Source organism: Pan troglodytes, chromosome 17 (genome assembly GCF_028858775.2).
Source record: "Pan troglodytes isolate AG18354 chromosome 17, NHGRI_mPanTro3-v2.0_pri, whole genome shotgun sequence".
NCBI lineage: Eukaryota > Metazoa > Chordata > Mammalia > Primates > Hominidae > Pan > Pan troglodytes.
In genome coordinates this window covers 42,004,600-42,277,602 of record NC_072415.2, presented here as the reverse complement: position 1 = coordinate 42,277,602, position 273,003 = coordinate 42,004,600, and the positions used below count along the sequence as shown (strand labels likewise).

The 273,003-nt window shown below is 39.2% G+C and overlaps 1 protein-coding gene and 1 pseudogene across 3 annotated transcripts; both read left to right on the top strand.

Annotated features, from left to right (window-relative positions):
* The first annotated feature begins 31,326 nt into the window (after positions 1–31,326).
* GAREM1 (GRB2 associated regulator of MAPK1 subtype 1) lies at positions 31,327–238,753 on the top strand. Of its 3 annotated transcripts, XM_063795576.1 has the most exons (7): positions 31,767–31,904; positions 109,262–109,402; positions 122,975–123,089; positions 191,904–192,034; positions 214,041–215,213; positions 231,864–232,030; positions 233,481–234,573. In XM_063795576.1, the coding sequence occupies exons 4-7, from the start codon at positions 192,008–192,010 to the stop codon at positions 234,376–234,378; spliced, it is 2,265 nt and encodes a 754-aa protein (XP_063651646.1). In that variant the 5' UTR covers positions 31,767–31,904; positions 109,262–109,402; positions 122,975–123,089; positions 191,904–192,007; the 3' UTR covers positions 234,379–234,573. The 3 variants fall into 3 exon arrangements, with proteins under 3 accessions (XP_016788986.2, XP_009432118.3, XP_063651646.1); XM_016933497.3 differs by lacking the exon at positions 122,975–123,089 and having other exon boundaries at positions 31,327–31,904; positions 233,484–238,753; XM_009433843.4 differs by lacking the exon at positions 122,975–123,089 and having other exon boundaries at positions 31,327–31,904; positions 233,481–238,753.
* On the top strand, positions 89,088–90,434 carry LOC743119 (heterogeneous nuclear ribonucleoprotein A1-like; annotated as a pseudogene).
* Positions 238,754–273,003: the final 34,250 nt, after the last annotated feature.

Below are 273,003 nucleotides of genomic sequence, written 5' to 3'. Positions count from 1 at the left end.
GACATGGCAGAGGGGAGGCAGGACTAGACTGCAGCTCTGACTCAGATGGACAGAGCAGCATGCAGAGGCTCGCATTGTGAATTTTAGCTCCAGAACAGCTGCAGGAATAAATCAGGAATCCTGAAAGGACCCACAGACCCTTTGAAGGAAGTGGACTACTCCTGCAGGATCCAGGAGACACCCCAAATACTGTAAGTACCCAAACTGCAGAAGTGGGAAAGGGAGTTCCTCTGCCCCTGACATACATCCCCACTGGGGAAACTGAAGGTCTAGTTTGAAAGAGAAGATTCCAACCTTACCTGGAGTTGAGTCAATTTAAAGAATCGAGTGAAATACAGGGGCAGAGCAAACAGCGGGAAAGGCCCTGGGAGCTTGCTGGGTCACCAAGCAGACCATTCCTGCCTGGCATCACTGGGATCCTTCAGGAGGGCTGCCAGCAGCTCAGGGAAAACGCCACAGGGAGAAGGAGGTCTCCAGCTGAACTTTGTAACATTTCAACTGGTTGAGAAGCCTCCTGGCCAGAACTCGGGGGAGGGCATGAATCTCATGTGCAGACTTCACAAGCGGGGGGAAGAACTAAAGCACTTTTCTTTTGCAGCTGGAAGGTGGGTAGCCTGGGGCAAGTTCTCAGCCCTGCTTGCCCACTGCCTGGAAACAGACTCAGTGCTGTTGGCGGGGGCACAGTGGAAGTGAGACCACCCCTACAGATTGCATGGGAGCTGGTGGGAGCTGGGTGAGGCCTATGACTGCCACTTTCCTCCTTTTCCCTGACAACCAGCATGACTCAGCAGAGTCAGCCATAATCCTCCTAGGTACACAACTCCACTGACCTGGGAACCTCAATCCCATCCCCCACAGCAGCCACAGCAAGACCCACCCAAGGAGATTCTAAGCTCAGACATGCCTAGCCCCGCCCCCACCTGATGGTCCTTCCCTACCCACTCTGGTAGCTGAAGACAAAGAGCATATAATCTTGGGAGTTCTAGGGCCCCGCCCACCCCCAGTTCCTCTCCATACTATCACAGCTGATGCTCTCTGGAAAGTGCCACCTCCCAGCAGAAGGCCAACCAGCATAAAAATAGAGCATTAAGCCACCAAAGCTAAGAACCCTCACAGAGTCCACCCGAACAGGTGGAGGTATCCACAGCTGAGAGACCCATAGATGGTTCACATCACAGGACTCTGTGCAGACAACCCCCAGTACCAGCCTGGGACCTGGTAGACTTGCTGGGTGGCTAGACCCAGAAGACTGATAACAATCTCTATAGTTTGACTCTCAGGAAGCCACATCCATAGGAAAAAGGGGAGAGTACTACATCAAGGGAACACCCCATGGGACAAAAACCTGAACACACTTCAGCCCTGGATCTTCCCTCTGACAGAGCCTACCCAAATGAGAAGGAACCAGAAAACCAACTCTGGTAATATGACAAAACAAGGCTCTTTAACATCCCCCCAAAATCACACTACCTCACCAGCAATGGATTCAAACCAAGAAGAAATCCCTGATTTACCTGAAAAAGAATTCAGGAGGTTAGTTATTAAGCTAATCAGGGAGGCACCAGAGAAATGCAAAGCCCGATGCAAGGAAATCCAAAAAACAATACAAGAAGCGAAGGGAGAAATATTCAGGAAATAGATAGCATACATTTAAAAAATTCAAAACTTCAGGAAATATTTGACACACTTATTTAAATGCAAAATGCTCTAGAAAGTCTCAGCAATAGAATTGCACAAGGAGAAGAAAGAAATTCAGAGCTCTAAGACAAGGTCTTCAAATTAACCCAACCAACAAAGACAAAGAAAAAAGAATAAGAAAATATGAACAAAGCCTCCAAGAAGTCTGGGATTATGTTAAATGATTGAACCTAAGAATAATCAGTGTTCCTGAGGAAGAAGAGAAATCTAAAAGTTTGGAAAGTATATTTGGGGGAATAATCAAGGAAAACTTCCCTGGCCTTGCTAGAGACCTAGACATCCAAATACAAGAAAAGCACAAAGAATACCTGGGAAATTAATCATAAAAAGATCATTGCCTAGGCACATTGTCATCACGTTGTCTTAAGTTAAGACAATGAAGAAAAGAATCTTTTTTTTTTTTTGAGATGGAGTTTCGCTCTTGTTGCCCAGGCTGGAGTACAATGGCGTGATCTCGGCTCACTGCAACCTCTGCCTCCTGGGTTCAAGCGATTCTCCTGCCTCAGCCTCTTGGGTAGCTGGGATTACAGGCATGTGCCACTATGCCTGGCTAATTTTTTTGTATTTTTAGTAGAGATGGGGTTTCTCCATGTTGGTCAGGCTGGTCTTGAACTCCCGACCTCAGGTGATCTGCCCACCTCGGCCTCCCAAAGTGCTGGGATTACAGGGGTGAGCCACCACACCCAGTGAAGAAAAGAATCTTAAGAGCTGTGAGACAAAAGCACCAGGTAACCTATAAAGAGGGGTGGGGGAAACTATCAGATTAACAGCAGATTTCTTAGCAGAAACCCTATAAGCTAGAAGGGATTGGGGTCCTATCTTCAGCCTCCTCAAACAAAACAATTATCAGCCAAGAGTTTGTATCTAGTGAAACTAAGCATCATATACGAAGGAAAGATACATTCTTTTTCAGACAAACAAATGCTGAGAGTATTTGCCACTACCAAGCCACCACTATACGAACTGCTAAAAGGAGTGCTAAATCTTGAAACAAATCCAGGAAACACATCAAAACAGAACCTCTTTAAAGCATAAATCTCACAGGACGTATAAAACAAAAATACAATTTGAAAAACAAAACAAAACAAAAACCAAGGTATACAGGCAACAAATAGCACAATGAATGGAATGGACCCTCATATCTCAATACTAACATTGAATGTAAATGGCCTAAATGCTCCACTTAAAAGATATAGAACTGCAGAATGCATAAGAATTCACCAACTAACTATCTTCTGCCTTGAAGACTCATGTAACACATGAGGACTCACATAAAGTAAAGGGATGGAAAAAGGCATTTCATGCAAATGGACACCAAAAGTGAGGAGGGGTAGCTATTCCTATATCAAACAAAAAAACTTTAAAGCAACAGCAGGTAAAAAAGACAAAGAGAGACATTATATAATGGTAAAAGGCTTTGTCCAACAGGAAAATATCACAATCCTAAACATATATGCACCTAACACTGCAGCTCCCAAATTTATAAAACAATTATTAATAGACCTAAGAAATGAGATAGACAGCAACACAATAATAGTGGGGACTTCAATACTCCACTGGCAGCACTGGACAGGTTATCAAGACAGAAAGTCAGCAAGAAACAATGGATTTAAACTATACCTTAGAACAAATGGACTTAACAGGTATATACAGAACATTCCATCCAACAACCGCAGAAAACACATTCTATTCAACAGCGCATGGAACTTTCTCCAAGATAGACCATATGATAGGCCATAAAATAAGCCTCAATAAATTTAAGAAAATTGAAATTATATCAAGCACTTTCTCAGACCACAGTGGAATAAAACTGGAAATCAACTCCAAAAGGAACCTTCAAAACCATGCAAATACATGGAAATTAAATAACTTGCTCCTGCATGATCCCTGAGTCAGAAACAAAATGAAGATGGAAATTAAAATTCTTTGGGCTGGGCACAGTGGCTGATGTCTGTAATCCCAGCCCTTTGGGAGGCCAAGGAAGGTGGATCACTTGAGGTCAGGAGTTAGGGACCAGCCTGGCCAACATGGTGAAACCCCATGTCTACTAAAAAATATAAAAATTAGCTGGGCGTGGTTGCAGGTGCCTATAATCCCACTTACTCAAGAGTGTGAGGCAGGAGAATTGCTTGAACCCAGGAGGCAGAGGTTGCAGTGAGCTGAGATCGCACCCATTGCACTCCAGCCTGGGTGACAAGAGCGAAAATCCGTCTCAAAAAAAAAAAAAAAAAAAAATTCTTCAAATTGAATAACAGTAGTGACGCTACCTATCAAAACTTCTGGGATACAGCAAAGGCGGTGCTAAGAGGAAAGTTTATAGCCCTAAATGCCTGCATAAAAAGACTGAAAGAGCACAAACTGACATTCTAAGGTCACACCTCAAGGTATTAGAGAAACAAGGACAAACCAAACCCAAACCCATCAGAAGAAAGGAAATAACCAAGATCAGAACAGAACTAAATGAAACTGAAACAAACAAACAAACAAAAATACAAAAGATAAATGAAACAAAAAGCTGGTTCTTTGAAAAGATAAATAAAATTGATCAACCATTAGCAAGATTAACCAAGAAAAGAAAAGAGAAAATCCAAATAACCTCAATAAGAAACGAAAGAGGAAATAATACAATTGACACCACAGAAATACAAAAGATCATTCAAGGCTATTATGAACACCTTTATGCACCTAAACTTGAAAACCTAGAAGAGATGGATAAATTCCTGGAAAAATACAAACCTCCTAGCTTAAATCAGGAAGAATTAGATACCCTAAACAGACTAATAACAAGCAGCAATATTGAAATAGTAATTTTAAAATTACCAACAAAAAAATGTCCAGGACCGGAGAGATTCATGGCAGAATTCTACCAGACATTCAAAGAACTGGTACCAATGCTATTGACACTATTCCACAAGATAAAGAGAGAATCCTCCCTAATTCATTCTATGAAGCCATCATCACCCTAATACCAAAACCAGGAAAGGACGTAACCAAAAAAGAAAACTACAGACTGGTATCCCTGATGAACATGGATGCCAAAATCCTTAACAAAATACTAACTAACAAATCAAACAACACATCAAAAAGATAATCCACCATGATCAAGTGGGTTTCATACCAGGGATGTGGGGATGGTTTAACATACACAAGTCAATAAATGTGATATACCACATAAACAGAATTAAAAACAAAAATCACATGATCATCTCAATAGCTACAGAAAAAGCATTCAACAAAATCCAGCATCGCTTTATGATTAAAACTCTCAGCAAAATTGGCATACAAGGGACATACCTCAGTGTAATAAAAGCCATATATGACAAACTCACAGCCAACATAATACTGAATGGGGAAAAATTGAAAGCATTCCCTGTGAGAATGGGAACAAGACAAGGATGCCCACTCTCACCACTCCTCTTCAACATAGTACTAGAAGTCCTAGCCAGAGCAATCAGACAAGAGAAAAAAATAAAAGGCATCCAAATCGGTAAAGAGGAAATCAAACTGTCACTGATTGCTGATGATATGATCATTTACCTTGAAAACGCTAAAGACTTCTCCAGAAGGCTCCTGGAACTAGTAAAATAATTCAGCAAAGTTTCCAGATACAAGATTAATGTACAAAAATCAGTAGCTCTTCTATACACCAACAGTGACCAAGTGGCGAATGAAATCAAGAACTCAATCTCTTTAACAATAGCTGCAAAAAAAAAAATACTTAGAAATATACCTAACCAAGGAAGCAAAAGACCTCTACAAGGAAAACTACAAATCACTGCTGAAACGAATCATAGATGACACAAACAAATAGAAACACATCCCATGCTCATGGGTGGGTAGAATCAATATTGTCAAAATGACCATCCTGCCAAAAGCAATCTACAAATTCAATGCAATCCCCATCAAAATACAACCATCATTCTTCACAGAATTAGAAAAAACAATTCTAAAATTCATGTGGAACCAAAAAAGAGCCCACATAGCCAAAGCAAGACTAAGCAAAAAGAACAAATCTGGAAGCATCACACTACCTGATTTCAAATTATATGATAAGCCCACAGTCACAAAAACAGCACGGTACTGGTACAAAAATAGGCACATAGACCAATGGAACAGCATAGAGAACCCAGAAATAAACCCAAATACTTACAGCCAACTGATTTTTAATAAAGCAAACATAGAGTGGGGAAAGGACACCTTTCAACAAATGGTCCTGGGATAATTGGCTAGCCACATGTAGGAGAGTGAAACTGGATCCTCATCTCTCACCTTATACAAAAATCAACTCAAGATGGATTAAGGACTTAAATCTATGACCTGAAACTATAAAAATTCTAGAAGATAACATTGGAAAAACCCTTCAAGACATTGGCATAGGCAAGGATTTCATCACCAATAACCCAGAGCAAATGCAATAAAAACAAAGATAAATAGTTGGGACATAATTAAACAAACTAAAGAGCTTTTGCACAGCATAAGGAACAGTCAGCAGAGTAAACAGACAACCCATAGAGTGGGAGAAAATCTTCATAATCTATACATCTGACAAAGGACTAATATTCAGAATCTACAACGAACTCAAACAAATCAGCAGGAAAAAAACAAACAATCTCATCAAAAAGTGGGCTAAGGACATGAATAGACAATTCTCAAAAGAATATATACAAATGGCCAACAAACATATGAAAAAATGCTGAATGTCACTAATGATCAGGGAAATGCAAATCAAAACCACAATGCCATACCACCTTACTCCTCCAAGAATGGCCATAGTCAAAAAAATAAAAAAATATATAGATGTTGGCGTGAATGCGGTGAACAGGGAACACTTCTACACTGCTATTGGGAATGTAAACTAGTACAGCCACTATGAAAAACAGTGTGGAGATTCCGTAAAGAACTGAAAGTAGAACTACCATTTGATCCAGCAATCCCACCACTGGGTATCTATCCAGAGGAAAAGTCATTATTCATAAAAGGATATTTGCACACGCATGTTTATAGCAGCACAATTCGCAATTGCAAAATCGTGGAACCAACCCAAATGCCCATCAATCAACGAGTGGATAAAGAAACTGTGAGATATATATATCTATATATCTATATATCACATATATAGATATATCATATCTATATATGATACAATACTACTCAACCATGAAAAGGAATGAATTAACGGCATTCGCGGTGACTTGGATGAGATTGGAGGCTATTATTCTAAGTGAAGTAACTCAGGAATGGAAAAACCAAACACCTTATGTTCTCACTGATATGTGAGAGCTAAGCTATAACAACGCAAAGGCATAAGAATGATACAATTGTAACAAAGCTGCACATTCTGCACCTGTATCCCAGAGCATAAAGTATAATAAATAAATTTTAAAAAGAATGATACAACGGACTTTGGGAACTTGGGGGAAATTGGGAGGGGGAAGAGGGATAAAAGATTACAAATAGGGTGCAGTGTATACTGCTCAGGTGATGGGTGTACTAAAATCTCACAGATCACCACTAAAGAACCTACTCATGTAACCAAATACCACCTGTACCCCAATAACTTATAGAAAAATTTAAATAAGAATATGAATATTTATTCATTCATTAATTTTTTTTGTACACATACATAAAGCCAATGATTAATGCCACTCCCAGGTGCTCAGGACATACTAGTCAAAACCTTGAATAAATTGATTCATCACTCTTGCTCTAGCACTTCTATATACGTTCCCAGGCTTTTGCTGATTAGAAAGCTTTTGTAACTCTTTCAAGATATATTCCTTCAACAGGCATTTTACCTCTCCCTCCATGTTCTGTTGGGAACTAACTCCCACTGTGGGCTTAGAAGAAATGAGAAAACACTGAGAAGAATTGGCATCAATTTATGAGTTTCAAGGAGAGCTTGAGGATCAAAGTTCTCAGAGGCAGCCATGATGCTAAAGTGACCACATTCTTTGTTTGGGGGTTGCATTTCTTATCTAATATTGCCCTTACCCTAGGCTTGGTTCTCAACCTGATCTGCCATGAAACTATAGAAAAGAGAGACTGCTTTAAAGATGCCATGGTGGATTTCTGGCTTTCCACATATATTCTTAATTGAAATTTATAAAGCTTTTAACTTCTCTTTTTCTTTATGTATGCCCTCTAGGGTCATTAAAGCCAAGTGACTCCACAATATTGTATAATCCCTATGTTGCCACAGCAACTATGGGCCACATCATTTGCTCTCCTACAGCCTTTGTCTTCTATGGCTCTCCATCCTCTGCTACCACCTGTGATCATATGAATATCATAATGACACCACCATAATGCTATTGATTACCCACATTGCATTTCTCCCTGGAAAAGTGTTTATTCCTGCACTCCTCAGATATATGAGAAACCAATCCCAGAATTCTATTTTAAGGGTCTGTTTTTTTGGGTCAATTATGGAACCAATCACGGTATTGGTCAAAGTCGAAGCAGGAAACAGATGGCAAAAAAGAAATCAGGATAACTCTAGAAAAAATTCATAAGGGAACTATCCACGAAAGTGTGGATGAGATAAAAGAAAACTGCAAGGGATGGTAACCACAGAACCAATACAATCTCTAGGCCCAACAGATATAACCTCTGGGCCCAAAGGGAAGAGAGGAGACACTAGTTCCTGGGACCCAGAAAGAGTCATCTAGCGGGGCTGTCTTGAGGGGAGTAGTGACCTTCAGTTAACTTACACAACCAGCCCAAGAGGACCCTGATGCAGGGGAGTTGGGGAGATAAATCCTCTCTTCCCTCCTTTTGATCTCCCATTGTGGTTTCCCATTCATTCAACCCAATCACAGTTAGTAAGGGAGAAAAGAGTGCATTGGTCTAATAAATACACTCTTCGAGTAATAAAAATGGATTCCAGGGGCAGATAGCAGGAGAAAGAAAGATAGAAGTTGCATTCAGAGAGACAAGTGGAAAATATCAAACACAGATCAAATAGAAATTTGCAGGATGAATGACAGGACCTTAACCCAAGCCATTTCTCAGCCTATAATAACATTCTTCTCTGTAGAACTGAATACCTCCAGAGGAATGATATACAGATAAGGACTCTGGAAATCTCCCAGTAAAAAAATGTCAGCTTACTGCCCAACTACCCTACTGCAAACTCATACATATAAAAGCCTTGTCCATGTAGAGAGAATATCAAATCATTTTTAATGCTTTGATCTCAAACATGAAAGTACAATCATGAAAGCTTACTAAGTGAATGATGGCTGAAACAATCAAACAGAATAAAAACGAATGAAAGAATAAAACAGGGAGCAGAAAAAAAAGTCTAAATATTATCAATTTCCTAAGAGGATTAAGAGGAAAAATTATATTCAGGAAATAATAAATAAATAGCTGTAAGAAGCCACAACAATTTTTTAAAAGTTCAAAATTTTGAGTCTAAATTTAATATTCAGTGGAAGATTTTTAAGGTAATACCAAGGAACTATCCAAGAAAGTAGAACTAAAAGACATATGGGCAAGAGAAAAGGTAAGAAAATTTAAAAAGGAAATCCAGAGAATGCAAGATATCACTGATAGTTCCTCAAGAAAAAAAAATACTGAAGGAAATTATCAAAGAAATAGTATGAGACAGTGTCTCAACACTGAAAATATTGAATCACTAGACTAAAAGGGACCCCCATTTTAGCTTAATGATCATGGAGAAAAATTGTTACCAAGAACATCACCTCAAAATTTCAAAACATTGTTAATGATGAGTAAATGCTTTCATAATGTAAAATGTCAAAAGTTTCTGAAATTAATATAGTATTGTTGAAAGCTAGAAGACATTGGAGCAATGTATTGAAAATTAATTGAGAAGGTCTAACAGGCATTTTCAGACATGAAAATAATCCAATTTATTTCAGGTGCATTGTTCCTTGAGAAGGGATGGACAGAAGATACGCATTTTTAAATGGGGATGGGGAGAACTACTCCAAGAGATAAAACATGAGATTCAAAAGAGAGGGGATTCCAACACTAGAAAGCAATAAAGCGAAGTCCCAGAACAACATCGATATAGCAGACACAGAGAGTACCTGTGTAGGCTGGAGTTGGAGCCTAAAGTTCTCTAGGAGAAACAACTCATGAAAAAATTAATGAAATAGATCATCTGCTGCCTTTGAATTTACAGAACATGGCTATAATTTTTTCTGTACGTCTCATATATATTCTCCTCTTTGCTCTTTTAGTAAAGTATTTTTGTAAGTTTTAGCCTCACCTATCTAATAGAAAACCAGGTACGATTTTAAAACGTTATAAAAATATATTAAAATAGTCATAATAGGCCTGGCACAGTGGCTCATGCATGTAATCCTAGTACTTTGGGAGGCCAAGGCAGGTGGATCACCTGAGGAGTTCGAGACCAGCCTGGCCAGTAAGGTGAAGCCCCGTCTCTACTAAAAATACAAAAATTAGCTGGACATGATGGCGGGAGCCTGTAATCCCAGCTACTTGGGAGGCTGAGGCAGGAGAATCCCTTGAACCCAAGAGGCAGAGGTTGCAGTGAGCTGAGATCACTCCATTGCACTCCAGCCTGGGCATCTCAGTGAGATTCCATCTCAAAAAAAAAAAAAAGTCATAATAGTTTATCAAGTAAAATATAGCAGGATGCACACAGCATGTCATGAATGATCTCATTTTTATAAAATATATAGATGTAGAAATATATGGGAAGCTTCGAGAACATCAAGATTCAGCATCCTAGACTTGGACCAATGACATTCTCTTTATGATAGGCACTTTTAGCATTATCATTATTAATAATTATTTCAATAGCAATAGAGAGGCCTCTGTCAAAATGCACTGAGAGGAAAGGACTTTTGTTGAGGAAAAGACTAAACAAAAGAAGAACATGTGGATGTCTTATGACCATTGTCCTAATAGAATGACTTAGAGGTACAATTTAAATTTTTTTAATCATAGAAAATAGAACAAAATGGCATAATGAACACTTATGTATCCATGACCCAACTTCAACAATTATCAATTTGCAGTCACTCAATCTTGTTTTATTTATATCCAAATCTACTACCTTCCCTTAGCCCCGGATTATTTAAAAGCAAGTCACAGACATCATTTTATTTTTATTTTTAAAACTTTAAAATGATATATCTCTAAGACCTAAGGACTCTCTTAAAACACAACCACAGCACATTAGCATACCTAAAAATTGACAATAATTACTTAATTTCAAAGCTTAATTTCAGTGTTATAATTTTCCCAATCATCTCACAATTTTACCTCAAAATTTTAGTTAAGTCTGGATCAAGTTTAAGTTCACACATAGACATTTTGTGGTTTGTCTTTGAGTTTATTTAGTCTTTAGGTTTCCCTCTCAACTCTTTTTTTTTCCCCTGAAAATTTCCCTAAGTATCTTATTGAAAAAACCAGGTCCCACTGTGTAGATTCACTTATTGCATCATGGTGGTGTCGTTAAACATGTTCTTCTTTCTTCTGTATTTCCTGTAAATTGGTAGATAGATCTAGAGCCTTGATGAGATTCAGGCTCAATTGTCTTGTCTAGACTACTTCACAGATGATATTGGGTATTCCCATCAGGAAGCACATAAGGACTTATTGTCTCCTTTTCATGATGCTAGTAGGCATTTGTGATCATCATGCAGGTCCATTAATTCAGTAGGGGTTGCATAACAGCGATGTCTTTGTTTGTTGACTACTTGGAATCCTTCTATTAAAGAATATTTTACCTCATCAACTATGTGGTTACTCTAAGATACTCTATACAAAATAGGCAAGATAATGCTTGAATTTTTCTCTTTATTTACCAATATTAAAGATATTTAACTGGTTCTTTAGTACTTTCCAATGGTGACCAGTTAGTTTATTCATAAATATATTTAATGAATTTCAATCCAATTTATTTTTATTTTATTTTATTTTTGAGACAGATTCTCACTCTGTTGCCAGGTTGGAGTGCAGTGGCATGATCTCGGCTTACTGCAACCTATGCCTCCCAGGTTCAAGTCATTCTTCTGCCTCAGCCTCCCAAGTAGCTGGGATTACAGGCACCCACCACCATGCCCGGCTATTTTTTTTTTTTTTGTATTTTCAGTAGAGACGGGGTTTCACTATGTTGGCCAGGCTAGTCTCAAACTCCTGACCTCAGATTATTCGCCTGCCTCGGCCTCCCAAAGTGCTGGGATTACAGGCATGAGCCACTATGCTCAGCTTCAATCCAATTTAAATATTGATGCTTGAACTGACCAGTGAGAGCCTACTGGGTGGCTTCTGAGTCTTTGAACACATCTTTGTTACTATTGGATTGCTTCCTGCTTTCGTATATGACAAGATGCTTCAGGCTGTTATTGAAGAATTCTTGTCCCATATCTGAAATCAGCCATTTCTTCAGGATAATGGGTTCCTTCTCAAGGGAAATGATGTTTTGAGACACAATCTAAGTGTTAAGGATGCTGATTGCCACTGTAATCATCATTTTTCTCAGCCTTTTCAGAGGATATAGAAAATATGTATTTTTAAGATCCTATTGATACTTCCTATCAAAATCAAGACTACACGATTTTAATTTAACCTCTTTCATCTTACTTCTGTATTTCCTTTCTCCTGTGCCAAAAATTCAAGTAATTAAAATAAGCCAGCATACTTATTTGATTTATCCTATGATATGCATCAACAAAATAGGAATAGCAATAACAATGTCTCATGAGAACATTTAAAGAATCCCTTGAGGACTTTCAGATATAATTTTTGAGAAACTAAATATCCTGTCTGAGCAGGTACAGGCAAAAACAAATACAGGAGTTATTAGACTGAATGTGCCATAATTTGTATTCAGAATCCAGTGATCCCTAAGATAAGTAGGTTATGTATTCATTGGATATATTGTGGGCCACAGGCCTTAACCACATATTGTTTCTTGCATTAGAAATGCAATTTCTAATCAAGAAATTTTCAAATATTTTGAAGAGTAATACTAATTCATCAATTGAGGACTTACTACACTTTTCCTTTTCCTAATATATATTATTGATAAAACAAATCAGCTACATAATGTTTGCTTCAAAAATATTAACATTGATGCAACATCTTACATTTCCTGGTTGTATAATTCCATGCCCCAAAGTGAAACTATAGGTAGAATGAGCAGTACCAGTTTTCTAGGTGGCAGGAGGAAAAACAGTTGACTGTGCTCCAGAGAGAGATCTAATGCATCTCTTTAGAACTTACCCCAATCTTCAACAGTGACTATGAAGTCAAAGTGAATGATCATCAAGAGAAAAAGTAAGGTAAGTGCCCAGGCAGCATCTGTTTAATGGGAAACCCACAAAATGCAAGGGTCCTCTCTACTGAAAGGATTGTTCTTCAGTAGTGAACAGAGAGGGGGATAATTCAGAATGTACTCATATTTTCATTCCAGGACTTAGAGAACTTTTCTATCATCTTATAAGATGATATCTAGTATATATAACTTAAAATGTTCTTGGCTGTGATGTCCATGCCTATAATTCCAGCACTTTGGAAGGCCAAGGTGGGAGTATGACTTGAGCTCAGGAGTTCAAGACTAGCCTGGGCAACAAAGTGAGACCCTATCTCTATTTTTTTTTAATTAGCTGGGCATTGTGGCATGTGCCTGTGGTCCCAGCTACATAGGAGGTTGAGGTGGGAAGATCACCTGAGCACAGGAGGTCAAGGCTGCAGTGAGTCATGTTTGTACCACTGCACTCCAGGCTAGGTGACAGAGCAAGACGCTGTCTCAAGAACAAATTCTCTTTCTGTCATTTAGGCAACTAGCTTATTTCATTTCTTTCCATACTTTTTCCTACAGAACTGGAGGTTCAGAAGTAATTTGTAAAGGAAATTTGTAAGGAAAAACACTTACAGCCATGAGACTTAAAGTTTGCCTTGCAAATATTTGTCTTCATTAGTCTTCTTAAAGGCCATGTTTCCTTAACTTTGTATCATGTACTTTCCTTCACTCACTAAATTTGGTCTGAGTCTGTATTAAGGGCTACATTATTGTCTTCTGACTTCCAGAGAAACTGCTAAGCACCAAGAAAGAAAGCACTTAGCTGCTTTTAGTCATGATCAACGGTTTGCTCATAAGAGCCTAAAAGGATCAGAAGGGGGCAGGGAAAGGATATAGAAAACCTCTAATAGATCACTACAGCACATCTGAGGTTGTTTATAGAGAAAACACCATGTTTAGACTTCATTACAAGTGCAGTTTGGCTTATAGAGTAGTGACTGACAGGTAATGATCATAATTGATGTTGTTGTAATTCTAGACAGGGTGTAATGGTATGTGTATTTAATGTACAATATGTGTATAAAATTTGTGTCTCATCCTTTTCTAATGCTCCCATAAATTTCTGCACAGGAATAGAAGGAAATGGCATTCATGTTTGCTTTAATCTCTCTCTGGGACATTAACCCGTGCCTGGGGAGCTTCTCCACCCATTTGTCTCTGTATCAGTTTGGAAGTAGCCACAAGACAAATAAGCAGTATTAAATAAAGAGGTATTAGCTAGAGACATTTAAGCCATGTAGACAAACCTAACTTACTCACAGTTTTTGGAGAACATGCATTTCTATGGGTAATAATTAACAATAATGACTACCAGTTATAGGATAGGCATTATCTTATTTAATCCACAAGGACTATACCTTCATCCCTGTTTTACAGGTAAGGAATCTGTAGCCTGGGGAGATTAAGTAGCCTGTCTAAAGTATTCAGCTAGCAAGGAATTAGAACAAACATTTAAGTGCAGATATGTATGACTGCAAAGCCAAATTTATGAATAATATCATCATCATCATCATGTACATTAATGTTCATTATCAGCGTTGAATTTGCCTTAAATTCTTTCATACATTATAAGCATCTAGAATATTGATTTGCAGCCCAAGTACCATAACAGGAATGCCCTGGACAACTGATTTGATGATCATTTAGTATAAACAGGCATCCCTGATTTCTAGGTGTTAGAGTCTAGAAGGAATACTCATTCCTAGGGTTAAACATGTCTCAACTAAAAACAATGTCATACATTTGGAGGTAAATGGTGTGATCCTAAAAAAGTCTTCAGTGACAAATACGTTATATATTTTCTCCATGATGTGCTTTGAGAGGCTGTTGATGGAGGAAGTGAAATATGTACAGATGTCCTTAGAAGCTTAGTTTGGGGCTGGGCACGTTGCTCATGCCTGTAATCCCACACTTTGGGAGGCCAAGGCCAATGGATCGCCTGAGGTCAGGAGTTCAAGACCAGCCTGGCCAACAAGGCAAAACCGTCTCTGCTAAAAATACAAAAATTAGCTGGGCATAGTGGCAGGCACCTGTAATCCCAGCTACTTGGGAGGCTTAGGCAGGAGAATCACTTGAACCTGGGAGGCTGAGGTTATGGAGAGCCGAGATCATTCTACTGCCCTCCAGCCTGGGTGACAGAGAGAGATTCCATTTCAAAAAAAAAAAGAAGGTTTGTTTGGTTTTGGGAAGAGAGGAAGCAGGGGTGGAGAGCATTGCATGGTTAGGTGAAAAGAACACAAAGTTAGTCCCACCTTCTTCATGTACTGGAGGCTTGGCCTAGGATGACTAGTTTAACCTCATTGCCCTTAGTTTTCTAATACATTAAAAGGGATTAATAATACATACTTCATAGGATTACTATGAGAACTGAAGGGAAAACTTCTTTACCTTTTTTTGCAAAAGGTCTAAAACATAGTACACGCTCAACAAGTATTGGCACTTAATTTTTACTTTAAGAAAATCCAGTTCAAAAAAGATTCGTTGAGCCTTTGCAACTGCAAAACAGATTTTTAAAATTATTAAGAAACAATCCCCCATAAGCTAGAATAGGAACAGATTGGTAAACAGATACCTGCATTGTGAAATTAAAAGTGCTACTTAGCAGAATGGACAAAGTGGGAACATTAAGAAGAGAAAGTTTAATTCTTTCTTTGGGATGTCAAAAATCTTTTGCAGAAATGGTAGAGTTTCAACTGTATTTATAAGGAAAGAAATGGTATGGATTCTGAAAGTTTTCAGCTCAGGTAAGGTTAATCGAGATTTGCATGACACTCATCCGTTCATTCCAACATTTCTTGAAAGCTTTCTATGTGCCAGGCACTGTTACAACCTAATAGGGTGAACCCATGGTACTTCCTTCAAAGAGCTTACAGAGTAGTGATTTATACAGAGGGACACTTTGTATTTTTATTCTGAAATTTCCTGTAACTTATTATTTTGGAAAAATTAATAGTATCCTTGGGCATATTGTAAAAAGCAGTCTTTGGGGCCATAACTCAGATTGGTAATAAAGTACAATGGAAATTCTGGCACCATTGCCATTCTTTCACAGTAATTTGTCATAAAGAAAAAAATTACTTTGTAAATTCCCATTTTTTTCCTTCTTCCCTCCACCAAATTAAGATTTAGCTCAAGTCAACCTTTGAGCTTCAATTGTATGCACTAGATACACAAACATGAACAAGATACATCTGCCTTTGAAGAGTTAACAATTTAGGGAGGGTTTGAAACATTTAACATCATAGATTATGGCAGAATTCCTTCCCAAGATTTGCTTTCTATGAAAACCTAAGGGAAAAATAATAGAAAGCGAAGTAGAATTTATTAAATTGTTCTTGTAGTACACCTGCAGAATCATTTCTATCCTAATTTCTGCAGGCACACAAGGAAACCAAATTAAGTCTTGGATTTATTGCTTGTGTTGGGCATCTTGATGTGATACTCTGTAAACTTAAATTTCTGTTTGCTCAAAACTGTTAGACAGAGGCATCTTGTATTTCTCACTAAGAAATTTTATAAAAAGGAGATTAAGGCAATAGATAAATTGGAATGGCTTAAGTAGACCTGGCATTCTTCCACAATAAGTGCTCCTGTTTCTCAGACTAGATTGTATTTTTTGAAAATCCAGCTACACATGGTTTTAGGAGACATTCCTAAAACATAATGGCACAGAAATATGTAAAAAAAAAAAGGGAAATATATATTAGGCAAACATCACCCAAAAGAAGGCTGATGTAGCATATCAACATGCAAGGCAAATATAGATAAAGATGGGTAACAAAAGAATAGAAGGAACAAGACATCAAAAAGATATGACAATCATAAACTTTTATGAACCCAATGACAAACCAAAATGAAAAAAACAAGGCAGTTACAAGTTGAAACTGACAAATCCAAATCATAGTAGGCAATTTTAACAAATCTCTATCAGAAACAAACATGTCAAGCAAACAAAATTTTACAAGTGAGAAGGATAGAGGACATTTCAACAGTAAAATTAATAAGCTTGTACAATGGGTGAGTATAAAAACCTGCAGTGAACAAAGAGAAAATATACACTTTAAAGTATACATAAAACATTTATGCAAATTGATCACAAATGAGTCACAAAAGAAGTCCAGTAAATTTTGAAGAATTATCTACTTAATACATTTCTTGACTACAAAGCAACAGTTAGAAATCAATACAGTTGTCCCTGGAACAACATGGATTTGAATTGTGTGGGTCCACTTATGCTGAGATTTTCTTCTACCTCTCCCACCCCCAAGACAACAAGACCAACCCCCTTTCTTCCTCCTCCTTCTCAGCCTACTCAATGTGAAGATGACGAGGACAAAGGCTTTTATGATGATCCACTTCCACTTAATGAATAGTAAATATACCTTCCTTATGATTTTCTTAATAACATTTTCTTTTCTCTAGCTTACATTATGGTAAGAATATAGTATATAATATACATAACAAAGAAAATATGTATTAATTGATCATTTATGTTATTGGTAAGGATTCTGGTCAAGAGTAGGCTATTCGTAGTTAAGTTTTGGGGGAGTCAAAAATTACATATGAATTTTCAACTACACGGAGGGTCAGTCCCCCTAACCTCCACATTGTTCAAGGGTCAACTATAATTGGAAAAAAATCAAGATGTTTATGTTTTAATACATCCCTCATAACTCATCAAAGAGGGACTCATAATAGAATTTACAAATTATTTTGGTTACATCAAAATATTTTGATATATCAAAACATATAGGATGGAGCCAAAGTGGTTCTTAGAAGGAAATTTGGAGCCTATAGATACATTTATTTTTTAAAAAAAGAATAAAAGGGATTGAAAATAAACTAGTTAAAAATTCAGCTCAGAAGTTAAAAGACAATAGAGTAAACATGAAGAGAGTGAAAGGTAAATAAATTATTGGAAATTAATAAAATAGAAAATAGAGGAAATGTAGATCAACCAAACCAAAAATTGGTTCTCCCCAAACAACTAACATATTCATAACTCATAATTTTTAAGATGACTTTTACAGTAATCTTGTAGACACTTAAAGTTTCATAATGGAATGTCAACTCAATCTTTCTTCATATTGTATATATTGTAGCCCCTGTTGCTGGACCAACCAATAAAAGTTTCCATTTTATACCAAAGGGAAAATGTGAGATGTTTGTACTCGAGTAATTAAAATGGAATACGTGTTGGCTTAAATTAGCATCTACATATGTATGAAGCAATGTTCCCACTGGTGTACGTTACAGATGACTAAAATACATTTGGCTGGGGGTCTCAAACATCAATAATGGATTTCTCAGGGCATAAGAAAATTTTACATTCCTGTACCCACTTTCAAGAAAATAAAACTTACTGCCACAAATTAGATTTTATCTTATGATTTCCCTCCCCCTTCCCTCCCTCCTCTCACAAGCCTAACTCCCTCATTTTGGATTGAAGTTTTCTGCATATCCTTTACTCTTCTGATAACCCCCAGCAACACAGTTCTTCCCCTTGTCTATAGCTCGGTTTTTGCCTCAGGCACCCCACAGCTCTCCACTTCTTTTGTACCACCTTGACTTTCCTTTTCCATTTTCCCCATTTTCAGGTTTTCTCTCTCTCAGCTCTTATCCTGTCTTTTAAACTTCTCTATTGCTTTAGTCAGAAAAGTATAATAGGACATTCTCATCTTTACTTCTCAGGGAGCCTGATGCGAATTCATCCCAGAAGATAGTAACCCTATTTCCCTTGTCATTGTTTCATTTTATACCTTGACCATATAATGTAAAGAAAGCAGAAAGTCCCACTTAGCCAACTGCACTCTTCTAAGTGTTTTTTTAATCCTGAGAAAAGGTGATATAAACTGCTTACTGAGGGGGCTCCCTGAAAAACCAAAGGCACTAAATCTCACATGTACGTCAATGAGACCCAAGAGTGCCTACTTCAAATAAAAGTAAATTAACTACGTCAATGCATATCTTGACATCAAAGAGATTTACTAATTAAAAAAAACCTTGTTAACTCTAGATGGAATTATAGCTAATATGAAAAGGCCAAATGCTTTATTAAATTACTGCCATCTTTCCTCCAGATGTGGGATTTGCCTTTCGACATTGCACAAACCCAGTGACAACACTTTACAAAATTCTGAAAGCACCAAATGCACCAAATGGATTTCATCAGGATTTTTTCATTTTTACATGAAATAAGCTTTAAATAAGTACTCTTGTCATCTGCCTTCCACTTCCTGATTTGGTCTGACCTACTGACGTTTTCTGGGCAGAATAATAGGACATAAATAGGAAATCTTTGACTCCCTCAATATCTTTGAGTAATTGTTATTTATAAGTACAAATAATATCAGAGGATTCTATATTAAAATAAAATTTTAGGAGCAACTTTCTAGATCTTCAAATAATTTTGAAATTAATACCTTCCCTCACTACTGGAAACGTAAAATATTGTAATATTGAACATGCATTCCTCTGGAGAGTTTCATTCCCTCCTTCCAGTAGAGTATCAGTGTATTAAAAGATCAACCCCAAATAAAATGAGAAGCAATTGAAAAATTCATTACCTTTCTTTATAGACAGGTATGAATCATATAACCTAGACTAAATGAAATTGACAAGACCTTGGAAAGACACATGGCACCAATATTTAAATTGTCTAGGAATAGTGATAATTTATACTTCTTGGAATAAAACTTGGTAATAATGTCTTTCCATGATCTACGCAGTGATTTACCACATCAGAGTATAATTTTTTCTTAAGTTCAATAGTAATCTTAAAATTTTATGCTACTACAAATACATTTTTGGGCTTAACATATTTGTGCATAAAACTTCTTTTCTATAGTTAGATTAATTTATTTAAGGCAGTTTTTCCAAAATTAAATTGCTGAATAGGCATTTAAAACCTCATTGAAAATAGCCAAATGCAGATATAAAGATTATACCAATTTACATTTCCACAAGCAAGGTATGAGAAAACCCATTTAATCATATCCTTGACATCCAGCCTGCTCTTGATGTAAAAAAAAAAAAAAAAAAAAAAGAAGCTTTCTGAAGGAGTAATCCACTAATCCACCAGTTTACAAACATTTAGCAGGAATTGGTGTCTTCATTTTCCTCTATTTAGCTACTTTAGAGGGTATAAAGGCTGTGGCATTGTTGCCAAAGAGGACTGGAAGTGCTGAGGAAGAGCAAACAACTTTGTCAGTGCTGCATCATTCAGATAGCTGAGATCGTCCACATATTCCAGTTTATTTAACAAACCTTAGTTGATCAGGTCTTATGTTCTAGGCTCTGTTTTAGACTAAAGGAAGCAAAAAGGATTAAGATACATTGTTATTCTCAAGGAGGTTATAGTTATGACTAAACCATTGTTCTAAATAGCTTATATCAGAAGTTTAAAGCAACCTTCATACGGCCTATTATAATTCTAGGGAAACATCCTCTAAACCATGGGTCCCCAACCCTTGGGCCATGGACTGATAGCAGTCCATGGTCTCTTAGGAACCAGGCTGCACAGCAGGAGGTGAGTGGTAGGCAAACAAGCAAAGCTTCATCTGTATTTACAGCCACTCCCCTTTGCTCACATTACTGCCTGAGCTCTGCCTCCTATCAGATCAGTGGTGGCATTTGATTCTCATAGGAGGCGAACCCTATCATGAACTACATGTGAGGGATCTAGGTTGGGTCCTCCTAATGAAAATCTAATGCCTTATGACCTGTCACTGTCATTACCCCCAGGTGGGACCATCTAGTTGCAGGAAAATATGCTCAGGGATCCCACTGATTCTACATTATGGTGTATAATTATTTCCTTATATATTACAATGTAATAATGATAGAAATAAAGTGCACAATAAATGTAATGTGCTTGAATCATCCCGAAACCATTCTCCACTGACCCGGTCCGTGGAAAAACTGTCTTCCACAAAACCAGTCCCTGGTGCCAAAAAGGTTGGGGACCACTGCTCTAAACTATCTCTGATGTTGCTGTCATTTCTAAATCATTATTTCAACAACTATGTATTAGCAACTCTCATATGCAAGGCATATAACCTGGGAGATGCAAGTGGCACATAAAAATATACACGACATTAGCATGCCTATTGAGAGACAATATTCTTGGGTCTCTAGGGTTTCTGAACATCTTGTGAGCAGGGGCATTGACACCTTTTGTTCTAGCTCATCTTTTTGAGAATGTTTGTATCGTGAACAGCCTTAGAAGACAGAGATAATGTCTCCCTTTGGATCAGAGGGCAGTTTTTGTGCTGTCTAGCAAAACAAATACAAGGGCTACCTCTGGAGGAAAAGATAGGTCAGGTTTGCTTATAAAAGGTTTGGTTTCCTAATCTCTGCTATAACACAAGCCCACTCTATGTGCAGAATCTACTTGGGCCTCTCTGAGTCACCCCATGAGACCTGGGGAAAGAGACTTCGTGTGAACATGAAGTTCATGCTGACTGCTGCACCAAAAGTAATCAATCCTTTCTGTGTGATCTAGGAGTCTCTTATCTTCTGCCAGCTTCCATATAAGTGTGGCAGGCTTACTTATTAGCTTCCAAGTAGGTAAACTCTCAGACTTTCACACTTCTTGATTTATTGTTTAATAAGGAGATTAAGAAATGCACAAAGATAACCATGATAACCACAATACATTACTATTGTGGTAATAGTCACTCAAAATACTATAGAGAAGGATAAAATTGATTCTGACAAAGAGATGGTTTCTTGAAGGCAGTTAAAGATGAGCCTTGGAGAATTTTCAAGGTGTAGGAAAAGAACCTGTGCGGGAAAAGGAAAGCCTAACAATTATAATTCTATTCCTATTTCTCTGACTATTCTTTCTCAATATCTTCTGCTGCGTCCTCCTCTGTGACCCTTAAGTGTTGGTATTCCCCAAGATTCTGTCATTTTCCCTTCTCTCTTTGCAATCTACGTCCTTCCTGGGGATATCGTATCCATTCCTATGACTTAAAATGTGCGTCTTTCCCTAATTTCTTTCCAAGCTCCAGATCTTTATTTCCAATTGTCTACTTCATATATTTTACAGGTGACTCAATCCAATATGTTCAAATCAAACCAATTCTTTCTCTTTCTCTTCCTCCTCCTGTTAATGGAATACTCAGTCCCAGGACCCAAAGCAAGGAATCTACAAGGATTCCTCACTACTTAGGCAGGCAAGTCATCAGAAAAAAGAAAGTCAGTTTAATAGTATCACCCTGATATAAACTACATTGCTAGAGTTCGCTAAATGTTGAGACTGTCAATAAAACCTGCTCTGACCTGGGAACTATCTTGTCCCTTCAAGGTGACTTTGCTTCCAAATAGTGGAAATGAAAATTCACACGTTTCTGGAAAGTAGATTGGCAGTTTATATCAAAAGCCTTTAAAAAAGTTCATACCTTCTAATACAGCAAGTCCCCATGTAGGAAATTATATTAAGGGGAAAAATGTCATGGTTATGCCCAAAGATATACCTACAAGGATAGTCACGAAGGAATTATTAATAATAAAAAATTATAAACAATAAAAATGTCAAATAATAAAGAGTTGGATAAATTACAGTATGTGCATATGATGAAATACTATACAAGTCATTAAATATCACCTTTTGGAATATATATCAATATGGAAAGTGTTGACAATATATTGTTAAATGAGAAAGGTGGACTACAAAATTATACTATAGTTTAATCCAAACTAAATAGATCTACACATACATATATAGAAAAAGTAAAATACACACCCAATATGAAGAGTGATAAAAAGTTAACTTGGGGTGATGGGATTATAGGTCATATTTTTTCTTCATTAAATGTTTTGCATTTTCAAAATTTTATAAAATAGATATTTTAAACACAACTTTTGGGAAATTTTTAATTTGCTTCTGAGGTGGGGGAAAGGCAAAAACTCTTTAAGACATGGGTTTGGAAATGATTAGAAAGTCTGCTAGGCAAGTTAAGTATAATCTTAAGCAATTCTAAGTATATTAATGTGATACTCTCAAGCCTTCAGAGACCAGGAACCTGAAAAATGAGAGGTCAGGAAGGAAAAATGTGTCCAGTTTGAATAAGTGTAGTCAGGGGCCCAGGGAGGTATCCAGCATAACCACCATCTTTCTTGTCTTTCCCTTCTCCCTGCTTACTACAAGAGAGGGGAGAAGAATCTGCAGCCTAGGAAAACATGTATGACAGCCTTTCTTTAGAGGACTTGTCAGCAGGGAGCTAAGATCTCATTATCTTTCTATGGAAGGCTTAAAACTGGAAGCCATCTGTAAGTGCCTCTGACACTGAAACTCCTTTGAAGATTCAAATCATCAGCTCAACAACAAACTCGTACACATCCTGGGAAGATTTGGGTCACTAATAAATATTTAATAATATGAATGATTAGTTTGATGCTAAAAATAACAAAATGAAAGGTTTCCTACCTGTGCTTTGCCACATTAAGTAGATAAATACATTGAGAAAAATCTAAATTATGTCATAAACCATAGACTCTTATAGGCGGAAAGAACCTTAGCTTATTTAGTTCACAAATGACATAACCAATTAAGCTATCTGTTTCTTTAACCAATACTTCAAGTGTAGTATTAAAAACAGTTCATTCACATATGCACAAGGAATAATTAGTGATGAGTTAGCAATTCTGCTTTACTTTCAGAAAGAATTTATTCAAACAGCAGAAAAGCCACGCCCCACCCAGGATCATTTCTCACTACCAGCAGCTTCTCAAGGGGAGGTCTTGTGCTTGGCTGAGAGTAAAAGTAGAAGCACCACCCACAAAGAGCTAGCTTCTTCATAAACCCAAACTTAGAACCTATGAAGTTACACATACACATGCATACACATACACATAGAGAAACATATATGATGATTTTGGTAAATTAAATAATTAAATTCTTATCATCTACAGTTTTGCTTCTGAGTATTCATAAATTTTAGAAGCTCCAACAATTTTAACCATAATGCTCCCTCTTTTGATGAAATGTAAATACTCATCGCTTCTCGGCCTTTTGGCTAAGATCAAGTGAAATGTAAATACTTAATGCACAAAAGAAACTATTATTTTGAATGGTGGATTTTAAATTGCAGGTTGTGACCCATTATAGATTGTGAAATCTATAAAGTTAGTGGGTCATGATTAGCACTAAAAATAAACAAATAAATAAAAAGTAAAAGATCAGGATGCAGTTGATATGATAAGTATACAAATAAATACTGTTTTATATAACTTTTGTTTCAATTTATATGTATGTGTGTACTGGGTCACCATGTGATATGTATTTCTAAATGGAGATTTGTTATGTATTGTTTTAAAAGCAAACAAGCCTGCATGAAATTTAATTTGCAACTGGTGATATTTTCCTTAATATTCCTATATTGGCACTGTAATATCTGTCTTATCCAGTGATCTACTTAAGAAAGGCATGTCCTATATCAAAAGGGAGCAATGACAGTAAATTTGAGCTTTTTTTTTTTTTTTTTTTTTTTTTTTTTGAGACAGAGTCTTGCTCTGTCACCCAGGCTGGAATGCAGTGGCGTGATCTTGGCTTACTGCAACCTCTGTCTCCCAGGTTCAAGTGATTCTCCTACCTCAGGCTCCCCAGTAGCTGAGATTACTGGCACGCACCACCATGCCTGGCTAATTTTTGTATTTTTAGTAGGGATGGGGTTTCACCATGTTGGCCAGGCTGTAACTACTGACCAAAAGTGACCCGCCTGCCTCAGCCTCCCAAAGTGCTGGGATTACGGGCATGAGCCACTGCGCCCAGCCAGTTTGAGTATTTTTTAAGAGACTTTCAGAAAGTGTCCATATGAGATATGCTGTTTTATGGTACTTTTATCCATTCAACATATGTATATCACAATATATATGCATGCATATATATCACACTATATATCTATTCACTACACACACACACACACACACACACACACACACACAGACACACACTGTCTACTATATGCCAAATGCTAGGGATGCAGAGATAATAAAGAAAGCTCTTCTGGGGGTGAAGTCCTAGTAAGGAAGATAAAAAATTAACAAACAATAACACATATGCTAATGGTTTTAATACATGTTGGAACTGCTAGTCTAGAAGCATAATCTCTACTTGGGTAATAAGAGTGCAGATCTTGAATTCAATGAAATTCAAATTTTCAGATGAATAAAAAGAATTGGGGGCCAATCTGATAGGAAACATTGCTATTTGGAATTAAAATCTCAAAAATCTTGAACATTTCTAGACTTGATGAATGTTGTTTATAATCAAGAGATTAGAGCAGTGAGAAAGAGGCAAGAATGACCCCGGGACTGAGCAAAGCTCGCAGGCTGTTGCATCTCTGATTCCAGCACTTATGTCCTACTGCAGTCACCAACCTGCCCAAGAGAAAAGATGAAGGGGATGCTAAGAAGATAAAGTCAAGGTGAAGGATGAACCACAAAAGACTTGCAAGGTTGTTTGCTAAATCTGCTTCTCCTAAGCCAGAGCCCAAACCTAAAAAGGCCCTTGCAAAGGAGGGAGAGAAGGTACTCAAAGGAAAAAAAGCATTCTTGATGCTGGCAAGGATGGGAATAACCCTGCAGAAAATGAGGATGCCTAAACAGACCAGGCACAGGAAGCTGAGGCGCTGAAGATGCTGAGTGCAGTGTGTGCATTTTCGGTATCTGTGTACTCTGGTGACGGCAGTTTGAAATATGATTTTTTACCAAATTATATAAAAGTGCAGAATTTTGTTTTCCTGTTTTTTTAGGCTATGTTGTTAGCACACCAAACACTTCATTGTGGTTTTCTGAGGAAGGGGCATATATTACTAATAGAATGTTCCTGAAGCTGAATTGATGTGGGAAAATACCTTTCCTTTCTAGTTTTGAGAGACCTCCTCTTGGCATCCAGGAGGAAGGATTCCTTGAGGTTGACACACATAGCCACCTTGGCACAAATGCCCGGTGGTGTGGAAAAACTAAAATGCATTTTTATGTCCTCTTCTCGCTCTCTGCCTTCAGCATAGATTTAACTCCCTTAAACCCATACACCTGTTGGAACCAGACCCTCCCAAAATCAGTTACCAGTGTGCCAGGCAATCTGGACTTTCCAGTGGTACCATTGAGATGGCATCCCTCAAAAGAGCAGCAGTTCCTGTTCTAGACTGTGGCTCGTCAGATAAATTCCACCATTTCTTGAAAGTCAGGGTTGGCTCATGAAAAATTAAACAACATGCTAAATGTGAAATGTCAACCCTTCATGTAAACTTTCCCTTCCATGTTGGTTTTCCTCATATCAGAGTGTCCTGGCTCACATAATATTCTAGCGGTCAAGTGCAATATCAAAGTTCACAGCCCTAGTGATTTTTTAGGTCTCCACATTCTTTTCCCTTTCACTTAATTGCCATGTGATCCCCAGAGCTAACTTGAAAGATAGTCCCTGGCTAATGCCTTTTGCAGTATCTATATCCTCATTTTCTATGAAATTAAGTGTAAAGCCCTTGGCATGGCATAGAAGGTTCTTCCCTTACATGGCTGGGTCAGGGTATCAAATGAAGAGTTCGTTTGGGTTTTAGAGTGGCTTTCTGATTTGAGTAGTCCATTGAAGAAGAGAATTTGAAAGCTGTTCTATACTCTTAATGACTGTCTGCACATGTCCTGCCTGATACCATGGTTGTTTATGAAAAGTATCTTTTTTTTTTTTTTGAGACGGAGTCTTGCTCTGTCGTCAGGCTGGAGTTAAGTGGCGCAATTTCAGGTCACTGCAACCTCCGCCTCCTGGGTTCAAGCGATTCCCCTGCCTGAGCCTCCCAAGTAGCTGGGATTACAGGCACGCGCAACCATGTCTAGCTAATTTTTTGTATTTTAGTAGAGATGGGGTTTCACCATGTCGGCCAAGATAGTCTCGATCTCCTGACCTCGTGATCCGTCCGCCTCGGCCTCCCTAAGTGTTGGGATTACAGGCGTGAGCCACTGGGCCCGGCTGAAAAGTATCTTAATAAAGCTAGATACAAGGTCAAGCGTGGTAGCTCCCAGCATTTTGAGAGGTCTAGGTGGGTAGACTGCTTGAGCCCAGGAATTCAAGACCTGCCTGGGCAACATAGCAAGACCTGGTTTCTACAAAAAATAAAAAAGATTAGCCAGGCATGGTGGCATATGAGTGTAGTCCTAGCTACTTGGGAGGTTGAGGCAAGAAGATCACTTGAGCCCAGGAGTTGGCGGCTGCAGTGAGCCATGATAGTGCCACTGCATCCAGCCTGGGCCACAGAGCGAGACCCTGTCTCAAAAAAATAAATAAATAAAATTAAAAATGAAATGAAAAAATAAAGTAAATAAAATTTTAAAGCTGTATACCATTTGGCTTGGGGAAAAAAAGGAGTTGCAGTGACCTACAAAATAATATAGAGTGAGAAGTTGACTCAGTGCATTGATTACTCAATTCAACAAACATTAATTGAGCACTTGCTGTGTGCCAGGCATGGTAATAGGAGCTGGCAAAACAGAGGTAAAAAAAAAAATACTCTTTTTGTGTCCACAGTCAATTGTTGTCTAGTAGGCAAAGCTAATATAGGAAGACAATTAATCAGAGTGCAACTAGTACAGTCAAAAGAGGGTATTGCAGGTGCAATGGTAACACAGAAAAAGGAATCTCCTTGGAGGAGGAGATACAGCAGCTCATGGAATGCAGGAAGCTGGAGCTGGAATGAAGTTTTCACAGTAAGAGAAAAGGAGAAAGGCATTCTAAGCTGAGAGAACAAGCTCTACAAGGGTATGCATTACCATGATACATTTGGGCAACTACAAGCAGGTGCTACCCCAGATCATAGGGTATTAGAAGGTAGCCAAACAGGAGTGAGGTTAGGGAGGCAGACCCAGCCACATAAGGGAAGAACCTTCTACGCCATGCCAAGGGCTCTACACTTAATTTCATAGACAATGACGATATAGATACTGCAAAAAGCATTAGCTAGGGACTGTCTTTCAAGTTAGCTCTGGGGATCACATGGCAATTAAGTGAAAGGGGAAAGAATGGGGAGACCTAAAAAATCACTAGGGCTGTGAACTTTGATATTGCACTTGACTGCTAGAATATTATGTGAGCCAGGACACTCTGATATGAGGAAAACCAATATGTAATATTTTTATCTTGCAAAGCTGATAATGCAGAGAATTAACAAGTTATGCGTGTATAAACAGTAGACTCACAGTTAGGAAGCTGGCAAGTGTCTGTCACTTGAGTCCTGTAGTGTCATTTACCTGATTCACCTTTGGGCTTATCAATAGCATATACAGAGTCTTCATGATCACTGCCTGGGTCTGCTGGGTAGGAGGCGGGTTCACTGTGGAATAAATTAACCCCACAGACTCTAGATTTGCAATGAAGTCCCCCAGCTAGGTTTGTCATTTAAAAAATGTTCTTCTACTCCTTGCCTGATATAACTATTTTCCTAAATCTAATCATTTCTTATTTTTCAAATCTATTCAAATCGTCAGCATTTATCTCTTCATCTTTTCTATAAATTTTGCCCTTTAAAGCCAATGGTTTTTAATAATAATAGCAAATGTTAATACTTCCATAGCACTTCCTATGCATCTGGCACTATTCTAAATGCTAAATGTATATTAAATGATTAAATTCTCATATCAACCCTATGAGATGAGTACTATTATTATCTTCATTTTTCAGAGGAGGAAACAGCAAGTTTCCCATGACATTAAATAGAAGCAGAGCCACTAATCAAATCCAAGCCATCTGGCTCTGGAGCTGATATTTTAATTCACAAATCTCAGTTTGTAAAGGTACTTAGTAGGAACAAGGGACCAGTGCATCAATTGTTGCCTTAAAGAAAACTTTTCTTGGATGTTCCTTTTCATAAACTTCAAAGTCCTGTAAGCTTTGCCCCTGCACCAAGTTGTAATGCTTTTGTATACACGGTTTGCATTGTTCCAACAACCTTAAGAAACATGTCTGGAAGTACAGTTCAGCCAGACTGAAAGATTATCCCTCTCAACTGCTTTTTGTTTTTGTTTTTGGCAGTTTAACCAAAACTCTCCATCTCACAAATAAAATCCTTCTGTAAGAGTTCTTCCAGGACATGAAACTTACTAAGAATTTGCAGCTCACTAAAATTTCTTCCTTTTAATACTCAAGATTGAAATACAACCTTTTCTGCAAGGTCAGCAATAACAGATCTAATGTAAGTCCTTTATTGATTTTTAAAAAGTTGATTACATTAATCTTTTTACTTTTTATCTTGTCTTTAGGTCAAAAGTCACCAGTCCTTTTGTGAGAGGAAACTACTTCTCTTATTCTCTGAAGCTTTTAAAGAGAATATAAAAGTAACAAAGTCATTTTTAAAAAAATCAGCCTACCATATAAGGGTTTAGGATCTACTTACAGGTTGAAAGACCCTTGATCCTGCCCAATCTTAGATGTTTCCTATGTCATTTTTGGATTCTGAGCTTTATTTCCAGAAGTGATTAATTATTCAGGAAAAAAAATTAGCTGGCACTTAAATCTTTAAAGTTTTGAAACTTTTTTTTTTTTCAGACAGAGTTTCGCTCTTGTTGCCCAGGCCAGCGTGCAATGGCACGATCTCGGCTCACTGCAACCTCCGCCTCCCGGGTTCAAGCGATTCTCCTGCCTCAGCCTCCTGAGTAGCTGGGATTACAGGCACCCGCCCCCACGCCCGGCTAACTTTCTGTATTTTTAGTAGAGACGGGAGACGGGGTTTCACCACGTTGGCCAAGCTGGTCTCAAACTCCTGACCTCAGGTGATCCGCCCGCCTCGGCCTCCCAAAGTGCTGGGATTACAGGCGTGAGCCACCGCGCCCGGCCGAAACACTCTATGTGAGCAATTCTTAGAACTTTATGGACTTCTGATTCTGCATACACTCTATAGTAAAATACTTCCCACTTTTTTCCAAGACTTTTTCAAAAAATCAATGTGAATGACCCAAAGGTCAAAACTTTCAGATGAATTTTGTGAAAATTATCGCTAATGCTTCAAAGTGAGAGGATCAGGAAGGTGGGTGTAGAAGAATCTGTGTTTTTCTTCAAATGTTAATGGAGTGGTTTATTAGCACAGACCTTTTAAGCCAGGCCACGAAAAGGCAGCGGGATGTTTTCAAGTCCCCTTGGGCTGGCGAAGCGGGTACTTGCTGTACCTTATCAAGCACTGAACATTGAATACGTGTTGAAAACAGAGCAGATACGCAACCTTAGCAACCACTCACCTCTGCTATTTTAACAAAATGTTAAGCAAGCGAAAGAAAAAGAAAGACAGAAAGAAAGAAAGCAGATTAGCATACAAGGCAGGACATGCCACCTTTGTATTCTGAGCTCTGTCCACAGTGAGCAGGCCATGTCAAACATTGTGAGAGACAGAGAATGATTGATCATGCAAAGCAAACTGTAGGTTTGAATCCCAGCACGGCCATCTACGAGTTATGAAATCTTGCCAAACTACCTAATGTCTTGGTACATATACCTAGAAAACGAGAATGATCCCAACCTTTAAGATGAGAAGAGAATGAATGGGAAAAGCGGGTGAGAACAGCTGACCCCAGCAGCCTCCCAGTAACCTAGTTTTCCCTTCCCATCTCCGTGTCTACGGTGTTTGGTGGCCTCATCAACTCCCGTCGCCTCCAGCAGCTCGTTCACTCAGTGAAGGTCCTAGACCGAATGGCCACCTTCCTGTATGTGGGTACTCATCACCCACCACCTTTCCGCTTTTCGGTGCTTTGCCCTTTTTATCTTATCTAGTAGCCAAAGCTGAGACTGTTGGGAGTCATTTCCAGCTCCGATGGTAGAGGAGTAGGGTTGAGGGGAAACGCCAAGGCGTGCTCCACGCCTGCCGTCCGCAGCCCCGTCGGGCTGTGGTACTCTTCTGACCAAAGTCTGGGTCACCGGGAAGCAAGAGGGAGCGCCACTAAAGGTATCTTTTGTGCCTTGTATTTAGCCACCGCATTGCCAGGATGGGAGTGGAGGCGGACGGTGCCCGACACCACGACTCAGGGAGCGATACCTGAGCTCGCTCGGCAATTCCCGGGCTCCGGGGACGGGCCTGGGCGGGGAAGGAGCCGGGGCGCGCAGCAGCACCCGGCGAGACTGCAGGGCGCCCGAGTGGTCGGACGGGGGAGCGAGAGCTAAAGCTTGCGGAGCGCGCCGAGCCGCCGGCGCTGGCGGCCCCGGCCGGGGAGCTGACGCGAGCCTGCCTGGCCGCGGGAGCTGCGGGAGGCGGAGGCCGAGCTGGGGGCGGAGCGGGCGGCGCCTGGGAGGCGGAGGCGGTGTCTCCCAGAGCTGCGCAGGCGTTGCTCGCACCTTGTTGATTAGTCAGTGCTGGGAGCGCTGCTATGGCGTTTCTCAGACCCGCGGCTCCTCCTCACACGCTCGAGGCGGAGGGAAGGAGGGGTAAGAGGAGGAGGAGGCGAGCGGGCGGCCGCCGCAGCTGCAGACCCAGGGCCAGAGGAGGAGGCGGAGCGGGAGCCGCCGCAGCCACCCGGGCCGCCGCCGCCGCCGCCCGCAGCCGCGGGGCTGCTCTGAGTCTTCTCCGGGCGTGAGGGCACGCGGGGCGCCCCAGCCATGCCCCGCAGCGGCAGCTGAGCCGGGCGCCGGCCCCCTCCCTCCGGGCCGCCCCAGTCGCCGCGCCCCCCCGGCTGCCCGCGGCCGGAGCTGCCCGGCGCCTCCCGCGCGCCCCAGACCGCGAGCGCGAGCAGCGGCGGCCGCCGAGGCGCGGGTGGTGCCGGTGGCGGCGGCGGGGGAGCGCGGGACAGGAGGCTTCGGGGAAGATGGACCCGGCGCCCTCGCTGGGCTGCAGCCTCAAGGATGTGAAGTGGAGCTCGGTGGCCGTGCCGCTCGACCTCCTGGTCAGCACTTACCGGCTGCCCCAGATCGCGCGGCTGGACAACGGTGAGTCCCAGCTGGGGCGCGGGGCAGACGGGCGAGGACAGCCGTCTCCACGCGGGTGTGCGCGCGTGTGCTGGAGAGGGTGGGACCCGCGGGGAGTGGGCTGCCCGCCCCTGAGCGCCGGAGTTGGCCCGAGCGGCTGCCGCAGCCCTGGCGCGTTGCTCTCAACTCCCCCCAGCAGCAGACAAGGAGGTGGAAATCAGAGTCCTTGCAGTATAATTAAAAAGGACGCCCTAAAAAAAAAGTCAACATAGGGAGACCTCTGCAGATCGTAATCTTGGACGCCAGATATCCCTCCCCACCCGCCTGCAAGAATTACTCAACCAGGGAATCCCTGAAGAGTTATCTTAGGCAACTTTCTTGAGAATATCATTGTGCTCCGGGTGGCATCTTAATTTGGGTGCTCTCCTCCCTATCTCCCCCATCCCCCGCCAAACAGATTTAAGAGGAAAAGCTCCTGGGTGACCATTGAAAAGGATCACATTTCTCAGAGACCTTGTATTACAGCTTGTCTGTTTTGTTTAACCCAACTGAAAGTAATTTGGGGCTGTGTGTAGAAAATGTTTTTAGCAGAAGTGATGGTATGCTTAAGGTTAACTATTAGGTTTAGCGCATTTCCAGTCTGGAAAAAAAAATAAGTCTCCAAAACGTATTGATTCGGAACCTGAGCTCAGAACTAAGAAGGGTGTATTTCCTGAAACTGACCACCAGAAACCCACCCAACTCCTTCCCCCAACTGTTTATTCTGCGGTGTGACAGCTGCAAACACATAGTTGCGCATACTGTCAAGCAAGTAGACACCTTTCAGTTGGAGAGTGATGACACGTAAGGTGGCAATTTAGGTGTGTTTGGTCTTCTCTTGTTTTCATCATAACTTCAGTGGGCTTTGGCGTCATGCGATTTTAGACTGTTTGCAGAAAGAAGCCTGCCCTGCTGTGGGGCAGCTGTGGAAGTACCCGGGCCCAGGCTGGCAGGCAGGCAGGCAGGCAGAGCTGTGACTACACAGGCCAGGTCAGAAGAACAGTAAGCAGAAAGATGTCATTTCGAGTCACAGGCACTAGGGTTACTCCTTGTTTCCTGGGGTAGAAGAGTGGGTAACGTGAGATGTATACATACACAAAGGAGTTTTTATTCTGTTTCTTATCTGTGGGGTTTGATTAGACATTTGTATATCTGATGTGAAAAATAGACGCAGGAAAGTTCGTGAAGGCTGGAAAACAATCTTGGCTTGCTTGCTATCCTCGTTTGATTGTTGGTAGTAGTAGGGTGCATTGGGAATAAGCTGGAAGTTTTAAAACTAGTAATGAAGTGCAGATCACAGTAGCTGTTGAAGCGGTGGGGTGGGGGCGGGGCGGGGGGACGCACAGGTGGTGTGTTGAGGCGTTTCTGCTTCGAGTGGGGGTGGGAAAATGCTGTGTGCTTTAAATAGCATCTGCAGACCTGAACTGGTGTGTGTGTTTGTATTCACAGCGTTTCATTTCCTCCTCCAAAATTGTGTATATTGGCAGATTGTGAGTCCTTACCTTTTCCTACCTTCTCTCATCTCTGCACACTGCCACATTTGCTAGCTAGGCAGAGAGCATTGCTGCATGTGGTGTAAAAGCCACTCAAAAGCTTCATTAAACTGAAAGTTTAAAGGGGTGGAATATCTCACTTTCCGACATGACTTTCAGTTTTATTTCCCACTTTTCTATCCCTGCCATTCATAAAAAGGATCTGAATCAGCAGTGTACTCATCCCACACTTCTTTCTAAAATGAGGACGTGGGTAGCAAGTCTTAACACTGTGTCCTTTCAAGCTGTGGAATGGATTTTGATCACTACATGTAATTCCAATTCTTCATTGTAAATTTCTCTTATTTCCTTATTGCCGCTTGAGAATCATAGTGGCACATACAAATTTGGAATCATTGCCAGATACTGCTTTATACCTTGCTTCTTTCACTTAACAATCCCATCTCATTTAAATATTTTTGTCAACATGATTTTTAATAGCTGCCAAAGAGTCCATGGGCTAAGCTATGCCAAGTAATTTCATCCCCTATTGTGGACATTATTAAGCTGTATTATTTTGTGCTATTAAAAATTGTGATGTAATGAATACTGTTGTACATACATCTGGGAGTTTTTTGGTTAGAATATATTTCTACTTTGCTGAACAAGCATGTCAGTCCTATTAAAATCCTTGATACACATTGTCAAATTGCTTTAGAGACTAAAGGAAATCCTCATTTACACCAACGTGAACATTGTGGTAGTATCAGTCTGTCTACATCCTGAAAATATTAAGTATTTACCAAAAAATTCTCTTCTAATTTGATTGGGGAAAGTGTTGTTATAGCAGTTTAATTTGGGTACACTTTAAAAGAGTCAATCATAGATTCTTTGCATGTTTTTAAACATGTTTCACACAGTTTAGGACAGGTTGAGGACATGCTGGCATATTTATAAATGTTATAGGTGAAATCTTAAGTTTTGTGTTGTCCTCATCCTGTGTTTGCCTTTTCCCCAGTTTTAGTACCGCAGGTACATTTTACATCTGCACACGCCCACCCTATACTTAGAAATGAAAGATAGTCATTTTTCAAATCACTTGTTTTTAAAGAGACTAGAACAAAATTGAAAAACATGCCACTAGTTGACATTATGCCAAGAGGAAATGATTGGCTAATTTTAAATAATTTTTAAAGAACATTAAAAAATCTAATTTCACAACTATTGATTATCAGAAGCCTACTATGGGCTGGTACATTTCTAGATGCATAATATGTATTGTCTCAAATCCTCAGCAACACAATTTTTAAGAATTTCAGGAACCTAAGATTCAGAAAAATTGACTTGCCTGAAGACTCGTACCTAGTAAATGGTGGAGTGGAATTTCCAGCCGACCTTCTGACTCTGAAGACTGACCTCTTATCTCAAACTGGGCTACCTCCTGGTACTAAAGGAGAGAAGGGTTGAAGTTGTTCTGACATCTGCTCTAAATAGGTTCACTGTCTCTCTGAGAGCTTGAGGACTGGAAAGTCAATATTTTAAAAACAGTGTAGACACCAAATTAAGTGCTGGCCTCATCCATCATACATACAACTTTCTGCTTCCCAAAGGAGTGGCTGAAAAGAGGCAAGAGGCAGTGGGGAAGAAGAGGTTACAGAACAGGAGAAAAAAAAATTGGGGTTTGAGGGCCTAGTAACGTAGATATGTCTGTTGAGATGACTCTTCAGGACATTTGCCATCCTTAGAATATTCACTACACAATATATAAAGAACTCTCCAATTCTTTGCATTATACATGCCACTCCTGAAGTGCCAGGTAGATAGATGTGTTCAATATTACATCCTTGATGGTGAAATTTGCCTTTGTATGATAAGATAAATACAAAATAATTGAGCCTTTATAAATGTTGCCCCATAAGTTTTTCTGGAGAACCCAGAGAAAGGTACTCTAGCAATTCTCCTTGGGAGATTTGATGAGATGTATCTCATCAGCTGAGGTCTAAGCCCAGTCAGCAGTGCAATTAAGATCAGATATTTAAACTGATTGATCATCAGTCTTATAAACTGTTGACTGTAGAACTGGGTTCAGCAAATGTGCTTAGGACCAAGGAGAGGATGGAGAAAATACTAATCCTCCACCCCCAACCATCCTCACTCAAAACTGGATGGGTGGTAAATTGTTCATTTTCTCTCTCCTCCTCATTTCATCTTGGATAGACCCTGAAGGCTTGTGTTAGAGTAGCATTCTTACAACCTTTTTGCTTCTATACCTCCTAAAAGATTTGGTGAAACTCTGTCCCTAAGCACATTTTTCAGTTAAATGCTAAAACTTTTCATTCTAAGTTTAAATGCTTGCAGGGGATGTGATTTCTCAGCATATTGTAACTATTCATATTTTAAAGTATTACATCATTCTAAAAACTCTAGTAAAATATATATTTGATTTTTAATATCATTTGTTTAAAAATTCATGAGATTCAAGAATCAATCTTTTGAAAGTTAAACATTTTACACCTTTTCTTTATCTCTTTAAATTCTTACTCCATTTCTCTTCCGCTGTATAGAATTCTGTCTCAGTGTAATATATTTTTATGCTTGAAAGTATTCTATTGATCACTCTGCCATACTCTCTGTAACCAAAAAAAAAAAAACAAGTATATAGATTGAAATCCAGTATTTCGTATTTATTTTGATCATAAGACTTTCAATATTTAATGATTTCTGGTTGTTTTTTAAAACAAAGAATTGGAAGTTACCTGACTTAACAGAAATAGTTGTTACCTAAATAGTGGAGACTTTCACCCTGCAACATGAATCAATATTTTTGTTCCTTTGTTTGTTTCTCTACCCAAGGTCTTTTCACCCTCAGGCAATGCATCTTAAAAAGATGTAGAGAAGGTAATACAAGTGCATTACTTTTGTAAAGTGAGTGAAGAACCATTGTGAAGGGGAGATGGTGAACGACAGCTTCCTTCCATCACAGTGAAGGTCATCACAGGATGGATGTCCAACGCAATCGTGGACCCAAGCCCATTAATTTTTAAACAAGAGTACGTTTGGAAATTTCAAATGTAGAAACTGATTCCTTTACAGTTGTGATGATGAGACCCTTGGGAAGTGTTAGCTTTGCCCCAAACATGTACCCCAGTTTAAAGAATGCTGGTCTAGCACAATAAAAGATGTGTTAATGGCCCTGTTTGCTGAAAGGAAAAGGAAGACCAAGGCTGCATGGAAAGGCAGGGAGAGGGAAGAAAAAGAGTAGGAGACTGCTAAGTAGGTAGAATAGGAGCAGTGACCGTCTCTCCTTCCTGGCTGTGCGTAGGAATCAGATCAGATTCTAAGTCCCGGATGTGTTGGGACTGTGGGAAATTTGGTCCTTACTTTGTGCTCAGAGGCTTCTGCAGCTTTATCATTTACTGGCCTCTAGGAGCAAAAACATGGACACTTAGGCCCCAGGGAGGCTCCAAGTGGCTGTTTGTAAACGTCAAAGGTCTTTCTCGGATCCATGTTTTATCATTGAAATTGAAGTAAGTTCTCAAAATCTACTTTGTAATTGATGTCTTTTTCTTTTTCTTTTCTTTTCTTTTTCCCAAAGTAACTTAGTTTTGCTCTTGGAAGATGTTCTGTGTTTATCTTGTGGCTTCATTTCTCCTGGCATTCTGTATTTTAAGAGAGTACACATGGCCAGGGTGGAGGGAATGATAATTTAAAGAATACTGGATTTGGAGCCAAGAGACCTTCGTTCTGTTAGAGGTACTGCCATTTCATAGTCATGTGATCTTGGTCAGGTCTTGTAATCCCTTTGATTTGTGGTTTTCCCGTGTAGGAAAACTAGACATTATACTTGCCCCTATTCTTCATTCAGTAAATTGTTTATTCAGTCAACTAACACTTAATAACTAAGCCCCTGCTATGTGACAAGCCCTGTTACAGGTGTTGGGACTATAGCACTGAACAAATCAGACAAAACTGTATGTCTTTGTGGTGCTTACATTCTTGTGTATCTACTTATTATAGGAATTAAATGCAATAATATATGTCAAATACATGTGTGAGATGGCTGTAGTAGAGATACGGATCAGTTGAGGGAGGCTTCAGAGTATAGCATATCATTTAGGTAGCAGCAGGTTTTATTGTCTTTGTACAGAAGAAGCTGAGAGAAATGCTCTGGGTGACTTGAGTGTGTTTCATTTTGAGTATTCCAGGTTATTGATCTGGTAATCCACAGGTTATAGAAAGGTGGCGAAAGGTCTTTATCAGACAGAAAGTGTTATAAACTGACTAATCTAACCAAGATTGGGCTTCGGAGGGACTGGAGGAGTTTGGAAAGGAACTTTTCTTTTTTAAAAAAAGAGATGGGTTCTCGTTTTGTTGCTGAGGTTGCCCTCAGACTCCTGGGCTCAGATGATCCTCTGGCCTCAGCCTCTCAGGTACCTGGGACTATGTAGGCCTGAGCCACCACATCTGGCCAGGAAATTTTAATTTAATCCAGAATCACAGGTGAGTTTTACCAAATGGTACCAAAACAGTGAGCTTAGACACTTGCATCTTTTTTTTTTTCTTTTTGTGTCGCCCAGGCTGGAGTGCAGTGGCTCAATCTTGGCTCACTGTAACTTCTGTCTCCTGGGTTCAAGCAATTCTCCTGTTTCAGCCTCCCAAGTAGCTGGGCTTACAGGCATGCACCACCACGCCCAACTAATTTTTGTATTTTTAGTAGAGATGGGGTTTCACCATATTGGCCAGGTTGGTCTTGAACTCCTGACCTCAAATGATCATCTGCCTGCCTTGGCCTCTCAAAGTGCTGGGATTACAGGCATGAGCCACCACGCCCAGCCTTTTTTTTTTTTTTAAACCACGTACTCATCATTATTTTCACTGATGGATGATCATTTTTTTGAACCTATAGTTGTATAATGGTTAGCAGGAAAGAGGTGCCTAGTATAATGTTATACACAAAGTGGGTGATTTAGGCCAGACGTGGTGGCTCACGCCTGTAATCCCAGCACTTCGGGAGGCTGAGGCGGGCGGATCACGAGGTCAGGAGATCAAGATCATCCAGGCTAACACAGTGAAACCCTGTCTCCACTAAAACTACAAAAAATTAGCTGGGTGTGGTGGCATGTGCCTGTAATCCCAGCTACTCGGGAGGCTGAGGCAGAAGAACCGCTTGAACCCGGGAGGTGGAGGTTGCAGTGAGCTGAGATCACATCACTGCACCCTGGCCTGGGCGACAGAGCAAGACTCCATCTCAAAAAAAAAAAAAAAAAAAAAAGTGATTTAAAAAACTCTCTTTAATTTTCATTGATATATGGTATACTTTCACTTTCTTCCAGTTTTGACCTATTCTGACTATTGGCTGTGCCTAAAAATGATGAGAAAAAAATAGGAGAGGACATTGTAGCAGGCAGTGGACAGTGATAAACCTAGACCCACAGGACAAGATTTGCAGATAGCTCTTCCAGTGTCTTTTTTTTCAAGTAAGATGGCTGTTTTGAAAGTCTTTTTATTTTTTTTTCCAGAGAACAGTACTGTAATATCCATTTAGAAAGGAAAACAAGTATCTTGAATGTAAGGTGAATATTTACATATTCTAGTTAAAAAGTATAACTTTTTAATTTTTAATTGACACAATCATTATATTAATACATATTTATGGAGTACAATGTGGCGTTTCAATATATGTACACATTATGCAATGATCAAATCAGGCTAATTAGCATATCCATCACCTCAAATATTTATCTTTTTTTTTGTAGTGGGAACATATAAAATCCTCTCTTCCACCTATTTTGAGATATGCAATACCCTGTTGTTGACTGTAGTCACCCCACTGTGACTACACTGTGACACTTATTCTTCCTTTTATTTAATTGTAACATTGTACCCAATGGCCAACCTCCCCCAGTTGCCCCGCTTTTCTCTGCCCTCCCCAGTCTCTGGTAGCCACTGCTATATTCACTACATGCTGATTTCATGTCCTTTTTATATATAACCCATAGAGGGATTGCTGGACCCCTATCTATCATCTATTACTGAACTCCTATCTAATGCCATATATAAAAATCAACTCAAAATGGATTAAAGACTTAAATGTAAGACCAGAAACTATGAAACTACTCATGGAAGAAAACATAGTAGAAACACTTTATGACATTAGACTAGGCGAGGATTTTTTGGATAAGACCTAAATACATAGGCAACAAAAGCAAAAATAGATGAATGGGATTACATCATACTAAAAAGCTTCTGCATGACAAAGGAAACAATCAACAGAGCAAAAAGGCAACTTGCAGAATAGGAGAAAATATTTGCAAACTACGTATCTGATAAGGTGTTAATATCCAGAGTATAGGGAACTCAACTCCATAGCAAAAAGACAAATAATCCTATTTAAAATGGGCAAAACACCTTAATAGGCATTTCTCAAAAGAAGACATACAAATGGCTTATAGGTATAGGAAAAAAATGGTCAACATCCATCATTAATCAGGAATGGCAAATCAAAATCGCAGTGAGATCGATGTTACTCTAGATAGAATGGCAAAAAGACAAAAGTGTTGGCAAGGATGTGGAGAAAAGGGAACCTTTACATACTGTTGGTGGGAATGTAAGAGTGTAAATTTCAATTAATAAAGCCGTTATGGAAAACAGTATGGAGGTTCCTCCAAAAATTCAAAATAGAATTACCTTGTGATTCAGCAGTCCCACTACTAGGTGTATATCCAAAGGAAATAAGTGTCAACTGAAATGAGTATCCACATTGTCTGTAAAAATCTTAAGACATTCAGTTCATTTCTGAAAGGAAAACTGGTTTGACTGTTGTGATGAACTGCATTATAGTTTAAAGAGGGAGTATTTTAGTCTCCTTCACTCATTGGCTGCCTTACTGAAATAGCAAGTTCATGTAGACCAGCTTGTAAACTCGTTTATTTTTGTTTGAGATTCCTGAGGTATCTGTCTTTTCACTTACTGAGCTGCCGGTTCTAGGAAGACTCATAAACTCCCCATGCATCTTCAGCAGGACTCTCAATCTTAACAACACCAGCTATGATATGCCATGGGAAAAGTAACTTTTATTTCTGGTTTATGTATTGTTTTTGTAAAATATAAAATACCTGCTAAAATATTATTATTATTATTATTATTTTTGGAGACAGAGTCTTGCTCTGTCCCTCAGACTGGAGTGCAGTGGTGCGATCATGGCTCACTGCAGCCTTGAACTCCCAGGCTCAAGTGATCCTGCCACCTCAGCTTCCCGAGTAACTGGGACTACAGGCACTTGCCACCACACCTGCCTAATTTTTGTATTTTTTATGGAAATGGGGTTTTGCTGTGTGCCCAGACTGGTCTTGAACTCCTGAGATAGAGCCATTTGCCTGCTTTGGCCTCCCAAAGTGCTGGAATTACAGGTATGAGCCACCACCCCTGGCAGGATGAATTATTTCAGACCTTTCCACATGAAAAGCCTCCCCTACCACCCTGCTGTACCCCTACTCCCAGTTTCATAAGAATTGCTTACTTGAATTTCAGGTTAGAGGTATCTAAAAGTATTTTTACCATTTTTCAGCTCTTAGCACAATGCCTGGCATGTAGAAAGCACCCAATAAGCATTTAATAAATGAATGAGCAAATCTCAGTATTAAAAATTATAAGTTCCAAGATATCTATATTACTACAGCAGTGTATGAGCTCTGCAAGTCTGAAATAGAATGTCACTTTTGTTTCATTTGAGGCAGACATTATATTTTTAAATATATAAATTGGAACTAAGATGGCAGGTCTTAATATTAGCAGAAGGAAAAACAGAGACTATCATGATTTATAAAATAATGATTCTTAGGGTCATTAGTTACCCATATTCTAAATAAAGTATTTCTAGAAAGTACAACTCATTTTTCGATTTTTCACCTTTTTGCTAGTTCTTTTCATTCTGAAGTTAAGATGTCTCCTTTACATATTACGTGTTTCCATGTCACTGGATTTTTAATCTTTGGTATTATCATGCTCTTCATATGACTCCTGAGTATATGGACTAGAATGCCATGAATCTTAGAAACTAGTCAACTCTTAGCAAAGACCTGATGGCATAGTCAGCTTACCATTTATCCATCCTCTCATCTCTGGGCACCACGGATTTTACTTCTAAGCAAACAAGCCACTTGGTTCAAACAATGTTACAAAACTACGACTGCTAATTTGGTACAGTTGTCATCTTCCTAGAATAGCCCCAAGTTTGACTTGAAACAGTAGTGTCTGAATCCCAGACAATGAGTTTCCTTTTATGCTGTGCGGGAGCATTACATGGTGGTAAAAGAAGAAAACAACAGTGTTCCCAAGCTCCTTTCCAGTTCTGTGGATGAATTGCTTTACAATTACAGGGCAAGTTATTTTAATTGATTCTGCTAATTGTTAACCTAGTTTGAAGTATTTGAATACCACGTGGGCTTTGATGACCTTATGGTTGTTTAATAAATACCAAGTTATTGAATTTAAAATGCAGTATGAATTCTTTATAGTTATGAAGACACTTTAGTTAATATTTAACATATACAGTAAATTGTTATGATTAAGCTTGGTTATATAGTGTTGAGAGGAATGTAACTCTCTATGAGCAGTGCTTATGTAAGTGTCCCTGGGAAGATTTAAAATGAGTTGTGTTCTGTTGTTGTTTTTTCTCCAATTAGTAGGGGAAAAGTTCTTTGGTCAGACTTTTTTTTTTTTTTTTTTTTAAATAAGATGACAGTTTTCTCAATTATCAGACTTTAGGATGTTAGAAATGAAAATTTGCCTTCCTAGCAGGGAACTAGAGTTTAAATATCTAAAAGTACCAGAAAAAGGGTAAATGTTTATTTTTGAAATTTTAAAACATATCTGTTACTGTTAGGTAATTAGAAAGCACTCGTTATAACAGAGTCTGTCATCCATTAAAGAAAAGGTTAATGAAATACCTGAGAAGGCCCACTTGAATAACCCCAGGACAGCTGTCTGTGCAGATGCTGTATTCCATGATTGATTCTCATTTTGGATTGCTGCTGTCTTCTTTTAGCAGCAATGAGCAAGTAAGGGTTGGTTTGAATAAAAAAACTAACATTGTCATTTCTGGTCCCCAGTAGTTTATGCTCCTAGATCTTCATTTTTAGCCTGTTTCAGGTTTTTAAAATAATGCAAGATTCATTTTTTACCTTTGACCGCTGACCCACAAAATCAATCAAGCACTAGACCCAAGTTAAAAACTATTTAATTGGTTGTTTCGAGAGAGAGACAGAGTGTGAGAGAGAGCATGCACTTTAGGAGGTTCAGATTACTTATTTAAAAATAAATAACAAGTAACAGAAAGCTTTATTAAGAGATTCTACTCTTATTTTTTCTGTTTATTTTGGTCCTGTCTTTGGCCAGTTAAGAGGAAGTCAGCCACTAAGAGACATAGGATCAGAGGGAATCTTCACAGCCTCATCATGGCCAGGGACATCAGTTAAGGTTAATTTCAGTTGTGTGTAAGATAGATGAAAAAAAAAAATAGCGGCTTATACAACACAGAGAGTTTATTTTGTTTTGCTTTCATATAGCAGTAGTCTGAAGATATGTAGTCCAGGACTGATAATATTGTATAACTTGTTATATAACCATTACCAACATTTTGCTATTATGCAGGCATGGGATGTAAATCAAAAATACATTTATAAATGGGACCAAATTGTATATAAAACTGCTTGTTAAAATTTACATTAGATCTTGAGCCTTTTCCTTCATTATTAATATTCTTTGGAAATAGACCTTTTGTGACTGAATGGAATTCTGTTATTACCAGTCAACTATTATTTATTTGACTGTTGCGAGACATTAGTTGTTTTGAGTGTCCTGTTTTTGAGACTTTTTACTTAAATGTGTCCGTTTTACATCATTTTATTATTTTGGGTTCCTGGAAGTGGGATGATTGTTCAAAATTCATTATTTTTAGAATGTTGGTATTTATTGCTAAATTGCATCCAGGAAAGATTCTACCTTCAGCAGTGGATGAGTAAGCCCATGATTTTGTATATCATTGAATATCATAGTTCTTTTTTTTGTTTTGCCTTTGCTAGTTTAGATAATGAAAACGTTGTATTTCTTTGCTCGATAGTAGAATAGCTTCAATAATATCATATTTTGTTTGTGAATTTCCTGAGCCCTTTGTTCAATTTTTTGGTAGAGTTTTTTTTTCAAATCTCCTGTAATAAAATATCCTCCTGTACATTTCTCTTAGTTTTTTATGGGATGTTTATAAATAATCTTCCGGTTTCTTGTGGGTTAATTACTTTTTAACTTATTTGTCTTCAGCAGTCAATGTTCATAAGTATTAATAGACATTACCTCTGGTTTTGAAATTGAATAATTGTGATTCATTTACTTTTCTTAACCAACCTGGATATTGGATTTAGATATGATATGTTCACTGTTGTAACTGTCCTCTGAAAGAATTCCCTTGCATTGTATGAAATCAAATAGTCTCATGAAAATCTTGATAAAACCATGTTGTGTGTTCACAAATATAGTTATATTTGTGTTCCATTCATGGAGAGTTCCCCAAAGATGACTTCATTGTTGATAAATTCCTGTGCATTGCATGAAACGAAGCTGATGAACAATTTGTCACTTTTTGGCTTTAAATATTAATAAGTAAATGGACACGTTTGTAAAAATATTTAATTATTTTTACATGTAATACATAAACTGAAGTGCCACATTTGGGGTAATTAGATAAGAGATAGATGACACAACTTCAGAGTCTGTTGAAGTTTAGAATCTATGTACAGACACTAGTGAATAAATAATAGAAATTCACAGATCACTTCCAGACATGGGGAGAAGCACATGTGATAGTTTGAATGTCATTTCATTTTTTCTATTGAATATCTGTGTAAATATTGACTTCACTGTAATGACTAAGAAGAGAAATTAAAAGTCCAGTTTAATTCTCTCTGGACATAGATCCAGGGGTTGATGGGTAATAAAGTACATATCACCAACAGGGCACATGTATACATATGTAACAAACCTGCACGTTGTGCACGTGTACCCTAGAACTTAAAAGTATAATAAAAAATAATAATTAAAAAAGTACATATCACTCTGCCAATTTAGCACCTGAGGACTCTATAAATAGTTGTATTTATCAGTGTTGTGGTGGCAGTTGCTAAAAGTGAAACAACAAGATAGCTTTAAGAGAATCTTTTAGTGCCACACCAAAGAAGCTTCAAATTAACTTTATAGTAGATCAGGTAGACTGTGAATTTTACTCACCCCTCCCCCATCGTCTGTTTCTTTTTTTTTCCCCTTGACTCAATTGGGAAGATACTTACCTGAGTAGATTGTGTACAGTTGAATAATGTGTGTTATCAGAGGAGAGTTTCTTGCTAAGCAGAGGCCATGGAGTTGGGAGGGAGGAAATGTATGAACTAAGTATAAATACTATTTGTAGTCTTCATTCCCCTCTGATTATAAACATATATATTATGAAGAATTTGAATACCTAAAACTATTTTAAAACTTAGGTGTTCTGAAGTCTTGATATAACCACCAACATTTTGATTCATTCTCTGTTCTTTCTACACACACACACACACACACACACACACACACTCACACTCACATACTCTCTCTCCCCCCCCCCACACACAATCTCTCTCCCCCACCCCCCACACACAATTTTACATAATAGTGGCATTTTAGCTACTTTTTAACAAACTTTCTTCCTTCATGACAGACCCCATTCCTCCAAACCAGCCCACCTACGTAATCCAAATGTAATCCACTCTAACAGTCCAGTGCATGTTCTTCATATCTTCTTCATACTCACAGAATCCTACATCGCTATTACATATATATACAGAGACATGCAGAATTCTGTCATTGTTCCATAAAAATGGGATTATATGACAAATACTTTTCAGCCTCTTGCTTATATCACTTATGGGAATCTTTCTAAATCATCTGGTATAATTGAAATTCATAACAACTGCATAATATTCCGTGATGTGACAATACTCATTCTTTTATTGACAGGAGTTCAGTTTGTTTCCTTTTATTGGCCTCTGTGAATTATACTTCACTAAACTTTCCTGTACATATCATTAATTTGTTCATTGTTTCTGTAGAATTCTGTGATTTCTAATAAGTTTCACTTCTCCAAAACATTTTTGATAACATTGTTTTCCTGATTCTTTTCATTTCCTATGCAATTACCAAAACTAAATAATTTTAGGGAAAAAATGTAGGGGAAAAGTGATTGTGTTGCATCCCAGTCAAACTCAGTTCACAGAAGTGGAGTTGATTTAATAGATGCTGCCAGAATGCTATCCAAAAAGTCCATAGCAATTCTCATTTCTATCATGGATGTGTGAGAATACCATTTCTCCAAATCTGTGTCAACCATAGTTATTATAATGTTTTAAAAAATATTCACCAGCGTAATGGATATAAAGCTCTTATTGCTGCGTTAATTTGCATTTCCCTGACTATCAGTGATTCTGAGGGCTCTCTTTTTATATATATGTTCACCACTCGGACTTGCTCTTCTATGGATTAAAATCATACTTTCTGTTGTTGGCTTGCTTGTTCTTGTCAGTTTCTAGATGCTATCTGTATATAATGGAAATATTTTCTCTTATTTACATTTTTCCGATCAATTGACCTAATCTACATTTTTCCATTTAAGAGTTTTAAATTTTCACATATACAGAGAGGTCTCTTATTCCTGTTTTCAATCCTAAGAAAGGTCCCCCTGACACCTAGATTGTACATGTAGTCTCTAAGATTTTGTAGGAAGGTTAATTTTTTTTTGTTTCTAGTCCATCTGGAATTAATTTTTGCATATGACATAAGATTTTTTTTCTTCCAGGCTGTTGTGCCAGCCCATTTATTCAAAGACCTGTTTATTCCTGATATGAACTATCTTTGCCAAACTTATTTTGCTCTTTTAGTAGTAGAAAAACACTTCAGCAACACCTTTCTTTCCGGGACTACCTTGGGGTGTGTTCCAAGAACACATAAAGTTAATGAAATCGGAAAACAAGTATTTTGTTCCTAAAGAAGTGAAGTTGTAGCTAGAACTGTTCCTGATCTTGACTTATCCTTCTTCTCCAATGGCTGTGAGAGGTCTGATATGTGTTTTTCTAAAGAAAATTTAAATACATTTTGAAGCCCGTGTACCCTGGTGAGTCTCTGAAGTGATAGTAGCTTGTTAAATGCCTTCTAGAAGGATAGTCCAGATGCTTTGGCAGTTAAGTTTTCTCCAGGGAAGAATTTGCTTTTAAAATGATACTTTACAAAGCTGCTGTTCAAGTAAGTGTGTGTGTATGTGTGTGTGTGTTTCAGAATTTAAGAAGGATTTGCAAGTTGCACTCAGCTTGATTGCTTAGTTGAAAGTGTATTTCCCCCATTATTTTTTGTAGGAGGGGCAACTTTCACATGCTATTCTCAATGTATGTGTGTCTCTTTCTTTGAAATCCCATAATGACCTACATCTGTCCACTTAAAAATTCTTAAATTTCCCTTACATTTTGTTTACCTTTCCCCCAATTTTTCATGGACTTATATTCCTGATTCCTCTTAATCTCACATGCAAAGACCAGAATGAAATCTACATTTTAGAAAAAAAACAATGTAGGGCAATGCGAATCTTACATCTTAATGTCAAAACCCAGACTGAATAAATACAAGAGAAACAAGTGTGAGATTAGTCCCTGAGATTTTGTCTACTACATAACCTTTGTGTAAGATTATAACAAAACCTTGATCCTGGATTCCATGCAGACTTTATTAGGTTGGAGTTGTGCGTGTTTAAAAGTTTTATTACTTCCCTTTTTATATTTGTCTTTCTAAGCTGTCCAAGAGCAGAGAGCAGGGATCCTGTCTTGTCTTTGCACTGTTCATTTCACACAGTTCACATGATCTGGTGTGATGTTCCAACAGATGGATCAAAAATTTTGTCTGAATGACTCATCTACAGAGTTGTTGGGATACTTCAGCCTATCCCTAAAGTATTTACAAGCTTCCCCGACTAATACACACACAGGTGCACACACTCTGTTCTTTACAATCTGACTTTTTAGCAGGTTCTGGGCAAGGAAAGAAGTGATGATTCCAGCAGCCTCTTCCTGCTCAAGGAATTTAGAGTTCTTTCTCAGTCTCTGACTTTTCCGACTGTCTCAAGCCTGGAAGAGACCCAGAATATGAGAATATGTCCTACTTTTAAGACTTAGTGAATTATATTTGCATATATTAGCCTGATGGAAAGAGGTTGAAAAATACTCTGAGGCTTGTGAAGCCAATTCAGCATTAAAATTTTGCTGGGAAATCATTGAGATTTGGCTATACTACTTAATCAGAAGCTGTTAATTTGTCTGGATGTATTGTAAGAATATATTTCAGAATGGAAATTAACATATTTCATTGATTCTAAGGTGTACATTTTCATATCTCTGAAATCAGCATGTGTCTTGTAGTTAATGGCATGACATAGTTTTATCAGCAGCATTGTGTCTTGGTGGTTGTCAAACAATGATTGTCTTGCAAGTGATGGCATTCTAAATTGTATGAATTGTGGTAGTGCCATGGAGTATCTTTGGGTCCAGTAATTCAATGTGTAAAGCAAACATAAGAAACAAGGACTTTTTGTGAATGTCCCAATACAGGGTGGGAGATAATCTAAACTGAAAATCAAGTAGTATTCCCTGAACCATCCATCCCTAATGGAGAAAGTGTTAGCTTACTCATTTAACAACAGGTAAGATGAGGTCACTATTATATACAACCATAGTGTAATTTTTTCTCATATTACGTTTTCCAACTTTAAAGAATAACTTAATTTTCATACTCACCCCACCCCCCTATAGATTCTGACCTCTATGAAGGCAGAGATTGTGTCTTTCATGTTCATCATTGTGTCCCCAGTACTAACACAGTTTCCAAACTGTGTTACCTTGGTAACATGTAGGTGTTCAACAGAGCCTTGTTTAAGGATTCTTCTTTGTACAATATACAACACACATGCACACAGGCATGTGCACACATAGTGTAGTTGATCGAATGGGGGTCCTGCCAGCAGATTTGTCCACATCGAAATCCCTGGAACCTGTGAATGTTACTTTCTTTTGAGAAAAGATCTCTGCAAATGTAATTAACAGTCTTGAGAGGAGTTCATTCTGGATTACCTGAGTGGGCTTTAAATCCAATGACAACGTACTTATGAGAGAAAGGCAAACAGAGATTTGAGACAGAAAAGGAGGCAGGGTAACGATGGTTGCAGAGATTGGGGTAATGCAGCCACAAACCAAGGCTTACCTGAGCCACCAAAAGCTAGGCGAGGCAGGGAACAGAATCTCTCCTAGGACCCTCGAAGGAAGTGTGGCTGTGCCTGCAGCTCGGTTTTCGACTTTCGGCCTCTAGAGCTGTGAGAGAATAAATTTTCTATTGTTTGATGCCATTCAGTTTGTGGTAGTTTATTATAGCAGTGGTATGGTTTGGCTGTGTCCCCGCCCAAATCTCATCTTGAATTGTAGCTCCCCTAATTCCCACATGTTATGGGAGGGGCCCAGTGGGAGATAATTGAATCCTGGGTGCAGTTTCCCCCGTACTGTTCTCATGGTAGTGAATAAGTCTCACCAGATCTGATGGTTTTTTAAGAGGTTTCCCCTTTTGCTTGGTTCTCATTCTGTCATTCTTCCTGTGGCCACGTAAGATGTGCCTTTCACTTTCCACCATGATTGTGAGGCCTCCCCAGCCACGTGGAACTGTGAATCTATGAAACCTCTTTTTCATTATAAATTACCCAGTCTCGGGTACGTCTTTATCAGCAGCGTGAAAATGGACTAATACAAGCAGTCACAGTAAACCTGTTAAAGACACATACTCAAGCACACACCCACGTGTAAACACACACACACACATACATACATATGTAAGTTTTGCTACCCTATAGTTAATAACATGCCAAGTTTCTTAAAAAAAAAAAAAAACGTAGAAGTTATAAGTATAAAACCCCCTTCTCTGGATCCTCAAAGTAACAGTTTCCCCTAACATTCATCAGTAGGCTGATGGGTAAGTGGGAGTATGGTATGTGGTTTCCACACTATTCATTTAACAGCTGTGGAGCATGTGCCTGCTGCTGTACAAGCACAGTAACAAGGGCTAGGCGCACAAAGATGAATACATGTGATACTCATCCTCAAGGAGTTCAGAGGCCCACTGAGTAGGTAGGTTCTTAGACAATTAAATACTGTCATGTGATAAGCAAGGAAATGCTTCAGCCCAGAGGCCAGTTAATGTTGCCTACAACTCTTGGGACAGGTTTAATAGAAAATGTTAATTGATCACTGAACTAGTTGTTCAATGAGTAGAATTTTGCGAGGTTTTAAAGAGGGAATGGTGGCCTGACAAAGGTTTGGAACGCCTGAACAGAGGCATGTTAGGGGAGGGCAAGTTGGGAAACAGATTTTGAAGAGCCACAATATACTGACATTTGACTTTTCTCATCTGGCTAACTTGGTGGCTCTTAACTTCCCTTCCCCTTCCGGGACACAAATGACAGATGGTGTTACAACAGAATGGATTGCAGCAGAATTCACTGGGGTCCTAAATTTGACGAACTCTATTATAAAAATGGGTAACAAACTACAGTGATGTATGTTATAATAATGTGTAAGCTCCTAATATCAGTAGAGTCTCAGGAACGACTTGATGCAGAATCTTGGGCCATTGTGCACGTCTTGGCTAGCTAATGATGACCTCCATCTCTTCTCCTTCTCAAGAAAGCATGTCAGAATATGAGTGAAAGTCAAGTCTTCACAGAACTTGAATTAACTCTAATTGATTTAACTCTAATTTTTATTTTAAAAATACCTTTTGTCACCAATTTCAGTATTTTACTAAATGCTAGTATTAAGCAACATATATAAATATATATAGTATATATATTTATAGTTTATTTCTGTATAATAATGCTGGCTCTGTCACTGCATCATGTTGAAGATCATTGTCCAGGCAAATGGCTCATCCTCATTCCTGTGGTGCCTAGCACAGTGCCTGTTTGCAAACATGCCCCTCCTATATTTGTTATACAAACAGTGGGAAGTGCTGAAGGGCTGTAAATATGGGAAAGGCCCAGATTTTTTTTGTTGTTTAACAAGGGTTATTTTGGTCATTTTGGAAGATCATTTAGAGCAGAAAAAGTTTGGAATTAGACAATATTTGGAAGCTATAGGGTTTATAATCAAAGAGAAAGAGGGCCTCTAGGCAAAACTAGATTTGTGGGAATGTAGTGGAGCAGGGTGAGTGGGAAATATTATAAGGTAAGATTTCCAGGATTAATAACTGGATAATGGAATATGAGGAAGAGGGAAGCATTAAGTAGTCCTGAGGTTACTGACTTGGGTACTAATGCCCTTATCAGAGACAGAGAAGCAGGTTGCAGGTGAGTGTATGAGGCAGAGTAGGCCAGATTAGGTGGCAGTAGCAACTCCAAAGTGTTAGTTGGTTTAAAACAGCAAGGGTTTATTGTTCACTTGTGCTGCATGAAATTTTGAAGAATTAGAATAGTTGTGGGAATAAGAAAGAATAATTCTGGTCTTCACAGTTGAGATGAAACGAGCTGGCTTGGGGGTGGGGGGATGGGGGCTCTGCTCTCCATCATCATCCTCATTGAGGATCCCAGGCCTAAAAGCCTCAGTTTGTGCTTCCACGATTGTTTTCATTCTTGTTTTTGTTTGAGACAAGGTCTCACTCTGTCATCCAGCTCTGGAGTGCAGTGGCACCATCATGACTCACTGCAGCCTCAGCCTCCCAGGCTCAAGTGGTTCTGCCACCTCAGCCCCTCTAAGTAGCTGGGACTATAGGTGTGTGCCACCACACCTGGCTAATTTAATTTTTTTTTTAAATAGAAATGAGGTTTCCCTAGTTGCCAAGGCTGGTCTCAATCTCCTGGGCTCAAGCAGTTCTCCTGCCTCAGCCTTCCAAAGTGCTGGGATTACCACAGTTGTTGAGGAAAGGCAGAATATGGTAAATCATGCCCTGGCCCCTTAAAGCTTCTGTTCAGAAGTGATGCACCTTGTATCCCTCTTACATGTCATTGTTACTGGCAAGACCCATGGTGACACCCAACTTTCAACAGGGTGAGGTACCATCTTTCCATATGCTGGGATTATGACTCCAGTAACTGCTAAAGGCTGGAGGTATGAGAAAGCAGCAAGATAATTTGTGGCTATGTTGAGGTATTGAAGGGGAAATTCAGTTCAGGAGTCAGAAATCTGGGCTTGCATCTTGAGAGAGTTCAGGGCTAGAGAAATAATACTGGGAGATTTCAATGTAATGGTCATAAATCAAGCTACCGAGTGAATCACATTGATCAAGAGGGAATTGAGCCAGTGCTGATGATGGTAAAAGATCAAGGTTAATGCTTGTGGTTACAAATGTCGCAACCCCTAAACGGTTTTTTTTTTTTTTTAGCAGCTTATTAGAACTTTTAAATAATTGTATGTAACAGTTGGCATAGGGGTTGAATTAATCACTTAAACAGGATTTAGCTTTTTTAAACTCCAGAATTGCTGACTTGCATTTAGCGATTTAAAAGGTACCCTTAGATTTTGCAGTAGGATTTCAGCCAATTTTCTAATCCAGCAGGGAAGAAAAAGTATTGCAAAGGATAGCCGTTACAGTCGGAACAGAAGATCAGTTATAAGTTGATTGATACTGATTGCTGAGTACTCAGAATATTAGAATATCTTTAAAAATTTTCTGACTGGTTGTGCCACAGACAGCAAGATATTAACTTAACCTTACTGTAATAATATTCTTTTTATAGCTGCAATCACTGGCAAAGGGAGGTAGTTAATGGCACTTTTTCTCATTGGCTAGTGTTCTTACATAAGGAGACTTGCTTTTTCTGTCCATTCTTTTTAAAGGTTCCTATGCCTTTGCCTGCCCAACGTCCATAGGGGTCTCCACGTAAATTATTCACCTTTTAAACTTTTTATGTAGACATTGGTGATTACCCAAAATAGACTCTCCTCCCTTCAAGATTATGTATTAACAGGAAAATGAAAAAACAAACCTGGTTTACTGCATGTCACCATTCTCTCTGCAAAGGAAATTTTTGAAGAATTAGAATAGTCGTAATGATAAGAAATAATAATTCTGGTCTTCACAGAAGATGAAAGAATATTTATTAAACTTCTACCGTGCCTGCCCCCCAACCCTTTGTTTTTTTGAGACAGAGTCTCACTCTGTTGCCCAGACTGGAGTGCAGTGGCACAATCACAGCTCACTGCAACCTCAGCCACCTACCTCAGCCTCTTATGTAGCTGGGACTACAGGCGTGCACCACCACACCCAACTAATTTTTTAAAAATATATATGTTTTGTAGAGATGGGGTTTCGCCATGTTGTCTAACTCCTGGACTCAAGCGATCCACTTGCCTCGGCCTCCTAAAGTGCTGGGATTGCAGGCGTGAGCCACCGCACCCAGCCTAACCTTCTGCTTTTTAATAACACTTTACTATGAATGATTAAAAACTTTTTAAAAAAAGGAAGCTATAGCTTTTACCTTCTTAACAAAGGCACATAAAACTGTTAAAAGTAACTCTTCCATATTCCCCCAAACAAATCCGTTGGTGTTTATTTCTGTATAATAATTATAGTTAGCGTTCATTGATGACTAATTATGGTGCCAGCTGCTGTACAACACTTTACATACGTTATCTCATTTACTTCTCAAGAGCTCTTTGACATAAGGAATAATTTGCTCAAGGTCACATGGCTGAAAAGCGGAGAAGCCAGCAACGGAGGCAGTTCTAGAGCTTGTACTTTAAACGCTGGCCTGCCTTTCCTAATTCTCAGACCAACAAGTAGTGTTTTCCCATTCGTATTGCTTATCATAAAATGAGAGAGTCTTCTGTCCATTATCTTTATTGAAAGTTGAACCACTGTAAGCAAAAATATCAAGGATAGGTCTGATCCCACTATTGAAATAAAAAGAACCATGAGGGCCCCGCAGAATTCAACTGGACTTTGGGGATTACTCACTGAAGAAGGTTTTCCATTTTGAATGTTTATTGTCTTCCTACCCCAGTCTCCCCAACAAGAAAGACTAGGGGTGGAAGGTGACATGTAACGGCAAAGTAAGAACTGTTTGCATTTTTCCTTCTTGGTTTGTAAAAGACTTGTTCCCAAATTGTCCTCAAAGGTACATAAATACATACATATGATATTTGTATATATAAACACATATGTATAGTAATATCCTTCATTTACCTTGGGGTGAGACTTGAAGAAACTCCAGCCTTCTTTCTAGAGAGCCTCTGCTTCTGGTATTTACCTGTCACAAAGCCCATACCTGTTGTCAAACACTTTCCTGTAACTGAGGAGTGCATTTTACGATTATGGAGTAGAGTAAGTAGCAAGTGCTATGGAAATTAAGCCAGAAACAGGCCAGTGCCATCACAAATGACAAGTAAGAGCATAACAGACATGATCAGGGGATGTGGTCACACTTAGGTTCTGACATCAACAGATAATCTCCCCTCCCCTAGTATACATTTGTACCAGGTGATAATTTTACATTTTTTATTGATTACAACATTAGCAGTGATTCTTGCTTAGCTTTTTGGAGATCTTGTGAAAGCTGCAAATAGGTATAAACACAATTCTTCACATAATTTCAAAGTATTCATGGACCACCCTCCACCTGTGTGAAGCCAAGGACTCAGACCCTGAGTCCTTAATAGTACTTTCTTTAGTACTATTAGTAGGTGTCTCTTTGACAATGGGGCAAGAGAGATCCCACAATAAACCCCTTTAGAAATACACCATAGCAGTTCTTTATTATCTGTGTCCATATATTTATTTGTGAAATGACATAATTTTCATTTTACACCAGGTTCTTCAGTACTCTCTCACAGTATACTTAGCCAATGCCAACTGAATTATTGGATATAACACACATGGTATAGGATTAGGAAGGCAACGCCTCAATAATAACAAAGAATTTCAACAACATAACTTCTAAATTATGTAGTTTCTTGGTTCATCCATGGCACATCTTTTAATTCATATGACTTGAGAAATGTCTGTAGAAATAAAAACAATTTTGTGAACATGCCTATGATGTGTAAAGCGGATGGGGAAGTATAAGATCCCTATCATCAAGAAATTTTAAAATTTGGTACTTTTAGTACTAAAGTTACATCATTTCTTACAAATTTGGAATTTTGTAAATTTGTATTCCAAATTCCAAATTTGTAAATTTGGAAGATTTAACAAGGACCAGATCTATACCAACCCTGAGAGGTAACTATTCATCATTATTGCTTTCCTGTAAAATAAAGTTTTCTAGACTTCACCACTACATTGTTATGATGCGATAAGAAAATGTTGCATTAATATTAATATGACTATATATCTTCTTTTAAAAGCCTTACTTTTCTATAAAGGGAATTTATTTATAATATGAGGAGAAGGAGTGTATGCCCGTAGGACTGTGACTCAGAAATTTATTTGACGAATGGTTTTGTTAATAAGCTTTTAAATATGCGAAAGTAAAAATTCAAAAGTAGAGAATTTAGTTGAATGTTTTGATATGTAAATAAGTTAGCCAGTTTCTTATTTAAAGGTATATATATTAAATTCCAACCAGAAAATATTCTTAAATTTGGTAATATTTTATTCAGAAATTTGGCTCAAAACATGGAGGAATAGTGTAGTAAATGTAAATGAATTATCAGAAACCCACGCACAGCTTCCTACTGAATGTAAATTAGGTGGTGATGGTTGCCGTGAAAGGGTTGTAACTGCTGTTTGTGCACACTGTAGTAGAAACAGTGTATATAGTTTTAAAAGCAGCAAAGTTGCATGTGATTAGTGCTCTCTATGGATACAGGACAATCAGGGCCATTGATGGCCTGTGGCAGTTGAGCCTGCTGGGATGATGTATACAGTAAACGTCCTTTAATAAGATACTGCTGCTCAGTTACTGTTTGGAGGTTGTGCCTGATGACACTCACCACGGCTGGATTTTTCTGTTTCCACTCTGCACTCACAGAGAGTTTTATGATCCCAGTGTCTTGAAGTTTTAATCCCCACATTTATTTACCTAGAATAATTATAGGAATTGCAAGGGGATTTGAGAAAAAGTGTTGATGGAAGCAATAATAATCAGCTCAGGAAGCCTCATACAAGACATATTGATGAACTCACAATTATAACAAAATAGGAAATAGAGAAATATTGGTACTACATTCGTCAACTTCTGTTTTTTGTTTGCTTTGGAAGTTGTTATTCTTTTGAACCACAGTCAGATACGGATTTCATTTCCAATTTCCTCTTGTCCCTGTGTGTGAACTTGGGAAATTAATAAACTTTTCTGAATTTGTTTCTCTCTATGGAGAATCCCAGCATCCCGGTTTGGTCAGGATAGTCCAGCTTGCATTTCTTATGCCCTCTTAGATTCTCAGAAGTGTCTTGGATTGGGCAATACATTGTATGGAAATTGTATTTATAGGTGAAGTAGAGATAATACCTCCCTCCTTGTCTTGTTGTGATGATTAAGTGAAATAATACAAAGTGAACACTGTGATGCTTTTGGTTTACAAAAATTTTGTTACAGCAGATAACCTTGAATATTGTGTTAATGGTGAACAATTCTGTTGTTATACACACACACACACACACACACACTATGGGGAACTTACAGTCTGAGAAATGGATAGACTATTTTGGTAGCCATTTATTGTGTACTAGTAATCAACAGTCCCTGTGTTTTGAAATGAATAATTACTCTTGTATTTATGTCATTAGAGATTTCTGCTGCACAGCTCTGTGTATCATTGTTTCAATGTCCCCATCTGTTATTTGAATTAATTTGAAGGCTGTGCCACCCTCATGGCAGAGCATCATGTAAAATTAAGAGCATTTCTCTTGACGAGCAACATGCATTTTACCTCAACATGATACTTCCTGGAATAACATGGTTCTGCTACTGAAATAATTTGTGAGACTAATTTCTACCATGCTGCTATTGCCTTAACCTATATTTTTTTTTTGCCAGAAAAATGAATTTAGTTTAATACCAAATGGCTTGATTCTGGGATTATTATATGTGCAAATCAGCTATTTATGACTTACTATAGTGATTCTAAACTTTTTTAGGTGGAAATAATTTATTACACTGTAGTAAGATGATTGAACATTACAGTCCTGTGAAACAAACTAAATCATATTTACACATAGAACTTTGACTAGTTAAACTGGGAGTCTTTAGCTTCAACCAGTCAGCTTGATTATCTTTCGTCAGAAGACTTCTGGTTTATATTCATTAATTCATGAACTTGAAATATTACTATAGCAATAGTTTTGACAAGACTATTGATGCCATTCATTTTATTTTCTCTCTCTTTTTAAAATAACAATGTGAATGGGGTTCTAGGGGGGAGTATATACCCCTATTGGAGGAGCAGACTGCTGGTAAGCATTTCTGGTGTACTGTTTTACACATAGATCATAGGTATACTGCTTACAAATCTGTTCTTTTATCTTCATGAAAGATGCCCAGATAATAGCTCTTTAGCCTTTTTTTTGCAGGGGCGGGGGGTTTAGTGAAAGCAATATATCTTTTAATAATTCTGTAATTTACCCTTTTTACTAATATGTGTATATTTTCCCACCTGCATTCATTAGGTTATATAGATGCTGATGTCTTTCCAAAATGAGAAATCAAAGAGCAGGTTTGTGTTGGGGAGTGGAAAAGTAAGATGATGAGGTCAGGGGTTGGATGTGCTGACTTTGAGTTGCTGATGGGACTTCCAGGTGGAGATGTACCCCAGTTGGTTGTTTTCTCTCTCATTCACCTGTGCACATCCATGGGCACAGGCGTTCTGGGATCTCAGGTCATGGACAGATCCATACTGATGGTTGGGAAGGGAGGCAGGATACGCTACAAGAAGGAAGTATTGCCTATGCTGAGTCTTGAAGAACAGATAGGAATTAAGCCAGATGAAGAGGGCCTGCTTTATTTTCCTGTATCTCTCAAACATATCTATTAATCTTACAAAGTCATACCCACTTAAATGTTTGTGCCTTAGGAACGTATGCATTCAATCTAGAATTTGCTGAACCAGCCCATAGGAAAAGGGATATAGAGAGTTTTTCACTTGCTAGCACTAGGTTAATTCATCAGGGCAGGTTGGAAACAACTGGGGTGAGACCTGGCATTGCTGGGTGTTTGGGGTTCCCAGGGACGGCTTAGTTCAGCTGGTTTTACTGTGATCCTTTCTGTTTTTTGGAAGTATTAACCGTCTTGAGGATTATTTCTCATATAAAGACTATACTTAAACCAGAATAGAATGTGAAATTTCTAGTGACTCCCAAATATGCAGTGGAATTGCTGCTGTATTTTGATATCTGGCATGATCATAGAATCATCCCGTTGAAACCAGAGGCCTTTTCTTCCTAGCACCCTAGCCATGCACTTAAACATAGGTGGCAACTGAGGTTCACAGAGCCATTGGCATTTAAGCAAGCCTGGGGGCAAAAGCAGAGCAGGACTTGAGCCCCTTAACTCTGAGCCCATGCTATTTGCATATAGTAAATTACTTTTAAAAACATTTTATTAACATGTTTTATTGAAGAATAATTCACATACTATAAAATTTACCCGCTTAAAAAGTGTACAATTCAGTTTTTCAGTATATTCAGAGTTGTGCAACCATCACCATTCGTTAATTCCAGAACATTTTTATCACTAGCAAAAGAAACCTTGCACCCATTTGCAGTCACCTCATTCCTTCCTTTCTCTACTGCTTGGCAGCTGCCAATTTATTTTCTGTCTATGTAGATGTGCCTACATTGGACATTTTGTGTAAATGGAATCATACACTATGTGGCCTTTTGTGACTGACTTCTTACACTGAACATAGCATTTTCAAGGTTCATCATGTCATAGGATGTTTTCACACTTCATTTCTTTTCATGGCTGAATAACACATCGTACCAATCTACAACATTTGGTTTACTTATTCATCAGTTGATAGACATTTGGATTGTTTCCACTTTGGGCTGTTACGAATATTGCTGATATGAACATCTGTGTACAAGTTACTACGCAGACATTTGTTTTCATTTCTGTTGGATGCGTACCTACAACTGGAATTGCTGGGTCATATGATAACTACATTTAATTGTTTGAGAAACTATCAAACTCTTTTCCAGAGTGTCTGTGCCATTTTACATTTCCAGAACAATGTGTAAGGTTCCAGTTTCTGCATATCCTTGCTGTCTCTCTTTTTGATGACAGTCATCCCAGTGCAGTGTGAAGTGGTATCTCTTTGTGGTTTTGATTTATATGTCCCTGATGACTAATGATGTTGAGCATCTTCTCATGTGCTTGTTGCCATTTGTGTATCTTCTTTGGATAAATGGTTATTCAGATTCTTTGTCCATTTTTAAATTGGGTTACTTTTCATTGTTGAATGGCAAGGGTTCCTTGTGTATTTTGGATACAAATTCTTTATCAGATAAATGTTTTGTAAACACTTTCTTCTACTATATGGGTTACCTTTTCGCTTTCTTGATGGTATCCTTTGAAGCACAAAAATTTTAATTTTAAAGAAGTCTAATTTAGTTTTCTCTTCTGTTGCATATGTTTTTGATTTCACACATAAGAAACCATTGCCAAATCCAAGGTCACAAAGATTTACTGCTAGCTTTCTTCTAAGAGTTTTATGGTTTTAACTCATACATTTGGGTATTTGATACATTTTGAGCTGATTTTTATATAGATTATTTTTTAATGAGAGTTATCTGTGTTTCTTAGCTGTTTTATCTTCGGTGTGTTTCTAGTGTTTGAATCCACATGAAATTACATGAAAAGTTTTAAGAAAAACACCCATTTCATTCTTCTTTGTATTATTTTTGGTCATTTGGTGGAATCCACTTACTGACATAGAGTTATTAATTTTAATTTTCTTTAACCTAATGCTATTGTGAGTTGAAGAATACACATGTTCTCTTTTACAGTAGCAAATACAAGTCAGTGTAGTGCTGAAGGCTCTTGCTCTGTTAACCTGAACAGTTGGTCTCTGTTCTAGAACAATATCTTCATTTTCTGAGAACATTTGTTTGGGATCTTTCAATGAAAGCATCTCTCTTCCCATCAGCCTCTTATCTGCACAATGAACAAAGCTACTGAGTAGAGGGCAAAAGCTTAAGACATGCAGGTGACTTGGGAACTGCCACATCCCATATGCTGTAAGTGCTGAAAGTTAACATACATATTAAAGTTGAGTTCTGGCAACTTCACAATATATTCTCTTCCTCAAATAATATGCTATAAAGTTTTATTATAAAGTCATCTTCTTTTAGATTTTTTATTAAAACAAGATGTTTTTTCATCCTTTAGTATGCTTAATTTAGCATTTGGTGATACTGCTCTTTTTATAAATAGCATGTTTTAAATTTAAAAGTGTTAAGATCTCTTAAAATGTACTTTGTATTTCAAAGAGCTTCTGCTACCCTGAAATATCACATGCCGAGTAAAAAGCTGAAATGGAATTTTTGCACTGAATTCACATAAATTTGTTTCTATTCTTTGGTTATTATTTTGGTGTACTTAGCTTATCAGGTTCTTAAATAATTTGCTATAAATAGCTGAGTTTCACATTTTATAGTTGTAAAAATTGGTAATTATCTGATAAATACTGCTGTAGTTGAGATATAACAGGCAGTGGGCATTGTATCAAGCCATAAAATAGTTTACTTAGCAGTGCTAAAGTAGAAAAACGGATTTTCAATATAAATTTTATTTTAAAATGATAGATCAATAATGTTTTTCATGTAACAGCTCAGTAATTTAGCTTAGTATTTGGCAAAGCTGCTTTAGCACCTCAGAGGGATTTTTTTTCTGTAAAAAAAAAAAAATTACAATTTGCACCTGCCTTGATTATGGGTGGAAGCAGCTTTCAGCTGCACGGTGTTGTATTGTGGGGGTAGTTATGAATTGCTTCAAGTTCTGTTACGGTGACCTTCCAAGGGACTTGGTAGGTTGCATCAGGGATAGGAAGTTTGCTGTATTTTGGAATGCAAGCAAAAATATTGGCACATTGTTTCTCCAGCTGACTCTAAGAGCACTTTTCTTTCTGTGCGGGGTTGGGAGGTTAGCCTCTATGTGGAGAGATTTGCTGTGTGGGTTGGCTTGTGTCCGAAGAAGGAGCCCTTTCAGATTTGGATCGGATGACTGAAACGGGGAAATAAAGCAGCAGTCGAGCTGCTTTTGTTTCTGGGTATAAGAGAAGGCTTCTGTATGTTTAAAAGATGTTTGTGTCTGGGTGCGCAGTCATTAAATGGAGAACACGATCTTGGAAGGAGATTTAGTCATGCACTTGAATATAGTATGTTGCAGCTTTATTTATCTGCTGCTTTAATTTTTCTTTTCGAAAGCCGTGTTTTCCTGATTGTTGGCTGCTAGGAGTAGCTCACATATATTGAATATTTACTCTGTATCAAGCAGTGTTCTTTCTTTAGATGGATTATTTAGTCCTCATAACAACCGCAGCTGAGTTCAGTACTGTTGCTGTTCCCATTTTATGCTAGACGTTGTTGTTGGACTTTGGCCGCTAGTCCACACAGAACCCAAATTCTTAAATGAATTTTTTAAAAAATTGTTAAGTATTCTTAGTTAAAATATATATTGTCTTCCATATCTTTAAATGTGTATTATCTGAGAACTTCCTTCTGTCCCTCTAGGCTTTCTCAGGTGGACTGTTTCCCTCTCAAAGAAAACATAGGAACTAGAGTCTTGATGTCTTTTAAGTCTCTGAGTTAACTGTTAGTTATGATACTAACTTCTGTATTTTATTAAATCTTAAGCATCACTTGTAAGAGGTACTATTTTTTATATATACAGCTAAGAAAGAAAAAGATGTCATAAAATGGTGCTTCTTAATCACTTAAAATTTTATACTTGATAAACTCTTTGAGACTTATGTAGACACAGATTTTTACACTTGGGCTCATAGAGACAAAAATGTATATGTGAAATAAACGAAGGTATTTCTAAGGCTTCTTTCCATTCACAGTTGAGTTCTTCTGCGTTGCTTTTCCACGCAGCTGCAGATGTCCATGTATTTCCACACAATATGGTCCTCTGTGCCATCAAGAGCATTGTTGATACAGCATTTCTTAGGAATGCCACTGTTGTCTACAGAATTTTCTTCCAAGCTACTGACACTCATTCTGTAAGTTCTACGGGTATGCACAGGCAATGAGGATACATCACAACCACCATCTGCTCAGCAATGATTGTAGGATACATTCCAATTTTGGAGATTCATTGTAGAATCAAAACTTAGTATTGTAATCTTAAAGGAAGGAACAAAATCAAAGGCTGAGATTTCTTAACTTCATCACCTTTAATGAGGCTCACCATTACATTTTCTGAATGTGCTTGTGTTAATTATTAGTAATGGTAACAGAGTACAGACAGTATACTAATTACAGTATTAAGCAGGGCTGGCTGGTTAATTCTCTCTTGAGAATTTGAACTAGGACATATCAACAGCCTTGGGATCTGAAGCTATAATAACATGAGATAGAGAGGTTCCCAAAACCCATTAGAGTCATGTAGAAGCCGTGTGATCTTAAGCAAGTTATTTAATTTCTCTGTACCTCACTTTCTTCAGCTAAAAAAAGTAAGGATGATAGTTTCCATGTCAAGACTTTTTGATTTAATGAGTTAATATCTGTGGAGTCTTTAAAACATTGCTTGATGTACTGGTAAGTGCTATTTATGTTAAATAAGCTAATAAACAATCAAATAAATGCCTGAAATCATCAGGAATTAGGGAACAATGTATGAACAGAAGAGGCCAGCCAACAGAGACAGAAGAATGGAGCAGATGTGCAGAAACTGTGCAAGAGTGCCCCCGCTGGTCCTAAGGGACTAGGCCAAGATGCAATTTCTAGAGCTAACTCTTGGGACTGGGGGATGAGGAATGGGAGGCAGCGCTGGCACCTTCATTCACCTTCATTCACTAGAACTGTCACTGAGTGTAAATAAAGGTCATTTGTTTGTGTGACTGTTTTTGTAAGAGAGTGTGTCAGAATGGAAGTTGGTGGCTGATTGAGACTTAGAGGGGGTGATTGGGAATGATGGATGCTAAGGCTCAGTACCCAACATTGCCCTTACTTAGCTATGTCAATCAATGACCTCTCGTATTCTTACCAGAAATAACCCCACTTTTAAAAAAGTGCTTTTTAAAGAAAAAAAGAAAAGCTCATTTGGTCACTCTGTTACTTTCCAACCAAAGCATTTCAGGTGTTTTCTCAATATCTTTGGTCTAGAAATGACCCAGGATAAGGTCCAACCTGCAGGGTTGTCAATCTGCTAGGTTCTCTTGAGTTGGAGAGGTTTAATAGGACTGAACAAACCCCCTGGAGCATCACCTTATCGGAAGTAAATTGACTTAAGCAATCACAGGAAGTTTCTCCTTATACAAAGTGTGCCTGCTTCGGGTTCTTGATCTGAGTCAATTCTGTGCTTATCTGATGTCAGCCTGGCAATAGAACCAAGGCTTGTATTGTCACCTAATTCTGGTTTTTCCTTCCATGCATGTTCTTTTGAAAAAGAACTCTTCTTTCTTTTCTCTATAATTCTTCATGTTAAATAACTGAAATTGTAATGATAGGTGAAGAAAGTGGGCCTTAGAATTCTATTGACCAGGCTTTCAGTGCCCAGCAAGCCTTCAGAGCCTCGGTCTTGGTGTTTGTCTTGAGGATCCTCTGCAATTATGCTGTTTAAGCTCCAGGTCTTGCAAATAATAGTATTGACTCAATAAAGGCAGTGACACCTGTTCGCAATTAGAGCAATGGAGTGAGGGTGAGATTGAGGATCAGTATATAGCACGCCCCCTCCACCTGCACCTTACCACCAGAGTCCTTACTGAAATGAGCCACTGTTACTCATGGGAGGATGTGTGGGGGATAGGAATGAAAGCTGTGCTACTTCTGTTCTCATCCCTTCCCATCTTCCTCCAATTCCTGGGGCTCTTGCTTAGGAGACACGGTGCCTTCAAATTTGTCACCTTGAGGGGCTAACTACTTATTTCAGTGACAATTCCCTTAAATGTTTCTTAGCAGTCCTGTATCTTGAAAGCAATCTCGGAAGGTAATGTTATTATAGATTTCATTTTATAGATAAGAAAACTGAGATTCAGCAGTTGGGTAATTCCTAAAGATAGAAGTAAAAGATAAGTTCCATTATAAACTTATAAATCAGCCCAAGTTTCTTGCTTCCGTATTTAAGTGTAATTATCAGGATGAGGATTTGACATGCATTTGTTCTTGACTCGCCTTTGTTGCAAGGTCTGGAAAGAAAGGAAGGCTGTCATTGTCGCTAACCCCTGTCCTCAGCAGCAGTTAGTTCCTGTGGCTCACAGCCTCCCAAGGGGAACAGTCAGTTTGACAATGGGTTCAGCTGCCTCTAGGGCAGAAGGGGCCGTGTGGAGGAGCGCTAGCTGTCATCACAGAAGCCAGGCAAGCCAGGCAGATGGCCAAGGTGAGGAAAGTGTGAGGGCTTAGCACGACCTGTGAAAGGAAGGTCACGGATGGAAGCCATCAATTCACAGGGCTGGTGGCTGGCATGGGAGTCTAGCTTTAGACCATAGCAAACAGACCCGCTCTGCCAGATAAATCCGGTTTATTTTTGTCTTTTATTTAGTTGTATATCGTAGGCCTTCTCTCTTCCTTATTGTTTTACTTGGAGTAGGAATGGCAGCTGAAGTTTGTTCCTTTCCAAGTAAGAAAGAAAGAATACAGAAATGGGGGAAGGTACATGTTTAGTTCCTCATACTTTTGGTGAAAGCAGTAATTTGTTCAAGCAGTTGTTTTTTATCTTAGACTTTAGAGGTGCTGGGGTTTGGTTATTTTGGACTTTTGGACATTAGTTTACCATTTTAAAGAGATCAGTTCAACTGTTTTTAGATGGAACATCATGAGAGTCATAAAAATGCTGCTTAAAGGTAAGCTCAGTTTGCCTAGTTTAAGAATGTGAGGAGCACAGAAACTGAGTAACAGCACAGTTCTAAATAATTTAAAAAGGAAACATTCTTTAAAACTTATATTTGCTATTGTCTATGTGGGATCTTTTAATAAGAAAATAAAGACTGCCACTGAAGTGTCATTTTTTTTCCTCCTATTTTCTTGTGTTTGAAAGTTCCCTGGTTTGCCATCTGTAGGTAAATCTGTCTCCGCATTCAGAGGTGGAACCACCTTGACTTTCTCGGGGTAATCAGCTTGGCTCCCTGTTTCAGGATTTAATCATCATCCTTGCTGTTCATTGTCCCTGCTGCTCATTTTCTTCTTTACCTTTAACCCCTCTAGAAAGTCAGTTTCTGCTGGTCATGGAATTCTAGACACTGAAGATCTTGGGATAACCCCTCAAATGTGTGCAGACTATCAGTTGCCTTCTTCCTTTTCCTTTTCTTTAGAACTAATTTCAGTTACAGTTTTTACAACATTTCTCACTCATGTCTTTCTCAAGCACCCAGCACAGAGTAGTATCTTGAGCTCTCAGGATTCTGTAGCTGGAAGGAAGCCCTGAGATGATGCCATCCCATCCCCTTCCTATGGCAAAGAGAACAGCAGGAGAAAGCAAGCACAGGAGCTATTGTAGTCCTCTCAAGGTCATTGCTGAGTAACACGTGAAATAACAGCTAAAGCCCACGTCTCCTGGCTCTGTCTGGTGCTATTTTCATTATAACACATTGCTTTGCTTGGTTATACTTGCTAGTTGCCCATTTGTCACTTTCATCATTTTAATGATTGTATGTCATTATAGTGGTCTAAATCCAGGTGTAAAATGAAGAACATTATAGAGTTACTTTCTCTCTACCTGTGTTAAAGGCTCTCTCTGTGCATGTGCTGGATTGGGATTTATATGTGTAATTTCTCATTTAATTCCATGATGACCTTTAAAGTAGGCTTCACATTTATTGACTCAAAAGATAAGGCTTGCTTAAGGTCCCCCAGCTAGTAAGTAAGGAGGTTAGGATTTGAAAAAGGAGTCTAGGATTTGAAACTGTTTCTCTGTCTTCAAAATCTGTGTCCTTTCAGTACCTCCCAGTTACATATTCAGAATAAATAAATCTCTCACACTTGATATTTTGTCCATTTTAGGTTTGAAACTGCGTAATCAGAATAATGGGTTTTTCTTAAACTATTATCCTACCTTTAATTTTAAAATAAAATTCAAGGGAAATTGTTGGTACAAATAAGGTGATATGCTTAAACACTCCTAATAATGAAGTTGTTTAAACTTACAGAAATGACATTTGACTTCAGCTGCTTCATCAGGTTAACTATGTAAGAAAGAACATTGGTATTTAGCAACAGACAGAGGGCTGGCTTCTAATTTTGTAACCTTTTACCCAGAATTTAAGTTACAGCTGTTAATTTGAAGTGTTTCTTTTAGGTTAGAAGAATATAGATAAATATATGTCCTCTTGTAGTTATTTTTCTTGTGGATAAGACATTGCAAGTCATACACACACACACAACTGGTAAACTAGAGCTAAAATAATCTCAAGAGTGTGACTGTAATGGCTCTATGTTCTGCCTGTTTCCCTTTAACTTACTTGACCTTCAGAGGTCCACAGGTTGGTTTTGTGCTGCATTTCTTACATCCCTTTTCGTATTTCCCCAACTCTGAAATTCTTGTGAGGAGAGCGCTCATCTAAAACCTCTTCCACCATTGTCTTCCCTTTATCATTTAACAACTTAATCAGTTCTACCGTATACCATCTTTATTCACATATTTTTACTCATCCCCTTTGATATATTTTATTCTTCCTGCTAGCCTCTAAGTTTTGCCCTTTATCAGAGGAAAATTACTCTCAGTTTTCATCAGATGCAGTAAATATAGAGAAAGAGACTTTGAACTTTGACCTGAGATTGAAACTCAGTTCTACTGCTTAACTAGGAGACCTTGGGTGCAATTTTTTTACTTGTAAAGCAGGGCTAGTAATAACCTTTCTCACAAGGTAATAAGATTAGCTAAGATTATGCGCCAAAGCCACTTAAAACTGCCTGGCACACTCTAGGAATTCAAACACGAATACTTCTCACCTGCCTTTCATCCCTCCCAGATTCCATGTGTGAAATTAGCCACAGTAGCTCTTCAGAGATTGTGTGGGATTTTACCTCTACAGCAACATCTTTCTCCTCTTTTAATTTACTACTTTTTATCACATAACAACATTTTCTAAAACCCTAATTTTTATTCTGTGTCACCATTTTTCATTGTTATTGTTACACCTCTACTGGTTTCTCCCATTATTTAAAAAAGCCTTGTTGGCTAAATAGACTTTTGTGAGGTATCTTGGAAAATCTACCAGTGATGTTCTGCAGACAAATGTGATCTAGTATTCAGACAGCCAATTAATGTTAAAATTAAAACTTTTGTTTTTTCAGCTTTTTATTTTGAAATAATTTTAGCCTTAAAGGAATTAGAAAAATAGAGTTTTCCCATATACCCTTAACCCATCTTCCCCTAAAAACTGTAGTATAGTTATCAAAGCTGTAAGATTAGCATTCGTTCATTAGTACTAAGTAAACTGTTGACTTCATTTGGATGGTATGAGTTTTTTCACTGCTGGTTGTTTTTTTTTCATCCCAAGATTCAATCTAGTATCCCACATTGCATTCAGCTCTCCTGCCTCCTTTGGCTTTTTAAATTTTTGACAGTTCCTCAGTCTCCTTGTCTTTATTGATCTTGACACTTTTGAAGAATCCTGGTCATTTATTTTGTAGAATGACATTCGGTTTGGATTTGTTCAATGTTTTATCTTGATTGTGTTGAAGTTGTGTATTATTGGGAAAGATCTGAGAGGGAAAACATGCAGAGATGAGACGATGCGCTCTTCCCGGTGCATTGTGTTAGGGATACGTGATGTCAATATAGCTCATTACTGGTGATGTTAACTTTCCTTATCGGTTAGGGTGGTCTCTGCCAGAGTTCTCTATTATGAAGTTACTACTGCTCTCTTTATAATTAATAAATATTTGGAGAGAGTTACTTGGAAATGTGTATCTATCCTGTTCTTGCTTAAACCTTTGCCCACTCATTTTAGCATTCACCGTTGGATCTTAACTGTAGCGGTATTATAGTGGTGTTCTGCTGGTGATTTTCTGTTTCCCTCCTTCCTTCTATGTTTACTAATTGGAATTCTTCTGTAGAGAAGATTTGCTTCTCCCATATTTATTTCCTTATTTGTATTATTAATTTATATCAGTATGAGTCATGGATATTTTATTCTTTTGGTTTATAATCTAGTATTATTTCTATTTAATTTGTTGCTCAAATTGTTCTAGCTTTGGCCATAGGGAACTCTAATTTTGGCTTTTGTGTCCTTCAGTGTGCCCCCATCTTTTTTAAAAAAGTATTTTCTTACTTTCTGACGCAGCACAAGATGCCCCTGCCCTAGGCCTGGAATCAATGACCTCTCCAAAGAGCCCTCCTTTTTTTAAAGATCCGGGTACTTGTGCTTATTACAACTAGTGACAGCCCTAGGCTTCTAGCTCACAGTTAGGAAATATATGTATATCTAATAACAAATGTCCACGCACACCTATATATTTTATTCTGGATCCATCTGTCTGTGTATGAACTCAGGAGTTCATAGTGTATAACTCTGATACCTAACACAACAAGGTTCTTTTTGATAGTCCTCCTTTTTGTATTTGTAACTTCTTTTTTCAACAGTGAGAAACTGGCTTTCATTATCAAAAACTGATTGGCTGTATTTGGGTGGATCTATTTTTGGATTCTCTATTCTGTTGTGTTGATCTGTGTCTCTCTCCATTCACCAGTACAACACAGTCTTGATTATAGTTCAGTCTTAAATAGTGTGAATCTTCCAATTTTATTCTTGTGATTAAAAATCATTTTGACAATTGTGGTTCCTTTGCCTTTCCCTATAAATATTAGAATCAGTTTTTCTGTATCTACAAAAAAACCTGCCAAGATTTTAATTGTACTAATTCTATAAATCATTTTGGACCGACTGATGTCTTAACTATAGTGAGCATCCAATCCATGAACATGCTATTTCTTCATTTCTTTACATCTTCTTTTGATTTCTCTCAAAGATTTTGTCATTTTCAGCATACAGATTCTGTACATATTTTTATTAGATTTATACTTTTTTTGAACTATCGTAAATGGTATTATATTTTAAAATTCGTTTCCAATTGTATATTGCTAAGATAGAGAAATGTGACTGACTTTTGTGAATTGGCTTGATATTCTTCAGCTTTGCTAATTTTACTTATTAGTTCCAGGAACTTAAAAAATAGATTTTAAAGGATTTTCTGTGTAGATATTTATGTTCTCTGAAAATGGGGACAATTTTATATAACATATAGATTTCCTTTCTATATGTTTTTAATTATATGTTTTTAATTTCTTTTTTTTTTTTTTTTGTCCTTAATTGCAGTAGTTAGAACTTCTAGTATTATGTTGAATAAGAGTGGTAAGAGTAGGTATCCTTTCCTTGTTCTTGATTTTAGGGGGAAAACATTTGTTCTTTCACCAGAAAGTATGATGTTAATTGTGGGGTTTTTTGTAGATGTCCTTTATCAGGTTAGAAAGGTTCTCCTCTCTTCCTAGTTTGTTAAAGTTTTTTTGTGTTTTTTAATCATAAAGGTATATTGAGTTGTGTGATATGTTTTTTCTACATCAATTGATATGATCCTGTGTGGGGTTGTTTTTTTTTTTTTTTGCCTGTTAATGTGGTTAATTAAATTAACCGATTTTCAATTGAACCATTTCACATATTGAATTCCTGGGCTAAATTCCAGTTGGCATTGATATATTGCTGTTAATATTTTGTTGAGGATTTTTACTTTTGGGTTTATGAGGGATATTGGTGTGTAATTGTCTTTTCCTGCACTCTTTTTGTCTGGTTTTGGTAACATGGTAATGCTGGCCCGATAGAATGAGTTAGGAAGTGTCCTGTTGTCTTATATTTTCTTGAAGAGATCTTGTGGAATTGGTGTTATTTCTTCTTTAAATGTTTGGTAGAATTTGCCAATAAAACTGTCTTGGCTTTGGGATTTCTCTTTTTGAGGAAAATTGTCTCACTACAAATTTAATTTCATTAATAGGAGACTATTCAAGTCATCTATTTCTTCTTCAGGGAGTTTGGTAGTTTGTGATTTTCAAGAAATTGGTCTATTTTATCTAAACTGTGAAATTTATATGTGTGGAGTTGTTCTTAGTGCAGCCTTGTTATCCTTTTCATGTCTGTTAGATCAGTAGTGACATTCCCTCTTTTCTAATATTGATAATTTATATCTCTTCTCTTTTGTTCTTGGTCAGTCCAGCCAGACATTTATCAATTTTATTGATCTTTTCAGAGAAAGATCTTTAGACTTATTGATTTTTCTCTATTGTTTTTCTATTTTTAAATATTAATTGATATCTGTTCTCATTTCTAAACTCTTTAAAACATTTTTCTTTTATTTGTGCTCTTCTTTCTTTTGGATTGCTTTCGGTTTATTCTGTTCTTTTTTTTCCAGTTGCTTAAAGTGGAAGTTTAGATTGATTTGAGCCCTTTCTACTTTTATAATGTAAGCATTTAATGTTATAACTTTCTTTCTAATCACTGCGTTAGTAGTATCCCATAAGACACTAAAAATCCCAAAAGACATTGTTAGAATTTTTCTTTGCACCATCATATTTATTTTAAAGAAATTAAGAAAAGAATAGTCTGTGGTATTTACCCAGATATTTACTATTTCTATTATTCTTCCTTCATTCCTGATGTTTCCAGTTTCCTTCTGTTGCCATTTCCCTCTGTTTGAATAATTTTTAAATTATTTTATTTTAGGGCAGATCTGCTGACAACAGATATTTCTCTTAGATTTTCTTCGCCTGAGAATGTCTATTTCACCTTCGTTTGTTGAGAATATTTTCACTGGGTATAGAATTCTGGGTTGACAGTTCTTTTAGGACTTGAAAAATGTTCCAGTTCCTTTTGACCTCCATGATTTTTGATTTTTGATGAAAAATCAACAGTCAATTGAATCCCATTTTTTTCTATAGGTAGTTGTTTTAATCAGGTTGCTTTCAGGATTTTTTCCTTTGTCTCGTGTTCACCGGTTTCATTGTGATGTGTAAGGGCATGGATTTCTTTAAGCTCACCCAATTTGGTATTTGCTGACATTTTTGAGTCTGTAAATTTATGTCTTTCACTAGATTTCTAGAGTTTTTAGCCATTATTCCTTTATTTATTTGTTTATTTTTGAGACGGAGTTTTGCTGTGTTGCCTAGGCTGGAGTGCAGTGGCGTGATCTCGGCTCACTGCAACCTCCACCTCCTGGGTTCCAGCGATTCTCCTGCCTCAGCCTTCCCAGTAACTGGGATTACAGTTGTGCACCACCACACCTGGCTAACTTTTGTGTTTTTAGTAGAGACGGGGTTTTACCACATTGGCCAGGCTGGTCTTGAACTCCAGGCCTCGTGATCCGCCTGCCTCGGCCTCCCAAAGTGCTGGGATTACAGGCGTGAGCCACCATGCCTGGCCTTTCATTATATTCTTTTTTAATACCATACTCTCTTTTCCTTCTGGACCGTTATAGCATGAATATTAGACCATTTGGTATTATTCGATAGTATCCTGAGGATCTGTTCATTTTTTTCCCTTAGTCATGTTTTAATGTTTTTCATATTGGGTAATTTCTATTGATTTATCTTCAGATTTACTGACTTTTCTCTGTATATCAGATCTGACCTCTGTGTGCACCACTCAGTAACCAGTCTTGGTCTTGGGTAGTGGTCTGTACTGCAGTTCAATTCTTAAAGCATTTGACGAGTTGTTTACGGTCAGATCCAGGCATGCAAAGCTTTCATACAAAGGGATTCATACTCAAATTTATAGGATCACTCTGTTGAACTCCTTTCTCTCTGTGATATCCCTGACATTTTCTAGCTCTCTGAAACCCCCTTCCTAGTCTTCTGGCCAAAAAAATCAAAGCTTTAGCTTTTCCTCTCTGCTCTGCACTCCCCACAATTGCATTTACAGGGCCAAGTGGCAAGAGTACAAAGAGATTTAAAAAGCAAGTTATTTGCCCCATACTCTTGGAACCACAGTTTCTCTAGTCAGAGAGGATTCTCCTTGTTCAGGGTTTTAGGGACCTACCTAGCTGTTGCCGCCACTGTCATTACTTGTGGATTGCTTGAAGACCCTGATGTGATGCTACATCAAAGTCATGTCCTCTTCTTCTCCTGGCTGCTGTGTACTTTTTAGAGTCTTCAGAATGCTGCCCCATGCACTCTCTCTATGGTTTATAACTGCATTCAGTGGAGAAACAGGGTGAGGTGTACTGTATCTCTTGAAGAATCCTTAAAAGGCTGTGGCTCTCCAGACTGAGACTCCCTTCCTTCCAATATATTTGTTTATTTGTTCAATCCTAGTATATATACAGAGAGAGTTTGTGAATCCGTACTCTTGCGAGAAACAAGTTTAGCAACTAGACTACAGTATTTGTGTACAGGTCTTTTTTTCTTTGTATTACAGCATGAAGTCAGAAACACTGTTTCCAAAACTACTAGGGACAGCTCCCTTCATGCCTGTCAGTATGTTTGTATATGCCATTCATTTGTAATATAGTTGATTCATTTGGTAAGAGAGTGTTCTAAAGGTTGGTTTTCATATTTCTGAGATATCCTGAAATACCAGCATTCTCTGCCATGATTTTGTCTTTGGTCTGTTGTCTGGGTCTGACAGCCTGCAGAGTTGTACTTCAGTGTTAATTGTTTCTTCCACTTACCACCCCTTGCTTTGATCCCACTCAGCAACAACTCTTTCAGTGTTCAAATGAAACTATAATACAGTGACATGGTGTTTGAAACCAAATTGTTATATCATGTCCTTCAGTTTCATGTTACTCAGTTGTCCATGACAAGCCATGATTTCTAGTATTTTTTGAACTTGTTTACCAGTCTTTGCAGTGCAGAAAGTGGTTAAGTATTCAACTGTGGTTTTGTTTTTGTTTTTTTCTATCTTACATGCATACTGTAGGCTAACAGCAATTAAGATTAAAGAATGTCATTCCTCCTCTGCACCAGGAAGGCGTGAGATAGAAAGTTGTTCATTTAGAATTAAAGTTCACCTTTAGTTGGATTAGTGCTTTTCATTAGAGGAGTGAAGTGTCTTTTATCAGCATAGATTAAAATGGTATCAAGCACCTAAGCCAGAAACATAGCCGGCAAGCTGAAGCACTTTCTGGCTTTTCTCAATTCATATCTTCACAGCTTGAATTCTCTTTTAGTATTTGAAGTACTGTGTTGTGGAGTTCAAAAATATCGTGGTAGCAACAGAATTCAGAATGGCATGCAGCCTCTGCTTTAAGGTGACTATGGCTATAATGGAATAAAGGATTTGTTTTGTTAGAAAGATTTAGGCTTGGTTATTGGGTATTAACAATAGTGATTCTGGGAGGTGGACATTACCCAGAATGCTGAAGTTGTTCTTTGAACTATTTCTATTTGATTCTTATGATAGAAATAATCCTAAGTGGCTTTTGATCCTTTTTGGATCCCTTGCCAAAGGATCATGGACTCCAAAATTACTAAAATGATTTAGAATATCACTGGGAAAATGTAGGAGAAATAAAAACCTAATAGTGTAGAATGACATATAGTTTTAAGTTGTTATTGATATAAAAGCGGTCCAACAGTGAATCAAAATTTGAGACAGGGCATTTCCCTTTAATTGATGGAGATAATAAAAGTTACTATGGATGATAGAGACTCCGAAACTTACCTTGCCCGTTCCCCCTCCCCCATAAAAGGAAGATGTCATTGCAAGTCTTTATTTTAGAGAGTTATTTTTTGAGAGGAGAGGGTAGTACATAAATAAACATAAATTCATTCTGTAAAGGTTTTTGAAACTGTAAATTTTGCTAAGGCTTTGCAGATGATACAAAAAAAAAAACTTGAACTACTGAATGAGAAAAGGAGAATAGAGGACTATCAGGGAATTCAGGGGCAAGAATGCAGCAAAGGACTAAAACAAGGAACCGAAAAGATGGAAGATGATTCCACATACTCATTCTTGAGCCAATCAACTGTGTCTGGAGAGTTGAAGCATTTAGTATTAAATGTTGTGTCTGGGGCCCCTCCTCTGGGGGTAAGAGTGACATTTAATGGTTGTATAGTCTGTTCTTGCATTTCTATAAAGAAATACTTGAGACTAAGTAATTTATTTAAAAAAGAGGTCTAATTGGTTCACGGATCTGCAGCAATATGGGAAGCATGGTAGCATCAGTTTCTGGGGAGGCCTCAGGAAACTTACAATCATGGCAGAAGGCAAAGGGTAGTGAGGTACCTCACATGGCTGGAGCAGGAGGAAGAGAGAGAGGGGAGAGGTGCTACACACTTTTAAACAACCAGATCTCACGAGAACTCACTCACTGTTCTAACCACAGGGGGTGATGCTAAACCAATCATGAGAAACCACCCCCATCATCCAGTCACCTCACACCAGGCCCCACCTCCAACACTGGGGATCACAATTCAATGTGAGATTGGGGCAAGGACACAGATCCAAACCCTATCAATGGTTAAAGGGTAAACTAGACAGAACTCCCAAAAGTTGTCTCTTACAATACCATGTTTAAGTTTCTAGCTTATAAGAATTAAAGTCTCTAATGGTATGTGGCCTTCAGGAAGGTTACAAAATTTATCAAACTTGCAAATACAAGTTTTTCGACCATTTTTATTCATAAGCTTGTCAAACTGTTTTAACAATTTTCCTCCAGGTGGCTGGCTGCTCCATATCTTAAAGATCACTGCATTTTTAATGGCATTATATTTTTTAAAAAGATGATTTCCTTTTCCTCTTACATAATCTACCACCATTTTTAGAACTCTCCATATAATATACTTTCCCTCCATATATAGTCATATTTTTTCATGCACTTTTACTTAAATTTCATAGGACCCCTTTTTTCCCCTTTATTCATGCTATTGTGTGTTGGAAGTTTTTTGAGACCTAAGAAATTTTAATTTTCAGATTTAGAAAATATAGCTTTAATATACCCACAAATGATGTGGCATTTTTTGAAAGGTCACATTTTTTATGGTTGGAAGGAAAATTGGAAATATTCATGAGTCATTTTAGTTGTCTGAGCTTAATGCCAGTTTTTCTCTCCAAGGTTAGATGCTTAATTTAAACCCAGAGTATCACTTATCTTCACGTGTCTGATTTTGATTTTTATGATGTGACAGAATATAATGATATAGTCCCTTGGAGGAAAAATTTTAATACGCATTTGTGGGTGATAAGCATGTTGCTGCCATCAGCTTTTCTGTCGATGCCTCTGATAGTAGTGATATTGCACCAGACCTCAGCTCCCTCAAACATCGCCATTGCAATCATTTCAAGATTGAACTCTCAATTTCCATGTCAAACTCAGGGAGGCAGACATTCCTGGTTCTCTCTCCAGCTCTGTCATTTATTAACAGAATGATTTGGGGCTGGTTACTTCACCTCTTTGAACTTAAGTTTTTCTTATCTATAAATTTGGGAAGAATAACTTATATACCTGTTGACTGTTAAACACTTAATATGTTTCCTGGAAAAGAATTGCTGCTCAGTAAATGGTAGCTACTGAGCCACTTAATGATGTAGGTGTTTTCTTTGCAATATAACTTCCCCAGTGAAAAGTCCCTATCTTAGTTCATTCGATATCTCTTTTATTGATTTGCAGTGCAAATGTATATGGCTCTCAAAAGTTGGAGCTCCCAGAAACTACCATGGGAAGTTGGGACAACAAGAGTAAAACAAATTTAGGAATAGAATGGATTAAAATTTATTAGGTCTCAAAAAACTTCCAACACACAATAGAATGAATAAAGGGAAAGAAAGGGCTCCTATGCAATTTAAGTAAAAGTGCATGAAAATACATGACTATATATGGAGGGAAAGTGTATTATATGGAGAGTTCTAAAAATGATGGTAGATTATGTAAGAGGAAAAGGAAATCATCTTTTTAAAAAATATAATGCCATTAAAAATGCAGTGATCTTTAAGATATAGAGCAGCCACCTGGAGGAAAATTGTTAAAACAGTTTGACAAGCTTATGAATAAAAATGGTTGAAAAACTTATATTTGCAAGTTTGATAAATTTTGTAACCTTCCTGAAGGTTACAAAGGTTGACAAGCTCATTAGCCAGTCAAGTAATATTAAATTGGTGGAGTTGATTGAATTGTGAAAACACTTAAGTAGAGGTGAAAGAGGAATTTCTATAGAAAAAGAAAATGGTAGTGATACATTTGGAGATGTACATGGAGATGTACAATTCAAATACATGAAGTAGAAAATGGAAACTGAAAGAACAGACCTGTATATAATAGAGTGAAGCATAAGTTGAAGCCAGAATTTCTGTCATGTGTGTCTTTTACCTTAGATCCTGGGATTCCTATTTTAATGTCAGTAAAAGAATATAATTTTTAAGAACAGGAAAATAATCATGCTTTGCCTGTTGGCTAGGCCATTAGTCAAACATCCTATTTTCTCTTTCAGACTCTAGAATTAAAGAAAGAGGCCGGGCATGGTGACTCAAGCCAGTAATCCCAGCACTTTGGGAGGCTGAGGCGGGTGGATCACGAGGTCAGGAGAACGAGACTATCCTGGGCTAACACAGTGAAACCCTATCTCTACTAAAAATACCAAAAACTAGCTGGGCGTGGTGGCGCGTGCTTGTAATCCCAGCTACTTGGGAGGCTGAGGCAGGAGAATTGCTCGAACCTGGGAGGCAGAGGTTGCAGTGAGCTGAGATCACACCACTGCACTCCAGCCTGGGCAACAGAGCAAGATTCCGTCTCAAAAACAAACAATCAAACAAACAAAAAGAATTAAAACTGGAGAAAATTCAGAGAAGAGTAGTAGAAATAGTCTAAGGCTTATAAAAAATAAGGCCCATAAATGAGGAAAGGGTAAAGGAGTTGTGAATCTTTAATTTGAAGAAAAGTTTAAGAGACCACTTAACTGTCTGAATATGCAAAAAATTGTCAAGAAAAGAAGGCTGAACAACTGTTTTCTTTCTCACAAAGAACTGAAGAAAGAGAAACAGTTCAAGAGCTACTTAGATTAGATGAAAAGAAGTATTTCTTGCAAAAGAGAAATCCATATGAGTCATGCTTACTGTTCAACATATCTTTGTTTGGCTGTGTTCTTAGGAGGTAGGGTACAAGCCTTCACTGAACATTTGTTGACTTAGAGTCTTGGACACAAAATTAGCACTCAGCCTCAAAATTAGCATTTTTATCTCGCACTATTCTTTATTTCTTGGTTATTTTATGCACATTACTCTCTCTTTTGTGTCTCCACCCCCTGTTTCTCTCTTCTAAGTTATAAGGTAGTACAGAGCACAAAACAAATTCTTGTGGCCACTAAGAGACTTTCCAGGAACTGATCAATTAGCAGACTATGGAGGAAGATCTTTTCCCACAATGTTTATGAAAATACTTGGAATCACTGTTTACCTCAAAAGATAACAATTTTTACTTAAAAATGGTAGGACCTTTCTTAAAGAAATCTTCACAGTAGTTAATGGGAAATGGCTCCAAATAAAATTTTGTGCCACAGTGATGGTTTAGTAAATTGGTTAACTGTATTTCCTATCATTAATGTGGAAAAAATATATATTTTTAAAGTGGGAGCTGCTGAGTTAATAGGGTTTAAAAGCTAAGTATATAGAAAATACTAAGCACATTTATAGTGGAATAGTTAAGTGAGTAATAACAAATTAACATATGCCCAACACATTGAGGTAAAAATAGTGGAGGGGAGGAGCCCAGTGATCATTTGGTTGACCCTTTACTCAATCACAAACACTAAATTGGGACTGGTACAGAATTTTAAGTGCCTTTTTCTTGGGCCTTACTGTTGTAATCTTTCTTTAGAACAGTTTGATATACCCTTTGGAGGGCTGGCCTCTGGATGTTGTCTGTGCCAAATTACAACACAGAACAAGGGACTGTTCTGTTTCATTTACTGAGAATAGTGCTTAATAAGTACTATTTGACAACATGCTGAATTAAGAGAATGTTATAAGGATGTTTCACAAAGGAAAGTGAGTAAAACATCTGATGTTTACAAGTTCTATTTATATATATGTTGATAGCAATATAAAGCCATGCTTAAAGCTTTATTTTTAAATTTTTATTTAATACATGTGAATATGTATGCTGAGAGAAAATGATCTCATCTGGTTCCAAATATATACAGTATCTTGATATAGTTAATGCTATTTCAGAATCCATTTTTTGTTGTTGTTGTTGTTGTTGTTTGGTTTTTTGCCTTGTTGGTTTGAAATGTATCAGACCCTGGTAAATTGATTTACGTTAACCAAAACACATGCAATACTGATTTGTAACCGGGAATATAGTCATGATTCTTTCCTTTCACTTGCCTTTGACTTTTATCTTATCCTAATATCTTATCTTACTTTATCATCATAAGTAACTGTGGTTTCCTTTCTAAAAATGGAATCCCAAGTTGAAATTATACTGTGGGATCATATATTTATGTAACCGTGTTTGCACAAGTATAAAAAAGATCTGTGAGATTTAATGTCCAATGGAGAAATAACTGTCAAACATTTTTATAATACTTCTATTTATACTTCAGTGTCACAGGCTTAGCATTTATGTTGAATTTAATTCATCATAGATTTTAGCATATGGAAGTACTCCTGTGAGACACTTGCTTTTTTTTTTTTTTTCTGGCTGGTGGGGAGATGGGGGTCTCACTATGTTCTCTGGGCTGGATCGCAGCAGCATGATCTCAGTTCACTGCAGCCTCTATCTCCTGGGCTCAGGCGATCCTCTCACCCCAGCCTCTTGAGGAGCTGGGACTACAGGCATGTACCACCACATCCAGCTAATTTTTGAATTTCTTTTATAGAGACAGGGTCTCTTTATGTTGCCCTGGCATGTCTCAGACTCTTGGGCTCAAGTGATCCTCCCACTTCAGCCTCCCAAAGTGCTAGGATTACAGGTGTGAGCCACCATGCCCAGCTCCATTTCTTAATAGACATCTATATAGTCAGGTCTAACATATGAAATAATTAACTTGTGTGTTGAAGTACAAAATACTATAATTTGTCATTTAAGGGAATGTAAGATTTAGATGATCCTTAATGCTCCTTGCAACTTAAAGATTCTGCGCCTCACTGACGTTAAGCTTGTATGAGACCTGTAGTCTGTTGGAATACATAAGCAGCTGCCTGTGTTACACAGTTGTGAGGTGGTAATATACTTGTGATGATTTTAAAGAGCTCTTTCTATTGTCACTGACAACAGAGTCTGAGAAAAACCTGAATTATTGCATAATCAAATAAAACCTAATTTCCCTTTCTTTTTCTTACCTTGGAGCTGGTATAATTCTCTTGCACAGAGCAAAGGTCAACATCAAAACAAGAGAAAGATATAAGGATAAACAGAATAATGAAACTAAAATATAGTGTAAACTAATACCTATTTCATATTTTATTTTATTAATATCTGGCACTTGTGTAACATTTATGATTTGCAGAATGCTCTCACTGATGTTCTCATTTAATCCTCATAACAGTTTCTGAAAGAAATACTGTTCTCACATTGCAGATGAGAAAACGGCCTGCAAGCAGTTTAATCAGGAGCACACAGCTAGTGTCCCACTGGAATTCTTACTCTGCCCATAGACTTCAAAGCCAGCCCTTCTCTCTGTTGCTTCACTGTGTTCCCCTGGGCTGGGTTTGCTTTGATACTACATTGAGATACACAATTTAGGTCAATGTTTATGTGCTCATATGAAATTTGAGTATCTCATTTATTTTATAGAATAGGCGATTTAGTTTTCCCTCTCAGATGGTATAATGTTTGAGACCAAGAAGCAGGAGGCCGAGTTCTAGTCTTGCTGTCGCCACTGACTGATCAGGAACCTTGTACATATTTCCTCAATTATAAAAGGAAAGCACTTGACCTTTAGTTTCTCCAAGCAGCCTTCTAGTTCTAAAATTCTGTGATTCCAAATTTGTTCTTGTTCCACTCAAAATTGTTGCTTTAAAAAACTCCAACCTCGTATGATTAGACCAAATTTTTACATATGTTGTTTCTAATTGTCTAAGCCAGGAATTTTTAGGCTTCAAGTTTTGGATAGTATAGTAATAAAATCCCTTTTTAATGATAAAGAAAACCTTTCTTCCAAAAAATTCTATTCTGTAATAGTGTTCCTTAGTAAAGCTCTCATCCTGAATTTGGAGAATGGAAAATGACAGCATAATGCCAGTTACACAGGAAACTTAATCCAGGAAACATACATTGAGCATCATTATTAAGTACTGGAGTTGCTAAGACCTTGAGCTCTCAGCCTAGTGTGGAAGGCAGACCTACAAATACGAAATGTCACTGCAGTCAAAAGAAACCTGGGGAAGAGGTGTACCAGGGCCAAGGGAGTGAAAGGAAAGAATCAGTTCCATCTGTTGGATGGAAGATGGGAGGCATGCCAGCAAAGGCTTCACTGGGAATGGGAGTTAGAAGTCGGAGAAAAACTGGAAACCATCATTCTCAGCAAACTATGGCAAGGACAAAAAACCAAACACCGCATGTTCTCACTCATAGGCGAGAATTGAACAATGAGAACACAGCGACACAGGAAGGGGAACATCACACACCAGGGCCTGTTGTGGGGTTGGGGAAGGGGGGAGGGATAGCATTAGGAGATACACCTAATGTTAAATGAAGAGTTAATGGGTGCAGCACACCAACATGGCACATGTATACATATGTAACAAACCTGCATGTTGTGCACATGTACCCTAAAACTTAAAACTTAAAGTATAAAAAAAAAAGTAGGAGAAAGGATAATTTTAGGCAGAGGGAAGTGTGTACAGAGGGGCAGAAGCTTTAAGGTTTATGGTTCTGAGAACCTCAGGTAGTTTGTTTATATCACCTGCTGGAAGAGGATGATGTGCTGGAAAGGTAACTTGTGTCTAGCTTGGGAAGGTTTTGTGTGGATTTGGGAGTATCCTAGGCATTAAGGAGACTGTTAAGAAGGGAAGGAAAAACAGATCTCTTGCAAATATGACAGAGGAGACTCTCCAATTTCTAGCTTGGGTAATATGGGGGAAGGGCTTTCTAGGCAACAGAATAAGCGTGAGAAAAAAAACATGGAGGCCTGAGCTAGCCCCTGGAGCTGTGCTGGTCTTTATCTGTGCACCCTTTTTTGATTCTGCCTTCTGATATACGTTACCAGTGTTACTGCTGTGGCTGGGTCCTAAAGGGTTTCATGTTGCACCCCACGGCGTTTGGACTTTTTTCTTAGAGTAGTGAAGAGCCATTGAAGGTTTCAAAGCAGGGGAATGATGTGAGCAGATTGGCATTAGGAAGGTTCTCATAGCACCAGAATGGGAACCAGTTTAGATGGATGTTAGAATGTAATCGGCTGGGAGCTGCTGGGAGCCTGTATTAAGCCTAGAACAAAGGGGATGTGCAGAAGAGAATGGACCTGAGGGACAATGAGTTAGAACAATGACAATCATTTTAGCCAAGCTTTGTTGAGTGCTTACTGTGTACCAAGTGCCTGGTCCAAGTGCTTTGCATTTACACACACATTTAATCCAGCCTACAACCTTACAAAGTAGACACTATTATTATTAGTATCTGCATTTTACTGATGAGGGAAGTGGGTTAAGTAACTTACTGGGCCTGTGCTTGACAATTATGTATAACTTTAAATATTATACAACAGCTATCAGGATTAGTGAAGCTTAATATAGTTTCATTGGCCCTTTCATAATTGCCCTCCATCCAAAGGACTCTGAATGGGACTTGAGTTTATATCCTTTCTGAATCTCCCTGGGTATATTTATAAATGTTACTCTAAATAGGTAGATGCAGCGCAGATACTGAGGAAGGAACTCCAGCTGCTGCATAAGTGAGAACAGTCTGAGGTGCCCCAAGATTGTTGGATTCTCTATAATGAAGACAGAGCCACGGCAGAGAACGTTCATGTTTATGAAACCAATGCAGTTAAGTACTATGTGGCTCTCTTGCATCCAGCTTTGGGATTCTATTTTTTTTTTTTTTCATTTTTGAAGAGAAGGGGGTCTCACTGTGTTGCCCAGGCTGGTCTCAAACTCCTGGACTCAAGCTGTCCGCCTGCCTTGGCCTCCTAAAACATTGGAATACAGGCATGAGCCACTGTGTCAGCCGGGATTCTGTTCTTTGCAAATTAAATGGAAACATTTTTTACAAACTTCCCATGGGTATATGGTTTCCCAGTGGTGGTCATTTGGATGGATGAGTGCCCCAGGGTGGCAATTCAGGGTCAGGAATAGTGAATCCATAAAGTGGGGGAGTCAGTGCCCAGCAGCAGTTGAAACCATTAGATGCATCCCGGGAGGTAGAGATGCGTTGGAGTTTAAATCATCGTGCCCATTTCCCTCAATGTCAGTGGCCAGCAGGGTTTTTTTTTTTTTTTCCTATTTTAAAATATTTTCTGGTCCCTAATATAGTTATTTTGGCAAAAAAACAAAAAGACTTCCCTTTCTTCTTTCCCCTTCCTATCTAGGGTTGAAAAGTACAGTCAAAGGAGCAAAGAAAGGAAGTCTCAAGACCTCAGCATGACAGATAGAGTAATAATTTTGAAACTATTTAAAGCTATGATAATTATGCTCAGTTAACTTTAAAAAGCCAAGTGAAATTGTTGAAAATTATTTCAAACTTTATTCTTAAAGACTAATAGGTTTTGGCTGCATTCATTTCTCAATTAAATTTATCTGAGTTTAAGATTCTGTTTATCTCCAGAGCCTGTGGAGTGTGTTCTTTTGGCCTAGTGGCACTGTAAATGAAGCAGGCTGTACTGTTACGTGGCTCTTCCACTCACCTTAGGTGAGGTGACAACTGCTTTCGTATCATAATATCTCAAAGTATAAATGGATTTCGGTTGCTTTTTACCCATAAAGTCTTTTTGAAAGGTACTGTATAAACACAACACTTGACCCATCATTCTCTTTAATTCTGTATTTACTCTGTACTGAAATAACGAGCTTCCTTCCTGTATTAGCGTGTGTGATAGGCAGAATTCTGAAATGGCTCCCTTGTACTCATCCCCTGGTGTTATGCCAGATTATGTGTATGGCAAAGGGCGATTTAAATTTTACAGATGTAATTTTTAGGGTCCCTAATTGGTTGAACTAGTGTCTTAGTTCAGGCTGCTGTAACAAAGTGCCATAGACCAGGTGGCTTATAAACAACAGAAATTTATTTCTCACAGTTCTGGAGGCTGGCATTCCAGGATCACAGTGCCAGTATGGTCAGGTTCTGGTGAGGGCCCTCTTGCAGGTTGGAGGCTGCCAACCTCCTTGTATCCTCACGTGGCAGGAAGAGAATGAGAGAGGTGCCTGGGGTCCCTTCACTAATCTTACCCATGAGGGCTCTACCCTCTACTTACTTCCCAGATGCCCCACTTCCTTATACCATCACCCTGGAAGTCAGGATTTCAACATGCACTTTGGGAGAAAACAAGCATTCAGCTTATTATCCATGGAGGGAGACTATCTTGGTGGCCCGACCTAATCAGGCAAGCCCTTTGAATGCAAGAGATTTCCCTAGTTGGTCGCAGAAGAGAAAGTCAGAGATATTTGAAGCCTGAGGGGGATTTAGCATGAGACAGGTTTTCTGGTGCTGAGAAGGGGATGGGGCCACTGGGCAAGGACCTGAGAATAGGAATCAAGAGCAGTTTCCAGTGAATACCTAGCAAAAGGACAGGGACTTCAGTCTTAACAACTGCAACTGAATTCTTCCAACAAGAATGAGCTTAGAAGAGGACCCTGAATTCCAGATGAGAATGCAGCCAGCTGACGCCTTGATTTCAACCTGAGTGGAGAGCCCAGCCTTGGAGTGCTAGACGTCTGACTATATTTAAGCTGCTAAGTTTGTGGTAACTTGTTACACAGCATTACAAAACTAACACATTATCCTTCTCTTCATTTCTGTCTACTTACGCTGATTATTGGTCTTGAGAGTTGCAGTGTTAGCATCTCTCAAGCTTACAATATGTTTTCCATCTGTGGCCTTAAGAGCCACTGTTGCATTAAATGAAAGAGAACCCTACTCATTTCTTTCCCCTTGTCTCTTTTTGAAACCCCCAGTTCGATCTTATTGGTTCTATTGTATTGTGATACTTGGTATGGATTTCAACCTCTGGGGCAGGTAGGAAAGGCCTTAACCTCTCAGTTGAGAGGTTACTTGTTAAATATCATCATGCTTAAAGTGATTTGAGGATACAGGTTTCTTTCCCTTTTACTTTACTGAGTTAATTCTTGGTGATTTTATGTCATGCTCATGTTATCCTTTGGAGTGGGTCTGTTATTCCCATTTCATATGTAGCAAACAAGCAAAAGAACAGTATGTGGCTATTCCATAACAAGGTGGAATTGAGCCCTAGAACAGAGAGGTGTGTGGGATGAGTAGAGGGTGTTTACAGTACACAGCAACCAGGAGCCGTTGACTTTGGCTCATGGACTTTGACACCATGGACATCTGAGACTCATCACGGAACTCTGTAAGCATAGCAAGAAGAAAGTCGCTAATTTTGACTATCTCACAAGGGGGAAAAGAACACGGGTTGCTCTATTATATGTATGTGATTATTCTATTTTAGTCTCCTTGGTGTTTTTAGACACTTTATCTACTTTCCTCTTGCATCTAGAAAATATTGAAATGGAAATATTGAAAAATATGAGATGGAAGAAAATATTTTCTCTCATTTTATTAAGTTGATGGAGAATTGGAATGGGGTAGAAAGTTTTCCATATTCATTTTTTTAATTTTGTGCGTACATAGTAGGTGTATATGTTTATAGGCTACATGAGATATTTTGGTACAGGCATGCAGTGTATAATAATCACATGGAAAATTGGGTATCTCCTCAAGTGTTTCTCCTTTGTGTTACAAATAATCCAATTATACTTTTAGTTATTTTTAAATGTACAATTAAATTATTAATATTATTGACTATAGTCCCCCTGTTGTTCTATAAATACTAGGTCTTATTCTTTTTTACTTTTTTTGTGTGTGTCCATTAACCATCCCCACCTTCCTCCCACCCCCACTACCTTTCCCAACCTCTTGTAACCATGCTTCTATGTGCTGTCTTCATGAATTCAGTTGTTTTGATTTTTAGATCCCACAGATAAGTGAGAACATACAATGTCTGTCTTTCTGTGCCTGGCTTATTTCACTTAACATAATGACCTCCAGTTCCACCCATGTTCTTGTAGATGACAGGATCTCATTCTTTTTTATGGCTGAATAGTACTCCATTGTCTATAAGTTCCACATTTTCTTTATCCATTCATCTGCTGATGGATGCTTAGGTTGCTTCCGCATCTTGGCTGTGATGAACAGAGCAGCAGGAAACATGGGCGTGTAAATACCTCCTTGTTATACTGATTTCCTTTCCTTTCTATCTGTACCCAGCAGTGGGATTGCTGGATCATATGTTAGCTCTATTTTTAGTTTTTTGAGGAACCTCCAAACTGTTCTCCAAAGTGGTTGTACTAATTTACATTACTACCAACAGTGTATGAGGGTTCCCTTTTTTCCATGCCCTTGCCGGCATTTGTTACTGCCTGACTTGGATAAAAGCCATTTTAACTGGGGTGAAATGATATTTCATTGTAGTTTTGATTTGCATTTCTCTGATGATCAGTGATGTTGAGCACTTTTTCGTATATCTGTTTGCCATTTGTATATCTTCTTCTGAGAAATGTCCATTCAAATATTTTGCCCATTTTTAAATTGGATTACTAGATTTTTTTCCTATAGAGTTGTTTGAGCTCCTTATGCATTCTGGTTATGAATCCCTTGTCAGATGAGGAGTTTGCAAATATTTTCTCCCATTCTGTGGGTTGTCTTCACTTCATTGATTCTTTTCTTTGCTGTGCAAAAAGCCTTTTTACTTTATGTGACCCCATTTGTCCATTTTTGCTTTGGTTGCCGGTGCTTGTGGGGTATCACTCAAGATTTAAATCTACAGTCCAGCGTCCTGGAGACTTTCCCCAGTGTTTTCTTTTAGTAGTTTCATAGATGGAGGTCTTAGATTTCAATCTTTAATCCATTCTGGTTTGAATTTTGTATATGGCAAGAGATAAGGGTCTAGTTTCATTCTTCTGCGTATGAATGTCTAGTTTTCCCAGCACTGTTTATTGAAGAGACTGTGTTTCCCCCAGTGTATTTTCTTGGAACCTTTGTCAAAAATGAGTTCATTGTAGGTGTGTGGATTTGATTCTGGGTTCTCTGTCCTGTTCCATTTGTCTATGTGTCTGTTGTTATGCCAGTACCATGCTGTTTTGGTTACTGTAGCTCTGTAGTATTAATTTAATTTGAAGTCAGTTAGTGTGATGCCTCCAGTTTGTTCTTTTGCTCAGGATAGCTTTGATTATTCTGGGTCTTTTGTGGTTCCATATAAATTTTAGGATTGTTTTTCTGTTTCTGTGAAGAATGACATTGGTATTGTGGTAGGGATTGTGTTGAATCTGCAGATTGCTTTGAGTAATATGGGCATTTTAACAACATTGATTCTTTCAATCCATGAACAGGGAATATCTTTTTTTTTTTTGTGTCCTCTTCATTTCTTTCCTCAGTGTTTTATAGTTTTCATTGTAGAGATCTTTTACTTCTTTGGTTAAGTTAATTTCTAGGTATTTAATTTTATTTGTGGCTATTGTAAGTGATCGCTTTTTTGATTTATTTTTCAGATTGTTCACTGTTGGCATATAGAAATGCCGTTGATTTTTGTATGTTGATTTTGTATCCTGGAACTTTACCAAATTTGTTTATCAATTCTAATAATTTTTTGGTGGAGCCTTTAGTTTTTTCCAGATATAAAATCATATATCATCTGCAAAAGGACCATTTGACTTTTTCCTTTCCAATTTGGATGCTCTTTATTTCCTTCTCTTGTGTGCTTGTTCTAGTTAGGACTTCCAGTACTATGTTGAATAACAGTGGTGACAATGGACTTACTTGTTGTGTTCCAGATTTTAGAGGAAAGGCTTTCAGTTTTCCCCCATTCAGTAGGTTACTAGCTGTGGGTCTGTCATATATGGCTTTATGATGTTGAGGTATGTTCCTTCTATACCCAGTTTTTTGAGGGTTTTTTATCATGAAGGTATGTTGAGCTTTATCAAATGATTTTTCAGCATCAGTAAAATGACCATATGGTTTTTGTCCTTCATTCTGTTGATATGATGTGTCACATTGATTGATTTCTGTGTGTTGAACTGTCCTTGCATCCCTGGGATAAATCCCCCTTGGTTATGATGAATGAGCTTCTCAGTATATTGTTGAATTTAGTTTGCTAGTATTTTGTTGAAGATTTTCTGCATCAATATTCATCAGAGATAATGGCCTGTGTTTGTTTGTTTGTTTGTTTGTTTTGATGTGCCTTTGTCTGGTTTGGGTATCAGGGTAACACTGACCTTGTAGAATGAGTTTGGAAGTATTCCCTCTTCCTCTATTTTTTTTCAGAACAGTTTGAGTATGATTGGTATTAGTTTTTCTTTAAATGCTTGTTAGAATTCAGCAGTGAAGCCATCAGGTCCAGGGCTTTTATTTACTAGAAGACTTTTATTATGGCTTTGATCTCGTTACTTGTTATTAGTCTGTTCTTGTTTTGATTTCTTCTTAATTCAGTCTTGGTAGATTGTATATGTCTGGGAATATATCCATTTATTCTGGATTTTCCAATTTATTGGCATATAAGTTGCTCATAGTAGCCACTAATGATCCTTTGAATTTCTGTGGTATCAGTTGTAATATCTCCTTTTTTTATTTCAAATTTTATTTATTTGAGTCTTCTCCCTTTTTTTCTTAGTCTGACTAAAGGTTTGTCAATTTTGTTTATCTTTTCAAAAAGCCAACTTTTCGTTTCATTGGTATTTTGTATTGTGTTCTATATTTCAAATTCATTTATTTCTGCTCTGATTTTTATTTCTTATACTAATTTTGGGTTTTGTTTGCCCATGCTTTTCTAGTTCTTTAAGATGCATCACTGGGTTATTTGAAGGTTTTTTTCCTTTTTGATATAGGCATTTATAGCTATTAACTTCCCTTTTAACACTGCTTTTGCTGTATCCCATAGGTTTTAGTATGTTGTGTTTGTATTGTCGTTTGTTTCAATACATTTTTACATTTTCTTCTTAATTTCTTCATTGACCCATTGGTCACTCAGGAGCATGTTGTTTAATTTCCATGTGTTTATATGGTTTCCAAAATTTCTCTTGTTATTGATTTGTAGGTTTATTCAGTTGTGGTCAGAAGAAGGTGCTTGATATTATTTCAGTTTTTTTGCATGTTTTAAGACTTGTTTTGTGACCTAACCTTTTTTTTTATGTAACCACATACTTCAGGTAAACTTCTTCAATTAGATTGCCCTTGTCTGAAAAAAATAACTCATATGTTTATATATGCTTAATGATATTCCAACTGTCTCTCTTTCTTTGGTCTGTATACTCATCTATCTGTCTGTCTGAGAAAGTTTAGAAAATAGTCACTGGATCAAGTTGACACAGTGATTTGCTGATGGATCTTGGTGAAGGAGAGTCCTTACATTTATTGAGCCAAGCTGTACTGATCCCTTATTTTGTCATTGTCTGTGAAAACCTTAAAATGTTATTCCAATTTAATGTAATTTAAGCTTTGCAAATAGTGACCTTTTATCTATAATTTTTTGTATACTTTCAGTCATTAAAATAGATTTTTCATTTAAAAAAAGTATATGTGTATACAATACACTTGTGAACTCTCATGGCTATAGCTTGCCTCCCCTCAAGCCAGATAAATATTCCATGTCTCAGATGACAAGTTTAGGAAATATTCCTATGTAAGTATGACTAAGTGTCAAAGTGATTTTCTTTTGTTACATTTTGCCCCAGAAAATTATACTAGTAATTTATTCATAAGCAATATAATTGCTTGGGAGTGTAACTAACCACAGTACCAATTTAATTGATGATATCTTTCAGTCAATATCTGTAAACTCCTGGGGTTTGTTTTGGTGGGTTTTTTTTCCTCATTATCTTTAGAGTTTTAAAAAGAAATGATAGCTGTTTTGTTTTCCAGTTCAATTTTAAGAAGTTGCACCCTACTTAACAGAGACACTTTTTTACTTCTTTTAGGCCTATTATATCTTTATAGACCTATCTATAAAACTTAATGATCTGGTTTTTTAGTGTTTGCTTATTTCCATTATTTTGATATAGTGTCCTTTCATGTTGAACTTTTTTATTGTGTGTATTTTGAAGTCATAGATGTAGAATGTCACCTAGCCACTGTCTTCAGGGCAACCCACCTGGCAAAATAAAATAATCTTCATTTTTCTTATTAACCCACTGTTATGTGTACAGAGAATATTAAAATTCAGTGGTTTTATATATTGATACTGGAAACATCATTAGGTTTTCAGCATTGACATTTGTATGAGTCTTTGTTTCTTTCAAGTTTTATGTGGTTTTGTTTTTAAGGCTAAGCGGTATTTTTGGAAATCTACTTAATGTGAGTGACTCCCCCAAACTGTCAAATATGTAGTTGAAATATTTTTCTGGCCTTTCTGCCCGTGGACGCCGCCGAAGAAGCATCGTTAAAGTCTCTCTTCACCCTGCCGTCATGTCTAAGTCAGAGTCTCCTAAAGAGCCCGAACAGCTGAGGAAGCTCTTCATTGGAGGGTTGAGCTTTGAAACAACTGATGAGAGCCTGCGGAGCCATTTTGAGCAATGGGGCACGCTCACGGCCTGTGTGGTAATGAGAGATCCAAACACCAAGCGCTCCAGGGGCTTTGAGTTTGTCACATATGCCACTGTGGAGGAGGTGGATGCAGCTATGAATGCAAGGCCACACAAGGTGGATGGAAGAGTTGTGGAACCAAAGAGAGCTGTCTCCAGAGAAGATTCTCAAAGACCAGGTGCCCACTTAACTGTGAAAAAGATATTTGTTGGTGGCATTAAAGAAGACACTGAAGAACATCACCTAAGAGATTATTTTGAACAGTATGGAAAAATTGAAGTGATTGAAATCATGACTGACTGAGGCAGTGGCAAGAAAAGGGGCTTTGCCTTTGTAACCTTTGACGACCATGACTCCGTGGATAAGATTGTCATTCAGAAATACCATACTGTGAATGGCCACAACTGTGAAGTTAGAAAAGCCCTGTCAAAGCAAGAGATGGCTAGTGCTTCATCCAGCCAAAGAAGTCGAAGTGGTTCTGGAAACTTTGGTGGTGGTCGTGGAGGTGGTTTCGGTGGGAATGACAACTTCGGTCATGGAGGAAACTTCAGTGGTCGTGGTGGCTTTGGTGGCAGCCGTGGTGGTGGTGGATATGGTGGCAGTGGGGATGGCTATAATGGATTTGGTAATGATGGAAGCAATTTTGGAGGTGGTGGAAGCTACAATGATTTTGGCAATTACAACAATCAGTCTTCAAATTTTGGACCCATGAAGGGAGGAAATTTTGGAGGCAGAAACTCTGGCCCCTATGGCGGTGGAGGCCAATACTTTGCAAAACCACGAAACCAAGGTGGCTATGGCAGTTCCAGCAGCAGCAGTAGCTATGTCAGTGGCAGAAGATTTTAATTAGGAAACAAAGCTTAGCAGGAGAGGAGAGCCAGAGAAGTGACAGGGAAGCCACAGGTTACAACAGATTTGTGAACTCAGCCAAGCACAGTGGTGGCAGGGCCTAGCTGCTACAAAGAAGACATGTTTTAGACAAATACTCATGTGTATGGGCAAAAAACTCGAGGACTGTATTTGTGACTAATTGTATAACAGGTTATTTTAGTTTCTGTTCTGTGGAAAGTGTAAAGCATTCCAACAAAGCGTTTTAATGTAGTTTTTTTTTTTTGCACCCATGCTGTTGATTGCTAAATGTAATAGTCTGATCGTGACGCTGAATAAATGTCTTTTTTTTTAATGTGCTGTGTAAAGTTAGTCTACTCTGAAGCCATCTTGGTAAATTTCCCCAACAGTGTGAAGTTAGAATTCCTTCAGGGTGATGCCAGGTTCTATTTGGAATTTATATACAACCTGCTTGGGTGGAGAAGCCATTGTCTTCGGAAACCTTGGTGTAGTTGAACTGATAGTTACTGTTGTGACCTGAAGTTCACCATTAAAAGGGATTACCCAAGCAAAATCATGGAATGGTTATAAAAGTGATTGTTGGCACATCCTATGCAATATATCTAAATTGAATAATGATACCAGATAAAATTATAGATGGGAATGAAGCTTGTGTATCATCCATTATCATGTGTAATCAATAAACAATTTAATTCTCTTGAATGAAAAAAAAGAAATATTTTTCTGAAGAATATATATTTGATATAACTTCTGGTACAATGAATTATATTTTATAATTTGATTCTTCTGTATTTTATGTTTGTTTTATTTGTCACATAATAAAGTTCAAAGGAAGCTATGTCAGATTTGAAACTGACACTGAAAATCCCTAACGTTTGACTTGTGGCTCAGTTTATCCTCTTGAAATAAAATTGTTGGGTTTTATGTGACATTAACACCCTGATGAAAATCACTCCTTAATTTTGTTAGTTGAATTGAAACATAAAAGTTCAAGTCATTGCACCTTAGTGCATTTTCTTATTAGACACAGAAGCTGAATTATTTACCTGAGCCAGCCTAATAAGGTAAAGGGAACTGATTGAAGAAGAAGATAAACCAAAGTCACCAGGCACAGTGGCTCATGCCTGTAATCCCAGCACTTTGGGAGGCTGAGGTGGGCAGATCACTTGAGGTCAGGAGTTCGAGACCAGCCTGGCCAATGTTGTGAAACCCTATTTTGACTAAAAATACAAAAATTAGCTGGGCGTGGTGGCACTCACCTGTAATCCCATCTACTTGGGAAGCTGAAGCACGAGAATCGCTTGAACCCGGGAGACGGAGGTTGCAGTGAGCCGAGATTGCTCCACTGCACTCCAGCCTAGGTGATGGAGTGAGACTTTGTCTCAAAACAAAACAGAACAAAAAACCGAAGTCGTATTTGTTGAGAGACTTCTATCTATACAGTACTATATTGAGTCCTTTATATTTGTTCTCATAAAAGCATCTCGACTTCCTTATGTAATTATTAATACTATTATTTTAAATGTGAGAACACTGAGGCTCAAGAAGTTATTTGCCCATAATCATATAGTTAATTAATAATAGAACCATGCTTTGGGAGGCCAAGATGGGAGGATCTCTTGAGACCAAGAGTTTAAAACCAGCCTGGGCAACATAGGGAGAGATCCTGTCTCTACAAAAAATAAAAAACATTATCCAGTGTGGCGGTGCATACGTGTAGTACCAGCAATTTGGAAGGCTAAGGCAGGAGAATCATTGAGCCCAGGAGTTCATGGCTGCATTGAGCTATGATCATGCCAATGCACTCCAGGCTGGGCAACAGAGTGAGACTGTCTCTAAAAATATATAAATAAATATAAGTAAACCACAATTTCAACTAAATCTGGCTGTAAATCCAATCCCAGGCTATTTCTGAGAGAAGGCACACTGTGTCTCACCTACCAGGTAGAATAATAAATACATTTAAGTTACTGGAAGCAGAGAGTTGGGGATGGAGAGGTTGGGATCTTAGAAACATGCCTGGTCATTTGGCATCTGATGTCTAGTAGAGCCTGAGATGACACCTGTCTGCTTCTGTGATTCTTTTACTTTCTCTGTCTTTGGTGCGCCTTTTATGGTGTGAGCATCTCTTCACACAGTGTTATAAATACACACATTGCACAAACCAAATGCATCATCTTACGACCTGTCCAACAGTGGAGGACAAACTGGATGTATCAGACTTATTGAGAGGAATGTCTCTATATTGTAGTTTAATGGATTTTCAAAGAATTTTTTATGTAAATCTGAGCCCCCTCTCTCACCTGCCTGCCTGAAATATTCCATGGTATATGTCAGGCCTTTTGTTGGAGATTTAGTATATTATTAATGTTTGCAGAAATACTGGTACTACAGTTGCTCATCTGTTTTTCTGAAAGTTGCTTGGCGTAGAAATCTTATCTTTTAAATATTAGTTACCGTGCAGTATTTCAGGGTGTAAAATTTCAGATTTGAATTAAGTAGGCATACTTCTGTTTCATACAGCAGTCTATTATATGTAATTCCTGGTCATTCTACTGTTCAGAAAGGAGTCTTTTGTCCAAGGGTTCATTTGAAAAGAGGTAATAATATATCCCTAATCTTTTTTCTCTTTTGTTTCATGCATTCCTTTTTGCTTAGATTTCACCATGAAGTTCTTTGACTTCATTACCACATATTGCTTTGTCTAGATTAATCTCGATTTTCTTCTTTTCTTGCTGGGATTTCACAGTAAACTACAAAATGTGGAAACAAAATTATTTCACTTGCTTGGAGTTCAAGGTTATAGTCTTTGGGCCTTTGAATAAAGTACTCACCCAAAAATAGGATTTTAATAAAGCTTTGTTGATGTTTAAGGTAGGAAGAGATCAATAGAAAATACTTGAAAAAAAGTTCTTTTTCTTATATACTCTGCTTTCTTTGAGGGGTTTAAATGTTTAAAATCTGAGTGCTTAATTTATATTTAGACTTACTTGAACATACACCAATTTATACCTAAGATAGTTCATGTAGAAAGCAGTTTTTACCCACCTGCTCTGTTGCCTAGTGGTCTTGTGGAATGCAAACAGCAGAAAAAGAGATGATGTTGAGCCAAAAGAGCTGATGGGTTAACTGGGGAGATGAGGGTTTCTGCTTGTTTCGTGGTGTACGCTCCAAGGAAAGATAGGCACTATGGAGACTTAAGTGCATCTTTAGCACTTATTCTCTCATTACTTTTTAAACATTTTACACTTCTAGTCAATATAGGAATTAGAAGTCACTTTTAGATTAGTCAACATTATATGACAGCAGATACATAGCTTAACTTAATCAGAATGTTTTCCCGGAACAAAAATATTTTGAGGGATACAAAGGAAAAAACCTTTCTGATTTGATTGGCATATAGATTCTGCTCCCAAAAGTTAAGTTGCTTTCCTTTAAATTTTTGGACATTTTCAGAAAACAGGGAGCTCCTAATCATGGGTTGCACTAGAATTTCTGTGCTGCATGTTTAAGGCCTGAGGTACAAGAGGAGGGATTGAGAGTTGGTTACTGGGTATTTAGTCTTAACAATGGTCAAATGGATACAGAAGCCACAGTCTGTGCAGTGGCTTTCCCTTTCTGTTGTACTCACTATTTGATATCAGTCAGGTATTAATGCTGACATTAGGTTCTCCTGCTGATGGTAAATTCTAGGACAGATGTTTCATCTGTATTCCTCACAATTTTTTTGCCATTAATATAAAAGCACTCATTGTTTTTCTCTCTGCATTAGGGATACTTGATATCACCCCATTTAGACTTATGCTCCTGACTTAGTTTTATCAATAACTTAGAATCAAAGCATATAATATATACGAATTTAACCATTCAAATTGTGAGTTAACAAATACCTCTTTTTTGTAAATAGACACAAGTAAGGAGTTTTTTAATTAAAGGTGTGACAATATTTTTAGTGATTTTAGGGTAATCTTGGCTTTCGGAAGTAATCTAGAGTTAGCAAAAGTAATACAGCCTCTACAGTCAGAAACTAGTTAGGAAGCTTGAAAGAATATATTAGAAGCATAATATTGATAAATACTGTAAACCCAATGGAATTATTTTGAAGTTGGAAAAAATTACATACCAAACCTTTTTCAAAATTTACAATCTAGAGCCAGGCTACCAGGCTTAGACAGTACTTCCTTAGATTGACACCTTTAGTAGAGTTAGTTTTTTTTTTTAAAAAAGACAAAACTCTAGTTTTGTGTGTTGAAAGTAGTTCATATATTTTGATTGAGTCATGCAGGCATTGCAATATTTAAATTTTATTTAAATGCTCCTGTGCGTCAATTTCAGCTTGGACTCAAGTCACAGAGACCCAAAGTGAAGTCTAGCTAGGAGATCTGAGGTTATGTTGCCCAGGATGGCAGGGACCCAGGTTTTTTCTCACTTGTTGCTATTTCTTGGCCTCAATTCCAGTCCTAACTTCCCTTCAGGGTCTCAGATGGTTGCTGCCACTCTAGTAATGTCATCTACATTCCCTCAATCAGAAAGAATAAAGAGGGAAGAGAAGGGCACATACTCTTTAAAGCTAGATCTTGGTTGCCACTTATGTTCAGCATTGTACTGGAGATTCTAGCTAGGGCTATTAGGCAAGTAGAAGAAAAAACATGGCATCCAGTTTGGAAAAGGAGAAGTAAGACTATGTCTTTTCAGAGATGACATGAATTTGTATACAGAAAATCCTAAGGAATCCATTTGTTTTTGTTTTTTGTTTGTTTGTTTTTGAGACAGAGTTTCACTCTTGTTGCCCAGGCTGGAGTGCAATGGTGCGATCTCGGTTCACTGCAACCTCCACTCAGAACCACTGTCACCATCTTCCTTAAGGCTGCAGGTCCTTTTCATACACAGGGACCATTGGCCCTGAGACAGGCAACTATGTTCTCATTTTTACATGTGATTAGAACAGGACAGCAACTAAGCTCAAGTGACACTGTTGTTCTCTACCGTGGTTGTTTTTCCAGAGCCCTTTCTCTGTACCACAACATGTGTCTTAGGATCCACAAAATGACAGCACCCAGTAATGGGCGGATTGTTGAAGTGAATGAGAGTAGAAACGTAGGCACTTGCATAGTGTTGGAGGATCATTTGGGATAGCTGAATGTTAGAGGTGACTTTTAGCATAGTAATAAAATTATTCATTGTGCCTGCTCAGATTTAGGACACTGATTTTCTTTTACATTCCTGGTATCTGTGCCAGAAACTGTCTTTTCTGCAAATCCATACTATGCTTTGCAGGAAGCTTTTATCATCAGGTGACTTCAGATAGTTTTATTTGATTGATACCAGTGTCTGTTCCTTCCTCTTCAGTCTTATACTTTCTTATAATACCTCAACCATTGGGCTAAAAGCAGTTTCTTCTCCTATTCCTAGAGCTTTCTTTTCCCACTGAAGAAATTTTGGTTTCTTCAGTTTCCATTGACTTCAATTATTACCTGTACTTCAGTGATTTCCTGTAACCACATCCTTCCTGATCACTTTATCATTTCTCCCTCTTAAAAGTTAGTTGCCAATTAGTTATTTCTTTCAGAGTTCTTCTCGCTTTTTTGACTTTCTGTTTGGAACACCTTGCTGCCTTTTCGCAGACAACATTTTCATTTTTTGATTTCATGATTGTTCTTTCATTGTTTTATAGCAGTTTTCTATGATTTCACCTCTTTCCCCCACCACACACCGTTTCTTTACTCATCATGTCATTTGATTGTAGTCCATCAGGACGGAGAAATACTACCAGAATGTCATGTTGTATTCTCACAATAAACAGTTCTTGTTTGTTTACAAGACAGTAAAACAACTAGGACATCATTTATTTTAAATGTTTGAGGATGCTAGGCTGGGCGCGGTGGCTCACGCTGTAATCCAAGCACTTTGGGAGGTTGAGGTGGGTGGATTGCTTGAGTCCAGGAGTTTGAGACCAGCCTGGGCAACATGGCGAAACCCCGTCTCTACAAAAAAGAAAAATAAAAAATAATGTTTGAAGATGCTAATTAAATAGTGTTTAATTATATCCCTCAGTTTATAGAATCAAATGTAACTAAAAGAATAAGGAATGGAGTTTTTTAGCCTAAGCTACCTTTGAAAGGTGAAGGGTAAGTTTGTGTGTATGAAGAATAGTTAGAAGGAACAGCCTGTGTAATAAAACTTTTGTGATTATTAGAAGACCGCTGGTGTTGAGGGTTATGTATACAGATGTTTTAGTTTGGGTAGGCTAACTACTGTAACAAAAAAAGAAAACTACAACACATCACAGGCATAGTATCACAGTAGAATGGTATTTCTTACATAACAACTCAGTGTGTGGTCCAGGCATAGGTAGGTGATTTGTTCGAATATGTTTGAATTGAGGAACCCAGCCTGCTGGCAGCTGTGCTATCTTCACTTTGTTCCAAGGTATTCCTGAGAGTCAATATTTAGCCATTGGTCAAGAAAAGAGCACAGAGGATAGCTTGTGAGCAGCTTTCATGGGTAAGGCCAGGACAGGAAGTAGGAAATGTCATTTCTGTTCATACATCATTGGCTAGAACTCAATGACATGGCACACTTAACTGCAAGGACAGTTAGGGATTGTGGTCTACTGTGCACCTGGAAGGAAGAGGACACTTACTTGGTAGTCAGCCCCTTCCAATGAAGGTATTTTGAAAAAAGTTTAAATTGTAAGAGAAGGCCTGGCTCGGTGGCCCAAGCCTGTAATCCCAGCACATTGGGAGGCCAAGGTGTGTGGATCAGTTGAGGTCAGGAGTTTGAGACCAGCCTGGCCAACGTGAAAAAACCCTGTCTCTACTAAAAATACAAAAATTAGCCAGGCATGGTGGTGCACGCCTGTAATCCCAGCTACTCTGGAGGCTGAGGCAGGCGAATCACTTGAACCCGGGAGGCGGAGGTTGCAATGAGCCGAGATCGCACCACTGCACTTGAGCCTGGGTGATAGAGCGAGATTCTGTCTCAAAAAGACAAAAAAAAAAGAAAAAAAAATTGTAAGAGAAGTACAGTGGTTTGGGTATTTAACTGACTCAGTAAGTTTCCTTTCTACATGAAAAGGACAAGTAAACATAATTAAAATTATGCCACACTATTTATTAAAAGAGGAAGAATAAGTACAGTATTATCACTTGAACAGCTTTCCTTTTGATATTGGTAAAATAATGCACACCTCTTAAATTTATATTAAGTGCCAACACAGAAATCTTAGAACTTATTAAGTTATTCATTGTTTAATAGATTTAGCTATGACATAAGAACAGTTTATGTCCGTGACAGATAAAAACAATATCAAGTTCAGCCAATCTGATTCTTACTATATATGTACTAAGAAATCAAATTATTTCAGTGGGGCCATGTTAGTCAGTCAATAACTATTTAAATGTCCACTATAGACAAGGCTTTACCACAGTGCTGAGAAAAAACCAGGCTAATGAGGAATAAAAACATTCTTTAAAAAGAAAAATAAATCTGTCATATAAGATTATGTATTTGCAAAGTTAGGTATTTCGGAGTTGAAAGGATTAAACATGCATGCCTTCTGCAGGGATACAGCTTCAGATGGTTGACCAAGCCAGTTACTCTAATGTGAAATACAATACTCTGAGTATAAAGAAACACAAATGTGAAAAAAAAAACACCTTAATATACTAGCACACAACTTATAGAATTAACTAAAATCACATATATACTTGCCTTTTCTTTGTTCTGTCAACCAGGGTTTTTTTTTTGTGCAACATAAGAATGGAAAGAAACAAACCCAAAAACCCAACATAAGCGTGTGTCTGTTTTGTTCTCTGGATTCATCCCAACCTTAAGAGAAAACTCATCAGTAATTAAGCTAACAAGTTGATTATCAACATATTATATTTAGTCATCCAAATGTATTTCATCTTCATGTTTAAAAATAAAAAAGCATTTAATAGAGATTTGGATTCTGCTGTGACAGATGTTACATAACTACTTACATTGATTCACAGCCATCCTAAGTAATTCACAAGGGTGCTTTAATTCATAAAGACACTATAGTTATGCAATGATTCAGATACATTCAACTGTAATGAAGGTAATGACAATTTGGACAAAGCTGAAATACTTACAATCAGCATAAAAAAAAAAAAAAGATTCAATGTCCAGGGAGAAATATTCTAAATAAAGACTAACAGCATGTTATGGTCCTGCATACCTTTGTTCCTTATCCCCTACAACCATGTTTCTCAACGTTGGTGAATGTATAGACCAGTTTTAAAATGGAAAAAAATGCTTGTAATTTCTACAGGTTAAGTTATTTTTACTGTGTTGGCCTTTAAATATTAATACATAAACATTAAAAAGTTGATCTAAGATTCATGTACTCATAGCTCTAAAACAAACCTATAAATTCAGCATAGACTGTAAGCAAAGCCATAAAATCAGTGCAGTTTAAATGAGTAGGATTAGGACCAGGGCTGGGCACAGTGGCTCATACCTGTAATCCCAGCACTTTGGGAGGCTGAGGGAGGAGGATCACTTGAGCCTGGGAGGTTGATGCTACAGTGAGTTGTGATTGGACCACTGCACTCCAGACTGGGTGACAGAGCAAGAACCTATCTCAAAACAAAAGCAAAGAAAGATTAGGATCAAGAAGACATTCACAAAGGTAGCACTTGAGTTAGGGTGAGGAACTGGGTAAATAAGGGTTGAGAGATAAAGGCCAAGGCAAGGAAACTGAAGTGAGCAGAGGGCTCGTGTAAGTGAGAGTACAGCATATGTGTAAACAGAGAACAGTCCTTTTGGATTTTGTGTAGGTTGGGAGCGGGAGGGGGTAACATAAGGTGGTAAACTATTAGAAGTAAATCATGGGGACCTTGAGTATTGGACTCAGGGCCTCATTCTGTATGAATGGAATTGTTGAAGGCATGTAAGTAGTACTACATTTTCATTTTTTAAAATGTTATCTGCAGCAATATTTAAATACATTAGGAGAATGAAAAGATTGAGGCCAAGCACAGTGGCTCACTCCTGTAATCCCAGCGCTTTGGGAGGCCGAAGCAGGCAGATCACTTGAGGCCATGAGTTTGAGACCAGCCTGGCCAACATGGCAAAACCTAAAAATACAAAAATTAGCTGGGTGTAGTGGTGCCCGCCTGTAATCCCAGCTACTCAGGAGGCTGAGGCACGAGAATCACTTGAACCTGGGAGGCAGAGGTTGCAGTGAGCTGAGATCACACCACTGTACTTCAACCTGGGCAACAGACCAAGACTCTGTCTCAATAAAAGAAAAAGAAGGAAAGAAAAGATTGAAAATCCAGCCAAAAGGTCCACTCCACGAGCACAGGTACATGGTTCATTACCAAGTTTCCAGGTCCTAGAACATAATTGACCCTTAGTAAGTGTGTGTTGATTGAATATATGATGCCTAATGAAGGGCAGGGGGACATCTAGTTAGAAAATGTGTGGGAAATAAAGTCCAGAATAGGACTCCGAATAAAAGTTAGCAGCTGGTATTAACAAGGATTTCGAGTTGTCTACAACTAATTGAATCCTTGAGAAATATGTAAGATTGTAGAGGAGACAGGGGGAACAGGCTAAAGGTGGAGCCTCGATAGCTCCTACAGTTATGGCAAATGTCAAGGAGAAAGCCCTAAGAGAAAATAGCAAGGAGGGATCAGAAAAGTGGCTCAGGAGATCTGTTGGCCCAGAAGCCAAAAGAGCAGAAAAGAGAATTACCCATTTGTGCATGTCCACTTTATAAATATTTATTTTGGATTTTGAAATTGAATCCTTTTTTTTAAGCAGACTAACTTTGAAGGTTTCATGGATTCTAGTTATTCTAGTGTTAAAAATTATTTTTACAGGTAGGTAAGACTTAATGTTGAAAAGATCAAGGTCAAATGGGGCAAGTAAAATCCAAGCATATCCCAGAAGCATGTTAAATGTGGGGAAATTTCAGGATGGCATTCACATATTTTGGAATTTAACATGCACTTCTTTTAGATGTCTCATTACTACATCGTTGAGTTAAATATATAAATTTTAGTACATTATATGTAGTAGTTAAGCAACAGAATAATTATGTCACAAAATTGTTTACTTTATGAATTCATTTAGTATAATGTCTCTATTAGTGGCCTACCCTAGGATATTTTAAGTGATTATATTAAGTTTTATTTCTAGACAATTTTTCTGAAACTTATTTTGCCTAAAGCAGGCACACAGCTCAGTTAAAATAAAAAAAGACATAAGCTCAAAAATAGGCATGGTTTCTTACTACTTTATGGCTTTAAAAATCATTCTGAATCCTCTTGCTGGAGTGTTTACTACACCAGCTAGCAGTAGGACTTAACATTAAATTTTCATTTTGATTAACTTGACTGCAGTTGTTTCTTGGCTGCCTCTTTAGAGCCCACTGTGGGATAAAATTAAAACAGTTTTTATGATACAACAATTTAGTTGCGGAAAACAACATTTTTTTCCCCCTGAATGGCAGTGTGTTCTACCTCTGGGTTTTCTGCATACGCCCCATGGCTCTGGTTTCTCTCTTCTCCAATCCATCTTTTAGAGTTCCGCCAGATTAATTTTTCTAAAGCAGAGCTTTGGCCATCTTCTCATCCAAAACCCTTTAGTGGTTCCCCTTTGCCTCTCTCTTATCTAAGCCCAACTCATTCTTCAAAGAAAGAGCAGCTCACATGCTGTATTTGCCCTTTCACATTTTTCTTGATCTCCTCTGCTGAAGTCCCGATCTCTGCTCTACATTTCTTTTTTTTTTCTTTTTTAAGACCATTATCTGAAGCATAGTAAGTACTTAAAAAAACTTAACAGTTATTAAGTTTCTACATCTGTCTTCTTTTTATTTCTTTTTTTATATTCAATTAGTCTTTGTTATTATTTTTTATTTTTATACTTTAAGTTCTAGGGTACATGTGCACAACGTGCAGGTTTGTTACATATGTATACATGTGCCATGTTGGTGTGCTGCACCCATTAACTCGTCATTTACATTAGGTATATCTCCTAATGCTATCCCTCCCCCCTCCCCCCAGCCCCACGACAGGCCCCAGTGTGTGATGTTCCCCTTGCTGTGTCCAAGTGTTGTCATTGTTCAGTTCCCACCTATGAGTGAGAACATGCAGTGTTTGTTTTTTTGTCCTTCCTATAGTTTGCTGAGAATGATGGTTTCCAGCTTCATCCATGTCCCTACAAAGAACATGAACTCATCCTTTTTTCTGGCTGCATAGTATTCCATGGTGTATATGTGCCACATTTTCTTAATCCAGTCTATCATTGATGGACATTTGGGTTGGTTCCAAGTCTTTGCTATTGTGAATAGTGCCGCAATAAACATACGTGTGCATGTGTCTTTACAGCAGCATGATTTATAATCCTTTGGCTATATACCCAGTAATGGGATGGCTGGGTCAAATGGTATTTCTAGTTCTAGATCCTTGAGGAATCGCCACACTGTCTTCCACAATGGTTGAACTAGTTTACAGTCCCATCAACAGTGTAAAAGTGTTCCTATTTCTCCACATCCTCTCCAGCACCTGTTGTTTCCTGACTTTTTAATGATCACCATTCTAATTGGTGTGAGATGGTATCTTATTGCGGTTTTGATTTGCATTTCTCTGATGGCCAGTGATGATGAGCATTTTTTCATGTGTCTGTTGGCTGCATAAATGTCTTCTTTTGAGAAATGTCTGTTCATATCCTTCACCCACTTGTTGATGGGGTTGTTTGTTTTTTTCTTGTAAATATGTTTGAGTTCTTTGTAGATTCTGGATATTAGCCCTTTGTCAGATGAGTAGATTGTAAGAATTTTCTCCCATTCTGTAGGTTGCCTGTTCACTCTGATGGTAGTTTCTTTTGCTGTGCAGAAGCTCTTTAGTTTAATTAGATCCCATTTGTCAATTTTGGCTTTAGTTGCCATTGCTTTTGGTGTTTTGGACATGAAGCCCTTGCCCATGCCTATGTCCTGAATGGTATTGCCTAGGTTTTATTCTAGGGTTTTTATGGTTTTAGGTCTAACGTTTAAGTCTTTAATCCATCTTGAATTAATTTTTGTATAAGGTGTAAGGAAGAGATCCAGTTTCAGCTTTCTCCATATGGCTAGCCAGTTTTCCCAGCACCATTTATTAAATAGGGAATCCTTTCCCCATTGCTTGTTTTTGTTAGGTTTGTCAAAGATCAGATGGTTATAGATGTGTGGTATTATTTCTGAGGGCTCTGTTCTGTTCCATTGGTCTATATCTCTGTTTTGGTACCAGTACCATGCTGTTTTGGTTACTGTAGCCTTGTAGTATAGTTTGAAGTCAGGTAGTGTGATGCCTCCAGCTTTGTTCTTTTGGCTTAGGATTGACTTGACAGTGCAGGCTCTTTTTTGGTTCCATATGAACTTTAAAGTAGTTTTTTCCAATTCTGTGAAGAAAGTCATTGGTAGCTTGATGGGGATGGCATTGAATCTATAAATTACCTTGGGCAGTATGGCCATTTTCACGATATTGATTCTTCCTATCCATGAGCATGGAATGTTCTTCCATTTGTTTGTGTCCTGTTTTATTTCGTTGAGCAGTGGTTTTTAGTTCTCCTTGAAGAGGTCCTTCACTTCCCTTGTAAGTTGGATTCCTAGGTATTTTATTCTCTTTGAAGCAATTGTGAATGGGTGTTCACTCATGAGTTGGCTCTCTGTCTGTTACTGGTGTATAAGAATGCTTGTGATTTTTGCACATTGATTTTGTATCCTGAGACTTTGCTGAAGTTGCCTATCAGCTTAAGGAGATTTTGGGCTGAGACAATGGGGTTTTCTAAATATACAATCATGTCGTCTGTAAACAGGGACAATTTGACTTCCTCTTTTCCTAATTGAATACCCTTTATTTCTTTCTCCTGCCTGATTGCCCTGGCCAGAACTTCCAACACTATGTTGAATAGGAGTGGTGAGAGAGGGCATCCCTGTCTTGTGCCAGTTTTCAAAGGGAATGCTTCCAGTTTTTTGCCCATTCAGTATGATATTGGCTGTAGGTTTGTCATAAATAGCTCTTATTATTTTGAGACACTTCCCATCAATACCTAATTTATTGAGAGTTTTTAGCATGAAGGGCTGTTGAATTTTGTCCAAGGCCTTTTCTGCATCTATTGAGATAACCGTGTGGTTTTTGTCTTTGGTTCTGTTTACATGCTGGATTACATTTATTGATTTGCATATGTTGAACCAGCCTTGCATCCCAGGGATGAAGCCCACTTGATCATGGTGGATAAGCCTTCTTTTTGATGTGCTGCTGGATTCAGTTTGCCAGTATTTTACTGAGGATTTTTGCATCAATGTTCATCAGGATATTGGTCTAAAATTCTCTTTTTTTGTTGTGTCTCTGCCAGGCTTTGGTATCAGGATGATGCTGGCCTCATAAAATGAGTTAGGGAGGATTCCCTCTTTTTCTATTGATTAGAATAGTTTCAGAAGGTATGGTACCAGCTCCTCCTTGTACCTCTGGTAGAATTCAGCTGTGAATCCATCTGGTCCTGGACTTTTTTTGGTTGGTAAGCTATTAATTATTGCCTCAATTTCAGAGCCTGTTATTGGTCTATTCAGGGATTCAGCTTCTTCCTGGTTTAGTCTTGGGAGGGTGTATGTGTGCAGGAATTTACCCATTTCTTCTAGATTTTCTAGTTTATTTGCATAGAGGTGTTTATAGTATTCTCTGATGGTAGTTTGTATTTCTGTGGGATCGGTGGTGATATCCCCTTTATCATTTTTTATTGCGTCTATTTGATTCTTTTCTTTATTAGTCTTGCTAGCGGTCTATCAATTTTGTTGATCTTTTCAAAAAACCAGCTCCTGGAATTCATTGATTTTTTTGAAGGGTTCTTTGTGTCTCTATCTCCTTCAGTTCTGCTCTGATCTTAGTTATTTCTTGCCTTCTACTAGCTTTTGAATGTGTTTGCTCTTGCTTCTCTAGTTCTTTTAATTGTGATGTTAGGGTGTCAATTTTGGATCTTTCCTGCTTTCTCTTGTGGGCATTTAGTGCTATAAATTTCCCTCTACACACTGCTTTAAATGTGTCCCAGAGATTCTGGTATGTTGTGTCTTTGTTCTCATTGGTTTCAAAGAACATCTTTATTTCTGCCTTCATTTCGTTATGTACCCAGTAGTCATTCAGGAGCAGGTTGTTCAGTTTACATGTAGTTGAGTGGTTTTGGGGAGTTTCTTAATCCTGAGTTCTAGTTTGATTGCATTGTGGTCTGAGAGACAGTTCGTTATAATTTCTGTTCTTTTACGTTTGCTGAGGAGTGCTTTACTTCCAACTATGTGGTCAATTTTGGAATAAGTGCATTGTGGTGCTGAAAAGAATGTATATTCTGTTGATTTGGGGTGGAGAGTTCTGTGGATGTCTGTTAGGTCCACTTGGTGCAGAGCTGAGTTCAATTCCTGAGTTCAATTCCTGGATATCCTTGTTAACTTTCTGTCTCTATCTGTCTAATGTTGACAGTGGGGTGTTGAAGTCTCCCATTATTATTGTGTGGGAGTCTAAGTCTCTTTGTAGGTCTCTAAGGACTTGCTTTATGAATCTGGGTGCTCCTGTATTGGGTGCATATATATTTTTGATAGTTAGCTCTTCTTGTTGAATTGATCCCTTTACCATTATGTAATGGCCTTCTTTGTCTCTTTTGATCTTTGTTGGTTTAAAGTCTGTTTTATCAGAGACTAGGATTGCAACCCCTGCCTTTTTTTGGTTTCCATTTGCTTGGTAGATCTTCCTCCATCCTTTTATTTTGAGCCTATGTGTGTCACTGCATGTGAGATGGGTCTCCTGTATACAGCACACTGATGAGTCTTGACTCTTTATCCAATTTTTCAGTTTGTGTCTTTAAATGGGAGTATTTAGCCCATTTACATTTAAGGTTAATATTGTTATGTGTGAATTTGATCCTGTCATTATGATGTTAGCTGGTTATTTTGCTTGTTACTTGATGCAGTTTCTTCCTAGCCTTGATGGTCTTTACAATTTGGCATGTTTTTGCAGTGGCTGGTACCGGTTGTTCCTTTCCATGCTTAGTGCTTCCTTCAGGAGCTCTTGTAGGGCAGGCCTGGTGGTGACAAAATCTCTCAGCATTTGCTTGTCTGTAAAGGATTTTATTTCTCCTTCACTTATCTTAGTTTGACTGGATATGAAATTCTGGGTTGAAAATTCTTTTCTTTAAGAATGTTGAATACTGGCCCCCACTCTCTTCTGGCTTGTAGAGTTTCTGCTGAGAGATCTGCTGTTAGTCTGATGGGCTTCCCTTTGTGGGTAACCCGACCTTTCTCTCTGGCTGCCCTTAACATTTTTTCCTTCATTTCAACTTTGGTGAATCTGACAATTATGTGTCTTGGAGTTGCTCTTCTCGAGGAGTATCTTTGTGGCATTCTCTGTATTTCCTGTATTTGAATGTTGGCCTGCCTTGCTAGATTGGGGAAGTTCTCCTGGATAATATCCTGCAGAGTGTTTTCCAACTTGGTTCCATTCTCCCTGTCACTTTCAAGTACACCAATCAGACGTAGATTTGGTCTTTTCACATAGTCCCATATTTCTTGGAGGCTTTGTTCGTTTCTTTTTACTCTTTTTTCTCTAAACTTCTCTTCTCGCTTCATTTCATTCATTTGATCTTCAATCACTGATACCCTTTCTTCCAGTTGATCACATCGGCTACTGAAGCTTGTGCATTCGTCACGTAGTTCTCATGCCATGGTTTTCAGCTCCATTAGGTCATTTAAGGACTTCTCTACACTGGTTATTCTAGTTAGCCATTCGTCTAATGTTTTTTCAAGGTTTTTATCTCCTTTGCAATGGGTTCGAACTTCCTCCTTTAGTTCAGAGAAGTTTGATTATCTGAAGCCTTCTTCTCTTCAAAATCATTCTTCGTCCACCTTTGTTCCATTGCTGGCGAGGAGCTGCGTTCCTTTGAAGGGGGAGAGGTGCTCTGATTTTTAGAGTTTTCAGCTTTTCTGCTCTGTTTTTTCCCCATCTTTGTGGTTTTATCTACTTTTGGTCTTTGATGGTGTTGACATACAGATGGGGTTTTGGTGTGGATGTCCTTTCTGTTTGTTAGTTTTCCTTCTAACAGTCAGGACCCTCAGCTGCAGGTCTGTTGGAGTTTGCTGGAGGTCCACTCCAGACCCTGTTTGCCTGGGTATCAGCAGTGGAGGCTGCAGAACAGCGAATATTGCTGAACAGCAAATGTTGCTGCCTGATTGTTCCTCTGGAAGCTTTGTCTCAGAGGGGTACCCGGCCATGTGAGGTGTCAGTCTGCCCCTACTTGGCGGTGCCTCCCAGTTAAGCTACTCGGGGGTCAGGGACCCACTTGAGGAGGCAGTCTGTCCGTTCTCATATCTCAGACTCCATGCTGGGAGAACCACTACTCTCTTCAAAGCTGTCAGACAGGGACATTTAAGTCTGCAGAGGTTTCTGCTGCCTTTTGTTCGGCTATGCCCTGCCCCCATAGGTGGTGCTCTACATTTCTCATTCCTCTTGCGTAGCACTCATCATGGCTTCTCTAATGTAAAATTACATATGAACCCACCTCACTCTCAAGAATGACTTCTTGAATGTAGAGACTAAGTCTTCTTTATATTTTTGCCCATTCCCTCATTGCCTTTTGCATAAAAGATAAAAAATGTTTGTTGGATAATGAATGAATGTTTGTTGGACTTGTTAAAAATAAATGTGTGAACTGTCCCCTGTTCTATATAATCCTGATCTTCTTACCCATTACTTCCCCCACCCAGCATCTCTCACCTTCGAATGAATTTGTAATTTAATTACTTATTTTTGTTATTGGTATTGGCTGTCTTCTCCCTGTTGAATAGTAAGTGCCCTAGGGCAGCGATCTTGGGTTTGTTCACCCGTATGTGCCTAGCACTCAGAACAGTGCTTGTTATATTGGTTGAGTGAATGAATGAAACTTGAAGCCAAAGGTCAGTTTTTCCCCTTTCTTTGGATTATTGTCAGTGTTTTTCAAGGTAAGAGACATTGTGGCATTGGAAGATCAGGAGAGAGATGGAGAGAAACCCCAAAGTCAGCTTCTGCCACTTACTATGCTGTGCAGCTTTGAGCAAGTTTCTCAACTCCTCTGAAGGTCATTTCCTAACTTTTAAAGGTTAATATAACTTGAATTACAATATTTATAGAAGGATTACGTTTTAGAGGGAAAAAAGCATACCATAAAATCAGTAGCTTATGTGTCCTGATCACTGCTAATACCTGCTAGAACTGGTGCTACACACTTTCCATTCATTGTGTGTTTCCACATCCACTCTGTGCAGCAGGGCCTGTTGTATTAATAACTGTTTCACAGGTGAAAGGAGGAGGTTCGTGCCCAAGACCACACCATGGTGGGTAGCGGAACATCGCTTGAGACCAGGTCTGTGGGACTCTAAACCTGGTGCTTGTAATTCCTGCCTACTGTGCATATGCTCAGCAGGGGGCTGCATGATTTCTCCTTTGGAGCAGCAGTTCTAGATTTTTCCTTCCTGCCCTAAGGTGGTTGAGGGATACAAAGGGCTCATGAGTACCACTGGCCCCCAGGCAGTATCTTTCTGAAAAAGCCAGGCCACATCCTCTCAAGAGGTGATGGGCAGCATAGTCTGGTTTGAAAAATCCCACCGATGAATTGGATTCTCCCCCTTCTGCTAATATACCTCCACTTCCAGATCTATTTTTCTCTCCCTGTCCCCTTATAAAGTTTTTTAACTCTTTGTATTTTGCACTATAAAGTATTCCTGCATTAAGACTGTTTTAACCTTTTTATTTTATTTCATTTTTTATTTTTTGAGATAAGGTCTCGCTCTGTTACCCAGGCTGGAGTGCATTGGCACAATCTCAGCTCACTGTAGCCTCCACCTCCCGGGCTCAAGCGATCCTCCTATCTCAGCCTCCCAAGTAGCTGGGACTACAGATATATGCCACCACACCCGACAAATTTTTGTATTTTTTTTGTAGAGATGGGATTTTGCCATGTTGCCCAGGCATGTCTCAAACTCCTGGACTCAAGCCATCCTCCCACCTGGAGTGTTGGGATTATAGGCATGAGCCACCATGCCAGGCCAAGACTGTTTTAAAGATTGTTGCATTACTGTTTTGGAAACAAATTCAGACATTTTAGTTTGGGGTAGCCAAGTTGATCATTACAGTCTCTTCTCTTTATTGAAAAAGTACTGAAATTTTTAAGAATTTTTGAGAGATCTAAAATGCCATTTCAAAACACAGTTAAATCACTAATAACTTAATTACTGTAATATAGTGTCAAAATAAGGCTGTTTTCTGTATAAAAAGTTAGCCTTTTCCGATATTTTCATTGAGCACTGAAAATTACTAAACTAGGATTAATGGAACGGATTATTTCAGCATCTAGAAAAACATCTTTTAAGTTTCAGGAAATGAATTTCTCTTTTGAAATAGTTTGTTGTCCGTTCAAATGCCGAAAAGATACTTCAGAAAATATTAAAATGAAAAGAAATTTCATTCGTATGCTATAAATCATTATTTTTAATTGATCGGGAAGTTTGGTAGGAGGCCAGAGAAAATTGGCAAACATAAAATTTAAAAGGAACTGTGAGTATTTAATTTCAAGTACTCTTTCAACAGAGATAAGATTATTTATTTTTGTAGCTTTATTGTGGTGATTAAATCATAAGCTTTCAATCTATCTGACCTAGCTTTGAATCCTCACTTTTCAGTTTATTAAATCTGTGAGCTTAGACATGTTAACATTTCAAACTTTGATTTTTCTCACCTGTAAAGAAGGAGCATTACCTTTTACCTACCTCCTAAAGTTATCTTATTACATGAAATAGTATATGCAAAGCATCTAAACAGTACCTAATATATTCTAGGCACTTAATAAATGTTTTATTATCATAAAACATAATCATTTAGGTATAATGTGATATTTGAATAGCTATTTGCAAATGAGTGGGAAACATTTTTTTATGGACTTCTATGTACAGTTGTCAGCTTGGTGTGGAATACCCTTTTTAAAAAAAAAAACAATTCAGAGGTAAACTTTATCTCATCTTGGGATGAACTGTCAACTTCTGCATTAGTCAAGTTTTAACTAATGAAATTTTATTGCAAAGTATGGAGAAAGCAGATTATGAATTCTAAGTTTCTCATATAAAATTGTATTTCCTAGGAGAGTGCGTAGAAGGGCTGCGGGAAAATGACTACCTGCTGATTCATTCCTGCCGCCAGTGGACCACCATCACTGCCCACAGCTTGGAGGAGGGTCACTATGTCATTGGGCCAAAGATAGAGATTCCGGTACATTATGCAGGTAAGACTCCTCCAAGGGCCAAGATGAGGCAGCGAGAGAAAGGGGATGTGAATAGCTAAACTTTTCCTCTAAGAATTGTCTGTAAACTAGAAAGTAGAATGACTTAGAGAATCAAACATTTGTGTGTGGTTATCGATCAGTGAAAGCTCAGATTCGTTTTGTTAGAAGTATTTCTAATTAATGCATGTAGTTAAATGAGGATTCTTATTAGGTATTTATAAGATAGAAATTTTACAAATAAAACACCTCTATTGTCTTGGAATTAAAATCAATACATGTAGCCAACCTCAGAGCTTCAGGGGGTCATGTCTCTGAGGAATCCTGTATACAGTTTGAACATTGCTTTTGTGAATGACTTTGTGAAGATTTCACAAGATTCCGTCTCACAAATTAATACTGTGGTCTGGGTTTAAAAGTATTGGATTGGTAGTTCATATACCTGGATATGTCTCTCCTTTCAATAGGCATTTAGATTACAGGCAACTGAGATGCCCTCACTGCTTTAGTTAAATGAAGGTAATACCTGCCTTCTCACCTCACTTTGAACCCGACTCAATGCAATAGTGCCATATAACTGATTTTTATTGAGTATATTCTGTGTGCCAGTACTGTTCTAGGAGGTTGGGATACATCTAGTGGCTTAAATAAGCTTTAAATAGTGATAGCTTATAAATGCCATTAAAAAAAAAACTTATGTTACCATATGCTTTTTCCGGCACTTATAATACATTATATAAAGGATCTTAGCCTTTTCTCTAGTATTGTTCAATATTTTCCAAGTCTGTTCAGAATACCTTAATCAACTAACCGTAAATTGTGTAGCCCTAGACTGCCATTGTGTTCTCGAATAACCCCTTTACAATGCACAGAGAGTTATTATTTGGAAAAGGGACCTTACTGTATTCCCACTGTCTAGACACAGCAAATGGTATTTGTTTGATGAATATTTAATGAATGAATGAATAGTTTGGTACCATTTTTTATTCCTGGGAATCTTCAAATGCTGATACGACCCAGGGATTACTTAGCTTCTCAAAAATCCTTCTTACTCAAAAAAATTATAAGACAGAATTTCTGTGGCCTAAAACTTTGTCCTCTAGAATTGTATTTCCTAGCCCTAAGAGTAGCCTTCATGGAAAAAGAGAAATGTATACTTGTAGAAAGCATTACATCTGTTAGATTGTAACTCAGACAAGTGGGGCAATTTTCACAGGGGCAGAGAATGAAACAAACCCCCTACCCTACCCATTCTGTCATCAGAATGGTTCCTACTAGTAGTGAGATACATGCTACTTTTAGCAAGTCCAAATTCTGTTTCTGTCTTTGTGGAAAACTGGAAAGAAAGGTAAATTGCTACATTGCTTCATCCTATATACTTTTACCTAATCTGCTGTATTCTTCTATGAGGAAATTACATTTTAGTCTTTCCCGCAAAAGCACTGTGAAAAGCTCTGTCAAATCAGTCTTCCCAAAAGAGTGCCCTCATTTTATCACTTCCTCAAACCCCTTTAGAGACTGCATCCTGCTGCTAGATTCTTTGACTTGTTGTTGAATGCTTTCCAGAGGCTGGTTCTGGTCTACTTCTCCAAACTGATCTTTTCTATTCCGAAGAGTGAACCTCCCACTCTTGCTACATTAGTCGTCTCACTGTTTCCTGAACATACTAGACACTTTTCCATTTACACAGTCTCTAGCTAGCTGGAGTTACCTCCCTTAGCTCATCATTTCATCAGGAGGATTCAGCCGTCCTCCGCAGCCCCACATGGTCTCCTGATATGTCCCATTCATTTAGCACACGTCCTCAGTCTTCATTCAATTACCTTTTCCTGTGTACACACTCACCAGTTGGACTGTACAGTCCTTAACAAGTTATACCAATTCTAAAAAACACCTGAAGCCTTTGGATCTGTACTCAAAAGAAAATTCTTTGTGGCTATGGGTGTTTGACTTAGGGATCTCAAACTTGGTTATACATTGGATTCACCTGGAGAACTTTAAAAAGACTGATGTGGGGTCCTACCTCTGGAAGTTAATTGGTCTGGAGTGTTGGCTGGATATCAGAATTTTAAAAGCTCCCCCGTGGTTAAAATATACAGCCAGTGTTGGGAACCCGTTGTTCTAGAATGAGCATCCACAATGTGAGATAAGATTTCCTCAAACACACACAAATATTTGTAAATATTTTGGTGTTTGGAACTTCTTTTTAAAAGAACCATCCAGCTTCCATTGGGAAGAAAGATGTGATATTGTTGAGCAGCTTGCTTTTGATCCATAAGGAAGGTGACGGATTATGTTGCAAATGATACATTTTTAAAAATGAAATTGAGGTGCCAAGACTTAAGAGGAAACATGGGCACTAAGATCACATCATTCAACATAAAGGAGAGAAAATACATTAAAGAAAGAAAAGCTTGAAATAGGACCAAATAGTTCATGAGATCATTTGCCATTAAACAAAATAGAATGAATCGCTGGTCATGAGTGTCTGAATGTTCTAAGCTGTCTTCCTCAATTTTTTCAACAAGAAGTTTAGGTAGAAGTTTTGAGGTACAAATAGATTCCAGCTGATCATTTTGTTTTGTGTTTCGTATCTTAAGATAGCACCATGAAACTTGCTTTACAAGACAAATTTAGTGATTTGGTAGTTTTTTAAAAAAAATTTTATAAACAGGTAAATAAGAAGGCAGTGTGGTTTTATAAGTGTTTTTGGTTTGTTTGTTTGTTTTGAAACAAGGTGTCACTCTGTCACCCAGGCCAGAATGCAGTGGTGTGTTCATGGCTCACTGCAGTCCTGGACTACTGGGCTCAAAGGATCCTCCCACCTCAGCCTCTTGAGTAGGTGGCACTACAGGCTTGTACCTGGCACCACGCCCAGCCAACTTGTCAATTTTTTGTAGATACCAGTTCTCGCTTTGTTGCTGGTCTCAAACTCCAGGTCTCAAGCAATCCACCTGCCTTGGCCTTTCAAAATGTTGGAATTACGGGTATGAGCCATCATACCTGGCCTGGGAGTATGTTTTGATTACAGTGTAAAATGGAGACCCAGGAGTCTTGATATGATTGATCATTTCAAGGTTATAGTGTATATATTTTGTCTCCAAGAATCTATTTATTGCCAGGTTTAGCCCTTGGAAAAAAGAGAGCATATAGTACATTGTGGAGACCAAAAATCATTTATGTCTCCCTAGCTTATTTGTGCTCTAGTTTTAATTAGAGGAAACCCTTATATATGTATATTTTACCAATTTTTCAGAATTTCATCTAGGTTGAAATGAATCTTACTTTTTTTTAGGACAGTTAATAAACAGTAATTTAAAATGTTTAACAGAGTAGTAAAGCCCACCAGCTTTGTAATCAAACAACCAAGTTTGATTTCTCATTCTGCCATTTTCTGTCTATATTACTTTGGGCAAGCTACTAAACCTCTTTAAATCTTTGTTTCCTCATCTATAAAGTGAAGATAATTATAGTGCCTTTCTCTTAGGGTAATTGTGAAGATCGAAAGAGAAACACCTTTCAGAGTGTTTCCCACTAAGTAAGCCTCCATAAATGTTAATGGTGATGACTGTGATCATGTTAGCTACTAAATGTTTCTAAGGATTTAATTCTTTATCCTGCACTACTAATTACAAGTTGAATTACTCTTCATTCAAGCTAGTTGAATACCGACACCCCTCAATGTTACTTGGGCTGCTGTTTTTTGTTTTGCTTTTGTAATTTTATTTTGAAGTTGCAGTAGTATAGTTTACTCCCTTTTGCCATTTCCCCGGTTTTACCCATTTTTAGTATCATTTTGCCACATTTGTTTTTTATCATTCTTACCCTCCTCCCTCCCCACCAAATGCGCATACAAATACAGACAAATATGCTATTTATTTTTTTCTCAGTTATTTGAGAGTAGACAGCATACATCCCCCTAATACTTCACTGTGTATTTCCTAAGAACAAGGATATCCTCTTATATAACCACAGCACTGGTAGCAAATTCAGTACATTTAATACTTTAATCTACTGTCCATGTTCCAGTTTTGTTGATTGTCCCAATAATGCCTTGCTGCATTTTTTCCCCCTCCGGGACAACATCCAGTCTAGGACCACTTATTGTATTTTGCTCTTGTATCTCTTTAGTCTCCTTTAATCTGGAACAAGTTCCTCAGCCGTCTTTGTCTTTCGTGATGTAGACATTTTTTAAAGAATACAGGCAAATTATTTTCTAAAACAACCCTCAGTTTGGGTTTCCCTGTGTCCTCGTGATTTGATGAGGCTATGCAGTCTTGGCTGGTCTGCTCTGTGTTGTGATAATGGCAAGGGATGTCCTTTGCCCCTTATTGGTGATTTTAGTTTTGATCACTTGGTTAACGTATTGTCCAGTTTCTCTGCTGTATAATTACCATTTACTTTGTGATTACTGGGAAATTTGAGAGGACGTACTCTTAGACTCTGTAACTATCTTGCTCTTTCCCTAAATCTTCTCCCCCCACCACTCCCCTATTAAGTAGTTATTGATGATTCCTGTCTGATTCCATTTTTACTATGAAGGTGGCAAAACAGTGCTTTTCTAACTTAACTCCACCATTCCTTCTTGTATTTGTTAGCCGTCATTCTCCTGTAAGGAAAAGCATTTTTTTCTCTTCTGTTTATTTATTTTTTTACTTACCTGTTATTATGAGCATGGACTTGTGGATTCTTATGCCATTCAGTGTACTGTGATATATTGCTGTCCTTGTTTCTTCAAATGGTCCTATGTTTCTCCATTTGGGTATAGGCTGGCACCTGTGTCTCTGTGACATGCCCCCTTCATTTTTTAAATCATGTCCTTATTTTCTGGCATAGGTAACAACCATTCTTTTCAATCAGTATTCTCTTTTGGTCAAGGCTCCTACACTCTCCTATTCCAAGTAGTACCCCTTACTTTGTGATCTTTGGTAAGAGAGTCCCTTGGAGTTGGGCAGTGCACAGCCTCGGCAGCCATAGGCCACAGCTCCATTCATGCATATTTTGGAAAGCAATAAAACTCAGCGTTTTAAAGATATGTGTTACATCAGAGATTTTCATGAAATTCTTAATATGAAAAATAATTTCATAAAACTTTGAAAAAAGGTAACTATGACTTCTGTGGTTCTTATGAGAACCTCACACTGAAATGGTGGTGACAAGAATCTCCTTATTCTGAATTCTGAAATTATTTAGATGTGCTTTGGAAAAATAAAGACATTCCCTATTCTGGCAAAATAAGTTTTAGACAAAAGGTGTTTTCTTGTTATACCAAATAATTGATCCTGAGAGAATGTGTCCAGTCAACATCACGTATTTTGCTAATAGTAGAGAACCCACTTAAGAAAAATTGACATAGTGTTTAGAAAAGAGATTGCCACATTCGTACAAATTGTATTCAAAAGACATCACAGATAAATGTAATCTAAACTTTCCTACTTCACATTGCTACCAAAGGGGCAAACCTTTCCTACAAAATGTACAATGCAGAACTCAAGATTTTTTCTGCATTCTGTATACTCAGAACATTAACTCCAAACTGCCTGGACCTGTGTCAGACATTGCTAGCTCAACCTGCACACCCACTCTTCTTCCCACTCTTTTACCCTGACTTATTAAACAAAAACAAATATTAAATTTTTTTAACCTAGCAACTTAATTCTAGCCAGGAATTTCTGAAGTTGAATGGTTTTTATTCTACAATTAATGTATCTATTCATCAAATTCCTTTTGTCTCTGCAGCTCAGCATGACCAGTCAAGCAGATCATCCCCAGTTGGTTACCACTAAAGCTGGTGTCTCAAGGCCCTTGTTTATGCTGACCCTTTCTAGGGCCTGAAACCTAACTTAGTATGCATAATGTGACTTTTTTTTTTTTATAAAAAAAAGAATATAAACCTCAAGCCCCACGAAAGCCTAGATATACCATTCTCTCTGGAATTTTATTTGCCCTCCTGAGCTCCAAGTCTCCACTCTATAAAATGGAGATCTACTGTAGAAAAATGTTGTTCAGATTCTCAGAGATCTAACTTGCGTAAATGGCTCAGCACAGTGCTGGCACGTGAGTAATACAAAATCAATGGTATCTCCTCTCACTCCCCTCTGTCATGAAAAACAACAAAGAAGACTCTAGCAAGAGACAGCTTTGAGAAACCAAATGGGTCAGAACATGAAGTGTCTATATATCAGTGGTCTGCCAATTTGCAAAGTAATGGAATTCTGAGTGGGTTTATGAAAATTTATAGCATTCCGTGGCAAGCTTGCTGTCATCATGGATGAACAGATACTGTCATCATGGATGAACAGATTGCTACTTGAACATAAGCATCTGAGATAAACTCCAGCCACGTTTGGCTTCTATTTTTAAATTCTCATCCTCCTGCAAATCTGGTGAATCTGTAACAAGCTAAAATGATCTCAGTACTTTCCCTCCTAGTTGTAATATGTACAGAAGTAAGTGACACTTGAGCAGAAGATGGGTAAGAATTGCTTATGCAGTTTTCAAGGCCCTTATTCAGCAAGCACCTGGATTTATATCAGCAGTGCCTGTTTTTAAAAGTGTAGGATGTGCAGTGTTTGTCTCTTGGGCAAAATTATAGTAATGTGGCATCTAACATAACCTTGAATTGTAATTACTGAACAAAAGGAAATGTTGAAACAAGCTAATTTTATTCTCCTGGGTTGCAAGTTTAATTAGCATGAATCATCCATTTATAAAAGTAACTACTAGTGTTGAACAACACTTTGTGTACTTTCCCTGTTACATGGGATAAAGCTTATGTGACGAAATGGAAAATAACCAAACTTTCTTTTCAAAAGTCCTCAGAACTAATATAGTATGCTGAGGAACATTTATCTCAGCCATTTTTTGCCATTAAGAAATGTTATAGATCTAAAAAATAACCATTTTTGATGACTGAATTTTTAGGTTATAGTTAACAATAACTAAAATTTATTTAGTGCTTACCATTTCTTAGGCACTTCGTTAACTCAGCATTTTACTTTTATTTTTTCGTGTGACTTTCACAAGAAACTCATGAAATGGGTGCTATTAATCTATATTTCATACAAATACAAGCTGAGGTTTAGAGATGTTAAGTGTTTGTAATAATACACAGTTAATAAGTGTGATTTGAACCCAGGATATGTGGCTTCAGAGCCTGCCCCCGTCTCCACTATTCCCTGCAAAGTGCTGGGAGGCACTTTTACTTGGAAGTCATCCTAGAGAGGAGAGATCTGTTAGAATTAGCCAATAAGCTGGGTAAAGCTTTCACTTTTCCTCCTTTCACAGTAGCTCCCTACTTGTATTCTGACTCTAGGAAAAAATTAAGTAGATATATAAGACTTGACTTTTTCAGATTTACAAGTCATCTGCCTACAGGTGACATTCCCCTTGCTCAGTAAATTTCTGGGAAGAGATTCCAGGGGAGCCCCTGGAGCCTCAGAGGGGACAGCTGCTGGGCCTAGGGGGGTGATCAGATCAGAGGCAGGAGGCCTGGGGAAAGAGTCTTTTAAGTGTTGAAGAAGGAAATGGGTGATGTTCAACAGGGCAGTTTCAAGTAAGGAAACTGAGGAAAATTAGATTACAAAAGAGAGTTAAAAATGAGTGAAAGGTAGACAGCAAGCAAGGATCAACTATTTTTGCCAAGATATTTTGTACTAAAGGGAAACCAATGACATTTGATTTGGGGGGAGCAAAGTAAATATAAAAATTTTATTTAAAAATAAAAGGAAGCCAAGAAAGAGGACATAGGAGTGAAATCAGCTTTCCAGTATTTCATATTTTTAAGTATAATGGAATCTGAGAAATCTTTCTAGACTAAGGGAAATGATTCAGAAAAGGAAAAAGAGAGAAAGTAATTAAGTAGTATATTAGTCTGCTGTCTAGGAAATTGTCTCTACCATTTTTTTCCTCAAGAGTCAAAAATGTTATTCTCTTCCTCTCTCCATTACTTAAATTTCATAGCTGCTGTAACATAGTTTTTGTGGTCAGATAGAGGGTAAATGTATCTTTCACACATTGGTATTCACACTCATATTTTAACTCAAAACAAAGATGAAGAGATTATCTAAGTGTCTTTGCTACAAGAATGGATTGAAGATTGTCACCAATCTTCAGTATAGCTTTCTAGTCCTACTTCACATTGCTTAATAATAACTCAAGGAAATTTGAATATGAATGGATTTCATGATGAGATGATTAGGGAATTATTGTGAGTTTGTTATTTGTAATCAATGTATTATAGTATGAGGGAAAATATCCTCACTTTTTAGGGAGACATCCTGAATTATTTAAGGGTGAAATGTGATTATAAAATGCTCGAGCAAAAGTGGACATAAAAATAGATGACTCTGGCAAACTAAGTTGTTAAATCTAGGTAAAAGGTATATGGGTGTTCATTACCCGAATTTTCCATGTGTTTGGGAATTATTGTAATAAAAAGGAAAAAATTGACTCAGCACAACCACCAGTGGCAAAATAAATTGTATAGTTGAACTCTTATATGGCATTTTTATCAAAACCACTCTGCCTCCATCCTTGAATCCTATTTATAGTCTTAATTAATTTTTCTGGGGGTGAAAGTTCATCTTTCACTGGGTCGTTTTGTTCCAGTGTTAAATGTTTGTGGCAACAACAAAGTGAAGGGTGAATTCAGGAAGAAATGTTGTTGTTTTCACCATGTGGTAGAAGCTTCCAGCTCATGACTTCCTATGGAAACCTGATTGCTCCCAGCTGTGGCTGGTTTCTAGCGACTGACCCAGTTGATGGTAGTGATTTAATTATTAAAGGGGGGTAAAGTTTGGATAGGTGTATGTAAAACTTGGAAAGAAAGGAACTTTTTAAAAAATTATTTTCTTAAAATAAGAGCTTTATGAGAGATATGGAAAGGGAGAATATGAGCAAATACATTGCAGAATTATTTGGTGTCATACTATGTGGCTTTTCTAGATTGCTCTATAAATGCTAGTAAAGCTCTAAAAATTTTAGAGTCCTTTGATTGCTTATTTTCACATTTCAGCCTGTTTACTCAGAATCCTTGCAAATTATTTACTGAATCTACAAACAGAAAGTATAGTATTAAAAAAAACCACGAAAATTCTAGCACAAAACAGGGATGGGGTTCAAAACTCCTAGGCTACTGTTTTCCATTTCTTTATACTTACATTTAGGTACTCAGTGGAAAGTTGGTTACTTGAAAGGGCTAACGCCAGTTCAAATATAATTTAACCTATGAGATAATATGATTAACATCAGGTGGAAAGTTTGAACAAGCTGCCTGTGACCACACTGTTAATGGAGTGTTTATAGCATGGGTGGGAAAGTGCTTGTCTCACTTCATAATTTGATTTCCATATTGGATTTGTACCTCTAAGAAGTAGTGTGACCTTTTAAAAGGTTCTTTTTTAGGAATTTCTTTGAGCTTTTTCTATTTGTGGAAAACAGACTTCATGGGTTCCAAAACTGATTGCAGTGCTAGCAAAACTTCCTGAATTGAAGTCACTCTGCTCCATTTCTTAGGCTTGGAATCACTTGCCTTTGTGAGTCACTATCCAGGGAAGTCGTGTGCTGGCTTTCTGTTAACCCTGACCCATTTCTGTAGTTGTTGAGTGTACTGCAACAGGAAAACAACAAAACTATGTGTACCATGTGAACTTTTCTGATATTTGGAGCAAGAGGGTAGATGATTCAGACGTGTCTGTGTTGATTTTTGGTGAGGTATACATTACACAGGGCCTCCAACATGTTAGAACTGGTTTACAGAACACCATAGGGTTTGTCCCTAATAGTGAGTCAAGCCAATGCGTGAGTGTGAGACAAGCAAAATAAACACAGAGCTTTTATTTTTTAGATGTTAAAAATCATTGTAGGTAAACCAAATGCAGTAGACACATAGACATGAGAAAGATTCCGTTTTTCCATTCATACCTTCTACATTCCATACGTTTCTCAGTGGCAATTACATTTTTTCTTATAGACCTTCATAGCATTTTATAGTCCCAACTCTTTTCCTTTAATAAAACCGGTCCCCTCGTGTGGGAGTCCCAGTTCTCTGTCCACCTAGGGTCCTTTCCTCCTGACCCACAGGGTAATTATGCAGCGAGTCTTGTTGATTCTCTTTCCACACAATTCCTATCAAAACTGCTCCTCCTTTCCAGCCTACAGTGACTGTGTCTCCCTTGCTCTAAAGAGCAAGGTGCCTCCCTTTCCTCCTCCAATCAGTCATCTATGTTACTGTCAGATTATTATTTTTTTCAAGTACAGCTCTGTTATTTTACCAGCTAGCCAGGAGTTTTCAGAGATGTTTCCCACGTGAGTATAAACTCTGGTCTAACGCTGGGCCTTTTTGAGGTCTGGTGTTCCTTTGACTACAAGCATCATCCTCCAGCAGACAACCCAGCAGGCACTCGCCACACCAGGTTGTTTGTTGTTGCTCAGGTAGGCTTTGCCCTGCCTTGTTCCCGCCTGTGTCTACTGCTTGGAGGGCTCACACCTCATAGCCACCACCCAATAGAGAAATCCTGCCGCAACCACCACCACCTTCCTCAAGAAGAAGAATAGTGAAATCCGGCCTCATTTTTACCACCTTCTTCAAGAAGCTTTTCCTAATCTTTCTCACCAGGTAGATCCTTCCCCTTCAGAATCCCTGTAACAATCTGCACCCATGACTGTTTGTCTTGCTGTCACTCTTCCCACCACTAAAGGCTCCTTGAGGACAGTCCTGTCTCATACAGCATCTAACACAGCCTTGAATAGTTTAAGGACTCAATAAATAATTTTAACCCAACTGAAATGGATTCTTCTTTAAAGGAGAAACATCAAAGATGCCTGAGAACTACCTGGAGAACAAGTCAGGTCTCTTAATTCCCTCCAGTCAGGCAGGTACAGCTCTGAGACATTGACCAGGAATGGTGATTGTGAGTGCTCTAACAGTTGCAAGCAAAATGCCATGGAATTGTTGAGTAGGTAGTTCTGACAGCTGTCTAGGAGTGGGAGGCCTTCAGGTGAACGAGGTTAAGGGCGTTCTAGATAAAGTACCAGGCACCATTCCGGAAGGTAACAAATGGCTGTGGGATAGAGGAGAAGGAGTATTTAGCAGATGAAGTTAGAAACCTAGTTTGGAGCAAATTCCAGACTGAATAATGGGAACTATAATCTCTGTGCCCTGGGGAGTTCCTCCCAGAATCTGCTTTTTAGAAAGATTAAGTGAAGGCAAGTGTCCTCCCTCCCCTGCAGGTGAGTTAAATTGGTCAGGAGTGGAGGATGTGAAGATGGTGAGAAATTGCAGGTAGAAGAACTAGTTAGGAAGTTGTTAAGATAGAGCTGATAAAAGATAATGAACACCTGATCTAGGCTGGGAGGGAGATGTTCCAGAGGAAAAACAACGATACTTAGGTAAGAGGAATGAGGAAAAGGGAGCAAAAGATAATTCTGAGAAATTTTTAAAACTTTTCCCCCTAGCTTTTAAGGAAACATTTTTTAAAATTAACCTTCTTAGCACAGGCACTTGCTTTTGCACACTTTTTCTTACTCTGTTTATTATTAAAGGAAGAATTTTTCAGGTTCTTCCTAACAAGTAATAGAGTAAGAAAACAACAACAACAACAACAAAAAACCTCTTTGTTATCTTTTGGGACTCTCAGGGCTTTCTAGCAGAGAAGTTTCCTATCTTGTCAGATATTGGACCTCTAGACGGCAAGAATGTCCTTTTAGTTCTTGGGCTTGCCAGATATGTAAGAGATAGGAGTTCCACAGAGAAGTGTATTTGGAGTAAAAGATTATGTGATGGAGAAAAATGGTGCACAAAAGTCTCAGGCTCTAAAAGATTGATACCATAAAGATTTGATAGTTTTACGTATATTTGGCAATTACTTATTTTCTGCATCTAGTAGGAGGAATTCTTTGTTCTACATATAAAAATCTAGAAAAGTCTGATGAATGAAATATTCTGGCTGTATATTTTCAGTACTATGACAAATTCATCTGTGTGGGAGAATATGTGTTTGGTAGGTTGACTTGTTAGGATCAAAACATCTATTAAGGAATTTGTCACAGTTTTTAACTCTCTTACCTCCTTATTTAAGAAAAACAATTCTCAACAAAGTTGAAAGTTTGCACCCACTTCCCTACCCCAGCGACATCTAGAGACATTTTTGGTGGTCACAGTAGGAGGTGGGGAAGATAATGAAATCTGGTGGGCAGAAGCCAAGGAAGTTGCTGAACATCCTACACTGCACAGGACAGCTTCTGTGACAAAGAGTCACCCAGCCCAAAATGTCAATGGTGCCAAGGTGGAAAACCCAGATATTTTATAATTGTTAATACCTTTATTATTGGTAATCAGTTTTATTTTCTGCTCCATTAGCAAAAACTCTCACTTTTTGGACAGACAGAGGCTACCAGACTTGATTTCTTGCTTGCTTTTTTTTTTTTTAATGGAGTCTCACTCTGTCACCCAGGCTGGAGTGCAGTGGTGCGATTTTGGCTGTCTGCAACCTCCGCCTCCCTGGTTCAAGCAATTATCCCACCTCAGCCTCCCAAGTAGCTGGGATTACAGGCACGTGCCACCACACCCAGCTAATTTTTGTATTTTTAGTAGAGATGGGGTTTTGCCATGTTGGCCAGGCTGGTCTTGAACTCCTGACTTCAGGTGATCCCCCTGCTTCGGCCTCCCAAAGTGCTAGGATTACAGGCGTGAGCCACTGCTCCCGGCCCAGACTTGATTTCTAAATCATAACCAGTCATTGCTCAGACTTATAGAAAAATGTTCCACAGATTATTAATCAACATTACTTTCTGTACACACTGTATGAAACTGATAGCAACCATGCGTGTCATGGCAGAAAAATTCAGGGGGGAGCAATGGAGCAATCCCTTTAGTTGCAAAGCTTTGTTTATTTTCCAGAACTATCCTGGCCCTTCTTCCTTTATTTTAAAAAAGGGTGTATCTGTAAGTGCCTAGAATAAATAGATTTTTAAGGAATTAAAACAACATTACAAACCTGGTCTCCCTGTTTCATAGCAGTATGCATCTACATGACATGTGATTTTTAAATGGTGTTGAAATTAAAATTTTCACATGTATCTGTGTGAGGTCAAGATTTGGGACTCCCTAACTCAGCTTCCTCAGCCCCCCAAGTGTATTTTCCATTTCTCTTCTATCGCTAATTCCTTCCGTTCCCAACGATTTTTTTTTTTTTAAAGACCAAGTCTCGTTCTGTCACCCAGGCTGGAGTACAGTGGTGTGATCTTGGCTCACTGCAACCTCTGTCTCCTGGGTTCAAGCGATTTTCCTTGCCTCAGCCTCCTGAGTAGCTGGGACTACAGGCGCACACCACCACGCCCAGCTAATTTTTGTATTTCAGTAGAGATGGGATTTCACCACGTTGGTCAGGCTGGTCTTGAACTCCTGACCTCATGATCCACCCCGCCCCCCCAACCCCCCGGCCTCCCAAAGTGCTGGGATTACAGGCATGAGCCATCGTGCCTGGCCCCTTCCCAGCATTTTTAAGTTTGGGCAACGTCATAGAAAGTCCAAGTCTAGGAAGGAGAGACTCCATTGAAATATTGTTGCTGCAGGTCCGTGGATCTATTCAGATATTAACTGAATAATTGAAGATCTACTAGATGCTGAGCAGTGAGTGAAGAGGGGACAACTGGTGACGAGGCAGTGTGGCAGTTAAGACACATAATAGTAAGTACTCTGGGAGCATCTTTCATGCAGTATCTGGGCCAGGGCTTTTATACACTGCTGTTATCTCATTTAATATAGAAACTGTCCTTTTCTGGATGAGGAAAGCAGGCTTTGGGACCTTAGCCAAGGTCCTACCATCTACAGGTGGTGAAGTTGAGATTCAAACCCAGAGCCGCCCAGTTGGAGGGCTAAGCACTCAATGTACAGCCTGCCTCAGGAGGCCAGGTGGCAGAGTGATTAGGAACCTTTTGAATTTCATCTGTCTCCCGTAAGCAGTGAGCTCACTCCCATGATACAATATTTGTGTTTTAGAGATAACCCTTTGGCAGCAGATGGGAATGGCCTTTCGTGACTAGCAAATTGCATAAGTAAAGTGGAAATAGCAAATAGTACATTCCGTTGTTCCCTGAGTCTGCTGAGGAGACTCAGAGGCAGGCTGTGTGAGTCAGGAAGAGAAGGATGGCACACTCTTGGATATGAGAAAGCATTTGTTTTTTCATCTTTCCTTTACCTTTAACCCTCTTGTCAGCCAGTATTATTAGGTAGTATTTTTAACCAGAGCTCTTCTATAGCAGGAAAAGCTCACAAGTGCCAGGGCTTTTTGTTCCACCTCCCTCCCATTGGAGCATCATGCAGAAAGGTCTTCTATGTTTTCCCAAGGTGTAAATGGGCTTGGGAAAGAGCAGTTGTTTTTTGTTTTTTTTTTTTTGGAGACAGTCTGACTCTGTTGCCCAGGCTGGAATGCAGTGGTGTGATCTCAGCTCACTGCAACCTCCCCCTCCCAGGTTCAAGAGATTCTCGTGCCTCAGCCTCCCAAGTAGCTGCGATTACAGGCACCTGCCACCATGCTTGGTTAATTTTTGTATTTTTAATGGAGATGGGATTTCACCATGTTGGCCTGGCTGGTCTCGAACTCCTGACTTCAAGTGATCCACCCGCCTTGGCCGCTCAAAGTGCTAAGATTATAGGCGTGAGCCACCATGCCCTGCCAAGCAGTTCTTTTATTTGATCAAAAACCCAATATGTAGATTGAAAGAACAGACAACTATAGAAACTTAAAGAATGAAGAGATTTAAACTGAACTACAGAATTCCTGGCATTTATCACTTCACTTCACCTCAACCCTGCCCTCCTCCAGAGCGCGCACACACAGACACACACACACACACACACACACACACACAGTTATATAGTAAGTGATCTTTGGGATCTTGGCTGAGATCCCAAAGCCTGCTTTCCTCATCCAGTAAGTGAATAGTCTTTTGTGAGGTGGTAGAAGGAAAATCATTTGATGCATTTGACCTCTTGCAGGAACCATTAGGAAATAATCTTCTGGCCAGGCCCGGTGGCTCACGCCTGTAATCCCAGCACTTTGGGAGGCCAAGGTGGGTGGATCACAAGGTCAGGGGATCAAGACCAGCCTGGCTAACATGGTGAAACCCCATATCTACTAAAAATACAAAAAATTAGCCAGGTGTGGTGGCATGCGCCTGTAGTCCCAACTACTTGGGAGGCTGAGGCAGGAGAAGTGCTCGAACCTGGGAGGCAGAGGTTGCAATGAGCTGAGATCGCGCCACTGCACTCCAGCCTGGGCGACAGAACGAGACTCTGTCTCAAAAAAAAGAAATAATCTTCTCTTTTTTATCCTGGTTCTGGTGAGTTTCCCATATGGCAGCCGTGGAGCATGTGGCCATTTAGAGGGAAGTGGTCCACAAGTGTTGCTAATGTCCAGTCACCTTATACCACTGTCTTCACGTTTGGCAGCTGGGTAGTGCCTCACTTGCCCAATAAGAATGCTAGACCTTGGATGACACAGGCTCTGAGATGTCCAGGTGGTAGGAACCACCTTGGAACACGTTCTCTGTGATGCCTGGCGGAGACTCAAGTTCATCCCCTTCTTCCTTATGGCTTAAAGCAACAACAATACAGTACTGATCCAATTAGAATCAGGAATAAGATAAGGGTTCACATTTTAATTTCTTCTCTTCTGTGGCCTAACACCTTGGGGTTTTCTTCCCAACTCAATACTCTGTAAATACTCTGCCAAAATGACAGTGTAAAGAGGAGGTTCATTGTCCTGGTCAACTCCTTAGTGGCCGTGTGGTCTTATATATGTTGCCTAACCTTTTTTGTGCCTCAGTTTCATTATTTCTAAAATTAGGATAATAATACTTATCTCATAGGTATCTGTCGTGAGGATTAAATAAATTTGTAACTAACATACTTTAGAAGAGTTATAGCTAACACACTGGCTTATACTAAACATCATGTAAGTGTCCTGCTGCTGTTGCTAGTGTTTTTTTTTTGTTTTGTTTTTTGTTTATTTATTTGTTTGTTTATTTTTTTATTTTTTTATTTATTTTTGAGACAGTTTTGCTCTTGTTGCCCAGGCTGGAGTGCAATGGTGCAATCTCGGCTCATTGCAGCCTCCGCCTCCCGGGTTCAAGCGATTCTTCTGCCTCACCCTCCCAAGTATCTGGGATTACAGGCATGTGCCACCACGCCTGGCTAATTTTTGCATTTTTAATAGAGATGGGGTTTTGCCATGTTGGTCAGGCTGGTCTCGAACTTCTGACCTCAGGTGATCCACCAGCCTCGGCCTCCCAAAGTGCTGGGATTACAGGCATGAGCCACCACGCCCAGTTGCTAGTGTTTTGTAGTTAATGTAATAAGACAAAAAAGGAAATTCGATTTTAAACATTGGAAAGGAAGAGAAAAATATTTACAGTTTATGTGATTGTCTCACCAGAAAATCCAAGTAAATCAACTGAACAAAAGATTATAACTAATATCAGATTTTAGTGACGAGATGTAAACGTCAATAATGTTTCAGATATACTTGAAATAACCAAGTGGAAAATGTAATTTTTACAAAGTAGTACAGAGCAGCATCCAAGACACATTCTTGTTTACCCTGTAAAGTCCTTGGCCTGATCTAAGTGGAGACAGTTAAATCTTGAGACGTCAATGCATCACTTATTCAGTAAGACAAGTGATTCTTTACTGGCATGTAAAACCATGTTAAATGTTATATGTAAATTTGTTTATACATTTAAAAGTCTTTCTCTTACCTTTACATGGAGGATTTTATCAATAGGTTTCCTCTGGAAATTATTAATCAATACTATACTTTTAATTCAGCCATTTGCCTGAATATAATAAAGCATGATGATAAAATGTTCACAAGATTATTGCCCGGATTTTTTTTTTTACATTCAACTAAGTTCATGCAGACTTCTGTTAGAAATTAAGATGCCTAGAAATCCACTTGTGGCTGCACAGCAGTGATTATAGCAGTGGAGATTTGAGAAAAATAAGTGATATTCAACCCTTTTATGAAGACCGCTGCCCCAATCAAGTTTTTGCTCTGGGATGGCCATATGAAGTCAGTACTGAATCTTGAGCAAATCTATTATATTCCATATAAAGTAGATGTAGATGGGATTGAAGAGGCAGGCAGATCCTATTGTCTTTTATAATTTATTCAATATTGGAATCAGTTCCAAATCACTGCTTCTTAACTTCCTTTGATTGCCTTTAATCAAATGATTTCCACTTTGGCTGCATATAGGACCAACAGAATATCTAGAATGACAATTCTGTATCTGTGTGAGACCTAAGTCAAGGAAAGGTCACTCCAGTTGGCAGTTTTTGAATGGATTGGTTTCTCAAGTGATTCTTGACTCACTAATCTCATGACAGCCAATAGAGTTAGACTGGCATTGGACTCAGTTTAATTGGTCTGAATGAATAAGGTATGAAGGTCATCCAAACTCAAACGAACCTGTGAAGAAACCTTTTTGCTCTGGGATGGCCATATGAAGTCAGTATTGATGTAGCTTAGGTTTTACAGCCTCACCAATATTTAGAATTGCTCTTTTGGGTGTTCAGACTCCAGGGTCGCTATGGAGAGGTAGAATCGGTAGATTCTAGTGCTTGCCTCTACAGTTTACCAGCCTTATAACCTCAAAAACTGCCTTTATTCTTTCTAAAACTCAGTTCCTAAAATGTTTAAATAGTGATAATAATACCTAGGTTGCCAGATACTCGGAATATTAAATATATCTCAGACCATAGAAATTTCGTAAACTATAATTTACATACATATATTTAGTGTGTATATATAATTTATAATAATTGCAAAGCATTACTTTTAGTAGGACTAGAATTTCCTGAACCTTCATATTTAGCTTCTTCTTTAGGAGAAAGTAGATGTCTTTTGTGCTTGAAATAAATGGTATCTGATCTCTAAGCCTGTTGAAAGGGCCTTTTCTTCTAAATTTGATGGCACTCTATTGGAACCATGTCTGCACTTCAGTATATAAGATACCTTATACATATATCTGCTACTTTCCTGAAAGTTCTTGAATATAATATTTCATTTATCTTTGCATTCTTCACAGTACCTTTGTGGCATGCCAGGTACACGGTAGATACCTAAATGGTTGAACAGTTGAATACACAAACAGGTGTTAACTTACTATATGTCTTATTTCCCATGGAAAGTTCTTCTCAAGGCACATGTTATACAGAACAGTGTTATTTTTAGAATCACTCAGGCATTTTCATTTTACCTTTCATCCTCTACTTTTCTGTCTTCCTTTGTTATCATGTTATACATACTTCTCCAGAGGTACCTGTGTAAAACTAATGCAAATTTTAATTGCTTTTGTTGGAGCTATATTGTTTTGCTAAGAAAGGGTCTAGCATAAGGTCTAGCACACTTGATGACTATCAGTGCGGCTTAAGCTACAGGTAGAACATTCTCATAGGGGCACATGCTGACAAGGAGAGCAAAACTTGCAGAGAAGGTGGGGAGTTCAGTTGTTCATCCAAGAACATGTAAACGTATATCTAGAAAACCAACCTGCAAATTAAAGGAAGCACTCTAATTATTGTCCAGGGCAAGAAGTGGAGTGAGATGTAATGACTGAACACAATGTAGAAAGCTGGCTAGCTGCCCAGAAAAGGAATTTATGACTGTGTGACCTCATTTTGCCTTTAGCAGAGTGTCACTTTTCTAATATCTACTTGAATGTTCCTCATGCCTTTGAAGACCATGTGTGAAATATCTGATAGGAGATATGTTGTGTGAATGCTGGGTTCATGGTCTTTGGTGGAAGCCGAAACATTTCACATCCGAGAACTCAACCAAGTCATGTCTCAGTTTATGAAAGCTGCTGAATCACACATCAGATTTTAAGCATTCAAAGCTCCCAGGGAGTGTATTGGCAAAGTGAAATCTGTAAGAACATTGTCATCATTAATGAACACTATGTTGGCATGGTTTACTTAGGTGGATACCAGTGTGTTCATTTTGCCAGGAATTCTCATCTATTGTTTTATAAGACCTTAAAGACTGATTTATAAAATAATTCTGAGACTTCCGGTACATTGACACCATTGGCAGTAGATCTGGTCCACTCTAAAGCAGGTGGTGGAAATTACCAGGTTCATATCTCTCTGGCGGTTGAAAAGAAACCAGGATGGCACCTAGTGACCAACCTTAGAGATATCCTTATAGAAATGCTTGTGGGCGGCTGGAGCGGAGCATGTGTCAGCTGTCGCCTTTGGCATTGTATTCTTCCAGATGCCTTATTTTCAGGTGGTTTTGCTTGGAAAAGTATCCGTGAAGACCTGGAAAATTTGTTTCACTATTTCTTGTCAGAGTCTTCTTAGGAAAATGTGAAGGAAGAGAAAATGTAGGTCTGCGTCTCTCTGATCAGAGCAGCTCCACTCTCATGCGCTAATCACCTCCCTAAGGCCCTACCCCCAAATACCTTCATGTTGGGCATTAGGGTTCAACATTTGAATTTTGTAGGGGATACAGACATTCATCAGCTTAGGGTAGTGGTAGAAAGAAATCCCTCCTCCCAAATGGGACTTAGTTTTTACTGAGTAGGTATTATTTCCTTTTATTAAAATATATTCAGAAAGAGTTGAGTTTTGACATTATAAACAAGAAATAGGATTCTCTTCCAAGTTGATACAACAATTTTATGTGTCCCCTTTTGCTAGACTGTTTGACTATTTAGTTTTTCATTCTCCATTTAAAAATAAAAATTTAGATATTTATCTACTATATAAAGAGATACAGCATGAATACTTGTAAATCTATTGTTTACAGACTAGGGAGAGTGATTAATACAGAAAAGCATTGTCAAACATGTTCCTCTGATGTCTGCCAGGATAACTTCTATGGAAGAGAATTAGCTTAAGCAGTGAGAGTAGGAGTGTGGGTGAGGCGGGAGAGAGCTGTAATCGAGATGAAGCTGCCTGGGAGCTGCTCTGCTCCTCTACTAAAAAATCTACACAACCCCCAGTTTTCTACAGGAACCACCCCATGTCCTGTTCTGTTTTCCGGAAGTATTTGTGGGCCACCTTCTCTGTATTACAATTCTGACCTCTTGCCCCATTTCCTGGTAGGGCAAACCCAAGCCAAATCCAGTGGCCATTCAGCTAACTAGGCCAGTTTAGCCAGTATTCCCAGTTTTGTTGACATTGCAACACCACACTAGAGAGCTTTGTGTGTTGCTCTTTTCCATGGTCATGAAGCAGAAGGCAGGTGTGGAAGCTCCACAGGGTGGGACTTGTCCCTTTCTGATGACTCACTGGGTGTCACTCTTTGGGTGTATATTGTCAGTACCCCCTTGCTAAAAGGTGGTTTGTTTTCAGAGGCATAGCTCCTAGGGCTCTACTCATAAGATTGTGTTTAAACCCCTGGAAACATTTCAAGTGGGTAATTTTTAACATCTAAAAATCAATAGGATTGGGTGTGTCTGTTTCCTAGGCTGACTGTGCTGTGTTGTTTCTCAGTAGTAAGAAACAGATTAGTGTGCGTCACATAGAAGCATTGGGTTTTGATTTAGAAGAGAAACTACACTTCCTTTTAGGTGTATGTTTACAATTCTGATAACTTAAAGGGTGGCTTGGGGTAAATATTTAATTTGCCTTCTTAGTACATAATAATCTTGTTGACAGTAAATATTTTCTGTCTGCTTTGTGTGTGTACACATACACACAGAAGAATATATGAAAAGATCATCACCAAAATGTCAGTGTTGGTTATCTGTAGGTAGTGAAATTTCAATTAATTTAAAAAACAAAGCAATCCAATCCACCTTTAACCCTGTTTCTACATTTAACAGCTACTCAATGAAATGTCTCCATTCCTTACCTCTCATTTACTTCATAACCTCTCATTTACTTCATAACTCATTGTGGTCTGACTCTCTTTCTCATAACTTTACTGAAATAGCTTTAACTAAGGTCCTCAATGCATCCTGCTTTCTATATCTAGTGGCATTTCCCAGCCCTGACCTAGCTGGGCCTTTCTACTGCATTTAAGATTATCACTTGTGCCTTTTTCCTTGGCATTCTGGACCTCAGGGCTACCAAGACATCACCACATGCACCTAGTTTTCCTCTGAGCTCTCCTGCCCTCGGTGCCACCCTCCTTGTGGTACTTGGTATCATCCAGAGTACCATCCTGGGCCCACTCCTTTCCCTCCTGGGATATGTCTGTAGGAGTGTCCAGCTCCACTCTCTATAGCCAGACTTACTACCCACCCTTAATCCCACTCTTCTTCCTGTATCCTGTTTGGTGGTATCCCTGCCCAAGCCAGAAATCTGGGAGCCCTCCCACGACTTCATCCCCCACATCCTGTGATTAAAAATCCCACTGATTCTATCTTCTCTGCATATCAAATGTGACTTAAGAAGACAACAACATACTTCTGCTGCCCTAATACAAACCCTTTTCATTTTTCACTTATAGGGGCCTTTTAACTGCCTCCAGTTTTGTTCCCCTAAAATTAGATAAACCATCAGAGTATTTAAATCCTCGGTATTTAAAAACACAGTATTTAAAATCTATCCACCTCTAACTTTTGGCATAAATTCTTTTGTGGATCTCCAGACCAACAAGAGAAAGGCCAAGCTCCCCAGTATGACCAAGTAGGTGCTCCCTGGCCTGGGTCCTGCCAGTGGCTCTCTGCAGTGTTCAGTGTAGTTCCCTACACATGCCATGTCACCTCCATGTCCTTCCTTTGGTCATGCTGTCCTCTCCACCTGGAAGATTGGGCTTCATCACCCGTCATCTAGGAAGCCTCTTCTGATGCTTCCTTGGCATTCCTGTAATCTTCTCTTTCTGACACTAAATGTCCACATTTGTCATTGTTGTTTCCCCCAGTAGATCCTGAGCTCTTCGAGGTCATCTACAATTTCTTTTGTATCTCTAGTGCCTGTCAGAGGATCTGGCTTGCAATAAGACAGTAAGTTTTCAGACCAATGATGTGTCTATGTAGTTTGGATTGCTGATAGGAAATAGGCTGTATATATATAAAGATTGTAAACAGCAGGTAGTTTGAACATAATCTTAACGTTAGTATTAGCATCTATTACTGATCGCCAATAGGCTGTATATATATGAAGATTGTAAACAGCAGGTAGTTTGAACATAATCTTAATGTTAGTATTAGCATCTATTACTGATTGCCAATCTAAGTGGTGAAGATGAAGAGAATTGTGCTCAATCAGTTTGGAGGGGCACACGCCATATTGAAACTTCTCTTGTTTTATGCACCACACTATGTTTACTTTATGTTGGAATTTCAAATACACAAGGAGCATGAGAAAATTGGGAACCAAAGGAATATGATATATAAATTAAAGAATATTGACTTAAATAATTTAGCAAAACATGATTGTAAATATTGTGTGTTATGCCTATGGTAAAAATTCACCTTATGCTTTTTTTTTTTTGAAACAGAGTTTTGCTCTGTTGCCAGGCTGGAGTGCGGTGATCTCAGTTCACTGCAACCTCCGCTTCCTGGGTTCAAGTGATTCTCCTTTCTCAGCCTCCCAGGTAGCTGGGACTACAGGTGTGCGCCACCACGTCCAGCTAATTTTTTTATTTTTAGTAGAGACGGGGTTTCACTATGTTGGCCAGGATGGTCTCGATCTGACCTTGTGTTCCCCTGGCCTCGGCCCCCCAAAGTGCTGGGATTACAGGCGTGAGCCACCGCACCCGGCCCACCTTACGCTTTTTAAAGCATGTTGATATGAATGATGTAGCCACATTTACTTTAAAATTGCCATGAAGTAGCCCGCACCCTGCCAGTCAGTGGAAACTTTTTGTAATTTTCTTCGTGTACAACCTGTTTAAGAGTCTTGTCTCAGGTTCTTTCTGGTGATGGGTGTAGCAGCTTACAGCTCTAAGTGAAGGGTCACCTTGTTCATCCCCCAAACCTCACAGTTGAAGAAAATGAAGGACACATACACAGTTAGCAGTGGACCCAGGACTAGAGGCCAGGCCTCTGTAGTCATCTGTGCATTACTGTCTACATAATATGGACGAATCCATATCCAAAGGGAAAATGGCAGAATGATGATGATTGTGTCAGAGTGATGCTAAGAAGCCTAAGGGTATAGGTGGTTCTTTCTTTATTGACAAGATGCCCTGTGATGTGGTTTAGGGAATCAGGAAGAAATTAAATAAATGTGCTTTATTAAATTAAATAAAATACCTGACCTTCCCTCCCACGAAAAAAAGAATCCTTGATGTTTTCAACAAAAGTATTGTTTATTAGCAACCATAAAATTGTCATTCTTTTATTTTAAAAGATTCTTGGGGTTGATATTGATCAGTCTGTAAATCCCTCCCTCCATCCATCTCCATATATTCTATCTGTTTATAAATCCCTCCCTCCACCCATCTCCATGTATCATACATATAGATAAAACATAACCATATAAAATGTACACATTTTTAACCTCCAACAAATGACATTACCAAAAAAGTCTGTCTGTTTGTGCTGAAATTAGAAGGAAAGAGTTTCAGATTGGTAAAGTGACAGGCTTCAGAAATACTCTCTGACTAATTCCTAACTATCTCTGCTCAAAAACATATAAAAATTATTTGACATATGCAGACATGAAGTAATTGGAATCATTGTCCAAATTCATGATGTGAAAAGCCTTTCCGCACCTTTCAAAGCAGCATATGGGCCCTGAAATGTGAATACACACTTGGAATTAGCTTTGCCTTTCACTCACTCACTCTCAGGATGTCTCTGATAACATGCACTTGTGCCAGAATGTAGTCATCTGTAGAACTTATGTGTGGGGAAGGCAATATGATAAAAGTAGCATTTGTATGCCACGACAGTTCAGATCTTCACTAGAAACAGTGGTATAGGTGTACTGTTGAGATCAAATACAGACTAATTGTTCACCTTCTAAATGGACAATTATTATATTTTATATTGAATTCACAAAGCAGATTTTTTTTTGGCTCACTATATTTAAACTGAAGTGCTAGGCATTACCTTTTGTTGGTTTAATTTTACTGGTGTTATTACCAGGAAACTAAGTTTCTCAGATTTCTGATCAAAACACAGAGCCTGTTTGTGAAAAGCCACATTCATGTTGCATGTGTGAGAGAGAGAAAGAAAGAAAATATGTGAAAGAATGAGCTAGAAAAGTATGTAGGGCAAGGTTGTAGAGGGTCTCTATAGATGCATTTCATTCATTAAAATTAATAATTTAGCCACTTGGTACTTATCAGTAGGGTCTGTGGACACTTTAATATATAAAAGATAGACTTCCTGCCATCTAGAGGTTATAAATAAGGCAGTTGAGCAGTGATTCAGAGTAGAAAAAGGAGACTAGTGTTTTTACCAACTGAAGAAATCTTGAACCCTCTCTTTTAATTCTACTAGGCAGAATTTTGGCCTGATATTCCAGGAAAGTAGCTTGAGAGCTGTGACACTTTGCAAATGATGCAAAGATCCAGAGGTACATGGAAGTGCAATAAAGTTGTGAAATAATATGACTCAGTGCTGATCAATGGCTCCTCATTAGCAGCAGACATTCATTAAAACATAGGAAATTTCCCAGGCACTGATATTACAAGGGAGAGGCTAGCAGGACATGGCCCTACACTCAAGGACAGAGAGACCTAAGCTTAGAGACAAGTTCCAGCATAAGTCAAAAGTGCCTGAATCTATTGAGGAATACCATGAGAACTGTAGGAGTGAGTTTTGGAGGGGAGGAGGGAACGAAAGCTGCCAGGGCTTCTTGGGAGATCAAGGCCTGGCTTGAGCTGGGCCTAAAAAGGCATCCTGGATTTAAGCATGTTAAAGGGAGGGGGAGATAAAAGAAAGGGGGGTAAGCACGGATAGGAATGTACTGGAGATGTTTAGAGAAAAGTGAATAGATGTATTTGCCTGAGGATCTTAGTTTAGGAGTGAACGTCTCAAACATTTCATGATCTTCTTTGACTCTGCCTTGTCTCAGGAACGCCCTTCTCCCTGCCCATCCCTCAAGCTCCAGACTCAAAGCCACCTCCTATGTGAAATCTCACCTGGCTCCCGTAGGCAGACAGCCATCCCTCCTGTGAAGGTGCTTGGCTTCTCCTCCTTATCTCCCTGTTGCTTTGTATGGTCATCATGGTTCGTATGTGTCTCCCTGGCTTGCTTAGAATTGGGACTGAACCGTGTCTGCCATCCTTGTATCCCTAAAACCTAAGCGAGTGGCCAGTTTGGAAATGCCCAATCAATAAAACAAAATAAAAAATAAAATTTGGACTTTGGCAGTGAAGACCTGAGAGATTGCTCTTCTCGTATTTGTTTTGTAAGGGAGGTAACCTCAAAACTGGGTGAATGAAGTATGAGAAATTTCTCAAAGGAGCATATCTTCTATAAATCAATGGAGTTTGGATTTTTCCTAGATGCTATATAAATCTATAAAACTAAATATCTTAGGAGAAGAAGAGGCTTTGTCTGAGTCTTAGACTCAGTATATAATCTTAGTCTTAGACAAGTTTATTGCCTCTGTGAGGAGGAAAAGCAGGCTGTTACCTATATTAGCTGTTACTACATGCATATATATACCTGCCAACCAGTGTCCTTCAACCAGTCAGAAATCAGTATCCCATGTAAACCTTAAGCACTATTGCTATTAGGTAAGTGGTATTTCTTTTAAAATACTGTTTGAAAATAGTACTTGATCAGTTTTATAAATAGAGACTATTTTCTTGGGCTTTGCAGAAAATGAAAGGATTTATATAGATATATTTTAAAAGAGAGTACAGTGTCCTGTTTTTATGTTGTGTGGTTTTGTTGTTTGACATGAATAAATTTGAAGATCTGAAGTATAAGGTTAAATATTAAAGACATGAGCACTGCTAGAGGGCTGTGGGATTAGGAAAGAGCTTAGGAGAGATTATTCAGAGTACTTTTTGACAGGGTGTTCACTGTTAAGTGTGTGACCCTAATATCATGATACTTGGTTTTTCAAGCTTACATTTCACCTGTTGACAATAAAAGCTGTATTACTGAGGACCCAAATTCCACCCACTGGTTTTTCCAGAATATTTGCAGGACTTTCTCAACAACTAAGAGCTGCCAACCCAGTTTTGGTATGTAGACCTCCCAGCTAGCCGGAAACAAAACATAATTTAAATCACTCTTTATTGCATAACTGCCCACTGACTGTACCGTTTAAGTTAATGATTTTAACCAGAGTTGATATATTATGATGTGATCATTAGACTGTCTTGTGAAAGTAGATGAGGAAAATAATTAAAAGTGCATTGTTGCAGTTTTCTAGTCTACCGGCCATTTTAGGTTTTTGAATGGATAGAACTCCATGAATAACAAAGTTTCTCTATTATATACAGGTTCCCTTTCCTATAAAAATATGTAAAATTTAGAATACTTTAAAGTCTCTTTCTTGCTTTCTCTTGGGGTAGCCCTTGCCCTAATTTTATTTATGAATTCATTCATGCAGCAGATATTTGTTGAAGACTCTTCTGTGCGAAGCCCTGGACTAGTGTTTGGGTCACAAGGAAATCATAAGCCTGCCTGAAAGGAGGCAGGCTTATGAGGTTTACTGTTAAGTGTTTACTGTTACAATGTAAAGTAATAAGTAGTATTATAGAGGGAAGCACTAGGTGCTATGGGACTGTTTAGAAAGGGGTTCCTAGCTGGTACTAGGTAGAGTTGGGAGAACTAAAAGGTGATGTTCTGCTGGGTCCTAGGGTGTGTTAGGTGGGCAGGGTGGAGTGAGGGGAGGAGACAAGTGTGGCAGGCAGGGAGAGGTAGCAGTATATTTCAATGAAATAAAATTACTCACTTGAAACTACTGGTGCTAACAGTTTGAAGAAAGAAAATAGAGAGAGGGAACTGAACTGATAAACAGGAATCAGATCTGGAGGATCTTTTATGATTTACTAAGAACTTTAAACAATATTTAAAGGTGTTCTGGAAATGCACCTGCACTTCTATAAATCCTCCCCTAGCCATGGAATTGCCTCATTTAACTTTTACTTATGAAATGTATTACCTCCAGAAGTGTAACTCATAATGAAAAGGTTTCATACTACTTTGTGCATTACTTTAATGGGGTTGCTTTCCTTCTCAGATGAGCCTGAGGGAGTTAGGATTAGTACCCAGAGTGCCTTTTGATGAAGTGCTGGTGGCAGAGATGGAAGATGCGAAAAAGTAGTGGGAGTGTGAAGCAGGGCAAATCCTGAAATGAGACTAGGGTGGGGTGCAACAGGCCAGTGGGAGTGGGAACAAGTCAGAAAGTACATTGTCACCATCCTTGGAGTTTTGGCCAACCCTTCCTCCTCTTTTCTACTTCCCATTTCCTCATTGTGGTATAGAAAGGTTATTTACCTATGGTATCCATAGTTTTGTACTACATGTGAGATATTTGGGTCCTTAAGTATTGGATTTATAGGAAATCTCATTGATATGTATGCATAGTGAACAGATTATTTGAAATCAAAATAATCTCTTCAGTTGCTTTAGTAGACTTGGGTTTGGAATGATAATATTTCACGATATGAAGAGCTAGTATTTTTTGTTCTGTTGAATAAAATATCATTGCCAGAATAGAACATCTGACATTGATAAATACTGGAATATTGGAATGATATTTATTGTTTCCCAACAAAAATTAAATTAGTTCCACATGTGTAAAGGTTCTGGTTATATTTTAAATTATTGTTCTGAACCAGTGTTCTTTGTGAAGCCTAGGAGTAAAGACAATTCCATCTTACAGCCCTCCGCTCATTTAAAAAAATTCCTTGTCACCACAGTGTTAGCAGGAAAAAAAAAATTCTGTAGATGGCTAAGGGCACAGGTTTTGTACAATCTTGGGTGTGAGTTTTTGCTTTGCCACTCACCACTCTGTGATTTACACTCTGAAGATCAGTTTCTTTCTCATTTTGTTTTAGAAGTAATATATCGAGAAGTCTGGAGAAATAATACACATAAAGTGTTTGATTTGTGTGTGTGTGTGTGTGTGTGTGTGTGTGTGTCTGTGCTCTTATATGTGCCTCGCACATGGTACATTCTCGTATTTAAAAACTTTGATTTGATTATCTTTGTTCATCTCTGGTGTACTTTTTCCACATTTTTCTGCTGCTGTGTTAACGTGTCTTGTGTTCATAAAGAATTTTTCTGTACATCAATGCTACAGGCTAGATTAGAGAATTTTATAAGTATATTTTACCAACCTTAATTTGTTCACTAGAAATATGTTAACACTGGCACATAAGACTTTTTAAAAATTTTTAATTTAAGTTCTGGGATACATGTGCAGGCTGTGCAGGTTTGTTACATAGGTAAATGTGTGCTGTGCACAACAGACTTTTATAAAATCAATAAATATAGTTCTTGCTTTTAGATTTTGCTTGTCTACCATACTTATTGTTTCTGTGTTACATGCTCTGTGTGCATGCACGCACTTGCACGTGCATGTGTGTGTGTGCATGTGTGTACGTGTGGGTAGGGGCGGAGCGGTGAAGACAGGGGTAAATACTTTTGGAGGTAAGATATTAAAATTATAACCTTGGCCGGGTGTAGTGGCTCATGTCTGTAATCTCAGCACTTTGGAAGGCTGAGGCAAGCAGATCACTTGAGGCCAGGAGTTCAAGACCAGCCTGGCCAACATGGTCAAACCCCATCTGTACTAAAAATACAAAAATTAGCTGGGCGTGGTGGTGGGTTCCTGTAATCCCAGCTACTGAGGAGGCTGAGGCAGGAGAATTGCATGAATCTGGGAGGTGGAGGTTGCAGTGAGCTGAGATCGCACCACTGCACTCCAGCCTGGGCGACAGAGTGAGGCTGTGTCTCAAAAAAAAAAAAAAAAAAAAAAAAAAAAAAAATATATATATATATATATATATGTATATATGTATTTATGTATTTATGTATATGTATTTATAATTATATATTTGTATGTGTATATATATATTTTTATGTGTGTGTGTGTGTGTGTGTGTGTGTATGTGTGTATAACCTTGACCAAAATATAATGAAAGATAACCTTTGCCAAAATAAGCCTTAAAGTCAGCTGTGGCAAGGGTTTCTCCTGTGACATTTCAAAAAGTTCTAGGAAGATTACCTTGAGCCTCTTCAAAATAACCTTTCCTTTTACATGTTGATGACTGAAAATCATAAGCCGTAAGGCTTTGTCTCAAAAAGTTCACAGTGTTCCAGTGTTCCTGTAACAGGGAGAAAGGGGATTGATTTAACTCATTAAATGTTTTCTAATCTAACATTTGCTTTTGAAAATTTGCAAAATTTTCAGATCTTTTACTAAAACCTGATTTAGTTAGGGGTGAAGACAGAGACCTAAGCCTTCAGTGCCCGGTTCAAAAAGGATTTTTCACCAAGATTCAAAAATCTTATTGAATCAGGGAAGTGCAAAAGAAATTGTATCTATTTTAGTTTTACCTACTATAAATAATTTATAGATATCATCGAGAATTTAAGCAGGATAGTTAACTATACAATTATGACAGCATATTTATTTTATTAAAAAACAGTGTTAAAAGTAATGTCCAAGGTAACATTTACATTTGCAAAGGAATGGAACCATGGACTACAATTACAATTAATGGCTAGGCAGTTGTTTTTAATTTGCTTAAAATAATTCGTGTTTTAAAGGTGTACTGTGTTCTTAAGTAAGATTTTTTTTTTTTGCCTTGAGACAGAAAAATATTTTTTTCTCATAAGAAACATTGGTATACTTCTGTAATATTCGCTAGGGAAACTTTGGTATATCCAGTTTTTCAGGAATATTTGTTTCAGGCCCATCAATTTGGATTCAAAACTAAACCCCTTATATAACTTATTGCCATAGCGGAATACTTACAAGCTACAATTTTAGTTTACCCCAATTTAAGCAAACTTGATGAATGAATTTGGATATAAAGGTATATAAATTAAATTATAACTTGACATATTTGCCATAGGATTCCTTGGAAGAGCAGCCTTTGCTAGTTGGTATAAAATGATTCAACGTAGATGCAAATTTACAGTTTTGCAAAGAAGTACACAAATGAGTAAGCACATAATTAGTGGGATACTACTGTTTTTCAAATGCAAACATGGCTGATAAACATCTCTCCTTTCCTCATTAGTATCCACGTCTTGTTATGATAGTTACAATATCTTGAAATTTGCTGTATTGCAACTGAAACTGGAAGGGCAGGTTGAAGCATAAGTGGATGGTTAGGTGATCTCTGATGTCTTGCAAAATATTAGGGGTTTTATCCCAGTAAACACCAGCTTAGTCATCATTTGGTTAAACCATATAAATTTATCTTTTAGTCATTTCATAATTGAGGTTTTCATGGTTCCCAGGAACTTCTCTCTCTTTTCTGTAATTTGCCTTTAAAACTGATATATAGAAAACAAAATCACACATTGCAGTTGTTTATTATTGACCTGCTACATATATTTAACAACCGAAGGAAAATATGTAATTTCAAATATTATTTGTAGTTTAAAGTGCATCTAATTTAGGAATACAGTAGGAATTAGATCATTAACCCACAAAAAGTCTCATGAAGGTCTTTACAAAAGACAAGGAAAGGTATTATTCTAGAAAGTGACTTGTTCCAGAGAGATACATCATTTGGGTACCATAAAGATAAATGTACATGAATGGAAAGAAACTGTGAATCGTGAAGACTGATGAGAAAGATGAGTGAACAGGAGTCTCTCCTGGAATCAGAATCCTTGGAGCTAGAACATCTGGTATGGGAGATGGTGAAGAGCATAGCAGTGCGGGCCACAAATTGGGGATTTCCATGTCTCATCATTGTTCCTCTGTGGCTTCCCATCCTTCTTGCCAGGCCAGGCATGATAGTTTTTAGTTGCTATTGGAGGTGGCAGAAATGGTTTATAAACTTTGATTTTTGTAACATTGCTTGAAAATAGTCATTTTTCAAGTGTAATTCATACACTTAAAATGGAAATACACACTCATGTAAAGATATGTACTGTATTCATCATTTAAATTTTTAACCTGGTACATATGTCTCTAAAAAAAGGATTGAATGAATGGATTCAAAGGAAAGAAATTCCATTCCATCATTCTACCTGTCAGTTTAACCCTCTTGATGTTGATTTTATGTAAGGTAAACATCGTACATTTTATAAACTCTATGAGGAAATAGAAACAGTTTACAAATTTTTCTAAAATAATTGGCTTAAACAGGATATTGGGAAATTATAAAATACTGATGTCAAAATCTTTCCTAAAATGTCTTAATTTCATTTCCTGTTAGTTTTGCAGAGGGAGGAATGTCAAATTTCCAAACACTTTTGTTTGAAACTAATTCTCTGTGTAAAATCAAAACTTGAAGAGAGTTCGCCTCTGCACCAAATGAATTTGTGGTTAATTATATTATTAAATTGTTAATAAGATCCAGTTGTTCAGAAGTAATATATTCTTAATTTCATTGAGGCAAAACAAATATCCAAAAATATTTTCATTTAATTTTGGATTTTGTTTTATTTTGTTTTTTTGCAACAGATTTGCCTTCCTCACCATACTTGCCTGGCTCTAACATTAGAAAATAGTCAAGATCTTTAAAAGGCTCATGCCAACAAAAAGTGAATGAGGAAGTAGGCCAGGTGTGTGTGGTTATGGTGGGATCAGAAGTAAGGAGCCAATCCAAGATTTCAGGATTATCCGTAGGTGATCCCCAAGGCAGATAATCTACTTATGAACTGTGTGAGGCAATGTAGGCAACGACAGTGATGTCAGGGAAGAAAGAAAAACCACCTACCTGCTTAAGACCTGACAAAACTGTGCTTCGTTTTCATGTGGTTGCATGGCAAAATCTAACAATGAGATAAAAAATCAAGTCTATCATTTTTGAGAATTTTATTATTTCTAAAAAGAGTATTAAGTAGGAGAATATTTTGACATAACTGGAAATGTTGCATCATGAAGAGTGTTTTTAACGTCTGAGGCAAAGGGAGAATGCTGATTAAATGTGCAGCTTGAGCACAGGTGTTTAATACTTGTTCTCTCCCAAAACAAAGGAACATGAAGTGAAGAACAAATAGGGTACAGACTCTTAAGAACAGACAGGAGAGTGAGATCACAGAAAATGAAAGATATTAACAAATCTCTGGAATAAGTTACGGAAATTTCAAACCTAATTTAATCAGTTTTCAACAGAATGGAGCTATAGTGAGGATGACATGCCAGTATTAAAAACAAGAGTCCTGTGAAAGTCAAAACCCCCAAAGCCACTTGGTTTTGGGGTGTTTGCTGGCCAGGCATAACTCCTATAGGCAGGAGGATTCCTTTTTGGAAAAATGCTACCCACCCCCCGAAAAAAGATCTGTAGATACAACATTTGAGGGTCCTCTAATAAACCAGTAGGCCAGTAGGCTTCCCAGGTGACCACCTTGCAGTGAAATTAACCAGTCAACAAGCCCCTTTCATGCACCTGAAACTTCCATCTGAATTTTAGTGTTTTCCTCTTAAATGAGAACTGGCAACCAAGCGGCCTCAGACTTGTGAGGAATGTCCATGATACGACAGTTAGGAACAAACCACAAACCAGAAAAGAAGAATCTTGGAAGAAATACCATATAGGAACCAGAAAAAAAGTTCCTTAATTGCTTGAAAGGGATCAGAGAATAGAGGATATATATATATTTTTTTTAAACAGGATTTTTTTTTCTTTAAGAAGCAGCTGGAAACTAAAAATTGCAGAAATCCAGAATGATTGGATGGCTGAAGGGGAGGAACTTTCCCAGAAAGTCAAAATTTTCAAAAGGAGAAAAGCGTAAGATAGGAAAGGAAGAAAACAAATTAGAGAATGTCTCCATGAGGATCAACATTTAAGTAATAGATGTCCCAGAAAAGGAATAGAGGCGATCATTTTGTACATTGTATAGATAGAGGTGATTCTTTTTATTTATTCAATTATTTATTTATTTATATTTAAGAGACAGGTTCTTACTTGGTTGCCCAGGCTGGAGTGTGGTGGTGCAATCACAGCTCACTGCAGCCTCAAACTGCTGGGCTCCAGCCATCCTCTGTCCTCAGCCTCCCATGTAACTGGGACTACAGGCATGTACCACCACATCCAGCTAATTTTTTTTAAAAACTTTTTGTAGAGACAAACTCTTGCTAAGTTGCACAGGCTGGTCTCAGTTGTTCCTCTCGCCTCAGCCTCCCAAAGTGCTAGCAAGGATCTTTTTTTTATAAAAGAGAAAACTGATAGATCACATGATGTGCTCAACCATATTGAGACAGGTTTTATGCTTTGGATTAACAAGAATTTGTGATAGTTACGTTAAAAACAAAGCAACTGTAAAAGTAAGGCAGTTACTCACCCCAGGCTGGGGAGTGGGGGCATTGCACAGGAAAGGATGTATAATCCATTTGGCTCCACTGTGAACTGTATAGTATAAACTGAATTTTTATTATAATCCCCAAACTGTGATAGGCCAAATTGGGAGGATCGGGGAGGGAGAATGTGGAGTGTGAGTATATGCGGTGTGATAAGCTTCTTACATAATGGAAAATCAGTAGATAAGATATATAAGTCATTCATATTTAGAAACATGGAGACAAGTATCAACAGAAACTGCTCCAAGAGTTAGAAATACACACCTCTAGGGAGAAGGAATCAGGTGGGAGGTATGGGGCATGGGCTGCTGGTTTTCTTTTATTAATTATAAGCCTTTTAATACCATCTGATTATTAAAACCATGGGCATATTTTAGTTTGACTTAAAACTAAAGCAGGCAGCATAGTTTTTTGCTTTTTTCAAAACCTACCACATACAGTTTTGAAATGGCACACAAATATCACAGTATGAGGGTTGTAAACTGCACAGCTGAGGATGGCTGACGGGTTCTTCCAGTCAGGTGTGGGTTCACAGGTGAGCATCCCGTGCAGTGAACAGGACCCAGCACTTTGTTTAATACTCTACTGTCGCCGTTTTGAAATTCTTAATAATTTAGGCACAAGAGAGAACCCACGTTTTCGTTTTGCACAGAACCCTGCAAATTATGTAGCCAGGCCTGCTTCTAATAGATACATTGTTTGGATTCTAGCCTGAGTGAGGTTGCTACTACTTCCTTTGACCCTGACCTCCTAGTGGCCTGCTGTTTTCACCACTCACATATTGATAAGGCCACCAGGATTGACGTAAACCGACATTCCCTCACGAGGGAATTTGGAAGTCATGTATTGCATGATACCGTAGAAAGTTGTTACGGTGGCTTCTATGGGTTAATTCTGTGTCCTTTTAAGGAAGACATTTGGTGTGGGAAAAGGTTATTTTTAATTCTAATTAATTATGTACTGAGGGAAATGGTTTTCACAGGAAAGAATATCAATACTTCACAACAGAGAAGTGGAGAGCTAAGCTTGCAGCACCCTTTTGGGGGAGAGGAAGAAGCTTAGATCGTTGTCCAGATTGGGAAGTCTGTGGTGGCCCTGAGGTGTGAGGAGACCCCGGTGAATGAGTACACAGAGAGAACTAAAATCTGGCCCCTTTTGACAACCTGAAGCCCTCACTTGACCTCCTGTAATGAGCTATGTCCCCTGCAGGCAGTTCCCTTCCCCTGCAGGGGGCATATCTCATTGGTCACTGCATGGCAGACTGGGAGTCCCACCTGTGAGATGGGGAAGGCGCCATGGGAAGCACACAAGCCGGGTGTGCTCTCCGAAAGGGTCCCCTGTGAAAGCCTCCATGTGGGGTGGGATGTCATTGAAGCTTACTCGGGGTGGGGGGTGGGCTCAGCTGAGTAAGTCACATAGAGAGAGGGAGGGGATAGACGGTGCTAACTAAGGGGTAATAGCTTGTCACTCTGAAGTGAGGAGGCAGGTTTTCTTGTTTGGTTAGTAAAGTAATTTTAAAGGCAGTTACCAAAGAGGAACCTTAGAAATATCTAGAGTAACAATAGTGTATGAGTAGTCATTGCACAGCCCCCTGCCCACATGATGTAATAGAATTCAAGGCACCACTAATTCGGGTATGTGTGTTCTGCTGTTTTTCTTAAGTTATTTATAGTTATAACTTATTTATTCATTACAATTATTTATAATTGCAGTGTTCCAGAGATAGCTGTATAGCTATGTTTAGTATAAGGAAGCATTTATCTTAGATAAAATTTTTTCTTTTCCTGTTTTGCATTTTGGATAAAACAGTTTTATAAAGGATGAAAGTTTATAAAGGATAAAACAGTTTTATAAAGGATGAAAGCTCCAATGCAAGTAACATTAACTCAGGCATGCCTGGGAGTGCTAGGAAGAGCTGATGCAACAATCAGAGCCTTCCTTCTTCCCAGTCTGTAATGGCTTTTGCTATCCCTTCGGGTCCTGTGCCCATCACTGTGCTAGACAGCAGAGATAGAGGGCTGAACACAAATCAAGTGTCTCTGGCATTGGAGAGCTCACGGTCCAGAGAGAGTGAGAGGCTAAGCACTTGCACATTGAGATAAAGGTAGCACGTGAAAAGTTCCAGGTGTCTTGAGAGTTTAAAAGGAGAAGCTACTTGAGGTTGAGTTCAGGCAAACCTTTTTTAAAAAATTTATTTATTTTTAATTGAGACAGGGTCTCGCTGTGTTGCCCATGCTGGTCTTGAACTCCTGGGCTCAAGTGATCCTCCTGCTTCGGCCTCCCAGAGTGTTGGGATTACAGGCATGAACCACTGTGCCTGGCCAAGGCAAACCTTTTTGCGGAATGACTTGTAAGCCAAAACCTGAGTAACAAGTAAGGAGGTAGTATTGCAAGTACAGGGAACGGAGTGTGTGAAGGATATGAAACAAGAACAAGTTCTTTGTACGAAAGGAATCCAGAGAGCCTCTGTGTCCCTACTCTCAGAAAGGAAGGGGCAGAGTAGCACGGGATTGTGCTACGAAGGCTGTGGGGCCAGAGTAGCTAGGACCAAAACCTCCATTAGGGATTTTCATTTTAAAATTATACATACAATGGAAAGCCATTGATTGCCATGGTTGGGGGTGGAGGGTGGCAGTTAAACAGCAGAACTTGAAGTCCTGGATCTTCAAATATCATCATAATGATGGTCCTCCTAGGAGACAGTTTTCACACTTACTGAAGGTTTTTGGATTCGTCAGATTAAGGTGGATTTGAATCCCATTTCTCTTGTTCATTCTGTGGCCTGGGACAAATGACTTAATTCCACTGAGTCTCAGATTTCTACCTTGTAAAATTGGTGTGATAATACCATATGTCATAGGGGAGATTGAAGGATATATGATATATAAGACACTTGTACAGTATCTGACATCTAATAAGTTTTCAATATATGATAGTGATGGGAGTAGTCGTTGAGTTTGTTATTATTATGTATTTAGGACATTAAACAGGTGTTAGTGGACACAGGAGCAGAATAATAAATAATTAACCTATTGGGTCATTAAATAGGAGAGGGATATATAAAAGAATTTGTTCTAAGAATCAAAGAGAGGAGCTAAAAAATGATATTTGTTTGTCTTTGTGATAGCGAAACTCAAAAAGCATAGCAGTAAAATGTGAATAATTTCACTCCTTTTCCTCCTGGGTGTTTTTACTTTGTGGAGTTGTATGCAAGAGTTCAGAAAACAAACATGGAGTGACTGGTCATTAGACATATTCAAATATTCCTGGTATATAATTATCAGTGCATTTTGAATTACTCTTTTTCTCAAGGAAAAGTTTTTGGAGACTTTAACTTTTTTAGAAATGGGAAAAAAATGCTAACCTGACCTGCTTCATGGTGATTCATTCCTTTCTCATTTTGCTCCTTAAAACAAACCAAGAAGCCAGATGTTTAGTTGCCTAAGATGAAAGCTGTTTCCTTAGAAATCCTGAATGAAAGAAAAACTGCTTCTCTAGAATGGCAAAGTCCATTTAGGAGGTAATCGTGACCTGATTTAGGCAATAGAATGTGGTTGAAAAATGTTGCTCATAGCAACCAAGAACACTTGTAGATAAATTAGCTTTCTAAAATAAGCCTTCTCTAATAACTGTATATGGAATTTTCCTGTTCAACTGTACTGTGCATTCTTTTTTGTCCAATGATTGTATTGACCTAAATAGTTCGGTTTGGTGGGCTTATAACCTTTTGATTACATCCATTTGCTTAAAAATCTTCCATTTCTTTTATAGAATGTTTTTCACCTGTCAACATACTCTTGTTCTTTCTGTGAATTTATATCAAATGTAATGGTGTCAAGGTACTAGAAAAAAGTCCAAGTTCCCCCGTATTTATAAACAGCAGACTGAAATTGGTAATTTTTAATTGTCATTACTTAAAAAGATAAAAATGAAATAAACTTCTAGTATGTCTGATTTTTGTTTCACTCTTTTTAGTGATGAAACATTGAGCATAAAGCCCTGAAACATGAGTGTAAAATTAGTATTTTGACCACTTTTCTCTGTACTCTTGATTCCTTAAGTAAAATTTATGAATATCATAAATAGAAATCTAGATAAAATAGTCATGTGTAAAAATGCATCGACTCCAAATATGAAAAAAACCTTTCACAAAATAAAATTTTATTTATCCATAGATAGGGTTCTAGGCAGCATTACTTCATTATTCACCATAGGCCTCTTGCTTTTTGAGTTGTTTTTTAAATAGGAATTAGATGTAGATTTGTAAAATTTTGAAACTCCTAGATAGATGTGGAAAAAGAATACCATAGTTAGACACAAGTTCTTCAATATCTATAATGATCACAAGACTTTAAAAAATTTTTTTTTCTTCCATCTTGATACCATAGTTTAGGCCTGACCAGCTACCCTACTTTCAAATTCTCAGCACATTCTTTGAAAAGATGGATTAAAATATTAGTTTCCATGCTATAGAGAAATGCCTGTGAAAAGTAATTTTTTCTTCGGCATAGGTACACAGCTGTTAATCTCTCCTCCTCACTCATTTCTAATTTTTATTCTTTTCATCACCTGTAGAGATAATTTTGTATATGGAATTTTCTGGAACAGAGTTCACTGACGCAGTGGTCTCCATGGTAAATTTACCATCAGGCAAATACCGTCACTGCTTCTGACACCCCCTCTTCACTTATTTGCCTGTGTCTTCTGGTTTCTTACAAAACATTCATTTAAACAGTCAATAAAGAACAGAAACACTGGAGATCAGAGGACTGGAATTCCAGTGACTGCTCTGCTTCATGACCTCAGCCACACCGCTTCTCCTCTCCGGGCCATGTTTAGCCAGTGGAGGGAGTTGACCCCATTGTCTCTGCCGTCTCTTCTAGCCCATTCTGGATGATCAGAATATTCAATTTTGCTTTTGGGGAGAAGTTTTAGAGAGGGGGATTGTAGCTTGTTTCTCTCCTAGCTTCAATGTGTTGTTCAAAATTTAAATTTGTATCATAGATGAAAAAGAAACACACTCATCTGGGAGTGCTGGTGGCATTTGGAGTTAATTTTGGACTCTTCTGATGAAAACTCCAGTTCTAACCATAGCCTATCTCCCCTTTCTCTTAACATGTATTCAGTCAAGTAACAAAGATTTATTGACCTATGTGCCAGACACTCTCTTTGGCACTGAAATCCAATATATTATATAATACAGTTGTCTTAAAGTTGGCAAATCTATCTTGAAAGTATGATGCGTTCATACTTTCAAACTAAGTTATTATTAATGTTTAGAAGTGTACACAAAAGCTGTGAACTTCTTTCACATAATCCTTTCCTAATTTTGTTTTGCGTATGATATAAAATATAAATGAGGAACAGATAAACCACAACCTCTGGTACTAAAGTATTCTTTTATATTTGCTGCTACCTTGTAATGCTCGTGAATTTGTCAGTTTAGATTTTCAAAATTATTTATGTATGTTATCTGTGGTTCCTTTGGTTTTACTAATACTCATCAATTCATTTCTTAACATATACCAATAGGGCATCTTTTATTTGTAATCATCTATTTCTAATTAATCAACTTGTTCAGAGATTTTATAATCTAAGGACAAAACTTGTTTTCTTGACTTTGAGCATTTTAGTTCTGCCTTCTCTTCCTTTCCCTTCCTTCTCTTCTCCTTCTTCCCTATTAAGTCTTCCCCAGATTTCTATCAATTCTAAATCATAAAGGCCCAGGTTCAACTTTCTAGTATTTCCATATACTTGTAGAACAGCATAGAATTATTTCATGAAACACCTTAGAATTCACCTGCCAGTGGTGGTATGATTGTAATGAAGTCAAAATGATTAGCCATTTTCTCCTTTTATGACTCATCTTTGTCTCCTTATTCTTCATCTGTTGGTAAACTTTAAGTTATTTTTAATGTACTTTTACCTAATGTAACTCAGAAGTCAAAGCCCATAGGTAAAGAAGGCCCTATTATAATTAAAGCAAGAAATTCAATACTTTAGGCCAGTTACTTGAGGACTTATAAAAGTGTGACAAATTATTTTAACCCTTATAGTTGGGCTAAGGTCAAAAGCTGGCTGTACATTAACAAAATAGCTATTAGGTAAGTAAACAGTGGTCTGAGAGGCCAGCTAGACATTGAGTAGCTGCCTTGTTTAGATGGAAGTATTGTTGCTAAGAAATAAAAGTAGGATCAAGAACTTGGAGGCCATACTACTGTGTCCCCTATGCTCAGAAAACACATGGCCCACAATATGCCCTCAAAAGATATTTGTTGAAAAAAATGTTTCTGACTTTGTTATCATCTGATTAGAACTTTTGTACATTTCTTTATGTGTGGACATTTAAAAATATTAATGTAACAAAAATGGACTAAGGTCAGTGATAAAAGATATAGGTTCTCATTCTAAATAGAAAATCACATAACTTACTTATCTGTTAACGTCTGACTTATCTAAAAATTCAGTCTGCTAACCATGTAATCAGGGTATGGAAATTTGTAATTGAAAGATTGTGTGAGTTGGCCTCTCATTAATAAAAAATTGACTCCTTTGTTGTTTATATTTTATGTCTGTTGTGTTATCTGTTTATGCCACTTCCATATTAGTACTAGTTCTAGAAGGGAGGCATTGAGAACTCCTCTGTCCCATGGCCACAGCTGGGGAGTTTCCTCTTCTACAGACTCTGAATCAGCCCAGAATTCTCTCCCCTCTAGCCCCATCCTCCTTAAACCCTTCTTCCATGGAGATTCTTTCCTTCTCTCATAATCACAGGTGTGGTCTTCACAGGTGTGATCACAGGTGTTCCCAGCTGTGATCTTCTTAATCTGGTCCTGAGGAAAGAAAAGGTAAATCAGAGAAATGAGGGAAAAGTCCTCACTGGCCTACTCTAAACCCCCTGTCCCCTCTTTCTGTTCCACTTTCCATTCCATCTCAATTCATTACCCTCATCCACCTCCTCCCAAGTTCCCATTTCATTTGTCATCCCCAAGCCCTTGGCTCTGTCCCTCACCTCCCAAAACTGTGGCCCTCTTATAGGCTACTCTCCATCCCCTCTCATGGCATCCACACCCCACAAATCCCCAGGAGTGACTGTGAAAAGATTCTGAGCTTACAATGAAAGGAACAGGATTCCCTGCTCAGGCCAGCGAGGCAGGATGCTCTTGCCGCCCCAGGTGGCGCTGGCCACGGGATGCATTTTCCCCAGTGTTCTGAGTTACTCCTGGCCTTGTCTTAGTATTATGTTTTAAATCCAGTTTTGTGGGCTGATCTGACAACTTAACCTCAAATTTTATTCTTGTTTCCCTAGGAAAATATTAAAATTTTGCAGAACTGACTAATAAATGAACTTTTGGAATACCATATGTTTGTAAATGGGTGGCTGCCTGTTTTCTGATAATGGTGTATCCTGTAGTGGCTCAGAATGCCTTTGTTTGGGTTTGGAGGTGAAGAGAAAGAAAGGATGTTTGGTTTATTTTAACACTGAGAATTTTTGGCTCTAAAAGTACTTTGTAATCATTTTAATTTTTATTATTCTTTCATTTAAATTGGGACATTTGTACCAAAAATGTCTTTCAGATTCATGTAATTCCTTATATCTATCAACAGTTGTGTACCTATGCTGAAGAAAAAATTACTTTACACAGGCATTTCTCTATGGCATGGAAACTAATAATTCTTTTCAAAGAATATGCTGAGAATTTGAAAGTAGGGTAGCCGGTCAGGCCTAAACCTTGGTATCAAGTCATGCTGTGTAAAAGATGGCTTTTCATATAATTGTTTTAGTGATGTTTTCTGTTTGTGTAAGTAAAAAAAAAAAAAAGAGAGAAGGTATTGCTTGAGAGATATTTACTTTTCCATTTTTCTGTATATTTTTTAGAATATTTATTAACCAGGTTATCAGGACACTGTGTGTGTAGCATCATCCTAGAAGTAATTATCCACATACTTCTCTTGGTTAAACTTAACTACATGAAGTGTGTCCTCAGGAACTTAGCTGAACTGTGTGAAACCCATTCAGTTCACACAGGCCCTTGAATGTGCACTTTAAAGCTTTTCATGGAAAATGTCTGAACCTTTATTAATATATTGTTTATATCTGAATTAAGTTAGGGCCAAGAACTGTAATTATTTTTCTCCTGCTTGCATCAATAGTTTTACATAGGCCTTCTCTGCTGATAAATTTGAGTCAGATTAATGAGTAATAAATCTAAAGATAACCTTTTAAAACCATTGGAGAGCCAAGAAAGTGAACATATAATTATGATTTAAAAGGATATGTGACTAAGGCACTCAGATGTGTTTCATCTGGTGCCTGGGTGTTCATTTCTAGTTTTAACGCAATTGAATGAAAATTACTTCCTAATTCCATCAAAATAGCATCATTGGCTACTTTAAACTTTTCAGAGTTGATGTTAGGAAATACACCAGTACACCATAAAAAATTAGAAATTGAGGAATCAGAAGGACTGGAAGTTCAACCAAAGGACTAAGAAATAATAAGTTCCTAGAAAAATTCAAGTCAACTTTTTCTACATAACATTTTGCCAGTATTTGTACTCTTCCTAATTAAAAATGGGCATACCATTTAAAAACATACTGTATTTATCAAAAGTAGGAATTTGTCTAATAAATTGAAATTTTGTTTAAACATCATGCTTTACATTCCTGATATGCCATAAAACTTAATGGTGGACCAGAAATGTAAAAGCTTGACCAGTTGGGTTTCATGTATACTTTGAAACCAGAAGGCCATCACTTGGTTGTTTGTTTCTACAGTAGAAATGAAAACAATTTATTGTTTGCTAAATAATGGACACACTTTAAGAATTTTAAAGTGATTCGTAACCTTCAAGAGTTTACTTGGCATGTACAGCTGTTTTTAAAATTGCATTGAAATGCTGTTTTCAAATATCCTAGAGAGAAGGGGTCTTGTTTTTAGTCTGAAGCAATATCAGATCACATATATAGTCAGAAATATCATAAGTTTGAGTAGAAATGTTTATCCTTCCTTCTACCTAACTTAAATGCCTTTGGATCTCTATTTAATGTGTTGAGAGACCCTGACTCTATTTTTAAAGAAATTGAGGCAAGAGTATACTAATATTAGCCAAAAATCCTTCAGTTGGATACATTAAATAATTTTAAGAAACCAACAAAAAATCTAATCAGTGCATTGTAATAGTAGTTGTATTAAGGTTGAACTGTTACAGGTGATTTATTTCTTATTTTCCAAACTATAAAGTGGTTATATTACTTTCATAAATAGACTTTTAAAAACATGTCTCCATGTGTATATATATTTAGAGAGGAGAGAGCCTCTGAATGACTCATTCTGGAAAAAAAAGGGGGGCAGTTTTCAACTTTTCAAATAGCTTTCTTTTCTCTTCTTCCCATTTCTTCACTGAAAATTGCCAGTTACTGTATTTAAAAAGTGTTCCTTTTCTTTTAACCATCTCTGCTTCCTGCCAAGGTGTAAATCAGAAAGCCCAAGTTTCTTTCTCCCACTTCATAAACAAGACTTCGTTCTGCTTCAGACACTTGGAGCCCTGCCAGAGTTGTCATGATGATGTCAGTTTACCAAGAATGTTCACATTTCTCATGCTGTGTTCCACATTCCCTGGACTCGAGCAAATGTCCTTTTAGAGCTCACTGAAGTTTCAGGATTGGATTTAAAAAGCATGCCTTGTTTTCAGTACTTGCCCTTCATGTGCTACCTTTTCAGAATAAGGGATCCATTTTTAACAGCTTGACAGTTTACAAGCCCACATGATACATTTTGTATTTGTCGATTAAATACAGAATGATAAAAAGTTTATCAGTTGGTGAAACCAGTCAGATTTGCTAGTTTAACAAATTGGAATTTTATTAATAGTATTCTCTCATTTAGCAAGTATTTATTTTATATCTATATTTATAATTTATGATGTTTCATTGATTTTTTAAATTTCCTTTTCACAAATAACAATGACATCTACCTATTTTGGGGGACGTAATACCTCTGTGTAGGAGATGGAACTTATCAGATGAATTCTGATACCTTGTATTATTTCTTGATTCTTGGCTAGCTGATTGGAAACCACTATGATATACATCATTGTATCTAATTATTTAATAAATGATTTGAGCCTGTAAGCCATAAATATTAGAAAATCCAGACGGTTTTTGAAACTTATTTAGATAGATGGCTATGATTGAAAGGAGTAGTTGAACTTTGTGTATACCTTGTCCTGGTAAATTTAATGGACATCTCATTTATACAGAAGTTAAGAGGGCCATGAAGAGTTCAGTCCTTCTAACATTTAAAATGTGTTGAAGCCCAATTTTATGGATTTTTGTAGAACAAAGGTTTAAAATAAAACCTGTTCTATTTTATATCTGCTGCATTTGATCTAGTTATCCCATGTAATTCAATACTGTGCAGAATTTTATTTCTGAAATGATCCTTGAAAATCATATAGTCTGACTATAATTTTACAGGTAAGTCTTGGATAACTGAATGATTCTGGACAGTTTTAACTACATGTTCAGAAAATTGGACTAAATAAGATAAATTCTGTGAAATATATTAGTCCTCAGAATTCTTTGTAAATGCCCAACAAATATGGATGTGTTTATATGGATTTATTATAGTAGTTGCACATTGATGACCTAATTAACCTAAGAAACAAAATATCAGTACATAATTGTTTATATTATAAACATATTTGATTTTTTAATATCCTCTCAACTTGAGTTGGCAAATTACATCTTTACAAGGAAAGAAAGGGGGAATTTTCTTGATTTATTTATTTATTTAGAGATGGAGTCTCATTCACTCAGTCACTCAGGCTGGAGTGCAGTGGCACGATCTTGCTCACTGAAACGTCTGCCTCCCAGGTTCAAACGATTCTCCTGCCTCAGCCTCCTCAGTAGCTGGAATTACAAGCACGCACCACCACGCCCAGCTAATTTTCGTATTTTTAGTAGAGATGGCGTTTCACCATGTTGGCCAGGCTGGTCTCGAACTCCTGGCCTCAAGTGATCTGCCCACTTCAGCCTACCAAAGTGCTGGGATTACAGGTGTGAGCCACCGCGCCCAGCCTTGACTTAATTTTAAAGTGGGCTTTGTTTGACTTTCTAGGCTGATGTTGAATATTGCCTACTTTTCATTTCTCTTATAATAATGATGTGAGCTACAGTTTTCTTTTAATCACCAAGTTTTGATTCACTCAAAATAATAGAACTTGAGATGGGTGCCAGCCAAAACACTAAGTATTGTTAATCATAGGCAAAACCCTGGTCCTCTGTCCTTTGTTCTCATTGAGTGGCATAATGACTTGCTGAATTCCAATTCATAAACTCAAATCATTGTGAATTTTATGTTTAATCCTCCTAGCATTGCTCTATGGCAAATGTATCCTTTTGATAATTTTTAGAGCATTCCCTTGCGGCTTTTTATAGAAGTTTCAAAACAAGTTTAAACTAGGCAAATTAAAATCTAGTTTGAATACAGAGATTTTTAAATCTCTATTTTAAGAAATAATTGCAGATTCCAAAAGTAGTTTTCAAATTAGCAAGGAGGCCTCAACCAGTGTTTCATTCCCATTTTTGAACTCTTCATCACATTCTCTAGAATTTCAAGAGTGAATTTCCAGCGAGAAAAGGACCTGACACACGAGTGAAATAGTTACCTGGCATGAAAGGATATACAAGATGGTCTACTAAGCCACAGTTGTACTGTTTTTGATATTACCATTGTCTCTATATGGATAAGAACTGTCTTATAAACCCTGATATACTATTTGTTCCACTTTTATGCATTGTGTAAAATAAGTAAATGTTTTGTTAATTGACATTGCTTTAGTCTTTCTGTGGTTTTGAGTTTAAGTTGTTGTGTGCATCTTAAGGCATTTCTCCAAGAAATATTTCCTAATTGACCCAGTTTGCTTTAGGAAAGTTCCCTCAGTTCACCTTTGAAAAGACTGTTTTTCTAAATTTAGTGCTATTTAAGATTTCTTTTCTCTCCTTATTTTCCAATATGAACTCCAGTTTCTTCCTTTGTTCCCAAGCAGCCAACTAGAGTATTAGAGGGTCCTCCCTCAACCAGGACATGAGATTTATTTCCTTTGCTACAGAGCAGTGCTTTCTATAGACTAGAGGTGCACTTAGTTTTCTTTTGTTTTTATTTATAATTTTTATTATTATTATTTTGAGACACGGTCTCACTTTGTTGCCCAGGCTGGTCTCGAACTCCTGGCTCAAGTGATCCTTTCACTTCAGGCTTCCAAAGTGATGGGATTACAGACATGAGCGCCATGCCAGGCCTTGTTTTTATAATGGTATTGTTACTAAGACTTTAATCTTTTATTCTCTCAAGTATTTCTTTTTTATCCTTAACTATCTTAAAAGTCACTTCCTTTTTTGTTGTATGCACACAGCTAGCATTTGAGGACACAGTGTATGCATATTTCCATAAATTAAAGGCCCCAAACCTGGCTGTCTTGGGGAAAGTTTATATTCAGACTTCTCCAAATTCTGTTTCCAAACAGAAATGTAGTGTGAACAAAGCAGAGACTGAAGAGTGAATTGCACTGAATTGGTGCCGACACAGCGTCTCCTCTCTCCTCTTCAGCCCTGGTGACCGGCCTCTTTCCCTTTTGTAGGAAGTTCTTTTCAGATCAGTAGCTGTCTGCAAGGCCTGTTCTCCCCTGCAGTTCAACTCTACTTTGTAAACATTCTTTTAACGTTAGGTTTGTGTTTTGGAACCTTATTAAAAGTTTTTGAATCAGATTCTCTCTTAAGTTCTCCAAAATCCAGTGATTCTGCACTGCTTCCCTTTCAATGTCTGACACAACTAGGAGTAGTAATTCAGTTGTTTTTCTGATTCCCATAACATTAATGCATAAAAACATAAGCAGAACAGTAAACCATTTGTTCTCCTACCCTGAAGGAGAGCCCAAATCCTTTGGTTGTATTGGAATTTTATTTTCTATGTGGTGTGAAACAAACCAATCATCGAACCCATGCTTGGTCACCTTTTTAAAATAACAGTTTACCTATAATAATATCTATTGCTTTATAAGAGGATTCACTTTATATTGATGAAACATTTGCTAAACACTTAAGGAAATTCCCATAAAATGATGGTCCAATTGTAATGGTAGTTTATATTGGTCAATAATTTTATTTTATGTGAGAGTATCTTGAAATATTTGTATTTATTACATTTAAAATTATAAATTTGCTTGATTTTTGCCTTTTTCAGTTATGTTTATAATGAAGCAATATGTTGATGTTGATCTTGTCAACTTTTGATAAACATGGCAATTTACGTGGGAAATGTATTCTATCTTAAATAACCAGACATGTGAAGAGACAAGATAAAATGATTATTTTATAAAAAATAAAGCAACAGGCAATAAAAACAGACCACAAAGGAGCCAAATTATGAAGTTTTCAGACACATGTTGTAAAGTAACTATACTTGATATATTCAAGTAGTTAAGATTGAGTTTAGTGGAGAACTTGAAACTGAAAAAAAAAAATTAAATTCTAGACCTTAGCTCGTCTTTTTATTCTTAATTGTCTTAAAATTCACCTTAAGATAGTTAATGATAAAAAGTTAAAACCAGCCCAAAGTGTGATATAAAATAAACTTAATATCACCTTAATAGAAAGCATATTTACTGTTTAGACCGTCAAGATGATTAACTGCTGCACCATCAGTAATCTGCTTTTGACCAGCTGGACCCTTTTTCTGACCACCCATTTCAACAGTGCCATTATCACCCAGTTCTCAGATCCAGGTCAAGTTGCCCCAATGTCGCTTTCATCAGCTTAGCGATGTGAATCCCAGCCAGAAATTCATCAGTTGCTTTTCATTCTAAGAGTCAAATAAGCATTTGCTTGTTTGGGCAGATTTGACCAGAAACTGGCATTTTCTTTGCTTATTGCCAACTTAACCAAATTATCATTGCCTTATCAAGGTTGTAGAGAGAGGACTTCTTTAAAGTTTTCCTATTTTTTTACTCTACTTGAAGAACTTGGTGCAGGTTCAAATGGAATTAATTTGATCTTTATCTAATTTATATCATAAGGTTTTGTTCTCATAGTTTATCATTGAATGATGTTTCTGTCAATTAAAATTTTTTGCCAAATTTTAGTTTGGGTTTAGATTTCAAAAATGTAATTATATTTCAAAAATGAAATACGATTGGAGAAGACTCCCTGTGCTATATTGGTAATACTGGTTTCCTAACAGTAGTCTTTCTAGTACATAGATATGTCACTAGTTTGTAGTTGTTTTAACCATTTCATGAATGAAATCTTTATGATTAGTCTATCCTTTGGAGAATTGAGAGCTAACTGTACTATGCCTGTATTTGATTTGCTCATATATTTTACTTGTCTGATTTACTTATAGACTGCAGACTGTTTTTTGTTGTTGTTGTTTTTTGGTTTTTGGTTTTTGTTGTTTTTTTTTTCGAGACTGAGTCTCGCTCTTTCACCCAGGCTGGAGTGCAGTGGCACAATCTCGGCTTACTGCAACCTCTGCCTCCCGGGTTCAAGCAATTCTCCTCCCTCAGCTTCCTGAGTAGCTGGGATTACAGGCATGCGCCACCATGCCTGGCTAATTTTTTTGTATTTTTAGTAGAGACAGGGTTTCACCATATTGGCCAGGCTGGTCTCAAACTCCTGACCTTGTGTTCCACCCGCCTTGGCCTCCTGAAGTGCTGGGATTATAGGCGTGAGCCACCGTGCCCGGCCTACAGACTGTTTTATTGGAGACTATTCATCAGCTTTCTGACCTGACACTTCATTATTACAAATTTTATATAAATACATACATATGTTTTATCATTCGACAGTGTTTATTTTGAAAATTGTTTTTTTGTACCAGAAATCTTTAGTTAATTTTTTTACCCATATAATTTAATTTCCAAAATATTATTCAGGTAATTAGGCATTTCTAGATAGAGTAAACTGCTATTTACTCAGCATAGTGAGCAGTTACTTTTTTCCCATTTAGCGTGATTAGGCATAATTGTTGATAATCTGTTTTGTACCTTATGAATCCAAACATCAATGCAGCATGTTGAGCTTCTTTACATGTCCCAGTTGTCCACATTGGCTCTTAGCGGAAGGTTGATGTATATTGCCAAGACTAAGAAGGATAAAGTTACTGGTCAGCATTGCCCCAATTTTGAGAAACTTTGAAAGCTCCTGAGTTTTGGGGAAGAGGTCAGTGGTTCAGGACCAGATTTCAACAGGAATGCAGCCTATTTACACTAAGTCTAGTTGAGTATCTGGGTCCAAAAAGAGATCAAATCCTAAAGAAACAGCCTACAGTTGGGGACTGGGAGTGAGGAGGCGGGGAGGAAGGCAGCGCAGTTCTGTGACTGTAATGCAGAGGTGTTATTAATACCACTTGCCAAGGTGGGCATTTCCAAGACTTCCTTCAAGGTGAGATGGGAGGAGACCAGAATAGGATACACACAAGCCCCTGGAGATCTGAGCCTTGGCAAAAACAAAGCGAGGAATGACCTGAAGATGCCAGGAGGGAGTGTGCCTAGGAGGGAGTCAGAGAGGCTTGTGGGGGAAAGGAGCAGCCCGTCTGTATTCAGGTGTGGGGCAGCAGAGCTGGGAGTGGGAGGTGCCTGTGGATATCCTGGACAGCTGTTCTCCCAGGCTGCCAGGAGCGGGTGGTTTACTGACACTCAGATGTCCATTCTGACTGCTCACATGGATCTAGACAGTGCCAGATGGCAACAGTATTTCCTATGAAGTTGCCGTAAGTGCATGTTAGGCAAATGGTAAAATGTTATACTAAGATATTAATATTTCATAATCTGGAATATATGAGATTGATAATATGAAGTACACATTTTGTTTCATTTTCTTTGAACTAGCTTGGTTTAAAAGTACTCTTGTTGTGGCCAGGCACAGTGGCTTATGCCTGTAATTCCAGCACTTTGGGAGGCTGAGGTGGACAGATCACTCGAGGCTAGGAGTTCAAGACCGGTCTGGCCAACATGGCGAAACTCAGTCTCTACCACAGATACAAAATTGGCGGGTGCCTGTAATCTCAGCTAGTCTGGAGGCTGAGGCAGGAGAATCACTTGAACCCAGGAGGTATAGGTTGCAGTGAGCTGAGATCGCGCCACTGCACCCCAACCTGGGCTACAGAGCAAGACTCTGTCTCAAAAAAAAAAAAAAAAAAAAAAAAAAACAGTGGGGGAGAGTACTCTTTTAGCTTTTCGGAATTACTTGAAGATTCTCAGTGACGGTGCTTTTTCTCCACCCGCTTTCCAGTTTGTATCATTTTTTGCCAACTCTGGCATTTTCTACATAGTGTACTTTCTGTAACTAAATTTGTTTTTTACGTTTATGGCTGTGTAGCAGAAAATTCAACAGTAATTGTTTAAAGTTTGGTTTGAGCAATTTGGGAAGATAGCAGTTCCTAAAACAAGTTAGCAATGTTCTTACCATTTGGGATGAATATCAGAGATACAGGGAGACTGACTGTCAGACATGTTGTCTTCAAGGCTCTTAGCAAATACTCTGATTTGAGCTCAGGTTATTGCATCTATAAACTGGTGATAGTATCTGCCAAATTGTTTAGTACAAAAGAAGCATAGATAGTACATAGATGGGGCAAAGGAAACTGTGGCTAGAGTGGGTCGGTGGGCATGGTACCATAAAAGTAGACCTCTACCTGTCTTTGCTGCAAAGTCTTCTGAGCTTTTATTCATGCAGCACCCCCTTCATTTATTCAACAGACATTTGGATGTGTATAGTATTCAATTATTTATTCTTCCTTTCAATTTGTATGTATAAGGGGTTGGGGATTCCAAACAAAGAGTGTCCTCAAGAAGCTTCTGTTTGTTAGAGAGACAATCAGACAATTTTGCTGGAGCAGTTGGTACAGCAGAGTAAGGATGTGGAGTCCACTGTGAGCTGAGGTGTGTAGGAAGCATAGAGGACAAGAGGAGGGAAGGTGTCCCAGACACAGGAGAGAGCGCTGCCTTTCTTAGCTATCCCATATGTCTCAGCCTCAGGGAAAAAAGTCACAGGACGGGTTGGTGGGATCATGCAAGGTTCTGTGTGCCATACCAAAAGGGTGGTAAGCAGAGCCCTGCAAAAGTTTAGGCTGGGAATGACATGATCAAGTGAGTGTCCAGCAGCAGCGTGGAGGATGAGACTAGCCTGGAGGAGGGCGGGTCATTTCAAAGGATGCTGAGATAACCCAGGAGAGTTATTGATGGTAAATGTGCTTTAGGGCTCTGACTCTCTTTAGCTTCGAGACTTCAAGCAAGATGCTTAACCTCTGAGCCTCATTTTTCTTCATGTGTAAAGTGAAGATAATAATAGTACCAACTTCAAAAAAAGGTTATGGAGTGGTTAGAAATGATGATTATGCAATGCCTGGTATGTAGCAGGCTTTTAGTAAATAGCAATAATTATTATAATGCCAGGTCTCAAAGGTCATTCAAACCCAACTTATTCAAAATAAACCTTTTTTTTTCTTTTTTGGTGGCCTGCAATATCAGTGTTCTCCACCTCACTTTGTCATCCTCCCAGACGTACCTCATCACCAGCAACCTCAGCATGATCCTTGACAGGACCCTCTCCCTCCTGTTATATGGGCTTTATCACCCATCGCCGATGATTTTATCCTCTATGTAAATCTGGAATCCATTCACTTCTCTCCAGTTCTGCCATTACAACTGTCTTAGCCCAGAGGATTACATTCTGCCCTTAAATGGTTGCTGGGTATCTCCTCTCCATTCCACCTCTCCCCGCTCCACCCCATTCTCCACTTGGGAACCAGAGTGTGACGATCTTCCAAAAACAGAAATTAATTACATTGCTGCCATATTAAAGAAAGAAACTCCAGTGATTTCCCATTGCTTTAAAGAAAAATATCAACATTAATCTTACACTGTTGGTGGGACTGTAAACTAGTTCAACCATTGTGGAAGACAGTGTGGCGATTCCTCAAGGATCTAGAACTAGAAATACCATTTGACCTAGCCATCTCATTACTGGGTATATACCCAAAGGATTATAAATCATGCTGCTGTAAAGACACATGCACATGTATGTTTATTGCGACACTATTCACAATAGCAAAGACTTGAAACTAACCCAGATGTCCATCAATGATAGACTGGCTTAAGAAAATGTGGCACATATACACCATGGAATACTATGCAGCCAGAAAAAAGGATGAGTTCATGTCCTTTGTAGGGACATGGATGAAGCTGGAGACCATCATTCTCAGCAAACTATCGCAAGGACGGAAAACCAAACACTGCATGCTCTCACTCACAGGTGGGAATTGAACAATGAGAACACTTGGACACAGGGTGGGGAACATCACACACCGGGGCCTGTCGTGGGGTAAGGGGAGGAGGGAGGGATAGCATTAGCAGATATACCTAATGTAAATGACAAGTTAATGGGTGCAGCACACCAACATGGCACATGTATACATATGTAACAAACCTGCACATTGTGCACATGTACCCTAGAACTTAAAGTATCAAAAAAAAAAAATCCAATACACATCAATTCTTTTTCGTCCAGTTGTTTTATATATTTAAGCACAGAGAAACCCAAGCAAGGGCATGTAACACACTTTACGTCAGTCTTCAGGGGGTGAGATTGGAGGTGGGGCCAGTTGGTGGCTCTGAGCTGGGCTCTAGGACTAGACTCCTTGGGATATCTAGTTCTCACTTTCTAACTTTATGGCCCTGGGCTTTTACTTTGCGCTTCCCTATGGATAATAACAGCATGAAAACACTTAGGAAGTACCTAGCATCCAGTAAATACTATATAAATGGTACGCTGCTATTATTTCTTTTCCTATTGTTGAGTTGTTGCAGTAAACATACTTTACTTTTACAGCCCCTTAAAAATTTTAAGAGAAAATTTTAAAGGAAGAGAGATGGAAGAGTCCAAGGAAGTCTCAGTGAAATCTCATTGTTGCCTGCAAGTCTCTGTGATAGTCCCCTGCCTATTCTGCAGCTTCATCATGTGCTGCTTTTCTTCCCCTTTCTTTCTGGACCCGAGTCATGCCAGAATTCCTGCAGCCTGACCTCTGCTCATCTTTCAGGTCTCAGGTCAAAGTTACTTCCCTGGGAAGCTTTGACCTGGGTCTCTTAGACAAAGTCTGATTCCCATAATCTCACAGCACTTTTTCTCTAGAGCATGGATCCTAGTTATAATTACATACTTCTTTGAGTGATTGTTTAATAACTGACACCCATCACTTGACAAGAATCTCTAAGAGGCCATGGCTGTCCACTTTGCTCATCATTATAGCCCTCAGGGCCTAGCACAGCAGTTTGCCTAAATAAGTAGGAAAAGGGCATCCCACAGAACTGGGAGTAAGGCCAGGTTTGGAGTAGAGAACATAAGCTCCATGAGGACATGCAAGAAGTGCCACTGGAGAACAGGGGAACTGCTGTGTTCTGAAGGAAGGATTTTGAATTGTGTCCAGGTATTTTAGGAGCTAGTGAGAGATTTTAGCCAAGGCCATGATTATAGGATTAGATAGCATTTTAGAGTGGTCACTCCAGCACCAGTGTGGTGGATGGGTGGAATACAGGGTCAGAACTTATACAACAGGGATGGAGCAGCTGGAACAGCTTCGGGAAACATTCGGATGGAAGGACTAATGGTACTATGTGTGGAGTGGATGTGAAGAGATGCCATGATGATAAAGATGACTTCCACGTTCCTGGTTTATATTACTTTCTGGATTTTGACTTTCATTTGGGAAGTTAAGGAACAGAGAGTGAAGATCAGATTTAGAGAGAAATACTATGAAATTAGATTTGTATATGTTAAACACCTGCAAGGCATCGTAGAGGAATTGTCCAGTGGAGGCAGGCATAAGGTGGTCTGGGCTAGGGAGAGATTTAGAAGACACAGGTCTGCACAAAGTGGATGCTGTAGGTGTGAATGAGGTGGTCCAGACAGCAGTCCTTCCCATAGGTCCAGCCCAAACCCATCTTCTGTAAAGAAAATTTCAGTCTATAAGGATTCCACATTTTCTGCCTGCAAGTGCTTTTTTATATTCAGAAGTTTTTCTTAGAGGCCAGCAGGGAAGCTGTAATATACAGAAATATCTGCCCTCAGACATTTCCCTGCATAGTAGGACAGTGTTTTCACATAGTCGTTCTGCAAGAATGATGGTAGGTATGCTTCTTCCGGGCACTTATCAGTGGGCGGTGGACCTGGCATTCATATCAGCAAGGGAAGTGGAAGCAAAGGTCAATATGAAATAAATATTCATGGTTTCATGTTAAAAACAAATTAAGAAGGGTGAAACCAGTATATCAGTCATACTTCTCCAGAGAAATAGAACCAGTTGGCAGCAGAGTTGGAGGATAGGGGGTGGTATTTATAGATAGAGGGAGGGAGATTTACTTTAAGGAATTGGTTCACACAGTTATAGAGGTACAAGTCCAAAGTGCTGGATAGAGACCTAGCAGGCTGGAGACCTGGTAAAGAGCTGCAGTTTGGGACCAAGGGCAGTCTCCTGGCAGGATTCCTCCTTTTTTTCTTTTTTAAGGCCTTCAGCTGGTTGGATGAGCCCCTCGCACATTATAGAGGGAGTCTGCTTTACTCAAAGTCTACTGATGTAAAATGTTAATCCTGTCCAAAAATAGAACTTCACAGAGACATCTAGAATAGTGTTTGACCAGATATCTGTATACCGTGATCAAACCAAGTTGACACAACATTAACCATCACACTCAGTAAGCTGCCCTGTCTGCTCCAGGAAAGCTCTACAATGCTGCAGGTCTAGAAAAGATGGCCTCCATGTGAGGTTCAGGCTTTAGTCTGATTATCTAGAGCTTAAATGTCAAGTGTCCAAAACATCCAAAATTTCAAGACCTTAAAGAACCAAAGGCCATTGCTTGTTAAGGAGCTTTGCTGTTGCTTTAAGGGTGTTTAATGCATCATGGTTTTTTCATTTTGTCTCACAGTTTGTATTACAAAACTAAAAACTCATACACTCAACACACAGAAAATAAGCATTTCATGGTTCCTTTCCATTTTACAGTTGAGGAAACGGGTTGAGCCAGTGTTAGGTTCCATGCCAAATTGAGGACCATTAAGTGGCTAGTTTGAACCTAGGTCTTCTCACTGTAAATTGAGCCCTTCCTGTCCCTCCCTGCCATGCCCCCAAACACCTTATTTCTAAAAGAGAAGGAAGGGAGAGAGAAAAACAGAGACAGACTATGGGAATGAATATTTACAGAACTCCTACTTGAATTCACGGTAGGGGAAATAAAAATAAATTTACCAGATTATATGCCTAACTTGATCCCTCTGGGGTTGTAGGTATTTCAAGCTACTTGGAAATTAGAGGAATTTAAGTTTGCAGTCCATTCCTTCCTCAGTCTGCATTTTTTGTATTTGTGGATGAGTAAGTATTGAAACTCTGAAGAAACCACCTCTTTCACTCACTCAGGTCACCTCCTCGCTGCGCCATAGCCTTTGAGAGGGTGTTTTCACAGTCATTGAGTCTGTCGGGTTTGGGTCTTGTGGTATGCCTCCTTCCAGTTTGTTTGGTTAGTTAGCGAATGTGTTTTGCATTCAACCAAGGAAGTTCAAAATACTGTCTCTGAGAGAGCCGGTTAAGGTAGAAATGCTGTCCAAGTTACGAGTGGCAGACTGGCTGAGTTCTCCGGGCGATGATTGAGAAAACCACCCACTAATTTTAGGCTGGAAGAGCTTGGAGCACAAATTGAGTTTTGAGTAGAAAACAAGGTCTTACTGAGATATCCTATAGCCATTGGAAACACCTTCTGGCTCCTTAGCTCTTGGCCACTGTGAAAGTTCATATCACTTACTCATTGTCATATCAAATGTGGTAAAGATCTTAGTTTTGAATATTCTGCATTCTACCTAAGATCATTTAGATCTCAAAGGTAATGGCAGCAGAGCTTGTCCTTCTTTCCTATGACTAATGCAGATGGGAAGCCGTAAGCCTCAGGCAGCAGTCTCACTTTTAAGTGGATAAGCCGGGTAATAGCGCACAGAATTACCGAGTTATCAGTTTCAAGCTTGTGGGCCAGATACTAAATCGTAGTGTCCTAAAATGTGTATTCACTCACCCCACTTACGTACATATTGTAACTTTTCAAAGAATTGTCCTGGCTTCATCAGGTAGTTTCATCTGCTTTGTTTTGCCAGGATGACGTTTAAGTGTGTGGCCAAAGCTCCAATTGGTCTTTCACAAGAAAATTGCATATGGCTCTGTTAGTCACAATTCTGGCACCATTTCAAACCTTCTGGAGCCATAACCAGGCCATTAAAAAGTAAATATTTTCCAGGAATTGATTTCCCAATGTATTTGTGCCTTGAATATACAGGTGCCCATGTCTAATTCTGTATGGTTTTGAATATCTCCCTAGAGTCTCTCATTGGGTTTTCACAACAAATCTGCAGTTGATAGAAGAGCTGATGTTATAAAATAAGCAAAAACGGAGGAATGGCATTTACTTAAGGACCCCTAGACTGTATAGTTTTAGCAGTCACCATTTTCTGTCACCTACTTTGAGCCAGGAATTGTGCTGTTTTACAGACAGCCACTAATATTATTTAATCCTCGTAACAACCTGTGAAGTCAGGAAGGTAAGTTTCAGGGTAGTTTTAAGTTTTCAAGTAGTTTTAGTTTTACCGAAGGGCTGGTAAGTGGAGCCCATCTGGTCTAAGGCCCATGCTTGTTCCGATTCAAGCTGCACTTCATTTCAGGTTGATACTGTTAAGTTCAGTGGCTGTTTATGATCCATATTTAACTTTTCATCCATCAAAGTGTTTGAGTGGGGAATAAATAGGTCAGAACTGATGTAGATTTAACTTTTGTTGGTGCCCAGCCTTGCTATATGCAGACTTCAATAATTGTATAAATCCCTGTATTTACATTTTTATGACAATTGAGATGTTTCAATCCAGAAGAAAGTACAGCATGAGGGAATTAAGATGTTTAAATTTGGTAAGTACTTATAGAGCACCAGTATTTGCTGGGCACTGTGATTGCTGCTTTCATATATAGTGTATGATTTTTTTTTTTTTTTTTTTTGAGATGGAGTCTCGCTCTGTTGCCCAGGCTGGAGTGCAGTGGCGCGATCTTCGCTCACTGCAAGCTCCACCTCCCGGGTTCACGCCATTCTCCTGCCTCAGCATCCCGAGTAGCTGGGACCACAGGCGCCCACCACCACGGCCGGCTAATTTTTTGTATTTTTAGTAGAGATAGGGTTTCACTGTTTTAGCCAGGATGGTCTCGATCTCCTGACCTCGTGATCCGCCCGTCTCGGCCTCCCAAAGTGCTGGGATTACAGGTGTGAGCCACCGTGCCCGGCCTACTGTATGGTTTTTATAACATCCCGGCAGGCCTTAATTATTGTTTGTTTACAGATAACGAAACCGATCCTCAAAAAAGAATACATTACTTGGGGAAGGGCACACAGCTAATAATAAATAGAGCTGGACACAAACTGGCGTCTTTGAACCTCATGCCCATTACTCTTTCTGGTAGTGTCAGCGTTCGCTGCTTACAGTGCACTCCGTTGCTCCCATGGTCACTCTGCTCTTCCACAGCCCACCATCAGCCCAACCCATTGCTTGCCATTTGCATCCCTCACTTGTGAACTTCAGATCAATTAAGCATCAACCCAGAAAGCATTTCCTGAATTGCAACTAGAATTGTCTACAGGAAATCATGCATCTAAAGAAGGTATTATATTATGCAGTCATTAGCATCTTGTTTAGAAACCTGTGCTTTTCAGAATTAATTTCACAGAAAGCAGTGGAGTTATCTATCAAGCATTTCTGAGAAATAAATACAAGAGATGGATACATGTAGTTCAAATCAGGACAACTCATTAAATCTGCAGTGGGTATTGAAGGAGTCCTGAGGTAATTGAACATAGTAATTGCATTGCTCTGTCCAAAGGGTTTCACTGACACCTGTTTTGTTTGTGTTTTGCTGGAGCCCATAATTGCAGAAATGTTCTCCCATGGTGATTAGCTCCCAGTTCAAAATGGACTGTTTCATTAAAGGTAACTCCATAATGAGACCAGTAAGGACCCAAGCTGTGTCCTTTAACGAGAGTAATTCCCTCTTCACTTGCAGCTTGACCATGTGCACACAGAACCGTGTGAGTCAAAGCCTCCAACTTAAGGCCTGTTTGAACTGCAAGAAAAGAGGAGGTTGAATTACATTGCCTTTAAGGTCTGTTCCAGCGTTAGCATTCTATGATTCTTTGGAATATTCGCCAAATAGAAGTTCAAAAATTGATTCAGCTTTCACACTGAGAGAGAAGAATGCCCACAACTGAATAAAAGATTAGAGGCTGTAGAGAGGAAATCGTTGTCTTGAGTGAGTTCTTTTATTGGAAATCAGCCTTGGACTACTGGACAGGAAATTAAGTTCTTGCCTGGGTCATTAATCATTGTGCCGATTTGAAAATTGGCAGTGGGGGAAGGTGGCTATATTTGAGGAGGAAGGAAGGAGTGGGCGGAAAGAGCGGTCCTCAAAGCTCCCAGTCTGAGTGGGCATTCGCCAGCAAAGAGAGGGTAGTATCAGCCACCTCCTTCTGGCAGAGGTGTCTAGATATTTTTGTCAACTCTCCTGAGGGTGCCCACATATCTCGTACCCAAACCTGTTTCCCACTTCTACCAAGAAGAGGGAAATGGAATCATGGGATTTTCACTGGGTAAGGGCAGAGAAGTGATCTATCGGAGGTTGTATTTCTGTGTTTAGCTCAAGAGAGGTAGACAAAATTAGGATATCCTTAATTTTTGTCAAAGTTAACATTGACAAGAAACCTTTAAAACCAGCAAAAACACAGGGAATAGGTTATGCCGAGTCAGGACTGCCTGTGCCCCTCAAAAGTACACCATCTTTTACTATCTCCTGTTCCTCCGCTTCCATGTGTAACCCCACTCGGGGGAAATATCTTTTGCTGCATAAAGCCGGAGCCTCCCTCTGCATCTGTTCCTTGGACTAGAAAAATATTAAGACCCTCCTGGCTTTCGCTTGTCCATCCTCCCCCCACTCCCTGTGACTGTTTAAGAGTATTTGCACTTTCCTATTTTTCCTGTAAGGTGAGAAGTTTTGGTAAATAAAAACTTGGCAGCAGGTTTTATTTCCACAAAAATAACAATCTTGACATCTCGGGGTGTCGTGTGTTTTAAAGCTGTTGCCGGTAGAATCTAAATATACCTCTGGGCTTTCTCGTCGCACATCCGAACTGCCTGGAAAATGTGCCCCCCTCGGGGTGTGACTAAGTCTTCTATAAAGCTCTCTCTTCTCCTATAGATTTTTCTGATGGGAAAGTGGCTAAGTTAGATTGGGAATTGAAGTATCTGGCTGGGTTACAGTTTGTGTGGGTTTCTGCTCTTTCTCTCTCTCGGGACACCAGCTTCTTTCCGACTGCAATGTCACAATGTTCCTAACTGCTCAGTACACAATATGGTCTCAGCATCCCTGACAGATCCTGCCCTGAATCATCCTCCAGAGCCATCTAGGGGCTGGCCTGTGTGGTTGTGGCTTTCCTGCTTAGGTGGAACAAATAGACTTCTCTCTTCACTCTGCGGACCGCACACCAGCCTGTGTAGCGACCTGAGTCTTGACTCCATGCTGGACACAGCTGCTCCTGCTCCCATTGTTGACACCAATGATAAGCACCTAGAGGTTATTTCCAAAACTGAGGAGGAAAAAAAATACCAAATGCAGTCAGGTTGAGCGTCATTGTCAGCCCAGGAAGAGCATTCAGAGCAGCTAATGATGTAGAGGATGAGATCTATTGCCATGGAGCCACCTCTTCACAGGAAATCACACAGCCTTGCAGCATTGGAGGCTCCTTTGAATTAAAAAGAGTGGGTGAGGTTTCCACTTTATTGGAGTTTGTATACTGGCTCAGGAAGTTATACAAACTACTCAAGAACTCCTGTAGTTCTGACTTGGAATACTGGATTGCAGCAGTGCCTACAAGGGGCCTCAATCTTCTCTTTTGGCACTTGCCCTTGAAACTTGGCTTCTGACATAACAGCTTCTCACCATCAGACCCATGGTCTTTCCCTTGTCTGCTCCTTGGCCCTCTGTAGCCCCAGACACTAGTGAGAACTCTCCTTGGGACTCCTCTTCCCACTCTCCCTAACATTCCATTCTCCCAGCTTTCTGTCTGCTGTTCATTTTCTCTTTTTTTGGTCCATCCACTATGTTGACCTGAAGATTCAGTGCCTGTTCCCCCTCCCCCTCTCCACTCCCCTTCCTTGTCTCTCTTCCACCTCCTCCTCCTCCTCTATCCCTCTTCTTCCCTCCTCTTAATGTCTCTCTCTTTCTTTTCCCTCTCATCATCTCCACAGAAAACCTAACCCTCCTGGCTTCCCTGTCATCTCCTGTAGGTCTCACTATTTAATCAACTCCCATTCCAAAGTTCAGCGGCCTACTGAATACATTTCTACTTTTTTATTTTATTATCATCTCAGCCTCAGCTTCTCTAAAGAAAAAAAAAAAAATTCTACCCTAACGGCACCCTCCTCTCCTCTCCTGTGTCTATTTTTGTCATTGTCATTTCAATCCATGTCCTAGGCCACTATATTGGCCACTGATACTCTCTGTCATGCCATCGTTTTCAGGGAAGAGTCCACACAGGCTTCTAGGGCACAGATAGGAGGGACCAGCTTTAAGAGCTTAGAAACAACAGGTTCCATCTCTGAAGCCTCAAGTGCCAAGCACTGCACTGAACTCTTCTCTAGGTTTACTACATTTAATCCCGACAGTGTCCCGTCAGATGGTATGGTAGGAGACACAGCAGGGACAGTGTGGTGGGCTTGGTGATAGGCAGGGAGGCTGAAGGAGAGTGGGACTCAGCTACTGAAGTGCTGAGAGCAGAGGACTGATAGGATTGAACTGCTGCCTCCACAGCCCTCCTTGTCCAGCTGCCACGCTGCACTTACAGTTCCTCAGGTAGAAGGAAGGCCACACCAGTGCCAAATGCCCCTACCAATGACAGCTTCTGCATGCCACCCTTCCGTAGCACTTAACTGCTGTGTCAATTAAATCTTAGCTGCAAAACTGGTTGTAGAAAGTGTATATCTCCAACCCCCCCATGTGAGCACGGGGGCTGGGCTGCGTCTCTGGTGTGTTACATGGCGTGCCTCTGTGCAGTAAACACCGCATCCACTGAGCGAATGAACACCAGCATTCAGGACCTCAGACCCAAGCTGCTCAGAGCACAATGCGCTCTTCCCGGCCCCGCCATTGCTCTCTTAAAACCTGGTAGGCAAAGACTACACTAAGCCATGTATTTCTCACTCCTCTGAGCAGAGCCAAAACTGTATCCCAAAGGAAGGCACACCAGAAAGTCTTAGCACTCCAAAAAGGGAGGATAAAAGAGGAAGAGGACGCAAGTCCCCAACCACAAATGCCCCAAGTGAGTTGCCTCTGTCAAGCATCCTAGATGATACTCTCTTCACCCTTCCTGTACGAAAGGACACAGTCAGTTCTGTGATGTCTACAAGGGAGGAGGGAAAAGACCAATGCCTTTTCCCATCCCCTGGGTCACCAGCCCTGTCAGTCTGTCCCTGCCGTGCGTCCTTCCCACCCATGGCTCTGCCTGCGCCCAGATGTTCTCACCACTCACAGTGTTTCTCTCCTCACTCTTTCCCCTTCACTTTCTTTTAATGACCCAAAGCCCAACCCACCCCCAGACCTCTCTCATATCCCAGTTTCTTCTCTGTCCTAACAATACAATTGTGACTGTCCCTTCTCTTATTATTTAGGCCAGGAGTTCTCAAAGGGGAACCTTGTCACCTGGGAACTTGTTATAGATGCATTCTTGATCCCCATCCGACACCTTCTGAATCAGACACGGTGAGGCCCAGCAATCTGTTTTCACGGTCTTCTGGGTGATTTTGAGGCATACTAGTGCTTGAAAACTACTAGTGTATGTGACTGCTGTAGAACTGTACTATGTGTTGCCTTATTTTCTTATGTCATATACAGGATTAATATTTTGCTTCCACACTGAGATAATAAGTCCACTATTTTGCCCACATATGTGTTTTTACATAGTGTTAACATTTAACAGTTTAATATACATTTGGATAAATCGCTGAAAGCTATTTCAGTAGTTTTTACCTCCTTCCATATGGCTAATAATTTCATCTTGATCTGCTTAGGAATTCATAGTATATGTAGAGAAATGTTAAACTCTTCACAGCCTCTGACACCAGTTGTGAGGTTCCCATTAGTAGGGAGTACAGTTTAAGAAAGGGTATAACTCCAAACCCATTTTTTGTCGGGTTTTTAAGTATGAGGGAGAAATGTTTTTGAAATTTTAAACTATTGCTACCCACCAAAGGAATAATAATAGAATATAATAGAATTAAAGAGGGAAAAAAACCTAGAATTATCTATGATGTCAGTTTTCTAGAAATGATCAGAGAGAAGGAGGAACAGACTTTTTGTGAACTACAGCGCTTGGTTTGGTTGTGAGGTTAGGATGTACTTATGTCAGAGCATGTCTGTGTAGCAGCCTATATGGAACTGTAAAGAGTGCTGGAAAGGCAGTCATTTCAAGAAAGAATGTTTTAGTTTTTTTATCAAATGCAGTGCTTGGCTGTAAGACCCTCAAAATGTTCCCTTCTTTCCTCCTTCCCTTTTCTCACCTTCTCTGTTTCCTTCCTGATATATTAAATAAATGTTTAAAATACTAATCTTAACTTTTCTCCCCAGAAATAAAAGCGTGGGGAAGATTTTGTTTCATCCCATTTCATCCTGATAGTACATTCCCCTTCCACCCTCCCATTTAAATGTATTTATTGTGCCTTTTTTCTTTGGCTCTGTTTTTCTAAAAGTGCAGTGGTTTGTATACAAATACTTTAAATTTACATAAACTGTATTGTGTTTTAAGTCTCATGTTTTTCATTTAGCATTATTTAAAGATACACCCTTGTTTCCAAATCTATTCTTTTTTTAATCATTTCAACTTTTATTTTAGATTCAGGGGATACATGTGCAGGTTTGTTATATGAGTACATTGCATGATGCTGACGTTTGTGATACAAATGATCCCGTCACCCATGTAAGTGAGCCTAGTACCCAATAGTTTTTCAACCCTTGCCTCCTTCCCTCCCCCCACAACTAGTAGTCCCCAGTGTCGATTGCTGCCATCTTGATGTCCCTGAGTATCCAATGTTTAGCTCCCACTTGTAAGTGAGAACATACAGCATTTGGTTTTCTGTACCTGCATTAATTCACTTAGGATAATAGCCTCTTGCTGTATCCTTGTTGCTGCAAAAGACATGATTTGTTCTCTTTTATGGCTGTGTAGTATTCTGTGGTATATATGTACCACATTTTCTTTATACAGTCCATCATCGATGGGCCCTTATGTTGATTCCATATCTTTGCTATTGTGAGTAGTGCTGTGATGAACATATGAGTGCAGGCATCTTTTTGGTAGAACAATTTATTTTCTTTTTGTCAAAATCTATTTTTGTTGTTGTGTGTTTATATGATCTCCAAAGGGTGAGCAGCAAAAATGATGCTGCCACAAATGTCCTCATGCATTCCCCTGACACTCTTGTGTGAAATTTCTTTGGAACTTATACACAGGGGTAGAATTGCTGGGTGTTAGTAATATGAAGAGTTAATTTGACTAAATGGTGCCCGATCACTCTCCACAATGGCTGCCCCAGCCCCACTCCCACCATAGTCCAATGAAATTTCTTACCTACATCAGGAATTTATTTTTTTTTAGCTTTTCAATCTTTTTTTTTTTTTTTTTAATGGAGTCTCGCTCTGTCACCCAGGCTGGAGTGCAGTGGTGCAATCTCGGCTCACTGTAACCTCCGCCTCCTGGGTTCAAGTGATTCTTCTGCCTCAGCCTCCCGAGTAGCTGGGACTACAGGCATGCGCCACCACACCTGGCTAATTTTTGTATTTTTGGTAGAGACAGGGTGTCACCATATTGGCCAGGCTGGTCTTGAACTCCTGACCTTGTGATCCACCTGCCTCGGCCTCCCAAAATGCTGGGATTGCAGGCATGAGCGACTACACCCAGCCAGTTTTTCAATCTTAATAGGTGTGAAGCAATACCTTTTTTTTTTTTTTTTTCCAAGACAGGTTCTTGCTCCATTGCCCAAGCTACAGTGCAGTGGCACAATCATAGCTCACTGCAGCCTCAAACTCCTGGGCTCAAGTGACCTTCCCACCTTAGCCTCCTGAGTAGGTAGGACTATAGACACTTGCCACTACACTTGACTGATTTGGTTGATGTTGTTGCTGTTGTGGTGGGGTCTCACTGTGTTGCCCAAGCTGATCTAGCATTCCTGGCCTCAAGTGGTCCTCCCACCTAGGCCTCCCAAAGTGTTGGGATTACAGATGTGAGCCACCATGCCGGGCAGAAGTAATAGCTTTTAATTTGCATTTATTTGGCTGGTTGAGCTTCTTTTCACATGCTTGCTAGTCTTCAGGGATACCTCCTTAGTAAATTGCCTGTTCATCATGTTCTTTGCCCGTCATTGTATTGGTGGTGGTGTCTTTCTTAATTTTCAGGATTTCGCTGAATAATTTTATCATCAGTCTCTTTTCAGTTTTAGGCTTTGCAAAATCTTCTGTTCTGTCACCTGTCAACTTTTCCCATAGTATCCTTAATTGAACAGAAAATCCTTAATCTTAAAGTAATCAATGTTTTGCTTATACTTTCTGCTTCTGAAGTCCTTCCCTGCCCCTAAGTGGTATCAGGTAGGAATTCATTTTTGTTTTTCTCCATATAATGAGCCAGTTTTACCAGCACCAGAGACTAAGTGATCTTTTCCAGTTGGCTTGTGGTGATATCTTTATCATATTATATAAAAATGTTTTGCATTTACCTAACCCTCTCTAACGTCATTTATTCCACAAAATGCTTAGATTAAAATGACTCAGAAGGCTAGAGGAAGAAGCTGCCTCCTGATGACTAGCAGGAATAGCACTCATGAAAATAATGTCAGAATGCTCTTATCCTGGCCTTGGAAAGTTTCAGCTAGACTTTAGGTGAAATACAGTGTAACTGCTGAAAGAAGCTATTACTTATTTACTCTGTTCTATCTACAGATTATCAACCACACCAGCCAGCATAAATTTAGGTCCTATCCCACTATCTTCTGCAGTAATTGAGTTTATCAACTCTCTAATCATTTTGTATTTAATAATTATTTGTGGGATATTCAAAATAAATATGCCATCCTAAATCACTCATCTTAAAAATTGAATAGACATTGGAAAAAATTCAAATCTGTATGTAAATGAAAGACAAGGAAACACAGATTTCAAAGTGTATTTCTGAGTGCTTTGAAATATCCTTAGCACTTCATATACTGCTTTGAACAGAGTAATACATTGATAAATAAATATCTTTGAAATTTTAATATTTTGACTAATAGTTTAAATGGGGAGGAAAAATTAATTTGGCCTGTATATTTAATTCTCTTATGGAATCTTGATAATAAAAAATAATATTCATATTATTAATCATATTACTGTGAATCAGAGGCATCTTGCCCTTTGTTGAGCATTGTACCTATATGGCCTCATTTAATCCCTGTAACAGTCCCATGAAGCAGGTATCAACATCCCCATTTTATATATGAGGAAACTGAAGCCCTGAAATGTCCTCCTCTCAAGGTCAAGGCCAAGGCTGAGATTCAAACTTGTCTGTCCACTCCAAAGCTGGGCTCTTGTCCACTACTCACATTGCCTCATATTAGTCTCACTAAGTGATGTCTCACTAAATGAGGTTGTTTTTAAAAATATTTGAACACCACGTTGTGCATTTCATGCCAAGAACCCAACCTCATATATTTAATATCCAGTCACACTCTAGGTTTTACAATAAAATTGTAAACATAATCCTAATCCTTCACTTTCTAGTCATTCTTTTCTTGTGATGCATATTTGCTGGTGTCCAGTTTTGGGTATTGCAATCTCTATTTGCTTTCATCATACCCGCGTTCTTCATCATGAGCTATTATCACCTTAGTATAATGAATTTTCTGTGTATAGTCTTTTGTTTGCAAGGCTAAATACTTCATCACTTGTCCCATGTACTAGATATTAACGAAGATAATGCTGTCTCTCTTTCAACAGTAAACATCAACATGAGTACATTAGTGAATCTATCTACTAATTATCTGATGACTATGTTTCTTATTTGTTATAAAATATTAGCCATAATTCCCATTCAGCATCTGTATAGGTTCTTAAATATTAATAAATTCTGAAAGTAGCCTTCCAATATCTCTGGCACTTAAGATGTTTTTGTTTTTTCTTTTTCAAGAAATAAAAATTTACAACCACAAAATGAAAAAGTTGATCCCCTTTGTACAATATCAGAAATCATAATTGCTGACTCAGTTATTACAGTTCTTTTTACATTTCTCCCAGTGATTCCTGTTTTTAAAAAGCCTGGTCTTACATTAGAAGAGTGTTTTTTAATTTGGAATGTATCTCTGTTCCCTGACAAAGTCACTCCTCTCTAAAAGTACTTTTTCTCTCCAGCCTTGTTTATCCCATCAGACATTCCTGCCAGAAAGCAGCCCTGTTTACATAACTGCCCCTGTTGGATGGAATATTTTACTGAGCAACCATCCTACCCTTGCACCGCAGCCTGTTTAACATGGAAGAGGGTCAAAACCTGAAAGGCACTAGAGAATGCTCAATAAGCTGGATCTGTACTGAATAAAAGTGGAGGCATTTGGATGAAAATGAAGTATTGGGAGATGGGAGCAAGAGCAGGGGCATTTTGTCAGCAAAGACTAAAGAAAACAAAAGAAGACAGTGTCGGTCTCTTGTGAGGGGGTGGAAGGGAAAAACCATTTGCTGGTTTGGGAGTAGGACAAAGGTATGTATTGCCTGTTTGAAAGCATACTCATTCATTAAGCACTTTAGCAAAAATGGAGCTGCAGGTCAGCAGAGCAGCAACATGGCTATTTGCTTCTCTTCTCCATTTTTTAATTAAAAGAAAAAGACTTAGCAAGAGTGGGGGGCTCTCTACAATGTAGGGCCTTTGCATTTTACTAGCCTTTCCATTTTTACTGCAGTTTTGACTGATTCCTAACAAGCATAGGACTCTAGGCCACTGTCATTATGGTCACAAATTTATTACAGGAATTATATTTTAAGCATGAGCCATTTTAATTGCATTTGCTCTTGGATTGAGCAGAGAGTTTAGTAGGTAGCTTGTCATGGAAAAGATCACGCTTGTTATTTCCCAGTCTCTATCTTTCCCATAACCGAAGTCTCCAACCCGGTGGCAGTGAGCCACCCTGAATACCTTCTGCATAGCTCTTTCCTCTCTTCTTCCTATCTACCAAACTACTGATTGTGCGATCTTTTTATGTATGTCAAATTTAGAATACTTTTTGATGTCTCATATTCTGGAGCAGTTTTTCCAGGGTTACTGTAAGAAGGAGCTAATATGTTTCTCCTATTCAGTAAGTAAATCAGAATAATAGCATGATTACATTCCTTTTCATTCATGACAAGTGTATCTTCATCCTAAACTTCTCTCTGACATACATGCTCATTGAGTCCTTCTCATGTGCCACTTACTGTGTTAAGCCCTTCATATATGTTTAGTCATCTTCATAAGTCCAGTGTCAGTATTACTGTCCTGTATTATAGAACTGGAAAGCAAATGGAGGTGTAGAAGGATATGATGCAACCAAAGTTGCATGATACGAGGGAAAGCCAGGATTCGAACTCTGGAAGTTAATACACTACCTGTTGTGCAAAGATTTGGTAGCAAAATGATCATCAGTGAGTATTATGTTGAATCCAAAATTAACAGTCCTGTGCTGAGCCATGAGAACAAAACGTGCCTGACTGAGACTGTCCTACCTCAGTCTTGAATCAAATGGGGGACTTTAAGGAGTTGCCTTCCTTTTTTCTGTTTTTTAAAGGCTTAATTTTTTAGAGCAGTTTTAGATTCACGGCACAATTGAGAGGAAAGTACAGAGATTTCCCATGTACTCCTTTCCCCACCACACGCAGAGCCTCCACCATTAACATCCTGCACCAGAGTGGTATATTTGTGACGATCGATGAACCTGCACTGACATGTCATAATAACCCAAAGCCCACAGTTTACCTTAGGGTTCACTCTTGCTGTTGTACATTCTGTGAGTTTGGAGAAACATATAATGACGTGCATCTACCATTAAGGTAACATACAGAATATTTTCACTGCCCTAAAAAACCTCTGTGCCACACCTGTAATCCCAGCACTTTGGGAGGCCGAGGCAGGTGGATCACGAGGTCAGGAGTTCAAGACCAACCTGGCCAATATGGTGAAACCCTGTCTCTACTAAAAATACAAAAATCAGCTGGGCATGGTGGCGCGTGGCTGTAATCCCAGCTACTCTGGAGGCTGAGGCAGGAGAATTGCTTGAACCAGGAGGTGGAGGTTGCAGTGAGCCAAGATCGCACCACTGCATTCCAGCCTGGGCTACACAGCAAGACTCTGTCTAAAAAATAAAAAACTTCTGTGTTCCACCTATTCATCCATTCCTCCTCCCTAACCCTTGGTAACCACTGATCATTTTACTGTTTCCATAGTTTTGCCTTTTCCAGAAATGTCATACATGGTATAATTTTTTTTCAGATTGGCATCTTTCACTTAGTAATAGGCATTTAAGTTTCCCCCATGTCTTTTCATGGCTTGATTGCCTTGCTGTTTGTAGCTTAAATTTTTGGTGAAAATGTGTCTCTAACCTTGACAGAAATGCAATGCAGAACCTATAGAGTATGTTTTTATTTTACTTTGTGTCTTTGCTAACTTTCCCATATCCAAGTCAATGCACAAGCTGGCGTGGGTGTTAGAATTTGGACTGTCCTCCTATCCTCTTTTGATAATACTGTGTGTGCTCTATACTCCACTTTTAAGAAACCATTCGTGTTTCTGTACATGGAGTTTTAATCACTTCTGTTTTGGCACACAGGTTAAAAACTAAATCTCTCATAATCAAGGCACTTTTTTTCCTAATGAAAACCACAGCTCAAGCAGCTGCTTGTATTATTGTCTCTCCTCTGTGGTCCCACTGGTGTGTGGGAGTTTACTGTTAGGCTGTGGAAAAGGGAGCAAATAAGCCAAGAACACGGTCATGTTTCAATTGAGAAATAATGGTGGAATGTTAAAATCCTTGAGTGTTTTCTTCACCCTCCTCACACTCTGTGTACGCAATTTGGCTTTCTTTTTCCTTTCTAAATACTTCCATAAGGCGTAGAAGAGAAGCATAAGCACCATAGTATTGAAAATTCCTAGACACCTCAGCTTTGATTCTACACAGCTTGCCTTCACTTTTGCCTGTAGTTGTACAGTGGCAGCGTAGCTTTAGGGTCTGTTTGTGTTGCATATGTCCATCTTTTGTCCATCTGTGTTGGCGTGGTCTTCCTTTCCTTTGTCTGGGTTGAAATCATGTTTATTTGTGTAACTGTCGTTTTCATAGGTAGATTTCTATGTCTCATTTTCTTTTTGTATCTATTTCCCTATCTCCCTCTCTCCCCATTTTTCTCTTTCCTTTATATTTTCTATTCACCTTTGTTTTCCCCTTCTCTTTTCATACTAAATAACTGAAAATTCTATGAGTAAAAATTAAAGTTTAATTTTTGCTGCTCTTAATTTTTTATGTAGATTAAAAAATGAATCATTTTATATTTCTCCAAAAGCTTCTTCCTCAAGTAAAATTGCTTTTTACATATTGGAACCTTGATTGATTATTTATCTGTTTATTTGAGATAGGGTCTTACTCTGTCGCCCAGGCTGGAGTGCAGTGGCGCAATTTTGGCCCACTGCAACCTCTGCCTCTTGGGCTCAAGGGATTCTACTGCGTCAGCCTCTCAAGTATCTGGGATTACAGGTGCACACCACTACACTTGGCTAAGTTGGCTAAGCACACCATGTTGGCCAGGCTGGTCTCGAACTCCTGGCCTCAAGTGATCTGCCCACATTGGCCTCCCAAAGTGCTGGGATTACAGGTGTGAGCCACTGTGCCCAGCCAATAGTATAGGTCTTAAATGAGCTTTCTCATAATGCTTATGCTAAAAGCTGTAAAGAGTAGCCTTCCACTTCAGGACCGTGGTTTCAAATGAAGGTAGAATGAAGAGTTCCTGGACCCTAGACTTCCCACACATTTCTTGACCAACATTAACCCATTCACAAATACAACAGCATCAGCTAGATCAGTGATGTTGTAAGCCCTTGCTCAATCCACACCTATGCCCGACTCTCTTTAAGAAATGCAGAGCCGTTTTGGGGCTGGGTGACATTTTTTATTTGAGCCAACTATTAAAAACTATTAAAAGTTGAACACATTTACATAAAAATTTCCTGCCTCTGGGAACCAGCAGGTGCTGGAGCTAAGAGGTCATCATTTCTACTTTTATCAATGTTACCAATTTGCAAGACTTTGTGGTCTCATAAGTATTTGAGTTTGAGACTCCCAAAAATATATATTTCTCCTGCTCTAAACACCTTCTCTTCAAAGAAAGCATTTATTCAGTTTCTAGTTTGGACTCAAACTCAGCTATCAGAGAAGCAGAAGACATGATTCCAGCTGTTAGGGCACTGTGGTCTAATTAAGAAAACAGCACAAAAGGAAGTAAAATAAGTAGAGAATCGGTGAATAGACTCTGGTAATCAACATAACTGAAAATCATTTGAGCTGAAGTTGTCAAGGAACACTTCATAGATTATGTTGGACTTGAGCTGGCTCTTAAGTTCCTTCATTCAGCCATCATTTATTAGGCACCTTCTGTGTGTCTTGCCCAGTATTGAGTACTGGGAATAAAAAGGTGATTGACACATCTGCTTTCTTTAGAAAGTTTACTGGTTAGTTCACAAAGACAAGAAAACAAATAAGGACAATAAAATACTATACATGCTTTGATAAAAATCTGTAGATAATGCAGTCATTCAAAAGATAAGATTCTTTCAGGTGTGTAACTGACCCCAATCTTTAGGTAATAAGTGAATTGATTTTGGAAAATAAATAGATTGATGAAATCTGGGAATAGAGGAAAGGAATTCCAGATGGTGCATTCTATAGTCCGCTGTGGATGGATCTAGATGGGTTTTAGCGTGATGAGAAGAAAGTGAGAGCCAGATCTTGGAGGCCTGTATACACATCTCCTATGTGCTACCCCTCCTGCAAATCTACTCTCTACCACCTCTACCCTGCTCCAGCCCAGAGGCTAACCTGTAGGGTTAAATCAGCAGACTGTCATGCCTTTTAGTTTCAGCCAGTGGCTAAATAGCCTCAGCCAGAGATGGGCAGGAACAGAGCGAGGTCAAGGTCTTTTTTCTCTGTTGGCTTCCTCCCTTAAAAAAATCACTAGAGCCAGCTGCCTCTCCTTTTCTCAAAGCCAGGGTAATTATACAAATCTTTGTTTCCATAGCTAGTCCCTCTCTTGTCCCTTGAGGCCAGTGGTGGTGACATCTCTGATACTATCCCCAGGTTATCACTGTGGTTCCCCTATAGCCTACCCACTTCATGACCAATAGTTCCATTGTACCTAAATCATGTGCACATTATTCTAAATTGAAATATGGTTAGATTTGAATTTTAAGCAGTGGTGTAAGGATGGTTTCCTGGGGTGGAAATCTAGAGGCAAGACAATCAACTAGGAAAACTGGCCAAAGTGAGAGATGCTGTGGTTGGGAATATGTGGTAGCAGTGGAGACAGAAAGGATTTGATCGATGTAAGAAAAAGAATGGAGTTGAAGTTGACAGTAATTGAATGTGAGAGATTAGGGAAAAGAAAGTGTCAAGGATGACCATCCTTTCTGACTTGTATGGTCGCTTGATTCAGGAAGTAAAAAGATGATTTTAGTTTGGCATATTTTGATACTGAGATTTTTGTGGGAGAGCCATTGGAGAAGCCATTGGATAGGCTGATGTGGAATTTAGGAGAGATCCTGCTAGAGAGAAAGGTTGATGTATTGTCAACTTACATAGGTGGTCCTTGGAGCCAGGATGATAGAGGAGTTCCCCCAGGAGGGCTAAGAGAGTGAGAAAAGAAGCGGAATGAGAGGAAGACGGCCATGCACAGAACTCAGAATGTCATTAAAAGGGTCGATATTTTTGCACAGACTGAGAAAAGAGCATGAGCAAAGGCAAAGGGGAAAGAGTGAGTACTGGTGGCACAGATGGTGGGGAAATGTTTGCATAAGCTAAGTGGAGCAGATCATGGAGGGACTTGAATAAAAGCCAAGGCAGAGGAGTCTGGGCTTGGTGGTTAGAGATTAAAGAGCTATTATATGTTTATTTATTCATTTATTCTACAAGTGTTTATGGAACACTTAGGTTCTTGAGTGAGATGGATTTGTTTTAGGTTGTATTTTAAGGTGAATAATGTGATAATGGAAGGGCAGAGATGGAAACGGTCTTAAAATCTGAAGTAGTAATACCATTACAAAGTGATGAGAATCAAAACCAGAATAGTAGCAGTGAGTGCTCTGGACTAAGAGATTTCAAGGAAAGAAGTGCCGAGATTTCATAATGTGTTAGCAACCATGTTCAATCTAAGACCTTTCTAGGTTCCATCATGTTTATGATAAATTTGTCCCAGAAAACTTCTGGTAATTCTGAAGAAGCAATTAACCAGTGAGATACAATGAAAAATGCCGTCTTCCCATTTTCAAAAAACAGGGAAACCAGTTTGCACGGTGTGAAATGGTTTGGCTGCTTAGAACATAGATCCCAGAATGGTTGAGTTTTGAATTCTGGGCCTAGTTAAGTTCAAGAATGGAGTTTCAGAATTGGAAGTAATGGTCTGACCACTTGCTTTATAAAATCTCAGATGGAGAAATAAATAGAAATAACCACAGATTATCTATGGTGCGGTTCATTATTTTTGATTGATGCCTTCTTTTCTCTGGTTTTAATTCCAATTCTCTGTGGTTGTATGTTTTGAGACTGTATTGAGACTTGTTCCTTACCCCTCCTTTCCCCCAACTCCACTTCCACTTCCTCCGCCATGAAAAAATAGTAATTTTAGGAACTAACTTCAAGTAATGTAGGGAATCAGATTTTAAAATAGGGAATGCCATGTTGTAGAATTTCAAGTTTTTGTTTTTATCATTAAGACTATGATTAAGATCAGCAGAAATTTCAAAGATTGGGAATAAGAAAATGAACAGAAAAGTCACATAATATGAAATATAGATTACTTATAAAAATAATTATATCCTTTATAATAAGAAGAACACAATTACAATCCCAATGGAATGCTATTTTTCACCTGTTGGATTGGCAATGATAATTTTTCAGTTTGGTAATGAACTATTAGGAAAAGCATGAGGAAACGCATTTTTGTAAGAATGTAAGTGGACACAGACCTCTTAGTTTGACAATATGTATCAAGAATAAAAATGCATTTACCCTTTGGCTCAGCAATTCCTCATTTAGGCATTTTCCCTCCAATGTACTTGGACTAAGTACTCAAAGCCTTCAGGACAAGCATATTTAACTTCAATATCACTGGGGCTGCAAAAGATTGGAATAAATGTGGGTGTCCATCAATAGCAGACTGGTTAAATTAGTTATGGTATATGCATGGGATGAAATAATGTGCAGTTCTTTTAAAGAATGAGACAGATTTTTATGCAGTGATGGAATAACTGTACAGAATGCCACCATTTGTTTTGAAAAGGGTAGCATTATGTGTATATACTATATCAGATACTGCCTCTGGACAGATGTACAAGAGACTATATAGCAGCTGCTTCAGCAAGAAGATCTGAGGGTAAGATTGGGAGGGAGACTTACTTTTTCACCCTACACCCTCTAGTAGTACTATTTGGATTTTTTGGCATGTACATACGTTAGGCAATCTTTAAAAGTCTTCCACCTTACTCAGGGAAAGAGAAGTGAGGTAGCATTCACTGTTGATGAAGGATTTAGGTAAATGAGGTTTCATACACTTAGTGGAGGTGAACATTTATACAAAGGTTAAAAAGGCAATATGTATTGGTTGGTGCCATACAAAATGAAGTGCTGCATATCTTTTATGGGGCAATCCTACTTTTACATTTTAATCCCACAGAAACTCTAGCTTACATGCATACATAAGATTAAAATACAAGAGTGTGTTTGACTTTGGTATTGTCTGGTAAGTCCACATTCCTACCCAGGTTTATTTACTTATTGAAAAATGGCAACTGGCTACTTGTTTCTGTCACTTGAGAATTGCTGATCTCTTCACATTTGGATATGGGCCGGTGGTTTGAAGGGCCAGTTATTTGAGCCATTTTAAATGCATTTCATTTGTACAGTTGACTTGGAACCATCTAAGTTTGTCTGTGGCCTGTCTCTGAAAAAGGTAAGAGAGGAAAAGTTCATTCATTCACTATTTAGTGAGCACCTGCTTTATGCCATGTGTGGTATGATGCTGGAGGTACCACACTGAATCACCTGGACCCTCCCCTTCATGGCATTTTCAACATTCTAGGCTTCCTTTTCCTTAATCTTTTTCCTCACATTAGCCATTTTTATGTTTCTTTGGTGTTCTGGTCCCATTTCTGTTGCTCTTGCTTTCTTTTCTACTTTAACATTTTGGGCTGGTTTCAGCAACATTTTTCTGCTCCCAGTCATGGAGGAGATGACAACAGAATGTTGCTCACTTGAGTTGTGGGTCCACAGATGGACACTGTGGGCCTCAGCTGTCATTCCATTTCTTTTTATTTGATACACAAAGTAGACTGCCATGCTGAAGGGATGGCAGACAGTAAAACTACAGCTGCAAAAGAGGGCCCACCGCAGGTCATGCTGACTGCCAGTGGTGATGGCGAACAGTGAGGCACACATCATGCGGAGCTGCATCTTCATCGGTGGCACTAACCCTAACTTCCCAACCAGAAGCAAACTGGACAGACCTGAATTTGACCACCTCTAAGTCTCCCTTTTATTTCTTCGTATCTCGGCATTGTTGCTGTCTTCTTAATTAGCAAAATTTGTTTCCACTTTTCATTTCTGACAAGTGACCTTTCCCTGTAAGTAAAGGAGAGTGAAGTTTAGTCCCTTCAGCCCCATACAGATGATCGAAACTTAGATGAAGGAAGGATTTGGAGCATCTTAGCTGATGTGTTATCCATTCTGAAATAACTCACTGTGGCTATCTTGAGGGGCACACACAAAATGGATATTTTCTAGATGACGGTTATTTCATAATGTCAGTTATGAAATACAGTTTTAGAAATACATCATGAAATATAGCTTCCATCTTTGCTTTTTAAATATTACCATAAATTTATTTAAACCATAATCAGCGAGCATGTCATTGGTGTTGAATTTGTTCCTGGAACTTTCAGGGGCCTGCAGATGGAACAGCTCTTACAATGGAGACATTTTATGAAATCATCAAAGCTCCTGAAAGACAATGCAGCTTCCTCCCTTTCAAGAACAGAGTTTGACAGTAACATCTCAGAACAGATGTTTCAACAATCTCCAAATGTTTTTATTTGGTGGCACAAAGACTCTGTTATTCGTGAAATGGTCTGTTAAAAAATTAGTTCCTCCATGTGGGGATTGTGGGAATATGTGTCATGTAAATTGATTTCACTTTTGGCAGGAAACTGGCTCTTAACTCTTTAGATTGTCTCCAAGATTTGACTCCAACAAGTTCCGATTTCCAGGACACAGCAATCATAGAGGAGGTAGTAATACTCAGCATTTTTCCCAGAGTACTTAACGTTGGCTAATCTGAGAATGTTACATTCTTTAAAAAAAAAAAAAAAAGCAACAGCGAAATAAAAGTTCATAGAAATTTTATCTTGCAAAACACAGTGAGAAAATGTAGGCCTTCATGTTTGCTGGTTATTTACATTATTCTTTTAATATAAGTCCACTTCTACAGCTTTTACTTGTTGATATTAGACTCCTATTTGAAGGCAAAACTGCCATTCAAAGACAAACATGGGCAACTTAGAATGTGATTTCAGGTACCTTACAAGAGACTCTGGTATGACTGTTCAGTGGTATGCAGTAAAAGGACTAGTCACTTTCTTTTCTTTGCTTTGCTTTTTTTTTTTTTTTTTTTTTTTTTTTGTGACAGAGCTCTCTCACTGGAATGCAGTGATGCAGTCTCAGCTCACTGCAACCTATGCCTCCTGGGTTCAAGCGATTCTCCTGCCTCAGCCTCCCAAGTAGCTGGGATCACAAGCATGTGCCACCACTCTAGGCTGATTTTTGTATTTTTAGTAGAAACGAGGTTTCACCATGTTGGCCAGGTTGGTCTTGAACTCCTGGCCTTCAGTGATCTGTCCACTTCGGCCTGCCAAAGTGCTGGGATTACAGGCGTGAGCCACCGCGCCTGGCCCATTCTCACTTCTAATGTCTTGTCTTGCCACTGCCCTGACCTATACTTTCCACTCCTTCCAGCAGGACAGAAGTCAGCACACTGTGGCCTGTTTTCGTAAATAAAGTTTTTTGGAGCACAGCTGCTCTTATTCACTTGTGTGTTGTCTATGGCTGATTTTGTTGCCCTACATGGCCAGAGTTGAGTAGATGTGAATAGAGACTGTTTAGCTCATGAAACCTAAAATATTTACAGAACAAGTTTGGCAACTCCTGCAATAGGAAGTTGCATGTGTATTGTGACCTAGTGTTTAAACATTACATTAAGAAAATATTTTATAGGTTTTAGCTATTTCTATTTTAAAGACATTTGTGGGGCGCAAGAAATGCAAAGTAGGGCTGCATACGGTGGCTCACACCTGTAATCCCAGCACACTTTGGGAGGCTGAGGTGGGCAGATTGCTTAGGCTCACAAGTTTGAGACTATCCTGAGCAACATGGCAAAACCTCATCTCTACAAAAAAATACAACAATTAGCTGGGTGTGGTGGCATGCGCCTGTAGTCCCAGCTACTTGGGAGGCTGAGGTGAGAGGATGGCTTGAGTCTGGGGAGCCAGTGAGCCAAGAAGGTACCACTGCACTCCAGCCTGGGCAATAGAGCCAGACCTTGTCTCAAAAATAAAGAAATGTAAGGTACTATTTGGTTTTCAATAATTTAAATCACAAGAGAATGTTTAAAATATAATATGTGTACACAAATATGTAAATTAAAATCTTCCAGGATGATCTGAAAACACTATGGAAAAGAGAAGAGAGAAATTAACTGACAATTGGGTATTCACTAAACAATTGAAAGAACGAATGAAAGGAACCTGTTAATCTGATATACTATGTGCATAAATGTTAACAGTTGTAGCATTTGGCCATATTTAGCTGTTAGTTTTTTTCCTTGTTCTCTTATCTGTGTGTGTTAATCATTCTCAGTAGAATTTCTTACACATGCTCCCATGTATATATGATTCTGAAGTCTTCCTGTCCAATAGGATGACAAAACACAGATGACTATGCAGCTTAATATGGACCCTATGACCATACCAAAAGTGATTACTCATTTGTTCTGTATGCCAAAATATGTTTGAGGCTACTGATAGTACAAGATCACAGACGCAATAGAAAAATAATTAAAAAACAAGAACCCAAGTTGGGAGACAAGGGGATAAAGGTGGTTATATTAAGAAACCAAGACTCTGTTATTTAGGCCATAATATCAGCAATCATGGCAAACAAGGCAAAAAGGAAAATAGGAATTACAAAGCTCTTCTTATTTCATGAGAAGAAACATTCTTCTTTTTCAGGAAATACATCTTTTTCCCTAAGAGGATTGTATCATGTAATCTTTATTTAACGACTTGAACAGTACCTGCAATCACAGTTTTAAGGGAATGCAGAGATATTCTAGACCTGCACCAACTGTCCAGTATGACAGCCAGTAGCCACATGGAGCTGTTGAGCATTTGAAAAGTGGCTAGTCTGAACTGAGATGATCCCTAAGTGTAAAACATACACCAGATTTGAAAGACTTAATGCAAAAGTATATATATATATATATATCTACTTTTATATATATTTTTATATATATCTACTTTTTAATATATTTTATATATATCTACTTTTATATATATACTTTTATATATTTTTTTATATATATACTTTTATATATATTTATATATAATACATCATTAGTGATGTTTAATTGAATTTAGATGTATTGGTTTAAATAAAATGTTATTTAAATTTTACCTCTTCTCTTTAAATGTGGCTACTAGAAAATATGTAATTGCACATGTGGCTTGTTATATTTCTGCTAGATAGCACTATAGTGTATCTATATCTGCTAGATAGTCTATAGTGTAATGTTTGATATATTAGGGTGCAGTGATGCATCCTTGGCCTGTGAGTACATTTCTGAAGGGACAGAATGAAATTTATTATAGGCATGACGCTTTCAGGTAACCTCTTACCTCAGAGATTGAGCATCTGTAGACTACTCAATGAGTGTTTGGCATACATATGAATCCCTGCATCTTGAGAACATTTTTCTAAAATACTGATCATAAAATTACAATAAATTAAACTTATTAAATACTATTGAAAAGATACCATTTGCAGGTTTTCATGAAAGTATACCTAGCTTAATGATAGCTTGAAATGTGTTCATATTCCAAATCTATAATTTCTTAATCAAAAAAATTGGCAGGGCGCAGTGGCTCACACCTGTAATCCCAGCACTTTGGGAGGCTGAGGCAGGTGGATCACGAGGTCAGGAGTTTGAGACCAGCCTGACCAACATGGTGAAACCCTGCCTCTACTAAAAATACAAAAATTAGCCAGGCATGGTGGTGCATGCCTGTAATCCCAGCTACTCAGGAGGCTGAGGCAGGAGAATGGCTTGAACCTAGGAGGCGGAGGTTGCAGTGAGCTGAGATCACAGCATTGCACTCCAGCCTGGGAGACAGAGCGAGACTCCGTCTCAAAAAAAAAAAAAAACAACAACAAAAAGTGACCCGAGAAATGACAATCTGTATGCATCTTGAGAAGAGGAATAGAAGCTAGGAGTTGTTGAATGGTCACTTGTGCTAAATACTTTGGATGCATCATATCATTTAATCCTCATGGCGGCCCTTGAAGTGTCCCCATTTTACAGGTGAGGAAACAAGACTCAAGTGGATTTGTAACTTGCCAGCACCACAAAACTTGAAAGTGGCAGAGTCTGCATTTAAATTAGGCATCTGTCTAACTTAGGCTAATCATGAAAGAATGGAAAAACAGTTAAATTCATTATGAAATGGTATGCAGACATGGGTGTCATTGCATGGAGAAATGCTCAGCTCAGTGGGCAAGGGCACGGTATAAAACTGTAGAACACCATAATTGTTAAGAATTTGTGCATGGACCAGGTAGGAATAGAGACAAATGAAAAGTTTAACTTGTGATAGAATTTGTTTAAATAAGTGTTATTTTGAAATTGCCTTATTTTAAAAAAAAACAAAAATTTTTTGTCAAAAAGTATGTACTGTAACATATTCATACTGTATATTCAAATGTATTATTCATACCCCTACATATTTCTATGTGGTATATGAGCTGTTCTTTCATGTCTAGGTTCATCCTCTGTATTGTCCTTATCACCTGTCTCTTAACTCCTGAAAACTCCTCCCTCATGGTCCCTCACCAGCAAAACCTCTATATCCTTAAAGCCTTCTTTGAAATTACTTTTATCTTGTTAAACCCAAACTTGGATATTCCCTGAGAGAAGCCCTTTCAGGTGGCAGCTCTGTTTTTTGCCCCAAAGTAGAGGAGTGTAAGTGGTCTCTTTATTCTTCCTCATCACCTTTACCATTCCACTTCACAATTCCCTAAATCTCTTTGCTTTAAACCGCTTGTCCACCAGGCTTTAAACCTCTTGTTCATCAGACTGTATCACCCACTACCCCATCGTTGTCAGTTACCTACCAAGCCTAGGATTCTGTCCTCATTGTGACATAATTTTAGTTCCTGGCTTGCTGTTATTCTCTCCAGATATACTCCTCTTCTTATCAAGGAGGATTTTCCTTGGAAATATGATCCTTTTAATACCCCTGGGCTTCTCAGTCATTTAGCTGTTTGCCGTCTCAACCTTTAGCAGACATGGTCCCTCCTTAGACCACATCATAACCAACAACTCCATCCTTCCATTTTTTCAACTGCATGCACTGACTTCTCTCCTTTGCATGGCTTTTGAGCTCACTCCCTCTAGGGTTCAAAACTCAATTCCATCAAAATCCATGATCCATTGATCCCACTACTTTTTTCCTGGACCCACTTCCCTCCCACCCAGGATCCTGTGCCCATTTTATCCAGCTCAGTGTCCATGTTCAGGTGGCATAATTGCTCCTGGTGACATCCTGACTCCTTTGCCCCTCTCACTTCTCATATTCACTTGGTAGTCTCGGCTCTGGCTGAATCTGAATCTCTGGCTACTTTGTGCCAGCCTCTGTGCATCTGACCTTGGCTGGACAAAAACACAACTCTACTCTGTGGTTTTACTTTTAATTAATGACCATGAACCTCAAGTAAGAACTTAAAAAATGCTGCCCAGCAATCATATTACATTGCAACCTTCTCTTTCCTTAACTCTCTAACAACTCCTCTCTCAACCTTATTCTCAACCAATGCCTTCCGTCCAACTTTGGCTGGAAAAATTGGAAGCTTCCAACAGCTTCCACTGCTGCATCTCTTGGGGCTGGAGATGAATGGCCTGTGCTCCTGTCTGAAGGCAGCTCCTCCATTTCAACATCAGATGCACGTTCTCTGCCTGCTCAATTGGGTTCCAATCATTTCTCCTGTCATCACCTTGTCCCCCTCTGCTGGTCATTCCCATCAGCATGCAAGCATGCTTGTTTCTTCTCCCATCATACTAAGGAAAATAAAAACATTTCCTACATCTCACTTCTGCTTCCTCTCAGTAGCCTCTGTTCCATCTCTCTTCTCTATTTTATAGCAGAACTCCCAAAATATCTGGTGCCCATTCTTATTATTTCTGGTTTCTGTCTCTTCCCAGGCTGCCTTCAATCCAGTTCAGCCAAGCTTTTAGCACAGCTCTTCTGCTGCTCTTGTTGAAGTCCTCAATTAAATGCAAGTTGCTGAATCCTACAGTTTTCAGCCCTCATTTTACTGTCCTGTAAGCAGCATTTGACACCCACTCCCCATTCATGAGAGGAATCAGATCACCTGGCTTCTTGGATGCATCCCTCTTGGTTTTCCTCTCACTCCCCTGGCCAGTCCTTCTCAGTCTCCCAGGACTCAAACCTTAGACCTCTTCTCTGTTCACACTCAGGCCCATGGTCATCATCATCAAAATGTCATGGCTTCAAATAACATCTGTTAGCCGATGACTGCCAGATTTATTCTTTCCAGCCAGACTTCTCTCCTGACCTCCACACTTCGGTGTCTAAGAACTTTTTGAACATCTCTGTTTGCGTGTCCAATAGACATCTCAGACTCACCTGTCCAGACTGAACTCCTGATCCTCCCTTCACCCTCCAAAGCTGTCCTGTCTCAGTCAATGTCAGCTCTGTTCAGAGTTGTTCAGGCCAGGGTCCTCACACTTTAACCACTTCCCAGCCCCTGCCATGTCATACCTGAATTATTGTAGGAGCCCTCTACCTGGTGTCACTTGCCTCTGTGCCTTGCACCTTTATGGTCTTTTCAACATGCCAGCTAGAGGGATCCTTCTGTAGCATTGGTTAGATCACCTCCTCTCCGCTCAAATCCCCATTCCACTCAGGTGAAGAGTGCAACTCCTTAAAAGCTATATACAGTCTGACTACCTGCTACTGCTCTTTCTTTCCCCTCTTCCCTTATCCCACTCCAGCCATAGTGGCAGCATGCCAGGCAGGCAGCCCACCCACCTGAGAGTCTTTGGGCAGACTGTTGCCTAGTCTTAGAATTCTGAGACCTCTACCTGCAACTACCAAGCACGACCCTCCCTCACCTACACCAAAGGTCACCATCTCAGCAATACTGACTGGTCTCCCTGCACTCTCCATCCCCCACACCCTGCCCTAAATTTAATAGCACTTCTCACCTTCTACCATGGTATACTCTTACTCATGTATTATAGTATCCATCTCCTGCTGGAATGTAAGCTTTGGAAGAACAGAGATTTGTGTTAATTCCATTAATTGATGGATCTCCAGCATCTAGAATAATGTCTCCACCTAGTAGATGCTAAAAAATTGTGTTGAGAATATGAATGAAAGTTTTCCTATTTCTGCCTGAGAGATTTGCCCATGATAGCTTTTAATTCCTTTTAAGTTTCTGGAGTATTATATTATAGCCAGGATTCAGAAAATAACTACTAAGAAACACTGTATCCCTGATATGATTGCATATGGTCTTTTATTCTCAAATGTTGCAGCAAGGTCACAGATACTGAAAATGTAAACAACAACATGATAGATCCTTGATATTTTAGGAATATGTTCAAAGTTCTTCATAAATCCTGTAAATTGTGGAGACCATGATATGGCCTACTCGCGTGAATTTCATATATAGCAGTAAAAGGAAAGAAAGGAGCCACGTGGAGCTCTGGAGGCTGAGTGGCCGGCAGGCTCAGTGGTTGAGAGGAAGCTCACCAGACAGCTGTCTGCTGCTGCTCCATGCTTCTGCCTCAGCAGCATCACACATTACAGCAGCTCATGAGCCCTAGACATTACCTGCATATTGTTGTCACCAGGAATATGAGTTATGTGAAAGCCAGGAATCCATTATATCATTTTGTTCTATTTGCAAAAAAAAAAAAATTTAATACTAATTTAAAAAAGTTAGCTCTCCCAGGCTTCTAAGACTCGGTTCTAGAGTGTAAATGTGTGGTTCTTATAACAACTGATGGGCAAGGTAACTTCAATGTTTAACCTACTGTTAAAAACAACCATTTATAACAAAGTGAGTTTTCACTTTGAGATCAAACAGCAAGTAAGCATTCATTCAGTTTGATTTTGGACATCTGGGAATAAACTCTGAATGTAAACAAAAAGAATGCAGTTTATTTTCATTTTTAAGCTGATTTTAAAATATATCTATCTTCTAGTTTAATGGAACCTACCATAATGCCTTTTTAAAAAAATTAATGATGAACAGGAATCTTTGACAAAAAAGGGCTGGAGTAAAGAGAGAGGATGTTGTTGCCATGGTAACAGCAGTCCAGCATAAACATCTTAGATCTCTTCTGTTTATCGTGTGTTTTAGGGCAATTCAAGCTGCTGGAACAAGACCGAGATATAAAGGAGCCAGTGCAATATTTCAACAGTGTGGAGGAGGTGGCTAAGGCATTTCCTGAACGCGTGTACGTCATGGAGGATATCACATTCAACGTGAAGGTAGTAGCTCTTGAAGCACCAAATATTTATACTCACTAAAGATAATTTAACTTTCAAGTCTGGATGTACACAGTAAGTGTTCATCTGTGTCTCCTAGGAGGGTTTTATCTTCTGATAGTTAGTGGCAGTAGCCAAAACCACATATATATTGTAGCTGACCTGACTCCCTGACTGCTTCTGTATTTATTAGCATTATCTTTTGTTAGAATTTAAAACTGATATCTGAGTTCAAAACTGTAGCTGTTGAGGCAGATAAGTGATATTTTTTAAAATTTGGACTTCATTTTCTGATATGTAACAGATGTTTAGCCAGATCTCCACTTCTGGGAGCAAAAGGGATATGATGAAACTAAATAATACCAAACACTTATTTAAAAAGAAAGAAAGACAGGAAAAATACAAAGATAGAATAGGTTTCTAAGCATTTCTTGAAGTTAGCATGTATTCATTCCATTCTTTGTGGACTATCTATTTCACTATATATAGAGAAAACTGATATTGCCCCGAGAAAAGCTATATAGTGTTTGCTGTGCTCTATTTGTTCTGCATTCTTTTTTTTTTTTTTTTTTGAGACTGAGTCTTGCTCTGTCACCCAGGCTGGAGTACAGTGGCGCAATCTCGGCTCACTGCAAGCTTCGCCTCCCTGGTTCATGCCATTCTCCTGCTTCAGTCTCCCCAGCAGCTGGGGCTATAGGCGCACATCGCCACACCCAGCTATTTTTTTTGTATTTTTAGTAGAGATGGGGTTTCACCGTGTTAGCCAGGATGGTCTCAATCTCCTGACCTCGTGATCTGCCCACCTTGGCCTCCCAAAGTGCTGGGATTACAGGTGTGAGCCACCGTGCCTGGCCTTGTTCTGCATTCTTAAAGGGACAGTGCAGTCCCTGTCCAGATGTTGACCGAGGTCCTTTGACTAGACTTGCTGTTGAAGAGGGACTGACCAGAGAAGCAAGCCACCAACCAGGCCCATCGTATTGCCTGCAAATCTTCCACATTTTCTCCAGCAATACTCATAATTACACTAAAACACTTTAGAAAGTGTTCACATTGAAGGGGTTTTCTCTTTAATGTCATTTCAGCCCAAAGTCCACCTAAATCACATTTTCCAAACATTTCAAGATTTAGGGGGGCAAGATTCCTGTTTCTTAGAAATCTACTCTATGTGAAAAACAGACTACATGGTGTCTTGGCCCAAGAATGCAGCAGTGTCTTTGTGGATGAGTCACTCCACCCACACTCTTCAGGAAAGGGAGGAGATGCCCAGGGCAGCCCCTTATTGGAGAAACGGTTCTGCCCATTTCATTGTCTAAGCTAAGTCATTTCTTCTTCCAGTTCTAAAATACAGCTGCTTTGGTCTACGCTCTTTAGTTTTATTATTGAGTGATATTTTATATTTTGTAAAATCTTTACTAAGTAAATTATGCTTACATACAAAAATATTTATCATTTTTAACTTTTTCAGTGGCCCTAATACATGAGCAGTCAAGACAGCTTGCATTTGTTTACAGTGAAAACTTGTGCAAACATGTTCATTTTTAAACATACCTAGACTCATTGGTCAGAAGTTAAATCCTATTCCATTAGTGTTTTGATATGACTTAAATCTCTCCCTAAAACTTATATTTAGAATTCTCTAAATGAAAAAAAAAAAAGTTTTTTTTAGAAAGTTAGTAGTTTTAAACTCCTTTCTAGAAAAATATTTCATTTGCTAATAAAGAAATCAAATGTAAATTTTTAAGTGATTTTTAAAGATTTTCTCTAGTATTAAAATGTAACATTCCATCTTTTGCCACACATTGCTCATGTATACTATTTTTTTAAATGCCTCTAGCAGCTTTTCTTGGTGAATTTGTAGTAAATCAGAATGACTGAGAGGATAACACTTAAATTTATACATTTTAGAGTTCTTTTTTTAATATAGAATACCATGACTGAATATATTCATTAAAATGTGTTTAATAGAGAATATCATTTAAGAGTTCAAAGGCTCAGTTAAGTGTGTGAAGTGTGAGCTTATAGCATCCATAAAACTAATTGGATTTGGGTTGAGTTCTGTGCTGTGCAAACATAAATATTTAATATTTCTAGTCTGTTACTTATGGAGTTTTAAGGTGCCATCACCTCTAGCTTGCATGAATCATTAAAACATTATTCAATTCTGTTCAAAGAAGGATTGTTATAGGAACTTCAGGAAATTTACATAAATACACAAAAGGTTTTGTGCTTAGTGACAAACACACAAGTAAATAAATAAACTAAGGATAGTCATAGAAAAGTTTGTCTGGATACCACCTGGACCAATAATAAAGGCTGGAAGTCATGGTCTTCTTCAATTAAAAATAGACTGGATTAAGCCAGGGCACAGTGGCTCACACCTGTAATCCCAGCACTTTGGGAGGCTGAGGCAGGTGGATCACCTGAGGTCACGAGTTCAAGACCAGCCTGACCAACTTGGTGAAACCCCATCTCTACTAAAAATACAAAAATTAGCTGGGCTGGTAGCACACACCTCTAATCCCAGCTACTCGGTGGGGCTGAGACAGGAGAATTGCTTGAACCCAGGAGGCAGAGGTTGCGGTGAGCCGAGATCACGCCATTGCACTCCAGCCTTAGCGACAGAGTGAGACTTCATCTTAAAAAAAAAAACAAAAAGTCTGGATTATTGTGTCTGTGTGAGAACTAAGAACTAGCAGGGGAGGAGTTAAAGAAATGGGATTTTGGTTATTCTCATGGAGAAGGTGGGAAAAAATTAAAAGCAATACTCTTTACTCATAAATGTAGCTATTATCCAAGAAGCAGTTTTTTAAAAGAAAGATTTCAAACCTTCTTAGAAGATTTCACCCTCTCTCTTCTACTTCAGATACAGCGTAAATTAAACCAAAAGGATAAACCACTGAGAAAAGCACTTGCAGTTAAAAATTGATAGTTATCTGGCATCATGATAATCAAGACATTATTATTAGAAATAAATATACATATGTATCTTGATATATTTATTTACAAGTCCAAACTGAAATTAATCTTAATAAGAATGTAAAATAAAGCAAAAGTATTAGAAAAAGGGGAACTCTAGTTCTGGGTTTCTTCACAAACTGTAGCAAAATTTTAACTTCAAATTTTAAATTTAATGGCTAGTAATAGTACTATTTTTACATTTGTTTAAAAATGAAACATTCTTTTCAATTTGGAACTAAAATTTGTCTTTAAAAGATACCTTGATGTGTTTAAAACTATCTGCCTGATTGGCCCCATCGATTAACTGCGTGAAATGAATTCATATGCATTAAGTGTTTAATTCTTTAACCAGCAAATATATTTTGAGCACTTACTATATGCCCAGCACTACTGCAGGCCCTGGGGGTAAATAGTGAATATGCAAGTCCCTCACTGCATGGAGATTACAGTATAGTAGGAGAGGTAGACAATAAATACATAAACAAGTATCAGTACTACCTCCAAGTAGAGATATCAAGAATCAGTTGGATCTACAGGTTGGGAGCTTAGAGAATAGTCTAGGCTCAGAGTATATAGTTGGGGCTCATCATCTTCTGGAAGACGTTTGAAGCCATGGGTCTAGTTGAGTTTACCTGTACCAGTGATTCTCAACCAGGAGTGACTTTGTCCCTCAGGGGACACTGGCAGTGTCTGTACACAGTTTTGATTGTCATGACTGTGGGGTGGAGGATGTTACTGTCATTTAGTGGGTAGAGGGTGGGGTTGCTGCTAAACACTCTGTGATGCACAGGACAGGCTCCCATAACAAAGGATTATCCAACCCAAAATGTCAGTAGTGCCAAGGTTGAGAAGCATTAACCTAGAGACAAGATTAAAAGGAGAAGAGCTCTGAGGACTGAGCCCTGGAGTACCCCAGCATTTAGGGGTCTAGAAGAGAAGACTGGATAGGATAGCAGTGAGGTAGAAGGACAGCCAGGAGCATATGGTGTCCCAGAAGCCAAGATTCAAGAAGGAATGAGCAACTGTGTCAAATGCTACTTAGTAATTGAATTAGATGAGGACTGAGAACTAACCATGAAATTTAGCAAAATGTGAAGGTCATGAGTGGCCTTGATAGGAAGCAAATAATAATCAGCTCTGAGACTGGAAAGTGAGTTAACCAGGACAGTACAGTAGGGTGGTCCTAGAGTTTTGTCAAGGTAAGTTTCAAGTGAGATTACTCAGCACTACCCTTTCTTGCAGCCATTTTTGGCTCCCTCGATGCAGGTATAGAGTAGACCAAGAGAGCTGAGTTTAATGAGAGTTGAGGTTCTGCCAGTGAGTATAGCAGAGATCAGCAAAGGTGTTGATGGAATGTGCCCTAGAGTGAGTGACAGATCACACTGAGCCATGGAATCCTCACTGGGGGCTGGGTGCAGTGGCTCATGCATGTAATCCCAGCACTTTGGGAGGCCAAAGCGGGTGGATCCCTTGAGGTCAGGAGTTCGAGACCTGCCTGGCCAATGTGGCGAAACCCCGTCTGTACTAAAAATATAAAAATTAGTTGGGCATGGGGGTGCATGCCTGTAATCCCAGCTACTTGGGAGGCTGAGGCAGGAGAATTACTTGAACTTGGGAGGCAGAGGTTCCAGTGAGCCAAGATCACACCACTGTACTCCAGCCTGGGTGACAGAATGAGACTCCATCTCAAAAAACAACAACAAAAAAGAAGAATCCCTACTGGCTAACCAAGCGTGAATAGAAGTGTAGCCCCAATGAGAATTGGACTTATGAGATAGATATGTTTGAGAAAATGAGATGCAAAATAGGAGGTGGTGGTAGAGTGTAAAACTCTTGAAATTTAACTTTAGGCAGTAAGATCGGTAATGACAGGAGTAGCTCTATTTTCTGATCTAAGTATGTCCATTTGAGTGAGCAGCTGGGATGGTAGAAACAGAAAGTGGGAGATGAGAGAGTACAGAAAATAAAAGGATATGTGGGCAGGTTACCTCTCACTGATCATTTGCATATATCTCTTCTAATCCCTGCAAAGCTAAAGGAATTCCATGTTTTGGGAATAGCAGTCACCTGTCTCTTTCACTTTTTTTTTTTCTTTATCCATCTGGTTTTTAGTTTTCAGGGTAAGAATGTTGTTTTTGTTTACTTGTTTTCCTGCATATTTGTGGGGTTTTTTTTAACTGTAATAGGCTTTTTCTCTCTTAATTATCTCTCTTAGTTTTTTCATCAACCATGTTTCTTCTCATGTTTGCTTCCAAAGTCAGAAGATGTCCTCTTTCTGAGTTGGCCATTCCAACTGAAGGCCCATACCCCTCCTTTTAAAAATAAAAACAGCTGCACTAACAATTTTCAAGCCATATATTTTTCTTCAAGCAGGCCACCATGATCTACAGAGTGAGTTGGACTGTATAGTGGCTCAGGCTCTGAACTCAGGGGTGAGTTCAGAACCCTGCCCCAGGCATTGACTCTGACCATGGGCGGGTCACAAGACCTGAGCCCACAGTGTCTTTACCTACAAAATGGAGGTGATACTACCCACCTCATAGATTTGTCATCAGAATTAAGTAAAGTAATACGCTCAAGTACTTTGCAAGTGTCTAGTAAGGAGGCGGGCAAGCTGCCTGTTTTTGTAAATAAAGTTTTATTGGAACAAAGCCATGTCTATATGTTTATGTATTATCTATGGCTGCTTTCATGCCAACAGCACAATTAAGTAGTTGCATCAGAGACTATATAGCCCATAGAGCCTAAAATTATTACCTTCTTGACCTGTAAGATAAGGTTTGCAAATCCTTGGTTCAGAACATAGAATCATAAAAAATTAAGTTTCACATTTAAAAAAATTCCCACCACAGATTAAGATTATTTCACTTACTCTTTCTTTTTCTTTTATTTTTTATTTTATGTGTTTTTTTTTTTTTTTGAGACAGAGTCTCGCTCTGTCACCCAGGCTGGAGTGCAATGGTGTGATCTCAGCTCACTGCAACCCCCATCTCCCAGGTCCAAGCGATTCTCCTGCCTCAGCCTCCCAAGTAGCTCGGACTATAGGCACGCACCACCATGCCTGGCTAATTTTTATATTTTTAGTAGAGATGGGGTTTCGCCATGTTGGCCAGGCTGGTCTCGAACTCCTGACCTCAAGTGATCCACCCTCCTCGGCCTCCCAAAGTGCTGGGATTACAGGGGTGAGCCACTGAGCCTGGCCTCTTTTCTCTTATCCCTCCTCTCCCTACCCTCCCCTCCCTCCCTCCCTCTTTCTCTGTTTCTTTTTCTCACCTCTCTCTTATTTCTCTCTCTCTCCCTCTTTCTTTTTTTTTTTTAAGAAACATGCTTTGTCACCCAGGCTGGAGTGCAGTGGCGCTATCATAGCTCATTGCAGCCTTGAACTCCTGGGCGCAAGTGATCCTCCTGCTTCAGCCTCCTGAATAGCTAGGACTACAGGCATGCACCACCACTCTTGGCTGATTTTTAAATTTTTTCTGTAGAGATGAGCATCTCACAGTGTTGCCCAGGCTGGTCTTGAATTCCTGGCCTCAAGCAGTCTTCCCGCCTCAGCCTCCCAAAATACCAAGATTACAGGCATGAGCCACCATGCCTGGCCTGCTTACTCTTTATGTAATACTTCCTACCCAGTGACTTACTATTAAAAACTCAGTACATAGTAGCTGTTCTTTGTTGTGGTTTTGAAATACCCCTTCACTTCAAATACTTTTTTGGAGACCTTACTACACTAATAACTACGAATTATTTTAAATGTCTTCCAGCCTTTCAAACTCAGCCCAATAAAGATGAGAAAATTTTCCCCGTCTGCATTTCCTGCCATCAAAATAATGACTAACAAATTAAGTTTTAATTTAAGCTCTATCTTTACTATGACAGTTGTGGAGAGAGAGGGGAAAAAGGTGGCCTTCGATTTGGCATTGAGTCTGAGGCATCCTGTCTTCACTGATGTAATCCAGAAGCTTTCTACATTAAAATTACTACTGTCAAGTCTCAGAGCCCAAATACCCTAATCTGGATGCTATAATGTTACTATTTTAGCTCCAACTAGTTAGTGAGATCCATACTTTCAGCTGTTCCAGCATAGATTTCCTCAGAGGCAAAGTAACAAGTTTGCATTGGCTTCATTAGAGAAAGTTACCCACTCGGGAATGTGAAGTTTCATTCAGATGTGGCATACAGTCGCTGCCTCTGCCTGCCTAGACCTCTTCAGAACCACTTCCCTACTGCGTGCGTGGTCCGCCCAGGAGCGGAGGTGACAGCCTTGTCATCAGCCTATCAGCTTCTGATTACTGCTTTGGCACCTGCTGTGGGCTGGGGTGTCAGTGCCTAGCAGCAGAGCCACTGTAATGTGGGGAGAAGGATTTCAGCGGTACCTTTTCTTTGGATATTGATAAAGTGATGCTGTAGTACAGGTATACAATGTGGAATGATTGAATCAAGCTAATTAACATTTCCATCACCTCTCAGTTTCCCCCCATTCTACCTGGAACATGTACCCTTTGACCAACATCTTCCCATTCTCCCCACTCTCCAGCCTCTGACAGCCACCATTCTCTCTGTATCCATGAGTTTGATGTTTTTAGTTTCCATATATAAATGAGACCATGTGGTATTTCTATGCCTGGCTTATTTTGCTTAGCATAATACCCTCCAGGTTCATTCATGTTGCCACAGATAACACGATTTTCCTCCTTTTTAAAGCTGAATAGTATTCTGTTGTGTATATATACCCAGAAGTGCCTCTTTTTAATTGGAGAAAACATCATGTAAGTTTCAGAGAACTTAAGTGAAAAAACTAGAGCCTTGCAATACTAAGAAACATGAGCAAGAGTAAAATGATAAAATACTATAAATTATCCAACAGGACTAGGAAGTTTATAGACTTTGAGTTGTTATAATCATTACATTTTAGATCTGGAAAGGCCCTTAGACGTTGCCTAATCCTGCTTCTTTTAGCAAATATGAAAACTGAGAAACAGCTATGTTAGCTGACTTCATTGGTTCATATGAAGCCACAAAATGACTCAGCAGCAAAGCCCAGCATAGAAATCAGGTCTCCTAATACAATCCAGTCACCTCTCTGCTCCATCACACTCTGTTTATGGATTTGAGATAAGGCCCAAGATTGTGATCAGAATGTACTTTCACTTTGACACAATAGCTTGTATAGTTTAATTCATTTTCCTTTTTAAAAAATACAAACATGTTCAATCATTATGGCATGTGGTACAATATAGCCAAAATCCTTCTGTCATTTGTATTTCTGAAACATTTATGGTCTGACACACAGGATTTGGCAGCTTTTATGAATGTTATACATGTACCTTTTTATATCTGATTAATAGTAAAGTGTGGTGCCAGTATTTAAAAAATAAAATCTTGCAACTTATATGAACAAAAGTTCTCTGAAATAGGAATTTGAAGGAAAGACTCTTCCAGTGAACAATTTGCAGACTGTGGAGAGATAGCCTTCAGTGTAAAATGAAGATGCAATTCCTGAGAACAAAGGGAAGGTCCCGGGTTTTATAGCAAAAGTGCCCACTCAGGTTCTCAATCAGGTCCATATAGCAAATGAAGGATTGAAACACGATTAGTTCTGACTAGTTGGTGCTGCTGAGCCCTGATTGGCTGAGGCTGGTGAGTTCTAATTGGTTGGTTCGCATTAGCTCTGAAAGTCCAAAAGTTGAATGGAGGCATGGGTTTTCCAGGAACTCAGAGCACATGTGTGACCTCCAATCAGCAAATGGTTGGTTGGCTGTATTTTAAATTTAGACCCGGTTAGCCACTCAGGATCCATCTTAGAGGATTGGCTCTTTCATGTTCACATTTGTTCACACTTATTTTGAAATTTTCAGTCTATCAGTATTAATGTAGTTTCTGATTATTTAAATATCACATGTCAGAATGAACTCCTTCAAACTCCATAAGGTCTTAACCTAGAATTTTTAGAGTGCTAACCAGTATTAATAAAGCAGCAAGACCAGAGGTTGGGTTCTTGTATTGTTGCTTGAAGCAGTGTTAAAGATACACCGACATGACTAAAATGCATTGCTGAGTAAACAAGCACGGATTTTAAAGTTTAATATGATTAATGCAACTTGATGCCAAACTCTGAATGTCTCCTAAGGCTTCCAAGTTACTGAAAAGCAGCCAATATATTTTCCCAAGTCATAGATTTGATGCAATCCATGTGCCTTTTATTTTAACATATTAGTTGCCGTTTTAAAAGTTGCCGTCTGAAAAAGTGCTGAAAAAATGAAGACCTTTTGCTTCTGCTGACCAGTTAGACTGTGCCTTCTTCTTCCTTTTTTTTTTTTTTTTTTTTTTTGAGACGGAGTTTCACTCTTGTTGCCCGGGCTGGAGTGCAATGGATCAATCTCAGCTCACCGCAACCTCCGCCTCTCGGGTTCAAGCGATTCTCCTGCCTCAGCCTCCCAAGTAGCTGGGATTACAGGCATGCACCACCATGCCTGGCTAATTTTGTATTTTTAGTAGACACAGGGTTTCTCCATGTTGGTCAGGCTGGTCTCGAACTCCCGATCTCAAGCGATTTGCCCGCCTCGGCCTCCCAAAGTGCTGGGATTACAGGTGTGAGCCACTGCGCCCCGCCTATGTTACTTTCTTTATTCATTTTAGCAGAACAAACTACAGACAGAGCCGCTTGTGATTCTACTCGTCATAATTATTTATGCTCTGCCATCCTCCTGGTCATGTTTTGTCTTTGAAAACACAAAAACAGTTTATTAGTAGACTTTGCTCTGCATACGTGGGCCATCCTGTGGTTGTCCTGTAAAATCATACAAGCTAGTAGTACTGAAACATTTAGTATTCTTCAGGGTTTTTTATTTTGTTTTCCGAGTGTAGTTCAGTTGTAACCCACCATTCCTCGTTTAAAATACAATTCTTAGTTTCCATCTCAAGAATTCAGAAAAGGAATCTTGCGTTTTAAGTTTATAATAATGCCAGAGAGACCATCTTTTCCTGTGATTATTCAAAATGGGTAGGAATTATTTGCTCCAGCATTTTCTACCTACTCTCTGGAGTCTTTAGGGCATGAGTAGTTCTAGCTAGCCAGTTTTTGGAGTAGCTGTGAATGTTAACCAAATTCTGTCCAAAATGACTATAATTTCCTTTCAGTATTTTATAATACACTTTTCTACTATCTTAAAGACAGTACTTGAACAAAATTTAAACTTATCACTGTCTCCTGTTTGATAATTGATTAAAGCACTCAGCCCCACTTGAGATGAGTATGACTTTTGCCTTTATATAGAGAGACCATAAGCCCTGAGAAGTTTATATTTTTACAGTCTCATAAATTTTTTTAAACTTTTTTTGTTTAAAACCTTTAAAGGTTTGCTGTCATATTTGCCTCTTGTGTCTTTTTCAGAATACCTTTCTTAACAGTCCCTATTTTTAGTTTAATTTTTCACTTCTGTTTTGCTAAGGCTGTAAATTGGCAATCACGTTTAATGGAGTCTTAGGAATCAGTACACTAAGTTAAGGACCTCACAGGCTTTCAACATAAGCTCTAATATCAACAACATCCCATCATTTTGGTTAGCTCACTGTCTTGTTCTTGGCTATATTCCAGAGAGGTCAGAAATTATTGATTCCTATGCAACCTGAATTTTGTCAGATGTAAAAAGGAATATTTAAAATGAAAATTGAATGTATTTAGATATAGCCACTTTTTTTTTTTTTTTTTTTTTTTTTTTTTTGAGATGGGGTCTTGCTCTGTCACCCAGGCTGGAGTACAGTGGTGCGATCTCGGCTCACTGCAAGCTCCGCCTCCTGGGTTCATGCCATTCTCCTGCCTCAGCCTCCCTAGCAGCTGGGACAACAGGCGCACACCGCCACGCCTGGCTAATTTTTTGTATTTTTAGTAGAGACGGGGTTTCACTGTGTTAGCCAGGATGGTCTCGATCTCCTGACCTCGTGATCCGCCCGCCTCCGCCTCCCAAAGTGCTGGGATTACAGGCATGAGCCACCGCGCCTGGCTAGATATAGTCACTTTTTATTTTCCAGTTTTTTAAAATTATGTTTCCCTTAGGGTGAGTCAGATGTCATTTATTTTCGAGATCCATTCAGAATGATAAATTGGATACAATTGTGAGGTTAATTATTTCAATGTTTGAAGATAGCTCAGTGCTTTTTTTGTCATCTGAGGTTTTGGGCCCTCTGAAAAACTACCAGTTGGCAAGCCCTCTGCTATAGCATCACAAATGCAACCATTGCCATTGTACTTGTCATTCTTGCCCTATTTCGTGTTAAAAAATACATATATATAAACACCATTTAGGATTAATGTTTATCTTAACTCTTGATGCAATTTTCTTCCATTTGCTGTCATTTTCCCAAAAGAAAGAGTAATGAAAATTTAATTTGGGAAGACATAACATAATACTAATCAAATATTGTTTATATAACCTATATATCAATCAGATCATTCCTGATTTTATCTTATGAGTTGGAATTTTAACCTCTTACATGTTTGAACAATTGTTATTAGAACAATTGTTGCTAGAGAACAGATTTCCTATTGCCAGAACCTTCAGACAGAGAGAGAGAATGTGTGCGCGTCCACAAGCTTAAAATTTTACGTCAGTGTTTCAAAGTGTTTCTTGACCATGGGGTATTAATTCTGAGTGGTATTATGAGTGGTAAAAAGTAAAACCCTGATAGTTTCCTGGATCAGACCTATTAGAGTTGTTTAGATAACACACTTTGAATTACTTCCTCTCAGGAAACATTGAAACTGGAAATGTTAACCAGACACACATACGGAAGCACTTAGACAGAATGCATTGTTTCTTTTGCTATTAAAAAAAAAGGAAAAAAATTATGCAAATAAATTACATCTGTAGAAACCTGAGGAGACTATTTGGCTCTACTGCTAAAGAAAGAGCATTTATTTATGAGATTTTTCATCTGTCACTGGCAGTGACCACAAAATTGGTCAGTACGTTAGTTGTATAATTTATTCAGGGCTAATTGCTAGCGTTAATAATGACTTCAGAGTTGGAAGCATGAGATACAGATTGTGCTCACATATGTTACGCATTTTTATGTATGAGAGTAGGAGTAAGTTATTTAAGAAGTACACACATACACGAAAATGTAGACAAAACTGTTGAATGTGCCCAGATAGTGACATTTAGTAAGGAGAACTTTGATCTGTTTAATCTGTACGTGTACTGTTTGATACGAGTCTCAAAAACTGGTGGACATTATCTTTCAGTTCATTTCCTGTGCAGTACTTCACTAGACTTATCATTTCTTAATTCTGGAAGGTGTATGTTTATAAAGATAAATTAGGAAAAATATAGTAAATATTGATTTAAAGGGATAGAAACATATTTTTTTAGTTTCCGGATCCCTGTCTGCATCTTATCCCTGTCTCCATCTTTATTCAAATGGGTGACTCGCCAAGTTTTTCACAAAGTTCTAATAAAAAGGAAGTATAGCAGTGCAGCTGAGAGTTTTGCAGACTAGACTATTCTAAAATTGTATATTTTGAATTATTTCCATATGTTCACATCCTTTGGGATATAATTGTAATGATATTTCAGGCTCTATTCTGGCATTAAGTTTTATTCTGGGATAACATAGTCAATAAAAATTTGAACGATATTCAGTACAGAGAAGGATAATACTTAGAAGTAGTGGTTTGGGCTTCAACACAGTAGGAGATGAAAACTTAGAAATCTATGTGAAAATACAGAGGTGTGAAAGGCAATGTGAAACACTTAAAAAAAGTAAAATGTTTTGTTAATAAAAGTAATAGTAACGATGGCCTCCATTTATTGAGAGCCTACCATGTGCCAAGCACTGTGAGCATTTGTTTACATATGTTCACTTAGCCTGCAAAATAGATGGTGATGTTCCATTTTATAGGTGAGGAACCTAAGGCTCAAAAAACTAAAAGCATTTTGTCTGAAGTCACTACACTGTAAAGGCAAGATTGAAACTCAGCTTGTAGTTTAACTAATAGTATTGTACCTGTCAGTTTCCAAAGGCCGTGGTTCTTTTCATCCATCTATACCCAGTATCAGTAAACCTTTACTGTAAGAAACAGAGAGCACGTATTTTAGAGTTTGCAAGCCATACAGTCACTGTTGCAGCTACTCAGCACTGCCATCATAGCGTGAAAACAGCCATAGACTATTTATAAATGAATGGGTGTGGCAGTGTCCCAATAAAACTTTATTTACAGAACCAAGTGGTGGGCCAGGTGTGGACTGTGGGTATTAGTTTGCTGACCTTTGATCTATATTTTTGTAAGTTTAACTAGATGCTGGTTGAAAGTAAAAGCCTTAGGGATAAACCAAAAGCTAAAATTGATAGCAGATGATTCTTGGTGACCTAAGTCAAGAGAATAAAATAACTGAAACCAGGACCCAGACAGAGTAGCCTGTTCCTCTAGTCCCAGCCACTTGGGAGGCTGAGGCAGGAGGATCACTTGAGCCTAGGAGTTCAAGTACAGCTTGAGCAGCATAGCAAGACCCAGTCTCTTAAAAAAAAAAAAAAACTGCCAAGAAAAAAGAAAATAATAATAACTGAAAACTTGAAACTACAAGTCCTATGGAAAAAGAAAGCCCTTGTATGTGTCAAGCACTGTCATTTATAAATGATGTATTAGCTCTAAACAAACAAAAACCTTGAGCTATATTCTTCAAAACTGTCAAAGCCTTAGAAACAAGGCCAAGAAATTCACAGATCGGAGGACCAGAGGCAGTGTGGTATCCTGGCTTGATCCTGGGATATCAAAATGACACTCATGGGGAAAAAACTGGTGAAATCCAAATAAAACTTGTACTTTATGTAACAGTATTGTACTAATGTGAATTTCTTAGTTTTGATAAACATGCCATGGTCACATAACATGTTAACAGAAGCTAGGTAAAGAGTATACAGGAACTTTCTGTACTGCCTTTGTAACTTCTCTGCAAATCTGAGATTATTCCAAATAAAAAGCTACCTGGGCGCGGTGGCTCATGCCTGTAATCCCAGCCCTTTGGGAGGCTGAGGCAGGTGGATCACAAGGTCCAGAGTTCAAGACCACCCTGGCCAATATGGTGAAACCCCGTCTCTACTAAAAATACAAAAATTAGCTGAGCATGGTGCCGCGTGCCTGTAGTCCCAGCTACTTGGGAGGCTGAGGCAGGAGAATCACATGAACCTAGGAGGCGGAGGTTGCAGTGAGCCAAGATCATACCATTGCACTCCAGCCTGGGCAACAGAGTGAGACTCCATCTCAAAAGAAAAAAAAAAAAAAGAAAAAGCTAAAATGTATTTAAATTCCTAGGCTTGAATTTAGATGCCTAGCATCTATGTTAGAACCAGATGAATACTGAAGTACTAAAAGTAAACACAGTTAGGTTGAGATCTTGTTAAAAAATAATAGCAATACTTACCTGAATCATCCAAAATGGACTTTAAGCCTTGGCAGCATATATTCCCATTAGAACAATATTGTGCTGTCATTTCTGTGCTTACAATGTCTCCTACGGAGAAATTCACTTCACTATTGGAAACAACAAAGCTGTTTGTTTTTTATAGTACTGTTGTTGATTGACAAATTACTTGTTCCAAAGATTAAAATTATACAGAGATCATCTAGAATAGAAGGTAAGAAATTATTTACAAAGGTTGCTCTTCCTAGTTTTCTAAACACATATTGATGATCACCACTCAGTATATGGTATGAACGTAGTCAGTTACTTTACCCAGACATTTTTATTAACATGAGAGAAAAAAATTCAAGCTTAGGTTTAATGTAAGCCTGATACCAAAACCTGATAAAATATAGATAATAAAACTGTAGGCCAGTCTCATCTGTGACAAAGATGCCAACATCATAGATCAGGTACTATCAGAGAATTACACAGTTTTGTCTTAAGTGTACTATGATCATGTGGAGATTATTTCAAGCATGTAGAATTATTTTAATATTTAGGAATCTATTATAATATATAATGAGTGTATTACAGTAGTGAAAAATGAACATATGGGCCAGGCACGTGGCTCACTCCTGTAATCACAGCTACTCAGGGGGCTGAGGCAGTAGAATCACTTGAACCCGGGAGGCAGAGGTTGCAGCGAGCCAAGATCATGCCACTGCACTCCAGCCTGGGTGACAGAGCAAGACTCCATCTCAAAAACAAAACAACAACAACAACAACAAAAATAAACATATGACCATCTTAATTGGATATAGAATCAACATTTTATTAAAATTTTTAAAAATTTTATTTGTAGAAACTTTTAGAAAACTGGAATTGGAAAGACATTACTTACGTGATAAAGAATATCTCAAACAAATTTCTCGTATTTTTATATTAAAACACAATATTCTCATTAAAATCTGAAACACTAAAATGCTCACTGTCACCACCATCACTCTGTTATGAGAGAGAAGGGATGAAAATTGAAAGGATAAAGATAAATTTTTCATCATTTGTGTAAGTTATAATCACCTAATCCCAAGAGAATTAACTGGAAAAAAAACCTTACAGTAAGACACTGGACATGCAAAATAGCAATAAAACATATTCAACAACTATGACTCAACAGCAGTGTCCAGGGATTGATAATGAAGGCAGAATTAAATACTAATAAGGGAAATAAAAGATCTGAATAAATGATGAGAATTATGTGCCTCTTTGGAAATGCTGTTTCAATGATGTCACTTCTTGCCAAAACACCATGTAGATTTAATGTACTACAATAAAGTTATCATTACAAACCATAGAAAAAATGATTCTAAAGTTTATCTGGAAAAGGCAAATTTTTCAACCTTTCATTTTTAAATTATTTCAGTTCTAAAGAATTGTTCCAAGAATAATAATGAGGACACCCTATCACTTTAGCCAGATTCACCAACTTTTGCCATTTTAGCACATTTGTTTTACCCATTTCCCCGGACTCCACTCACATATACAGATACACATATGCATAATATAACGTATCTTTTTCTGAATCATGTGAGGGTGAATTGAATCCATTATGTCCCTTACCCCTTAATACATCAGTGTATATTTCCTGAGAATAAGGGTTTTCTCTTATGTAAACACAGTATATTCAGGAATATTAGCAGTGATAACAATACTTTTATTTATAGTCCTGATTCCAATTTGGTCAGATGTCCCAAAAGTGTACTTTATTGCATTTACTTTTCACTTCTCTTTATTTCATGTTAATCTGGAACAATTACTTATTTCATTTTAATCTGGAACAATTATTCAGCCTTTCTTTGTCATTTCTGGCATGGAAATTTTGTTAAGAATACACACCAGGTATTTTATAGAATATTTCTGTTTGGGTTTGTCTGATATTTCCTCATGATGGGATTTTCATAATAGTTTTGGCTAGAATGGTACATAAGCGAGGTCATGAACTTCTCAGGAAGTCACATTCAGAGGTAGAGGATGTCAGTATGCCTCTTTGGTGATACTAAATTTGATAACCTGGTCAAGGTACTGTCCAAGGTATATTCTCCACTACATAGTTACTTTTTTCCTCTTGCAGTGAATAAGCATTCTGGAAAAAGACACTAAGACCATGTATATAACCTCCTTAATCACCTCCTTAATCAAACTCCTATAAATTTGGATCTATTGATGATTCTTATATAAAATGATCTTTACTAAAGTTATAATAGTATAAAGTATAATAGTAATAAATAATGAAGTAAATAATAAGTTTCAAAATTATGATTTTCCAGTCTTCCTTGTTTGTCATCTTTTTGCTATCAGCATGGACTTAGGTGTTCCTGTTTTATTCAACAGATTATAATTCATCGTGGTCTTTATTGTGATGCTCAAATTGTCCCAGATTTTAGCAGTAGGAGCTCATTTAGGCTGGTTCTTGTGTCTTTTTGGCATGTTCCCATCATCTTATGAGCACCTTACTTTCTGGCACGACTAAATGTTCCAAGCACACCTTGTACCATTTCAGCCCTACCCTTGGAATTCATCATTTCTCCAGGGAGCCCTGGTTCCTCTTAGTGGGGAATGATTTGGGCAGTGTCTGGTTGCTTGGAAAGGAAAAAATCTAAGATATACGTGTGTGTGTGTGTGTCTGTGTGTGTGTGTATGTGTCTGTGTGTCTATGTGTGTCTGTGTGTATAACTGCTGAAAAGTCTGAGTTAGTACAGATACCTCTAATTTCAATCCAAACCCCAAGGAGCTCTGTCTTGCCTTTCCTGGTCTTCTTCATTCTGCATTTCTGTCTCTGCTTCCAAAATGCAATCTCTGTAACTCGCAAGACATCAATATATTTACCCATTCATTCAATCTTACAATACAAATAAATTTGACTCAGAGTTTCTCTACCCATATCCCTATGAAAAACAAATCTACCAAAAGGATCAGAATATTTATTGGTCTTTTTTTCCCTACTGGCATTATATGGTCAAAGTGTATTAGTCCATTCTCAAACTCCTATAAAGAACTGTTCAAGATTGGGTAATTTATAAAGCAAACAGATTTAATTGACTCACAGTTCTGCATGGCTGGAGAGGCCTCTGGAAACTTGCCCTCATGGAGAAAGGCACCTCTTCACAGGGCGACAGGAGAGAGAATGAGTGCCCAGCAATGTGGGAAGCCCCTTATAAACCCATGATATCTCGTGAGAACTCACTATCACGAGAACAGCTTGGGGGAAACCATCCCCATGATTCAATTATCTTCACCTGGTCCCGTCCTTGACAAGTGGGGATTATTACAATTCCAGGTGAGATTTGGTTGGGGTCACAGCCAAACCATATCAGACAGCATTCCAAAGGTACTTGGATTTTCTCTTTCCCCAGAATGGTTATTTTGTCGATTTAAAAAACAGTTGGATTTTGCATTTATTTCCATTTGCATTCAGTTTTAAAATAACTTACATTTACAAGAAAAAAACAACCCCATCAAAAAGTGGGTGAAGGATATGAACAAACACTTCTCAAAAGAAGACATTTATGCAGCCAACAAACATATGAAAAAAAAATCATCATCACTGGTCATTAGAGAAATGCAAATCAAAACCACAATGAGATACCATCTCATGCCAGTTAGAATGGCAGTCATTTAAAAATCAGGAAACAACAGATGCTGGAAAGGATGTGGAGAAATAGGAATGCTTTTACACTGTTGGTAGGAGTGTAAATTAGTTCAACCATTGTGGAAGACAGTGTGGTGATTCCTCAAGGATCTAGAACCAGAAATACCATTTGACCCAGCAATCCCATTACTGGGTATATACCCAAAGGATTATAAATCATTCTGCTATAAAGACAGATGCACATGTATATTTATTGCAGCACTGTTCACAATAGCAGAGACTTGGAGCCAACTCAAATGCCCATCAATGATAGACTGGATAAAGAAAATGTGGCAGATATATACCATGGAATACTATGCAGCCATAAAAAAGGATGAGTTCATGTCCTTTGCAGAGACATGGATGAAGCTGGAAACTATCATTCTCAGCAAATTAACGCAGGAACAGAAAACCAAACACTGCATGTTCTGACTCATAAGTGGGAGTTAACAATGAGTTCACATGGACACGGGGGGAACATCACACACCGGGGCCTGTTGGGGGGTGGGGGGCTAAGGGAGAGAAGATAGCATTAGGAGAAATACCTAATGTAGATGATGGTTTGATGGGTACTGCAAACCACCATGGCACTTGTATACCTACGTAACAAACCTGAACGTTCTGCACACATATCCCAGAACTTATAATAAAAAAAAAATTCTTGTTGACCTAATTTTTAAAATATGTAGCACATTAGTATACATCCTTGCAGTCAAAACTCTGTGGCAAGGTATACTCAGAAAGGTATCATTTCCTCCCTTGTCCCTAGCTCCAGTAAGTAACCAGTTTCATTGTTTTCTGTTTTTCCTTGTGCATGTTTTTGGTTTTTTTTTTTTTTTTTTGGTAACAAAAATAAAAAGAAAATGTATATACTAATTTTTCCTTTCTTCTTAAAAAAAGTATACTGTATAAACTTTTTTTGCACTTTATTTTTTTTATTTAACAATATATTCTTGAAAGTCATTTCATATGCATTCCTTGGATTCATTATTCTCATTGTCTTTTGCATAGTACCAGGAAGTGTGTGTACCGTAGTTTATTCAGTCAGCCTCCTATATTTAAGCATTTAGATGAGTTCCAATATTTTGCAAAGACAAATAATGCTGCAGTGAATAACCTTATACATGTGTACTTTCATATTGTTGGAGGAATGTCTTCAGGGTAAATTCCTAGATGTAGGATTGCTGGATGGAGGGATAAATGCATATGTTATTTGACTTGATATTGCCAAATTCCCTGCCACACGGGTTGTATCATGCTGTATTCTCATCAGCTATGGACAAGGATGCTTTTTACCCCATAGCCTTACCAACTGAGTGTGATGTCAAGCTTCTGAATTTTTAATCAATATGTTAGGTAAGAAGTGGTATCTTAGTATAATTTTAATTGGCATTTCTCTTAGAGGAAAGAAGTTGAACATCTTTTCATAGGTTTGAAAGCCATTGTACATCTTGTTAGTTAATTGATTTTTCATGTATTTTGCCTATTTTTCTTTTCTTTTTTTTTTTTTTTTTCAGACAGTCTGTCTCTGTCACCCAGGCTGCAATGCAGTGGCACAATCTTGGCTCACTGCAACCTCTGCCTCCCGGGTTCAAGCGATTCTCCTGCCTCAGCCTCCAAAGTACCTGGGACTACAGTCACGTGCCACCATGCCCAGCTAATTTTTTTGTGTTTTTAATAGAGACGGGTTTCACCATGTCAGCCAGGATGGTCTCAGGTCCTTACTTTTAAAAAGCTGCTTGTATATTAGAGATATTAGCTCTTTATCTGTGATATGTTTTGCAGATATCTTCAGTCTGTCGTTTGACTTTTGACTTTATTTCTCTTGTTTTCTGCCATCCACATACTTTTTGAGTCAGAATAAACACAAGTCAGGGCTTTTGTTATCAGATCTGAAAATATAAGATGAAGACACAAAAACAATATAGTTACAGTGGGAAAATAGAAAGGTCGCTAAGATAAATGGCCCGAAAATAAATGCAAATATAGGTATATATTTGAATGTATGTATTTTATGAACTTAGTATATAATACTTTATATATTTTTAATTTATGATATAAAAGTATATAATATTAGTATACAGTAAAAGTGACACTGCAAATTAATGATGAAAGGGATGACTCTTTAGGAAGTGTACTCAACACTCAGTTAACTTACACACACACACACACACAAACCTACCTTAAATAAGCTACCAGAGTAAATACAGTTACATTCCCTGTTGGGCTAGTGGTTAGGATTCAAAAAAAAAAAAAAAAAATAGAGATACATAGCAAAGTATTAAAAGAAAACACTGGTAATTATACCAGCGTTTCTCAACCTCAGCACCACTGATATTTTTGCACTGGCTAATTCTTTGCTGTGGGGAGCTGTCCTGGGCATTATAGCATATTGAGCAGCTTCCCTGGCCTCTACCCACTAGATGCAAACAGCAGCTTCCCCAGTCATGGCAATCAAAGCTGTCTCCAAACATTGCCCCCTAGTGGGTATAGTCACCCCTGGTTCAGAATCATGAATCTATATCATCTCAGCTAGAAACATAGCACCCAAGAATGAAATCACAAAGGAAAATTTTGAAAATATTGACTACATTTAAAAAAAAACAACTTTAATAGTTAAGCTATAAAATTGCAATTCAAACAACAAATGGAAGAATACATAGCACAGATGACATTTTCATTTACATAAAAAGTAATCAGTAAGAGATCTAAATAATTAGATAAATACTGAAAAATGAATATACCAATAAATATATTTAAAATAAATTCAGCATGCATGCTTTACCTCTCATACTGGTAAACATGAAATAAACTTCAGTGTGAGTATAGGGAGACATAATTTCATAAAGTGATAAAAGTATAAATAAGTATAACATTGATGAAAACACAGTGGGCAGTGCATATTAGACCTTTCAAATATATGCATATTAGCCAGGTGTGGTGGCTCACACCTGTAGTCTCAGATACTTAGGAGGGTGAGGTGGGAGGATTCCTTAAGCTTGGGAGGTCAAGGCTGCAGTGAGCTGTGATCATGCCGCTGCACTCCAGCCTGAGCAGCAAGATCCTGTCTTCAAAACCAAGCAAAACAAAAAAAACAAATATATGCGTAGCTTTTGTCCCTGCAGTTTTTCTAGTACTTTATCCTAAGGAAATAATTGAGCTGTAAAAAAGTTCATTGCAGTACTATTTATAATTGCTAGACATTGGAAAAATCCATCTATATTTTTATTTTACAGTAAGGAACTAGTCAAATAATGCACATTCATACAAAATGGAATACATTAGGTTAGTATTACTATTGATGAAGGATATGCCCGGGGGAAATGGATACAGTTAGAAACTCAGGTAACAGAATTGTGTATATATGTATCTATTTGTATCTCTGAGATAGATGGATCAATTCTGTTTCTTTTTTCTATTTATATTTGACAGATTATCTTTAGTGATAAGATAGTATAGAAGTTCTTCATTTTTATATTTGTATTTTTAATATTTCTTCCAATTAAATAATGGATGTATAATTTTTTTAAAAATTGAGAAATACCACATTTTTAAGTTCTTTTTCTCAATTTCAAATTTTAAAAATGTAATAAAATTTTAAAAAGTAAAAAATTAAAATTTAAATAATAAAAAACAAGGAATTTTCTACATCAGCATTCATGAGAACATTTATAACTGCAAAAGAAAAAATGACAATATCCCTGTTAGTATCCATATGATAGATTACTCTGCATATATAGAGAAAAGAGATGTTTATAAGATTCTAAACTAATATCATCTTGAACAAATAGTAGTTATTGTTAATCACGTAAGTATAATAAAAGAAATGAGGTGTCTAAATTTAGTATTATAGAAAAGTGCAGCATTTTCCTCTGTGTGTGAATTTGTGTGTGTCTTAATAGGAAGTTCTTTGCGTGAATAGATCAAAGGAAATGAACGTAAAATGTGATTTATTATATTGTAGGTTGCTTCAGGTGAATGCAATGAAGACACTGAAGTTTACAACATCACCCTGTGTACTGGGGATGAACTCACTCTAATGGGGCAGGCAGAAATCCTTTATGCAAAGACATTCAAGGAAAAGTCACGACTCAACACAATCTTCAAAAAGATTGGGAAGCTCAATTCCATCAGCAAGCTGGGAAAAGGCAAAATGCCGTGCCTTATTTGTATGAATCACCGGACCAACGAAAGCATTAGCCTTCCATTCCAGTGCAAGGGCAGATTTAGCACCCGAAGTCCCCTGGAACTTCAGATGCAAGAGGGCGAACACACCATCCGCAACATTGTGGAGAAAACCAGGCTTCCTGTGAATGTGACTGTGCCAAGCCCTCCACCGAGAAACCCATACGACCTCCACTTCATCCGTGAGGGGCACCGCTATAAGTTTGTGAACATCCAGACCAAGACGGTGGTGGTTTGCTGTGTGCTGCGGAACAACAAGATCCTCCCCATGCACTTTCCTTTGCACTTGACTGTCCCCAAGTTCAGCCTCCCAGAACACCTGGTGAAGGGAGAGGGCTGGCCCGAAACCCTGGTCCATCACTGGCTAGGTATCTGCCAAGAACAGTTCGACATCGATGAGTATTCACGGGCTGTCCGTGATGTGAAAACTGACTGGAATGAGGACTGCAAGAGCCCCAAGAAGGGCCGGTGCTCTGGCCACAACCACGTGCCCAATTCGCTCAGCTACGCCCGCGATGAGCTCACCCAGTCCTTCCACCGACTTTCGGTCTGTGTGTATGGCAACAATCTCCATGGCAACAGTGAGGTGAACCTTCATGGTTGCAGGGACCTGGGGGGAGATTGGGCTCCCTTTCCTCATGACATCCTGCCCTATCAGGACTCTGGAGATAGTGGGAGCGACTACCTTTTCCCAGAAGCTAGTGAAGAATCAGCAGGCATCCCGGGAAAGTCAGAACTTCCCTACGAAGAGCTGTGGCTGGAAGAAGGCAAGCCCAGCCATCAGCCTCTCACTCGCTCTCTGAGTGAGAAGAACAGATGTGATCAGTTTAGAGGTTCTGTCCGATCCAAATGTGCGACTTCTCCTCTTCCCATCCCTGGGACTCTGGGAGCAGCAATGAAGTCTTCAGATACTGCCCTACCTCCACCTCCAGTGCCTCCCAAATCTGAAGCCGTAAGTCATTTCTGTTTTTGAATGCGATGCCAGTCTTTCTGTCTCTCTGCTCAGTCATCCACTAATTTATTTTCTTAAAACTCCCCAACTGAAGATTATCAGAGTGAGCAAATTTGTTTAGTTTGGAGTGAGATACACATGCTAGCTTGATTATTTTGACCATTAGGAATTAGAGTTTTACTCTATGTCTGATGAGAACCTCTTGGAGAGTTTTTAACAGGAGAGTTTTAAACATGACTTTTGCTGCTGCCCGGAGAATGGATAATAGGGAGGAGAGAGTAGAAGGTGGGAAGCAGAGAAGAGGTGACTGCATTAAGGTAGGTGCGAGGTGGTAAGGCCCTAAACCGTGGCAGCTGGTAGTGGCTGGCAGAGAGAGACGGCTGCTTCAGACTGTTTCATAGGTAAACCCAACAATATTTACTTGTGAGTTGGATGTCAGACATGAAGGAAAGAGAGCAATCAAAGAAAACTCCTAGATTTTTAGCCTGGGCAACAGAATGGATATTAGTGTCATTTACTGTGATGGGGAAGACTGAAGGAGGAGTAAATTTATTTGGTGGTGGGAGGGGAAGCAGAGGAAAATCAAGAGGCAGTAGCCTCACTTATAACTCTTTCCTATATCCCTGAAGTTACATTGAGATCAAAGCATAGTGGATGTGCTAATGTATTATATACACACACACACACATACACACACACACACTCCAGAACCAGGTGCCAGGGTAGTTCTATTTAACACCTTAAACATAACTTATTCAGAGCTTGATTTTAATGTAAAACTAAAATTTTGGTACAGTTCTGTTTAGAACAAGAGAAAGGGCCCTCTATTTTGACCATGTTCTTCAATTGCCAGCCACTCTGAACCTTTGCTACTCATTTTTGATCACTGAATTTCATTATCCCTGAGGGAGAAAGGGCTAGAGGTATTAAGTGTAATTCTATTTATTTATTTGACAATATCTATTACAGTGGCTTTCTTTTTTCTACCTGTAGAAGAATCCTTTTTAAAAGAATTACATGAATCCCAATATATAGAAGAGTTCAAATCAAAACCTACCTGACCAAAGCACAGATTGTGGGGAAGGGGTCTTCCTTGGGTCCCTGCCCACTCTTTGCCCCTACCGGGTGATCTTAGGATACCTTTCTGGAACACTGGGGCTGTGCAGAACCGGGTTTTTAAAAACTATGGAATTACTAGGCTAGATGCTAGAAATACAATCATCAAGAAAACCTGGACTCTAGCCCCTCGTACGTCTCAGTTTTACAGGGAAGGTAGCAGATGAAAAGCAATGACTGTTAATACAAGTTAAAAGGTGATAAACAATAGGAAAACGAGAGAGAGATAATGTGTGGAGAATTCAGAAGAGACAGAGAAACTTCTAGTCGCGGGATGAATGAGAGGAGCCTCCATGGAGATTATGACATTTTAAATGCGTTTAGAAAATGTACCTGAATTGGAAGAGTAGAGAGATGAGAAAGAAGGACATTCCAGACAGAGCAGCATGAGCAACGAGCTGGAAGCTGGGGCAGCTTTAAGCATGTAAGAGGGAAAACAAGGAGTTCTGTGGGGCAGTTGAATAGGGCTGGATAGGGTGCAGGAAGGCCAGTGGTGGCTGAAAGGCTGGTGCCAGGGCATGGACAGCCCTGGGTGTCAGGCAGCAGTTTGTGCCAGGCTCCATGCTTAGCTGTCCATAAAGAGTCCTCATTGCTGCAAAGCTTTCCTGAGAGAGGACCCACCTCTGGCCCTCTGTTGCAGGGCTTGAGAGCTCCCCAGCAGCTACAGGTCTGGACTTGCCCTTGCTCCTTACAGGATCCTCTGGGGACCATCAGGCACAAGCCCAGAGATCCCTGTATTCACTAAGTATCATGGACTATTTGGGGAACTTAATGGTGGAGCCGGGGTCCTTGGCCCTTGTGTTTATGTCAGCAATTCCCTAAGAATGTTCATCAAAAGCCGGGTAAAAAGTAAGGGGGCGGGCCGGGCGCAGTGGCTCACACCTGTAATCCCAGCACTTTGGGAGGCCGAGGTGGGTGGATCATGAGGTCAGGAGATCGAGACCATCCTGGCTAACACGGTGAAACCCTGTCTCTACTAAAAATACAACAAATTAGCCGGGCGTGGTGGCGGGCGCCTGTAGTCCCAGCTACTCAGGAGGCTGACGCAGGAGAATGGCATGAACCCAGGAGGTGGAGCTTGCAGTGAGCCGAGATCCCGCCACTGCACTCCAGCCTGGGCGACAGAGCAAGACTCTGTCTCAAAAAAAAAAAAAAAAAAAAAAAGTAAGGGGGCACCCCTCCAAACAAGTACTCCTGGAACTTGAGGGATGTCTTAATTCAGCTATGTGTTTCATGTTACTTGAAGGTTGGGGCTCTGACCTTCAATAGAAACATGACTGCATGAGCTTTTCCTGTTGAACTTAGGTCCTACCTGGCACACAGTGGGGACTCATGTTTGCTGATTGACTTACAGACTCATCCGAGATGGTCCCACCCAGGGTCATTTATGTAACCAAGTCTAGAGGTAGGAAACTAGCATCACTTGTTTTTTCTGTGGCTAATGAAAGATGAGTAAGAACATAAATATTAAGAGGTCCAACTTTGCCCTTGGTACTAAAAAAGAAATGCTAAATTTGAAACTAAAAGCAAATCTCACAGAAGAAAAAAAAATTTGGCCTCCAGTCTAAGCTGTAACTTCTTATGACATAAGAGAATCTTTTCAGAGCGTGTCCAGTGTTTGTAGATTGCTATAAACCTAAAGATTTTTTATAAACACCTGAAATCATTTAATTTGGTTTTTTAAAAAAATTTAGGCATTTCAAATGAAGTCATATTTTTTATTGGTTCTGTGGCCATGAAATGAATTTTCCATTTTTAGGATGTGCGTGGGATCCAGAGAACATCATAGTTGTTAGATGTGGCTTCAGCTTGTAATTTTCAAAAGGGAACTTTAATGGGGCATAAATTTAAGTGCTCCCACAGAATTAAGTAAAAGTTATTTGGATAGTTCCGGTGGAATGAGTCTTGGGAGAGAGATGTGCCATGTGTCCAGCCAACTATCCTACCCAGTAATTAAAGATGTTGGCTTCCCTTGAAAGTTCACCAGCTAGATATTAGCTGGGAAGGTGACATCTCTCACCAGGTCCTTAGAAATAGAAGGTGCCATGGCAGTCAAAGAAAGGGTGTCTTCCTCCCAAGTTGTGCTGCAGCTCTGGCATCCTCCGGGCTCTGCTCATCAGCCCTTTTCTGTTTGTATCTTAAACAGGGAAACTACATCGTCAGCCAACCAGAAAATCCTTGGGGGCAGAGTCATCCGTTTAATCCCATTCATGTATTTTGTTAATATATCTTGTATATTAACTTGCATTTGATGCTCTAGTCCTCTTGTATCTTTGTATTTGATGCTCTAGAATTGTATGCTCTAGTCCTCTTATCTCTTTGTAAAGATTGTTTAATAATTTTTTATGCTTTTTTTGTTTTGTTTTTTTTGAGACAGAGTCTCGCTCTGTTGCCCAGGCAGGAGTGCAGTGCACGATCTTGGCTCACTGCAACCTCCGTCTCCCGGGTTCAAGTGATTCTCATGCCTCAGTCTCCCGAGAAGCTGGGATTACAGGCATGCGCTACCACATCTGGCTAATTTTTTTGTATTTTTAGTAGAGATGGGGTTTCACCATGTTGGCCAGGCTGGTCTTGAGCTCCTGACCTCAAGTGATCCACCCACCTCTGCCTCCCAAAGTGCTGGGGTTACAGGCATGAGCCTCTGCGCCCAGCCATGTTTAATAATTTTTTAAACAAAACACTGACACTAACCTCTCTGGAATATGAGAGGCCGTTCTCTTCCTAACGGGAATGTCCCAGGGAAAAGTAAACAGTTCCTGGTTCAAGAAATAGACAAGATGCAACCCCTAGAACTGTTGCAGCTGAGCCCAACTGAGGGAGCATGCCCAGTCTGGCATTTTCCCTTTTTAAAATTTTGCAAGGTGCCCCCAGATCAGAATGACCTGACAGTCCCTCTTAAGTGGATTATCCTTATTGATCCATGTGTTTATTCTAAACATATCCTCTATTTTATAATATTGCAGGCCTCTATTCATCAGTTAGATTCTCTGGTTATTGGCTGATATGTAAAATATTTACCCAGATGTACTCTACAAAAGGCAATCTTCAAGAGCAATCTTCTTTTCCCCCTCTTTAGAAAATGCCATTTTGGAGAGCAATGCTGGGAAGACTTTATATTGCACAAAATTCTATAAATAGATCATTTGACTTCCAGTCTGTTCTCATCTATTCAATGAGTTACAAATGGTTATCAAAACTGCAGGGTTAGCCTGGCACGGTGGCTCACACCTGTAATCCCAGCACTTTGGGAAGCCGAGGTGGGCAGATCACTTGAGCTCAGGAGTTCAAGACCAGTTGGCCAACAGTGAGCTGAGATCGTGCCACTATACTCCAGCCTGGGTGACAGAGCAAGACTCAGTCTCAGAAAAACAAACAAACAAACAAAAACCCTGCAGGTTCACAGCTCTTCTAAAACCATTTGTGTGGCAGTGTCCTATCTGGGGACCCCAGCACCCAGTGATCAGTGTTCTCCATCTGTCTTCTTTTTTTTTTTTTTTTTTTTTAGACAGAGTCTAACTCTGTCACCAGGCTGGAGTGCAGTGGTGCGATCTCAGCTCACTGCAACCTCCACCTCCTGGGTTCAAGCGATTCCCCTGCCTCAGCCTCCCAATGAGCTGGGACTACAGGCTCACGCCACCACGCCTGGCTAAGTTTTTTTAAATTTTATTTTGGTAGAGATGGGGTTTCACCATGTTGGCCAGGATGGTCTTTTTCATGCGCGTCTGTGTGAAGAGACCACCAAACAGGCTTTGTGTGAGCAACATGGCTGTTTATTTCACCTGGGTGCAGGCGGGCTGAATCCGAAAAGAGAGTCAGCGAAGGGAGATAGGGGTGGGGCCGTTTTATAGGATTTGGGAAGGTAATGGAAAATTACAGTCAAAGGGGGTTGTCCTCTGGCGGGCAGGAGTGGGGGGTCGCAAGGTGCTCAGTGGGGGTGCTTTTTGAGCCAGGATGAGCTAGGAAAAGGACTTTCACCAGGTAATGTCATCAGTTAAGGCAAGGACCGGCCATTTACACTTCTTTTGTGGTGGAATGTCATCAGTTAAGGTGGGGCAGGGCATTTTCACTTCTTTTGTGATTCTTCAGTTACTTCAGGCCATCTGGGCATATACGTGCAAGTCACAGGGGATGCGATGGCTTGGCTTGTGCTCAGAGGGCTGACAGTCTTGATCTCCTGACCTCATGATCCACCTGCCTCAGCCTCCCAAAGTGCTGGGATTACAGGCATGAGCCACCGTGCCCGGCCTCCATCTGCCTTTAAGAACAGAAAAAAACACATTCCCTCATGGATAGTGGTTGATATTATAGCAATTCCTGGTAAAAGGAAAATGATAAAAGGAGCTCTTTTGTGAACCACTGGTTTCAACTAAATTTTACTGCAGTGTTGATGAATTTGTGAACCTTTGTGTTAGACAGGGTTGCCCCACAGCTTGTGAGAAACAGAGTTTAGGGACTAAGTTTTAAGATGGGTTGGTAACATGCATTCATTGTTAGAAGGCCGGAAGTTCATCATAAAGTTTCTTTAATGAAGCACACTGTGTTGTTGGTGTTTGAGAAAAATGGGACTTAAAGAGTAAATTTAATGCCAGATTGATGGGCCTAGCCTAGTAGGTGCTTGAAAAAAACTGATTTAACTATAGAGAAGTCAGTTGGGCCATCTGAATCTGCCTCAGACAGGCAGAACACTCACTATGTGATAGATAATTAGAGGCGTGCAGCATTGCATCTGAGAGCTGCACATCGATTTCAATCCTCACGCTACCACTTTGTAGCTTCATACCTTGCACAAAATATTTAACCTCCCTGAGTCAGTTCCTGTGGGGATAATAACATCTTCACTGCATTTTTGTACTGTGCGAAGAACTTGGCACTTCTCCCTGGCACTCGGTAAACATTTAAAATAAATAGTAGCAATAATTTAATATAGGATGGATTCCAGTTTAGAGTCAGGTAGACAGTCACTGTTTAGAGGTTTTTTCCCACTGTCTTTCCTTGACTAAGGGATGGAGAGAAGAAGTCACACTTTCCAGGTACATAAGTCCCCTCCAAAGAGTCAGAAGGTGGGCGGGAGTGGACATATCCACCCCCACAGCAGATAGGCAGAGCCAGCTACCACGGGGGTCAGTCAGCCTCCCATTCCAGAAGTGGGTGTGCTAGTTCATTCTGCTGGGTTTCTAAGATATTACAAAAACACACAATTGGTTTTAAAAATAGCAAAACATTCTTTTAATCTGACTTTTAAAACTTCTACTTGGTAAGATAGGTACTATGTTTTAGTTACCTAACTGTGGAATCATCACAAACTTTGTAATCATCATATGCCCCCAAAAAGAGCTCCAGAAATGCTTGGCACCCGGTGGATCCCAATAGCATAATCTTTTAGTGGCAGAGTCGGGGGTTTTGAAGAACTAGAGTGCCTGTGAAAAAGCCACATGAGGCTCTAAGGCTGTGAACAAGTGTCAAGAAATTGGTATTCCCGGGCAAACCAACACAGAAATATCAAAGGTGAGAAGTGGCCTTGGATAACTGACTCCCTTCCTCGGGCTTGGCCAGGCCAGCTCCTGGTGCTGCCAGATCTCATTACTTTGGATATGCCCAGCCTACAGAATTAGGGGCCTCACGTGACTACCCAAGTTAAGAAAGTGCCATAAAATATGTTTGTTGATAATAAGCTGTGGAAAGTAGCTAAGAATTGATTCTACTCTGCATTTTTATTTTATTTTGTCTTTGGGCTTTTTCTCTCTGTAAAATATTAATATTAGAAAAGGTATTGACAGATTTTCTTAAATCTGATGTATTAATATTTAAGCTTAGTGATTATTTACTTTTCAAAATAACTGCTCTACAAAAAGATATACTCAGGATTCCACTAGTTAATGAGGTTTCGTAGGGCATTTGACATTTAATTAATTTTAATTACAAGCTTTGAGGAGTACTTTGTAAGCAAGCCATACTTAAGTTCCCATTTGTTAATTGAAATAAGGACTAAATTATTATTGTGTTTTGATAACTTTGAAACTAATTGCCATTCTGTTTCATGTAGGTTCTTTTTAAATGAAAGCTTCTAGGCCAAGATTTGTTTTTTTCTTCTTCTGGGTCCATTGAAAATCTTAATGATTAGAATGATAATAAGGATATAATATTCAATTGCCACAGTCCCCAACCTTTTTGGCACCAGGGACCAGTTTCATGGAAGACAATTTTTCCACGGACCTGGGGTTGGGGGAGGGAGTGGTTTCGGGATGACTCAAGTGTATTGCATTTATTGTACACTTTATTTCTATTATTATTACATTGTAATATATAATGAAATAATTATACAACTCACCATAATGTAGAATCAGTGGGAGCCCTGAGCTTGTTTTCCTGCAACTGGATGGTCCTATCTGGGGGTGATGGGAGACAGTGACAGATCATCAGGCATTAGATTCTCATAAGGAACACGCAACCTAGATTCTCATAAGGAACGTGCAAAGATCCCTCACATGCGCAGTTCACAATAGGGTTCATGCTCCTATGAGAATCTAATGCCGCCACTGATCTCACAGGAGCTGGAGCTCGGGCAGTAATCCGAGGGATGGAGAGCAGCTGTAAATACAGATGAAGCTTCACTGGCTCACTTGCCAGCTGCTCGCCTCCTGCTGTGCAGCCTGGTTCCTGTCAGGCTACAGACCAGTATCAGTCCATATCCCAAAAGTTGGGGACCCTGTTCTATTGGATAAGTCTTGTTCCAAACCTGTACAATTAGGTATGTACCATTTGTATAAAATCACATTAATAGGAAGGTTATACACTACTTAAGTATATTTATCACGTACACTCCTTGCTCAGGAAAGATCTTTATTCTACTCCTCAATGGCATATACTTTCTGAGTCCATGAAAGCACCCTAAATGTTAAACAAGTACATCTTTTCAGAACCACTTGCCCCTCCTGCCACTGAGTAAGTGGCTGCCCGCTCCTTCCCCTGGGCCTCCCTTGCCTGAGGCTGGAATATTGGAGACCATTTCTGAGAAAGGTCTGTCTTAGGTCCTTATCATCAATGTATAAAAATGGAAAAAAGAAGCTCACACATCTAAGAATCAGGATTTTGACTGTAAATCACATTTGCCCTTGTGTAATTAATCAAATAGAGGTTCATTTATTGTACTTTGTCATTATAAAACTTTAATTTCTGTTTGACTGAAAATATCCACTGATGGTTATGCGACAGGGTTATGAACTCTGTATAAAAGCCTCTTTATAAATAAGGTTTCTTAACGGCTGTAATGATTTTGTTATCTGGGAGTGTGGGAAGAAATGTAAAATACAGGGCAGAGGGCAGTCAGTGAAGGCAAAGTTACAAAGTTCAAGGAAGCATGGTTACAAAACTCCTTTCTTTGGGTTGCTGACATTGTCCTGCATTTGGCTTTTTAGGGAAGAAAATGCACAAGAAAGGTGAATCTCATTTTAAATCAAGCTCCCCTACAGTGTTCTTAATCATTGTCAATATGGAAACAAAACGATCCTTACACCACCTAAGTATGCCAAAATCTCCTTATTGATTGTCCACAATTCCAAACAATATGATCTTTGAGACAGGAGGTATACTGTCTCCCCCATGCCCCTGCCAGGCATGTGACAGTTGATTCTAGAAGGTTAACTCAGGAAATATATGGCCCTGTCAGCAGATGTCCCTAGATCCATCATCTTGTATGTAAGAGTTGAGCACCCACCACTGCTCTGAAATTGATTTTTTTCCCAAAAAGCTATCTGAAAACTGCTAAGACCATGCCTTAGTTAACTGTCCTTTTACGTTTCTTAAGCTCTTTGGTCCTGTTAGTGACTGCATGTGAAAGTTGTGTTTCCTCCACAGAACAGAGGAGTCAGAAGTTGTGAAAAACAAAGGCTTTCCAAGAAATGCTGTTGTACCAAAAAGCCCCCAGTCTTAGACATATTGTTTCATAAACCCCTAGGAAGTATCAGAGAAAGAGGTGTAACAGGAGAAAGAAATTATTTCATAGATACTATGTAGAAAACACTCCAATTGTATGTATGTTTCAGTTTTTGTCCTCCAAAGATCTACATGTAACTCTGCTTTCCACTCATGCAATGATGAGCTTCCTACTGTTAACAAATTCTCGTGCATTATTTTCAACATGTTGCAATTTAGAGGAGACAAATTACTGATCCTTGACCTGTGCTCAATTCCCTCCCAACTAAGCAAGAGTTAGAACTGTAAGGAGAGAAGGGAAAAGAAGGTTAAATGTCTATTCCAGGACTCAGGAAATGACGTTAAGCTCCCTGGGCAGTATTCTGACAGTAAAGAAAATAGTTCCATTTTATGATGTGTTTGATTTGGACCATAGATTGGAGTTGCACTTGACTTTGTTGACCACCTCCACTTAGAAACATGAAGCTTTCCAAAGCGTTTGTTCTATTAGTGTGTTTCATCTTTGCTTTCACTGTTAAGATGATATGCTACCATTAATTTATTTTTCTAGCTTTATGTGGCCAGTGATGGCATGACAGAGGCAGGGAGCAATGGAAAAATGGTCTCCCCTTTATCTTCTTAAATTAAAGGTGAGCACGGGGTCCCAGGCATCAGTGTACAGTTGACCTCCAGCTTACATGCATGCATATACGTACCCAGGCACATTTTTTCAAGTTTCTTTAAAGTTTTTTTTAAAAAGGCATGCCTTCTTCAAACCAGTATCCTTTTGTAACAACTGCCTCACTCCTTTCTTTCCAGACAATTCCTGAGAAGAGTGGTCTGCCCTCACGAACACCACTCTTACCTCCTGTCTAACTTTGACTCACTGGAGTCTGGCTCTGCCCCCTCACTTGACTCACGCCTCATTTGCTAAGATCACCAGTGACTTGCTAGCTGTCACATAAGGGGAACCTCTTCCAGCCTCTTTCCTGACTTCCTGACATCTCTCCATCTTTGCACTGTTGTTCCCCTGCAGCTCTCCCTCCCTTGGCTTCCTTGATGCCATTCAGGCATGATTCTGCTCTGTGAGCACTAAAGTGTAGTTACCTGTTTTTCCCCTCCTGTCTTCTCTTCTGCCCATCCTTTGGGGGTTCAGCCTTCTTCACTTCTCATCTGGGATCTCAGTGCCGCCATAACTTCAGATTCTATCTATCATTAGAACACTGAGCTCAAAGTTAGTATTTTCAAAACTGACTTCCTCTGCTTTTCCCAAGCCCTGTTCTTCTAAATTTCTATCTGATGAATGGTACCAGTGTTTTGTTTCATCATCTAAGCCCACAGACCAGATCATCATTCTGGTTCTTCTTTTATGCCATGTTCTTTTATGTTCTACCTTTTGTACACTCATAATCCCTCCTAAGACTTTCTCAGTAAAATTACCTATGAATTTGTTCTTCTCCTGCCACCTTGAGTAAATTTATGGTGCTCCCATGAACCTTGCACATACTTGTCTTATCACACTTACCAGATTGTATTTTAATTATGTTTGTTTCCCTCCCTCATAAGTAATTCCATGAGTTACTCACTGTTGTATACTCAACACTAACTCAATGAGCACATGATAGGCACTCAATCTATTTGAACAAATAGCAAAGTGGAATTAATAGAGGCTGTAGGAAAAGAGAAGTGATAGCCATGTTGTTCAGACTTTCAGGGATGGTGGAAGTCGATGCTTGTGATCCCGGCCGTCAGCCCCCAGGACAGACACCTTTTACAGCTTGCTTTAAGCCCCCACTATTAGATTATTTCAGTTGCCTGAATATGCCTCTCTAGAAATATGCCTCATTGACTAAAGAGGATGAAGTTCGAGAAAGAACAGAACTCACCGTTTCTACCTCTTTAATAAATGAGCTTTCTGTTTAGCTCTGCATTCCTGATTTGCAATGTGAATACCAAGGAGACTTGTATCAACATCAGAGTAGTGGTGTCTCATGTTTGATGATAATTGAAACACTGAACATTTTAGAAAAGAGACAGACTTAGGCCAGGCACGGTGGCTCACGCCTGTAATCCCAGCACTTTGGGAGGCCGAGGCGGGCGAATCACCTGAGGTCGGGAGTTTGAGACCAGCCTCAACATGGAGAAACCCCATCTCTACTAAAAATACAAAATTAGCCAGGCGTGGTGGTGCATGCTTGTAATCCCAGCTACTCGGGAGGCTGAGGCAGGAGAATTGCTTGAACCTGGGAGGCGGAGGTTGCGGTGAGCTGAGATCGCGCCATTGCACTCCAGCCTGGGCAACAAGAGCAAAACTCTGTCTCAAAAAAAAAAGAGATAGACTTACTCTGAAGGAGCAAGAGGAGAGAAGTATGCTAGCGGTGGGGCAGCTGGGAAGAAAAGCTTTAGGCCGGGGAATTGCTCAGGAAGCGAGGCTTTGGGTACTCCGTGTATCCGCACTGTGCTCATTGACCCTGTCATCAACAGGACTTTGGTTCCAGGAGCTTCTCTGTGAATAGTCAAGGTACTCATAACCTGAAATTAACTACACATAGGCAGAGATCACCGTCATCTGCAATGGACGGTAACACCCACCTCAAAACAGAACGCCAGCTCTTCACTGAGCGTGAGGGTTGGAGGTTCATTCCTGATAATACAGGGGCCCCTCTCTCCTTGTGTTGCCAGTGGAAGTCCAGTCATAAACATTACATTGGAAATAAATAGAAAGGCTTTAGTCCATTAGGCACAATATAGTCCTTTAGATCTTCATTTTAGAATAGTCATTACTCTGGGGTGTGCTAGATTAAAGCCCTTCCTAGTTCAGGAATACTGTCACTGTCATTTTCACCATGACACTGTGTCAAAGGGTGGTGGTAGAGTTGGTGGTGGTCATATGTGGCAGGTCTTCTGGTGCCTTTTTTTCCCCTAGATTGACTCAGGGTCACCAAAAAAACTTAACATTCAGCCCAAATGACTTGTCAGTAATAATTTCCACATAAACATATAAAAGATATTCTATGGTATATGGGTTTTTTTAAGTCCCTTTTTTTTTTTTTTTGTATTTTTCGTGACATTTCTTAACATCTACCAGGCATTCTGTGTGACATGTTCATGCCAGGAGTGACAAATCCCCAAACTCTGCTATCCCCAGGATAATAACAACAAGGGATAGCTAAAATGGCAGTCCCTACATTTTAGCTCGCAGGCTCATTAAATATAGATGGAGAGTGGCACACAGAGTGTGTAATGTGTGGGGCTGGCCCACAGGAACTGGTGTTTAGGTGTGGTGGGCAGTAAAAACTAAACCAGAGAAAGGGGCAGGAAAGCACAGGGTGTGCTGGGGGGACACTGAGTCCACCACTTTGCATGGACCTGCGTGCCCATATAGACTAGGAGCAGTGGGAGAGATTGCTAGAAAGATGCGTGGGAGCCTGGTCGCACAGAGCCTTGGGTGGCAGGCAGGGGAGGCCGGCCTTTATCCAGGAATCAGAGGGAGCCGTCGGAGACAGCGAGTAACATGATGAGAGCCACATGCTGAGGTTTCCAGAAGGGATGTGCTGAAAATGTTACACTTAAAAGCTAAATTGAATATGAAGGAAAACTGGAGATAGGGTGATTGACCGTCTAGTCTTAAAAATTGCCTTTTATTGACAGATAAAATTCATCTAAAGCACAGCTACCTTCCTCCTGGATATAAATATCCTGCGTGAATCAAATCAAGAAGCAAAGAGTAATAGAACTGTTACTGTTCTAAGAGTAAGAGATAGGAACTAAGATGGTACAATAAGCCCTCACTCTGTCACTTCTGAATCCCAGAACGCATACAACCCACCACAGCATGTAATTCTTCCCTTAAGATGCAGAGAAATAGGCCATCATCGGAGCGGCCACCCATGCAGCAACAAGTTGAAAATAATAATGCCACTTGGAGATGTGTCTGTGGAGTCCTCAGCTGTGCCCACCTGCCGTGGGCTGCCCCCCTCACCTGCCTGGCGTAGTGCAAGCCACTCACTCTGTGCCTCAACAGAATGACACTCAAAATTCTTGTCATGAATGGAGTACCTTTAAAGTCATCCTTTAAAACAACAACAACAACAAAACACCTTTCTCTAAAGTGAGTTTCAAGTAAACCTAATTCTTTTACCTTGACCTCACATAACAACACCCAGACTGCCCTCCCATCACAACAGAAAAAAATCCCTGGCCTCATATTCTTGTTTCATCACTGACAACATCCCATCTCCTAAAAGTAAGAATCAGTTTGTTTCTCTCTCTCTTTCTCTCTCTCTCTCTTTCTCTCTCTCTCTCTCTCACCCACACATTAGTTCTTTAACTCCCTTCAGGAGTCATGTGGCCACCCCAAAAGCTCTATGTGTCTCAAATTCTGTCTTGAGCATCAACCATAAACACTCCCAGTTGGCCCTGGCTACCTCCTCACCAGGCCCTTTAGCTTAGAAATGCTTCTCTTCACTACTGCCCTCTCCTCACCATTGTGGGAAACCTATTAGCCCTTCAGGAGTCCCTAGTTATGAAGGTGGCAGAACCAGCTCTAAGTGACCTTGGGTACCTGGGGTTAATTATAAGTACAGGAAGAGGGGAGTTCCTTTAGGTCAAATTCAACTGCAAGTGGCTTCTTTTCTGAGTTTATAAACCTAAGTCAGCCAACTATTGTAAATTAAAATGCATATTGTAATTGACATCTGAGCATATTATAATTGACATCCCAGGTAAGTGTTTCCTAATGAAACGTCATATTTAGTGGCTAATTCTAAAATTTTGAAAGTGCTAAATTGAATCCAGCATTAACCATGTTTTCCTCATGTTCCACTCTAATCCAATATTGGGAAGTAACTAAGTATTTATTTTAAAATTGAAAAGTTAACTGACAGAGTCCTTATCGTCTCACATTTTCCATGTGCCCTATTTCTATAAACATAAATAGAACCAAGCACATCTGTAATAAAGTGACAGCCATCCACCCTAAATTCTATAGATATTCCCTAAGAAAGAAACACATCTGGCTACTGTGCAGTTCACTAACAAGACAGAAGGAAGATGAACCAAAGCCAGAAAGCGGGGTGGCCCAGCCTGAGCTCCGGCATCCTGGTTGGTTCTCAGCCTCTTAAGAAGACCCGCCTGGCTAAGGAGGGTGGATCACCTGAGGTCAGCAGTTCGAGACCAGCCTGGCCAGCATGGCGAAACCCCCTTTCTACTAAAAATACAAAATTAGCTGGGTGTGGTGGCGCATGCCTGTGATCCCAGCTACTCAGGAGGCTGAGGCAGCAGAATCACTTGAACCTGGGAGGCGGAGGTTGCAATGAGCCAAGATCATGCCATTGCACGCCAGCCTAGGCAACAAGAGTGAAACTCCGTCTCCAAAAAAAAAAAAGACCCCAGAATGGTGCAAGGGTCTTTCCTGGGCCAGCCCAGCCAAGCATTCCTCTCACGTCATTATCCAAACCTCATTTCCTCCCGGGCATCCTTTCTGCAGTCATCCACCACCTTTTTAAAAGCTCACAAGGGGAAAGCCTGCGTCTATTGTGGAAGAAATCTGCTGCTCCGAATATTTTCTTTTAGTCTAAAGAGCTTCTCCAGATGAAACTGTTCCCTTTCACCAACCCACTGGGCCCCAGTAACCAGGGCTGTGGGTCCTGCAGGTAGGAGCAGTGATCCCCAGCCCTGGGAAGAAATGCAGTTGATAAGACTTTTTAAATTGCTTCCATTTCATTTAGAGTTGGGTTTACTGGGCTACCCATAGCCATGAGTCTTCTTAATGGCTGGTTTTCTCTGGCAAGTGAATCAGGCCAGGGATGCGAGGTAGAGGTCCCGGGTGTGGTGTAGATAGTAGGAGATGCAGTGTGATAACATGAACCCATTTCATTTCCGCTTAAGCAAACTCAATACCAAAGCTAATAGGAGCTTGCTGTTTCATTGTCTTATCCCAGAGCTGCTTGGCCAGAAAGGAATTGAAAGTGAAGGTGAAAAACTTGGTGGGAACATAGCCTAAAAGTAGACAAGGTATGCATTTCAAAGCATAGCATTTTTGACAGAGTCAGAATTGGCTCTGTTAATATTTTTACCTCTATAGCTTAGGGTAGACTAGCAGAGCCAGGTATAAACTGCCCCCTGCTGCCTGACACGTAGAAGTACATGAAAAATGTCACTTCATTAGTAATTATATTCTGAAATGCCTGCAAGGAATGGAAGGCAAATTAGGGGAATGGCAGGCAGTCTCAGAGAAGCCATGGACAGCACAGATCAGCTAGATCCTCTCCAGTGTGAAGACGAAGGAAATGTGAGAGAGCTGGAAGCAGCTCTTATAAAAAGTACTTTTCGGATGTAGAGAGCCGCTTCATTACTCCTTCTGCAACCTTGTCAGTGTGTGGACCATGGTCCAGTAGCATCAGTATCACCAGGGAACTTATTAGAAATGCAGATTCCCAGGCCCCACCCTGGGTCAACAGAATCAAAACCTGCATTTTAAACAAGATCCCTAGATGATACACACTCATATTTACATTTGAGAAGCCCTTGCCTGGCTCAATGTCTCATACCTGTAATCCCAGCACTGTGGGAGGCCCAGGCAAGTAGATGCAAGGAGTTCAAGACCAGCCTGGCCAACATCGTCAAACCCCGACTCTACTAAAAATACAAAAATTAGCCGGGCATGATGGCAGGCGCCTGTAATCCCAGCTACTCAGGAGGCTGAGGCAGGAGAATTGCTTGAACTCGGGAAGCAGAGGTTGCAGTGAGCCAAGATGGTGCCGCTGCACTCCAACATGGGCAACAGAGCAAGACTCAGTCTTGAAAAATAAAAAAAATAAATTAAAAAAATTAAAAAGTAGCCCTGGCCAGGAACGGTGGCTCATGCCTATAATCCCAATGCTTTGGGAGGCAGCCTGAGCAACATGGTGAAACTTCATCTCTACTAAAAATACAAAAAATTAGTCAGGTGTACTGGCGCACACCTGTGGTCCCAGCTCTCGGGAAGCTGAGGTGGGAGGATCACCTGAGCCCAGGAAGCAGAGGTTGCAGTGAGCTGAGCTGAGATTGTGCCATTGCATTCCAACCTGCGCGACAGAGTGAGACTCCATCTCAAAAAAAAAAAAAACATCCCTGAACATGACTTCAGAAGGAGCTTTAGCCCTGGACCAGGTCCAGGGTTCTCTAAGGTTTGGATCAAATTGAATTCAGCTTGAATAATGAAAAAAACACAACCTAATAGAAGAGATGAATCCTCAAGTTAAATTTGTGAATGCCTTACGTTCTTATTTTCTTAATACTTCCTCTTTATCCATCCTCACATGTCACTAGCTCTTTAACCATAGACACTTTAACTTGCCGTATTTCATATTACTTTCTATATTTCAGCAGCAGCCAGCATTTGCCAAGCAGTTTCTTTCAAAAATCATTCTGTCCCAGCAAGTGTGTGACAGGCGTCTGATTTGCTCTCTGGCAGCCTCTGTGCTTCCCATCATTCTTGTTTACTTCAATCTTCTCTCTGCCATGCTTTACACCCTGCTGTTACGGTTTAAGAGTGTGACTTGAGCAAGTCTGCAGGATTGAGCTGGCGCCCGGTGGCATTGTCAGTCTGTTGCTAACCTGGAGTGTTCTTTTCTGCGCCAGGTCAGAGAAGAATGCCGGCTCCTGAACGCCCCACCTGTTCCACCCCGAAGCGCAAAGCCTTTGTCCACCAGTCCCTCCATCCCTCCTCGCACAGTCAAGCCAGCGCGGCAACAGACTCGCTCTCCCAGCCCCACCTTGTCCTACTATTCTTCAGGGCTACACAACATGTAAGTCTTCCTGCCAGGTCCCACTGCACGCTTATCTTCTCATCCACCAGTTCATGGGTTCTTGAAAGCATTTTCACGGTAGCCCTAACAGGCAGGGTGGTGGGAGAGGAAATGGCTTTTTAATTTTTTAAATAATTTTACTGAGTGAGCATGATGGGGCCCCTGTTTGTTTTGAGCTAGAATGGAAGAGCCAATGTCTTGGGAAGAAAAGATGCCACACCAGTCTGAGAAATTCAGAGGTAAAGGCCAACTAGATTCTCCTGGAAACAACCCGGGGGCTGCCATCAGTTCTCACAAATCAGCATCTGGTTCTTTCCACTTTGACACGAGCAGACAGCACCTTCAAGCAGACAACACCTTCGACCAGGACCTAAAATGGAAAGGGTCCCATTGGCTATCTACTCTGAATTTCCATCCAGACAGGAGTCCCCTTTTGACCATCACTGTTGAGTGGTCATTTCCTTTTGTCTGGATACTTCCAGTGCTCTGAGATCATTCTTCTGCAACACAGCTCATTCCATTGTTGGCAAGTACCAATACTTAAAAAAAAAAAACCCTTTATTATATTGAGTTGAAATCAACCTCTGTGTAACTTTCAATCATTTCTTAGGTCTAAAGAAACAAAAATAGGTCCATCCCATATCTCTTTGTCAACTCATGAAAATTCCGAGTCAGCTATGATAGAAGTCTTCTCTTCTCCAAAAGAAACATCCTTGATTCCCTCTGCTGTTTCCCCGACATCACTGTCAGACCCCTCACCGGCCTGCTCACCCTCCTTTGAGCACACTCTAGTTTCATGTTGCTCTTAAAACCCCCCAGAGCCTAAGCCACCGCTCCACATGTGCTCATTACAGTTTAAAGTAGCTCTCTTTGCAGGTACTTTTTGTTCTCTGGACATTTAAATCTTTGCGCTAATGTTACTCGATTGTTCAGAAACTAAGACAAGGATAAACATTTTATTTGAAGGATTTCCTCCTGCCTCAGACTTTTGGGTGGAAATAGAGTCACGGGTGGTGTGATGCCATCATGTCACTGTAGCACAAGCATGGCAAGCATGCACCACTCATTTACTATTCTCTCCTTCTACCCTCGCTCACTGCAGACATCATTCATCAATCATGGCACCTGTTGGTGCAGAGCCTACACATGATTTAATAATTTTCCTCATCATAAAGATCCAGGCACCTATTAACAATTATTTTCTTACTAGCTGAAATATTTATTTTATCTCCACTGTAGCATTTTAAATCATTATGTACATGTCTACAATTACCAATGTATTTTATTAAAGATTCTTTAAAAAAAAAAACCCAGTGAAGTTAGCAGGAATTTTATTGAATTCAAAACTAACTGCGCTTTTCTACTCAGCAGTAACGTCTATAAATAACAAAAGCCTTGGGATTTGGCTTTTTTCTTTTAACTGATTTCTCCTTCTGTGTTTGCTTTTAAGCAGCGTCACTAAAACTGACCCAAGTCCTTCTGAAAGCACTCCTGTTTCCTGCTATCCATGTAACCGAGTGAAAACTGATTCTGTGGACCTGAAATCCCCGTTTGGAAGTCCTTCTGCTGAAGCTGTGTCCTCTCGGCTCTCATGGCCTAACCATTATTCAGGAGCATCAGAAAGCCAGACCAGGAGTGACTTCCTGCTGGATCCAAGCAGGAGTTATAGTTACCCTAGACAAAAGACGCCAGGCACACCAAAGAGAAACTGCCCAGCACCTTTTGATTTTGATGGCTGTGAGCTCTTGGCCAGCCCCACTAGCCCAGTCACTGCAGAATTCAGTAGCAGCGTCTCTGGTTGTCCCAAGTCAGCCAGCTACTCTCTGGAGAGCACAGATGTGAAATCTCTTGCAGCTGGTGTGACAAAGCAGAGTACGTCATGCCCTGCCTTACCCCCCAGGGCTCCAAAACTAGTGGAAGAGAAGGTCGCCTCCGAAACATCTCCTTTGCCTCTGAAAATTGATGGTGCTGAGGAAGACCCCAAGTCTGGGTCACCAGATCTCTCGGAGGACCAGTATTTTGTTAAAAAGGGCATGCAGGACATCTTCTCTGCCTCCTACCCTTTCTCATCTCCGCTCCATCTCCAGCTGGCCCCCAGATCCTGTGGTGACGGTTCCCCATGGCAGCCACCTGCTGACCTATCAGGACTCTCTATAGAGGAAGTGTCCAAGTCACTACGGTTCATTGGTTTGTCCGAAGATGTCATATCATTCTTTGTTACTGAAAAGATTGATGGGAACCTGCTTGTTCAGCTAACGGAAGAAATCCTCTCAGAGGATTTCAAATTGAGCAAACTGCAGGTGAAGAAGATAATGCAATTCATTAATGGCTGGAGGCCCAAAATATAGCCAAATAACCCCCGGCCAGCATGGAACAAAACTGATCAATGCGTGTGCTAGAAGGGGTGGGCTGGGACACAATTTCATGTTTTTGCACTAAAAACCTTCTCTGTAAATAGGGATAAGAGAAACTTACTATGCAGATTACGTTTTTGAATGGTGAACAGGCTATTTTGTACATCAATAAAAATGCTGTACAGAACACTTGGAGGTGTGCCTTGTACGTCACTCAACAAACACTCAGCAGCTGCTAAAAGAAAAAAAGGCATGTGCAGAGAAATCATTCTTACCCAAGTAGGTTTATGCGAGAAGGTATGATATTTATTACAAAATAGCCAAAGCTGAAAGACATAAAAATCTTTAAAAAAAAAAAAAAAAAAACACTTTTGAACAACAAGTCCCTTCTTTCAGGAGGGTTGACTTTAGACAATTAACTATGTTCTGTGCTCTGTCATTCAGATTGCTTCTTGCTAATTGTTTTACTCTTGTGCCTGAAAATGTTAGTGATACGAATTGACACTTTAATGTTGTATGCTTGGTGGGGATCTTTTTATCACAAGGCATTTTCCAAGAGTCATATGTTGATAAAGGGATATATGTTGTCCTTAGAAATCACACAAATCATGACCACAATAATTTATCTGTAACTGCTGCTAATTTTATTGAGCAGAGAAAAAAGAATATACATATATAAACATGTATAGGTGCATACACAATACACCCGGATATGTTTTACACGTAATTTTGATTCTGATATTTTAGATAACATCTGTTCACTTTTAAACAATCTGTTGAGGTTTTGGGACTGTTATCTACATTGATTCTCTTAGGAATAGTGGACAGAATGACTCCAAAGATTCTCAGAACCTTGTCTCTTGAAGCTCAATCTTATTTGGGTTCATCACTGAAAACTTAGAACAAATCAGTAAAGAGTCCTGTATTGAAGAATTAAGTTTGAGTTTAAGCCCACTCACTGCAGGGCTGGTTTTTGCATGTAATACTCCCATGATGTCTGGGGAAATGACAGTTTCTGTTGAATTATAATTCTCCGGTTTGAGGGTCTCCTTCCCCTGGTGTCTGATGGCGAGAGGTCTGAAGAGCATTTGTCAGAGTACATTAGGCATTCTCAACCTACTTCATGCTTTACGAGAGCTCAGAAATCAGACGCACCAGCCTTTATTATTATATATGCTACATCTGTTGAGTATTTTAAAAATACCAATAAGAGGACTTGTTTATTTCATAAACCACTTCTTCCCTCTCTTTCAAAGAAAATACATTATTACCATACTTTTACATTAGTCTGAGAATTTTTGCTAAATATGATTAAGTATTCCAAAATATAATGGCGTCATTATTCTTGACTTTTTTAGAGAATATACATCTTAAGACTGTATTAGTTCTCGGAGCAAGGCATCATCTACTCCCCCGCACCCGAGAGTCTGGCCCCAGATTCCAGATTTGCGGACAGCCCATGACCGAGGTGCACACAGTGCCCTCTTGAATAGGAAGGTCAGCCAGTGAGGCGGCAGCATAACTTGCAGGATGGACTTATATCTTACCATCTCTTCCTGCTACCAAAATAAAAAAATAAATTGAAAGACAAGACCCACCAGTCTAGTTTTGTAGACCTGTGAAATATGTCTTTATTTCTTGGCATTAGAAGAAAGATATTTTTAATCCATATCGTGGTTTTAGAGTTGAAGTGAATTGATACCCAATTTTCCATCTTAGATCTAATTTTCCATCTTAGATCTCCTTTATCAAAAAAAAAAGCATTTTTTTTTCCTCCTAATGTGTCTCCTAAAATGTAAATACTATAGGCAAAAAGAGTACCCTGTAAAATTCTCACCCTGGAGCACCTCTTCAAAAGTCACAGATGATTCAATGAGGAAGTGCTGGTACTGCACTCACAGGACATGAGGCCTATGAAGCTTTCGTGTTTTGAAAGCATCCTTCTGTGTGAGGGGGACTGCCTCCCTTAGTAAAGTAAACCTCTCAGAACTTCTTTTTAAAATAAAAACAGACAAGATGCAGTTACTAAGCTGCAAGTTTTCATTGGCAAACCTAGCTGAATCCGTTTTAAAATACTTAGCACTCGGACACAATTCTCAAACTCAGGAAGAAGGAACAGAGTTGGTTTGGGTTTACTATAAAGGTTGCCTCACATAAACAACTGACTCCTTTTAGCGTTTTTTTTCTTTTTGTAAAAACTTTACACAAAATAGGGTTTTAAATTCTTTTTGCTTGTTTTGGACTTGGTGTATTTTTGTCAGGTTTATATTGATTGGCAATGCAGAGACTCCTTGAGGGCAGGGACTGTGGCCTTTGATTCACTTATGCTACAGTCTAGTATCACTACAGTGCTGAGTAAAAGACACAGCCCCTGCCCTCTTGGAGATCATATTGTTTATATTTGAAATCTCAGTTGCTAAGAGTATGTATGTGTGGGTAAGAAAGACGTGAAGTCCTCTGGGCAGCTGGGTATATGGAGAATTACGTGTGTCCTGTCCTTAAAACGTCAGCCTCTATTAAGGGGTACAGAACACCCCAAGATCACTAAAACTTGGAATGTGTTGGAGGCAGAAAGTATCTCTCTCATTGCCTAGTGTTGTTGTTTTTTTGTTTTTTGTTTTTTGTTTTTTTTTACTGACCTGGAATTCTTTTAATTGTAATAAATATCTTCTGTCACAAATAAATGCCACAAATAAATGAAATTGCCATTCCTAAGCTGAGCACCTGTCTGTGAAGGACCTTGGTGTCCTGACTGGACAGAGCATTCATAGCTCCAAGAGAATCATGACAAGATATGCAAAGCAGGGATAATAAGGAGAAAGCCCTTCCCTTTCGAGAAGCCCTTCCCTTTCACAGCCCTTCCCTGCGATTCTGCAGTGAAAAGTGATGCCCAGAGATCCACACACAGAACCCTTCTAACCAGCCAGGTCAAGACTTATCATCTTATCTCCTCTGGCAGGTCCCCTGTAATCAAAAGAGAGGAAGTGTCTATCTAAACAAGACCCTTTTGGGTCCTTAGATTCATGGCAAAAATCATCATGGCCCCCATCAGAAAAGAAAATCAGCAATAAACCAAGCCAAGCAACTAAAATGTATAATGCGGACCTGACTCATGTTGGGAGGCAGAATTCAAACACTCACAGATCAATCTTGCAAGTTTTCTCTTCTTTAAGTTGAGCTGCTCAACTTTATGAACTGTGAAATTTACTTACATTCTTTCAACCCACATATATCATTGCAGTTTATGAAGTTGCAGTGAACTGCCCATTCAGCTAAATTGCAGTGTTTATTCTTGTCTCATGTCGAAATTCAACAATCTTATGGGAAATATTATGACAGTCCATTCCAACTGTTTTCAGACACATGCATAAACAGTCTCTGCTCACATTCCACAGCCACCTGCATGTTATCCATACAGCTCCCTGAGAAGTCCAGGGATGGGAGGTGGGGTGTGGAAGGATGGAGGGTCCTTCATTTTCTAAACACTTTGTATAAGTCACTACTCATCGTGCCTAGCAAGTATAAGATTAACATTTTGAATAACAAACTGGAAAACAAATAATCCTTCAAAGAACCTAGCGAACTGTTCAAAGGAAATTTTAATTTCAGTCTACCAGAAAAGTTAAATCTGTTGTTGGACATAGGGGGCTTTCAGAAACATGCCTCTTATATCAATTTCCACTATCTTTCAAGTTACCTAAAGGCACCAGGCTGCTTGAGCAAGAAGAATAAAAGGCCTAGAGTGCAAATTATGTGAAGTAGTTTTTAGATTGTGGGATTGTAATAATATGGGATTCTCATGGTTACATCATGTTAAATCACACTGTTCAGTCTTTAAAACTTGGTGTTTTAAAATTTGTCTCATTGTGATAGCCAGAAACAAGGAATAAACGTGATTTCAGTTTAAACTATATACAAATATCTTCTGTAATTTTGCTGCTCTAATTTTTAGGCTATAAATTTTGTAATAGAGCTTATCAGATCGCAAATTTCCTTTGTTTACAATCTCATGTAGTAGGGCTCAGATAATTTCTTAGCTATAAACCTTTTCTCCCACTCTCATATTAAGTTTCATTTAAAATATTTAAGCTAAGCCTAAAAATTGAAATCAGTTAAGAATTTGGAGAGTTTATCTTAAATGGAAATGGTGTATTCTTTTCAAAGAATTTTGTAACCATCTTTACAGTTTCTTTGCTTGGAAAACTTGGGTTGTTAACTACCAGTTAACAATGGCATTACTTTCCAAAACGTTATCTAATGGGCCCAATGTGTACCTCAAGATAAACACAGTATGTTATGTCTAAAAATTTCCTTGTCTGTTGATTTAAATGGTTCTGAAATGTCTATAATAAAGAAATTTTCAAAGTTGCTTTTCTTGCAGTTGTTCCTCAGTGGTCAGACCTAGTGCATAGTTTTCTAAGGACTTGTTTCCCATCCTCACTTAGGAGTAGGGAATTTGGAGGGAGTCCCGATACTGCAAGCCCATTCTGTATTAATAAGAGATGGAAGACTGTGGCTATCGTGCATAGTCAGAAGATGCGGGTAACTAGGTAACTTGATGGCATACAGATAATCCAGGGCCTGTGTGGTCAGGAGATAGTGCAGAAGATGAAATAGATAAACTGGTGAGGAAAAAAAAAAAAAAAAAAAAAAACCCTGGTCCAAAGATAGTTGTCTCAACTGATCGTTCACCATCAGTTACAGATCAAACTCCTTGTTCTACTCTTTCCCACTCTCACTACTGCACTTGACTCTTAAAAAATAAAGTATACATTTGAATGAGGAAAAGAAAGATAATATAAATTTATATCTCTTTGGCTTACATACAGTTTAACTTATGTAACTAGCAAATAGCAGAGATGGCTGAGGCTATTAAAGAAAAATTGAGTGTTCAATATGCTGCAGCATCCACTGGGAAGTGTTACACAGAAGCTGGAGAATTGCAAGTGGAGTTTGGTTAAGAGAACTTTAACTGTACTCAAAATAGCATAAAATAGTCTCTCAATATTTTATGCCCCAAATCTTCCTGTCTTCTTTTACTAGACTAAAAGCATCCCCAAATCATTCATTCCATCTTACACTTAAGCCTTCAACCCTTCTTTCCTGTTTCACAGGCATAAACCTGTGACTAAACCCATACGTGTCCACTTTACTGGATTTCAGGAATGTGTGCTAGAAGAACCTATAGGCTTGACTTAGATTGACTGAAACTTCCCAAGATCTATCTCAGGATTTTTAGAGTATTTCATCAAGTAGTATACACTAGAACATTTGACTCCCAAAATTAGATATTGCAAAGTAAATTTGAGTTTAGAAATAAGTTGGGTTAGAATCAGATGTCCTTTGATTCCTTATATATCTGAAGTTAGAAAAAGCCAAATCATTGAAAACAATAAGTCCTGCTTCAATTCTTATTACACTGAAATGAATAAAAAGATGTGCTCAGCCCCTTCTTGCTTAGGTGATTCATGCACATCCTTCAGGATTTACCAAATGTCATCCCCAAGCTGATTAGATTTCACTCCTTTGCACTGATATAGCTCTCTGTGCATATCTCTGTCCCCTGGAAAGCTATAAGCTCTTTGATATCAGGGCTTATGTCTTCATTGTTGTATCTTCAGAAGTAGGTGCTGTTTGAGGTTCTGTTGAATGACAGTGTGAAAATCACATTCCTGATGGTGGCCAGTCTTTGTGCCATCAAAGTCAAGACTGCAACCACGTGACAATGTAACGAAGTAAGGTCAGATGAGTGATATCAATGAAACTTGTACTCATCATAAAATATCTGAGTGCCTAAAAATGGGTGAAATGTAAACTTGTCTAGAAATCCCAGGTTGAGTTTGTATCACTTCCCAATGAATAAATTTTTCTTAGTTTATTTATTCAATGACTTCCATATTTAATGGCTAAAAAAAATGACTCGAAAGGATGTGTTCCCATAGATTGACTCAAATACTAGCTCTAAAAGACACAGGCAATTGAAAAGTAAGAGATATGGTTGAATGACCTCAGCTAAGAGTGGTCTCAGGGTCAGAGGCAGGGATGGGTAAAGATAAGAAACAGAGATCTGTGTGCTCAGAAACACAAGGCCAGGAGACATGGTGCTGAGCATGGAAAATACCATCTGTAGGCAGATCATAGAAGTTTAGAGACAGAAGGGACCTTGGAAAGGATCTGGTCCCTCCTCCTTATAGGAATGAAACCCATGGAGGGTGAGTGATGGGCCCCAGACCTCATATGGGTCATGAAAGAACCAAGGCTAGAAATAAAATCTCCCAGTTCCCTGTTTTGTATTCCTCCCATTACAACACTGTCTCCCGGCTTCCTCAGCTTTTAACTTTCAAAAGTAACTTGTTTTTTTAGTGCATGGAATGTCCTATGCTGATCCTCCAACTTCTTTGTCTAAGACTAAAGAACAGGGCAGTCCTCAGTTGATACTCCTCAGTCAGTGTTAGGTGGAAATCAAGAGAAACCTACATATAAAATGGAAGCTCTGGGTACATCTCCTACTCTTTGATAACACGGATCACTCAGTGGAGACGCTAAATGAGACGAATGGGACAGAAAATGTAAAAGATTCACAGATAGCACACACACATTTCATCCTGCTGTATATCCAGGCTAGCTGCTAGGAAGAGTTTACAGGCTGTGGCACCTAGGAAGAGAAGCAGCTCTGTAGTACTAAATATGGCCACAGGGTGTGGAGCTTTTCCACCCAGCCAATGACTGCGCAAGGATCACCCCGATCAACTCTTAATGGAGTACAGTGGAGAGTCAGGGATTAGGAAGGAGTAAAATTTCAGTCCAACCATATTGGAGTCTCTTTCCATCAGTCACTTTTCAACTTTCCTCAGTTAGCCAAAGGCATTGGAATCCTAGTTATAGAAATGAATAAACAGAAGTAGCTCAAGAAAGATAAAGGGCCAGGAGTGGTGGCTCATGCCTATGGTCCCAGCACTTTGGAAGGCTGAGGTGGGTGGATCATTTGAGGCCACTTGAGGAGTTTGAGACCAGCCTGGCCAACATAGCAAAACCCCATCTCTACTAAAAATACAAAAATTAGTCAGACATGGTGATGGGCACCTATAATCCCAGCTACTCGGGAGGCTGAGGCACAAGAAAGAAAGATAAGGAATTTGAAGATGGGGCACTATGCATTTTTTCAACAGGTGTCCACTGGGGAAGAGAGTAGAAAACTGATCTGTCATATGCCTTGCCACTTCTTGGTTCTGAGTCTGGGATTTTTCTTTCTTTCTTTCTTTCCTTCCTTCCTTCCTTTCTTTCCTTTCTTGTCTCACTCTGTCGCCCAAGTTGGAGTGCAGTGGTGCAATGATGGCTCACTACAGCCTCAACCTCCCTGGGCTCAAGTGATCCTCCCACCTCAGCCTCCTGAGTAGCTGGGACTACAGGTGTGCGCCACCATGCCCGGCTAATTTTTTAATTTTTTGTAGAGTTGGGGTTTCACCATGTAGGCCAGGCTGGTCTCGAACTCCTGGGCTCAAGCAGTCAGCCCGTCTCAGCCTCCCAAAGTGCTGGGATTACAGTTGTAAGTCAGCATGCCAGGCCTGTCTCCGGAATTTTAAGAGTGAATAGCTTGAGTCAGAAGCTCTTGAGTAAAAAGAAGTTGTACTTAAAAAAAAAAAAAATCCATTGGTTTGTTTTGAACAACAAAACCCTCAACCTGAAACTAGCTCTATCAACTAACATTATACTAAAACTTACTTTCAAGTTTGGATTGAGAAACCATATCTCAATCCTCCTCCTTGGCCTTCAGAGTCAAACCATGAACCCACCCAATTGGCCATGGAAGAAAGGACAAAGAAAAGATACATCCTAACTAAGAAAAAGAGAATCATCGATCTATAGTTTTTGCATAAATGTTTCTGCCTCATTCTATATACCCTTTACTACTCTCAGGAACACAGTTATTGACAAGCTAAAGCAAGTCTGTTTTTCAATTCGCCTTTTAAGAAGAGGACTGATTTTTATAAATCCAGTAAACTACCAACAATTTCCTTTTTCATAGTTAAATTGCCATCTTGAAGCAGTGTAATTGCCTGTTAAAAGTTTTCATGGCTGGGTGTGGTAGCTCATGTCTCCCAAGCCCCAAAGGGATTACAGGCATGAGCCACCACGCCCAGCCATGAAATGTACTTTGAGAAGCCAAAGCAGGCGGATCACTTGAGCCCAGGAGCTTGAGACCAGCCTGGGCAACATGAGGAAACTCCATCTCTACCCCGAAAAATACAAAAACTAGCTGGGTGTGGTGATGTGCCTTGTAGTTGCAGCTACTCAGGAGGCTGAGGCGGGAGGATCACTTGAGCCCGAGAGATCAAGGCTGCAGTGAACCTAGATTGCACCACTGCACTCTAGCCTGGGTGATAGAGTGAGACACTGTCTCAAAAAAAAAAAATTTTCATATAATCATGTTTTTATCACACATCAGTGATTCATGAGTAAGAGTCGTGGGGCAATGTGATTGTTCTGAGAGTAGACCACAGTTTTGTTTTGTTTTGTTTTGTTTCAGACAGAATCTCACTCTGTCACCAGGCTGGAGTGCAGTGGCATGATCTCGGCTCACTGCAACCTCTGCCTCCCAGGTTCAAGCAATTCCCCTGCCTCAGCCTCCCGAGTAGCTGGGACTACAGGCGCGCGCCACCACGCCCAGCTAATTTTTGTTTTAGTAGAGACAGGATTTCACTGTGTTAGCCAGGGTGGTCTCGATCTCTTTACCTTGTGATCCACCCACCCCAGCCTCCCAAAATACTGGGAGGTCTGCTGTACAGTATTACAAAATACTGTAAAATGGTCTGCTCCACTGGCTTTATGTTGTTTTTTTAAAATCTTACCCCATCCTGCACACTATGCCCTTGGTTTTGGTTTCTTTTCTATGTGGAGGCTCTATAGAATCATGCCAGTCCTGCATCTGTATCCTATTTGCCCCCATCTAACGCTGGAAAAGTTTAGCCATGTAAATTATCATTTTCCCATTGAAGCAAATGCAATCTTGAGAGGACATGTGACTGACTTCCCATCCTTGAGGCAAATCACTCACAAACCCACTTAGTCTCAAAATCTGAGTCCTGGACAGGACTTCAACCTCCTCAGGCTGTGATGATCTCTTCCTGTATTTAGAGATCTCTATGGAAGTTTCTGTTCCTACACTGAACAGTTCTCAGTTCTCTCTTCTCTGCCTCATTTTGCAACTTAAATTGTTCACCTACTTTTATGGTATGTGAGTAATATTTCCATTTTTTTAGATGTTCACCTATTTCTCCATGGAGATAAATTGTGAATCAGGTCGTTTTCTATCCTATTGTTTCTCAGGCCTAGAGAATGTTACTTTTCTTTCTAGTTTTCCTGTTAGATGAAAATAACACTCGAGTTCTTGTCACTGTGCTTCAGTTCTGTGTGCACCAGTTATCTGGAGCAAATTTGGGAGAAATATTATTTCCCTGCATTTAGTCATTCTGGATAATAGATGTGGACATTATTTGTTCTGGCAACAGGAAAAGGCAACCTGTAGAGACACCACTATGATAGCAACCTAGAGTGGACTATGATCCATGAATCAGTTAATCGCTGAGAGTCTGTTCTTTGGAAGGCTAAGTTAACTAACTTATCTTTCACAGATAACTCACTGTAAAAGAAGAGTTTGAAATATGGGATGGGAGAAGGAAGGACATGCCCTCCTTATTCAGTTAACTATAGGTACCTCTCACTAGAATTCATGCTTGAGGGGGAAATGCTCTTATTTAACCCTTGCCAACTTCTTCGAGAGGAGTGTTGTTTCATTTTATTTAAATTTTTTGCCTTAGCATGTTGCCAATGTTGACCATTTTTGGAGCGTCTGTCTTCTCTCTATTGGCTTTGTCCCCTCCTGACTGTCACCCAGTGTCAGGGCGTGACTTTGTTTTAGGAGGATTGAAAAGGAGAAGTCAGCAGTTGCTGCTGGAGGAGAATCTGATACACAGCAGGTGTATCCAGCACCCATTTCCAAACTGTGGATGATCCCATTACCAACTTATCTCCTGACCTCGCTCAGGTGTTCTCCCAACTTATTGTTCACAGAAAGAAAGGATCCTCTCTACCACTCTGCCTCTGTTCTAGGTTTCTGCTCATACCCTGGGACTTCTTGTATTTTTACTTAGACTTAGCCCAAATTTCACATTTCCTTGAATTCCCTTTTTTCTCTTTTATTCTATCTCCAGCTAGCTCATTGTGGTGGTTTAAAACATTCTGTAATCTGATTAGATCTGCCGGGGTAAACAGCATTGGAGAAATTCTGTCGGTCTCCTAGGCAGATGGAGGAAGGAAGGGCAGCTGGTGTGTGGTTGTATGGGTTCATTCATTGAAGTAATTTGGGGGAAGTGCCTAACATCATTTCCAAACAGTAAAAATTTACTCTTCAGTAAATACCAGATCCACCGAATGCAGAAGACAGGTTAGAAGTTATTTTTTAATATCAACAGATTGTTTATCCGCCAGTTCCCCATGCCCTGGTGTGCTCCTAAGAGACTTCCCCAGAATGTTTCAGGGAAGGCGTGTTTCATTTGTGCCTATGTTGACTAACACAGTTCTTCTCTGATTCTCAGCCCTGGCCATAGCACCCAGGCCTGCCATGGCCGCAGGCTCACTTCCCATTAGTCATCACTGCCAGGAGCTCCTGGACACAAGCTTTGGTTAGACAGCTAGTCCTGTGAACAGGCACCACCTGAGAGGTGCATAGGGGCATTTCCTGTCTCCACTGTGACTTCTTCTCCCCAGTACCACTATATCATCCATAGGAAATCACATGCATTATTTCATTTAATTTACACAGCAATACTAAGAGGTAGCTACTACTGTTGTTCTTTTTTTTTTTTTTTTTTTTTTTTTCTTGAGATGGAGTTTTGCTCTTGTCACCCAGGCTGGAGTGCAATGGTGCAATCTCGGTTCACTGCAACCTCCACCTCCTGGATTCAAGCGATTCTCCTGACTCAGCCTCCTGACTAGCTGGGATTACAGGCATGCACCACCGTGCCTGGCTAATTTTGTATTTTTAATAGAGATGGGATTTCTCCATGTTGGTCAGGCTGGTCTCAAACTCCCGATCTCAGGTGATCTGCCACCCTCAGCCTCCCAAAGTGCTGAAATTACAGGCGTGAGCCACCGCACCCGGCCTGTTTTTTCCATTTCTATAGATAGGAAAACTGCGTCTAAAAAGGATAACCCACCCAAGATCACATAGCAAGTAAATGGCCAATCCCAGATTGAAACCTGTCTTTCTGACGCAGGGTCCTTGCTCTTATGAGGGGATATATACAACGTGCTCCGAGAGCTCACAGTTGCAGGGTGGGACACCTCACTGTGTCTTAGAGCTCAGAGAGGGCGTCCTGAAAGAAGTGGTGTCTAAGTAGGAATCTGAAGGGATAAGACGGAATTAGGAAGATAAAGAAGAGGCAGGAGAAGGTGGCTGGTATTCAAGGGAATAATACAATACCATCATCCCTTAGTTCCAGGACCACTGGGGATACCAACATCTGAGTCTCTGGTATAAAACAATGTAGTATATTTGTATATAGCCTATGCACATCCACCTATATACTTTAAATTATCTTTAGATTACTTATAATACCTAATACAATGTAAATGTTACATAAATAGTTCTTATCATATATTTTTATTTATTTTTTTATTGAATTGTTATTTCGTGGAGTTTTTTCAGATGTTTTCCATCAGTGGTTGGTTGAATTTGTGGATGTGCAACCCACAGACATGGGGGACCAACTGTATTTGCAGAGTCCTAAAGATCCAAGAGAGCACACGTTGCTTACAGAAATTGTCCAGTAGGACTGGAAGGTAGCAAATAAAGAACACTGGTGAGAAATGAAGTGGCAGGAAGGAGCCTTTCCACAAAGATCAACCGCAAGGCAGATGTGGGAGTCTGTTCTTTCATCCTGAAAGCATCAGAGAAACTTTGTCATTGAAAGTGCGATGATGTGACATGAACAGATAGGACTGCTGTGAATGCAAGGTGGAAAACAGACTGAAAGAAGGCAGACCTGGGTGCTGAGAGGTCAATCAGGAAGCCATAGGAATTCATGCAAGGGATGAGAGGAGCTGGGTGGAGCACCGCCTGTGGGGATGTAGAGAAATGGAACAAGTAGAGCAGTGTGTTTGAGGTGAAACTGAAAGGGTTTGGCAACTCATCAAACATGGCAGCTAGTGTTTATCTTTGAGAGCCGGTGCCTAAACCTCCCATAGCCCAAATGCCTGCGAGTCTCTCAAACTTTTTTCACTCCCCCTCCTAATACAATACGGGAAAGGAAAGTAAAAGATTAATATTCTCATAGTATTTTAAGGGCTTCTAGGTATAAAAAGAAACAATAGAATATGAATTTTATGACAAACCATAGCACTTGCTGTGTCCCAACAAAATTCATATGTTGAAAACTAATCACTGATGTGATGGTATTAGCAGGTAGGGCCTTTGGAAGATGATTTGGTCATGAGGGCAAAGCCCTAATGAACGTAATCAGTGTCCTTAGAAGAGACCCCAGAGGGCAAGCTAGCCCCTTCTGCCATGTGAGAACAAAGCAAGAGGTGCCATCTGTGAAGAAATACACCTTCACTAGACACCAAATCTGCTAGTGCCTTGATCTTGAACTTCCCAACCTCTAGAACTTAGAAATAAACTCGGGTATGGTATTTTGTTATAGCAGCTCAGATAGACCGAGAGTGCTCAAGCCAGAATCCCTGCCAGATCCTCTTTGCACAAAAGGATGAAACAGAGGCTCTGTTACACAGACTCCATCCGCAGACAAGCTCGGTAAGGAGCTACCAAGAGTGTGGCCCTGAACCAGAGTATCCCTCTCTCCACCCAGCCACACTGGATTCTGCAGCACCCAAATACTGCAAGCAGGGATTTCCTCAAAGTCAGAAGCTCTGGCAATTGCCTGCCAGGAGCTTTAGAGGTTGCACTCAGTGGGTAGCAGTGGCTGGGTAGCAGAGGTTGTGCTCAGAGCACCTTCCGTGGCAGCAGCACAACAGGTGTCACAGCTAACAGCAATGAGGGAGGAGCAGGAGTGAGGATGGCGTCCAGGCTGTCCACTTGGGCAACTGGATAGAAAAGAAACAGAGAAGCAGCATGAAGGAGATGCTTCCTCAGCTTTGGGTGTGTTGCATTTCAGGCCATCCACCAATTAGGATCGTTTTTGGCCACACAGAACTAAAACCCAGCTACTATGGCTTTGTCAAGTAGGGATGTGTTCTTTTGAATAACAAGAAGCTCCAAAAAGGCAAGTTACAACTTTTGCAGCTGCTCAAGTGGGTCATCCAGGAACCAGGACCCTTCAGCTCTACTGCTGCACTACCCTAACCAGTGGCTTTAATCCTCACTATCATCATCATATGGACCCAGTACATACAAGCATTTTTACTGACTTCCAAGAGAAAGAATGGTTGGAAGTGTCAAGAGGCAAAAACAATTCAGTGGCACAATCTCGGCTCACTGCAACCTCTGCCTCCTGGGTTCAAGTGATTCTCCTGCCTCAGCCTCCAGAGTAGCTGGGATTACAGGTATGCGCCACCATGCCTGACTAATCTTTGTATTTTTAGTAGAGATGGAGTTTCGCCATGTCGGCCAGGCTGGTCTCAAAATCCTGAGCTCAAGTGATTCCACCCCACTTGGCCTTCCAAAGTGCTGGGATTACAGGTGAATCTGTCCCTTTTTAATAAGGAAATATATTCCTCAGAAACGCCACCCATAGATATCCAATTGGGCAAAACTATGTCACATGACCACCCAGTTGCACAAGTTGCATTGCTGTGTTATTTCTAACCCTGAACTAATAGAGACTCTCTATGAGCAAGGAAGAAGAGGAGATCAGATATTGGACAGGCAACCAGCAGTGTCTGCCATGGGTTTGCAGTGAATATTCATTGCCTCCATGTTGACTGTAGGAATGTAGGCCATCTTGGTGGGGATTTTTTTTTATTTATTTTTTATTTTTTATTTTTTATTTCAGTAGGTTTTTTGGGGATCAGGTTGTGTTTGGCTACATGAATAAGTTCATTAGTGGTGATTTCTGAGATTTTAGTGCACCCAGCACTTGAACAGTATACGCTGTACCCAATGTGTAGTCTTTATCCCTCCCTGCCCCCGACCCTTTCTCCTGAGTCCCCAAAGTCCAATGTATCATTCTTATGCCTTTGCATCCTTATAGCTCAGCTCCCACATATGAGCGAGAGGATATGATGTTTGGTTTTGCATTTCTCAGTTACTTCATTTAGAATAATAGTATCCAGGGCCGGGCACAGTGGCTCACACATATAAACACAGCAATTTGGGAGGCTGCGGTGGGTGGATCACCTGAGGTCAGGAGTTCAAGACCAGTCTGGCACCACAGTGAAACCCCGTGACTACTAAAAATACAAAAATTAGCCAGGCCTGGTGGCATATGCCTGTAGTCCACTTCCGCATCCTCCTCATTTTCTCTTGCCACTGCCATATAAGAAGTGCCTTTCACCTCCTGCCATGATTCTGAGGCCTCCCCAGCCATGTAGAGCTGTAAGTCCAATTAAACCTCTTTTTCTTCCCAGTCTCAGGTATGTCTTTATCAACAGCATGAAAATGGACTAATACAGTAAATTGGTACCAGTAGAGTGGGGCATTGCTGAAAAGATACCCGAAAATGTGGAAGCAACTTTGAAACTGGGTAACAGGCAGAGGTTGGAAAAGTTTGGAGGGCTCAGGAGAAGACAGGAACATGTGGGAAAGTTTGGAACTTCCTAGAAACTTGTTGAATGGCTTTGACCAAAAGCCTGATAGCGATATGGACAATAAGGTCCAGGCTGAGGTGGTCTCAGATGGAGATGAGGAACTTGTTGGGAACTGGAACAAAGCTGACTTTTTTTATGTCTTAGCAAAGAGACTGGCGGCATTTTACCCCTGCCCTAGAGATCTGTGGAACTTTGAACTTGAGAGAAATGATTTTGGGTATCTGGCAGAAGAAATTTCAAAGGAGCAAAGCATTCAAGAGGTAACTTGAGTGCTGTTAAAGGCATTCAGCTTTATAAGGGAAGCAGAGCATAACAGTTTGGAAAATTTGCAGCCTGACAATGTGATAGAAAAGAAAAACCCAATTTTTGAGGAGAAATTCAAGCCAGCTACAAAAATTTGCATAAGTAACAAGCACCAGAATGTTATTCCCAAAGACAATGGGGAAAATGTCTCCAGGGCATGTCAGAGGTCTTCAAGTCAGCCCCTCCCATCAGAGGCCAGGAGGCCTAGGAGAAAACGGTTTCGTGGGCCAGGCCCAGGGTCTCCTTTCTGTGTGCAGCCTAGGGACTTGATTGAATGAATTTTTTGACAAGGCCTATCCAGAGATTAGAGAAACTTTCCAGACAGCCAGAGCTGAGACCCAGGCACCCACGACAAATTTTAGTGAAGCTCAGGATCTACTTTTCGAGCACCAATCATTTTGTCAAATTTATCTGGAGTTCCAGAATTTAAACTTATGCCAGTGAGTAGGAGCTAGTCATGTGACTACGATGAATGACCCCCGCCCCGACCCCCAAGCATACAAGCAGCAACCACAAATCTACTTGGTCTTCCACATTGAAGGAAACATCTAAAAACAGGAACATAGTTTTCATAATTGGAGCTAGATCCTCTTAATTAGGAATTTCCTTTGAAATCTCTGGAAGTGGACAAGAATGATATGTGGTATAAACAGACTTACCCATAAGACCAACTAAGCAACAAAAAATAATGAAGCTGATTTCTTTAGCCTTAGCTCCAGGCAAATATGCAGTTTTTAATTTATTTTTTCACTGTTCTACACTTTCTGCCTAAAACATATTTATATCAATGACTCTTATCACCACAACCTTCATGAATGGAATGCAACAAGGTATTAAACACCTTAGAGGGAAAAAAAAATGTGTGGTATTCCACAAAGGGTAGTTAATGAGTCAATATACCTTTCTATATAGGATAATCCATGCCTAACTTTCTTTGACTTTAAAAAGCTTAAGCAGAGTCTTGGGAACAGTATCAAAGAAATAAAATTGCCTTTAAGAAGCAAGATCCAGGCTTTCATTTCTTTGAAAGAGGAAAGTTAAACCCAAAGGAAAAACAGAAAACCATTAAAAATGACAAGTCTTATATATTGGCAGAAAGAGGGAAGGAAATTCTTTGTCATTGTTTGTCATGTAAATTGGCAAGATAATGAACCAAGAAGGACTGACCTTTTCACTGGAGGAAAGAGCTGGCATTTAGATTATTTTTCTGAGGTCAGGAACGGGGTCTTATTCGCCTTTCCATCTCCCTCACAGGAACCAGCACAGCAATTTGTCTGCAGTCTATATGCGGTAATATCTATTGGTTATTTGATGGGTGAGTGGGTGGAGGAGTGCATGGGTTGGTTGGTGGATTTAAATTAAACAACTTTCTCTCTTTTCTCCTCCAAGCCTATATAGCAACCTCTTTCTCCTCGTCTCCTGCCCATAATGCCTAGTCCCAGTGCCGTCATCAATGTTGTTTGAACCAGCGTGCCTGTCCTTGTATCAGTACCACAGGGCCATTCCCCTCTAGAAGGTGAATGGGTTTCCTCCAGAAGGCTTCTCCTTTTGCCACTGAATTGTAAACTCCTATGTCTCATTTATCACTGTCCTGTTCTCCCAAGGCTGTCCCACCTGCCCCTCAATCTGTCCCTCCCAATAAATATTTATGTCATTGGCTTGGTGAATTTAAGCAAATTGCACATTTAAATTCTGTTTTTGAAAAGAAACTTTTCTTTAAGTAGTGTTTTTAAAAAGGAAGATAAATGTTTGCCAAAAGTGCTAAATGTCTTAAGATACCTGTATTTACCTATTTAAGAAATCATTTTTGTACTTAAAATTGAGGCTTACATTTAATTTTCAATCCAATGAAATAATCTGTCATAGCTTTAAGAAAAATACAAGGCACTGGCCAGGCGCGGTGGCTCACGCCTGTAATCCCAGCACTTTGGGAGGCCCAGGCAGGCAGATCACGAGGTCAGGAGATCGAGACCATCCTGGCTAACACGGTGAAACCCCGTCTCTACTAAAAATACAAAAAATTAGCCAGGCATGGTGGCGGGTTCCTGTAGTCCCAGCTACTCCAGAGGCTGAGGCAGGAGAATGGCGTGAATCCAGGAGGTGGAGCTTGCAGTGAGCCAAGATCACGCCACTGCGCTCCAGTCTGGGCAACAGAGCAAGACTCCATCTCAAAAATGAAAAAAAAAAAAAAAATACAAGGCACTCACTTTTCCTAGCTTTTTTTAGTTTTTCTTTTCTCATTCAAAATGATTTTTTTAAAAAGTATTTGACTTACTGAATATATAATTCTCTGTAAATTATAATGTGATTCACTCTGTAAATTTTGAAACATTTGCCTCTATTAGGTTTCTTTCTCTTCCTGTGTTAACAACCACATGCATTCTGCTAGATTTGCCTCAAAGCAGAGGGAACATCAGTATTGAAGACCTCTAATTCTCATAGACCATTTCACAGCAATCTTTTTACCAGTTCCTTCTTTAAGCTTTAAGAGAGCTCAGATCTAAAAACAATACACAGTATAGTGCCGTGTCTGAGATTTAGAGAAGACAGGCAAAGGTTAACAAAAATACAAAGAAAATTCAACTCATTCCATTTTACTGAAAACAATTTCCAAGTAGCTTATCTGTTATGAAGATAACTTCATCCAAGCATTTATTTAATAGTTAATTAGCAGCAGCTCTTAAAATATTTCTACAGCTTAGAAAACACAGGGCCATCATCCTAGCTAATAATATCACACTGACGAACAAAGACACAGTACCTACGTTTTCAGCTGATGATGTGGCAAAGATCATGAAATTCTGCAAAACTCAATCTAAAGTGAGTTATAAATCGCACAAATACCAGCTAATGGATAATGAGATTCTATTCTAATGTTGATAATGTGCAATGTAAGTGTTTCCTGTTTCTTAAATAGGATATCTTTGACCATTTAAACAAGTCTTTATACCAAGCATCCACAGACATGAGTATATTAAAAAATCCATTTTGTGTATGCCGCTTGGAGGTAATGAGAAAGTGCTTTTCAATGGGACATGCATAAGAGGAGACATCAATGTCTTATTAATAGGTGAGAGCACGCTGAGTTAATAGTGCATTAATAACTTATTTTTATTGTCCCCTGCTCACCACGCTTGTGTGACTGGGTGATGTAATACTAGCAAGAAAACAAAAAGCCTAACCAGAACAATTACTGTGTCATCATTTTCTGGTATAAAAATGTGTTTGCCTTTTATTGGAAACATTTTTTTATCCTTGAGAACATCATTTGAACTTTTTCACAAATATCTTGTGTCCAATACATCAACCTCCTACCCTAAATTCCCCTTTTCTTCTCACTCCCACCCTTTTATCCAGCACCATGTCCAACTTTGATCTACTGGAAAATCCCAAAAAACACCCTGAAAAATCTGACTCTCTTTATTGTGTAAATCTCTCTCTAACCTTGGCTGTTCCCCATCTTTCCATTGTATCTTTTCAACAGAGGTTCAAAGACCAAGTATAGCTTGAGCCAGGACTTCGGGGTGCTTTCATCTGTTTAAGAACTTGAAATGGGCAAATCTTTATCCACTACTAACTCTGTCCCTCTTGATGCCAACCACTCAGGGGGACACAAAAATACATGTGATACAATATCTGCCCTTTTGCCTAGTTGTGGGATGAGACAAATATATTTATTGAACATACATTTATTAAATTCTTACTCCGTGTCAGATACTGCCAGCCATGGACAAAACAAAAAATGAGAGACACAAAGCTTGTCCTTAAGGGACTTATAGTAGAGAGCAAAGGAATAGACGTGGAAAGGAATTAGTGCCTCAAAGTGATCTAGGTGCTATGATCAAAGCATAAGCAAAATGTTGAGAGGGCACTAACAGAAAGTACCAAAAAGGGGATATTATTCAGAAGAGGAAGATATTACACAGGTGGGAAAGGAGGAGAAGTTTCCAAGAGTAGGATTTTAGCTTTCAACACCTCCTCTTGAATGCACATTTCAAGAACTTGTTAGAAACTATTTGTAAAGAGGCTATAGTTACCAAAACAGCATGGTACTGGCCGGCACAGTGACTCACACCTGTAATTCCATCACTTTGGGAGGTCGAGGAGTTCAAGACCAGCCTGGCCAACATGGAGAAACCCTATCTCTACTAAAAATACAAAAATTAGCCAGCCATGGTGGCGGGTGCCTGTAATCCCAGCTACTCGGGAGGCTAAGGCAGGAAAACGGCTTGAACCCGGGAGGCAGAGGTTTGCAGTGAGCCAAGATCATGCACTGCACTCCAGCCTGGGTGACAGAGCGAGACTCTGTCTCAAAACAAAAAACAAAACAAAACAAAAAAAAACAGCATGGTATTGGTATAAAACAGAGCGAGACTGTGTCTTAAAACAAAACAAAAAACAAGAAACAAAACAAAAAAAAACCAACATGGTATTGGTATAAAAATAGGCACGTAGATCAATGGAACAGAATAGAGAACCCATAAATAAAGTCAAATACTTAACAACCAACTGATCTTCAACAAAGCATACGAAAACATAATTTGGGGAAAGGACACCCTATTCGATAAATGGTACTGGGAAAACTGGCAAGCCACGTGTAGAATAATGAAACTGAATCCTCATCTCTCACCTTACACAAAAATCAACTCAACATGGATCAGAGACTTAAATCTAAGACCTGAAACCATAAAAATTCTAGAAGATAACATCAGAAAAACTCTTCTGGACATTGGCTTAGGCAAAGAATTCCTGACTGAGACCCCAAAAGCAAATGCAACAAAAACAAAAATAAATAAATGGGACCTAATTAAATAAAAAGCTTCTGCATAGCAAGAGTGATAGTCAGCAGAGTAAACAGACAACCCACAGAGTGGGAAACAATATTTGCAAACTGTGCATCCCACAAAGGACCAGTATCCAGATTCTACAAGGAACTCAAACAAATCAACAGGAAAAAACAATCCCATCCAAAAGGGGGCAAAGGACATGAAGAGACATTTCTCAAGAGATGATATACAAGCAGCCAACAAACATATGAAAAAAAAATACTCAGCATCATTAATCATCAGGGAAATCCAAATTAAAACCACAATGAGATACCACCTTACTCCTGCAAGAATGGCCATAATTTAAAATTCAAAAAATAATAGTTGTTGGTGTGTCTGTGGTGATAAGGGAACACTTTTACACTGTTGGTGGGAATGTAAACTAGTACAACCACTATGGGAAACAGCATGATTCCTCAAAGAACTAAAAGTAGAACTACCATTTGATCCAGCAATTCCACTACTGGGTATCCACCCACAGGAAAATAAGTCATTACATGAAAAAGACACATGCACATGCATGTTTGTAGCAGCACAATTCACAACTGATGAGTGGATAAAGAGAATGTGGTGTATATACACCATGGATACTAGTCAGCCATAAAAAGGAATGAAATAATATCTTTTGTAGCAACTTGGATGGAGCTGGATACCATTATTCTAGTGTAGTAACTCAGGAATGGAAAACCAAGTATCATATATTCTCAGTTATAAATGGGAGCTAAGCTATGAGGACGAAAAGGCCTAAAGGTGATATAATAGATTTTGGGGACTTGGTGTGGGGAGAGTGGGAGGGGGTGAGGGATAAAAGACTACATATTGAGTACAGTGTACACTGCTCATGTGACGGTTGCACTAAAATCTCAGAAATCACCACTAAATAACTTCTCCATGGAACCAAAAACCACCTGTACCCCAAAGACTATTGAAATAAAAATAATAATAAAATAAAGCAATGTTGGAATAAAAGTAAAAAAAAAAATTGAAAAGAATGTCTATTTTCATTTTATTCCTCAGTATCTCCCACACTCATGCTGTAATTTATTTGGATTTTCCCTTAATTATCACCTTCAGGAGGTTTGATTGGACTTCCCAAAATACAGTAACTACCCAGGCACTCTCTCTTATGTACATGTATGTAATGCTTTTTCTAACACTTTCAAAATCTACTGTTTTGTTCTCTCTTGTCTCTCCAGTGCTTAGAATGGTACCTGTCACGTAGAAGGTGCTCAATGATTTTTTTGAATAGATGAATGGTAAATTTGCAGGATTTTCTCAAATCAGCTTTGTAGACGGGCCATTTTCCCTTTCTCAAACCTCTGTATTCCACACACTTTTCCTCCACCCTCATCAGCTTTGAATCAATAACCAGTATTGTTCCACAGAGAAATAAGTTTTACAGCTGAGAATGCTGATCACACCCTGTTGCCCTTTCAAGGTGCTCGGGTGCCTTAGACAAAGGTCATAGTCAGAGCCAAAGCCTATGGCAACTAGGAAACTAGCTAAGTCTGCACAAATATCAAATTATAATATCAATTTTAAACAAAATGTAAGCTATATAAGAAAATGAATTCTGGATTATAGAAAACTGTTGTCTTTTTGCTGTAAGTTTATTGTCTTTTAGTTCAGATTTCATGAGGATTTAGAATTTGGAGTGATGTGTTTTGCTTATTTCCCAATATTTTATGTCAAACAGAAGGACTGCCATTCGGAAAAGAGGGAAAATGGCACAATTATATTTGAAAATAAATATTATTTAGTCCTAACTAGCTGATAATTATAATAATACAAATGAGATATTATCTCTGCTATAAAGCTTCTTCTTAAAAAATAAAATATGCGGCCGGGCATGGTGGCTCATGCCTGTACTCCCAGCACTTTGGGAGGCCGAGGCAGGTGGATTACCTGAGGTCAGGAGTTCGAGACCAGCCTGGCCAACATGGTGAAACCCTGTCTTTACTAAAAATACAAAAATTAGCTGGGCCTGGTGGTGCATGCCTGTAGTGCCGGCTACTTGGGAGGCTGAGGCAGGAGAATGGCTTAGGTCCTGGAAGTGGAGGTTGCAGTGAGCCGAGGTTGCACCACTGGGGGTGACAGAGTGAAACTCCATCTCAAAAAAAAATAAAAATAATAAAAAGAAAACATGTTTGTATTTATTTTTACCATGCCTTTGAATATGCTAATCTGTTCCACTCAATTTCACAAATATTTACTGAGTACTCCCAGGTAGTGGGAAGTGGGTTGGGGGTGCTGTTAGGTATGTAAAGATGAATAAGAAACCTCAAGAATCCTGAAACCTAGTGTCTTACCATGAGTTCTAGAATAGTTTTATACTAACATCTCATATTTAAAGGAGAATTTGGTTGGGCGAGGTGGTTTACGCCTGTAATCCCAGCACTTTGGATGGCCGAGGTGGGTGGATCACTTGAGTTCAGGAGTTCAAGACCAGCCTGGGCAACATGGTGAAACCCCATCTCTACCAAAAATACAAAAAATTAGCTGGGCATGGTGGTGCACACCTGTGGTTCCAGCTACTTGGGGGGCTGAGGTGACAGGATTGCTTGAGCCTGGGAGGCAGAGGTTGCAGTGAGCCGAGATGACGCCACTGCACTCCAACCTGGGTGACAGAGTGAGACCCTGTCTCAAAAATAAAAATAAATAAAAGAATATGCCTCTCTTCACTTTGTGTTTTCAATATTCAAAGTGGAAACGAAGTCAGAGAAATCTACGCCGCAGTAGCAGAAGCCCATGCTAGTGGTGCAGAATCCCCCAGCCCCCAGAACTGCGCGGTTCTAGTTTTCCTGGTTGCCTTCTCCATGGGAAAATTAGGAGAGCATCTGTTGCTCTGAGCTCAAAAACAAAAACGTGCTCTGCTGCTCTAGGAGATAACATCCACAGAAGGCTGAAAATTAAAATAAACTAAACAGACGACTGCAGATTGTTCAAATTAGCCCACATGAAAGCCAGGGGAATAGCCAGTCATTTAACTGTTAAATTAGACTGCGGCTGCAGCTGATTTGGGAGGCCAGATGACTGAATGACAAGTGTTAATAAACCCGGGAAAAGGTGTAAAGTAAGCCACAGGGAAGCAAGGGAATGCAAAGCAGATGGACAATTGGATTTGAACAGAAGGAGAAAAATTAAATTTTTAGATTGAATCTTTTAAAAAGATAGCAATAACCTATATTTCCAGAGACACACTCTTTTTCTTTCTGAAAGATTTGTAAGTCCTTCTTTTTCTGTTTACTGTCTAAAAGGAAAGGACAGGGGCTGCCGATAAAATGATACAGATAAGAAATACCTGAGTAAGAATGTTGGATGCTTTCCATAAACCTCCGAACGCATTGGGTCACTTGATATGTTGTTAACATACATAGGCATTCTATGAGATTCTAAACCCAAATACAGGCCAGTGAAATCAGTCAGTCAACTAACATAGTCTATTTCTAGTAGGTTGAGATACAAAAGAACTATTCATTCACTGCCATTTGAAAATGAATGATCTAGGTGACAAGTCTTGCCATTTTAAGAACCAAACCTTTTCCACTTGAAACTGGGTAAATTTTGAATTTTGAAATTTGAAATGGTGAATGCCACAAACCAAGTGGCTCACCATTCATACATTTGTTGAACAAATGTATGAATAAAACTTTTTGTTGAATGAATGTATTCATAAAATCTTCTTGAATAAATGGATGAATGAATGAATGAAATTGATTGTGCAATTGCATTCAGCAGTAGAGACTGAAAATAATTTCTTGGTGACATTGTAAACAGAAGTTATACTGCAGTCCCACCGTATGAGAGCAAACTTGAGTGCTCAAATGTGAGTTGGGATGACAGCTTCACTTGGGTAGTTCTCACCTGGGGAATCAGACATAATGGAGCAAGTCTAGAATGTCAGTGAGATCGGCCCAGCAGGAGACTGCCAGTAATGGTCACTAGGGCACCTACTGAGGGAACGCCACCTGAGGGGCCAATGATCAGACCTCACAATTTGTTAAAAGAGCAGCGCCAGGTTCCTTGGATGCGAGGTGAAATTTTGAGTTCTGCACATCATTAGTGAGTCTGATAGTTTTCCTCTAGGCAGGTTTCATGGACTCATATCTAAGTCTTAGGGAAACAGTGAAATGTAAAGGGAAAAGCAAAGAAATTACTCTTATATAAGCTTTCCATGCAACACTGGTAATACTGCTTTGAAGAAACGAGTTCTCTTCCGTTTGTCACAAAACTTAGCATTGTTTCAGGGAACATGGGACAGCTCCAGCATACCAGCTGCATCCAGCAGCACCCAGCTTCACCTAGGCTGCAGCCCTGGCCACCAACAGCAGCAGCACAAGCAGTAGTGACCCTCCACTGAAAAACACCCTCATGACAGCCACGTCCCCGGCACAATCACAGATTATCCACCACGACACAGCTGCACTGCCAGATCTGTGGGCACTGGCCCCGGGTGAGGATTAGGCTATTGTTAGCTATCAAGGCTGACTGAGCACGGTATGCCAGACTCTGGGCTAAACTCTGGCAACATAGTGACAAATAAGACACACTTGGTCTCTGCCCTTGTGGCACTTGCATTTTGGAAAGGTCTTGGCAGGTGTCTTAGTTTCCTAGGGCTGCTGTAACAAAATGCCACAAACTGGGTGGCTCACACAACAGGAATTTACTGTCTCTCAGTTCTGGGGGCCAGAAGACCAAGATTAAGGTGTCAAGATTAAGTGTTGTTTCCTTCTGAGGGGGCTGTGAGAGGGAATCTGTTTCATGCCTCTCACCTATGGTGTTTGCTGCAGTCTTTGGTGTCCCTTGGCATATAGAAGCTTCACCGTGATCTCTCCCTCATCTTCACATGATGTTCCCCTTGTATGCATGTCTGTGTCCCAATGCCCCCTTCTATAAGACGCCACTCATATTAGGGGCCCACCCTACTCTAGTATGACCTCATCTTAATTAATTACATCTACAAGGACTCTGTTTCCAAGTAAGATCACATTCTGAGGTACTAGAGGCTAAGACTTCAGCATTTGAATTTGGGGAAACGCAATTATAGTGGAGAAAATATTTTTCTTTACCCTTCTGAGTTCTCAGCTGGGCCCCCTGTATCAAAAGACAGATTAACAAGAGAAAAACAAGCAGAAGTTTATGAACATGTACATTTCAAATGTACATGAGAGAAAACTCAAGGACAGAGTAACCCTCAAAGAGGTGGCTTAGATCTCCAGCTTATATAGCATCTTCAACAAAGAATTAGTACATTTTTAGAAAAATGACAAGGCAAAAGGAAAGGATGTTAATTAAGCCTGTAAGTGCAGCAGTTGTGGGAAGCCAATGATATAGAAAATTCATGTTAAATAGAGGCTAAATAGTAAAGTTTGTTACGTAGATTCCTCTGGTGCCCTCCCCAGGCTGATAATGGCCTAACTGTGTCTCCAGTGACCAACCTTTGCCCTTCCTGGTAGAGAGGGAAGGAGGGACATCTTTGTAAATTGATGTCCTGCTTTTAGACTAATAGCGGGGAGGGAACAGAGCTTTTCTTGTATCTGATTCTTCTCAACTGCCTTTAGCTCAAAATAATCCTTATACCAAAGTGGCACATTTTGGGGTGGCATATTCTGCACCATTCACTATGCCACCCATAACAGCAGAGAAACACTGGTGGGAGCTGAGCCACAGAGGGTAATGGTGGATGCCACATGTAGCTGAGAGAACATGTTTTTGAGCCTATGTGAGAATACTGCTGAAATTCCAGAAACTATGATGGAGCCCTTGTGAGTGGTGGAAGGTCTCACAGAGCAGGTGGAGGCAAAGGACAGAAGAATATTACTTAATACTCTAAAACCTCAATTTTACTGCCTAGGCTAAGGAAACATATGTTCATATGTTATTCTGTTTTCTTCCAGTTTTTCACATATTTTTAAACATTTAGCCATCTGAACGGTTTCAAATTCATTGTGTTATATAGAGTAAGCATACATCTAATTAATTTTTCTCTCTCCTGATATTCACTTACCCCAATCATCTCTATTAAGCAATGACTTGAGAATAATATGTAGTGAGTTTTTATTGTATTGCAGTTGTAAACCAAAAAGTTGTCTGACACAGATCTCAATCAATTTTGAGGTTTATTTTGCCAAGGCTGAGAATGTGCCTGGGAAAAAGAAACACAAGTCACAGTAGGATCTGCAGCTTGTGCTTTTTCCAATAAGGGTTTTGAGGACTTCAATATTTAAAGGGAAAGAGCAGGCAGGAAAGGAAAGTGGAAAGAAAAAGGGAGGATAGGTAATGAGACAAGTGGTCCCATTCTTGTAAGGCTTTGATTAAGGCTCACTGAATCCACATTTTACATGTGAAAAGAGAGGAGTGGGGAAAGTCAATTATGCATTTGTTTCATGCTCAGTAGATCTACATTTTACATAAGTATGTGAAATTACAGCTATCTGTTTAGGAACAAACAGAAGGCAGTTTTTGCATGACCCAGTTCCCAAGCTTAACTTTTCACTTTAGCTTAGTGACTTTGGGGTCCCAGGATTTTATTTTCCTTTCACACAGTTAAGAAAGCAACTCTAGCCCATTGCCCTAACATCAAATGATTATTCAAATCTATTATAAAACACATCTTAAGGTTTATAACACTCTGTAAAAGGATGCTTTTCTAGTGTTATTTTGGAGGAGCTAATGATACAGCAACATTGAACCATTCTAATAAAAGTTGAGAATTAGATCACCAAAAAAAAAAAAAGCCAGCAAGCAACTTGTCAGCCATGTCCATTCAATCCTTCCCTTCTGCTTGAGACTCCCAAAAAATTTGCTACAAGAAATAGCAAATAAGAAAGTACTGGTTTGAGAGGACTGAGTTGGTGCCCAATACCTTGAGTGCAACCCTGTGATGAAGCTGAGCTGGAGCATGCAACTGGGCCTGCAAACTGAAGCCTGCTCCAAAATCCTGAGATAATACCATTCTCCAGCCAGATGCAAGATCCAACAACACACCGATCTGCACTTTTTGACGTGTGTGTAGAGAAGAGAGAAACCTGGCAGGCCCTAAGTCACTTAGCACCCAAGCTCATGAAAGCAGCTCAGACCTGGAGGCAGGGAGGCAGAGGCAAGCTGAGCGCCATAGCCTCTCTCTCCAGTTGTCATATTGCTTCTATTTTGCCTTACATTCATTTTCTAATATATGTACAATAGAATAGACTCCTCTGGTCAGTTTATCCTCTTTTAACCCAATGCTATACTGTTTTGGTTTTTATTACTTTCTAAAATGTTTCAAATTTGACAGAGCAATTTTACATAAATGTATACATATTTACTATTTCATATTGAGTCCTTTAGTCCTCCAGGTGACTCCCCAATTGTCAATTTCTATTTTCTATTCTGCTATAACTTCAACTGGTAATGCATCAATCATGCAAAAACCTATGTGTTATATTTAGTCAAGAATTACTGTCTTCTTTACTTACAGTTCTCAATTGGCAATCGCATATATCTGTCCATTTATTCTTGTCCTCTTTTATCTTTCATGTTAGGATTTTATGATTTCCTTAAATGTTTTGTGTCCTGAGTTAATTCTCAGTAATTCAATATTTGTACAAACAAAAAAAAAGGAATCTTTTCTTAGCATTGTATATTTTAGCATTATGACATTCACATGTACAAATAATAAATCTTGCAGATTTATTTCATATGTGCATTTAGGAGAACTTATTACCTCTGATAATTTTTGATAGATCCCTTTGAATTTTCCAATGACAGATTCGTAAAATCTACAAAAAGTAAAATATTTATTTCTTTTTTTCCTTTATTTGTAATTATTGTTTTCTTCTCAACTATCATTAGAATTTTTGAATAATTAGGGTTTTTTTTTTCCATTTGGGTATATTCTTTCTGTCTACTAAGTCTCCCTTTAATGCTAAATTAAGTAATTTTTTTATTTCTACAAGTCTTAACGTCTGCTGTTTTTAAGACCAAATGGGCCAGGCATGGTGGCATACACCTGTAGTCTCAACTTCTCCAGAGTTTTAGGCAGGAGGATCACCTGAGCCCAGTTCAAGGCCACAGTGCACTATGATTGTGCCTGTGAGTAGCCACTGCACTCCAGCCTGGGCAACATAGCAAGACCCTTTATCTCTTTAAAGAATCACTTGGAAGGAGCTATTTGTGATTAAGCATAAGAAATTCAAATGCGAAGTAGAGTAGCAGTCTTTCATTTCCTTTAATGAATTAGGAAAACATCTCTAAAGAGTAACTATTTGGGGCATATCTCAGAAATCACTAACTTTGGGGGGCCATTAATTGCTTTCTCTTTCCCTGAAGTTTTCAAGAATAGTGCAGTCTTGAGTGAGGGTTTGTGAGGGAAGCAAAGGATGGGATTCTGATAGTCAGGGCCGATCATGTCTAGCAGAAGAGTACCTTGGAGAAAGTCACTCTCCCAGCTCTGATCCTAACGCCTGTGGGTTTTTCGAATAGAAAAGAGGATAATCAATGAGTCTAGTTCCATGGGCAGCTGGTTAAGGGACGGAATCTCCCTTCTAGCATAACTGCTTTAAAAACACTATTTTATCCTTTTAAAAATTATTATTATTTTAAGATGGAGTTTTGCTCTTGTTGCCCAGGCTGGAGTGCAATGGTGCAATCTTGGCTCACTGCAACCTCCGACTCCTGGGTTCAAGCGATTGTCCTGCCTCAGCCTCCTGAGTAGCTGGGATTACAGATGCCCACCAGCACACCTGGCTAATTTTTTGTATTTTTAGCAGAGATGGGGTTTCGCCATGTTGGCCAGGCTGGTCTCGAACTCCTAACCTCAGGTGATCCACCCACCTCAGCCTCCCAAAGTGCTGGGATTACAGGCAAAAATTATTATTTTTTAAATCATTCAAGATCAGTTATTTGTAGCTGACACAAAATGCAGTGGCCTCTCAATCTTGAGTTCCCAAGGCCGTGTTTCCATCCCCCTCCTGGCCACAGGGGTGAGTACTTGAGCCAAACTGAGCCAATCATGACACCTCACCCCTGGCCGCAAGAAATTGGCCAATAGCTAATTCATGGCAAGCAAAATCTTTCACCGCAATGCTCCAAAATGGAGCTGGAGGCAGAAAGAACCATGTCCTGTCTGTGGCAGAGTTGTTAGGACCTCAGTCTGGCACTGCCTACAGCCACATCCCCTGCCACAGAGAGAGAACGGGTTGGATAGAACAAAGCCAACACACAGAGAGAGGTGCAGGCGGGAGAACAGAGGACAAGAGGAAGTCCTGGTGGCATGCAAGTTTCTGATTCCTGTCATTCCTGGGGCCAGCTTGAGCCCCAGCCTTCCCAAGTTTCAAACTTGCAAGCCAGTAAGTCCCAATCTGCTTCAGCCAACTTGTAAATTTTTCTCTTATAACCCAAGGAGTCCTGAAGCTGTTCCTAGATTTTTTTCTCCCTTCTCTGGATTCCGTTGGGGTATCTATCACTAACCAACAGTGACTGCACTGTCTTTAAAGGCAGCTACAATTTCTCTCTCATTTCTTGTACAATCTGCGGCTGAATACAGGGACTCTTGAGTTATGAGTCTCCCTTAGTCCCCCAGCTCCTCTCTCCCTAGTCAAATCCCAGCTCCAGCACTTATTAGCTGGAAGACATAAAAACCCAGTGTGACACCTGGAGAAAGTGGTCTGTTTCGGTGGACCCTATTTAACAGGAATTCCTTCTTTTTTGTGGGCTGCTTTGTAGGTTGGCAATCACATAGCTTATGAATGTCACTAATCTGGGGGCTCCCGGAGCATTATCTCAAGTACACATTCCCATTTGGTCATTCAGGGCCATCATTCTTCAGCTTTCCCTTCCTTCACTATTCCTTTGTATCCTACACTGTCATTATAAATGATCCAAAAAGCTAAAACCAGAAGAAAGAATAACACAGAGGCAGCACCTGCCAAAAGAAGACACAAATGGGAGGGGGATTCAGAGTAGAAAATGGATGTTTCTTGGGACTGTTGGAGCTTCCAAGGAGAGAAGTGTATTCTGTTTTTGTTTTGTTTTTTTGATATTAACTATCTTCTTTTCTTCTTATTCTTTTTTTTTAGAGATGGAGGTTTCACCATGTTGGCCAGGCTGGTCATGAAGTCCTGGCCTCAAGTGATCCACCGGTCTCAGCCTCCCAAAATGCTAGGATTACAGGCATGAGCCACCATGGCCAGCCAATACTAACTATCATTTTTATTTATTTTATTTTACTTTCTTTCTGTTTTTAGAGACAGTGTCTTGCTTGCTCAGGCTGGAGTGCAGTGGTGTGATCATAGCTCACCACGGCCTCTAACTCCTGGGCTCAAGGGAACCTCCCACCTCAGCTTCCTGAGTGGCTGCAGTCACAGGCACACGCCACCATGCCAGCTATTTTTTTTTTTAAAGATAGGGTCTCTGTATGTTGCCCAGGCTGGTCTCAAACTCTTGACCTCAAACAATCCTCCCGCCTTGGCCTCCCAAAGTGTTGGAATTACAAGCATAAGCCTTGGTGCCCAGCCAACTGCCTTTTTTATATTTACCATAATATTGGCTTAGAAACTTTCAGAGGACTATGAGAATTAATTCATGAAATACTGCCAAACTGGAAACTGAGAATTTCCTCATGAGGAGAGTGCTGTCGTGGCTAAGGTTTACAGATAAGACAGTGTTTGTTACTGATGGTACAGGGGCTGCCTAATCAGCTGGTGCATTATCACCACCATCCTGACAATTCCACGTACTTATTACATGTGATCCTTTTCCAAGGCTCCATCTAAAATGAAATGTTTCACAATCCTAGCCGCTTTAAGGTGTACCAAATCACTGTCATTAAGGTTTATAACAACCGAGTCATCTGCCAGGAAGGGGAAACCTTTGCCCTAGAACTATTCATCCAGAGAAGATAAGTTCTTGAGGACCTGGGATGTTTTTTGTTTTGCTTTGTTATACAATGATCAGAAAAATAACGAAATATTGAATCTTTTTATTATGACCATTAGAGTAAGAACACAAGAAAAACCCAAAATAGGAATATTTGAAAATACTTGGAAAAGGAAAATTTAAAAGCCTAGATAGCTAACCCAGCACGGTATCTAAGTTATAGACACTTGAGGCAGTTATATAAAAGGATATAGAAATCAGATCCTTTAAAACAAATCCCCTCACAGAGTAGATGTTCTAATTGTAGTTATTGGAAAAATATGTTAAAAATGTAATCACTTAAAAAATTAAAAAGGGAAATGTTGTACTTCTCTCTTTCTCCTTCTCCTGTCTGCGTATACTTTCCTAGGCTCCTAGGAGATCTGTTCAGATACATACACACGTGTGGGTGGAACTGTAGCAGAAAGAGGACCTCAAGCTGTCTTTCTGGAAACTGCTGTGGCCATCAGCTCCTGGGCAGAAGGGCTTACTGAATTTTGAAACCTGGAAATTAGCCTTAAGTCTTAGGGAGATCAAAAGCAGTTAAAAGCAGAGATGAGAAAAGGCCTTAGGTGAGAGGACCAATCCTTTTATTGGCAGGTCAAGTAAGTTCCCTAGGACAGTAGGCTGCTGAGTCTGAGGAATGGCTTTGTAGTCTCAGTCAAATTGCAAATCTGATTTTTACCTCCATTCTCACACTTACTGGTCTAATTTCCTTTCCATTCGTTTTGGTGGTAGAGCATTGATTTGATTGGGCTCTGCTTGGTCGTTTACCACCTTAAAGATCTCCATGTAGGTTCTGTGTAAGTTGCACTTAAAGGGGAGACAGGTTGCACCCTCTCCCCCTCCTGAGGCATGATGGGACCCTCCTGGGGTGGCATGTGCTGCCTGGGGACTGCGCGGTGGCCTCACAGAAGAGGCATGACTTGATGGCCAGACTGACCAAATTCTGACCCCAGTATTTCTCCTCCGCCAAATGAGGATTAACAATGTCCCCTATCACAAAAGACTGTTTGGAGGATTAAATAAGATCATATACAAAACACCTGACACAGAGGCTAGACCTGAGTACAGTGTCCCTTCCTCCAAAACCGCATTATTCCCTCAGAGCAGGGAGTGATGATCTCTAAGATCCTAAAACTCATGCATATCCACCTTGAAGGGTCTGTTTCCACCTCCCAAGCTAGTCTGAAATAAAATCTCATGGCTATTTAAATGGCCAGTGATTAATTATATCTTTCCAAAACAGGTTTTCACAGGCATCTGAGAACACTGAAGAAATTTCTCATAATCGGCAGCTCTAAAGATGGCAAGCCCTTCATTTCTAATGTAAAATACATCTCACACTGGGGTTAATGTTATAGAAGCTTCCAATCTAATGACTCTAGCAGTCAGACTTGACTTCAGTGGTGAAATTTGGTTTTATGTTAAGACTGTAGATACCAGAGGATAATTGTCTTTCCTGCAGTCCACACACTTATTTAAGTACGATTACTGATACGGAAGATGATCTGAATCTGAATGGAGTCCTGTTTTTTCCAGGGCCTAACTAGTGATATCAGTAGAAATGCAGGAACTTTAAGGCCATTTTGAGCCCACAGATTAAATAATGTTCAATCTCTCCCTGGTATTTAAGAAAATAGATTAACTCATTAATTTCCCTGGGTGCCAATAGGCCCAAAAGACAGAATGAGGGTATATGCTTCCCTGAGTATTCAACTACTAGAGGATAATTTTGCCTATGAAATGTGATGTGGCAAAATTCCATGCAAAATGTGTAACTTTAAATTTGAAATAACACACTATTAAATGCAGTCATAAAGTCTCTGTACAAAATTTAAAATAATGTGAAACATCCCAAATTAAAAACTCTTCAAGAATCTCATCATTTTAAAGCTAGTAGTCCACATGAATTGAAAATTAATTATGTTACAGCCACAAAGGAGTCCATTTTCCACAAATATCCATTGTCCCTTGTCAGTCAAAACTGGTAGAACCCAATGGCATCACAAATGTGCAATGATAGGCCTCACAAGTCTATCTTGACAGCTTGCTGTCGTAAGGGGTATGGAACTATCAAAGGCTAGCAGGGAACCAAATCTGGAGATTAGCAAAGCCAATCCCCTCTTTCTACGGCACTGAGACCTTCCGTAGAGGGACCTATTCTCTGCTTTGAAACGATACTGAAAATTCTTGAACTCCCACTTGGGAAGCAGTTAATTATTACCTTAGGACATTTATCTTAAATAATCACAGGGAACCATAGAAAAAGTAATCAAATGAAAGTCTCCTGCTATTTACTACCTGGTACTCCTGGTACCCATTGTAAGTACTGGGCCATGACCGACTGACATGGTTCCATTTCCCCTCTTACTTTAAAAATAACTGGATATGGGATGGGAGTTCTCCTATAATTGAAAAAGAGGAAACATTTGCTACCAATTATGCATGACTAAGTAAACTGTTGTATGCCCCAGTCATAATCTTTAAAAACAACTATAAAGCAAAAATCCATATACTATCAAAAAACTTAAAGTCTGAAACTAACAGGTCACTAAAATTTGGACCAAATATAGCTACATGATATTAATAAATGTCATTTGACTAAAATGTATAGATACCTGATCATTGATTTGTCCTTATGATATATTCTTATATTACATATGAGTAATATGATTATGTTCCCATATAAGAAACTGAAGGTTTTTTTCTTCTGTTGACCCTAGAGTAAAATATAAAATTCTCAAAAATTTATCTTGATCTCAATTTGAGAATTTTTTTATTATGGAGCAGTAACAGTTTACCCATAACTTGGTAGTAGGTAACCACCCAAGAGAACCATAGAACTTGTGGCTCAAATGGCATGGCTCTACATAGAAAACAATGATTAGATTAACCTTCAAAGGGCTGACTTTTCTTAATCGGGATTTTTATTGTAAACCATCGTAAACACATACTGCAAGGAAAGGCACATATGCTATTGCTTTTGCTAATCAGACTCATATTAGTTTATTTTCACTCTGCTATAAAGAAATACCAGAGACTGGATAATTTATAAAGGAAGAAGTTTAATTGACTAGCAGTTCTGCATGGGTGGGGAGGCCTCAGGAAACTTACAATCATGATGGAAGGGGAAGCAGGCATGTCTTACATGGTAGCAGGAGAGAGAGGAGAAAGCAAAGCAGGAGGGGGAGGAGCCAAGATGGCTGAATAGGAACAGCTCCGGTCTACAGCTCCCAGCATGAGCGACGCAGAAGACGGGTGATTTCTGCATTTCCATCTGAGGTACCAGGTTCATCTCACTAGGGAGTGCCAGACAGTGGGCACAGGACAGTGGGTGTGCACACCGTGCGCGAGCCAAAGCAGGGCGAGGCATTGCCTCACTCGGGAAGTGCAAGGGGTCAGGGAGTTCCCTTTCCTAGTCAAAGAAAGGGGTGACAGACGGCACCTGGAAAATCAGGTCACTCCCACCTGAATACTGCGCTTTTCCAACGGGCTTAAAAAACGGCGCACCAGGAGATTATATCCCGCACATGGCTCAGAGGGTCCTACACCCACGGAGTCTCGCTGATTGCTACCACAGCAGTCTGAGATCAAGCTGCAAGGCGGCAGCGAGGCTGGGGGAGGGGCACCCGCCATTGCCCAGGCTTGCTTAGGTAAACAAAGCAGGCGGGAAGCTCGAACTGGGTGGAGCCCACCACAGCTCAAGGAGGCCTGCCTGCCTCTGTAGGCTCCACTTCTGGGGGCAGGGCACAGACAAACAAAAAGACAGCAGTAACCTCTGCAGACTTAAATGTCCCTGTCTGACAGCTTTGAAGAGAGCAGTGGTTCTCCCAGCACGCAGCTGGAGATCTGAGAACGGGCAGACTGCCTCCTCAAGTGGGTCCCTGACCCATGACCCCCGAGCAGCCTAACTGGGAGGCACCCCCCAGCGGGGGCAGACCGACACCTCACAGGTGTCAGTACTCCAACAGACCTGCAGCTGAGGGTCCTGTCTGTTAGAAGGAAAACTAACAAACAGAAAGGACATCCACACCAAAAACCCATCTGTACATCACCATCATCAAAGACCAAAAGTAGATAAAACCACAAAGATGGGGAAAAAACAGAGCAGAAAAACTGGAAACTCTAAAAAGCAGAGCGCCTCTCCTCCTCCAAAGGAACGCAGTTCCTCACCAGCAACGGAACAAAGCTGGACAGAGAATGACTTTGACAAGCTGAGAGAAGGCTTCAGATGATCAAATTACTCTGAGCTACGGGAGGACATTCAAACCAAAGGCAAAGAAGTTGAAAACTTTGAAAAAAAATTTAGAAGAATGTATAACTAGAATAACCAATACAGAGAAGTGCTTAAAGGAGCTGATGGAGCTGAAAACCAAGGCTCGAGAACTGCATGAAGAATGCAGAAGCCTCAGGAGCCGATGCGATCAACTGGAAGAAAGGGTATCAGCGATGGAAGATGAAATGAATGAAATGAAGTGAGAAGGGAAGTTTAGAGAAAAAAGAATAAAAAGAAATGAGCAAAGCCTCCAAGAAATATGGGACTATGTGAAAAGACCAAATCTACGTCTGATTGGTGTACCTGAAAGTGACGGGGAGAATGGAACCAAGTTGGAAAACACTCTGCAGTATATTATCCAGGAGAACTTCCCCAATCTAGCAAGACAGGCCAACATTCAGATTCAGGAAATACAGAGAATGCCACAAAGATACTCCTCGAGAAGAGCAACTCCAAGACAAATAATTGTCAGATTCACCAAAGTTGAAATGAAGGAAAAAATGTTAAGGGCAGCCAGAGAGAAAGGTCGGGTTACCCTCAAAGGGAAGCCCACCAGACTAACAGCGGATCTCTCAGCAGAAACTCTACAAGCCAGAAGAGAGTGGGGGCCAATGTTCAACATTCTTAAAGAAAAGAATTTTCAACCCAGAATTTCATATCCAGCCAAACTAAGCTTCATAAGTGAAGGAGAAATAAAATACTTTACAGACAAGCAAATGCTGAGAGATTTTGTCACCACCAGGCCTGCCCTAAAAGAGCTCCTGAAGGAAGCGCTAAACATGGAAAGGAACAACCGGTACCAGCCGCTGCAAAATCATGCCAAATCGTAAAGACCATCAAGATTAGGAAGAAACTGCATCAACTAACGAGCAAAATAACCAGCTAACATCATAATGACAGAATCAAATTCACACATAACAATATTAACTTTAAATGTAAATAGACTAAATGCTCCAATTAAAAGACACAGACTGGCAAATTGGATAAAGAGTCAAGACCCATCAGTGTGCTGTATTCAGGAAACCCATCTCACGTGCAGAGACACACATAGGCTCAAAATAAAAGGATGGAGGAAGATCTACCAAGCAAATGGAAACCAAAAAAAGGCAGGGGTTGCAATCCTAGTCTCTGATAAAACAGACTTTAAACCAACAAAGATCAAAAGAGACAAAGAAAGCCATTACATAATGGTAAAGGGATCAATTCAGCAAGAAGAGCTAACTATCCTACATATATATGCACCCAATACAGGAGCACCCAGATTCATAAAGCAAGTCCTGAGTGACCTACAAAGAGACTTAGACTCCCACACAATAATAATGGGAGACTTTAACACCCCACTGTCAACATTAGACAGATCAACGAGACAGAAAGTCAACAAGGATACCCAGGAATTGAACTCAGCTCTGCACCAAGCGGACCTAATAGATATCTACCAAACTCTCCACCCCAAATCAACAGAATATACATTTTTTTCAGCACCACACCACACCTATTCCAAAATTGACCACATACTTGGAAGTAAAGCTCTCCTCAGCAAATGTAAAAGAACACAAATTATAACAAACTATCTCTCAGACCACAGTGCAATCAAACTAGAACTCAGGATTAAGAATCTCACTCAAAACCACTCAACTACATGGAAACTGAACAACCTGCTCCTGAATGACTACTGGGTATATAACGAAATGAAGGCAGAAATAAAGATGTTCTTTGAAACCAACGAGAACAAAGACACAACATACCAGAATCTCTGGGATGCATTCAAAGCAGTGTGTGAGGGAAATTTATAGCACTAAATGCCCACAAGAGAAAGCAGGAAAGATCCAAAATTGACACCCTAACATCACAATTAAAAGAACTAGAAAAGCAAGAGCAAACACATTCAAAAGCTAGCAGAAGGCAAGAAGTAACTAAAATCAGAGCAGAACTGAAGGAAATAGAGACACAAAAAGCCCTTCAAAAAATTAATGAATCCAGGAGCTGGTTTTTTGAAAGGATCAACAAAATTGATAGACCGCTAGCAAGACTAATAAAGAAAAAAAGAGAGAAGAATCAAATAGACGCAATAAAAAATGATAAAAGGGATATCACCACCGATCCCACAGAAATACAAACTACCATCAGAGAATACTACAAACACCTCTATGCAAATAAACTAGAAAATCTAGAAGAAATGGATAAATTCCTCGACACATACACTCTCCCAAGACTAAACCAGGAAGAAGTTGAATCTCTGAATAGACCAATAACAGGATCTGAAATTGTGGCAATAATCAATAGCTTACCAACCAAAAAGAGTCCAGGACCAGATGGATTCACAGCCGAATTCTACCAGAGGTACAAGGAGGAACTGGTACCATTCCTTCTGAAACTATTCCAATCAATAGAAAAAGAGGGAATCCTCCCTAACTCATTTTATGAGGCCAGCATCATCCTGATACCAAAGCCAGGCAGAGACACAACCAAAAAAGAGAATTTTAGACCAATATCCTTGATGAACATTGATGCAAAAATCCTCAATAAAATACTGGCAAACTGAATCCTGTAGCACATCAAAAAGCTTATCCACCATGATCAAGTGGGCTTCATCCCTGGGATGCAAGGCTGGTTCAATATACGCAAATCAATACATGTAATCCAGCATATAAACAGAACCAAAGACAAAAACCACATGATTATCTCAATAGATAAAACTGGCACAAGACAGGGATGCCATCTCTCACCACTCCTATTCAACATAGTGTTGGAAGTTCTGGCCAGGGCAATTAGGCAGGAGAAGGAAATAAAGGGTATTCAATTAGGAAAAGAGGAAGTCAAATTGTCCCTGTTTGCAGACGACATGATTGTATATCTAGAAAACCCCATTGTCTCAGCCCAAAATCTCCTTAAGCTGATAAGCAACTTCAGCAAAGTCTCAGGATACAAAATCAATATACAAAAATCACAAGCATTCTTATACACCAACAACAGACAAACAGAGAGCCAAATCATGAGTGAATTCCCATTCACAATTGCTTCAAAGAGAATAAAATACCTAGGAATCCAACTTACAAGGGATGTGAAGCACCTCTTCAAGGAGAACTACAAACCACTGCTCAAGGAAATAAAAGAGGATACAAACAAACGGAAGAACATTCCATGCTCATGGGTAGGAAGAATCAATATTGTGAAAATGGCCATACTGCCCAAGGTAATTTACAGATTCAATGCCATCCCCATCAAGCTACCAATGACTTTCTTCACAGAATTGGAAAAAACTACTTTAAAGTTCATATGGAACCAAAAAAGAGCCTGCATCGCCAAGTCAATCCTAAGCCAAAAGAACAAAGCTGGAGGCATCACACTACCTGACTTCAAACTATACTACAAGGCTACAGTAACCAAAACAGCATGGTACTGGTACCAAAACAGAGATATAGATCAATGGAACAGAACAGAGCCCTCAGAAATAACGCCGCATATCTACAACTATCTGATCTTTGACAAACCTGAGAAAAACAAGCAATGGGGATAGGATTCCCTATTTAATAAATGGTGCTGGGAAAACTG

Excerpts from the sequence above, each read along its gene's own strand:
- GAREM1 (XM_009433843.4), top strand. The coding sequence starts at position 31,784 with ATGGACCCGGCGCCCTCGCTGGGCTGCAGCCTCAAGGATGTGAAGTGG. Across the intron at positions 192,035-214,040 it reads ATATCACATTCAACGTGAAG|GTTGCTTCAGGTGAATGCAA; the intron begins GTAGTAGCTCTT and ends ATTATATTGTAG. Across the intron at positions 215,214-231,863 it reads TGCCTCCCAAATCTGAAGCC|GTCAGAGAAGAATGCCGGCT; the intron begins GTAAGTCATTTC and ends TTTCTGCGCCAG.